The sequence below is a fragment of the Scyliorhinus torazame genome, chromosome 2 (genome assembly GCF_047496885.1).
Source record: "Scyliorhinus torazame isolate Kashiwa2021f chromosome 2, sScyTor2.1, whole genome shotgun sequence".
Taxonomy (NCBI): domain Eukaryota; kingdom Metazoa; phylum Chordata; class Chondrichthyes; order Carcharhiniformes; family Scyliorhinidae; genus Scyliorhinus; species Scyliorhinus torazame.
The window spans coordinates 69,641,386-69,885,178 of NC_092708.1; the positions used below are offsets into that span (position 1 = coordinate 69,641,386).

At 46.0% G+C, this 243,793-nt stretch overlaps 2 protein-coding genes across 3 annotated transcripts; both read left to right on the plus strand.

The window, feature by feature from the left end:
• The first annotated feature begins 31,047 nt into the window (after window positions 1-31,047).
• LOC140388299 (C-X-C chemokine receptor type 4-like) lies at window positions 31,048-34,208 on the plus strand. The gene is made up of 2 exons (XM_072472215.1): window positions 31,048-31,147; window positions 32,651-34,208. Exons 1-2 carry the CDS (start codon window positions 31,118-31,120, stop codon window positions 33,722-33,724), a joined length of 1,104 nt encoding a protein of 367 aa, XP_072328316.1. The 5' UTR covers window positions 31,048-31,117; the 3' UTR covers window positions 33,725-34,208.
• A 72,858-nt stretch (window positions 34,209-107,066) lies between these two features.
• dars1 (aspartyl-tRNA synthetase 1) lies at window positions 107,067-242,439 on the plus strand. Of its 2 annotated transcripts, XM_072472239.1 has the most exons (19): window positions 107,089-107,232; window positions 109,678-109,745; window positions 137,939-138,035; window positions 139,494-139,523; window positions 160,118-160,175; window positions 162,461-162,553; window positions 163,735-163,837; window positions 179,942-180,044; window positions 180,539-180,616; window positions 183,927-183,986; window positions 192,919-193,030; window positions 204,525-204,659; window positions 206,091-206,238; window positions 213,122-213,268; window positions 223,570-223,612; window positions 235,220-235,300; window positions 237,592-237,703; window positions 241,673-241,744; window positions 241,844-242,439. In XM_072472239.1, exons 5-19 carry the CDS (start codon window positions 160,151-160,153, stop codon window positions 241,933-241,935), a joined length of 1,404 nt encoding a protein of 467 aa, XP_072328340.1. In that variant the 5' UTR covers window positions 107,089-107,232; window positions 109,678-109,745; window positions 137,939-138,035; window positions 139,494-139,523; window positions 160,118-160,150; the 3' UTR covers window positions 241,936-242,439. The 2 variants fall into 2 exon arrangements, with proteins under 2 accessions (XP_072328330.1, XP_072328340.1); XM_072472229.1 differs by lacking the exon at window positions 109,678-109,745 and having other exon boundaries at window positions 107,067-107,232.
• The last annotated feature ends 1,354 nt before the right edge of the window (window positions 242,440-243,793 follow it).

Consider the following 243,793-nt stretch of genomic DNA (forward strand, 5'->3'; position numbering starts at 1 on the left):
GTCCCATCCCCTGGGTAGTCAGATGTTTTTTTTTTCATTTTTAAAGTAGAAAAGAAAGAAAATCGCTTATTGTTACAAGTAAGCTTCAAATGAAGTTACTGTGAAAAGCCCCTAGTCGCCACATTCCAGCGCCTGTTCAGGGAGGCTGATACGGGAAGTCGATTCTTTTAGGGGCAATTTAGCGTGGTCAATCCACCTACCCTGCACATCTTTGGATTGTGGGGGTGAGACCCACGCCGACACAGTGAGAATGTGCAAACTCCACACAGACAGTGACCGGAGCCGGGATCGAACCCAGACCCTCGGCGCCATGAGGCAGCAGTGTTAACCACTGCACCACCATTCCGCCTGGGTGTTCGGGTGTTGGCTGCTGCGTATGTGGTGTTGACTCCTGCAGTGTTCAGGCACAGTGTTCAGGCATACCGGTCTAATTGGGATGCTTGGAAATGACTCCCACATGCTACATGGCCCGCCTACCCACGGGAATCCACTCGGGTTGTGTGAAGTGCCCACTATTAGCAATAGCCTTCAGCCACAAGGCCAGAGGCCACAGCAGTCTGTGGGGGTTATGGGTGGTCATTGGGGCAGGTGAGCAGGGACAAGGGTTCCCACCAGGGTATACATGATCCAGGCGTTGGCATGGTGGTGCCACGCACAGTTGCTCCCCGGTTGCCCCCCCAGCCCCTCATGGTGGTCCATCCCTGTGGAGGGTCACCCATCCCCAACCGAGGGTCCCCCACCCGCCGCCGAGCACTGGGACGGCAAGCCTTGTGCCCAATGCTCTTTGCCTGTGAGCAAAGATGGCTACTCACCTCCTCAACTCCTCACAGAAGCCCCTCTGCCAGGTTCACGTTTTTAAAAAGGAGTACTAATCGGCGCCAGCATGACAACTTGCTGGGGAGGCCGATCAATCATGGGAGGCCGTTGGATAAGGGGTCGCTCCCATTAATTGTATGGAAACAGGACATAAGTGGTGATATTTGGTTTCTCGCCATGCTACGGCCAGATACCAATTTCACCTCCAGGACCAGGCCCATTGCATCGCAAACGGTTTGGCTCCTGGCGCCGTTCTCGTTTTCGCCTCTCCCGCTATTCACTAGCCTCATTTTGCTCGAACAAGAGTGTAACAAGGCCTGAGAATCAGGCCCATTGTACACTGGCTTTGGCACTATTCTTTGTCTGCATTCTTTTTGAAGGCTTCCCCCTTGAATTCTGGAAGTATTTAGGACTTGTGATCACCGTCCAATTTACACTCATCGGCAATGTGACTTGAGGCTATAATATGGAGGCTTCTTACATAACCAGACAAGTGTTTATTTATAACAATAATAATAATTTCTTATTGTCACAAGTAGGCTTCAATGAAGTTACTGTGAAAAGCCCCTACTCGCCACATTCCGGCGCCTGTTCGGGGAGGCCGGTACGGGAATTGAACCCGCACTGCTGCCTCGTTCTGCATTACAAGCCAGCTGTTTAGCCCACTGTGCTAAACCAGCCCCTAAAAGGTAAACTATACACAGGTACAGAGTCTTTAAACAGGTCTTCACCCTCTGACCCCGGGTCCACACTGCCCGGGCGGCTGCTGCCAGGGTCCTGAGCTATTACCCCATCAGTCGAAGTTCGCCGGCTCCCGCATGATAGGCCGCAGATCAGTCACATGGATCGTGAGGGCCCACCCCTTAAAGAGGCCATGCTACCATAGTAGCCTCTGTACTGCTGCTTGAATAATAGATCTCTTTGTTTTAAAGATACTTAGGAATATCAAATTGATTGCCAAGTGGTTGATTCCATCGTTTTTTCTTTGGGTCATTTAAACTTTAAACGGTCTGTACACCAACCACAGCAGCACAAGATGCTAGGGGGAAGAGATATTACATCAGGTGGCCATTATCCATCACTGGAATAAACAAACAGACATATTCCTCTATCATTTCTGGCAGAGAATGACTCAGTCGTAAAAATGGGGACCTAGTGAACAGATCTCATCTGACTTTCCACCCCTCTCATCCAAGTGCCACTGAAAAATTGTTATGAGAGGGGCAAACATGCTAGCCACTGTCTTCGGAGATATTTTTTCAGAATTAGATGACTCATTTTAGAAAAATAAATGTGCCACCTCTTATCTCAGTCAGGCAGATGATTTCAACTGTCTTCTGCATTTTTCATGTAATCATTTTGCTACATTTGTGTCAAATGACTGCTGTCATTTTTATAATGACTCCCAATATTGTAAATGAAACCATTACGATGGACTGAAAGAACAATCCCATTTGTGCAACTGTCTGTCAAACAAGCAACCCCACACTGTCCAGAAAATGTTTGTGCACTTGAATGGGCAGATACAATACACAGACACTGGATTCTGCATGTAAATTTGTTTGGAAGAAAAGCGGGTTAAATTGTATAGCCTACATTAACTAGCGCAATTAACTACAAGGGCCTCACAAGTGGTTAAGGTCATTGAATGCATCTTCCAATGTCTTATCTCCACTGCTCAACTCCTAATAATCACTCGAATTAGGCTTTGTTTTTAATGTTCATATCTCAAATTGGAGGGCCCGATAGCGTAGTGGTTAGCACAGTTGCTTCACAGCTCCAGGGTCCCAGGTTCGATTTCCAGCTTGGGTCACTGTCTGTGCGGAGTCTGCACATTCTCCCCGTGTGTGCGTGTGTTTCCCCCGGGTGCTCCGACAGTCCAAAGATGTGCAGGATAGGTAGATTGGCCATGCTAAATTGCCCTTAGTGTCCAAAAAGGTTGGGGGGGGGGAGGGGTTATTGGGTTACGGGGCTAGGTTGGAGGTGTGGGATAGGTAGGATGCTTTTTCAAAAAAATGGTGCAAACTCGATGGGCCGAATGGCCTCCTTCTGCACTGTAGATTCTATGAAATTCACTGATGCCAGCCTCACAGACCTATTTAACTGGTTGCACATACTGTCAGCTATTTAACCATGACTGTTTCTTCACACAAAGAGAATTGCTCAGAGTTAGCCTGAAAAGCCATATGCAGTGTCTTCCACTGAAAGTCAAACAGCCTTCCATCAAACAATCTGCAACCAATGTAGCTCGATGTAGGAACAAAGAACAAAGAAAAGTACAGCACAGGAACAGGCCCTTCGGCCCTCCTAGCCTGCGCCGACCATGCTGCCTGTCTAAACTAAAATCTTCCACACTTCCGGGGTCCGTATCCATCTATTCCCATCCTATTCATGTATTTGTCAAGATTCCCCTTAAATGTCACTATCGTCCTTGCTTCCGCCATCTCCTCCGACAGCGAGTTCCAGGCACCCCCTACCCTCTGCGTAAAAAACTTGCCTCGTACATCTCCTCTAAACCTTGCCCCTCGCACCTTAAACCTATGCCTCCTAGTAATTGACCCCTCTACCCTGGGAAAAAGTCTCTGACTATCCACTCTGTCTATGCCCCTCATAATTTTGTAGACCTCTATCAGGTTGCCCTCTCACTTCCTTCATTCCAGTGAGAACAAACCACGTTTATTCAACCGCTCCTCATAGCTAATGCCCTCCATACCAGGCAACATCCTGGTAAATCTCTTCTGCACTCTCTCTAAAGCCTCCACATCCTTCTGGTAGTGTGGTGACCAGAATTGAACACTACACTCCAAGTGTTGCCTAACTAAGGTTCTATACAGCTGCAACATGACTTGCCAATTTCTATTCTCAATGTCCCGGCCAATGAAGGCAAGCGTGCAGTATGCCTTCTTGACCACCTTCTCCACCAGTGTTGCCCCTTTCAGTGACCGGTGGACCTGTACACCTAGATCTCTCTGAATGTCAATACTCTTGAGGGTTCTACCATTCACTGTATATTCCCTACCTGTATTAGACCTTCCAAAATGCATTACCTCACTTTTGTCCAGATTAAACTCCATCTGCCATCTTTCCGCCCAAGTCTCCAAACGATCTAAATCCTGCTGTATCCTCTGACAGTCCTCATCGCTATCCGCAATTCTACCAACTTTTGTGTCATCCGCAAACCTATGAATCAGACCAGTTACATTTTCCTCCAAATCATTTATATATATTACGAACAGCAAAGGTCCCAGCACTGATCCCTACTGAACACCACTAGCCACAGCTTTCCAATCAGAAAAGCACCCTTCCATTGCTACTCTCTGCCTTCTATGACCTAGCCAGTTCTGTATCCATCTTTCCAGCTCACCTCTGATCCCGTGTGACTTCACCTTTTGTACCAATCTGCCATGAGGGACCTTGTCAAAGGCCTTACTGAAGTCCATATAGACAGCATCCACTGCCCTACCTGCATCAATCATCTTTGTAACCTCCTCGAAAAACTCTGTCAAGGTAGTGAGACACGACCTCCCCTTCACAAAATTGTGCTGCCTCTTGCTAATATGTCCACTTGCTTCCAAATGGGAGTGCAAAGAACAAAGAACAAAGAAAAGTACAGCACAGGAACAGGCCCTTCGGCCCTCCAAGCCTGCGCTGACCATGCTGCCCATCAAAGCTAAAAAACCAGGGCCCATATTCCTCTATTCCCATCCTGTCTTGAAATGAAATGAAAATGAAATGAAAATCGCTTATTGTCACAAGTAGGCTTCAAATGAAGTTACTGTGAAAAGCCCCTAGTCGCCACATTCCGGTAGCTGTTCGGGGAGGCTTTTACGGGAATCGAACCGTGCTGCTGGCCTGCCTTGGTCTGCTTTCAAAGCCAGCAATTTAGCCCTGTGCGAAGAATTCTCTCCAGTAATTTCCCTACCACTGAAGTATGGCTCACCTGCCTGTAGTTCCCTGGATTATCCTTGCTACCCTTCTTAAACAAAGGAACAACATTGGCTATTCTCCAGTCCTCCGGGACATCACCTGAAGATGGTGAGAATCTAAAGATTTCTATCAAGGCTTCAGCAATTTCCTCTCTTGCCTCCTTCAGTATTCTGGGGTAGATCCCATCAGGCCCTGGGGACTTATCCACCTTAATATTTTTCAAGACGCCCAACACCTGGTCTTTTTGGATCTCAATGTGACCCAGGCTATCCCGTCTCCAGACTCAATATCCTCCAATTCCTTCTCTTTGGTGAATACTGATGCAAAGTATTCATTTAGTACCTCACCCATTTCCCCTGGCTCCACACATCGATTCCCTCCCCTGCCCTTCAGTGGGCCAACCCTTTCCCTGGCTACCCTCTTGCTTTTTATGCACATGGAAAAAGCTTTGGAATTTTCCTTAACCCTATTTGCCTTTGGCTTTCCGTGACCTCTTTTAGCCCGCCTGACTGAGCATGAGGACAGGTAAAGGCACTTGGAAGAAAGGCATAAAGGGAATGCACATTGCTAACTAGTTGACTTTTGTATGCAGTATGGCATGATTTCACTTACAAATTTGATTTTGAATGTTTATTGTGTGGTAACTTTTATTTTTGCATTGTGGTAAAGCAGGTGGTGTGACGGTCAGAACATGAGAACATAATATAATTAGGAGCAGGAAAAGGCTGCTTGGCTCTTCGGGCCTGCTCTGCCATACAACAAAACCGCGACTGATTTTCAACATCAGCTCCACCTCGCAGTACTGTCTCTGTGTCCCTCAATTCTCCATGTCCCCAAAAATATATTGACCTCTGGCTCAAATACATTCAACAAATGAACATCCAAATTTCTCTTGAGATAGAGAATTCCAAAGATTCACTACCCTTTGAGTAAAAACGTTTCTCAGTCCTAAATGGCCAACCTTAATTTGAGACTGTGACCCCACATCCCAGATTCTCCAGGCAGGGGAAACATTCTCTCAGCATCTAATGTCATGCTCCTTAAAAATGTTATATGTTTTCAGTCCGTTACCTCTGATTCCTAAGGTTTCTAGCCCTAGTCTGCTGACTCTCTTATCACAAGACAATCCCATCATACCAGGAGCCAATCTGGTGAAACTTTGTTTCATTCCATCCAGGGCATGTATCATAAGGAAAGGACAGCACGTGGCGCCGTGGTTAGCACTGCTGCCTCACGGCGCCAAGGACCCGGGTTCGATCCCCGCCCAGGTCACTATGCGTGTGAAGTTTCCATACATTCCGTGTGGAATTTAGCGTGGCCAATCCACCTAGCTTGCACCATAAGTCTTGATATCCACTCTGTCAAATACTGCATCACATCGCTTTAGCAATCCAGACAACAGAAGCTTTGTTTCTGCAAACTAATGGTCTGCTCCACCACATTAAGTGTGGCAACCTTCAATGTATGCATGTTGTGCACATTTCCATGAGTTACAAACTGGAATCATAGAATCATAGAATTAACAGTGCAAAAGGATATCATTCAGCCCATCTAGTCTGCACCAGTCCTTGGAAAGAGCACCCAACTTAAGCCCACCCCTTCACTTTATCCCTGTAACCCAGTACCCCCACCTAACCTTTTGGACACTAAGGGCAATTTAGCATGGCCAATCCACCTAACCTACACATCTTTGAACTGTGGGATGAAACCGGCGCACCCGGAGGAAATACACGCAGACACGGAGAGAACGTACAAACTCCACACATAAAGTCACCCGAGGATGAAATTGAACCCGGGTCCCTGGAGCTGTGAGGCAACAGTGTTAACCATTGTGCCACCGTGCCGCCCATCAGCTATGTGGCCAGCGTTTAGGCCTTGACCCCTATGACATCCCTTTGATTTGCCATGGTGGCCTAAATAATAATAATAATCTTTATTAGTGTCACAAGTAGGTTACATTAACACTTCAATGAAGTTACTGTGAAAAGCCCCCAGTCACCACACTCCGGCGTCTGTTTGGACACACAGGGGGAGTACTCAGAATGTCCAATTTACCCAACATTCAGGACTTGTGGGAGGAAACCAGAGCACCTGCAGGAAACCCACGCAGACACAGGGAGAATGTGCAGACTCAGCACAGACAGTGACCCAAGCTGGGTTTCGAACCTGGGACCCTAGCGCTGTGAAGCAACAGTGCCAATCACTGTGTGCTACCGTGCCGCCCGACACAGCAGATTGCCATGGAAGGCATCATGACTACTACTAGGGTAGTGAACTTTGACTTGCATGGTTCACTTCCTATTACACACCAGCTGGATGTTAAGGCAGTGGAATCCTTTTTGATTCCAGCACAGGGCAAAGTGGACGCGTAGTGCCCATATTGCCATGCAAGTGCAGTCAACGGTGTATTGCACCATCGGAATGTATTCTGAATGTCATGTAAGGCAGAGGTAGATAGATTCTTGATAAACAAGGAGGTGAAAAGTTTCCGGGGATAGACCGGTGATTCTAATCTTATTGACTGGTGGAGCTGGGTCAATGGGACAAATACCTACTCCTGTTCCTAATTTGTATGTTCACATGTTTGTAATCCTAGCAATACCACTTGCTTGCTCTGCCTGTTTATTACTGACAAAAAAGAATGAAATGGAGCTACCTGCCTATGAATGGAGACCCTCAGTGATTTCCCTTATACAACAGTAGGTGACAAAATGCCAGATGTTGCAAAAATCTTAGGTTCCAGCCTAGAAAGAGGCAGATGTATCAATACATCACCCCACAATGTTTCCCCTTTTTCGTACTAAAGATTTACCCTTAAAGAATCAAACTATTCACATGACAACGAAAGAAAGTAACATTGTGCCTGAATGTACTTTAACCCAGAGTAATAAATGTACTCATTTCTGAAGTGTATCAGTAGTTTGCTTATCCATCCAGATTTATTTATGATGAACTCAGCTGAACGCTGCTGTATGTTTTCAGAAAGCTGGTTAGGGTTGTTTTGTTTGTGTTGTGTCTTAGACCATGTTCTGGTTGAAATTGGGTTATTCAGTGCATCTGGTTGCTGTATTGTTCTGACTTGACATCGGTTTTGTCTATCAGTTGAGTGTTGTACTCAAACTTTCTGTCTGATGTGTGGGGTGGTTATTTCATTATCCACATGCCTGTGTATCAAGTAATGCATCACATACCCTTGGGAGTATTGACAAGAGATGACTGGGGATGTTTGTCCCCACTTGTCTACCAAATAGTAATTCCATATTGCTCCTGCAGTATCATGATGTTTGCAAGTTTGGAATGGGTATACATATTCATTTCAGATTATGCCAATCAGTCTGAGACCTGATGCTCTGTGTTGCAGAGTGAGGTGGTCTATTCCCAGTGTGAGCACCACGTTTTGAACGGTGCTCCATGCAGTCTCGTCATTGCCTTGTTGAGGCCATGGATGGTGACCAAGGACGCAGGTTCTTGCACGCCAATAGGACAGTGAACACTGGACTGTGGTGACCATAATACAAACTATCTGGGGTGACCAGAGTAAGGTTTTGTAGCGGCACTGAGGGTAATAGATCCCAGTAACTGAATCTCTGAACCATCTCGGGCTTCAAAGTCAACCTGGGCAAGGGAGAGGCATTTCCGGGGAGGGGCAGAGCTGGAGGAACTACCATTCAAACTAGCCCAAAATAATTCCGTTACCTGGGGATCCAGAGAGGCCATGACTGGACACAGATCACAAGTGGAACCTGACCAGTGTGGCGGAGGAATTAAAGAAGGACCTACAGAGATGGGATGCACTCCGGCTTTCCCTGGCGAGGAGAGTGCAGCCAATCAAAATGAATATACTGCCGAGGTTCCTCTTCCTGTGGAGATCCATACCGGTCTTCATCCCCAAGGCCTATTTCCACAGAGCAGACAAAATGATTATGGTGTTTGTGTGGAGGGGTAAGAATCAGAAGATCTCTAAGTCAATGCCGCAAAGGAGGAAAAACACGCGCGGTCCAGCCTTACCGAACTAACAGCACTACCACTGGGCGGCCACAGCCGCGAGGGGATGGATACGAGAGCCAACCACGGAATGGGTGAGGCAGGAGGAGTCCTCCTGCAAGAGAACGACCCTCCGAGCACTCACCACGGCAACGCTCCTATTGCCCCCATCAAAGCACACATCCAGGCCAGTGGTGGTAGCCACATTGAAGACATACAATCAAATGAGGCAACATTTCGGCCTAACTGAGATGTCCTCCATGGCCCCCATCTGCAGCAACCACAAATTCCCGCCGGCCATGTTCGACGCCACCTTTAAAAAGTGGAGACTGGACAGGAGGACGTTAGTGGTTAGGGACCTCTACATAGGGGACAGACTCGCGACCTTAGACAAACTGACAGAGGACCTGAACTTACCAATGGGGCAGGAGCTGAGACACCTCCAAATTAAGCACTTTCTCTGTAAGGAAACGGCAAGATACGCCAGCGCCCCGAGAGGTACTCTCTTAGTGTAGCTAATCAACTAGGACAATAAGGAGGGGGGAACTGTGACAACAGATACAGATGTGGTTACTAGACAGGGCAAGACTACCATTGGATGAAACTAGATGGAAATGGGAGGACAAACTGGGAACAGAAGTGGGTTGGGGACTCTGGAGCGAAGCACTGAGCAGGGCCAACTCCACTTCTTCCTGCGCTAGGTTTATGCAGTTTAAAGTGGTGCACTGAACCTACCTGACTAGAACCCAAATGAGCAGGTTTTTCCCGGAGGTGGAGGATAAATGTGAACGGTGCCAGGGAGGCCAGGCCAACCACACCCACATGTTCTGGGCCTGCACCAGACTTGTCGGGCTCTGGATGTCCTTCTTCGAGGCGATGTCCAAGGTTGTGGGGGTGAGGGTGGAGCCGTGTCCAAAAGTGGCAGTCTTCAGGGTATCGGACCAGCCAGATCTTCATATGGGGAACAAAGAACAAAGAACAATGCAACACAGGAACAGGCCCTTCGGCTCTCCAAGCCTGTACCGGTCATACCACCCTTGGCCAATACCCTCTATACCCATCCTATCAATGTATTTGTCAAGATGTCTTTTGAATGCCGTTAATGTATCTCCTTCCACAATCTCCCCTGACAGCGCATTCCAGGTACTCACCACTCTCTGTGTAAAAGGCCTGCCTCGCACATCTCCTCTAAACTTTGCCCAACGGACCTTAAATCTATGCCCCCTGGTGACTGTCCCATCCACCCTGGGAAAGAGTGCCTGCCCATCCACTGTATCCATGCCCCTCAATATCTTGTAGACCTCTATCAGGTCGCCCCTCAGCCTCTGTCGTTCTAATGAAAACAGTCCGAGTCTATTCAGCCCCTCCGCATAGCTAACACCATCCAGACCAGGCAACATCCTGGTAAACCTCCTCTGCACCCTCTCCAAAGACTCCACATCCTCCTGGTAGTGTGGCAAGCAGAATTGTGCGCAATATTCAAAGTGCGGCCTTACCAACGTTTAATACAACTGGAGCATGAATTGCCAGTGTTTATATTTGATGCCCCGTCCAATGAAGGCAAGCATTCCATATTCTTTCTTGATTACCTTGTCCACTTGTGTTGCACTTCCAAAGATCTGTGGACCTGTACACCCAGCTCTCTCTGACTTTCTATATTCCAAAGAGTTTTGCCATTCACTGTATATTTCCCCTCTAAGTTAGACCTATCAAAATGCATTACCACACATTTGTCTGGATTAAACTCCATTTGCCATTTCTCTGCCCAAGTCTCCAACCTATCTATGTCCTGCTGTATCCTCTGACAATCCTCAACACTATCTGCCACTCCACCAACCTTGGTGTCATCCGCGAACTTACTAATCAGACCGGCTACATTTTCCTCCAAATCGTTTATGCATACTGCAAACAACAGAGGCCCCAGCACCAATCCCTGTGGAACACCACTAGTCACAATCATCCATTCAGGAAATCATCCTTCGACTGCTACCCTTTGCCTTCTGTGACCAAGCCAGTTCTGTATCTATCTTGCCACCTCACCTCTGATCCCGTGTGAATTCACCTTTTGTACCAGTCGCCCATGAGACGCCGTGTCAAAGGCTTCACTGAAGTCCATGTAAACAAACATCCCTTATCAATCATCTTTGTCACCTCTTCAAAAAGGAGGTGCCACCCTGGCTTTTGTATCCCTAATTGCGTGCTGGAAAATCCTGCTCGGCTGGCGATCGGCAGCAACACAAAAGAACAAAGAACAAAGAAATGTACAGCACAGGAACAGGCCCTTCGGCCCTCCAAGCCCGTGCCGACCATGCTGCCCGACTAAACTACAATCTTCTACACTTCCTGGGTCCGTATCCCTCTATTCCCATCCTATTCATGTATTTGTCAAGATGCCCCTTAAATGTCACTATCGTCCCTGCTTCCACCACCTCCTCCGGTAGCGAGTTCCAGGCACCCACTACCCTCTGCGTAAAAAACTTGCCTCGTACATCTACTCTAAACCTTGCCCCTCTCACCTTAAACCTATGCCCCCTAGTAATTGACCCCTCTACCCTGGGGAAAAGCCTCTGACTATCCAAAACACCTGGAGCTGCAGACTGGCTGGCAGACCTGGCAGAATTTCTCCACCTGGAGAAGATCAAGTACACCATCCGAGGGTTGGACGAGAGATTCCACAAAGCGTAGGGGCCATTAATCAGCCTGTTCCAAGAACTATTCGAGGCCCACTGCGACTAGGAAGAGAAGGGAGGGGGAAGAGAGAAAGACAAAGGAGAACAGGTATAAGAGGGGCAGAGGGGGGGGGAGGGGTGGAAAGGGATCCCAAAGACGGCATGAAACAAAGCACGGAGGGCAAGGGGAGGAGGGGAAGTGCCATGCAGACCCCCCCCCCCAACCCCCTCTTAACACAAAACAACAACAAAAATTTAAAAAACAGCGGGAGGGGGGAGAAAAGTGGGGGGGGGGGGGGGAAACAGGTTAGGCCTCCAATAGGGGAAGGGGAGGGGGGGTTAATGGCGGGAGGGTGGGCTGCTTGTAAAAACTGCTGTACATAGGACACGAACTGGCTTGTAAATATCAGACAAACTTGAGCTGCTACTTTGTAAATACCATGTGCCTTACACGTCAAACTGTTATATTGTTATAGTTGAAAATGCCAATCAAAATATTTTTTTAATAAAGGAAGGGAGTTCCAGGATTTTGACCCAGTGACTGTGCAGGAACGGCAATATAATTCAAAGTCAGGATGGTGAGTGGGTTAGAGGGCACGTGCAGATGGTAGTGTCTGACCTCCACAGGCTGCTGAAAGTACGATATGAATCTCAAAATTGTGGTTCTGACTGCCTCACTTTATAGTTACCCAGAAAAGCTTAGGAGAATGAAAACTACTTCTAAAACCTGGGTAACACTAGTTCTGTCAGTTGCTGTTTGAAAACAGGTAAATGGGTGGTACGCTCAAACATACAATCAGAACGTTTGATGACTAATATTTTGAATAGCTTTGGTCTGCTCTAACCAGAGACTATATGGGAAACTTAATCGTGCAATTTTCCCTCAGAAGTTATTTAGATTTATGCTCAGAAAACCCGTTAGTTCTTTCGCAGTGCCTATTCAGCTTTCTCACCAAGTGAAAAAGTACTTTTTGTTTCTACTACAACCCCAGTTTGCACTTATGTATCTCCTTTAATGGAATAAAATGTCGCAAAGCGCTTCACAGGAACAGAATGAAACAAGTCGGAAAAAGAGATATTAGCACAGTGAACAGAAACTTGGTTAAAGGGATGTGATGTGAGAAGAGCCCTAAAGCAGTTGAGAGAGGCGGAGAGGTTTGGTTTGGGGACAGCCAATGGCAACCCCACCAATGGTGAGGCAAAGGAAGTGGGGGTAAAGAGGAGATCCAGGTGAGAGGGAGAAGATTTCTCGGAGGATGGTTGGGCTTGAGAAGGTTACCGAAATAGGAAGGACAAACCCACAAAGGGATTCGAGAATGTTAATATCAAGGTGGGGACCAGGAGCTAACGAAGGACTTTCAGAGCCCAGGCTTCAATGTATGACTGATAGGTGTGCTGAGGCAATTGTTCAGTGGATTGGTTAACCCACCAAACAGACTGGAGGAATCTACTTTCAACCCATGCAGCATCAGTGCAATGCAGTTAACCATGGAACATGTGGTTATATCTGCAACAGGGCCTTCAGCAATGGTGATAGCTCTGATAGCTTTAATGGAAGCTCAGACTGATGTCAATCAGGTGCTGATTTCCACAAATTCCTGATGCTTCTCGATAGCTCAGGACTTCAGTGCTGTCAGAGTCCTCCTGCAGTCTGCTGCCCCACAGATCAGTGTGAGTGATGAAGCTAGTGCTATGTAAGTGCAAGTTGGTGCCCCCAGAGGGGTCTCTGCTGTTTTTTTCATAGATCATAGAATTTACTGGGCAGAAGGAGGCCATTCGGCCCATCGAGTCTGCACCGGCTCGAAGAAAGAGCACCCTACCCAAGGTCAACACCTCCACCCTATCCCCATAACCCAGTAACCCCACCCAACACTAAGGGCAATTTTGGACACTAAGGGTAATTTATCATGGCCAATCCACCTAACCTGCACATCTTTGGACTGTGGGAGGAAACCGGAGCACTCAGAGGAAACCCACGAACACACGGGGAGGATGTACAGACTCCGCACAGACAGTGACCCAAGCAGGAATCGAACCTGGGACCCTGGAGCTGTGAAGCAATTGTGCTATCCACAATGCTACCGTGCTGCCCCTCCACCTGCCCATTCTCTCATAATGACAGCACTCTTGCCCCTCCACCAAATCCTCAACCAACAATCCTGGTGCTAAGAAGCCAGGTGAGCCATGTTGTCCTGGCACTAGCCAAGGTGTTACTGTCTGTCACCTTAATGGAGCATCAAACAGCTTCCACCTCCCATGCTGAAGCTGTCATTATCTCACCTCATTGAAGCACCACAACAGGTGGGAAATCACTGAAACCAGATTTTAGGGGCAGCATCATCCCAGAAATCAGCAAAGTCCAGTTTCTGACAGGTAAAGTGATGTTTGACCCATCAACGCCAATGGCAACTGTTTCCACCATATTGTGCAGCACTTTGATTAAAAAATGCAGAGGCACAAACTTCACATCAGATCGTTGATGGGGTGGCCTCTGATTTGGCCACCCAGCCTGACCTCTAAACTTCAGTAATCTAGGCGCCATATTTAAAGGCCTCCTTACACACAGCTAGAATTCCATAAGGAATAGGAAGCTGCTGGGAACTGATGACTGCCAAAGCTAAGAAACATGTTGCCCCCCCCCCCCCCCCAAATTTAGCGACCCCTCCCTCGTGCACCTATTAGATGCAGAAGAGGCCCGCCGCAATGTAGTGTACCCTCACTCTGGGCAACATCAAGGTCACCAACTCAGCATGAGAGACAGTGGTAGTTGGCTGGGGAGGATGTTAACTGCTCCTGTGCTAATGATAAGGTTGGTGGCGACAAACCAAGTGAGGATCCAGCACTGCATCATCCATCACAATACTGTGGGTCATGTCTCCTGTTTCTAAAGGTCCCTGCCATGCAATAATGTCATCTCCTATCTTTCACAAGCACAGCTGGGAAGCTACTAAAGGGATCCATGAGCGAGGTCCTGACCTCCACCACCAACAACACCAAAGATGAGGAATCTACAGGCTCCAACATTGTTTTTTTTAATATATTTTATTCCAAACCATATAGAAAGTTCCATATTCATAAAAGCAAAACCAAATTACAGTTTGTCATTTTTCATCTCTTTTATAAACTGAACTAACTCGACCCAAAACCCCTCCCCTCCCACCAACCCCATGCATGAGTCATATGAACCCCGCCAACCACTTTAAATTGTATCAGGCTCATACTGGCAGAGGAGGCGGTCGAGTTCACCCGATACGATATCTCACTCCTAATCCTTTCCCACAGTGCCACTCCCAGCTCCTCCTCCCACTACCATTTTATCTATTCTAACAACGCCTTCCCCGTCACCAGTTACCATTCATATATGTCAAGGCTCCTCCCCCAGAATGGACCTACCTCGTATTAAGTTGATCTTTTCTCTACACCTTGCTGTAACTGTATCATTATATTCTGCAGTCTCTCCTTCCTTCCCAATGTACGATATGCATTGTTTGTACAGCATGCAAGATACAATACTTTTCACTGTATACTAATACATGTGAAAATAATAAATCAAATCAAATCAAAAATTCACTGCTTGATAACAGTCTATCTAAACAGTGTATGTCTCAGCAGCTGAGGGAACAAAGGAAACTCTTTTTGTACAAAGTCCCACACCTGCATGTACCGAAATTCACTCCCCTTCAGGAGCTGATATTTCTCCTTCAATTCCTCCAGCCCCACGAACTACCCGATCACAAACAAATCCCAAATCCTCTCCTCTCAAACCCCCCCCCCCCCCGCCACCCCTCACCTCCCCCCCTGCCCCACCTACTGCAACTCCTAGAAGTTGTGTCTATCCCCGCCGGTGCAAACCTATGATTTCCACAAATTGGTGACTGTTCCGACATGCTCTCCACACCAAATTGCCACCTAAGATGATTCCAAATCTTAAGAGATGCCACCTCTACTGGACACGCTGTATACCTGGCCAGGGAGAATGTCCTATGACCAGCACCTTTAGACACGCCCCCTCGCAGGAGGCCTCCTCCATTTGCACCCACTACTACTCCTCCCCCCCCCTGCATCCCCACTGCCATGACTCCGACATTGTTAACCCATCACAGCACTCACCCGCACTTTCCACCAACCCAGACACACACCTTGGTGGGACTTAGTTCTAGAGTAGCCCCAGGGTCGCAATCTGGGGAGCACATCACAAGGTCTGATCCACAGCAGGCAGAGGCAGGGACATTCCAGGGTGTTGGCATTCGGAGGATTGCTGGAGGTCAGGAATCTAATGAGTCTGAGTCAGATGGACTCGTCCCTGCCTCAGTTGCTGCAGCTGTAAAAACAAGCTCGATAACTTCGGGAAAGAATGTCCGCTGCACTCGTCAGAATGCAAGGCATGATGGAGGAGTTCATCTGCCTTGAAACTGAGCTGATAGTGCCAATATGCCAACACATCGAGGTCAACACTAGTAGAGTGCCTGCCGCTGTGAAGACCTTGATCCAGGACATCAGTCCTGCACTCCATCGCTGAGGCTCTTTCTGGCATCTATCAGTGTCAAGGCAGGAGGGGGTTGGGACATCCTGAGCTCACTTCCAGCTACCCCTTCCTCTCAAGAATTCAGCCGAGAGGTCTCGGGCACCCATATGGAGGATGAGCAGCAGATGCACACCCCAGCATGATTCCGGGAATATCCAGCCCATCTGAATCCCCTGTTCCTGTGACTCCACCAGCTCCAACTCCACAGGCCAAGGAGAGTGGCAGTGCCATACAGCAGGACCCTGAAAGTAGGCTGGGACCCTCCAAGTCTTGGTCTGCTAAGCACTTATCATCACAGACAACAGGGCATAGCAGTCAGCGGACCGTCTGCACCTCCTCTGTGGGTGTTGGGAGTGCATCAAGATGTGGGGTGGGGGTGGGGGGGGGGGGTGGGGGGGGGGGGTGGGGGGGGGGGGTTGGTGGGTGCGGGGAACGGGGGAAAGGGAGGAACAACTAGAGAAGAGAAGGGAAGAAGAGGGAGTGAGGTTAGTCGTGGAGGCGGGTGGGGGGACAGGGAAACACCCACACCACAGCGAGAAGGTGAAACCTACACAACACACCGCGGGATGCCGGTGCCCACATACGGCAACACTGCAATACTGCCATACAATGGGCAGAACCGCCCGCCAGAGCTCGTCTCCTGTTTTGCTCCTTCCAGGGTTCAGTACTCATTGGGTATCCGCCGCCTCAGGCTACAAAGGGGCAGCTCGGACTATGTCTATACTGCAATATAATGAAACCACTTATCTCTTTTGTCACATTTTTTTCTTTTGCTCTTTGTTTTTGTTTGATAACAGTAATGTAAATTTTGATCATGCATAGTAAAAGGGTGTAAATTATTTATAACCTCAGTTTGATTGACGCAACTATATAATTGAACTGTATGATGATAAGATTTACTTGTCATAAATCAGAAACTTCAATAAAAACATTTGAAAGAATAAAAATAAAAAATATAAAAAGTAAGGATGATGCTCTGGAATGATTAGCTGTCAAACAGCTTTTGCAGCTAACAAGATAGCTAGGCCTTGTTCTCTCTGACTTCCTATTTAATATGCTCCATGAAGAGAGCACAGCACATGCATGATGGAATGTCAAAATATTGCTCCTGCCACCTGCATCAACCTGGAATGAAACTGAGGCATAGAAACTCGGGGCTTAATTTACTTTCAGAGCCACACACAATTTTAAGTGTGACTTGGTCCTGGCTGCACTTGGTACTGCATGAATTTAGGTCATAACTTCCAACTATCATCGGAAATCGATGGCTCATTGGAATTACAAGACACTTACCTGAAAACTGCACTGAAATCTCCAGATGCTGGAGTAGTTTGGAGCCTATTCAGCAGATTGTCCAGCACAGTCACACAGCATCAGTCCGAATGGGTCGGGTCAGTGGGGGGTGGGGAGGGGTTTGGGTCCGGGGGTCCTACAGCCAGGTTGTGACTGGGTGGGCAAGGTTTCAGCCACAAGGGGCGGGTCCAGCCAGGTCGGAGGGGGTCTGGTTGGGGTGGAGGGGCGTGACGAGTTTGGGGGTTCAGGTCGGCGCGGGGTATGGCCAGGTCATGGGAGTCATGTCGGGGGTTTGGATTGGGGGTCGGGTCTCGCCCGGTAGTGGTTGGGGGGGGGGGGGGGGGCTAGGGGAATTTGGAGTTGGAGAGTCGGGCCCGCAAGTTGAGGGGCGTGGGGGTAGTCCTGTGGAGCTGGGGGGTGAGGGACAACCCGTGGTGGAGTTAGGGTTGGGGGATGGTCAGAGGGGTTGGGGGTGTCCCCTGGGCAGTTAGAGGTTATGAGAGTGTTTTGTGCAGGGATCGATCTTGGTGTTTAAAATAATTACGCAGAAGTTAATAATAGTTATTTCTTCTTCTAACTTTTTCAGAGTAACTATTAGCGCAACACTAGCAGAAGCAACAGAGTAACAATTGAAATCACTTTGTCCAATGATTCCCAGAGCAGTGCAATTGCCCACATGAAGTTAGTGCTTCTGGACAATTGCCGCATAAACCCAGTGCACGGTGGCACAGTAGTTAACTCTGCTGCCTCACGGGCGGCACAATGGCACAGTGGTTAGCACTGCTGCCTACGGCACGGAGAACCCAGTTCGTCCGGCCCTGGGTCACTGCCTATATGGAATTTTCACATTTGCCCTGTGTCTCCGTGGGTTTCACCCCCACAACCCAAAGATGTGCAAGTTAGGTGGATTGGCCACACTAAATTGTCCCTTAATTGGAAAAAAAAATAATTGGGTACGCTAAATTTAAAAAAAAACACTGCTATCTCACAGTGGTAGTGACCTGAGTTTGAGTCTGGTCTTAGTTGACAGTCTGTGTGGAGTTTACACTTCCTCCCCGTGTCTGCATGGGTGTCCTCTGGGTACTCTGGTTTCCTCCCACAGTCCAAAATGTGCAGGTTAGGTGGATTGGACATGCTAAATTGCCCCTTAGTGTCCAGAGAATGCTCTTTCGGAGGGTCGGTGCAGACTCGATGGGCCCAATGGCCTCATTCTGCACTGTAGGAAATCGATAATTTTTACTTGGGAACTTCTGAGAAGGATTCCCCAGGGCACCCCCTCTCCCCCCAAACCTAATGCTCGGAAGCCAGGACGTTATGTGTCAATATTTATCTGTGATGAACTCACATGGTACAACAGAGCCCCTCACATTGCTCATCACTGAACTGCAGGTATGAAGCTCATGGTCTGTACACCCTAATGCACAAAGGCCTCCTGCAAGCCTGTTTGTTCAGTCTGCAGCTGCAGGTCTTGCCTGCTGTTCTTCATTCACCTTCTCTTCCAGTCACAATTAAACTCCAAACACCAAATCCATAATTCCAGCCTGAGGTTTTGCTGAGGTCTCAGTGTAGTCTCAACCAGATATCTTTTGCATAGATTAATATCAGCTCCAACAGCAAATGCAGCAGCACACAGTCAGTTGAGCTGCTTGACAGAAACCAGGGATCCATTTAAATAATGTGGAAAATGGCAGCTTCCTGGCTCTTCCTGACTATGATATGCGGATCTACATTAAGACTGGCGAATAGTAGGGCAGCACGGTGGCACAGTGGGTAGCACTGCAGCCTCACACACCAAGGTCCCAGGTTCAATGCTGGGTCACTGTCCATGTGGAGTTTGCAAACCCAAAAAAGGATGTGCAGGGTAGGTGGATTGGCCACGCTAAATTGCCCCTTAATTGGAAAAATGAATTGGGTACTCTAAATTTATTTTTTAAAACTGGTGAGTAGCTCAACAAAGTCATCTGAAATGTTTTTTGGATCCAGAAATAGGAGTAGGGCCTCCACTTACTTGATTTCAGGCATCGACACATAGTGATGACCACACATCGATGTGGAATGGAATGCAATGTGCAACCCCATTTTTTTGTGTTCTCATCACCCATAGACCCAACATTAAGTCATCAGATGCTTTTTATCTAGCATCTTTTACAGCAGTTTGCAAGATTTTATAGTGTCAATTTCAACAAGGCTGCATGTCCTGGCTAATGTCCTGGCCTAGGTTGTGACTTTGTGATTAACTAAGTCCTGCCATTAAAAACAAAGATCTATTTCATCCAACACGTTTGATGTCCCTGATTAGGTTCCACTGTGATAGGTAGACTTAACAAACTGAACCAATTTAATAAATCTATGTCATGGCAACCTTAGGCTATATTTGCAATGTTGCAAAGCAAGTTTTGAAATTGAGAACTACCGTGAAGTGAAGCAGCGTGAGCTTGCTTTCTCTTGAGTCTCTCATTCTACTTCACTCTGGTGTCGGGCTCACCCTGATTTAGTCCCCAACCACCAAAATTGTAATTGAATACACCTTTAGAATATATAAATAATTCACTTTATAATTGATTGCTAACTGTGTGACAGTTCATTTGGTAATTTGCCCATTGCCTAAGCTCAGCACTTTATGTCACCTCTCTATACATTAGTGATATTGAATCCAAGCATATAGAACATAGAACATAGAACAATACAGCGCAGTACAGGCCCTTCGGCCCACGATGTTGCACCGAAACAAAAGCCATCTAACCTACACTATGCCATTATCATCCATATGTTTATCCAATAAACTTTTAAATGCCCTCAATGTTGGCGAGTTCACTACTGTAGCAGGTAGGGCATTCCACGGCCTCACTACTCTTTGCGTAAAGAACCTACCTCTGACCTCTGTCCTATATCTATTACCCCTCAGTTTAAAGTTATGTCCCCTCGTGCCAGCCATTTCCATCCGCGGGAGAAGGCTCTCACTGTCCACCCTATCCAACCCCCTGATCATTTTGTATGCCTCTATTAAGTCTCCTCTTAACCTTCTTCTCTCCAACGAAAACAACCTCAAGTCCATCAGCCTTTCCTCATAAGATTTTCCCTCCATACCAGGCAACATCCTGGTAAATCTCCTCTGCACCCGCTCCAAAGCCTCCACGTCCTTCCTATAATGCAGTGACCAGAACTGTACGCAATACTCCAAATGCGGCCGTACCAGAGTTCTGTACAGCTGCAACATGACCTCCCGACTCCGGAGCTCAATCCCTCTACCAATAAAGGCCAACACTCCATAGGCCTTCTTCACAACCCGATCAACCTAGGTGGCAACTTTCAGGGATCTATGTACATGGACACCTAGATCCCTCTGCTCATCCACACTTTCAAGAAATTTACCATTAGCCAAATATTCCGCATTCCTGTTATTCCTTCCAAAGTGAATCACCTCACACTTCTCGACATTAAACTCCATTTGCCACCTCTCAGCCCAGCTCTGCAGCTTATCTATATCCCTCTGTAATCTGCTACATCCTTCCACACTATCGACAACACCACCGACTTTAGTATCGTCTGCAAATTTACTCACCCACCCTTCTGCGCCTTCCTCTAGGTCATTGATAAAAATGACAAACAGCAACGGCCCCAGAACAGATCCTTGTGGTACTCCACTTGTGACTGTACTCCATTCTGAACATTTCCCATCAACCACCACCCTCTGTCTTCTTTCAGCTAGCCAATTTCTGATCCACATCTCTAAATCACCCTCAATCCCCAGCCTCCGTATTTTCTGCAATAGCCTACCGTGGGGAACCTTATCAAACGCTTTGCTGAAATCCATATACACCACATCAACTGCTCTACCCTCATCTACCTGTTCAGTCACCTTCTCAAAGAACTCAATAAGGTTTGTGAGGCATGACCTACCCTTCACAAAGCCATGCTGACTATCCCTGATCATATTATTCCTATCTAGATGATTATAAATCTTGTCTCTTATAATCCCCTCCAAGACTTTACCCACTACAGACGTGAGGCTCACCGGTCTATAGTTGCCGGGGTTGTCTCTGCTCCCCTTTTTGAACAAAGGGACCACATTTGCTGTCCTCCAGTCCTCTGGCACTATTCCTGTAGCCAATGATGACATAAAAATCAAAGCCAAAGGTCCAGCAATCTCTTCCCTGGCCTCCCAGAGAATCCTAGGATAAATCCCATCAGGTCCTGGGGACTTATCTATTTTAAGCCTGTCCAGAATTGCCAACACCTCTTTCCTACGTACCTCAATACCATCTATTCTATTAGCCTGGGGCTCAGCATTCTCCTCCACAACATTATCTTTTTCCTGAGTGAATACTGACGAAAAATATTCATTTAGTATCTCGCCTATCTCTTCAGACTCCACACACAATTTCCCATCCCTGTCCTTGACTGGTCCTACTCTTTCCCTAGTCATTCGCTTATTCCTGACATACCTATAGAAAGCTTTTGGGTTTTCCTTGATCCTTCCTGCCAAATACTTCTCATGTCCCCTCCTTGCTCGTCTTAGCTCTCTCTTTAGATCCTTCCTCGCTACCTTGTAACTATCCATCGCCCCAATTGAAACTTCACACCTCATCTTCACATAGGCCTCCTTCTTCCTCTTAACAAGAGATTCCACTTCCTTGGTAAACCACGGTTCCCTCGCTCGACGCCTTCCTCCCTGCCTGACCGGTACATACTTATCAAGAACACGCAGTAGCTGATCCTTGAACAAGCCCCACTTTACTCACCCACCCAGTAGAATAAGCAATAAGGTTATTAGATTTTGTTAAGGTTGCCTTGTGTCCAGTTAATATATTTGATACATCCCCATAAACTATCTAAATAGTTGATTTTGTTTGCAGATTTTACAGTTTGGAGTTGTCAGCCACTGCTCAGGCAATAGAACTATTATCTCGGAGTCAAAAGATTGTGGGTTCAAGTCCCAGTTCAGAGGTTTGAGTACAAAAATCTAGTCTGGCACTTCACTCAGTGCAGTACCGAGACAGTTGGAGTTGCTGTCTTTTGGATGAGATGTTAACCGTTGAATTCCGACAGTGCAGGAGGCCATTCGGCCCATTGAGTCTGCACCAGCCCTCTGAAAGTTTGGGTACCACTCCCCTGCTCTATCCCCGTAACCTAACCTGTACATCCCTGGACACTAAGGGGCAATTCATCATGGCCAGTTCACCTATCCTGCACATCTTTGAACTGTGGGAGGAAATCGGAGCACCTGGAGGAAACGCACACAGACATGAGAAGAGCATGTAAACTCCACACAATCACCCTAGGCTGGAATTGAACCAGGATCCCTGGCGCTATGAGTGCTAACCACTCATAGAATCATAAAATTTACAGTGCAGAATGAGGCCATTTGGCCCATCGAGCCTGCACCAGCCCTTGGAAAGAGCACTCTACTTAGGCCCACGCATCCACCCTATCCCCGTAACCCCACCTAACTTTTTGGACACTAAGGGGCAATTTAACATAGCCAATCCACCTAATCTGTACATCTTTGGACTGTGGGAGGAAACCAGAGCACCTGGAAGAAACCCACGCAGACACAGGGAGAAAGTGCAAACTCCACTCAGTCACCCAAGGCTGGAATTGAAACCAGGTCCCTGGAGCTGTGAAGCAGCAAGTGCTACCACTGTGCTGCCCAAAGGCTCCATCTGCTCTCACAGGTAAGATTCCATGACACCATATTGAAGAAGAGCAAGAAGGTCATTCTTAGAGTCCTGGCTAATGTTTATATCATATCATTAAAAAAAATTATCTGGTCATAATCACATTGCTGTTAGCGGTATAAATGTAAACTTTTATATTCAACTGACGTGTTGTCTAGATATTAATATAATAATAATCACTTATTGTCACAATATTGTCTTCAATGAAGTTACTGTGAAAAGCCGGCAACTGTTTGGAGAGGCCAGTACGGGAATTGAACCTGCACTGTTGGCCTTGTTCTGTCGTTACAAGCCAGCGGTTTAGCACAGCTGGCTAAACCGCTAGCACAGTGGGCTAAACCGTGGGCTAAAACAGCCTCTGTTTTAAACTACAGATTTATAAAGAGTGTGACTGGGAAAATTTAATGTCAGGTTCTCTTCAAAATATCCATGGAAATAACTTTTCCAGGGAAGTGTTCTGAATCAACACAACCCATTTAGTAGGATTTCTGTCTACCCTCAGCTGTTGATGTTAAAGGAGTGTTGCACACCTGTCCGACAGAGTGCATTACACGAACCTCAATGATTTTTTTTGATTAAATACCAAATGTCCAGTAAGTCTGATTAAAGAAGTTAAATGTTAATGTCTTTGCAGTTACCCTTAATTCGGTGCAACTTGTTTTGTTTTGTTTTCTCCTGGACGTGTCTCGGTTTGACAAAATAGACTGTTAAATATTAAAACCGCAGCGTTTAACAAATATTGAAATCGAACTTACAGACATAAGTCTAGAACCTGAACCCAGACATTTGGCGGGGCCCCGCTTTATCTGATGTCCCTTAAATTGAGCTTGTTGAAGTCAGACGCTAATCCCTTTCGCGTGTCACTTGTGGTGTCAAACCCCACCCAATCAACAGTTAAAAAAAAGAGTTGTGGTTCCAATCCATCTTAACCGCAAATCGACGTCAATGAAGATGTGTTCTAAGCGAATCGGCGGCTTGTTTTCTTGTTTTGACAGGAAATGTACTTTATTAAAAAAAAGGCGTTGCCGCCCATCCCCCGCGGTACCATCTGTTCCATGTCCTGTAAACTGCTGTTTGCGGCGGTATTTTGCGTGCAAATGTATGTCATCCGATAATATGTAATGCTTTGGGGTTTACACTATACGTGTTAGGTATTGGGGGGGGGGGGGGGGGTTGTTGTATGGACATGCACTTAATTACACTTGCAGATATTTGACTTTGTCCCTTAAAAAGAGCACAATTTTTTATCAAAAAAGTTTCAGTTACCTATTTTGCTACTGAGCATTATTGGGAATTGCCAATTGCAGCAAGATCCTGGGTAAATTGAACAACCAGAATAGGCATTTCAGGTGTCCTCATTTTCTTTTAGGATTTTCTGCACTGCCTTCTGCACTGTCGGAATTCATTTTCATGGGAAACTGATGGGATCGGCTACAAAGCCTGATTTTACTCCCCTTGCAAGTCAATGGCAAACTATTAGGTTTTTTTTATCCGATCATGTGCTTAGCATAAAAGTTAGTATATAAAAGTGTACATTTATACAATCCCTTTCACAACATCAACACTTTACAACCAATGAAGTACTTTGGATTGGGTTGGAGTTTATAGTGCGTGGTAGCACAGTGGTTAACAGTGTTGTTTCACAGCGCCAGGGTCCCAGGTTCAATTCCCAGTTTGGGTCACTGTGCAAGTCTGCACGTTCTTCCTGTGTCTGCGTGGGTTTCTTCCGGGTGCTCTGGTTTTCTCCCACAAGTCCCAAAAGACGTGCTATTAGGTCATTTGGACATTCTGAATTCTACCTCTGTGTACCCGAACAGGTGCTGGAATGTGGCGACTCGGGGCTTTTCACAATAACTTCATTGCAGTGCTTATGTAAGCCTACTTGTGACAATAAAAGATTATCATTATTGGCCAGCTTTCCACCTGTGAGTTTCCTGCCTGGTGAATTTGGTTAAAATTAACTAATTTATCTTCCACTGAAGGGTATGTGATGTCCACCTCTCCTTACACCTCCTTTGACCATACCTTCCTGAGACTGCCTGCTGTTGGGCCCTTCCCAGTGCTGCTGTTGACAGGTAGGTACGGCAGACTGAAAATTCCTGAGGCCCCACTCCACTGGCACAAGGAGATTGGATCCCCCCACTCTGCCTCACCTAAGATTGGAGACCCTCATCCCAAAACCCATAGATCAAAGTTAATCGCATAGGTGGGGTGGAACACATCAGTGTCAGATACTCTGACCTGAGCCAATTCATCCTAATGCAGAAATAAGCCAAAGATTTATTTTTTTCAAAAAAGGATTCAATTTTGGAGGGTGCCCACCAGTTCCGAGGCCGAAAGAGACAGAAGTCACTTTGAGGCTCAGCCTTGTTTCAATGGGGCTGGCGAGCTGTCACGCTGAATTGGTGTGCAGCTGCAGCTTGGCAGATTCAGTCCTTTATCAAGCAATCCAAATGCAGCAAGATAAATCCAGTGGGTGATTGTCCTCTTTGGCTGGAAAAACAGAAAACAAGAATATTATTTAAATGAAAAAATGCTGTTGAATGCTGCAGGTAACGAAGCCAGGCAAGTGGTTGAAGTATCAATGGGGAGCATTTTGCAGATAGTGATCATAACTCAGTTAGATTCAAGGTTGTTATGGAAAAGGACAAGGATGGGCCTGAAATAAAATTTCTAAACCAGGGGAAGGTCAATTTTAATAAGATCAGATATGATTTGGAGCAGACATGTTTAAGTAAATCTCTGACAGAACAGTGGGCCGCATTCAAGAAGGAAATAGGGAGAGTACAGGGCCAACATGTTCCAATCAAGAAAAAGGGTGGGACCAACAAATCCAGTGAACCCTGGATACCAAGGGATTATATGGATAAGGAGAAAAAGGGAGGTTTATGGCAGATATTGAGGGTTCAAAATAGCAGAAGCCCTAGAGGCATATATAATGTGCAAAAGGGAGCTTAAAAGGGAAATTAGGAGAACAAAAACAGGACATGAAAAGATACAGTTAAAATAAAGGAAAATCCTAAGTTATTTTACAAGTACATTAAGGATAAAAGGATAATGAGGGATAGAGTAGGGCCCATTAGGGACCACAGTGGTAATTTGTATGTGGAGCAAGTGGATGTAGGTAGGGTTTGTGTCGGTGTTCACTGGTGAGAGGGACGATATGGATATTGAAATCACGTAGAACAACTGTGATAAAATTAAAGGAACTTACATAGACAGAGAGGATGTTCTGAGTGGTCTGTCATGCTTAAAAGTACTTAACTCCACAGGGCCAGATGATCCCAGGCTGTTGAGTAAGGCAAGGGAGGAAATAGCTGGAGCACTGGCAGTAATTTTTAATTCTTCCCTGGCCACAGGGGAGGTGTCGGCGGGGTGGCACGGTGGTTAGCACAGCTGCCTCACAGCTCCAGGGTCCCGGGTTCAATTCCGGCCTCGGGCGACTGTGTGGAGTTTGCACTTTCTCCAGGTGCTCCGGTTTCCTCCCACAGTCCAAAGATGTGCAGGTTAGGTGGATTTGCCATGCTAAATTGCCCTTAGTGTCCAAAAGGTTCAGTGGGGTTAAGGGTGGAGGCATGGGCTTAAGTATGGTGTTCTTTCCCAGGACCAGTGCAGACTCGATGGACCGAATGGCCTCCTTCTACACTGTAAATTCTATGACTGGAGGAAAGCCACTGTGGCACCATTATTCAAGAAGGGAAGAAATGATGAACCACAAAACTATAGGCCAGTCAGTATAACCTCAGTGGTGCGGAAACTATTGGAAGCAATTCTGAGAGAGAGAATTAACATGCATTTGGTGAGGCAGGGATTGATTGAGAACAGTCATCATGGTTTTATTGAAGGGAGGTCATGTCTGACCAACTTGATTCAATTTTTTGACGAGGACAATGCATTTGGCGTAGTCTACTTGGACTCCAGCAAGGCGTTTTATAAGGTCCCGCATGAGAGGCGGATAGCAAAGGTAAGAACCCATGGGATCCAAGGAAATTTGGCAAATTGGATTGGGAATTGGCTGAGTGGCAGGAAGAAGAGAGTGATGGTCGAGGGGTGTTTTTATGACTGGAAGCCTGTGTCCAGTGGTGTCCTCAGGGATCGGTGTTGGTTCCTAGCTGTTTGTGATTTATATCAATGATTTAGACGGTTGATCAGTAAGTTTGCGGATGCTACGAAAATTGGTGGGGTAGTAAATAGTGAGGAGGATAGCTTTAGATTACCGGAGGATATCAACGGCTGGTCAGATGGGCTGATCAGTGACAAATGGAATTCAATCTGGATAAATGTGAGGTGATGCACTTGGGCAGGACAAACAAGGTAAGAAAATACATGGTAAGCAGCAGGATCCTGGGAAGCACTGAGGATCAGAAGGACCTTAGTGTGCATACACACTGGTCCCTTAAGGTAGCAGGGCAGATAGATACAGTGGTTAAGAAAGCCTATGGTATGCTTGCCTTAGCTGAGGCATAGAGATTAGGGGCAGGAAGGTTATGCTGGAACTGTATAAAACGTTAGTTAGGCCATAGCTAGAGTATTGTGTGCAGTACTCCACATTATAGGAGGTTGTTATAGCATAAAGGGTGCAGAGGAGATTTACCAGGATGTTGCCTGGGCTGCAGAGTTTTGCTCAGAAGAGAGATTGGATAGATTGGATTTCTTGGAGCAGAGGAGACTGAGGGAGGACATGATTGCGATGTATTAAATTATGGGGGACAGATATAAAGTAGACAGTAATAAACTTTTCCCCTTTGGAAGAATCAATGACCAGGGAGCACAGCTTTAAGGTAAGGGGCAGGAAGTTTAGAGGGAAGGTGAGGAAAACTTTTTCACCCAGAGGGTGGCAGGAATCTGGAACTCACTGCCTGAATGGATGGTAAAGAAAGGAACCCTCACAACATTTAAGACGCTGTTAGATGAATACTTGAAAGGCCATAGCATACAAGGCTATGGACAAAGTGCTGGAAAGTGGGATTAGAATAGATAGGTGTTTGATGGCCAAACAGACACGATGGACTGAAGTTTCTCTTCTATGCTGTTAAATTCTTTGACTCTCGAACTGTTTCAAAAAAGAGTCTCCCATTTAAGATAGAGATGAAAAGGAATTTCTTCTCTGAGAGGGTGATTAGTTTTTAGAATTCTCTACAGTAGACAGCAGTGAAGTCTGGGTCATTGAATATATTCAAGGCTCTGGTAAACAGATTTTTGATTGAACTCTGTCCTCATTTTGATTTTGTTTCTCCCCACCCACCCCCTACCCCGCGGGCCCCCGAGAGTCAGTCTGTATCTTGTGCTTATGTTTTTCTTTCAGGAAGTGCTATGCAATTAACACATGCTCCTATCTTGCTTTCAGATAGGGCTGACTTTTATGTCGCTATTAACACCTGCTTTAGTCTTTAACCCGATCATTACTACTCCCTTTGTCTATGTCCGTGCCATCTTTGTCATTGAATCTTTCCTGACCCCCTAACAGGGTCCGGGGTTTGATTCCCGGCTTGGGTCACTGTCTGTGCGGAGTCTGCACGTTCTCCTCGGGTCTGCGTGGGTTTCCTCTGGGTGCTCCAGTTTTCTCCCACAAGTCCGGAAGACAGACATCTGTTCGATAATTTGGACATTCTGAATTCTCCCTCTGTGTCCCCGAACAGGTGCCGGAATGTGGCGACTGGGGGCTTTTCGCAGTAACTTCATCGCTGTGTTAATGTAAGATTATTATTATTATTACATACCCCTGACCTTCTGTTTTGCTCAACTGCTCCACCCTCCTTTTCAAGAGGCTAAAACTTATCAAATTTCCACCTCTCTTCAGCTCTGAAGAAGAGTCATGCGAGCCCACAAGATCAACTCTGTTTCTCTCTCCACGTAGCTTACAGATTTATAGCATCCAAAGAATTTTGCTTTTATTTTAGGTTCAATAGGCCGAATGGCCTATTCCATGATCTTACTTTTTTATATGGGGTGGGGATAATTTCTTCTGACCTTATGGAGGAGGGAAATCCAAGTGACAAAGAATCTCCTGAAGCTTAGGGAAGTACTGCTGTTCCTCCTGGCTCTGCAAATCTTATTTGCAACTTACCTCCACAAGGTCTCTATCAACAATGAATCTGAATGTATCTCATAGGACCCCAGTTTTCTTATTAAAAGAAACCTACCACTGTTCCTAATAATCCTGAATTCAATGTATACAATTGTGTCAATGGGCTTGTTTTCTAAATCCAAGTCAGGAAAGATGCTAAATATGCTAACAGCATTTATCTAGAGTAATGTTCTATTTAATAGCTTGGAAGGAAAAAAACTAAAACGAGCAATGAAAACATAATGGCATAGACTTTCCTGTCAAAATAACAATGAGGCTGTTGGCACTCACCATTATTTATGTGCAACTTCATGCAGGGAGCATGGGCATGGTTATATTCAAATGTCCAATAGAGTTTCACTGCTCCATCATTGGCTTTGCAAAAAAGGCATTTATTGTCTGCATCACCATTGAATGATATTGAATGGCATGAAGTTGGTGTATTTTTGTGATGGAGGTTAACTAAACTCATCCAAGAAATCTAAGTCTTGTCTGTTCCAGTCTCAGTACCCTTTAAATGTGATGAGTATTAGTTAGTGCTTATCTCTGACATCATCCAGGACAAACTAGCACCTTTAATTGGCATCACATCCACCATCTTAAACATTCACTCTCTCCACTACCGACACACAATGGCAGCAGTGCACACCATCAATAAGATGCACTGCAGCAACTCTCTAAGGCTGCTTCAAAAGCACCTTCCAAACCCTCACCCCTCTAGTACATCAGACAAAGGCAGCAGGTGTAGGGGAACACAACCACCTGTACTTTCGATTTCAAGCCACAACTTCCTGACTTGGAACGATATCGACATTGCTTCAAAATCCTGGACCTCCCTCCCTCACAACACTGTGGGTGTGCCTACAGCACATGGACTGCAGCAGTTCGCGAAGGCAGCTCACCACCACCTCCTCAAGGGCAATTAAGGATGAATAAGACATGTTGGCCTAGCCAGCGACGCCAGCATCCCGTGAAACAATTTTTTTAAATCAACCACCCTTGCACTGAAAACTAACTATGTGTTCAGTTTATTTAGATTTGCATTCTTATTGGAGATGAGAAAATTATCAAATTTCAAAGGAAAACATTTTAATATTCCCCCTCTCTTAGTCCAATCTTTTTTTCCCCCTCTCTATTTCTCTTTCTGTCACTGTTTTGACATTGAACTCACCAACTCCAATTTATACTTCCTTCTCGGTCCTTGCACTGGTCATTTCACAACCCTTTAATCTGATTTGATGGGTTTCCCAATAAGGTTTCCCTTATTATAAGTTCACACTTTCAGCAATTTGCCGTGCAAAAAGAAGTGCAAATCTAAACATGCAAGGGTAACACTAAAACAGGGGACACTATTAGATGCCAGAGTGAAGCAAAATTGGGCCCGCTTTTATTTGTTCTTGGGCGTGTGAGTGTTGCCGGCGAGGTCCTTCCTTCCCTGCTCTGAGGAAGTAGCAGTGTGGCCTCTTGAAGGGTTGATGTGTTTTCTTGGATTTTGAAATAGCAATGATGACGGAATGATAGGAGATGAGGGGAAAAGATAAAGAAAACCAATTTAACGAATATAAAACACGAAATATAAAATTACAAAAAAAAACGCAAGAACGAAACGTGAAAAGGATAAACGAGGGAAAGGACGGGACTAGCGGAAGCGATTTCCCCCAATTTTCCCTCTCGGGGATCACAGATTCAGTGTAACAGTCACGAGTAGCTCACGGATGCCAGGTACGCAAGCAATTGTGATACTTTTTCAAAAGCAAAATGTTATTAAACACACACGAAATAAAGAAAAATGTTATTCAACACACATGACATGAAGTATTATTCCCCATTGTGTAATTTGTATAACGGATGCTATAAAATAATAGTTGCTTTCTGTGCATCCGCAGCAGTTAGATTGTGGTTGCGAATGCCTCTTGTTAATTGAGCTTGTTTTTTGAATTCATTATTCCAGCTCCTTCAACTTCCTCAGTTGACAGTTAGCAAACTTTTTTCTTTGCTCGACCTTTGTGGGCGGGGCTCTCGTTGTGCGCATGCGCGGGCCCGAGTGGGAATTTGGCTAAATTTAAAACCTTTCAGAAGAGATCTTCATACCTTGAGAACTCAGCAAGAGCTGAACATCCGCCAGAGTAACAGCTAGTGTTATTGAGAACAGTGCAGCATGCCTGCGACTTCAAATCCCGACGAAACGGTGAGAGAAACTTTGATTACTGTCAAAATGCACTTTTATCCATTTTTTTTATTATGTCCAGTTTTACTCTGTCTGTAGATAACTAAATTGTGCACCAAAACGTTTTTATTGTTTTAAATCTGTAGTTACAATTGGGAATTTCTATTTACAAAATGTCCTTTTAATGTTTTTTTAATGTATTTATATACAATGGATATATTGTATATATTGTAAAAATGTATCAATAGCAGTTCTGTGCAAAGTGAGGATGATCGGAATCACATTAGCGCAAGACAATCTTAGACCATTGAAGATGCTTGTGAGAAATCAGTAAAGAGTGAGGATATTAAACTTACAGGACAGGGTTAACCTCTCCAATGTGTGATTACTTACATTTACTGGAACTGATTACACCAGCATGGGGTTTTGAAAAGGCATTTTGCAATTTTGATCCGATCCCTTCTCTTCGCGTCCCTGGTTCCGTAATTTTATTTTACCGCCCGTTTACTCGCGATTTACCCTTTGAAACCAACGCGGTTGTGATTCGCTTTGGATCAAAGAAATCATAGAAGACCGAAAGTTTAATGCTAGAGCATTCAACCGCACTTATTTTTTTTATAGCATTTTAAGTAGAAAGACAGTTTCATTGATGGCAATGAATAAGTCTTATCGTATTTAAATATTTAAATTTCTGGGACATAGTCACTCATACAGCTGGATGATCTGACAGGTACATTTAATAAGATTCAGAATTGGTGCCTGTTACTTTTAAAAGATGTCATTAACACACCCGACTGCCAAACATGTAGAACCGTTAGTCTAATAATAAAAAACAAAATCTCCCCAGAATGTCCTTGCACTTTGCTTATTACTCACGTGGGAAGTAAACGCCAAAAGTGAAACTTTAAGACGTGGGGTGAAGTTAACAGTGGACTATCTAAATAATGAATGAAAGAGGTTTGTAAGAAGTAGGGGCTGGCGTCAGACAGCAAAAGACAGAATAACTGTGTTGGTTATTGGACAGAGTGACTGTAACTTCAATCACTGTGCCCTGAGATGTGTACAGTGAAGTTGTTGGGTAGCAAAGCCGCTATCTAATTGTGGATATGCACTATGATTTCACTTGTAAAAGAAATCCCCCTCCTGTCATCATCATTAAAACAGTTCTACATCTGTGTAACTCCTTTATGCAGAGCTCTGTGTGTCACAGGGGTTTTATTCTCAGTCTCTCTGCTCGTCCGCTTCCACCCAGGGGTATAACTTGGACGGCGGCGGAGCGAGTGCAACCCAATCCTTCCAAAGCAGCTAAGACACTGGCTGCCTTAAGGGGGAAACCTTAAACACGTTTCGGCGCTAGGCCAACGTGGGTGTCACCCCCGGATAAGGGAAGGCGTGTGCCTCCAAACGGGCCGGTTAAGAGTGCAGGGCTCTTTGGAAAAGGGGACGCTGCGGGCTTTAGATAAATAAATCCAACGGAACGGCCTTCGATGTGTTGTTAACCAAGATTATTGTTTCTCGTTGCAGCCATGGTACCTGTCCTATGATGTCAGTTACGACAATGAATCCGACTCTGGCAACTACTCCTACCCAGAGGGGCTCTTCTGCGATGGGGAAAGCGAATACTTCAAAAGTATCTTCTGCCCCTGTGTGTACTCGCTGGTGTTTGTCCTGGGGGTGGTGGGCAATGGCCTGGTGGTGGTCATCATGGGGTACCACGGGAGAATCCGCACCATGACTGACAAGTACAGGCTGCACCTATCGGCGGCGGATCTGCTCTTTGTGTTGACCCTCCCGTTCTGGTCCATCGATGCTGGTCACAACTGGTACTTTGGAGACGCCATGTGCAAGATCGTGCACATCATCTACACGGTCAATCTGTACAGCAGTGTTCTCATCCTGGCGTTCATCAGCCTGGACCGCTACTATGCGGTGGTGCATGCGACCAACAGTGCGGGACCGCGGAAGCTGCTGGCTGATCGCTTAGTGTATGTGGGGGTCTGGTTACCAGCCATCCTGCTCACCGTGCCCGACATCGTCTTTGCTAAGACCATGAATCTGAATGACAGGGTGGTGTGCGAGCGCATTTACCCAGAAGATTCTTACCAGACTTGGATGATCGCTTTCCGGATCCAGGACATTGCGGTGGGCTTCGTCCTTCCCGGGCTGGTCATTCTCATTTGTTACTGCATCATCATCTCCAGGCTGTCCCACTCCACCGGGCTGCAGAAGCGCAAAGCCGTGAAGATCACCATAATTCTCATCATCACTTTCTTCTTCTGCTGGCTGCCCTATTACATTGTCATCTCCATCGACACCGTAATGCTGATGAAGGGGAGCGACTATTCCTGCGAGGTGGAGCAGGTTGTCACCACCTCCATGGCCATCACGGAAGCCATCGCCTTCTTTCACTGCTGCCTGAACCCCATTCTGTACGCCTTTGTAGGGGTGAACTTCAAGAGTTATACCCGGAGGGTCTTCAGCCACTCTGACAGCAGGAACTGTTCTTCCCTTAAGAAACTCAAAGGCAGGGACAAGCGAGGAGCCCACCCATCAGTTTCGACCGAGTCAGAGTCTTCCAGTCTTCAGTCAAGTTGCTAACCTATTCCCCGGGCCCGCTCGATCTTGCTGTAAAAGTTGCATTAATTGGGAGGCGTTGGCTTTTGTATCTTGACTCCTGGCGCCCAATCCTCAATTCCTTTGTGTTGTTTTCATGTTGCGGTTGCTATTTATACAATGGGTTATTTATGTCTCTAAATCTCTTGTGATCTTATAAATACTTCTTTTTTTACTATTCTGTCTCATTGCGTTTTTTATTCTGTACATGCTGGATAAGATGGTGGTAGGTTGGTCACAGCTTCATGGAAACGAATGTAGCTGAGTTTCGTGAAGTTTGTGGAGCGCGTATTTCTTTGTCATTTACAATGGTGTAAATAAAGCGTCTTTGAATAATATAAATAATTTTACTTCGCATAAATGTATCAGTATAACTGGATTGTGCTTGTTTCAGAGTTTCCTAGAAGTGAATCCGAATGAATTTGTATTTCTGCAGATTATGTAAATAAATGCATTATTTCTCATGAAATTGTATGGTGTTTTTATTGCCACAGCTTCATGACTGATTTCACATTAACACAAAATGTCAAAATAATAATAACCTTTATTAGTGTCACAAGTAGGCTAACATTAACACTGCAATGAAGTTACTGTGAAAATCGCCGAGTCGCCACACTCCGGCACCTGTTCAGGTACACAGAGGGAGAATTCAGAATGTCCAATTCACTTAACAAGCACGTATGCACCTTTAGCTTTAAGACATTGACAAAAGACTGACAGGAGCTGGAGCTTTTTATTTCCAATTGTCGGAGGTTTTACTCCCATTAATGTTCAAGAATTAGGGGGAAATGCTTTATTAACAACCATTTAATGGAGAAAAGTCTTGATTACCTGGTCCAGTAAGTATGAGAGTCCAGCAGATTCCACTATCTGCCTTGTCTGTGTAGTTAGTTTGATTTGTTCTTAGAGAGAGACCTGTCTTCTCTCTCAGGTGGGAGTTTACACCCACCTGAGAGAGAAGACCGGTCTCTTTCTAAGAACAAACCAAATTAACTACACAGATAAGATGACAGTGGCATTTGCTTGACTCGCATACTTTCGAGAAAGGATCCCATGACACTGTTTCAACAAAGAGCAGGGTAGCTTTCTTCAGTGTCCTGGTCAACATTTATCTCTTAATCAACATCACTAAAACACAGATTATCTGGTCATTATTACATTGCTGTTTGTGGGAACTTGGTAATTTGGCTGTGCGTTTTCCCACAACAGAAATACTTCATTTGCTGTAAAGTGCTTCTGAGGTCCTGAGGTCATGAAAGACCACAACGCATGTCTTTATTTTCTTTCTTTTTAGTTTCATTCAATAAACATCTGTGGTTTGACAGTTGGGCACAAATTTAAATAGTTAGAAAGGGCAACATTTGCACTAATTTGGTCATTACCTGAGGAATTTGCATAAAAGGTTTCTGGCATTTCCCCCCAATATAATCAACCAATAGAATTAGCAAAACGTCCATAAATTGCAAGCGCAATGACCATTAGAGCATACCATTTTTAAATGTAATATCCAGGGACAACAAACAGCTCGAGATTAATGGTTCTGTACTGTCGCCATTTTTGGTGGGGGAGGGGCTGGCACATTCAAATTATTCTGCTCACTCCATGTCAATCTTTGGCTGGCAAAATTAAATCCTGATCACTAGAATCCAAAGGTTGGTTGACTGCTAATATTAAATAAATATTAAATAGGAAAGTTGGTCCTTCCATAAGTATTTAAATGTTTTCAAATACATGTTAAACAATCTCAACTAGTCAAATGGTCCACCTGGTAACTTTGTTTCAGGCAGTTGAAAGTATATTGCAGCAAGTACAAGAAGAGGCAATATGTAGCTACCCCCTGTGGGCAATGTCAGACCTAACTGCCCCTCCAACAACTTCACACCTGACTTTTAAAGGATTCCCAATCCTCTGGCTTCCCACTAATCGTCACCACTTTGTATGCTTTTTCTTTTTCTTTTATGATGTCCTTGACCTCCCTTGTCAGCCATGATTGCCTGAGGTCAAAATTGCTTTACACCAAAATAAAATCAGTCTTTACTTCTTTCCAGAGACTGGCATGTTATGCAAGAAGCTAGGTTTCGAAATGATATAGATGATGACATTTCCTTGAAAAACCTACCGTCCTCATTTTTTTATCGCAGCATCCATCAATTCAATTTTGTTTTCCATCTTTCTATTAGCCTCCATTACTATACCCAGAATTGTTGGTCATTTTGAACTGACTTATATTTTGTCATTTATCTTTGCTGCTTACCCCACCTTGGCTGTGTCCAGAGGAAACTGATTTAGGCTTTTATTGGAATTGGTTAAAGATTTTTAGCAGTTCAAAGTAATCTCACTTTTCCTCAGAACACAAAGGTAAATCTAATTATTCAGCCAATAAAGTTAAACTGATTAATTCTGTTAAAACTCAGAGGAAGATTTAAAATTACAAAAGAACACGGTTACCAAATATTCCCAATAATACTATAGTCTACTTCCACTGGGACAGTGAAGCACCAGGGTGATAACCAAGAGTTTGAGCCTGTGCAGCAAAACTACTGCAGCAAATTTTGCTTAGAAATACAGAAACATTACAACATGAAAACAGGACCTTTGACACAACTAGTCGGTTTATCCTCCACATGCGCAATAGTCCTAATCTCATGTGTCCTTTCTGCTCTGATATCCCTGTTAATCTTTTCCCTCGAACAACTACCTTGCCTTTTCTTAACTGGTTACACAGCTTTTGCTTAAATAATTAAATCTGATGCCCATAGAACTCTTGCTTCTGAGTCACAAAACTCCAGGTCTGAAGCGTAAAATAATTAAAATTGACACTGCAGTGCAGACCACGGCACTGTTGAATGTGCTGTCTGGGCCTTTCAGACAAAATGTTAAACTGAGGCTCCATCTGCCTGCCTGGGTAATAGATCCCATAGCTTCCCTTTTTCAAAGAAGAGCAGAGGAATTACCCCTGGTCAGCGTTTATCCTTCAATCAACATCACAAAAAACTGGTTATTATCACATTGCTGTTTGTGAGAGATTATTAGCAGATAATGTTTTGCAGTGTTTCCAACATTACAATGGCTACACAACAAAATTATTTGATTGGCTATAAATGCTTTGAGGTGTCCAGTGGTGTGAATAGCTCTATATAAATTTAAGGGCAGGATTTTCTGGCCTCCCACTGGTAGGATCTTCCAATCCCTCCGAAGTCAATGGAGATTTAAATGAATGGCCGCATCTGCCATGAGGTAACCTGCCATGGCGGGGCTGGACGGTCTTGGCACAAGTCCTTATTTTGCATTCTAGTCTTACATTCCTCCATGTAAAACAAATTCTGCACTCGCTGCCTTAAATATTTATGGTTTAATTTTGCATTTACATCCTCTTGTTCTAGATCCCTCAATTGCTGGAAACAGTGGAGCAGATCTTGACTTTATGTAATAGTGTAAACAGACGATAGTGAGTTCACAGCAGTTTTGCAAACTCCCAATTTCTATTTCCATGAAAGGAAAACAAACGTCTGATTTTGCACTATCGCATAAAATCAAATTCAACTCGAGTCTGTTCCTTTCTACTCTGCCTCATCCCTTCAAAACTTTGAACACCTTGATCAAACTGACTTTAATCTGTTCTAAGAACCACAGCCCAATTTTTCAAGTCTTCTTTGTATGTGTGTTTCCTCCGAGACAGCATCCTCGTAAACCGGCACCATGCCCTCTCTATTTCCTCAATATTCTCCCTATATTGTGCAGCTCAATACTGCACACCTTCACCATTATGCCTCAACTTTTGCCACATTTCTTTCCATAAGACCCAGTATCCATTTGTATTTTTGTGCCATTTTTAATGTCTTGTGACCTAAAGTTCCAAATCCCTCTGTTCTTCTTCATCTCTCACCTTTTCTCCATTCAACATATATCCTTTTACCAAAATATGCACCTTAAATTTACTGCTATTGAATTCTGAACTTACCTTTAACAATCCATCATCATTCAATATTCCCTTGCAATTTATGTCGCCTATTTTAGCATTGCCTGGAGATGTGGACACCAACATGCTATACCCAAACCCCATTGCTGTACACTGTTAAAATAAGCGGTTACATGGGGTTACAAGAACTGAAGTCAGTGGTGCACGCCTAACAACCTCTAGCAATTTTAACTCCTACTCTCTGTTTTCTCCAAGTTTTAATCCAAATTTTCACCCTTTCAAATCTATACATTTTAATATCCAATAGCTCTCTATATCATACCTGTCAAAGGCTTTCTGATCCAGACTGAGAAGCATAGCTGTGATACACTGACTGACCACTAGGAGCTTCATTAGTATATGAGTGAATGTTAGAGTCATGTGACATCAGACTGACTGAAGAGCTGGAAGAAAGAGGTTGCTTGTGCATGATCATACTTGTTGTGTTGGGTGTTCTGGATCCGTGGAACACATACAGGTCACCAACACTTGAAATATACTTATACTTCCTCAGGAAACTAAGGAAATTCGGCATGTCCACATTGACTCTCACCAACTTTTGCAGATGCACCATAGAAAGCATCCTATCAGGCTGCATCACAGCCTGGTATGGCAACTGCTTGGCCCAAGACCGCAAGAAACTTCAGAGAGTCATGAACACCGCCCAATCCATCACACAAACCTGCCTCCCATCCATTGACTCTATCTACACCTCCCGCTGCCTGGGGAAAGTGGGCAGTATAATCAAAGATCCCTCCCTCCCGGCTTACTCACTCTTCCAACTTCTTCCATCGGGCAGGAGATACAGAAGTCTGAGAACACGCACAAACAGATTCAAAAACAGCTTCTTCCCCACTGTCACCAGACTCCTAACTGACCCTCTTATGGACTGATTTCATTAACACTACACCCTGTATGCTTCATCCGATGGCAGTGCTTTTGTAGTTACATTGTATATGTTGTGTTGCCCTATTATGTATTTTCTTTTATTCCCTTTTCTTCTCATGTGCTTAATGATCTGTTGAGCTGCTCGCAGAAAAATACTTTTCACTGTACCTCGGTACACATGACAATAAACAAATCCAATCCAATCCAATCCAAATAATGCAACACTATTTTAATGAATCATTAACTGTTGTAACATACTCTGACTGTGGGTTAACACGATACATAAGAACATAAGAACTAGGAGCAGGAGTAGGCCATCTGGCCCCTCGAGCCTGCTCCACCATTCAATGAGATCATGGCTGATCTTTGGTGGACTTAGCTCCACTTCCTGGCCCGAACACCATAACCCTTAATACTAGCTTTAACTAAAGACCATTGCCTTGTCCTAACCAGTCGATGCACTCAGCACATGGTGAATGTCTGTGCTGCAGGCTGTGAGCTCTGTCCTCCGAGCTAGCTGCAGCTCGAATGCGCGGGAACTCTGATGCCCCCTGTCTTTATAGTGCGTGTGCTCTAACTGGTGATTGGCTGCGGTGTTGTATGTGTTGATTGGTCCCACTGTGTGTCCATCAGTGTGTGTCTGCACCATGATATACTGGTGTATATTATGACATCCCCCTTTTATAAAAGAATGTACCTGTGTGTCAATAAATAGTGTATGGTGAGAATGTCCCTGACTACGTGTGTGCAAAATATTTACAGGACTATGTACATGAGAACTAAGCTATTTACATGGGACGGTGCCTGGTGCAGAAAAACAGTATGTCACAAGAAGAACGAGATGAACACTATATACAAACCATGTAAACGATCAAACGGAAGAACAGAACAAATCAGAAAGTCCATAAGTCCACAAAGTTCACAAATTAAGTCTCTGAGGTGGGCGACAAATTCTGGTTAACTGCCTCAAGGGTGGGTCGGGAGCCGCCGGCTGAGGAGCAGGCTGGACTGCGTCAGAGTGAGGAGGATGCAGAGTGACCGGGATCTCTGCATAGTCCATGGCAAGGTCAGCAGGAGGGCGAGGCGACAGTGTAGGATCATGTAACGAGTGCGGAACGAGACGAAGGGCACGTCGATTGCGGCATAGAATGGAGCCAACCGGTAGATGAACCAGGAACGAGCGGGGGGCCACCTGCCGAAGGACCACAGCGGTTGCAGACCAGCCACCATCCGGAAGATGGACGCGGACGTTGTCATCTGGAGCCAGAGCAGGGAGATCAGCTGCACGGGAGTCATGAGCCGTCTTGCGCTGTGCACGAGATAGCTGCATCCGTCGAAGGACCGGGACATGGTCGAGGTCTGGGACATGAATGGACGGCACCATCTGATGTGTTGGGTGTTCTGGATCACATACAGGTCACCAACACTTGAAATAGTGCAACACTATTTCATTAAAAGGTTAACTATTTAAACATACTTGAACTGTGGGTAAATACGATACCAGCTTTAACTAAAGACTTCTGCCTTGTCCTAACCAGTTGATGCCCTCAGCACATGGTGAATATCTGTGTTGCAGGCTGTGAGCTCTGTGCTCCTAGCTAGCTGCTACTCGAATGAGCGGGAACTCTGATGTCCCCTGTCTTTATAGTGCGTGTGCTCTCACTGGTGATTGGCTGCGGTGTTGTGTATGTCGATTGGTCCCACTGTGTGTCCATCAGTGTGTGTCTGCACCATGATATACTGGTGTATATGATGACACCGTCGTCCTCAGGGTGCGACCCATGAGCAACTGGGCTCGCGACAGTCCAGTGGACAGTGGGGCGGAGCGATAGGCCAGCAGGGCGAGGTAGAAATCGGACCCAGCATCGGCAGCCTTGCCGAGGAGCCGTTTGACTATGTGGACACCCTTCTCTGCTTAGCCGTTGGATTGGGGGTACAGGGGACTGGATGTCACATGTGCAAAATTGTACCGCCTGGCAAAGTTGGACCATTCCTGGCTTGCGAAGCAGGGGCCATTGTCCGACATAACCGTGAGTGGGATGCCCCGTCGAGCAAAGGTGTCCTTACATGCACGGATGACTGCAGACGATGTGATGACGTGCAACCGTATCACCTCCGGGTAATTTGAAAAGTAGTCCACAATCAGGACATAGTCTCTACCCAGTGAGTGGAACAGGTCAATGCCCACCTTGGTCCAAGGTGACGTGACCAACTCATGGGGCTGCAGGGTCTCACGTGGTTGGGCCGGCTGGAAGCGCTGACAAGTGGGGCAGTTGAGCACTGTGTTGGCTAAGTCATCATTAATGCCGGGCCAGTACACTGCCTCTCGGGCCCGTCGGAGGCGCTTTTACATGCCAAGATGGCCATTGTGTAGCTGTTCCAGGACAAGCTGGCGCATGCTATGCGGGATGACAATGCGGTCCAGTTTCAGAAGAACCCCATCTAATACCGCCAGATCATCTCTGATGTTATAGAACTGAGGGCATTGGTCCTTGAGCCACCCGTCTGTTAGGTGGCACATGACACGCTGTAGCAAAGGGTCAGCCGCCGTCTCGCAGCGAATTTGGACAAGGCAGTCTTCCGTGGCAGGTAGATTGGAGGCCACGAAGGCCACATGGGCGTCAACCTGGCAGACGAATCCCGCTGGGTCACACGGAGTGTTGACTGCCCTGGAGAGAGCGTCGGCAATGATGAGGTCTTTGCCTGGGGTGTATGCCAGCTGGAAGTTGTATCGCCGGAGCTTGAGAAGAATACGCTGGAGGCGAGGCGTTATGTCGTTCAAGTCTTTCTGTATTATATTGACCAGCGGGCGATGGTCGGTCTCGACGGTGAATTGAGGAAGTCCGTACACATAATCGTGAAACTGAACCACACCGGTCAGAAGGCCCAGGAACTTCTTTTCTATCTGCGCGTAGCGCTGTTCCATGGGGGCCATGGTGCATGACGCATATGTAAGGGGGGCCCATGATGAGGCCTCATCACGTTGCAAGAGCACTGCCCCAATGCCGGATTGGCTGGCATCGGTCAAAATTTTGGTCTCTCTTGCTGGATCAATGAAAGCTAAAACCAGGGCCATGGTGAGTTTGGTTTTGAGTTCTCTCCATTCGCGCTCGTGGGCAGGGAGCCATTGGAAGTCTGTCGTCTTCCTGACCAGGTTCCTGAGAGTCATGGTATGAGAGGCAACGTTAGGGATGAACTTCCCTGAAAAGTTGACCATGCCCAGAAATTGGAGGACCGCCTTCTTGTCCTCTGGCGGTTTCATGGCTGTGTTAGCAGCCACCTTGTCCGCATCCGGCCGCACATCCAACTGGGATATGTGGTCCCCGAGGAACTTGAGTTCCGTCTGGCCGAAGGAACATTTGGCCCTGTTGAGGCGTAGGCCCTGCTCACCTATGCATTTGAACACACGCTGGAGGCGACTGACATGCTCCTGCGGGGTGGTGGGCCAAATAATTATGTCGTCGACATAGACGCAAACACCTTCAATGCCTTCCATCATTTGTTCCATGATCCTATGGAACACTTCTGAAGCAGATATGATCCCAAACGGCATCCTGTTGTAACAATATCTGCCAAAGAGGGTATTGAATGTACACAGTTTCGTGCTGGATTTGTCAAACCGGATTTGCCAGAATCCTTTTGAGGCGCCGGGTTTGGTGAAGAGCTTGGCGCAAGCCATCTCGCATGTGATCTCTTCACGCTTGGGAATTGGATAATGCTCCCTCAAGATATTGCGATTTAGATCCTTGGGATAAATGCAAATTCTCAATATGCCGGAAGTCTTTTTAACACATACCATGGAACTGACCCAGTCGGTTGGTTCCGTGACTCTGGAGATCACTCCTTGGTCCTGGAGGTCCTGCAGCTGCTGCTTGAGGCGGTCCTTAAGGGGTGCTGGGACCCTGCGAGGTGCGTGCACCACAGGCGTGGCATTCTGTTTCAATAAGATCTTGTAGATATATGGGAGCGTGCCCATGCCTTCGAAGATGTCGTGGTGCTGGTCGATGATGGCGTCGAGTTGCGCCCTGAAGTCAGTGTCTTGAAAGGCAGACGTGTCATCAGGAGAGAGAGAGTGAACTCTCTGAACTAGGTTCAACAGCTTGCATGCCTGTCCGCCAAGCAGGGAGGCTTTCGAGGAGCCCATGATTTCAAAAGGAAGGATAGCTTTGCGTGACCTGTGCGTCACTTCAAGTTGGCACGAGCCGCTAGCAGCAATGACATTGCCATTGTAATCCAATAGCAAGCATGCTGATGGAAGGATGGCTGGTTTGACACAAAGACTTTGGAAGTCAGACCGTGCAATGAGATTGGCGGAGGCACCAGTATCCAGGCGGAATCGTATTTGGGACCGCTTGACCGTCAGGGGGGCACACCACTCATCGTCACGTTCGCTGCTCCACCGTGCATGCGCAGTGCGGTCGTGCATGGTGCGCGCCTGCGCATTACGTTCTTCGATGTTAAGTAATGGGTTAAGAGACATTGCAATTAGTTGTCTCATTTATGTTAAGTATCCATTAATTGACACTGATTATGTAAAGAGGCTTCAGGTGGCCTCTGGTAGGTGGTGTGTTGTTAAGAGTTTTGTGCAGAGGCTGTGGAAGTGAAATAAATGGTGTTTGGTGAAAAGGAACAAGAACTTTAGACTCTTCATTTCACAGCAACTAAAACGTCTAACATTCGGCGTCGACGTCCCCTCGTTTGGTCGCACAAGCGCAGGAGTCCGCGAAAAGCGCGCGAAATGGCCGCCCTCATCTAGGCTGAGGCCCTGGAGTTGCTCAATCGCTTGGACCCGTTCCGCCTCGTGGGGACCTTGCCGCACCGTTTCAGCCGTTTGGATGTGGGAATACCGACTCGTGGCGTTTTCGTGTAAGACACAGGTCTCAATGGCGGTCACTAGGGTGAGCTGCTTTACTTTAAGGAACTGCTGTCGTAGGGGGTCCGACTGAACGCCGAAAACGATCTGGTCGCGTATCATGGAGTTGGAGGTGGGCCCGTAGCTGCAAGACTGCGCATGGCTGCGGGGGTGCATGAGAAAGGATTGGAAAGGTTCATCCTTACCCTGCAAACGCTGTTGGAACACGTAGCACTCAAAACTTTCATTCACCTCTACGCTGCAGTGAGTGTCCAACTTGAGGAGGACCGTCTGGAACTTTGTTTTATCTTCATCATCCGCAAAGGTGAGAGAATTGAAAATGTGGATGGCATGGCCTCCGGCCGTGGAGGGGAGGAGAGCAATCTTCCTGGTATCCGAGGCGTCCTCCCTGTCTGTGGCCTCAAGGAAGAGCTGGAAGCGCTGTTTGAATATCTTCCAGTTGGCCCCTAGGTTGCCGGCGATGCGGAGCGGTGGCGGTGGGCTGATGTTGTCCATGTTGCAGGATGACGGAATGCTGGCGGAAGGCAGATCACTTGCAGTTAGGTCTAAGAAGTGCTAATATCCTTCAGCTCCTGGTACCATGTTGTGTTGGGTGCTCTGGATCCGTGGAACACATACAGGTCACCAACACCTGAAATAGTGCAACACTATTTTAATGAATCATTAACTGTTGTAACATACTCTGACTGTGGGTTAACACGATACTAGCTTTAACTAAACCAGTCGATGCACTCAGCACATGGTGAATGTCTGTGCTGCAGGCTGTGAGCTCTGTCCTCCTAGCTAGCTGCAGCTTGAATGAGCGGGAATTCTGATGCCCCCTGTCTTTATATTGCATGTGCTCTAACTGGTGATTGGCTGCGGTGTTGTGTGTGTTGATTGGTCCCACTGTGTGTCCATCAGTGTGTGTATGCACCATGATATACTGGTGTATATTATGACAATACTGTCATTCATCTGTTGTTTTGTACATAGTTAATGTTAATAAATCATTGATAGCTTCAGCTACAAGTGTTCATGCAATGTAAATCAGGCCATCCGACAAGTACATTACAATTACAAAAGCTGTCCCCTATGGAATGACCGCAACACTGAGCGACACAGATGAGCTCCTCATTCCCCATTCATGTTCCCTTCAGAGGTGCCTGGTGAAAGAGCTGAGAGCTGTGGGAGAAAATCATGGAATGGGTCAATGTTTTCTCCCATCTCACCTACAAATGAATGAAATCAGGGAAGAATACATCCAGGTTTTAAATAATCTACTAAACTAAACTAATACTCCATTTTCCCATTATAATGGCACAGGGCACAAATATGGAATTTGGGCATGGAGAATAATGCAAATAATTCACTGAAGGATTTTCCATAATTTCTGCTGATACACACAAAATTGTAATATGAGCTCCTGTGTCATACAAGGTTCGCTACTTTGCCACCTTTTTGAAGAAACATCTCTTATTTTAGATAAAGCAAAGGATGGTACTATTCAAGAAATTAATTTACAGTCCTATAATGCAGTCATATTAGATTTAAATGACCTGGTATTTGACACAATTATCTTGAATTTAATCTGTGACTGATCCAATAGTCAAAACCAGTACATTTAAAATAAATTAGACTTCCATGTTATTTGTGGCATGTCAGTTATTGATAATGTTTTCACTTTGTCATGCTTGGGTCAGTCCACAATCATGGTGGCACAGTGGGTAGCACTGCTGCATCACAGCACCAGGGACCAGGGTTCGATTCCACCCTTGCGTGACTGTGTGGAGTTTGCACGTTCTCCCTGTGTCTATGTGGGTTTCCTCTGGATGCTTCAGTTACCTCCCACAGTCCAGGTTAGGTGGATTGGTCATGCTAAATTTCCCCTTAGTGTCCAAAGGTGTGCAAGTTAGGTGAGGTTACGTGGATAAGGCGGGGGTATAGGCCTAGGTAGTGTGCTCTTTCAGAGGGTCTGAGTAGACTCAATAGGCCGAATGGCCTCTTTCTGCACTCCAGGAATTCTATGGGTAAAGTTAAATTTGACTTTTTATCAATAATGTCTCTTAACTTTTAATATTTAAGAGTAACGTTAAAATGTTGCAATCACTTGAGGAGAGCTAGGGTGGTTCCTTTTCTCCTTGCCTAGTTTAACCACATGTTTTTTTTGTTAAAAAGGATGTGCTTGCCAATTCACTGAGTGTTTAACTATTTACATGCTGTGTCCATAAAAGATACAGACCAGCAGGTGACTTGATGTTTTTTTTAAAAGAAAGCGAATAGTATTTATGGTACTTAACCCAGTTTAAGAAAAATAATAAAACCCGTTCAACACCCACACACACACAAATAGATTACAGAGTGGAAGGATAGATTCAGCAATTCAAATTCCAGTAACGTGAAAGGGTATCCAACTCTTGAAGGTTGGTTACTTGGCTGATTTTAGGTTGAATTTGTTTGTCCTTCTAGGTTCGGTGTTGAGGCAGTTTAATGATGATTTATCTGTTCTTCTGGAGACAGAAGCTGCTGGGTTGAGTTCATTAGAAAGATATCTGCCTGTGGCACGTTGATAGTCAAAATAAGATAGGATTTAAAACTTGAAAGTCGGATGGAAAGAGAGAAAGAAAGAGAGGGAACCTACTCTTGCTTCATCAGCATCTCATTTGCTGTGCTCTGGTCTGCAGAGAAAACATGTGCTTAAATACACAAAGTGTTGCCTGGCTTGTCACATGACCCATTCTCTCACTGCTAGTGACCCAAATATGGTCACAAACAGTGGATTTCAGTTGTCTGGCTTACATGATTCAATTATGTCAGGGTACACTCCATTTATAGGCAGAGCCCCATTGTCCAAGTGATTGTGTCTAATAGTTCATGCCCACCCAGATGGTTATCCAGATTATTGTCAGATTGCTTTGTCAATGGGGTATAAAATGGCCCCAATTCATATTCCTTCAAGACAGTTGTTCCTTCTGAGACTTTTCAGGCAGTTTGTCTTCATTTGAATTGCTTTGGAATGTAAAAGGTACAGTAATGCAATCAACTTTGACTGTGATTTCAAATATTTTTTTAATGTAGTTAGTAGTTTTCAGCCACTCAAGTCATAAAGTTATTTTTTATAAAGCATGGCTTCATGACAAAACTATTATATCTGTATTTCTTCAGGACTGAATACAATGCTTGACGACTACATGCTGATCTAAATGTGCTGAGGGTATGAATGCAAATTATGCTTAAGTGCAGTGTTATGCATGTGGGAAGGGGGAACGTTGAATATATATACACACTTCAGGGAAAATAATTAAAGCTGGTGGAAAAGAAGAGATCTGAACATTTTGATACATAGATCTCTAAAGATTCATTACTAATATCACGATTCATTAGCTTAGAGCAAATAGAGTGTGAGGATGTATTTACAAGACAATGCACAATAAAACAAAGTGTACAATTTTGTCCTTATATAATACATTGTTTAGGCCTTGTGATGCGGTGTACAACTTTCTCTCTTCATAAGTGCATAATATTAAGGCTCTGGAAAGGTTGCGGAGGAGGGACTCAAGATTAATTTCTAGAAAACATCTCCGTTACCAGGATAGGTTAAAAGCGCTGGATCTCTGCACTTTAGAGAGACAAAGATTTGGAGTGATTTGGTCAAGGTTTATAAAATAGTGATGCAATTCAACTGTGTTTCTTTAGATGGATTGTTATAAGAAGGGCCATGGGAATCTCGATCAGAAGTTATGTAGGGGCAGAACTAGTTAGGTATCAGGAAGTGGTTCTTTACTCTGTGGAAGAAGTTCTCAGTTCATACAGTGAATGCTGATTCACTGAATTCCTTCAAGCATCTGTTTTGGTGGATCATCTCATACAAAAGGTAAATACATATAACATTAATCAGGGTCAGATTGGTTCCCAGGACTAGCTTCAATCATCCAGCAAGGGCAGAGATGAATTTTTCAGATTTGCACCCTTAGAAACTCCAACACCACTTTATCCATTGTCACCCAGTTCCTGTTTTTAAGCTCTTGTGTTAAAACATTTCCTGCTTCATAAACTGAATGGACAAAATAAATATGGGCTGAGTTCACAAGTTCCTGATTTAGGACAATTCAGTGAGTTTGTAGACCATTGTTTGACCATTAATCTTTGAATAGTTTAACATTTGTGTTGTTGCAAAGTTCAAAAGATAAAGATTGTTTACCTTAATAATCAACATCAATAACAACAATATATTATCCATCAACAATCTCTTGGGTTTCTTTATTAACCAGAGAAATAAATCACACAAACCATTTGTACATGTTCACAAGTATAATTTATTCTGTGAGGTGTTCACAACTTTATTGTTAATACATTGGGGAGGCGGTGGCATAGTGGTATTATCGCTGGACTAGTAAACCAGAGACACAGAGTAATACTCTCGGAACCCATGTTCAAATCCCACCACTGCAGATGGTGAAATTTGAATTCAATAAAAATCTTGAATTATAAGTCTAATAATGATCATGAAACCATTGTTGATTGTCATAAAAATCCATCTGGTTCACTAATGTTCTTTAGGAAAGGAAATCTGTTGTCCTTACCTGGTCTGGCCTATATGTGACTCCAGATTCATAGTAACGTGGTTGACTCTTAACTGTCCCCTCAAGGGATATTAGGGATGGGCAATAAATGCTGGCACTATGTCCATGAACGAATAAAAAAAACCATTTGTTTTTTGTGATCACCATGAGATTTTTAAAAATATAATCTTTATTGTCACAAGTAGGCTTACATTAACACTGCAATGGAGTTACTGTGAAAAGCCCCTAGCCGCCACATTCCGGCGCCTGTTCGGATACACTGAGGGAGAATTCAGAATGTCCAAATTACCTAACAGCACGTCTTTCGGACTTGTGGGAGGAAATCGGAGCACCCGGAGGAAACCCAACAGGGAGAACGTGCAGATTCCACACAGCCAGGAATCGAACCTGGGACCCTGGCAGTATGAAGCAACAGTGCTAACCACTGTGCTAATGTGCCGTGTCAAGAAATAGCTGAAGGCACTAGATTCCGTAAAGGCTATGTGCCCTGACAACATCAAACTTGTGCTGTAGAATGAGCCGCATCCCCAGTACTTGGCCACAAAAAGCAGAACAAGTCCAACCCAGCCAATCACCACCCCATCAACCCACTCTCTATCATCAGCAAAGAGATGGAAGGTGTCGTGTACAGTGCTGTCAAGTGGCACTTTCGCAGCAATGACCTGCTCACTGGTGCTCAGCTTGGATTCCACCAGAGTCACTCAGCTCCTGACCTCATTGCAACCTTGGTCCAAACAGGGGGAAAAGAACTGAATTCCAGAGGTGATGTGAGAGTGGTTGTGTTTGACGTCAAGGGAGCACTTGACCAAGTATGGCATCAAGTCGCCCTAGCAAAAGTGATCAATGGGAATCAGGGAGAAAACTCTTCATTGGTTGAAGCCATGATTAAATGGCGGAGCAGACTCGATGGGCCGAAAGGCCTAATTCTGCTTCTATGTCTTATGGTCTTACACCTAGAGCAAAGGAAGGTGGGTTCTTGTTGTTGAGTCAATTGGCAGTCAATAGCCTCAGTCCCAGGACATCACTGCAACAGTTCCTGAGGGTCGGCCCAATCATCTTCATCTACTTTATCAATGACTTTTCTTCCATCATAAGGTCAGGAATGGGGATGTTCACTGATGATTGCACAATGTTCAACTTCATTCATGACTCCTCAAATACTGAAACACACACAGAAAGTCCTGAACAACATTCAGGCTTGAGCTGATAAAATGGGAAGGATTATTTGCACCATACAAGTTCAAGCAATGACCAACTTCAAAATCTTCTCTTTTTTTTAAAAATATATTTTATTCAAGTTTTTGGCCAAACATAACAATACGTAGTGTTTCTTTTACACAGCAATAAAGCAATATAAATAACCGTGGCCAGTTTTAAACAAATAAATAAGGAATATATAAACAAAAACAAAAAACAAAACTAAATGGCAACTGCCTTGTCCAAAATAAATACTCTCCAAAAATACAGTCCAGCAATCCAATATACAATTACATATACCAAATACCTATACATATACAATAACATTCCTGAGAGTCCGTCCGATTCCTCCTCCTCCCCCCCCCCCCCCCCCCCCCCCCCGCTCCCCCCTGGGTTGCTGCTGTTATCTACTTCTTTTCCATTCCCTCTATCTTTCTGTGAGGTAGTCGACGAACGGTTGCCACCGCCTGGTGAACCCCTGAGCCGAACCCCTTAACACTAACTTAATCCGTTCTAACTTTATGAACCCTGGCATATCGTTTATCCAGGTCTCCACCCCCGGGGGTTTGGCTTCCTTCCACATTAACAATATCCTGCGCCGGGCTACAAGGGACGCAAAGGCCAACACGTCAGCCTCTCTCGCCTCCTGCACTCCCGGCTCTTCTGCAACCCCAAATATAGCCAACCCCCAGCTTGGTTCGACCCGGACCCCCACCACCTTCGTAAGCACCTTTCCCACCCCCACCCAGAACCCCTGTAGTGTCGGGCATGACCAGAACATGTGGGTGTGATTCGCTGGGCCTCTCGAGCATCTCGCACACCTATCCTCTACCCCCAAAAAATTTACTAAGCCGTGCTCCAGTCATATGCGCCCTGTGTAGCACTTTAAATTGTATCAGGCTTAGCCTGGCACACGAGGACGATGAGTTTACCCTACGTAGGGCATCAGTCCACAGCCCCTCCTCAATGTCCTCCCCCAGTTCTTCTTCCCATTTCCCTTTCAGCTCATCTACCATGATCTCCCCCTCGTCCCTCATCTCCCTGTATATGTCCGCCACCTTACTGTCCCCCACCCATGTCTCTGAGATCACTCTATCCTGCACTTCCTGCGTCGGGAGCTGCGGGAATTCCCTCACCTGTTGCCTCGCAAAAGCCCTCAATTGCATATACTGAAATGCATTCCCTTGGGGCAACCCATATTTCTCCGTCAGCGCTCCCAGACTCGCAAACGTCCCATCTACAAATAGATCTCTTAATTGTACTACCCCAGCTCTTTGCCATGCTCCAAATCCCCCATCCATTCTCCCCGGAACAAACCTATGATTGTTTCTTATCGGGGACCGCACCGAAGCTCCCGTCCCTCCCCTATGCCGTCTCCACTGCCCCCAAATTCTCAATGTAGCCATCACCACCGGGCTTGTGGTGTATTTCTTTGGTGAGAACGGCAACGGCGCCGTCACCATTGCCTGCAGGACGCCCTCTCCAATCTCTTCCACGCCGCTCCCTCCCCTTCTCCCATCCACTTACACACCATTGAAACATTGGCGGCCCAGTAGTACTCACTTAGGCTCGGTAGTGCCAGCCCCCCCCCCTGTCCCTACTACGCTGCAAGAATCCCCGCCTCACTCTCGGGGTCTTCCCAGCCCACACAAAACTCATAATGCTCTTCTCAATTCTTTTGAAAAAAGCCTTCGTGATCACCACCGGGAGGCACTGGAACACAAAAAGGAATCTCAGGAGGACCACCATTTTAACCGCCTGCACCCTACCTGCCAACGACAGGGACACCATGTCCCATCTCTTGAAATCCTCCTCCATCTGTTCCACCAACCGTGTTAAATTAAGCCTATGTAATGTACCCCAATTCTTGGCTATCTGGATCCCCAGGTACCGGAAGTCCCTTGTTACCTTCCTCAACGGTAAATCCTCTATCTCTCTGCTCTGCCCCCCCGGATGCACCACAAATAGCTCACTTTTCCCCATGTTCAGTTTATACCCTGAAAAATCCCCAAACTCCCCAAGTATCCGCATTATCTCTGGCATCCCCTCCGCCGGGTCCGCCACATATAGCAACAAATCATCCGCATAAAGAGATACCCGGTGTTCTTCTCCCCCCCTAAGTACTCCCCTCCACTTCCTGGAACCCCTCAGTGCCATGGCCAGGGGTTCAAGCGCCAATGCAAACAATAACGGGGACAGAGGGCATCCCTGCCTCGTCCCTCTATGGAGCCGAAAATAGTCAGACCCCCGTCCATTCGTGACCACGCTCGCCATCGGGGCCCTATACAGCAACTGTACCCACCTGATATACCCGACCCCAAAGCCAAATCTCCTCAACACCTCCCACAAATAATTCCACTCCACTCTATCAAATGCTTTCTCGGCATCCATCGCCACCACTATCTCCGCTTCCCCCTCTGGTGGGGGCATCATCATTACCCCTAGCAGCCTCCGTATATTTGTATTTAGCTGTCTCCCCTTCACAAACCCAGTTTGGTCCTCATGGACCACCCCCGGGACACAATCCTCTATCCTCATTGCCATTACCTTGGCCAGAATCTTAGCATCCACATTCAGGAGGGAAATGGGCCTGTATGACCCGCATTGCAGCGGGTCTTTTTCCTTCTTTAGGAGGAGCGATATCGTTGCCTCTGACATAGTCAGGGGCAGCTGCCCCCTTTCCCTCGCCTCATTAAAGGTTCTCATCAGTAGCGGGGCCAGCAAGTCCAAATATTTCTTATAGAATTCAACTGGGAATTCGTCTGGTCCCGGGGCCTTCCCCGCCGGCATGCTTCCAATCCCTTTCACTACTTCCTCCGTCTCAATCTGTGCTCCCAGCCCCACTCTCTCCTGTTCCTCCACCTTAGGAAATTCCAGCTGATCCAGAAAGCGCATCATTCTCTCCTTCCCGTCCAGGGGCTGCGCTTCATATAATCTTTCATAAAATGCCTTGAACACTCCATTCACTCTCTCCGCTCCCCGCTCCATCTCTCCCACCTCATCTCTCACCCCCCCTATCTCCCTCGCTGCTCCCCTTTTCCTCAGTTGGTGGGCCAACAACCTACTCGCCTTCTCCCCATATTCGTACTGTACACCCTGTGCCTTCCTCCATTGTGCCTCTGCCTTACCCGTAGTCAACAAGTCAAATTCTACATGTAGCCTTTGCCTTTCCCTGTATAGTCCCTCCTCCGGTGCCTCCGCGTATTGTCTGTCCACCCTCAGCAGTTCTTTCAACAACCGCTCCCTTTCCCTACCCTCCTGCTTTCCTTTATGTGCCCTAATAGATATCAGCTCCCCTTTAACCACTGCCTTCAGTGCCTCCCAGACCACTCCCACCTGTACCTCCCCATTATCATTAATTTCCAAGTACCTTTCAATACACCCCCTCACCCTTAAACACACACCCTCATCTGCCAATAATCCCATGTCCATTCTCCAGGGTGGAAGCTGTTGTTTTTCTTCCCCTATCTCCAGGTCCACCCAGTGTGGAGCATGATCCGAGATGGCTATAGCCGTGTACTCCGTCCCCGTCACCTTTGGGATCAGTGCCCTTCCCAAAACAAAAAAATCTATTCGTGAAAATACTTTATGTACATAGGAGAAAAACGAAAACTCCTTACTCCTAGGTCTACTAAATCTCCAGGGATCTACTCCTCCCATCTGCACCATAAAATCCTTAAGCACCCTAGCTGCAGCCGGCCTCCTTCCGGTCCTGGACCTCGATCTGTCCAGCCCTGGGTCCAGCACCGTATTAAAGTCTCCACCCATTACCAACTTCCCCACTTCTAGGTCCGGGATTCGTCCTAACATACGCCTCATAAAATTGGCATCATCCCAGTTCGGGGCATACACGTTCACTAATACCACCGCCTCCCCTTGCAGTTTGCCACTCACCATCACGTATCTGCCCCCACTATGCGCCACTATAGTCTTTGCCTCAAACATTACCCGCTTCCCCACCAGTATGGCCACCCCCCTGTTTTTTGCATCTAGCCCCGAATGAAACACCTGCCCCACCCATCCTTTGCGAAGTCTAACCTGGTCTGTCAGCTTCAGATGCGTCTCCTGAAGCATAACCACATCTGCCTTAAGTTTCTTTAGGTGTGCGAGTACCCGTGCCCTCTTAATCGGCCCGTTCAGCCCTCTCACATTCCACGTGATCAACCGGGTTGGGAGGCTCTTTACCCACCACCCCCCTTGACGACTAGCCATTTCCTTTTTCAATCCAGCTCCTCACCCGGTTCCCACGTAGCTGTATCCCCCCCAGGCGGCGCCCCCCCGCCCCGACCCCCCCCCTCCCATACCAGCTCCCCCTTCTCCCCAGCAGCAGCAACCCAGTTAACCCCCCCCCCGCTAGATCCCAAGCTAGCGTAATTGCACCCCCCATGTTGCTCCCAGAAGTCAGCGAACTCTGGCCGACCTCGGCTTCCCCCCGTGACCTCGGCTCACACTGTGCGAGGCCCCCTCCTTCCTGCTTCCCTGTTCCCGCCATGATTACCATAGCGCGGGAACAAAGCCCGCGCTTCCCCTTTTGGCCCCGCCCCCAATAGCCGGCGCCCACAGCTCCTCATCCTCCCTCACCCCCTCCCCCACGACATGAGGAAGAGAGAGAAGTTACAGGGTCGCAGGTTTAACAATCTGGGAAGTCCTCTCTTCCCCCTTTTCCCCCCTTCATCCCACAAATTCATCCCCCCACTTTTGTCCCAAACGTTCTTTTTCTGGCCCGCTCACTCCAGCTTCTCCTCGACAATAAATGTCCACGCCTCGTCTGCCGTTTTGAAATAGTGGTGTTTCCCTAGATGTGTGACCCACAGTCTTGCCGGTTGCAACATTCCGAATTTGACCTTCCTTTTATGCAACACCGCCTTGGCCCGATTAAAGCTTGCCCTCCTTCTCGCCACCTCCGCACTCCAATCTTGATACACGCAGATCACCGCATTCTCCCACCTACTGTTCCGAGTTTTCTTGGCCCATCTGAGGACCATCTCTCTGTCCTTGTATTGGAGAAATCTCACAACTATTGCTCGAGGAATTTCTCCAGCCCTTGGTCTTCGCGCCATAACCCGATAGACACCCTCCACCTCCAGCGGACCCGTCGGGGCCTCCGATCCCATTAACGAATGCAGCATCGTGCTCACATATGCCCCGACGTCCGCCCCTTCTGCACCTTCGGGAAGACCAAGAATCCTTAAGTTCTTCCTCCTCGCATTGTTCTCCAGCACCTCCAGCCTTTCCACACATCTTTTGTGTTGTGCCTCGTGGATCTCCGTTTTCACCACCAGGCCCTGTATGTCGTCCTCATTTTCAGCAGCCTTTGCCTTCACGACCCGAAGCTCCTGTTCCTGGGTCTTTTGCTCCTCCTTTAGCCCCTCAATCGCTTGTAATATCGGGGCCAACAGCTCCTTCTTCATCTCCTTTTTGAGTTCATCTACTCTTCAAAATCTTCTCATGAGCAATTAAGGATGGGCAACAAATGCTACCTAGCTTGCAATGCTCAAACCATGTGAAAGAATAAGTAAAAGATCAATGTAATTCAGAATTCATCCAAAATCAAACTTTGAAAATACATTCATAAGTTTCCTTAGGAGTCTCTAGGAACAAAACAAAAATGTCACATCTCATAGTCTGTGGGAACATGTTGTTTGTTAAATTCTTAATTCATGGTATGTGGGCAATGCTGACTAGGCCAGCATTTATTGTCCATACATAATTGTCCTTGAGTAGGTAGTGGTGAGTTATCTTCTTGAACTGCTGCAGTCCATGTGGTTCTAGGATTTTGACCAAGCAACAGTGAAGGAACAGCGATATATTTCCAAGTCAGGATGGTGAGTGGCTTGAAGAGGAACTTCCAGTTGATGTGTTCCTATGTGTCTGCTGCCCTTGGTCTTCTGGATAGTAGCAGTCATGGATTCGGGAGGTGTTGCCTAAGGAGGCTTGGTGAATTGTTCTACCTTTCTACCCTTCAACTCCCAATGATATTCTGTTTGAGAGGGAGACAATGAAGCTTTTGAAAGAAGAGCAATGGAGTGTTCCCCAGAGTCCTGACCTATAGGTGTCCCTCAACACAATATCACCCAAAACACAGATGATCTGGTCACAATCACATTGACGTTTGTGGGTTAAAACAGGAAATGTTGGAGAAACTCAGCAGGTCTGGCAGCAGAGTGGGGTGAGAAACAGAGCTAACATTTCAAGTCTAATATGACTCTTCATCAGAACTGGATGCTTGAGGATGCTTGTTGTGTGTAAATTGGTTACCATATTTCCTACATTACGTTGACTACACTTCAAATGTACTTAAATGACATAAGGCACATTGAGATATCCTGAAGTAATGAAAGGCACTGTGTGAATGCAAGTTATTATTTTTTCTTCAACTGTATCGATTACCTTTGTAGCATTAATTGGCTGTGTAAATATAATGACACTATAAGGCTCGACAAAAAATATTTTGAATGATTTAATTTAATTCCCTTCCTTGCTAGTTGTCTTCTTGATTGCTGTTTGCTGGTTCTTGCTTAGCAACATATATTTCTGTTTGGTAACTGTATGCTGGCAGGTTATGCAGTCATAGAGGTTTACAGCATGAAAATACACCTTTCGGCCCAACTTGTCTATGCCGCCAAATTTCTACCACTAAGCTAGTCCCAAATGCCCGTATTTGGCCCATAACCCTCTGTAGTGATCTGTATATCTGCTGATATGTAAAGAGTTAACAACTGTATCATAGTGTTAGACAACCACTAGATGGCAGCACCAGATCCATATATATAAACTGAACTCAGAGGATCTTCCCACCTCTTCGTATCAGGAGTGACTAGAGAGCAGAGTTTTAGAGAGATATAGCTTAGTTGGCACGTGTAGTTAAACATTATTAATATTTCATCTGATTTACTTTATTATCAGTTATAGTTGTAGAAGAGTGAAAAAACGCAATGGGCTGGTTTAGCACAGTGGGCTAAATAGCTGACTTGTAATGCAGAACAAGGCAGCAGCGCGGGTTCAATTCCCGTACTGGCTTCCCCGAACAGGCGCCGGAATGTAGCGACTAGGGGCTTTTCACAGTATCTTCATTGAAGCCTACTTGTGACAATAAGTTATTATTATTAGTGGTATTTATATTCGTTATTCATTAAATGTTATTTGCTTAAATTGAAGACTGATGGTTTCCTTGAACTACAACCATCAGACCATTCTGGGAGTAAGCAAAAGAGTAACGTTGTATTACAATCACGTAATATAACACCCTCTATACCCAGCTTTCCCATATAACAGACTAAATGCTTTTAAAAAGATTGTCTGACTGTTCGGTTGTGATTTGTCGCTGATTTATAATTTTGGCGATTGATGCTCAAGGGGAGTCAATGTTCTGGGGTCTAGCAATATTTGGAGTAGTGGACGAACCGGGAGTGCAGGAGGCGAAAGATGCCGGTATTCTGGCCTTTGCGTCCCTAGTAGCCCGGCGAAGGATCTTGCTAATGTGGAAGGAGGCGAAGCCCCCCAGCGTGGAGGCCTGGATAAACGATATGGCTGGGTTCATAAAGTTGGAGAGGATTAAGTTCGTCTTGAGAGGGTCTGCGCAGGGGTTCTACAGGCGGTGGCAACCGTTCCTAGACTATCTCGCGGAGCGTTAGAGGAAGGTCAGTCAGCAGAAGCAGCAACCTGGGGGGGGGGGGGGCGGGGGGGGCACATCCGGCGGGGGGGGAGCTGCCTGGGAGGGGTAGATGAGCAAGAGATAACATGAAGAGTCGGGGAAACTGGCATGTACGGGAGAGAGCCAGTGTACAAAGCTATGTAAATATACTACTTTGCCATGTATATATCTTGCTCCGCGCGATTTCTCGTTTATTTTTTTTTGTTAGCCGGGGGCGGGGGGGGGGGGTTATTGTTTGTAAGGGAGAAAAACTGTGTTAAAAACTTTAATAAATATATATTTTTTAAAAAGGGGAATCAATGTTTAGCTCCCAGCCTTCGCCACGGAGAGTGTCCCTACAAAGCATTTTGCTTGTTGCTCTTTTTAGCCTTAGTTTTATTAGCTCTAATTATGTCACCTTTGCTCAAGAGTCGCCAGGTATCTTTCTGATACCGCCACGTGGTTCAAGCTCGAGTTATGATTAATAAGTCAGCACACCGCATAGGAAGATTGAAATCAACGGTCATTTATTATGTACAGCAATAAATATTACACAATAACCCTACTATCTATCTCAAAACCTATCACTACTGGCCAATATTTAACTTTTGGGGATGGCCCACCAGGTCAGGGAAACGAATGGTTTATCGAATTGGATCTGGCCTGCGGGATTCAAAAGGCTGATACGGGTCGATGCCTAGGAGTCTCTATCGGGTAGCGATCGCTGGAGTCAAACTTACAGTTTCTGGTCGATGTTCTTGCGAAGGTTGCGAGCAGGAGAAGAAGGGAGAGAGAGAGAGATCTGAACTTGGCCCCTCAATTTATAGGGCCCAGGGGCTTCCCGCCTCTCGGGGCGGCCCTTGACCCTGAGTCCCAAGTGATTGGACTTGTTCCCAATCACTGGGTTCGATATGCTCCAATAATGGGGCGATTCCTCGATCGGGGGGTGGTCGTTCACCTGTCTTTGTCTCGGCCACTGCAGGCGCCGAGAGGTCTGGCCCGGCATTCAATTGCTAATCTGTTGCAATTGTTCCCGGGGATAGCCGATTAAACTGCAGATGTCTGTGTTGATGTGCTGCTAATAGTCGTAGGTATCGATCTGGGCCGACTTCCCCAGAGCCGAATACGCTATTCTGTCTGCAGCTGTCCGTTTGTGTCCTGTTGGCTGCTTTTCCCATCAGCCTTTTTGGTTAGCCATTTTATATCGGGTTTTGGCCAAATTAATAGGGAATCAGCCATTTTAGGTGGCTCAGACCCTCCTTGTGATCCTAACGCGAAGCGTGAAGGATCACATAAATTTTGTCCTTTCCATTCCCTGACCCGGGGGCGGGGGGGGGGGGGGGGGGGGGGGGACCTCCTACATGGCCACTACTCTGACCCTAGCTATGCACAAAAATTTACCTAAACAATTCTTGAGGGCGCTATGTCAGGCAGGGGCATGCATCTACAAAATAAAAACTTGGAACCTCTAATTTTACCGAAATACACTCATCAAGCATTGCATCAACCTATCTCTCTAAAACATACAACAACAATCATAACATTCCGTATACTCTTTCCTGGCTTGGCAGTCAAGCTCAGGATCATACATTTTCTGTTGCTCGGGTTTTGTACATTTTTCTATTTACAGAAAAACGCAAGTGCATGTTTTATTATTCTGGTTTCATAGGTCACGGGGGTCTGGGGTCTGGTCATACCCGAATATTGGGGATCGGATCCGATATACTGTGGTTCGAGCACGGTACGCTCTCCTTCTCCATTTGCGGAGGCGCATAGTCTGCATTGCACAGCAGAGTATTGCCAACGCTAACAGTGCTTCAATTACGTACGACAGGGAGTACCAAGTTATGAACTTGGCACACCAGGATAATGCAGCGTGGCTGGTGATTGGGCCCTCGGTACTGCGGGGGGGGGTGAAACATTAACGGCAGGGGGGTTTGGAGTAATGGGGTCCGCGTTCCCGCGCAACCAAATGTTTATCATAAAAATTTTGATCACGATGAAAGAAGTCCTCATGGCTGTCCTCTTTCTTTTTCTTTCTTTGTGTTCTGTTTTCCTCCAGTCCTAGAACTTCTGGAGTTCTGTAAAACAAGCATAGTATCTGTAACTACCTTGGTATAATATCCGGTATGTTAGTGTGTCTGACCTTCTTGGGGCCAATTAAACCCTTTTAATTGGTCACTATATGTGACTACCCCATTTTTTTTTTCAAAACAAATGTTAGGACACGGCACACTTCCCAATGGTGGACCAGTGCTACGTTTATCATCCAAATGTTCCTGGATGTAAATAGCATGAGGCAGCAACCCAAAGGTCGACTAAATAAATAAAACTGTTTTGAAAGGAAAAGTTCGAATGAGGTGCGTATGGGCCGCGACGGGTAAGATTTGGATGGAGTCCCCGGGTAGGACGGCTACCAATACCGTATGTCCCCTACCCGAGCGTTTTTGACCAGTGGGGGGTTCCCAGGCAGGGCGGGTCTCACGCCGTTTCTCCACTGCCTGAGCAACCGACAAGAACGGGCAAAAATGTAGTCATCATGGTGGGGTTGCTGCTGTGATTCTACCATCAAATCAGATCGGGCATCTGGCACTTGAACCAGTACCAGCTGAAAAGCTAGTGCTGTGCTTCTACCCTCGAATCAGAACGGGCGTGTGGTACCCGAACAGGTATCAGCTAAAGTGTCTGCAGACAAGCTAGTTCCACTGAACAGGCGTCCGGTCTGCTGACCAGGTATCTGCAGATAAGCTAGTTCCGCTGAACAAGTGTCTGGTCTGTTGACCAGGTATCTGTGGACAAGTTGGTACCATTGTGGTATCTGTGGACAAGTTGGTACCGCTGAACAAGCGTCTGGCCGCGCGCGGTGGGGGTGTTGGAAAGAGCTAAAAGGTTTCAGGTGAATGGGTGTGTGACGGTGAGAAAAATTCTCCTGACGGACGAACAACACTTAAACAAACATACAAACAACGTAAAACATCCTGCAGGTTCCATCAGGAAGGACAACACTTTTCCCCAAGTGTTTCCTTTAAATCATCATGTGGACACCTCAGTTCTCTGTTGCGAACAGGGTCACAAAGGGGTTGGCGGATTGGTGGTCTGACTCAAGGTCGTCCCCTTCTCCCGGGTGCCAAATTCTGGAGTGAATTAATGTTGAGAGGGCTGCGTGGTATGAGTTGGGGTTGCTTTTGTCGTTGCGGACGAGTCTGTAGGAGTTGTCGCGGTGCCAATGGCGTTCGTCATGTTGTGTGGGGATAAAGTCGGGGTCGTCCGTATGGTTCGGTGGTCGGTGGTGTGGTTTGTTTAAGAAAGTGATCAGGAAGGGATCACTGGAGTCGAACCCGGAGTCGCTGGGTGTGGGTCCAGGATAGTAGGGAGGCATGCTGTGGCTATCGTCAGAGTCACAGTCGCTGTCTCTGCTGCTGCAGTCTGTGGGCGTTCCGGGGCGGAGTGTAAATTTTGAGGGTGGATTCAGGGGCAAATCCGTGTCTGGGCTGGATGTGGCGGGGGTTGGTGTGGTCACGCTGGCTGTGGGTGGGGTGTGGTCTGCTGCGTAAAGCATGACATGGTGGGCGTGGTTTGACAGTGCTCCATAAGCCTTTAACTGGTTTATGTGAAACCACGCAGTCTTACCATTTGGGTATTTGATTTTATATCCCGATGGGCTTACTTTATCCGTAATGGAGTACGGACCCGAGTATTTTGGAGACAGAAATGTGCTGGGGTTATACACAGACAACATCACTTGTTGTCCTATATTATACTCCGTTGCATGTACTGCCTTATCAAAACAGGCCTTGCTCTGTTTTCTTTTAGTGCCCAGTTTAACAGCGGCTGCTAACTGAGCCGTTTTTACATTTGCAAGTAATTGTTCAATGGCTTTCTCGTGGGTGAGGGCCGTAACTTCAGGGCTGGTCAGGTTTAAACCCAGCAAGTACTCTGTCCCTTTCATGGGGCGTCCGGTCATGAGGGTGTGTGGAGTGTAACCTGTGGAGGTGGAAACAGTGTTACGCAAAAACATCAGCGCAAAGGGGAGGACAGAATCCCAAGTGGTGTTGTTCTGCTGGACCATTTTTCGGAGGGTGGTTTTTAGGGTCCAATTCATGCGCTCCACTATACCACTCGACTGTGGGTGGTACGCAATGTGAAATTTTTTGGTTATGCCAAATATCGTGAGGACGTTCTGCATGACCCGTCCCGTAAAGTGAGAACCTTGGTCCGATTCAATACTGCGGGGGAGTCCACATCTTGTAAAGATGTGGTGGGTTAGGATTTTGGCTGTGGTTTTCGCGGTGTTGGTGCGGGCTGGAAATGCTTCCACCCACTTTGTAAAAGTGTCTATGACCACCAGACCATATTTATAGCCATTCCTGCAAGGGGGCAATGGACCTATAAAATCGATCTGGAGATTAGTCCAGGGGCCGTTAACGGGTCGGGTGTGGCTGAGGTGTGCCTTTTTGGCATATCTATCTGGGTTGTTCTGTGCGCAGATGAGGCAATTCTCAATGTAATGGGATACATCCTCTTTGAGATTTGGCCACCAACAAAGCTGTTTGAGGTGGGCTGCGGTGGGATCGATTTCCTGGTGTCCATGACCATCATGGAATAAACAGATTAATTGGTTCCTATCCTGCTTCGGAACTACATAAAGGGTGTCTTTCAACACCACACTGTCATGTGTGGTTATCATATTTCTGTACCTCTCGTATGAGGCTGGAAACTTCCCTTTCACGAGCTCAGTGAGAGCGCTATCCTGCTTCTGGGCCTCTACTAGATCTTCGATCCTAGTCTGCGTGACCTGAACTGCACTCACTGGCGCACTCACTGGGGCACTTTCGGGGGGGCTTCCAAAAATACCCATGCCTGGATCCTGCCTTAGCCAGTGCATCGGCTTTTACATTTCCAGGGGGGGAGGAACGATAGTGGCTGCGGACTTTTATAATGCCAAAAGTCCTGTCCTTGGCTTTTTTCAGAATATGGCGGAGCAATGGGGCTGAGGGGAGGGGTTTCCCATCCGCGGAAACAAAACCTCTTGTTTCCCAGAGGGGTAGAAATTCGGTGAGGCTGTTGCAAACGTATAGACTGTCTGAATATATGTCTACTGGGCTGGGGAAGGAATCGGGGTGCTCGATAATGTAAGCGATGGCCGCAAGCTCTGCTGCCTGCACGCCTAAGTGTCCGGGTAATTTTAATGTGATTTCCTCAAGGGTGCATCCCTGCGCGTCCTCCACATAAACCCCACAACCTGTTATGCGTTGCCCATCCAGGACTGTGGAAGATCCATCCACATAGATCCTAATGGGATCACACGTGTCCGGGTGAGGGGGGCTTTGAGATGGAGTGGCTAGTTTTCTGGGGGGTGTTTTCGCGATAAAGGGTATCGTATTATGGTGGGGCGAGATGATTTCACACTCATGGGGGGTTCCGGAGTACTGTAGATTGTCCGCTAAGTATGTGTGTGTTTTGGTCCGTTTGACTGTGATGTCCCGTCCTTGTAAGAGAAGGGTCCACCTAGCAGCGCGGATTTGGCTGACAGTACCGTCTTTAAGTCGTCCGTCTAGTAAAAGTTGAGTGGGGGTGTGCTCGGTCAAAATGGTGATGGGGTTCAGTCCGGTAATGTATGAAAAGTACTGGACTGCCTAGAAAACTGCGAGCAGGTGCCTCTCACAGGCTGGAAATCTCTGCTCCACAGCATCTAAAATTCGGGAGGCATAAGCCACGGGTCTTAGCTGGTCATGCCGTTCCTGGAGGAGTACGGCAGAAAGGGTGCGGTCTGTGGTTGCTACCTCTATTGCGTAAGGGGAAAGTGGGTCGGGAACTTGTAGTGCGGGGGCGGCTATGAGCGCCTGTTTTAATGATTCCACAGCATCCGTATGTTGCGGAAGCCACTCCCAGGGGGCTCCTTTCTTTAAGAGGTCTGAGAGGGGCGCTGCCTTGCTGGCGAAACCGTCAATGTGGTTTCGGCAGTAGCCAACCAGTCCTAAAAATGACCGGAGAGCTGAAACGTTTTGGGGAAGGGGCAATTTAGCGATCGAGTCAATTCTTTTGTGCTCAATCTCGCGTTTGCCGTGTGTGATGATAGTACCCAAATATACCACCTTTTCTTCCAATATCTGGGCCTTTTTGGGGTTGACTTTACAGCCAATGGAATGTAGTAATTCCAGGAGTTCGGCCAGAAGCTCAATGTGCTCTTCCATTGTGTCTGTCTGCAGTAGTCGATCGTCTACATACTGTACCAGACATTTAGGGCGAGAAAATTTCGCTAGTCCATTTGCCAGCTGTCGGTGGAAAATGGAGGGGGAGTTGTGGAAGCCTTGTGGCAGGGATGTCCACGTGTACTGCTGCGCTCTGAAAGTGAAGGCAAATTTATACTGGCACGCCTTTGCCAATGGAATGGACCAGAATCCATTACTGACGTCCAAAACCGTGAAATATCGGGCATGGAGTCCCTGTTTGAGCATGGTCTCGGGACTTGTTGCAACGGTGGGGGCTGCTACGGGGGTGACCTTATTAAGTTCCCGATAATCAATGGTCAAGCGCCATGATCCGTCAGGTTTCCTTACTGGCCAAATCGGGGCATTATTAGTTGAGGCTACCGATCTTAGGACGCCCTGCTCTAATAAACTTTCTATAACCTTTACGATTTCTCCCTCTGCTTCTAGGTGGAATCCGTACTGCTTTTGGGGTCTAGGGTCCGGTCCTGTTATTTGTACGGAACCAGTCATCCGTCCACAGTCGTGTTTGTGGGTCGCGAATGCTGCCCTGTTTTTTTGCAGGACTGAGTGTGGTGGGGTTGAACCAAAACTCGCCTACTGCGCAAATTTTGTTCATATAATCCCCTATATTGAGCGTTGCGGGGGCTCTAGCGGATTTTGCCATCTTCCAGACACACTGGTTGACTGGATCAAAAGAGAGGTGGTGAGAATTCATGAAGTCGATCCCCAAAATGTGCTCTGCTGTTGGGGGCAGGTCGACTAAAACTACGGGGTGTTTTGTGTTAATGGTTCCGATTTGGATGGGTACAGGGGTTGTGATGTGTCCCTGCTGTGAGTGGCTGTGAAGCCGCTAAGGGTGATAATGGCTGGGTGGAGGAATTTAAGGTGGTGCGGGACCCTCCTGTGTCCCAGAGAAGCTCGATCGGCTGTCCCCTAACCTTTGCTGCGACTACGGGTCATCCTGACCTATCCCAAAGGGTATTGCAGACCCAACTGGGGGAGCCTGTACACCGTCAGTCCGTTCCGGTCAAGTCTGTCTGATCGGACTGGGCGCTAACGCTATGTATGGGCTCTGCCTTTTTCTTATTGAGAGTGCCTGTCTGTTGGGCTCTCTGTGGCTTTTTAGGGGCCTTGCATTCTTTGGCAAAATGTCCCAATTGTCCGCAATTGTAGCATTCTTGCGGTTTTGCTGGGGGGCTGCTCTTTCCCTCGTTTACCCAGGCGGGGTTGTGAAGAGTGGTTCTTACTGCCTGCACGTCTGCGGCGGCTTGTTTTTCCTCGGGGGTTCTAGCGGCGGGTTTATTGTGAGCCGACTGTTCCCAAACGCGGGACAATCTTTTGACCACCCACTTCTCATTATGAGCCTCCTCCGAGGGGTCATAATTACTACAGGCATTCTGTCCTGCTTCCGTGGCATGGGAGATAAGGGTGCGGGTCCATTTGGCCATATCGTCTGCGGACAAATGGGCACGGTCTACGTTTCCGAAAACGGCTTCAAAGTGAATCCACAAGCGTCCTGCGAGCGCTGTGGGGTGTTCAGACTTTTTCTGTCTGCACTTATTTAGGCCATCTACGGGGTCGCCCCGGTTATACCCGATCGCATCCAGGATCGCGGTATGCATTTCTGCCTCCTCCTACGTTCTGTGGGTCGGGAAGGGCTGCTGCGACCGATGGGTCTAAGCTGAGGACCGTGAGCTTTACCTGCTCTTTCTCATCCAGGCCGTACAAGGTCGCCTGGTGTTTGACGGTGGCAAAGAAATGGTGTGGGTCTGAAGCGGGGAGGAACAGTGTGATTTTAGCACACGCATCCCGTAATTGGGTCACTGTGAGGGGGGGTGGAATAGAGGAATTCCGCCTCGTCTGCTGTGGCTGTGCGGTGGGTTGTTACAGGGTTCGTGTGAGCCTGAATTACCTGCTGTGTGGGGTGTGAGGGTGCTTTCCTCCTTTGGGACTTTCCCTGCGCACATGTTCCCTGAACATATCTCTGCGCTGTCTCTTGCAATTCTACCCAATCAGGGCCGTCTTCTTGTTCTAAACTTTCCCCAAAGGTTTCTTGGAATCCCTTTTGGACAGAAAGCAATGATTGCAGGTCTGAGGTACTCTGCCTTTGGTCCGTGGTTGCAGCGTGGAGCGCTGTCAAGGCTGCCTTGAGATCACTACATTGCTTCTGTAGCGTCTCCACCTGCTTCTCTGTCTCTTTCTTAACCAGGACTGCACACTGCGTGTCCTGTTAAGCCTTCTCATACTGGGATTGAAAACTGCTTAAATGCGCGAGACAAGACTGGTGACCCCGTTTGGCGTCAGCCACCTCTTCGTCCTTGGCTTCTAACTGCCTTTTCAATTCCAGGTTCTCTTTTTCCATCTCGCATACATCGATTTTACTCGTACAATGTATGCCTTCTATTTCTTTTCGGAGCGTCCTGACGACCTCCTCTGTGCCTCGCAATTGTGCCATACAGGACACGATTGCCATCGGCTTGCGCGCTTTCGCTAAGCTTTTCTTATGAATTTCACTCATGTTCTCCCACCAAGTATGCCCTATACTCCCTGGACCTGAGTCATCATTATTACAGAAATCGCTCCACACGGGCCATCCTTTGCCCTGTAGAAATTTCTGAATTTCCACTTCCCAAATGGGACACCGTCCCACTTTAATGCTGCTGATCGGTGCGACCGCAAATTCTTCGGGGTTCATGAGGCGTTGCATTGCCTGCATGGCCATCTCTCTTATCTGCTTGCTACGTTCAAATTTGGAACAGGGGGCTAAGGTGGTGTTGTAGATGCGGGTACGGCTTGCGCTAATTTCCGAAAATACAGACTTCCGACAGCTTTGACGCAACAAAATCTATCAGTTTTACCTTATAACCCTGGTAGTTACGCATGCGTACACACACTTCCGAATTGTGAATTATTAACCAGAACCGCTTGAACACTTGTGGGGTTTTTTTTTTTTTGGTTTCCAATTGGATTGTATTCAAATTTCTGGGGTTCTCCCGGAGTGGTTTTCCACTTCTATGTCGTGTCCCGGCGGAGTCGCCAATTATGTTGCTCTTTTTAGCCTTAGTTTTATCAGCTCTAATTATGTCACCTTTGCTCAAGAGTCGCCAGGTATCTTTCTGATACCGCCACATGGTTCAAGCTCGAGTTATGATTAATAAGTCAGCACACCGCTTAGTAAGATTGAAATCAACGGTCATTTATTATGTACAGCAATAAATACTTACACAATAATCCTACTATCTATATCAAAACCTACCACTACTGGCCAATACTTAACTTTTGGGAATGGCCCACCCGGTCAGGGAAACAAATGGTTTATCGAATTGGATCTGGCCTGCGGGATTCAAAAGGCTGATACGAGTCGATGGCTAGGAGTCTCTATCGGGTAGCGATCGCTGGAGTCAAACTTACAGTTTCTGGTCGATGTTCTTGCGAAGGTTGCGAGCAGGAGAAGAAGGGAGAGAGAGAGAGATCTGAACTCGGCCCCTCAATTTATAGGGCCCAGGGGCTTCCCGCCTCTCAGGGCGGCCCTTGACCCTGAGTCCCAAGTGATTGGACTTGTTCCCAATCACTGGGTTCGATATGCTCCAATAATGGGGCGATTCCTCGATCGGGAGGTGGTCGTTCACCTGTCTTTGTTTCGGCCACTGCAGGCGCCAAGAGGTCTGGCCCGGCATTCAATTGCTAATATGTTGCAATTGTTCCTGGGGATAGCCGATTAAACTGCAGATGTCTGTGTTGATGTGCTGCTAATAGTCGTAGGTATCGATCTGGGCCGACTTCCCCAGAGCCGAATACGCTATTCTGTCTGCAGCTGTCCGTTTGTGTCCTGTTGGCTGCTTTTCCCATCAGCCTTTTCGGTTAGCCATTTTATATCGGGTTTTGGCCAAATTAATAGGGAATCAGCCATTTTAGGTGGCTACATGCTCTACAAATTCGCATAAGTTTTTTAAAATTTAAATACTAATTCAGAGTGTTGTAAGAGTTGTCAGTAGGTCTCAGAAAGAGGTTCAGAGACTTGTAAGGATGACCATTAAGTGCTTATTGGTAAGACATAACTATATAGAATTGTACAAAGTATAGCCCAGACTAAGAGCAAACTTCATGCCAACTTCTACTAGAATATTTCCATACTCAATGCACGATCATGTGACTCTCTAAACCACAATGTGCACAGTAATGCTTCCCCAGTCCCACCTTGCTATGCTGAACAATCTTACTTTACACCTCCCCCCCCTACAAGTCTTTACCCAACATAGTTCCAATCCAATCTTTCTTTACATGCTATCCCTTCTGTCCCTGCCCTAAGTTTCTGGCTTTATTTTATAAGACCGATGGAGGTTTGACGATTCTAATAAATCTCGTGCAGTTTTCAGCTCAGGGGTGTGGAGCTTTAAATTTAGTTGCTCTTTTACAAAACGGCTCTGCAGTAATATTTTTTTTTTCTCTTCTTCCCACACTTGTGAGATTTTAGCAGGCTTTTTTTCAATCATGGAGCCAATTCTGAACTGATTGATTCGGCAGGAATTTATAAAATTCAGCAGTTTGGGCCAGCTCGTGGGCTTTCTCAGTATTGATTGGAAGGTGATATTCAGCTCTGGCTACCATTCCCAAACTCTTTTTTTCATTTTAGCTGGGCTGAGCCACATGGTATGGTGCTGACTCTGGACCTGGGTTGCAGTATTCTTCTAGCCGTTCTGGATAGAGACTCGGGTTGCCCTGCCAGATTAGTGTCCTGATTATTTTTTAAATGTTTGTTCAGACTATTTTACTGAATTTGGTGCTCGCGCTTGTGATGTTGCTAGGTCCTTTGACTCTGCGTTCAATCATTTCTCGCAAAGGACATTCATGTGCAGTGGTGAAGCTCTTTTCAGCTGCACGGTGGATCATCCTTCTGCACTTCACAGCTGCTGTGGAGCCTTTTTAGGAGGTCTCCAGCTGTCTCTTCAAATTAGGTGCATTTCACTGAAGCAAGTTTCTTTAGTTTTCGCTTGGGATTTTGGGGTCCTTCACCAACTGCCACCATATTGTAAGGGTTATTAATAGGTCTCATGAAGAGGTTTAGAGGCTTGTAAGGTTGAACAGATATCACATAACCATATACATAAGTACAAGTACAGCCAAAACTAGGAACTAACTTAATGCCAACTTCTACTTGACATTCGCCATAATCAATCCACTATCATCTGACCCTCCACATCATAATGTGGTCAGTAATGTTTCCCCATCCCACCTTAGCCCTTGCTAAAGTGAACACCCTTATACTACACAAAACATTGATCAGAGGCAGATTTCAAATTCATGTGGACACTTTAAGAAGTCATCAAAAATACTAGTATATTATGGTCACTTTAAGTGCTTGGGAATCATAGAATCCCCACAGTGCAGAAGGAGACCTTTCTGCCCACTGAGACTGTACCAACCCTTGGAATGAACTCTCTGACCATGTCCAGTCCCCCCAAACACCAAAACTTTAACCTACACATCCCTAGACACTGAGGGTAATTTATCACGGCCAAGCCACCTAACCTGCACATTTTTGGATTGTGGGAGGAAACCGGAGCACCCGGAGGAAACCCATGCAGATAAGAGGAGAACGTACAAACTCCACACAGTCACCCAAGGCTGAAATTGAACCCGGGTCCCTGGCATTGTGAGGCAGCAGCACTAACCACTGTGCCACCGTGCTGCCCGTAATGAGTTGTTGTCAGTTCAGCATTCGAAATGCAACACACAAAAGGGGATAATTAGTCCAGAGGTCAAACAGTCATAAGATCAGAGACTTGAAACTCACGATGTTAATCACAAGGCTCAAAGTCTTCTGGGAATACAAAAACTGGAGTGGAGCGCTGGTGGAACAAATTTGAAGTTAATATCAGCCAACTGCAAATGAGTTAGACGGGTAGTGCTTATACTGGTAAAAGGAAATTAAGGAGGCGGGCAACACTGAGGTCATGGCCTGAAGTTAGAATCTAGCAACCACAAATGGGTGAGAAGAGGAGTGAAACCAAAGCACCCTACAGTGAAACCCATAAACAAAATCAGTCAGAGGAGAGCTAAAAAAAACCTGAATATCGATTTTAAAAAGAAAATGAGAGGCAAATCTGTGTAATGGAACTGTGTCACCTAATTTCCAGTCACCTCAAAGAAATACTTCCATTTATGTGGCACTTTTCACAACCACTGGGCATCTCAAAGTAGGCACTGGGCAGCCAATGCAGTCATTGTTGCAAAACAAGAAATGCAACAGCCAAATTTGGGGGCATCAGCATTCCACAAACAGTAATGTGATAATGACCAAATAATCTGCTTTTGTGATGTTGATGGACACTGGGGGAAAATTCCCCTGCTCTTTTTCAAAATAATGCCATGGGACTGTTTACATCCACCTGAGCAGGTAGGTGTGGCAATGACTCAATGCCTCATAAAAAAGACATCACTCCGGACAGTGCAGCAGTCCCTCTGTATCCACACAGGAGTGATAGCCATGAGAATTTGAACTCCAACCCTGGAATGAGACTTGAACATAGAATCTTGTGAGTCAGAGGCAGGTGTTTTACCAACCGAGACACAGCTGGAATGGCGAAGGTTGTGTTACACATGGGTAACAGCCAAATGTTCATGTATTGAAAAACATTGAAAGAGTGTCAAAAATGTTGATGCCATGGATATATTGTTATAAAAAGAATCACTGACTTCTGGTGACGGTGATGTGCTGAACAGACGCACAACTGGTAGCTCTCCTAACCAGAACCAAATAGGCACTTTTAGGTGAATTTTGCCCTAAAATGTGAAGGCAAATTAACCCCAACGGAGAAAAGAAAACAACAACCAAAAAAAATGCCAGCAAACGGGAGCTCGAGGGGTCGAATTGACAACAGAAGTGGCGGAAAGGGCCATAGGCAGCAGGAAGACGAGCCGGTGGATCCACGTGGCGAGGGGGCCCCAGCCACCGAGGAGAGAGGGACCCGACCTCATGGTGAGAACGGTGACCATAGCCATTTTGAACGACCCTCTAACAAAGGGAAACCCCGGAGTACAGGGTGCATCCACCAGGTAAGTATGGTTGAACCCGCAGGAACGTGGGAACAGAAACCCCCACCAGAATTATTACCTGGATTGTCAGGGGACTTAACGGCCCAGTGAAAAAATGGGGAGTCTTTGTCCACTTAAGAAGTCTGAAAGCTAACATAATCTTCCTGCAGGAGACACACCTGAGGGAGAAGGACCAGCCGTGGGTAAGAAATAGCTGGGTGGGACAGACCTACCATTCATGGTATGGGACGAGGGCTGGGGGAGTAGCCATACGGATTAGTAAGAGGACGAGGTTTACAGCGACAAAGACGGTTATGGACCAAGGGGGACAATGCATCATGGTCAATGGAGTCCTGGACGGGATACCGGTGGTTCTGGTAAATGTGTACTCACCCAACTGCAATGACACAGACGTTAGAAAGAAGACCATGACGGAAATCCCCGACATTGACACGCACCGACTGATCATGGGGGCCGACTCCAACTGTGTACAGGACCTCTGATGGACCGATCAAACCCCAGAATGGGGAAAAAGGCAGGCTTGGCTAGAGAACTCGGAGCATTCATGGAGCAGATCGGGGCGGTGCACCCATGGCGTTTCTGCCCCTGGTGAGAGGGAATTCTCGTTCTTTTCGCTGATGCACAAAGCATACTCAAGGATAGGCTTCTTTGCAATGGGAAAATCGGTGCTTCCAGAACCACAATAGTTATCTCCGATCACGCTCCACATGAAGGCTGGCCACGGACCTCCAGGCCGACAAGGCCTTCTGCCAGAAAATATCACAGGCCATAGGCAAGTATGTTACGGGGAAATCTAACCTTCCATGTTCTGAGAGGCACTGAAGGCTGTGATTAGGGGAGAAATTATAGGGCTATAATTTTGGCGCATAGAGATAGGGAAGAGAGGGCGGCCAGGCAACAATTGATCGACTTCATTCTGGAGGTCAACAGAAAATATTCCGAGGTCCTGACCATAGAGCTGCTGGTAGAGAGGAAAAAGCTACAAATAGTCTTTAACCTGCGATCCACCAGGAAAGCAGTTCACCAACTCCACCAGACACGGGAGACCTCCTATGAGCACGAGGAAAAGGATCGCCGCCTACTGGATCACAGCTGAGAAAGCAAGCAGCCACAAGGGAGATAGCCCAAGTGAAGCATTGAAGTGGCAGGCTGGTAGGCAAGCAAAAAGAGGTCAACCAAGCACTTGAGACCTTCTACCAAGGACTGTACACCTCCGAATCTCCCGAAGGGGGAGAGAGGATGAAACGGTTCCTCAATGGACTGTGATGTGTTGGGTGTTCTGGATCACATACAGGTCACCAACACTTGAAATAGTGCAACACTATTTTATTGAATCATTAACTGTTTAAACACACTCAGACTGTGCGTTAATACGATACTAGCTTTAACTAAAGACCTTTGCCTTGTCCTAACCAGTCGATGCACTCAGCACATGGTGAATGTCTGTGTTGCAGGCTGTGAGCTCTGTCCTACTAGCTAGCTGCAAGTCGAATGAGCGGGAACTCTGATGCCCTCTGTCTTTATAGTGCGTGTGCTCTCACTGGTGATTGGCTGCGGTGTTCTGTGTGTTGATTGGTCCCACTGTGTGTCCATCAGTGTGTGTCTGCACCATGATATACTGGTGTATATTATGACATCCCCCCTTTTATAAAAAATGTACTTGCGTGGCAATAAATAGTGTATGGTGAATGTTCCCGACTACGTGTGTGCGAAATATTTACAGGACTATGTACATAAAAACTAAGCTATTTACATGGGAAGGTGCCTGGTGAAGAAAAACAGTGTGTCACAAGAATAACGAGATGAACATTATATACAAACCACTTGAACAATTAAACGGAAGAACAGAACAAATCAGAAAGTCCATAAGTCCACAAAGTTCACAAATTAAGTCTCTGAGGTGGGCGACAAATTCTGGTTGACTGCCTCAAGGGTGGGTCGGGAGCCACCGGCTGAGGAACGTGCTGGACTGCGTCAGAGTGAGGAGGATGCAGAGTGACCGGAATCTCTGCATAGTCCAGGTCAGGGTCAACAGGAGGGTGTGGCAATGGTGGAGGATCACGTAGCGAGCGCGGAACGAGATGAAGGGCACGTCGATTGCGGCGCAGAATGGAGCCATCCAGTAGACAAACCAGGAACCAGCGGGGAGCCACCTGCCGAAGAACCACAGCAGTTGCAGACCAGCCACCATCCGGAAGATGGATTCGGACATTGTCATGTGGAGCCAGAGCAGGGAGATCAGCTGCACGGGAGTCATGAGCCGCCTTGTGCTGTGCACGAGACAGTTGCATTCGTTGAAGGACCGGAACGTGGTCGAGGTCCGGGACATGAATGGATGGCGCCGTCGTCCTCAGGGTGCGACCCATGAGCAGCTGGGCTGACGATAGGCCAGTGGCCAGTGGGGCCGAGCGATAGGCCAGCAGGGCGAGGTAGAAATCGGACCCAGCATCGGCAGCCTTGCAGAGGAGCCGTTTGTCTATGTGGACACCCTTCTCCGCTTTGCCGTTGGATTGGGGGTACAGGGGACTGGATGTCACATGCACAAAGTTGTACCTCCTGGCAAAGTTGGACCATTCCTGGCTTGCGAAGCAGGGGCCATTGTCCGACATCACAGTGCGTGGGATGCCGTGTCGAGCAAAGGTGTCCTTGCAGGCACGGATGACTGCAGACGATGTGATGTCGTGTAAACGTACCACCTCCGGGTAGTTTGAAAAGTAGTCTACAGTCAAGACATAGACCCTGCCCAGCGTGTGGAACAGGTCGATGCCGAACTTGGACCAAGGGAACGTGGCCAACTCATGGGGCTGTAGGGTCTCACATGGTTGGGCCGGCTGGAAGCGCTGAGAAGTGGGGCAGTTGAGCACTGTGTTGGCGATGTCGTCATTGATGCCGGGCCAGTACACAGCCTCTCGGGCCCGTCGGTGGCCCTTTTCCACAACGAGATGGCCCTCGTGTAGCTGTTCCAAGACGAGCTGGTGTGGGATGACAATGCGGTCCAGTTTCCGGAAAACACAATCGACTATCGCCAGATCATCTCTGATGTTGTAGAACTGCGGACATTGGCCCTTGAGCCACCTGTCTGTTAGGTTGCGCATGACACGCTGTAGCAAGGGGTCAGCCACCATCTCACGGCGAATGTGGACAAGGTGTTCACCCGTGGCAGGTAGGTTGGAGGCCACGAAGGCCACATGGGCGTCAACCTGGCAGACAAATCCCGCTGGGTCACATGGAGTGTTGACTGCCCTGGAGAGAGCATCGGCAATGATTAGGTCTTTGCCTGGGGTGTATACCAGCTGGAAGTCGTATCGCCGGAGCTTGAGCATAATACGCTGGAGGCGAGGCGTCATGTCATTCAAGTCTTTCTGTATTATATTGACCAGCGGGCGATGGTTGGTCTCGACGGTGAATTGGGGAAGGCCGTACACATAATCATGAAACTTGACAACACCGGTCAAAAGGCCCAGGCACTCCTATTCTATCTGCGCGTAGCGCTGTTCCGTGGAGGTCATGGCGCATGATGCATATGCAACGGGGGCCCATGATGAGGCCTCACCGCATTGCAGGAGCACTGCCCCAATGCCAGACTGGCTGGTATCAGTCGAAACTTTTGTCTCTTTCGTTGGATCAAAAAAAGCTAAGACCGGGGCCTTGGTGAGTTTGGTTTTGAGTTCTCTCCATTCGCGCTCGTGGGCAGGAAGCTATTGGGAGTCTGTCGTCTTCCTGACCAGGTTCCTGAGAGCCGTGGTATGAGAGGCGAGGTTAGGGATGAACATCCCTAGGAAGTTGACCATGCCCAGAAATCGGAGGACCGCCTTCTTGTCCTGTGGCTTTTTCATGGCTGTGATAGCTGCCACCTTGTCCGCATCCGGCCGCACACCCAACTGGGAGATGTGGTCCCCTAGGAACTTGAATTCCGTCTGACCAAAGGAGCATTTGGCCCTGTTGAGGCATAGGCCCTGCTCCCGTATGTGTTTGAACACGCGCTGGAGGCGACTGACATGCTCCTGCGGGGTGGTGGACCAATTGACCATGTCATCGACATAGACGCGAACACCTTCAATGCCTTCCATCCTTTGTTCCATGATCCTGTGGAACACTTCTGAAGGCCGATATGATCCCAAACGGCATCCTGTGGTAACAATATCTGCCAAAGGGGGTGTTAAATGTACACAGTTTCCTGCTGGATTTGTCGAGCTGGATTTGCCAGAAACCTTTCGTGGCGTCAAGTTTGGTGAATAGCTTGGCGCGAGCCATCTCGTATGTGATCTTTTCGCGCTTGTGAATTGGATAATGCTCCCTCATGATATTGCGATTCAGATTCTTGGGATCAACGCAAATTCTCAGCTCGCCGGAAGGCTTTTTTACACATACCATGGAACTGACCCAGTCGGTTGGTTCCGTAACTCTGGAGATCACTCCTTGGTCTTGGAGGTCCTGCAGCTGCTGCTTGAGGCGGTCCTTGAGGGGTGCTGGGACTCTGCAAGGTGCATGCACCACCAGGCGTGGCATTTTGTTTGAGTATGATCTTGTAAGTATATGGGAGTGTGCCCATGCCTTCGAAGACGTCGCGGTGCTGGTCGATGATGGCGTCGAGTTGCGCCCTGAAGTCAGCGTCCTGGAAGGCAGACGTGTAATCAGGAGCGAGAGAGTGAACTCTTTGAACGAGGTTCAACAGCTTGCATGCCTGTGCGCCAAGCAGGGAGTCGTTCGAGGAGCCCACGATCTCGAAAGGAAGGATGGCTTTCCGTGACTTGTGCGTCACTTCAAGTTGGCACAAGCCGGTAGCAGGAATGATGTTGCCATTGTAGTCCAATAGCTGGCAGGCCGATGGAAGGATAGCTGGTTTGACACGAAGGCTTTGGAAAGCAGACCACGCCATGAGATTGGCGGAGGCACCAGTGTCCAGGCGGAATTGTATTTGGGACCGGTTGACTGTCAGGGTGGCACACCACTCATTGTCTGGATCGATGCTGTATACCGACAGCGGCTGGTGTCTTTGCTTCGGGGACAGCCTGTTTTTTGTCACAACACCGACTCGAAAAGGCACCTTCGGGTCCTCGGTGTCACTGCTGTGTGGTAGGTCCGCATCGGACTCGGTGACCGTGGGTTGAATTGCCCGAGCATTCCTGCGAGGCGGGCTGAAGCGATATGAATTGGCAGGCTGAGCTGCTCGACAGAAGGCAGCATAGTGGCCAAGTCTTCCGCATCGTAGGCATTGTCGAGATTTTGCAGGGCATTGCCGCTTTAAGTGGGCGGAGCCACAGCTGCCACACGTCGTGATGTCAGCACGTTCGTTGCGCCACCACGCATGCGGGGTGTGGTCGTGCGTGGTGCGCGCCTGCGCATTACATTCCTCAATGTCGCCGTCCCCTCGTTTGGTGCGTACAAGCGTTGGAGCCCGTGAAAAGCGCACAAAATGGCCGCCCTCATCCAGGCTGAGGCCCTGGAGGTGCCCAATCACTTGGACCCGTTCCGCATCGTGGGGACCTTGCTGCGCCGTTTCAGCCGCTTGTATATGGGAATACCGACTCGTGGCGTTTGCATGTAAGACACAGGTCTCGATGGCGGTCGCTAGGGTGAGTTGCTTTACTTTGAGGAGCTGCTGACGTAAGGGGTCCGACTGAACACCGAAAACGATCTGGTCATGTATCATGGAGTCGGAGGTGGGCCCATATCTGCAAGATTGCGCAAGGATGCGGAGGTGCGTGAAAAAGGATTGGAAAGGTTCATCCTTACCCTGCAAACGCTGCTGGAACACGTAGCGTTCGAAACTTTCATTCACCTCTACGCTGCGGTGAGTGTCAAACTTGAGGAGGACCGTCTTGAACTTCGTCTTATCTTCGTCATCTGCAAAGGTGAGAGAGTTGAAAATGTGGATGGCATGGTCCCCGGCCGTGGAGAGGAGAAGAGCAATCTTCCTGGTATCCGAGGCGTCCTCCCTGTCTGTGGCCTCAAGGAAGAGTTGGAAGCGCTGTTTGAATATCTTCCAGTTGGCCCCAGGTTGCCGGTGACGCGGAGCGGCGGCGGTGGGCTGATGTTGTCCATGTTGCAGGATGACGGAATGCTGGTGGAAGGCAGATCACTTGCAGGTAGGTCTAAGAAGTGCTAATATCCTACCACTCCTGGTATCATGATGTGTTGAGTGTTCTGGATCACATACAGGTCATCAACACTTGAAATAGTGCAACACTATTTTATTGAATCGTTAACTGTTTAAACATACTCAGACTGTGGGTTAATACGATACTAGCCTTAACTAAAGGCCTTTGCCTTGTCCTAACCAGTCGATGCACTCAGCACATGGTGAATGTCTGTGTTGCAGGTTGTGAGCTCTGTGCTCCTAGCTAGCTGCAACTCGAATGAGCGGGAACTCTGATGCTCCCTGTCTTTATAGTGCGTGTGCTCTCACTGGTGATTGGCTGCGGTGTTGTGTGGGTTCATTGGTCCCACTGTGTGTCCATCAGTGTGTGTCTGCACCATGATATACTGGTGTATATTATGACAGACTGGACATGCCAGTCATGGGGGACGATAGGCGGGGGGACCAATAGATCTGGGCGAGATCATGGAGAGCATCAACTCCATGCAAGTGGGGAAGGCACTGGGACCCAATGAGTTCCCGGCGGACATCTATAAACAATTTGCACTAGCCCTGGCCCTACACCTAACGGGTATGTTCACAGACGCGCTAGCGAGGAGTAGCCTGTGGCCTACACTATCTCAGGCCACGATATGGCTGATACCAAAAAAAAAACAAAGGCCCGACGGATTGTGGATCATACAGACCCATTTCACTACTCAGTGTAGACACGACGATTCTCGCGAAAGTTCCAGCCAAGAGACTGGTGAACTGCGTGCCGGAGGTGGTCAGAGAGGACCAGACAGGCTTGGTCAAGGGTAGACAGCGAACTGCAAACTTAAGGCGACTGCTGAATGTAAGAATGACCCCATTCGGGGAGAGGACACCAGAGGTGATCATTGTTATTCTGTAAAAATTGAAAAATGCCAATAAAAATATTTCAACAAAAAAAAAAGAATTACTGAAAACTCATGACACAGGAAGCAAGATTAATTTATATTGGAACTTCACACAACATCTAAGAAATACCAAATATTTTACTTCTCTCATTCAGCTTTACATGACAATCGTGCCTGTATTATTTGTTTTAATCTTAATAATAATAACAATTTTTATTGTCACAAGTAGGCTTACACTGCAATAAAGTTACTGTGAAAAGCCCCTAGTCACCACATGCCGCCGCCTCTTCGGGTACACAGAGGGGGAATTCAGAATGTCCAAATTACCTAATAGCACGTCTTTCAGGACTAGTGGGAGGAAACCGGAGCACCCGGAAGAACCCCACGCAGATATGGGAAAAGGTGCACACTCAACACAGACAGCTCAGAATCGAACCTGGGACTGTGAAGCCATGTTGCTAACCACTATGGTACTGTGCCATGGGGGTTGGTTCTGGGTAAATACAGGAAAGGTGGGGCTGGGTTGTGGGGATAGTTTTATAAAAATTGCAGAAATCTGTTTGCATGTTATAAATTGAAAATTTTCTGAATAAAAGTATTTTAAAAACATAAATAAATAAATTGTACAATATTTCCCGTCATCGAGCAGCTTGAAGATGAAGGGAGAATACAATGTGTCATTCAAGTGGTGATTTAACTTTTTTCTTATTCGGGGGATGTGGGCTTCGCTGACTGGGTCAGCATTTATTGCCCATCTCTAATTGGCCTTGAACTGAGTGGCATGCCTGTCCATTTCAGCTGGCATTTAAAAGTCAACCACATTGCTGTGGATCTGGAGTCACACGCAGGTCAGACCTAAAGGAGATTAATGAACCAGATGGGGTTTTTTTTACAATAATCGCTTCAATGGTCATCATTGGACTTTTAATTCCAGATTCTTATTGCATTTAAATTTCACCACCCGCCTTGGTGGGATTTGAACCTGGGCCCCCAGAGCATTAGCCCGGGGTGTCTGGACCACTAGTCCAGTGTGACAATACCACTGCACCATTGTCTCCCCTCACCCATAGCAAAATAAGCAGGGCCAGTAGCGGGATTCCCAGTTTCTACTTGCCCTGTGTAGGATTGAAGGACAGTGCATCAAATGGGATGAGGTACATTTTCCTCCAGAAGAACAAAAAAAATGTGTCTTACTGGGTGCTGCACGATCAATTACACAAAGACGAGAGTAGGATGTAATCGACGCTTTATTACACTAAGATGTGTGGCCTCCTACAGCAGCTGGCGAAATGGCTGCTGTATGGGGAGCACACATATTTATACATCAGTGGTGACTACCGCATTCACCCCCTGTTAAAATTGAGTCCGGCGGGGGTGGTGGAGAACTATATGCAAGTACATGTTTTAACTACAGAGAACAAATGGAGTCCCGATCAAGTTACAGGTTCAGTCGGTCCGGAGCCTTGATCTGCCGTTGGGAGCGCCACAGCGGTGGAGGCGATTCCAGTGTTGGTCTGGTCCTCGGTGACTCCGGGAGCGTGCCGAAATCCTCATCATCCTCGGGTGTGGGCAGGGGGAGGACGGATTATCCTGAGGCGGGGGCAGCGGTGGGGTGCGCCGGGGAAGGGGAAGGTGGCGCTGGGTCGAAGGGGTGTGTGTGTGTGGAACCTGCTGGTGCCAGGTCCCTGAGGGAGACAGTACCTTGGCGGCCGTCGGGGTACGCTACGTAGGCGTACTGCAGGTTGGCGTGGAGTAGCTGTACCCTTTCAACCAACGTGTCCGCCTTGTGGAGTTGTACGTGCTTACGGAGGAGTACGGGTCCTGGAGCTGCAAGCAAAGTCGGGACAACACCCCGGAGGTGGACCTCCTGGGGAAGGCAAAGAGAAATGAAATGAAAATTTCGTTCATGGGGTGTATCATTAGTCGCAGTGCATAGGAGCGACCGAATAGAGTGCAGTGTGTCGGGGAGGACCTCCTGCCAGCTGGAGGCCGGGAGATTTCTGGACCGTAGGGACAGCTGGACGGCCCTCCAGACCGTCCCATTCTCCCTCTCCACCTGCCCGTTTCCCCGGGGGTTATAGCTGGTCGTCCTGCTCGAGGCGATACCCTTGTTGAGCAGGAACTGACGCAGCTCATCGCTCATGAATGAGGATCCCCTGTCGCTGTGGACGTAGGCGGGGAAGCTGAACAGAGCAAAGATGGTGTTGAGGGCTTTGATGATGGTGGCAGATGTCATATCAGAGCATGGGATGGCGAAGGGGAATCTGGAGTACTCATCGACCACACTGAGGAAGTACTGTTATGATTGGTGGAGGGGCCCTTTGAAGTCCACGCTGAGGCGTTCAAAGGGGCGGGAGGCCTTCACCAGGCGTGCACGGTCTGGTTGGTAGAAGTGCGGTTCGCACTCCGCACAGACCTGGCAGTCTCTGGTGATTGCCCTGACTTCCACGACTGAGTAGGGCAGATTGCGGGTCTTGACGAAGGTGGTACAAACGTGTGACTCCCGGGTGACAAAGGTTGTCGTGTAGAGTCCGGTGTCGGTCCACCTGTGCGTTGGCACATGTACTTCCGGGTAGGGCTTACCGGGGCGATACAAAATCTCGTAATTGTAGGTGGAGAGCTCGATCCTCCAACTCAAGATTTTATCGTTTTTGATCTTGCCCTGCTGTGTGTTGTTAAACATGAAAGCTGCCGACCGTTGGTCAGTGAGGAGAGTGAATCTCCTGCCGGCCAGGTAATGCCTCCAATGCCGCACAGCTTCAACGATGGCTTGGGCCTCTTTTTCGACGGAGGAGTGCCGATTTTCAGATGCATGAAAGGTTCGTGAATTGAATGCCACGGGCCTGTCTGCCTGGTTGAGGGTGGCGGCCAGAGCGACGTCTGATGCATCGCTCTCGACTTGGAAGGGGTGCGTCACGGTGACTGCGTGCATCGCGGCCTTGGCGATGTCGGCCTTAATACGGTTGAAGGCCTGGTGAGCCTCGGCCGTTAGGGGAAAAAGAGTGGATTGGATGAGTGGGCCTTGTCCGCATAATTTGGGATCCACTGGGCGTAGTAAGAAAAGAACCCCAGGCAACGTTTGAGTGCCTTGGGGCAGTGGGGGAGGGGGAGTTCCATGAGGGGGCGCATGCGGTCGGGATTGGGCCCTAGAACTCCGTTCTGGACCACATAGCCGAGGATGGCTAAGCGGCTCGTGCTGAACACACACTTCTCCTTGTTGTAAGTGAGGTTGAGGAGGGTGGCGGAGCGGAGAAATTTGGCAAAGTTGGCGTCATGGTCCTGCTGATCGTGGCCTCAGATGGTGACATTGTCAAGGTACGGGAAAGTGGCCCTCAGCCCGTACCGGTCGACCATTCAGTCCATTTCCCATTGGAAAACCGAGACCCCGTTGGTGACGCCGAAAGGAACACTGAGAAAGTGGTAAAGGCGGCCATCTGCCTCAAAGGCAGTGTATGGGCGGTCCGCCTTACGGATGGGGAGCTGGTGGTAGGCGGATTTGAGGTCCACAGTTGAGAAGACCCGGTACTGTGCAATCTGATTGACCAAATCAGATATGTGTGGGAGGGGGTACGCGTCGAGCTGCGTGTACCTATTGATGGTCCGGCTGTAGTCCACGACCATTCTGTGTTTCTCCCCAGTTTTCACCACTACCACTTGGGCTCTCCAGGGGCTGTTGATGTAGGTCCTGTCCTGGGCACTGTACCGTTTGCTCCTGGTGGCGACGGGTTTGCAATCTGGGGTTAAGTTTGCAAATAGGGAAGGTGGGTCGACCTTTAGGGTCGTGAGGCCGCACACAGTAAGGGGTGGTAGGGGCCCGCCGAATTTCAATGTTAGGCTCTGGAGGTTGCACTGGAAGTCCAGGCCGAGTAGTAAGGCAGCGCAGAGGTTGGGGAGGACGTAGAGGCGGAAGCCGGTAAACTTCACGCCCTGGACAGTGAGAGTGGCTATGCATACCCCCGGATCGCCACAGAGTGGGACCCGGAGGCCAGGGAGATTCTCTGATTGGCGGAGTGTACCGCGAGGGAGCAGCGCCTTACCGCCTCGGGATGAATGAAGCTCTCGGTGCTCCCGGAGTCCAGCAGGCAGGAGATGTCGTGCCCATCGATTTTCACGTTTGTAGAGGCAGTTGCTAGGTTGTGTGGGCGGGACAGGTCAATCGTGACCGAGGCGAGACGCGACTGATCGTCAATGGTGGCAGACGATGGGGAGCCCGGGGGGGGCATGGGTCCTTGTAAGATGGCGGAGCCCACGGGTCGCACGTGCCGTGGGGAAGACAAGATGGCGGCTCTTGATGTTCCTGGGGAGGACAAGATGGCAGCGTGCACGTGTTGGGGGTTCAAAAAGATGGCGGCGCCCACGGGCCGCACGTGGTCCGAAGAGGGGAAGATAGCGGCCCCCACTGGCCGTGCGTGGTCCGAGGAGGGGAAGATGGCGGTGCCCACTGGCCGTACGGGGGGTGGGGGGGGGGGGTCGGAACAATAGAGGCGAGTGAACGGGCCTGGCACACCACCGCAAAGTACCCCTTCTTGCCGCAGGCCTTGCAAAGGGGGCTCCGGGCCGGGCAGCGTTGTCGGGGATGTTTTGGCTGCCCACAGAAGTAACATTTGGGGCCCCCGGCGTTGGTTGGCTGCCGTGGGGCCCAGGCGTGGGGTTGGCTGAGTGGGGTCCCCGATGGGGCGGCCGTCTGCGGAGTCCACGATGCGTAGGAGGGGTGGGCCGCGCAGCCGGGGTGTAGACCTGGATGTTGCACGAGGCGACCATCAGCAAGAGCGCAAGCTTTTTAGTTGCCGCAAGGTCGAGCGTGGCCCCTTCTAAAAAGCGTTGGCGGAAGTAATCTGACTCTATCGCCATGACAAAAGCGTCCTTCATAAGCAAGTTTGAGTGTTCCATGGCCGCGACGGCCTGACAGTCACAGTCTCTGACTAGGGGAATTAGAGCACGCCAGAAGTCTTCTACTGACTCACCAGGGAGTTGACTGTGCGTGGAGAGGATGTGTCTGGCGTAAAGCGTGTTAGTCCGCTGAGCGTAGTTTTCCTTCAGTAGCGCCATGGCTTTGTCGTAGTTCGGCGCGTCCTGGATAAGCGGAAAGATATTGTAGCTCAGCCACGTGTAGAGGATCTGAATCTTCTAAGCTTCCGGAATTGGGTCTGGTGCAGACCTGATGTAAGCTTCGAAACAGGCTAGCCAATGTTCAAAGTCCTTTTTGGCGTTGCCTGATTGCGGATCGAGCTGCAGGCGATTCGGCTTGATTTTAGCGTAATAAATTGATGCACGATCAATTGCACAAAGATGAGAGTTGAATGCAACTGAGGCTTTATTACACTAAGATGTGTGACCTCCTACAGCAGCTGGCAAAATGGCTGCTGTATGGGGAGCACACATAATTATACATCAGTGGTGACTACCACACTAGAGGTCCTGGTAAAGGAAGTGTCCTGGCCACCAAAGGTGGGCTGGCTGTTTTGTTTAAACTGTGGCTGAGGAAGAGGAGAAACTTCATGGGGCCTCGGCAAGGATCTCCAAAAAAGGCTTGCATAGTTTTTTCTGTACCAGGAAAGGCTGTTGACTGCATGGCTGGTGTCTTGTCTGATGTCTCTCTCTGTTTTTGAAGCCAGTTTGTTGTTACAATTTGAGACATGCATAATTGTGAAAAATATTCTTTCAATCAATCTTTGTTTTAGTTCAAATTTCAAAGCTCTCAAAATTTTACTGCAATAAAACTTTAACACTGCAATGATGAAACTGGCACAAGACATACTTTTTTGAAAATCACCATCCATTAAGGACATGATGTACTTCCTGTCAGGTGTCACCCGTAAACAATACAAGAAGTACAGAGAGAAAGAACCCCATTAAGCATTGAAACAGGACACGTTTTTTTCAAAACTACAAATAAATAGTGAGAAGAGATGTTATCTGACCTTGCACTTAAAGTGACGTTTGTCAACTGCTACATGTCTTACACCTTTCAAGCTATCTGTTATCCATGCCTCAGCGGGTAGCACTCTTGCTACTAAGCTGGAAGATTGTGGGTTCCAGTCTCCCTCCAGTGTGCAGAATTCTAAACGAATTTCCTGGTGCAGTATTGAGGAAGCACTGCACAATCAAATGTGCTATATTTCAGATGAGACATCAGACCAAGTCCCTCCAGTTGTTCCCAGGCCTGCTGAGATTTTCCAGCATTTCCTCTTTTGGTTCCTGAACAACTCTCTTAGGTGGATGTAAATGATTCTTTGGCATATTTCTGAAGAAGAGTGTAGGAGTTATCTTTGGTTTGTCAGCCAATATTTATCCCTCAATCAAGACATCAACAAAAAAATAGATAGTGGTAGCAAGCACATTGTTGTTTATGGGAACTTGCCAATTGTGCACATTAGCTACCATATTTTCTACATTGCTGAAGTGACTATAATTCAAAAGTACTTAATTGCCTGTGAGGTGCATTGGGATGTCCTCAGGCTGTGAAAGGTGCTAAATAAACGCAACTGCCTTTTTCCCCTTCTCCTTGGATTCTGTTATGTTCTTCTTGATAAACTAAGGCTAAGAAAGTATTAAAGTAGCAGCACAATGTAGTGTCAGGTTGCAATTCCCAATATTATGCATTTACAAAGGTACAAAGCATCTTCTTTGTAACAATTCTAAACAATTCAGGACAGTGCATCAAATGAGATGAGATGAAATGATCACTAAATGTTGGAAAGATCAAGGAACTGATCATTGACTTCAGGAAGCGGAGTACGACGCCCCCCCCCCCCCCCGCCCCCCCCATCTACATTGAAGTGGAGATGATCGATAGCTTTAAGTTCCTGGGGGTCACCATCACCAACAGTCTGTCTTGGTCCACTCATGTTGATGCAACAATCAAGAAAGCCCAACAAATTCTCTACTTCCTACGGAAGCTAAAGAAACTCAGCATGTCTGCATCGACTCTCACAAATTTCTATAGATGTGCCATAGAGAGCATCCTATCCAGCTGCATTACAGCTTGGTATGGCAACTGCTCGATCCAAGATTGCAAGAAACTGCAGAGTGTGGTAAACTCAGCCCAATGCATCATACAAGCTTGCCATCCTCCCATTGATTCTGTATACACCTCCCGCTACCTCAGTAAGGCAGACAGCATTATCAAAGACCCTTCACACCCAGGTTTTGCCCTCTTCCCGACCCTTCCATCAGGCAGAAGATACAGAAGGCTGAAGACCCGCACATCCAGACATAGGAACAGATTCTTCCCCACAGCTACTAGACTTCTCAACGACTCTCCCTTGGACTGATCTGTTCCCTGTAAGAACACTATTCACGAAACCCTATGCTACTCTTGTTTGGCCTTTGTTCCGCATTGTAACCAATCACTATTTGTTGATATACCATTTGTCAATGTACTCTGTTGATTATTCATTTGTCTACTATATACGTACTGTGTACGTTCCCTTGGCCACAGAAAAATACTTTTCACTGCACTTCGGTACATGTGACAATAAATATCAGTCAATCAAGATGAGGCATGTTTGCGTCCAGAGGAGCAAAAAATGTGTCTTACCAGGGGTCCTGGTTAGGGAAATATCCTGACCCACCAAAAGTGGGGTGTTTTGTTTAAACAGGAGCTGAGGAACAGGGGAAACTGCATGGGGTCTCAGCAAGGATCCTAGTTTTTCTATACCAAGAAAGGCTGTTGACTGCATGGCTGGTATCTTATCTGATATCCCTCTCTATGCAATTACACTGACAAGCGAAAGGAAGTACACCATGCTCTGAATGGATGATGATTATTTAAAATGTTCAGTGCATCACCATTATTGAGGAAGTAGTAGCAGGACATTTAGAAAATCATAATTCTATCAAACAGAGTCAACATGGTTCTGGGAAGTGAAATGGTATTTGATAAATTATTAGTGTTCTTTGAGGATGTAACAAACAGGATAGATAAAGGGGAATAGGCAGATGTAGTGCATTTGGATTTTCAAAAGGCATTTGATAAGAAACCACATCAAAGATTATGACACAAGGTAAGAACTTATGGTGTTGTAGGTGAAATATTATTATGAATAAAGGTCTAACTAATGGACAGGGAACAGAGAGTCAGGATAATAATGAGTCATTTTCATGTTGGCAAACTGTAACTAGTGGAGTGCCACTAGGATCAATGATGGGGACTCAAGTTATGAAGCAATTACAAAGGAATAGTGATAGGTGAAGTGAGTGAGCAAAGATCTGGCATATGTATAGTAATGTGGGAAAATATAAACTTGTCAGGAAGTTTTGCAGGAAGGATCGAAAAGCAGAGAGAGACCACAGAATACCGCAGTCCAGAAGGATGTGGATCGTGAATCATAAAAAGTCAACATGTGGGTGGAATGTTGGCCTTCTTGCAGGCAGGGGTAGAGTGTAAAAGTGGGGCTTCTTGCTTCATTGAGCCCTTTGTGGCACAACAGATCCGTTAAATCTCACGAGAGGCCGCTGTTGCATGCATCATACCTGTACCAAGTCCTGTTCACCCATCACCCCTGTCCTATCTGATCTACACCTGCTCCCAGCCCCCTCAAAGCTCAAATTTAAAATTCTCATCACTGTACTTCTCGGTCTTCATGAGCTAACCATTCTTTTTTCTGTAACCTCCTTCTGCTATAACTGCCCTCAGTTTCTCTGCCTCCAGTCTGTTGTACATTTTGCCTCCCATGCCCTTCTGCCACAATTATGGCTTATACTCCAGCCAGCTAGGCCTCATACTTGGGAATGCCCTCTTAAACCTCTCTGACTCCCTTTACTTGTTTAAGAACCTCCTTAAAATTAACATATTTCACCAACCTTTTGGTCATCCCTCTGAATATCTGACATCTTTGTTTGGCATCCATTATTCCTTATATTTCTATGATGTGCCACGGGATGTTTTTCTATGTAGAAGGTGTTTTTCAAAAGCAATGTATTCTTTTGTACCTCATTTGTAGATGGGCATTAATGCCATAAAAAGAACAGAGCATGGGTTGCGAGGTGGAAAATTAAAGTTAGGAGACAAAACCAAGACTATTTTTCATTGAAGCAAAAGTAATTAAGTGTTATTTTTCACTTTTGAAGCTTGCGTAAGTTGAAGCGAGAAAAATTATTTGCTGCAGTTGGAGAGTTAGTGACAAGGAGTTATCAATTAAATTAACACTTTGGGCAAGGAGAGGAATTAGGAGAAACGTATTTGCTCCAAAGGGTGTTATAGCATGTAATAATAATAATAATCTTTATTATTGCCACAAGTAGGCTTCCATTAACACTGCAATGAAGTTACTGTGAAAAGCCCCCAGTCACCACACTCTGGCGCCGAGACCCTGGAGCTGTGAGGCAGCAGTGCTAACCACTGTGCCACCGTGCCGCTCCTTCAATGGTTCTCTAGGCCTTGGGAAAGTCAGGACTTCCTTTTTGTTCAATAGAAGACACTCTCAGGGCAGCACGGTGGCGCAGTGGGTTAGCACTGCGGCCTCAAGGCGCTGAGGTCCCAGGTTCGATCCCGGCTCTGGGTCACTGTCCGTGTGGAGTTTGCACATTCTCCCTGTGTTTGCGTGGGTTTCACCCCCACAATCCAAAGATGTGCAGGCTAGGTGGATTGGCCATGCTAAATTGCCCCTTAATTGGAAAAAATTAATTGGGTACTATAAATTTATTTTAAAATAAAATAAAATAAAAGACACTCTCCAGCTAGACCATATCAAATTTAGTGAATGGTCATGGTGAAACAGTGACCCATATTTCGCTTATTTAAACAGCCATGTGTCTCCGCCATTTTCCTTTTCTTTTCAATTCTCTACTGTATGTACTCTGTTGGAACAATGGCCCTGCTATTTACTCAAAGGTGGTGGGGGAGTAGGAGTAATAAAAGCAGAAGTTGCTGGAAATACTCAGGAGGTCTGGCAGCATCTCTGGTGAGAAAAAACAGAGTTACCGTTTTAGTTCTGTTGCAATTTATCAGAATAGGGAGCCGGGGTCCTGCTTAGATATTGAGAAACCAAGGACCATGGGTTAGCTCCTGACTTTCCCCAACTTGGGAATCCTGACTAGCTAGTATTACAGCAGGAAGAGAGATAAAATCTGAGCAACACAGTCTTATCAAAGCATTTGAGTGACCGACCTGCATTAAAAGAGATTGGTTGCTTTCTCCCCGTTCAACTTCCATTAATACTAGAAGTGCACACATTCAAAGCAGGTTGGGCTCAGGTTTGAGTTTTCTTACATTTTTATTTTCTAACAACCCAAACAAATCTGTTTTGCGGAGTTAAAATTTCTTCCAATGGTTCAATATTTCGGCACTCACTTGCCTATGGTGGGAACTTTGGCTTATTTACGGTAGCACAGTGGTTAGCACTGTTGCTTCACAGCGCCAGGGTCCCAGGTTCGATTCCCAGCTTGGGTCACTGTCTGTGCAGAGTCTGCACGTTCTCTCTCTGTCTGCGTGGGTTTCCTCCGGTTGCTCCGGTTTCTTCCCACAAGTCCCGAAAGACGTGCTGTTAGGTAATTTGGACATTCTGAATTCTCCCTCCATGTACCCAAACAGGGGCCAGAATGTGGCGACTAGGGTCTTTTCACAGTAACTTCATTGCAGTGTAAGCCCACTTGTGACAATTAAGATTATTATTATTATTGTTTCAAAGTTGATGAGCTGAGTTGTCACCGGGTGGGAACATTGCACCACCAACCCAATGATTGGACTCTGCCTGATTCTCAATCCCTCACATACATTGTTCAGAAGTTGTTAAAATCAGTGCCAATATGTTTTTGCATTGTACTGCTGTTATTTAATTTAGGCAACTTTCATTGTGGTTTATTAGCTGTCACTTGTACTTGTGTCATTGATTGTTTATCTTGTTCATAATTTATGTACATCTGTTTCTTTTGTTATGTTGTTATCGAGATATTTGTACATTGACATCAACAAAACTGGTTCAGAGTTTGATATATTGTTTGCTCTTTCGGGTATATAGGATTAGTAGATGACAAAATGGCAAGGCAATTTCAGGTACAAAGCTGGCCATTTATGAATGGGAATCACTCCCATCTGATGTCCACCAGAAGTGCCCCTAATGTCATTTTGAATAGGGTATGCATTAATCATCCAGGACGCCCATCTTTCTGCTGAGCTCCTAACACTCACTTCCAATCAAGGGGGCCCTGCAGAAATCACATGTACTGCTGTCAGTTCCAATTTTGAAATCTGAAGAACACAACAGGAACAAAATATGCTTCCTCTTTAAGAGGTTCAGCTGCCTGTCAACACTGACACATTGCCCATCATCTGGAAATGAGGTACAAATCTAAAAAGGTTTATGCTTCTCGCCCACTCCACAGCGTAGGTGACACAGACACTTCATTTACTTCCAACCTCCCCCTTCCATTTTGCAGTACTAGTTCTTCATTTCTACAAAGATCTCCAAGGTTGATAATTTGTAATAAGCATTAGATATCGCAGATTATGAAAAACCTTTTGAACTTGTTTAGGCATTCTAATTGTCTCGTGTATCCAGGTCAGTCTTTACTTGCCCATACGTTTATCTATTTTTTGATTTCTTTTTGTCTCTTTCATCTTATTGCTGAGTCAGGTCATCTTGTTGCTAATCCCTCTCACCTTGTCCCGGCTCCCTCCCACTTTGCCATTGATTTGAAGATTTTGTTGATGCTCCCATGCTTGGCAGCCTTGTTGCCACTTGCACCCACATTACTCCGCGGCTCTCCACTTTGTTATAGTCTCGGTAGACTTGCAGCTATTGTCTTGCTCTGTTACCACTCTTGACAACCTTTTAATGTGTTCCTGTGAATAAAATCTTTTCAGATTTTCAGGTTGGAAAAGCTTGGTTTTGGTTTTCAGGTGAGGTTGGAGAATCAGTTAAGCATGTGCCTAGCCTCCTAGATTTAAGTTTAGGGTTAGGGTACATTTATTCTTGCAGTAGCTGTATCCTAATGAAATAAGTGTTTATTTCAAGGGAGAGGCTTTCTCTTAATTAGATTTATTGAGGAAATGGGTCAGGGAATCTGTTATTGGGGAGATGGGTGGGGCCTTCCCAATCTTGCCCCTCGGTTGAGGTGTGGTGATCCTCAGGTTAAATCACCACCAGTCAGCTCTCTGTCTCAAAGGGGAAAGCAGACTATGGTTCTCTGAGACTATGGTGAATTTCATTTTCATATTTTAGATTACATTCACCTTTTATTTGGTTTACTTTTGTGCCTTTCATCTTGTTGCTGAATCAGGTCACCTTGTTAGAATTCCCTCTCATCTTGCCCCTGCTATTTCCCACTTTGCTGATGATCTGAAGATCAGATATAATCAACTCATCTTACCATATAAACCATAGTCCAATTTAATTGAAGCCAACTCACTGGTCTAGACTCTGGGAATAGAGGGATACGGACCCAGGAAGTGTAGAAGATTGTAGTTTAGTCGGGTAGCATGGTCAGCACGGGCTTGGAGGGCCGAAGGGCCTGTTCCTGTGCTGTACATTTCTTTGTTCTTTTGTTCTTTCTTTGTCTTGGTGCAACCAGTGATTCCCTCTCTCCTACCTGATCATGTTACCATTGTGAACCCTGATTAGATCTGAAGAAAGGTCATATGGACTCGAAATGCTAACTCTATTTTCTCTCTCCACAGATGCTGCCAGGCCTGCTTAGTTTATCCAGCATTTTCTGGTTTTAAATCACCAATGTGATTTTCAAGGTAAGTCATAGAATATATCATGCAATATTTTCTGAAAAGACATGTTCGGTGTTAACTTCAATAATCTAAAAATAGCAGGATGTGTGAAGTTTCCTCCTCATTGGGGCGTTAGAGTCTAGTGTTTGGGGGCCTTCATTCTTTGCGCAATGCTCTTAACTATCATGGGCTGCTTTCCGATCGAAAAAGAACCCAGAAACTGTGGTGGAGGCAGGTTCCATTGAGGCATTCAAGAGTGCATTAGATGATTATTTGAATAGAAACTATGTGTCAGGGTGTGATTCTGTTTTCTCACTGGCATCGCGAAGAATCAGTGTGGGAGGAAAATTCCTGTCGGGCCTTCATCGGCATCTCATTCACGGGATGAAAGTTGGTTTCGTGTCAGCCTCCAGCTACTTTCCCAATCCACCATGGCAGGAACCAGCGGAAGATGCCACAGGAAACTCACGCCTGTATAAAACCGATTTTTGGGCCTCCTGCCAAATTCTCCCTGCCACCCGCCATTGGGGAAGGGGTATGGGAAAATTCCACCCATGAATTCCAGCCCAATGCTCACCTTTGAATGCTTATAGTCTCCACCAATGAACAGGAAAAGCTCTCAAGAGACAATTAGAAGAATTCAATGTGAATCTAAACAGTAGACATGAGATCAATACCGAAAACACAGAAAGAATGTAAAATTTCAAGCTGCAAATTATCTGTGTGCAACATCAAGGGAGATTTATTAAGAGGTTTTTATTTTGCAGAAGTAAATTTCAAAGAACAAAGAACAAAGAACAAAGAAATGTACAGCACAGGAACAGGCCCTTCGGCCCTCCAAGCCCGTGCCGACCATACTGCCCGACTAAACTACAATCTTCTACACTTCCTGGGTCCGTATCCTTCTATTCCCATCCTATTCATATATTTGTCAAGATGCCCCTTAAATGTCCCTATCGTCCCTGCTTCCACTACCTCCTCCGGTAGTGAGTTCCAGGCACCCACTACCCTCTGCGTAAAAAACTTGCCTCGTACATCTACTCTAAACCTTGCCCCTCTCACCTTAAACCTATGCCCCCTAGTAATTGATCCCTCTACCCTGGGGAAAAGCCTCTGACTATCCACTCTGTCTATGCCCCTCATAATTTTGTATACCTCTATCAGGTCTCCCCTCAACCTCCTTCGTTCCAGTGAGAACAAACCAAGTTTATTCAATCGCTCCTCATAGCTTATGCCCTCCATACCAGGCAACATTCTGGTAAATCTCTTCTGCACCCTCTCTAAAGCCTCCACATCCTTCTGGTAGTGTGGCGACCAGAATTGAACACTATACTCCAAGTGTGGCCTAACTAAGGTTCTATACAGCTGCAACATGACTTGCCAATTCTTATACTCAATGCCCCGGCCAATGAAGGCAAGCATGCCGTATGCCTTCTTGACTACCTTCTCCACCTGTGTTGCCCCTTTCAATGACCTGTGGACCTGTACTCCTAGATCTCTTTGACTTTCAATACTCTTGAGGGTTCTACCATTCACTGTATATTCCCTACCTGCATTAGCCCTTCCAAAATGCATTACCTCACATTTGTCCGGATTAAACTCCATCTGCCACCTCTCCGCCCAAGTCTCCAGACAATCTAAATCCTGCTGTATCCTCAGACAGTCCTCATCGCTATCCGCAATTCCACCAACCTTTGTGTCGTCTGCAAACTTACTAATCAGACCAGTGACATTTTCCTCCAAATCATTTATATATACTACAAAGAGCAAAGGTCCCAGCACTGATCCCTGTGGAACACCACTGGTCACAGTCCTCCAATTAGAAAAGCATCCCTCCATTGCTACCCTCTGCCTTCTATGGCCTAGCCAGTTCTGTATCCACCTTGCCAGTTCACCCCTGATCCCGTGTGACTTCACCTTTTGTACTAGTCTACCATGAGGGACCTTGTCAAAGGCCTTACTGAAGTCCATATAGACAACATCTACTGCCCTACCTGCATCAATCATCTTAGTGACCTCCTCGAAAAACTCTATCAAGTTAGTGAGGCACGACCTCCCCTTCACAAAACCGTGCTGCCTCTCACTAATACGTCCATTTGCTTCCAAATGGGAGTAGATCCTGTCTCGAAGAATTCTCTCCAGTAATTTCCCTACCACTGAAGTAAGGCTCACCGGCCTGTAGTTCCCGGGATTATCCTTGCTACCCTTCTTAAACAGAGGAACAACATTGGCTATTCTCCAGTCCTCCGGGACATCCCCTGAAGACAGCGAGGATCCAAAGATTTCTGTCAAGGCCTCAGCAATTTCCTCTCCAGCCTCCTTCAGTATTCTGGGGTAGATCCCATCAGGCCCTGGGGACTTATCTACCTTAATATTTTTTAAGACACCCAACACCTCGTCTTTTTGGATGACAATGTGACCCAGGCTATCTACACCCCCTTCTCCAGACTCAACATCTACCAATTCCTTCTCTTTGGTGAATACTGATGCAAAGTATTCATTTAGTACCTCGCCCATTTCCTCTGGCTCCACACATAGATTCCCTTGCCTATCCTTCAGTGGGCCAACCCTTTCCCTGGCTACCCTCTTGCTTTTTATGTACGTGTAAAAAGCCTTGGGATTTTCCTTAACCCTATTTGCCAATGACTTTTCATGACCCCTTCTAGCCCTCCTGACTCCTTGCTTAAGTTCCTTCCTACTTTCCTTATATGCCACACAGGCTTCGTCTGTTCCCAGCCTTTTAGCCCTGACAAATGCCTCCTTTTTCTTTTTGACGAGGCCTACAATATCACTCGTCATCCAAGGTTCCCGAAAATTGCCGTATTTATCTTTCTTCCTCACAGGAACATGCCTGTCCTGTATTCCTTTCAACTGACACTTGAAAGCCTCCCACATGTCAGATGTTGATTTGCCCTCAAACATCCGCCCCCAATCTATGTTCTTCAGTTCCCGCCTAATATTGTCATAATTAGCCTTCCCCCAATTTAGCACATTCATCCTCGGACCACTCTTATCCTTGTCCACCAGTACTTTAAAACTTACTGAATTGTGGTCACTGTTACCGAAATGCTCCCCTACTGAAACATCTACCACCTGGCCGGGCTCATTCCCCAATACCAGGTCCAGTACTGCCCCTTCCCTAGTTGGACTGTTTTGGACTAATTTGGACTAATTTCATTGTGCATTAAGCAAATATTAAATGAAGAAATTTTATTTTTCATAAGACATTGTCTTTTCAAATTGTGTCCTACAATCAGCCATTGCAACATACATCAGCAGATTTATAGATGGTGTCACAGCTGGATTTCTTCTATTGCAAAGTGTTTAGTACCATACATTTGTAAAATAGAAAACTTTATTAGGCTGAGAACAAAAGCAATAATTCATCTGAATGATAAATGTAGAACATCTTGAAGAAATAGAGTAACCTTCAACGATCACTGCCATGCTTTCTCAATCACTACATGAGAAGCTTGCATTACCTCAAATCTTCATTTTTCCATTGTTTAATGTCGTGAACTGAGCTTAATATTCTTGAAATCTACTTGAAGCCTGAAACAGTTTAGCGCTGATTCTCCTGATTATTTGTATTCTGAATTTATATTTTTAGTTGTGTTAGATTAACATTACAATCCTATAGCTTTGACGGTTGAACAATTCTTTTAAGGGGATAGTTAAGAACAAAGTTTGAAGCTCCAGAGGTGCTCAGGCAAACAAGTGCCAAGTGAACCAGGCTGCAGAGAACAGACTAGAAATCGAGACTCCACAAATCAGATACAGGAAACACTGGACTGGAATAAGAACTCTGAACGAGAGTCGTATTGAACTGGAAACAGTAACTCTGTTTCTATCTCCACTGATGCTTCTGGAGTTTTTCCAGCACTTTGTGTTTTTATATCAGATCTCCAGCATCAGCAGTATTTATTTTTCGTTTAATGCCTGCATCAGAATGGTTAGGCCTGAAGTGCAACTGATATTAGGCCTTAGGCTTCAATTATATGAGACCTGTGAAACATGTTGTCCCAGGAAGCTCACTGGTGAAGATATTTCATTGTCAAATTGCTGCATTGTTGACAGAGTGGTCCTGAGGTATGTCCTGGGAGAAGGGAGGAAGTGATTGGGGGGTGGCTGCTGAGCAGAAGCCATGTGCGAAACACCACTAGTAACACATTGCATGTATTATGGTACTGCCACTGTATTACAGGTGCCACAGTAAATCCCAGCCTGCTGGCTCCTCCCAGCGGGCGGTGTATAAAAGTGTATGCTCTCCTGCGCTGCTCCCATTCTGGTTCCAGCTGCAGAAGGCACAACATCTTGTGCAATAAAGCCTTGATTGTTTCACCATTCTCGTCTCGTGGTAATTGACAGTACATCAAGCCAAAAGGGCATTCCTGCCAAGTTCTCCCTTTCAGAAAATGAAAACCCATTCACCTTACCTGAGCTGGACTATATGTTACTCTAGTCCCATATTAACTAGCTGGGGGGGGGGGGGGGGCTGTGTGTAGAAAGACATAAGTGGACAGTGTTCACGGCGACATAGGTGGTTACAAATGAGAGGGGCCATATTGTTGGAGAGGACAGTATGAAACAGACTGGTAAGCTCGAGGAAATACTTGTTAGGAAGGAAGATGTGTTGGGCATTTTGAAAAACTTGAGGATAGACAAATCCCCCGGGCCTGACGGGATATATCCAAGGATTCTATGGGAAGCAAGAGATGAAATTGCAGAGCCGTTGGCAATGATCTTTTCGTCCTCACTGTCAACAAGGGTGGTAGCAGGGGATTGGAGAGTGGCGAATGTCATGCCCCTGTTCAAAAAAGGAACTAGGGATAACCCTGGGAATTACAGGCCAGTTAGTCTTACTTCGGTGGTAGGCAAAGTCATGGAAAGGGTACTGAAGGATAGGATTTCTGAGCATCTGGAAAGACACTGCTTGATTAGGAATAGTCAGCACGGATTTGTGAGGGGTAGGTCTTGCCTTACAAGTCTTATTGAATTCTTTGAGGAGGTGACCAAGCATGTGGATGAGAGTAAAGCAGTGGATGTAGTGTACATGGATTTTAGTAAGGCATTTGATAAGGTTCCCCATGGTAGGCTTATGCAGAAAGTAAGGAGGCATGGGATAGTGGGAAATTTGGATAACGAACTGGCTAACCGATAGAATTCAGAGAGTGGTGGTGGATGGCAAATATTCAGCCTGGATCCCAGTTACCAGTGGCGTACCGCAGGGATCAGTTCTGGGTCCTCTGCTGTTTGTGATTTTCATTAATGACTTGGATGAGGGAGTTGAAGGATGGGTTAGTAAATTTGCAGATGATATGAAGATTGGTGGAGTTGTGGATAGTGAGGAGGGCTGTTGTCGGCTGCAAAGAGATAGGATGCAGAGCTGGGCTGAGAAGTGGCAGATGGAGTTTAACCCTGAAAAGTGTGAGGTTGTCCATTTTGGAAGGATAAATATGAATGCGGAATACAGGGTTAACGGTAGAGTTCTTGGCAATGTGGAGGTGCAGAGAGATCTTGGGGTCTATGTTCATACATCTTTGAAAGTTGCCACTCAAGTGGATAGAGCTGTGAAGAAGGCCTATGGTGTGCTAGCGTTCATTAACAGAGGGATTGAATTTAAGAGCCGTGAGGTGATGATGCAGCTGTACAAAACTTTGGTAAGGCCACATTTGGAGTACTGTGTACAGTTCTGGTCGCCTCATTTTAGGAAGGATGTGGAAGCGTTGGAAAAGGTGCAAAGGAGATTTACCAGGACGTTGCCTGGAATGGAGAGTAGGTCTTACGAGGAAAGGTTGAGGGTGCTAGGCCTTTTCTCATTAGAACGGAGAAGGATGAGGGGCGACTTCATAGAATCATAGAATTTACAGTGCAGAAGGAGGCCATTCGGCCCATCGAGTCTTGATAGAGGTTTATAAGATGATCAGGGGAATAGATAGAATAGACAGTCAGAGACTTTTTCCCCGGGTGGAACAAACCAATTCAAGGGGACATAAATTTAAGATGAATGGTGGAAGATATAGGGGGGATGTCAGAGGTAGGTTCTTTACCCAGAGAGTAGTGGGGGCATGGAATGCACTGCCTGTGGAGGTAGTTGAGTCGGAAACATTAGGGACCTTCAAACAGCTATTGGATAGGTACATGGATTACGGTAGAATGATATAGTGTTCATTAATTTGTTCTTAAGGGTAGCACGGTAGCATTGTGGATAGCACAATTGCTTCACAGCTCCAGGGTCCCAGGTTCGATTCCGGCTTGGGTCACTGTCTGTGCGGAGTCTGCACATCCTATCCGTGTGTGCGTGGGTTTCCTCCAGGTGCTCCGGTTTCCTCCCACAGTCCAAAGATGTGCAGGTTAGGTGGATTGGCCATGATAAATTGCACTTAGAGTCCAAAATTGCCCTTAGTGTTGGGTGGAGGTGTTGACCTTGGGTAGGGTGCTCTTTCCAAGAGCCGGTGCAGACTCAATGGGCCGAATGGCCTCCTTCTGCACTGTAAATTCAATGATAATCTATGATTAATCTAGGACAAAGGTTCGGCACAACATCGTGGGCCGAAGGGCCTGTTCTGTGCTGTATTTTTCTATGTTCTATGATGGTACGTCATGGTCAGCAGTGTCCTAGATGGGGCACCGGTAACCCTGGTAAACGTGTACACGTCCAACTGGGACGACACAGGTTTTATAAAGAAGACCATGGCGTAAATCCCCGACATAGATACGCACCGACTGATCATGGCGGAGGGAGGGGGCTTTAACTGCATACAGGACACATTAATGGACCGACAAACCCCAGAATGGGGAAAACGATAGGTATGGCTTGCGAACTGAGAGTATTCATGGTGCAGATGGGGGCAGTGGACCCATGCCAATTCCTGCACCTAGGTGATACGGAATTCTCGTTCTTCCCATCAGTACATAAGATCTACGCCCGCATCGACTTCTTTGTAGTGGGTAAAACGGTGCTTCCAGGAATAGTCAGGGCGGAATACTCTGCGATTGTAATCTCTGACCATGCTCCACATTACGTGGATGTGAGGTTGGAGACAGGCCATGCCCGACCCCCCCCCCCATGGAGATTGGACATGGTCCTCTTGGCCGACAAGGTCTTCTGCCAGAAAACATACCAGCCCCTCTGAACAGCCGCCGGAATGTGGCGACTCGGGGCTTTTCACAGTAACTTCATTGAAGCCTACTTGTGACAATAAGCGATTTTCATTTCATTTTTCATTTTCAAAACATCACAGGCCATCCGAGAGTATATTACGAACAACTGGAACGGGAAAGCGTCACCTTTCACGTTCTAGGAGGCATTAAAGACGGTGATTAGTGGAGAAATTATAGCCTACAAGGCACACAGGGACAGGGAAGAGAAGGCGGCTAGGCAGCAACTGATCAACTTCATCTTGGAGGTTGCCAAAGATACTCCGATGCCCCGACCATAGAGCTTCTGGTGGAGAGCAAAAAGCTACAAATGGGCTTTAACCTGCTATCCAACAGGAAGGTAGTACACCAACTCCGCCAGGCACGGGGGCCTTTTATGAACATGGAGAGAAAGATAAGCACCTGCTGGCTCACCAGCTGAGAAAGCAAGCAGCCACTAAGGAGGTGGTGGTGTAGTGGTATTGTCGCTGGACCAGTAAGCCAGAGAGCTTGAGTAATGCTCTGGTGATCCAGGTTCAAATCCCACCACTGCAGATGGTGAAATTTGAATTCAATAAAAATCTGGAATTAAAAATGTCCAATGATGACCATGAAACCTTTGTCGGGAAACCCATCTGGTTCATTGATGTCCTGTAAGGAAGGAAATCTGCCCTCCTTACCTGATCTGGCCTACAAATGACTCCAGATCCACAGCAAAATGGTTGACTCTTAACTCTTTTTTTTAATAAACATTTTATTGAGGTATTTTCGGTATAGTAACAACAACAAAATAAACAATATACATGAAACCATAAACATAGTGCAAAAGCCATTTACCTCACATACAGGTCCCACCCTTATTGAACCCCTACTTTAATCTAATTTACTCCCCCCCCCTCTGCTGACGATTAATTTCCCGCAAAGAAGTCGACGAACAGTTGCCACCTCCGGGTGAACCCTAACAGTGACCTTCTCAAGGCGAACTTGATTTTCTCCAAACAGAGAAAGCTAGCCATGTCCGATAGCCAGGTCTCCGACTTTGGGGGCCCTCCATGCTAATAGTATCCGTCTCCGGGCTACCAGGGAACCAAAGGCCAGAATGTCTGCCTGTTTCTCGTCCTGGATTCCCGGGTCTTCCGACACCCTGAAAATCGCCACCTCTGACTCAGCGCCACCCTTGTTTTTAACACCGTGGACATGACGTCTGCAAACCCCTGCCAAAATCCCCTAAGCTTTGGGCATGTCCAAAACATGTAGACATGGTTCGCCGGTCCTCCCGCACATTTTGCGCACCTGTCCTCAACCCCAAAGAAGCTGCTCATCCAGGCCACTGTCATGTGAGCCTGGCGAACAACCTTAAATTGGATCAGGCTGAGCCTGGCACATGTTGCGGACGTGTTGACTCTACTCAACCCGTCTGCCCATAGACCATCCTCTATCTCTCCTCCCAGCTCCTCCTCCCACTTGCGCTTCAGCTCCTCGGTCTGCGTCTCCTCCGACCCCATAAGCTCCTCATAAATGTCCGAGACGCTCCCTTCTCCTACCCACCCTCTGGTAACTACCCTGTCCTGAATCCCCCTTAGCGGTAGGAGCGAGAAGGTTGACATCTGTTTACGATGGAAGTCTCGCATCTCAGATACCTGAATTTGTTTCCCCTCGCCAACCCAAACTTTTCCTCCAACGCCCTCATACTCGGAAAGCTCCCCTCCATGAACATATCCCCCATCCTCTCAATCCCTGCTCTCCGCCATAACCGGAATCCCCATCCATACTCCCCGGGGCAAACCGGTGATTATCACAGATTGGGGCCCAGACCGATGCTCCTACATGCCTCCTCCATTGCCCCCAGACTCTCAGGGCCGTGACCACTACTGGACTGGTGGAGTACGGTGCTGGCGGGAACGGCAGAGACGCAGTTATCAATGCCCCCAAACTGGTGCCCTTACATGAAGTCCCCTCGATGTGCACCCATGCCGACCCCTCCCCCACCACCCACTTCCTGATCATGGCTATATTAGCCGCCCAATAATAGTTGCTAAAATTTGGCAGCACCAGCCTGCCCTCTCCCCGACTCTGCTCAAGCATTACCTTCCTTACTCGCGGGGTCTTGCCCGCCCAGATGAAGCCTGTGATCACTCTGTTGACCCGCGTAAAAAGGGACCACGGAATAAAAATGGGGAGACACTGAAATACAAATAGGAATCTTGGGAGGACCGTCATCTTTACGGTTTGCACCCTCCCAGCCAGAGACAACGGAAGCGCGTCCCATCTCCGAAAATCGGCCTTCATTTAGTCCATCAGCTCGGCCAGATTCAATTTATGCAGCTGGTCCCATTCACGTGCCACTTGGATGCCTAGGTACCTAAAGCTTCCCTTTACTAACCTAAACGTCAGCTCTCCCAGTTGCCTCTCACTCTTTCCCATATTAAGCTTATCCCCGAAAACCGTCCAAATTCCCCGAGAGCCCTCATGATTTCTTCCATCTCCTCTATTGGTCCGAAACGTACATGTGGTGGTATGTATTAGGGGTAGTACGGTACCTGTGAAGCTGAGAGGCTATTGGCTGCCAGGTCCCGGGTCCTGGTTGGATCTGCCGCCTGATGGCTCCGCCCAGAAAGGCGGAGTATAAGAGCCCGAGTTCTCCCAGCAGCCACATTCTGAAACTGAGTGGCTGGGGAACAAGTCTTGCTTAATAAAGCCTCTATTGACTTCATAATTTCTCAACTTGAGTGAGTAATTGTTGCGCTACAATTTATTAAGCAAGCTTAAAAAGACTATGGAGCTCCGGATCGCCCCGGAGTGTCTGCGAATCAGCTCCCATGCAGCAAACTCGGCGGCCGTGTTTAAACACTGGATAGCATGTTTCGAAGGTTACCTTCGAACGGCCCCCGGCCGGACCACGGAAGATCAGAAAATGCAGGTCCTGCATTCCAGGGTGAGCCCGCAGATCAACACGCTCATCGAAGGCGCGGAGGATTTCCCGACGGCGCTCACCATGCTGAAAGGAGTCTACATTCGGCCCATAAACCAGGTCTACGCACGCCACCAACTCGCGACGAGACGGCAAATCCCCGGAGAATTGCTTGACGAGTTCTACAGCGCACTGTTGATTTTGGGAAGGAACTGCAACTGCCCGTCGGTGAGTGCAAACGAGCACACGGAGCTCCTAATCAGGGATGCTTTTGTGGCAGGTATGACTTCTTCTCAAATTCGCCAAAGACTGTTAGAGAGAGACGCGTTGGGACTCACAGAGGCATGGGCCCTTGCGGCCTCCCTCTACGTGGCCTCACAAAATGCCCGCGCCTACGCCCCGACCGCGCGGCAGCCCCTTGGGCTCCGTGGACCCCCGTTGCGACCGACTCCGCGGCACCCCCCAGCCCCCCGCAAGCCTGCGCGGCTAGAGCACCAGATCATCCCGGTGGGCCCCGCTGCCACTTTTGCAGGCAGGCGAAACACCCCCGGCAGCGCTGCCCGGCCCGCTCAACTATTTGTAAGAGCTGCGGCAAAAAGGGGCATTATACAGCGGTGTGCCAGTCCCAGGGGGTCGCCGCAATCTCCGGGGGAGAACGGGGACAGCAGACTCAACCCCCCCAGCAATCCATGTGTGGCCTGCGGGTCCCGGACACCACGCAGGGAGGATGGGCGTCGCCATCTTGTGACCCCCCCCCCGGCCACGTGCAATCCATGAGGGCGGCCATTTTGTCCACCCCCAACCGGGTGCGATCCATGGACGCCGCCATCTTGGCTGATAGCCAAGGACCCCAGCATAGACGGCTCCATGGGGTCGGAAGAAAGCGCCACGATGCAACAACCAAGACTGGCTTTGGTGACCCTGGACCAATCGCGGCCCCGGACGCAACAAACGGCAACAACAACGGTGCTGATCAACGGGCATGAGATGCCATGCCTAATCGACTCTGGGAGCACGGAAAGTTTTATCCACCCGGATACGGTAAGACGCTGTTTTCTTTCCATTCGTCCAAGCACCCAAAAGATTTTCCTGGCAGCGTGATCCCATTCCATAGAGATCAAAGGGTTCTGCATCGCGAACCTAACGGTGCAAAGGGAGGGAGTTTAAGAATTATAGGCTTTATGTCCTTCCCCAACTCTGCGCTCCCACTCTCTTGGGGTTAGATTTCCAGTGCAACCTCCAGAGCCTAACGTTCCAATTCGGCGGCCCAATACCCCCAATCACTATATGCAGCCTCGCGACCCTCAAGGTTGAACTGCCTTCCTTGTTTGCGAACCTCACCCCGGATTGCAAACCCGTCGCCACTAGGAGCAGACGATACAGTGCCCAGGATCGGATGTTTATCCGGTCTGAAGTCCAGCGGCTGCTGAACTTCCAGATAATCCAGGCCAGCAATAGTCCCTGGAGAGCCCAGGTGGTAGTTGTGAAGACCGGGGAGAAGCAGAGGATGGTCGTAGATTATAGTCAGACCATCAATAGGTACACGCAGCTCGATGCGTACCCTGTCCCCCGCATATCCGCCATGATCAATCGGATTGCACAGTACAAGGTCTTTTCCACCGTGGATCTCAAGTCCGCATACCACCAGCTCCCCATCCGCCTGAGTGACCGCAAGTACACGGCCTTCGAGGCAGACGGGCGGCTCTACCATTTTTTAAGGGTCCCATTTGGCGTCACGAACGGAGTCTCGGTCTTCCAACGGGAGATGGACCGAATGGTTGACCAGCACGGTTTGCGGGCCACATTCCCATCTGCCGCCATGACCAGCAGGACCACGACGCCAACCTCCGCAGATTCCTCCAGACCGCTAACGCCCTGAACCTCACCTATAACGAGGAAAAATGCGTTTTTAGCACCAACCGTCTGGCCATCCTGGGATACGTAATGTGCAATGGAGTGATAGGCCCCGACCCCGAACGCATGCGCCCCCTTATGGAATTTCCCCTCCCCCACTGCTCCAAATCCCTGAAACGCTGCCTGGGCTTCTTTTCGTATTACGCCCAGTGGGTTCCCCAGTACGCAGACAAGGCCTGCCCGTTAATCCAGTCCACTACCTTCACCCTGTCGACAGAGGCCTGCCAGACCTTCAACCGCATCAAAGCGGATATCGCAAAGGCCATGATGCACGCAATCGACGAGTCCCTCCCCTTCCAAGTCGAGAGTGACGCATCCGATGTAGCTCTGGCGGCCACTCTCAACCAAGCGGGCAGACCCGTGGCCTTTTTCTCCCGGACCCACCACGCCTCAGAAATCCGCCACTCCTCAGTGGAAAAGGAAGCCCAAGCCATAGTGGAAGCTGTGCGACATTGGAGGCATTACCTGGCTGGTAGGAGATTCACTCTCCTCACTGACCAACGGTCGGTAGCCTTTATGTTCGATAATGCACAGCGGGGCAAAATCAAGAATGACAAGATCTTGAGGTGGAGGATTGAGCTCTCCACCTATAACTATGAGATCTTGTATCATCCCGGATAGCTGAACGAGCCGTCCGATGCCCTATCCCGCAGCACATGTGCCAACGCACAAGTAGACCGCCTCCAAGCCCTCCACGAGGACCTCTGCCACCTGGGGGTCACTCGATTCTACCATTTTGTGAAGTCCCTCAACCTCCCCTACTCTGTTGAGGAGGTCCGTACAGCCACCAGGAACTGCCAAATCTGCGTAGAGTGCAAACCGCACTTTTTCAGGCCAGGCAGAGCGCACCTGATAAAGGCTTCCCGTCCCTTTGAACGCCTTAGTTTGGATTTCAAAGGCCCCCTCTCCTCCACCGACCGCAACGCATGCTTTCTAAACGTGGTGGACGAGTACTCCCGTTTCCCCTTCGCCATCCCCTGCCCCGACATGACAGCGGCCACAGTCATTAAAGCCCTCGGCACCATCTTTACACTGTTTGGTTTCCCCGCTACATCCATAGCAACAGGGGGTCCTCCTTCATGAGCGACGAACTGCGTCAGTTCCTGCTCAGCAAGGGCATTGCCTCGAGCAGGACGACCAGCTACAACCCTCGGGGGAACGGTCAGGTAGAGAGGGACAACGGTACGGTCTGGAAGACCGTCCTACTGGCCCTACGGTCCAGAAATCTCCCAGTTTCCCGGTGACAGAAAGTCCTCCCGGATGCCCTCCACTCCATCCGGGCGCTGCTGTGTACCACCACTAACCAAACACCTCTCGAGCGCCTCCTTGTCTTCCCTAGGAAGTCCTCCTCCGGAACATCGCTGCCAACCTGGCTGGCAGCCCCAGGACCCATCTTGCTCCGAAAGCATGTGCGGGCGCACAAATCGGACCCGTTGGTCGAGAGGGTTCACCTTCTCCACGCAAACCCTCAGTACGCCTACGTGGTGTACCCCGACGGCCGACAGGACACGGTCTCCCTGCGGGACCTGGCGCCCGCCGGAAACACACACACACTCCCACCACCAATCACCCCCTCCCTCCCACCGGCGCACCCAATGACCGCACCCTTCACGGGTGGATCGGTCCTCCTCCCGTGCCCGCCCAGGAGTAAAGAAACAGGGATGAACAGCGCAACGCTCCCAGAGACGACAGTGCCCGAGCCAGCACCACCGCCGGGGCTGCGGCGATCGATAAGGACGACCAGGGCACCCGCTCGACTCGTGGAATCTGCGTGAAAGAAAATCTGTAAATAATTCTGACAAAACCTGTACATAGTTAACTGTTGGGCTAAATGTATAGCCACTGTACGAAATTAGTTCCAGGACCAGCCTTGTAAACCCCTACCACCATGCGAACCACCACCCCGCCGGGTTCTTTTTTAACAAGGGGTGAATGTCGTGGTATGTATTAGGGGTAGTACGGTACCTGTGAAGCCGAGATGCTATTGGCTGACAGGTCCCGGGTCCTGGTTGGATCTGCCGCCTGATGGCTCCGCCCAGAAAGGCAGAGTATAAGAGCCCGAGTTCTCCCAGCAGCCGCATTCTGTAACTGAGCAGCTGGGGAACAAGTCTTGCTTAATAAAGCCTTGATTGACTTAATCACTTCTCGACTTGAGTGAGTAATTGTTGCGCTACAGTACAGAAGCAGGTCACCCGCATAGAACAAAACCCTGTGCTCCACCCCCCCCCCCCCCCCCCCCGGACCAGTCCTCTCCAGCCCCTCGAGGCTCTCAGAGCAATTGCTAATGGCTCTGTAGCCAGCGCAAACAACAGTGGGGAGAGGGGGCACCCTGTCTCATCCCCCGATGCAGTCTAAAATAGTCCGATGTTGTCCTATTCGTCTGTACACTTGCCACAGGAGCCTGATACAGTAACCTGACCCAGTTGATAAAGCCCCGCCCGAATCCGAACCATCCCAGTATCTCCCACAGATAGTCCCATTCTACCCGACCAACAGTCTTTTCTGCATCCATTGCGATCACTACCTCCACCTCCCTACCTTCCGGGGGCATCATGATCACATTTAACAGCCTTCTTTCATTGGCCACCAACTGCCTGCCCTGAACAAACCCCGTCTGGTCCTCCCCAATAATGTCCGGAACACAATCCTCAATCCTGGAGGACTCTGAACTCTTAACTGCCCCCTCAAGGGCAATTAGGGAAGGGCAATAAATGCTGGCACAGCCTGCAATGCCCATATCCCATGAATGGAAAAAAAAAAAAAGCCCAGGTAAAGGACAGCAGAGGCGGACTGGTAGCTGAACCAAAAAGGTCAACAAAGCATTTGAGGCCTTTTACCGGGGACTGTACAGCTCTGAGCCCCCCCGAGGGGGGACTCGGGATGAAAGGGTTTTTCGATGTACTGGACATGCCAGTCATGGGAATGACAGAAGGGGGAGCAGGAAGCACCAATAGAACTGGGACAGATCATGGAGAGCATCAACTCCATGTAGGCGGGGAAAGCGCCAAGACCTGACAGGTTCCCGGCGGATCTACGAACAATCTGCGCTGGCTCTCGCCCCGCACCTACGAGAGATGTTCGCAGACTTACTAGCGAAGGGCACGTTGCTTCCAACGCTAACACAGGCCAACACAGGCCGCCATATCGTTGATACTCAAAAAAGACAAAGACCAGACGGAATGTGGATCATACAGACCCATTTCGCTGCTCAATGTGGACATGAAAATACTCGCAAAAGTCCTGGCCAGAAGACTGGAGAACTGCGTACCGGAGGTGGTCGCATGCGACCAGACGGGCTTTGTCAAGGTAGACAGCTAACTGTGAATATCAGACGGCTGCTGAATGTGATACTGATGCCATCCAGGGAGAGAACAACGCAGTGATTGGCACACTGCATCAACTATGTTTGTTCAATTTTCTTTACAACATACAGAAAATATGTAACACAAAAAAAAGGGGATGTCGTGATCTTTGTATGTGCATGTACATAAAGGGTTAATGTGTAATCAGAAGATCACTAGAGGGCAGCACTAACGGGTATAAAAGCCAGACGCAGGCTGTTCCATGTTCCCGTAACAGCCTCCCCGAACAGGTGCCGGAATGTGGCGACTAGGGGCTTTTCACAGTAACTTCATTTGAAGCCAACTTGTGACAATAAGCGATTTTCATTTCCTCTCGCTTCTTTTGTTTGGACTGTAATGAGAACAGGAGCACATAGGCTTAGCTCAGAGTGATTTGTGTAGTCAAACATAGATATTGTATTTAGATCATGTAACCTTACTACTGATATAGATCTTAAATGAAAGAACGCACGCAATTGTTAATTTAGTAACTCAATAAACCTTTCATTACTTCTGGACGACTTTTGAGTCTTTTTCATCAAGATATGGAAAACCTCATCAGCAACTGGATTGAGTAACACATTACGTTCAGTCGTGTAAGCAAACGCACTAAGGCAAAGTAACAAAAGAGCCAGCTCCTCCCTCATGTCTTTGTAGTTACCCTTATTTAATTGCAATACCGTTACATCAGACTCCAGCTTCTCCCTTTCAAACTACAGGGTAAATTCTATCATATTGTGGTCACTTACACACTTGACCCACTTACACTATCACTCACAACAGTTGAATAGATGAAGAAAAAGAAGTACTGCTCGGCCCAGGACCGCAAGAAACTTCAGAGTCGTGATCACCGCCCAGTCCATCACACGAACCTGCCTCCCATCCATTGACTCCATCTACACTCCTGCTGCCTGGGGAAAGCGGGCAGTATAATCAAAGATCCCTCCCACCCGGCTTACTCACTCTTCCAACTTCTTCCATCGGGCAGGAGATACAGAAGTCTGAGAACACGCACGAACACTCAAAAACAGCTTCTTCCCCACTGTCACCACTCCTAAATGACCCTCTTATGGACTGACTTCATTAACACTACACCCTGTATGCTTCATTCGATGCCAGTGCTTATGTAGTTACACTGTATATGTTGTGTTGCCCTATTATGTATTTTCTTTTATTCCCTTTTCTTCTCATGTACTTAATGATCTGTTGAGCTGCTCGCAGAAAAATACTTTTCACTGTACCTCGGTACACGTGACAATAAACAAATCCAATCCAATGTTTCACAGAATCCCTATAGTACAGGAGGTCTTTTGGCCCACCGGGTCTCCACTGACCCTCCAAGAGCTCTCTACCCAGATTCATTCCCTGCCTGCCCATCCACCCCACCGTATCTCCATAATCTAACCTGCATATCCCTGGACACTAAAGGGTAGTTTAGCATGGCCAAGCACCTAACCTGTGAATCTTTGGGCCGTGGGAGGAAACCAGAGCACCCAGAGGAACACTGGCAACTCCTTCTGCTTTGCTGAAGATTGAATTTGGGCTGACAACCTGGATTTACATTAGCACGTTTAATTGGTATTAAATAAAAGCAAATTACTGCGGATGCTGGAATCTGAAACGAAAGAGAAAATGCTGGAAAATCTCAGCAGGTCTGGCAGCATCTGTAGGGCGAGAAAAGAGCTAACATTTCGAGTCCGATGACTCTGTCAGACCTGCTGAGATTTTCCAGCATTTTCTCTCATGGGTATTAAATATCTTTCACCATGAAACCAACATGAAACATAGGGTAAATGCACTTTTAACCACGACGGTTTTTGGTTTGTTTTGAGATGGGCTTTACTCTGCAGTGGATTATGGAAAGTCCCTTCCAAAGATTGTCCATTCAACCAATTCAGGCTCAATTCAGGCCCGGTGCCTGTCTCTCCTTCATTGTTCCTGCCCGTTTGGACTGGGAAACTTTGACCGGTGCCGGAACGATGAACTGGAGGTCTGCGTTGCGCCCGGAGCCGCGGCTGGCGCACCGCGCGTTCACTTCCGGTCTCTCCGCACCGGCCGATTGAGGCAGGCGTCAGGGGGCGAATGCATTTTATTTAACGTTCCTTTGTTTCAGCAGGCTGGTTTGATTCAAGCAGAAATCGAGACGATGACAAAGGGAGAGAGCGGAGGGTAAGAGCTGGGGCTGGACTCGTGGTCGGGAGGAACGGAAAACGATCAGTTGAAAGGTTGAGCGAGAGAGAGTGCGCTGTCACCGGTGTTGCATCACCCCCCCCCCCCAGTGACCACACCCTCACCCTGCAGGACCGCGGGGTGAGGGGATCTCCTCTGGACAAACCCCCCACCTCTCCGGCTCCAGAACTATTGGGCATTCCCCCTCGGCTGATTGACCTCCACCCAACCCCACCTGGGGATTTACTCCGGTCCCCACCCAACCTATTCTTGAACTATGGGGCTTTCCTCCATCCAGCTCACCGACCTTTACCAGCAGCAATATCTGTCACTTAAAGACTACCTCTGAACACAACAAACCGTCCGATCTTGTCATCAAAGACCATTTGACCGTGTGCCATGTATTGCTAGGGCGCGTGATCAAGTTGTTTGTTAAATAGTCATAGTTTTGAGGAGTGTTTTCCAAGGAAGCAAGAGAGTTGGACTTCTAAAAGGAATTTGATACGGTGCCCCATCGTAAACTTGCCAGCAAAGTTGAAACCTGTGAAATAAAAGGGTCAGCATGAATACAAAATTGGTTAATGGACAGGAAACAGAGAGTAGTGATAATTTTTTTTAAACTGGAGGAAAGAGCGTTGCTTCCCTGAGGCTCATTATTAGGGCCATTACTTTTCCTAAGATATAGTAATGATTTGGCCTTGGGTTTATAGGGCACAGTTTCAAAATTTGCAGATGAAAAAACTTGCAAGTATTGTGAACTGTGATGGGGATGGTGATAGACCACAAGAGGACATAGTCTGGTGGAATGAGTGGACAGACGTGACAGGTGAAATCTAACAAAGAGAAGTGGAAAAGTGTTATATTTGATTGGAAAGAAAGAGCAGAGGCATAAACTAAAGGGTACAATTCTAAAGAGGGTTAAGGATCAGAGACCTATGGGTATATATGCACAAATTATTGCAGTTGTCAGGGCAAGTTGAGAGAGTTTAAAAAAAAGAATAGTTTAAAAAATAATCCTGCACTTTATATGGGAGTACAAAAGCAAAGAAGTGATGATGAACCAGCTATGACTGTGGTATTGTATCCAATTGTGGGGTCACATTTTAGGAAAATGTGAACATTTTAGAGGATGCAGAGCAGGTGCACTAGTGGTTCCAGGGATGAGCGACTTAAGCCAAATGTTCCACCAGAGAAACTGGGTTTGTTGTTCTTCAAGCAAAGGTTAAGGAGAAATGTTTAAAATTATGCAAGGCCTTGACAGAATAAGAAGGAGAAATAATTTTCCAGTTGCAAAGGGGATTTACGATAATGGGCAAAGGAGTCAGAGATGACAGGAAGAGAAAGATTTATGCAGTAAGTTATGATTTGCTTGCGTCCTGTAAAGGTGGCTGAATTAGATTCAATAATAACTTTTAAATGGGTATTGAATAAATAGTTGAAGGGGAAGAGTTGCAGAACAATATGGAAATAAGTGGTGTAGATCCAGTTTCCCTGTAAAATGTAGTTGTTGTACGTGGTCCCTTTAAATTATTTTGTGAAGTTGTGCACATGGGTTATTCATCACAAAACAAGGCATATGCTGTACTTTCCATGCTGCTGCAAACCCACACAGCTTAGCAGGAAAGTTGTTTGGTACTGGTTTGGATAACTCTAATATACAGCTGGCACAGTCATGAGGGACTGACTGGCCCCCTGTGCTGTACCATCCTATGAACAGCGGAGCTAAAGATGATGTCTTAAGTTCAGATAAAGGAAAAAGAGGGGCTTTCCAATGAATGACATGTGCAGGGTTATATGAAGGCCAACTGAGGATAGTATTGCCCTCAATGTAATGTCCCTAAGCTAAAATAGGAAGAGAGTACTCACTGCTCATGCTTACAGTCATGTCATCATTTTATCTATTCTGAGCTGGGTGATGGGGTATAATATCTCAGCCAGAGAAGACCTCTGATGGTTATTCTAATGACTTGTGTTGTGAATTGTTGCATGCAGGTGCTTTCCCACAGAATTAGCCAGAAGGAAGTATCAGGAAGATGTTGACTTTTCTTAACAGGGTTGAGAATCTGGAAGAGCAACTTCCTGTTTTGCTTCATTTTTAGTTGCCAGCCAAGTATGACAATGTTGTGCCACTTGTATGATTGAATAACATAGCTAAAGGAAAAGACAAGAAAAGGTTGCAGGCCTATTAAGCTCACCTATATCCTCCCATTATAATGTCCACCTTCATTTTAAATCTCTTACATTTTGCCAGTGATTATTTTTACATTTATAAATCACTTTTTTTGAATAAGAGAAATCTTTAGAATACTCTTTTCACTAATTTGTGGGTGGCTGGGTAGCACAGTGTTAGTACTGCTGCATCACAGCACCAGGAACCCAGGTTCAATTCCGGTGTTGGGTGACTGTGGAGTTTGCATGTTCTCTCCATGTGTGTGTTTCCTCCAGGTACTCCAGTTCCCTCCCACAGTCCAAAGATGTGCAGGTTATTGGATAGAGCCAGGAAGTGAGTCCAGGTGGGTGCAGAGTCAATGGGCCGAATGGCCTCCTGTGCTGTAGGGATTCAATGATTCTATGAAGAGTATAGTATGTCTTCGATTCCTGATTTATCTGATTAATTTGTTATATTCTGGATTTATCTCATCTATCCAATTTATTATTTCTGTCTGAAGTTGTACATAAAGTCCATAGTTTAAAGCCAAACCTAAAATGTTTCGACATGAAATATCTGTTTTTTTAAAAAAGCACCATATCTATTGTCAATAGACTTAGAATGATTAAATACATTTTCCACTGGTATGTGATATGATTTAAGACCAGACAGTGGTGGACTAGTAGTTGAAATTTCATGACTTGCATTTCATTCATTGCTGCAGTTTTGCATTAGAATCTTTGGACCCCCTGCTCAACTCATTTGCCTTGTTTGGCAGAGGTACAAAAATTTCCTGAATTAATTGATGGAACAGTAGAAATAGCTGAAATATTTGCATCAGGCAAAGAGAGTAAAATTCTAATTATTTTGCTTCCTCTGGCACAATCTCCTGCTGACCCATCATGGAGAAGACAGTTGTCCAAATTGTGCTGTCCTTGATTGATAGGTTTATATAGTTCACAGGCTTTTTTCAGAAAGGGAAATCATTTGTAAACACCAACAAAAATTTATTTGTTTCCCAGAGTGTGGGATATTAATGTTATAAACACCAGAACTGAGCATAGTCCGTATCCATTTTGGAGTTAAGTCCTTATTGGCATTTTACCAACTTCTAATGCTGGTTTTTATTGTCAAAAGGATTTTTTCAGGCATTACTATAAGTGTTACGTGAAGGAAATCACTGCTAGGATTTTCCTGTTTGCCAGAGGAAATGTTTGAAACTGAAATTTTTGGTACAGTCTCACCATTCATAAAAGTTGCAGGTGTAGCAATTCACAGCTTCGAGCAACTGTTTTAAAGATAACAGTTGATTGTTATGCATTCTTGTGGATTTGACCAGGATTGAGTCAAAGTTAATCAGCCCCAACTTCCTTTGGTCGGATATTGAAGTCTAATTCTGAATAAAATTTAAGTAAACATCCATGCTAAGTTTTAATGTAATAGCTTTAGTGTTAGCTCATTTTAAAAGCTTTCTCTTCAAAATATAGACTGCTAGAATGCTTTGTGGTCTATTTATGAAGGTAATAATGTTTAAGATCATTTAAAACTGTTGAAAATAGGCACAAAAGTAATCACAAAGTCTAATGGAATGCTGACCTTTATATGGGATGACTGGAATATAAGGGGATAGAATTCATGCTTCAGATATACAGAGCCTAGTTGGATTGGATTGGATTTGTTTATTGTCATGTGTACCGAGGTACAGTGAAAAGTATTTTTCTGCGAGCCGCTCAACAGATCATTAAGTACGTGGGAAGAAAAGAAAATACATAATAGACCACACCTGGAGTACTTGAGTAGTCTGGGCACCAGACTTTAGGAAGGATGTATATTGACCTTGGAGGGAGCGCAACGTAGATTTACTAGAGTGATATCTGTAATCGTGAGTAGTTTAGAGAAACTAGAGTTGAATTCCTTAAACAAATGAACATACATGTGAACATACAAATTAGGAGTAGGAGCCGGCCACTTGACTGTTTTTAAACAGTGGTTCCATGTTCTAGATTCTTCTACTACAAGAGGAAACATTCTTTCTACAGCCACTCTAAAGTCCCCTCAGGATCTTATATGTTTCAATCAAGTCACCTTTTACTCTTCTAAACTCCAGCAGGTACAAGCCTAGCCTGTCCAGCCTTTCCTCAAGACATCCTGCCCATTTCAGATATTAGCTTACATCCTTCTTTAAGTAAGGAGGGCAATACTGTACACAATACTCCAGATGTGGTATTAGCAATGACTTGAATAATTGAAGATAACCTCCCTACTCTTGTAGTCATTCCCCTTGCAATAAACAAGAACATTGGGCAGCACGGTAGCACAGGGTGTAGCACTGTTGCTTCACAGCTCCAGGGTCCCTGGTTCGATTCCGGACTTGGGTCACTGTCTGTGTGGAGTCTGCACGTTCTCTCTGTGTCTGCGTGGGTTTCCTCCAGGTGCTCCGGTTTCTTCCCACAAGTCCTGAAAGATGTGCTGTCAGATGAATTGGATATTCTGAATTCTCCCTCTGTGTACACGAACAGGTGCCGGATTGTGGTGACTAGGGGCTTTTCACAGTAACTTCATTGCAGTGTAAATGTAAGCCTACTTGTGACAATAAAGAATATTATTATTACATTGTATTAGCGTTGCTAGTTGCATGCTGTAGCTGCATACTAGCCTTTATGATTCATGCAGTAGGACATCCAGATGCATCTGAGTTTCAGAGCTCTGCAATCTCTCACCATTTATATAGTATGCTTCTCTTTTATTCGTCCAACCAAGAAGGACACTTTCACATTTTCCCACATTATACTCTACTTGCCAGATCTTTGGCCATTCACGTAACGTATCCGTAACCCTATTTAGCCACCTTACGTCCTTTTCGCAACTAACTTTCCTACCTATCTTCGTGTTAAGCACCATACCATCAGTTTCTTCATCCAAATGATTGATATAAATTTTAAAGAGTTGAGGCCCCAGCACTGATTCCTGTGGCATACTTATCACGTCCTGCTAACCAGAAAAATACCCATTTATGCCATCTCGCTATTTTCTGATGACTAGCCGTTTAGTAGGATAAAGCAGTGTTTTTCAAACTTTTTTCCGGGGACCCATTTTTACCAAATGGCCGGCCTTCGCGAACCACGCCGGCCGACCTTCGCGACCCACGCCGGCCGACCTTCGCGACCCACGCCGGCCGACCTGCGCCACCCACCATTTTCTCTTACCTTGTTTGTTGCTGCAAAAAATGGAGGAAATAATTTTGGGTCCCTTTGTCCCCCGGAACTTGGGAAAAAAAAGTCTGCGACCATATAAAAACAAATGCGGCCACACTGCGCATGTGTGCCCGATCATCAATGCGCATGTTTTCCGCATGCACACCGATGATTGGGCACGCATGCGCATTGCAGCCGAATTTTTTAAATCTGTTCCTGGCCATTTTGAAGGCCGCTCGCAGCCGGCATTATTAAAAGCCGGCTGTTGCGCTCGGAACGCCGCGACGTACGGCTCCGCGACCCTCCCAACACCAACCCGCGACCCACCCGCAGGTGGTGCCCGAGAGTTTGACAATGCCTGAGATAAAGTGTGCTTTTTAGGATATTAAGGATTGGCTAGATGTTGCGAAACCTTTCACTGTTTGGGCTACTTAGAATAAGATATAACCTAAAATTTAGTGACAGACCCTTTAGATGAGTGAAATTAGGAAAACTTATTCATGCAATGAGTGGGAGAAGTTTGGAACTCACTACTGCAAAGGGTATTTGATGTTAGCAGGACTAAATCACTGGCTTTGAAAGCAGACCAAGACAGGCCAGCAGCACGGTTCAATTCCCATATCAGCCTCCCCGAACAGGCGAGGGAATGTGGCGACTAAGGGCTTTTCACAGTAACTTCATTGAAGCCTACTTGTGACAATAAGCGATTTTCATTTTCATTTCATTTCAGATGAACTGTTAAACCTAAATGTGAGCTAGGACGGCATGGTGACACCGTGGTTAGCCCTGTTGCCTCACGGCGCCAAGGACCCGGGTTCGATTCCGGCCCCGGGCCACTGTCCGTGTGGAGTTTGCACATTCTCCCTGTGTCTGCATGGGTCTCACTCCCACAACCCAAATATGTGCAGGGTAGGTGGATTGGCCACTCTTTTGAAGTCAACCAAACAGAAGAAAGGAAACAAACTTAGGGACAAAGCAAAAGGGCCGCTCCTGTTAGGCACCCTGCCCGAAAGTAACAAAGATCAACGGAAACTTTAAAATACCAACATCGTCATGCACAAGTTTGAACAAGACCTACTCACCGCACAGGACCTTCAACCGACGTTATACACCAGATACATCGATGACATTTTTTTCCTTTGGACCCACGGCGAAGAATCACTGAAACGACTACACGATGACATCAAGAAGTTCCATCCAACCATCAGACTCACCATGGACTACTCTCCAAAATCAGTTGCATTCTTGGACACACTCATCTCCATCAAGGACGGTCACCTCAGCACTTTGCTTTACCGCAAACCCACGGATAACCTCACGATGCTCCACTTCTCCAGCTTCCACCCTAAACACATTAAAGAAGCCATCCCCTATGGACAAGCTCTCCGTATACACAGGATCTGCTCAGACGAGGAGGAGCGTAACAGACATCTACAGACGTTGAAAGATGCCCTCGTACGAACGGGATATGGCGCTCGACTCGTCGATCGACAGTTCCAATGCGCCATAGCAAAAAACCGCACCGACCTCCTCAGAAGACAAACACGGGACACAACCGACAGAATACCCTTCGTCGTCCAGTACTTTCCCGGAGCGGAGAAACTACGACATCTTCTTCACAGCCTTCAACACGTCATCGATGAAGATGAACATCTTGCCAAGGTCATCCCCACACCCCCACTACTTGCCTTCAAACAACCGCGCAACCTCAAACAAACCATTGTTTGCAGCAAACTACCCAGCCTTCAGAACAGTGACCACGACACCACACAACCCTGCCATGGCAATCTCTGCAAGACGTGCCAGATCATCGACATGGATACCACCATTACACGTGAGAACACCACCCACCAGGTACGCGGTACATACTCATGCGACTCGGCCAATGTTGTCTACCTCAGACGCTGCAGGAAAGGGTGTCCCGAAGCGTGGTACATTGGCGAGACCATGCAGACGCTGCGACAACGAATGAACGGACATCGCGCGACAATCACCAGGCAGGAATGTTCCCTTCCAGTCGGGGAACACTTCAGCAGTCAAGGGCATTCAGCCTCTGATCTCCGTGTAAGCGTTCTCCAAGGCGGCCTTCAGGTCGCGCAACAACGCAGAATCGCCGAGCAGAAGCTTATAGCCAAGTTCCGCACACATGAGTGCAGCCTCAACCGGGACCTGGGATTCATGTCGCATTACATTCATCCCCCACCATCTGGCCTGCAAAATCCTACCAACTGTCCTGGCTTGACACAATTCACACCTCTTCAACCTGGGGTTACCCCATCTCTGGATCTGTAAAGACTTAAATCACCTGCTAATGCTCGCATTCCAAGCATTGTCTGGCATCTTTAAATCTGTCTATATATATGTTTCTGGAACATACCTCTTCATTCACCTGAGGAAGGAGCAGCGCTCCGAAAGCTAGTGACATCGAAACAAACCTGTTGGACTTTAACCTGGTGTTGTAAGACTTCTTACTGTGCTCACCCCAGTCCAACGCCGGCATCTCCACATCTTAAAAATATCAAATAAGAGTGCAATTAAAGGGGTCAATAAAGCATACCAACCCCAGCGGTGCCTGCCGGGCACAGAAGGCTCCGATTTCCAGAAGGCGGGACATCCGACCGCAATTGTAGCCACAGAAGAGAGGTAGACAATCTGGTCGGACGATACCCTCGGTCGCCCACTGCCTAGACCTACAAATGGCGCACATCGTCAGGTCCAGGAGCAGGTTCACAAGGAGGTCCTCCACCTTTCGTACCCCTCTCCGCACCGGGTGCCCTTAGATCAGCAGCATGGGGCTGAAGTGCAAACGAAACCTCAACAAAAAAGTTGTCAGCCTATAACACGTAACATAGACATGATTCACGGACTCCACAAGGCCGCAAAAATGGCAGGCTTCCTGGGTGTCCGTGAACCGGTGCAATCGGTGATTGCATGGCACTGTTGCATGCAACACCTCCACCCCAGGTCCCCAAGATTGATGGGGAGGACTTCTCCATAGAGGGACCTCCAGTGGGGACCTCTGCCACCGGATGGCAACAAGGCACGCCATGGCTTTTCCGGGCGACAGGTGAGGGTAAGGAGGTGAAGGGTGTGCAGCTGCAGCCCGTACAGGAAATCCCTCCGTGCAGTGCGAAAAGGCATGGAGGGCATTTCCGTGAGGCAGCGAGGATTGGGGGGTACCAGCCCCCAAGGGAGGTTTCAGGGTTTGGGGCCAGTGTGGAATTCCGTCTGAGCAGGGGTTAGCTCAGACAGAATATCGCCGCACACCTACATGTCCTCCAGACCGTGAGTGCCATTGTGTCCAAGCACGACTGCTTTGAGGTCTCGGGTGGCTTTGACCGCAAGCCGGAGTCCATCGTCGTGTGTTGTGCTAACTTGGGGGGTGTCATCGAGGGCATTCCTCCGTGACCCGGCACGTCCACGATCCTGGTCAAACCGACAGCCACAGCTCGCTCCTCCGCCAGCCACTCAAAATGATATTGGTGAAGGTGCGGATTCCTGATGGGGGAGAGCTGCGTGGAAGGCGACCATGCTCCAGATTTTGAGACGGTCCTGGTAAAAGATGGGTAGTGCCTGCAGAGGTTAACGAAGACCCTGCAGATCCATGAACAGGAGTTGCATGTCATAATTCAGGCAGCGCACCTGGCTTATGAAATGTGTCGCCAGGGCACACGATCGTGGAGGGGGCTCAACGTAAAGGTATCGCTGCACGGCCTAAGGCAGAAGATCGCCACCTGGGTGCGAAGGCACACCAGTGCCTGGCCGCCCTCCCTAAATGGGAGACTCAGAACCTCGACAGCAACCCAGTGCAGTCTCTTGTCCTACAAGAACTCTACAAGCATTCTCTGGAACTTTGTGATAAAGTCAGGGGGAGGGGTCAAAGTGACCAACCGATACCACAACATAGAGGCTATCAGCTGGTTTATGATGAGAACTCGACCCCTGTAAGCCTTGGCGAAGATCTTGTATTCCTTGCTGGAGACGGGAGACCGGTCGCCGGTTTGTAAGGTGGCGGTGATCCCCCTCTTTGGCAGCTGGGTAATGGTGGCTCTGTGGCACGAGAGGGGCATCTCCCTGATCGCAATACTTTCCCCCAGGACCCCCACGTCGTGGTTCCTCAGGATATCCCAGAATGTCCTGAGGAACTCCATGGTCAGCCCGTCCAGCCCTGGGGTTTTGCCCCTGGACAGGCTGTTGAGGGCACCGGTCAGCTCCACCAGGCTTATAGGGCCATCAAGACTCCCGGCGTCCTCTTAGCCGACCTGCAGTAGTTCCTCCCACAGAACTCTGCAAGCATCCTCGCTGGACGCATCCAGGGGGAAAAGGGCGCGACAGAAGCTCCAGATTTGGGCCCTGACCTCCTCCGGAACTGAGACGAGGGACCTGTAAGGAGCTGCTGACGGACCCTGCGCCTTTTTTCCAGTGGGTAGAAGAAAGGGAGCCATTGTCCATGTCCATGAGGATCTGGATCTGCGACCTCATGTATGCGCCGCGGACCCAACAAGTTGCAGGTCCCACAGCGCGCCCTTCTTCACCAGGCCAATCCTCATTGGGCTGACCGGGTCGTGACTCCAGGTCAAGCACTCCTTCTCAAACTCCTCAACCCTGGATTTCCGCCTCTTTGTCGACCCCTTGAATACTCCTGACAGAAGGTATGCACATGAGTCTTTCCCACGTTGCACCACAGCCTCAAGGAAGGAAATCCTCCCTGCTTCCTTCTCCAGCCGTCCCACTAGCGACAAAATGAGCCCAGGAACCTCTCGTCTAGCTGTAGCAGGTTGTTAAAGTGCCAATACGTGGACTGCGACTGAGCGTGAGACAGGGTGAGCCCCGCTCACACCAGACGGTAGCCTGAGCACGTACCTACTCTGCTGCACAGAGGCCGTCTGGATGCAGGGCAGGTACACCCTGGAAATGTAGAAACGGTCGATTCTGGATGTTCCGACCCCAGGCCTCAAAAGACGAAGATACTGGAGTCAGAATGGAGAGTCCGCCAGACGTCCACCGAGTCAAAGAACCCAACCAGGTTCCATAACTTCACCACCGGATGAGAGCCACACAGGGTACCGGGGCGGCCCTTCATTCTGAGGGTATAATTAAAATCTCCCCCCAGAACGATGCACTCGCCTGCGGCAATGGTGCCAAGATGAGTGGACACTTTCTCGAAGAAAGTCGTCTGCTGTTGGCCAGCCTGGGGACGTTCACAAAGTGAAGTGCCTCACCCCCCCCCCCCCCCCCCCCTCCTTGTGGACCATCGGGTGTAGCAACCGGCCTGGCACTGGCTCCTTGACCCCCAAGATCTCCGGCTGAAAATGTGGGGTCAACAAGTAAACCGCCCCGCCTAAACGTGAGGTCAGGCGACTCGTGTAGACCCCTCCCCCCCTCTCTCCAGGAGCCACGTGGCTTTGTCTCCCGGATCTGTGTGGGTTTCTTTCAGGAAGCACGCCGCATACTCCCTGTCCCAGAGGACCGAGACGTTCTGGAACCTGCGGAGCGTGTCCCTGCTGCCGTTGATGTTGAGGCTGGCTATGGCCGCATCCATGTCAGTAGTAAAATGCCCCCTTCACCGTTATCTTTTTAGTGCTCGGAGGGCAAAGAGGAGCAGGAGGGAAATGTGCTCCTCTTTGCCCTCCGAGCACTGTAGCGAAGCGGTGGACTCCCTCGTGCCCGACACGGTGTCGTCCCTCATATCCCGAGGGGAACTCCGGGATTTTTAACTAGACAACCACGATCGCCGGAACCAAGTGCAGCTAGACCTCAACCGATGGTCGGACATGGCACTGCTCATTAAGTCTTCCCGCACCTACGTTAAATAGGCGGGAGACGCGGACACGACTGGACAGCGCTGGCTGAAATCTTTCCCTGCTGGGGTTCTCTAGGCCGACGGGGTCGGGGGTGTCCGAGGCCGATCCCCGCCTCGCCTTCTTAGGAGCTTTGCCGATGCCCTCCCTCCTTCATGTCGCCAGCCGATTGGTTGGTAGGCTCCGATGTAGTGTCCCCTTGTGGGGGTGGGGTGGTAATGTCAGTGAAGGGGGAGGGGGCGGCAGTGCCAGCTGCGGACACCTTGGTCTCCGTGGTGGCCTTGGAGGCGGGGCAATTCTTTTGCACATGTCGCACCTTCTTGCAGTCACCGCATGCCATCTGCAGACCAAAATATACGGAAATTTCCCCTTGATGGGAGACTTCGAATTCCCCTCCCCCGTCTAATACCTTCTCCTGGGCCAGGTAGACGAAAGCCTGGTGCCTAAAGGAATAGATGTGTCTGAGGGGGGGGGGGGGGGGTCCTTCAAGAGGGAACGTACCTCCCCCAGTAGTTGGAGGCGGGGGAAGAGGATATCCATAGGGAGGTAGGACGGGAAATTGGAGAGTATGGGCAGCATGGTAGCATAGTGGTTAGCATAGTTGCTTCACAGCTGTAGAGTCCCAGGTTCGATTCCCGGCTTGGGTCACTGTGCGGAATCTGCACGTTCTCCCCGTGTTTGTGTGGGTTTCTTCCGGGTGCTCCGGTTTCCTCCCACAGTCCAAAGATGTGCAGGTTAGATGGATTGGCTATGCTAAATTACCCTTAGTGTCCAAAAAAGGTTAGATGGGGTTACGGGGATAGGGTGGAGGTGTGGGGATAGGGTGGAAGTATGGGCTTGGGAGGGTGTTCTTTCCAAGGGCCGGTGCAGCATCCTTCTGCACTGAAAATTATATTCTATGAAATCTATGATCCTCTCGGCGGTGGCCTCAAGAGGGTCCACCGCCACGTAGGTCCCGCCCACCGTGAGTCCCTTTTCAGGGGCGAGGTGGACAACCCTCTCGGCCCTCAGGAATAGCACGATCATATGAGATGGCCAAGGGGCCGACAACCCCTGCCATTGCATGAACGCACGCCTCTATGGTGATGGTGGGGTGAGCGTAGCACTTAACCCCCTGTTTCCGTGTGAACAACCAGAAGAGTGGTTCCCCCTTGGAAGGTATGCGGAGGAACGAGGTAAGGAACCGAAGAGTGAGCAAAGGACATAGTGGGAGTAGGAGGATAGCAGCACAGGAGGGTGGGGCACCGTGGATGGATTAGTGCCTGAGGTGGGAGACTCCTGTGAAGCTGGAGGGTGGAAGGATAGGTGAGCACAAGCAGATCTTCAGCCCACGAGGAAACCCAGCAAAAACACAGTCTGTGTTCCTATCCTAGGACGGCCACACCGATGTAAGGAGGTGCTGATTTGCGAGGTCTTCAGCCTGAATTGGCCCTGGAACGGCCAGACCGTTGGAATCCACCGTTATCCCTTCCAAAAGAAGCCACTGGTGAATGAGGTCTTCAGCCCGGGAGGGGCTCAGCAAATGCACTTTCCACTGGATCGCCTTGTCCTGGAACAAGCATGCCTGATGGAGGAAGGAAGGCTTCGTCCTTGCCGAAGGCAGATGTTGATGGTTGGGAGAACTGGGCCAGGCAGGGCCCTCAGCCCTGGAGGGGCCCAGAAAACAAGCAGTCCAAAGGGCTCCTCGCCCACTTTGGTGTTGAAGTCGCCACCTTCTTGTCCTTCTTTCCTCGCTTCCCTCACTTCTTCCTCCAGGCAGCACAACAGCAACCAGCACTGGGAACCTGCAGCAAACTGAGCAGGGGCAACAGAGAGAGAGCAGCAGCAGCCACTCTCCACGACAGCAACAACCTCACAACACCAAAGTCTGCAATGGGAGTGCCTGCTTCAGATTGGCCATGCTAAATTGCCCCTTATTTGGTAACATTTTTTTTTAAATCGAAAAGTGAGCTTGATCGACTTTTGCAAGCCAAATTTGGTGAGGGTTATAGGATAAATGTGGATATATAGAGTTAAGTTGCAATTCAGACATAATTTCATTGAATGGTGGTGGGACAGACTCAAGGGTTTAAATGGTATACTCCTGTTAAGCTATTAGCTAATTTATTATTTCTTAAAAAGTAAATTTGAGTACCCAATTCATTTTTTCCAATTAAGGGGCAATTTTAGCGTGGCAAATCCACCTACCCTGCACATCTTTGGGTTGTGAGGGTGAAACCCACACACTTCCTGCTCAGACTCTACTGTCCTTGACACTTGACAACACCCTCCTACTATAGGCCTGTTGTCCAACTCAATGGAACTGCCCTCGCTTGGTTACACTTTTCCCAATCATATCGTTAGAACACCTCCAGCTTCTGCTTCTCTTCTGCCGCATATTGTTGGCTCTGGAACCCCTAAGGATATATCCCCAACCAACGTCTATTCCTTATGTACATGATACCCCTTAGGACATCATATGTCGATTTGCGCTGAACTTCTAGATCCAGCTCAACCTCTGCCATGTGTCTTGATCCCACCATTGTTTCTGTTGCAATCACTCTCTGCATTTCAGCATTGATGAGTCACAATTTTCTAGAGTTAAACATTGGGAAGTCTAAAACCATTCATTCCCTTCAGCCCTGCCACAAGCTCTGTAACATTGCCATGAATTTCATCTGCTACTCTGACCAGACTACTTAAAACCTCAGCATCTTACTTGACCCTGAACTGAACTTCAGACCACATTTCCTCTCACCGCATAGATTTTTCATCTCCATAACATTACACCTGCCCCAGACCATCATGAAACCTTTATTCATGCTGTTGTTGTCTTCATCTTGGCTCTTTCAATGTTCTCTTGGCTAACTTCCCATACTCCACTCTCCATAAATGTCTGCTCATCTAAAACTCTGCAGCTGCAGCTACCTTCACTCCTGTTCATCCCTTGGTTTACAAAAGGGAGCACAGGACCCAGTGCTACTGATAGACGGTTTGTTTTATCTGCTGTCGGTACAACGGCAAATAAGATAAGTAGGACATTTTATTGCACAGGTCACAAATTATCAGATGCTATACTGAGCATTTGGTTCATCTATGTACCAGGTGCTCAGTAAAGCTCAGTATAGCATGCTACATTCCAGGTGTTGTACATACCTTCTATCTGGTACCACAAATCAGACACCTGAGCTAGATGGAGAGTCAGAAAGCTGAGATTATTTACAGTAGAGAAGACTGAAAGGACATTTATGGAAGTATTTAACATCTCAGGATATCAGAATGTTGATCCCTGAAAACTTTGCCATGCCCCTGAGAATAGTGTAGCCATCTAAGATGGCCACTGCAAAGGACCATGGGAATTATGACCAACCCAGGACTCCGACAGATACACAGCCTATGTTTATCTATGACACAGGTAACCAGACCCTACCGAAAACCCCCCTCGTTTACATTTTAATGGCCCATTTTCCCAGGACAATAGAACTCCAATCAAGCAACCAGTACAGCCACAGACTGATCGGCGCCACTCCCCTTACTCAGAAAGCACAACTGCCAAGATCAATGACCGCTAAGGACCCGCCTAGCTACCAAGGCATCCGCCCTTTTATTGGCCGAAATCGAAGAGAGTGATCAGAGCCCTGTCGAACTATTGGGTCCAAGGTTAAGGACCGCCCCAAAGAGCATGAAATCCCAGAGGGATAAAAGAGAGCGCAGCAATGTGTTCTGTCTCTCTTGGATCTGGCCTGCGCCACCCAATTGCAGCAGGAACAGCCAGTTAAGTTCAAGACCAACGACCGCTACCTGACGGATGAGCCCACCAGAGAAAGAGCCACTTTCTTCGAACCAGCCAAGTGAAATCCAGATAAAGGCCTTTATCCATTTGCACAGTGCCGGTCACCCTGAAGTTAAGTACACTGGGTTTAGCACACTGGGCTAAATCGCTGGCTTTTAAAGCAGACCAAGGCAGGCCAGCAGCACGGTTCGATTCCCGTACCAGCCTCCCCGAACAGGCGCCGGGATGTGGCGACTAGGGGCTTTTCACAGTAACTTCATTTGAAGCCTACTTGTGACAATAAGCGATTTTCATTTTAGGGTTGTTTAGCACAGGGCTAAATCGCTGGCTTTGAAAGCAGACCAAGACAGGCCAGCAGCACGGTTCAATTCCCGTAACAGCCTCCCCGAACAGGCGCCGGAATGTGGCGACTAGGGGCTTTTCACAGTAACTTCATTTGAAGCCTACTTGTGACAATAAGCGATTTTCATTTCAGGGTTGTTTAGCACAGGGCTAAATCGCTGGCTTTGAAAGCAGACCAAGACAGGCCAGCAGCACGGTTCAATTCCCGTAACAGCCTCCCCGAACAGGCGCCGGAATGTGGCTTTTCACAGTAACTTCATTTGAAGCCTACTTGTGACAATAAGCAATTTTCATTTCATTTTCATTTCATTTCATTCATTTCAAGTATAGGTTATTGTAGTTGATAAGTGTAGTTTAACTCGTAGTAGATATTGTGTTTGCATGTTGAGATAACTCTTGTGTATGTAAATAAACCATCTTTTGAACGAACTAACTGGCTGTGTGGTCATTTGATCGATATGAGGGAAAGGCTTGTGGTTCACCGAGATAAATAAATAGAGCGATAATAGTTAGGGACATGGGGAAAAGTTCAGAAGAAGGATGACGAAAGGATCAATCAGAAATAAAGCTATTTCACATGGGAGTGAATATTAGGGATGAGCTAATCAGGAATGCAGTCATTTTAAGTGAAGGTTGGACAAGCATTTGGTGAGATAATTTAATGGATGCAGATCTTTTGTGGTCTTTGAGTTCCTTGTTTGCATGTCCCTCACTATCAAGGCCTACTTAAATGGACATTAAACGTATGTAAGGATAGGGGCAGGATATTGGTAACATTTTAAAATCTGTGATTTTATATAATGACCTGTAATTAAATATATTTGAAGTAAGAAAATAGCTGCTTTTAAATCAGTGCGTACATTAAGGAACTGTAGTTGGAGGTTTTTTTAACTTTTAATGAAAAAGATAGTGGGTGGGATTTTCCGCACCTTCCCACAGCGTTTCTCAGTGGCAAGAGGTGGACCGCCGATCGTGGGATCTTCTGATCCCACCGCTGTCAATGCGATTTCCCATTGAATCCACTCCCTGCCCCTGGGAAACCCGCAGTGGGCACCCACCGTCGGGCGGGACCAGAAGATCCCCCTGGTGAGAACGGCCTGAAAAACATGTGTTGCCTCATATTGCGGAACAACAAATAGAAGTGGTTCTATAATAACTTTGGTTGATGGTACTTTGAAAAGCTGCTAGTTTTTATTTTGGGACAATTTCCGTGCCATTGGCGAATAAGCAAAGCGCCAGGGTCCCAGGTTCGATTCCCGGCTTGGGACACTGTCTGTGCGGAGTCTGCACTTTCTCGCAGTGTCTGTGTGGGTTTCCTCCGGGTTCTCCGGTTTCCTCCCAAAGTACCGAAAGACGTGCTGTTAGGTAGTTTGGACATTCCGAATTCTCCCTCAGTGTATCCAAACAGGCGCCGGAGTGTGGCGACTAGGGGATTTTCACAGTAACTTCATTGTAGTGTAAATAATAATCGCTTATTGTCACAAGTAGGCTTCAATGAAGTTACTGTGAAAAGCCCCTAGTCGCCACATTCCGGCGCCTGTTTGGGGAGGCCGGTACGGGAATGTAAGCCAAATTGTGACACTGGGTCCTTAAGGGGGAGGGGGAGCAGCCCCAAGTCGTGGTCCACATTGGCACTAACGACATAGGTAGGAAAGGGGATAAGGATGTCAGGCAGGCTTTCAGGGAGCTAGGATGGAAGCTCAGAACTAGAACAAACAGAGTTGTTATCTCTGGGTTGTTGCCCGTGCCACGTGATAGTGAGATGAGGAATAGGGAGAGAGAGCAATTAAACACGTGGCTACAGGGATGGTGCAGGCGGGAGGGATTCAGATTTCTGGATAACTGGGGCGCTTTCTGGGGAAGGTGGGACCTCTACAGACAGGATGGTCTACATCTGAACCTGCGGGGCACAAATATCCTGGGGGGGAGATTTGTTAGTGCTCTTTGGGGGGGTTTAAACTAATGCAGCAGGGGCATGGGAACCTGGATTGTAGTTTTAGGGTAAGGGAGAATGAGAGTATAGAGGTCAGGAGCTCAGATTTGACGTCGGAGGAGGGGGCCAGTGTTCAGGTAGGTGGTTTGAAGTGTGTCTACTTCAATGCCAGGAGTATACGAAATAAGGTAGGGGAACTGGCAGCATGGGTTGGTACCTGGGACTTCGATGTTGTGGCCATTTCGGAGACGTGGATAGAGCAGGGACAGGAATGGATGTTGCAGGTTCCGGGGTTTAGGTGTTTTAGTAAGCTCAGGGAAGGAGGCAAAAGAGGGGGAGGTGTGGCGCTGCTAGTCAAGAGCAGTATTACGGTGGCGGAGAGGATGCTAGATGGGGACTCATCTTCCGAGGTAGTATGGGCTGAGGTTAGAAACAGGAAAGGAGAGGTCACCCTGTTGGGAGTTTTCTATAGGCCTCCAAATAGTTCTAGGGATGTAGAGGAAAGGATGGCGAAGATGATCCTGGATATGAGCGAAAGTAACAGGGTAGTTATTATGGGAGACTTTAACTTTCCAAATATTGACTGGAAAAGATATAGTTCGAGTACATTAGATGGGTCGTTTTTTGTTCAGTGTGTGCAGGAGGGTTTCCTGACACAGTTTGTTGACAGGCCAACAAGAGGTGAGGCCACATTGGATTTGGTTTTGGGTAATGAACCAGGCCAGGTGTTGGATTTGGAGGTAGGTGAGCACTTTGGGGACAGTGACCACAATTCGGTGACGTTTACGTTAAGGATGGAAAGGGATAAGTATACACCGCAGGGCAAGAGTTATAGCTGGGGGAAGGGAAATTATGATGCCATTAGACGTGACTTGGGGGGGATAAGGTGGAGAAGTAGGCTGCAAGTTTTGGACACACTGGATAAGTGGAGCTTGTTCAAGGATCAGCTATTGCGTGTTCTTGATAAGTATGTACCGGTCAGGCAGGGAGGAAGGTGCCAAGCGAGGGAACCGTGGTTTACCAAAGAAGTGGAATCTCTTGTTAAGAGGAAGAAGGAGGCCTATGTGAAGATGAGGTGTGAAGTTTCAGTTGGGGCGATGGATAGTTACAAGGTAGCGAGGAAGGATCTAAAGAGAGAGCTAAGACGAGCAAGGAGGGGACATGAGAAGTATTTGGCAGGAAGGATCAAGGAAAACCCAAAAGCTTTCTATAGGTATGTCAGGAATAAGCGAATGACTAGGGACAGAGTAGGACCAGTCAAGGACAGGGATGGGAAGTTGTGTGTAGAGTCTGAAGAGATAGGCGAGATACTAAATGAATATTTTTCGTCAGTATTCACTCAGGAAAAAGATAATGTTGTGGAGGAGAATGCTGAGCTCCAGGTAAATAGATTAGATGGCATTGAGGTAAGTAGGGAAGAGGTGTTGGCAATTCTGGACAGGCTGAAAATAGATAAGTCCCCGGGGCCTGATGGGATTTATCCTAGGATTCTCTGGGAGGCCAGGGAAGAGATTGCTGGACCATTGGCTTTGATTTTTATGTCATCATTGGATACAGGAATAGTGCCAGAGGACTGGAGGATAGCAAATGTGGTCCCTTTGTTCAAAAAGGGGAGCAGAGACAACCCCGGCAACTATAGACCGGTGAGCCTCACGTCTGTAGTGGGTAAAGTCTTGGAGGGCATTATAAGAGACAAGATTTATAATCATCTAGATAGGAATAATATGATCAGGGATAGTCAGCATGGCTTTGTGAAGGGTAGGTCATGCCTCACAAACCTTATCGAGTTCTTTGAGAAGGTGACTGAACAGGTAGACGAGGGTAGAGCAGTTGATGTGGTGTATATGGATTTCAGCAAAGCGTTTGATAAGGTTCCCCACGGTAGGCTATTGCAGAAAATACGGAGGCTGGGGATTGAGGGTGATTTAGAGATGTGGATCAGAAATTGGCTAGCTGAAAGAAGACAGAGGGTGGTGGTTGATGGGAAATGTTCAGAATGGAGTTCTGTCACAAGTGGAGTACCACAAGGATCTGTTCTGGGGCCGTTGCTGTTTGTCATTTTTATCAATGACCTAGAGGAAGGCGCAGAAGGGTGGGTGAGTAAATTTGCAGACGATACTAAAGTCGGTGGTGTTGTCGATAGTGAGGAAGGAAGTAGCAGGTTACAGAGGGATATAGATAAGCTGCAGTGCTGGGCTGAGAGGTGGCAAATGGAGTTTAATGTAGAGAAGTGTGAGGTGATTCACTTTGGAAGGAAAAACAGGAATGTGGAATATGTGGCTAATGGAAAAGTTCTTGAAAGTGTGGATGAGCAGAGGGATCTAGGTGTCCATGTACATAGATCCCTGAAAGTTGCCACCCAGGTTGATAGGGTGGTGAAGAAGGCCTATGGAGTGTTGGCCTTTATTGGTAGAGGGATTGAGTTCCGGAGTCAGGAGGTCATGTTGCAGCTGTACAGAACTCTGGTACGGCCGCATTTGGAGTATTGCGTACAGTTCTGGTCACCGCATTATAGGAAGGACGTGGAGGCTTTGGAACGGGTGCAGAGGAGATTTACCAGGATGTTGCCTGGAATGGAGGGAAAATCTTATGAGGAAAGGCTGATGGACTTGAGGTTGTTTTCGTTAGAGAGAAGAAGGTTAAGAGGAGACTTGATAGAGGCATACAAAATGATCAGAGGGTTAGATAGGGTGGACAGTGAGAGCCTTCTCCCGCGGATGGAAATGGCTAGCACGAGGGGACATAGCCTTAAACTGAGGGGTAATAGATATAGGACAGAGGTCAGGGGTAGGTTCTTTACGCAAAGAGTAGTGAGGCCGTGGAATGCCCTACCTGCTACAGTAGTGAACTCGCCAACATTAAGGGCATTTAAAAGTTTATTGGATAAACATATGGATGATAATGGTATAGTGTAGGTTAGATGGCTTTTGTTTCGGTGCAACATCGTGGGCCGAAGGGCCTGTACTGCGCTGTATTGTTCTATGTTCTATGTTCTAATAAAAATTATGTGTAGTTGATTGACTTGATTTCATGCTGAACCATCAGCTCTGAAGGCTGGGAAATAATGTTGGGTTTTACAAAGGTTAGGGGGCTGGGTGCTTCTAGTTCCTGGCCTGTAGTAATAGTATTGCACCTAGAACATAAGAACTAGGAGCAGAAGTAGGCCATCTGGCCCCTCGAGCCTGCTCCGCCATTCAATGAGATCAAGGCTGATCTTTTTTGGACTCAGCTCCATTTTCCGGCCCGAATACCATAACCCTTAATCCCTTTATCCTTCAAAAAACTATCTATCTTTATCTTAAAAACATTTAACGAAGGAGCCCCAACTGCTTCACTCGGCAAGGAATTACATAGATTCACAACCCTTTGGGTGAAGAAGTTCCTCCTAAGCTCAGTCCTAAATCTACTTCCCCTTATTTTGAGGCTATGCCCCCTAGTTCTGCTTTCACCGCCAATGGAAACAACCTGCCCGCATCTATCCTATATATTCCCTTCATAATTTTATAAGTTTCTATAAGATCCCCCCCCCCCGCATCCTTCTAAATTCCAACGAGTACAGTCCCAGTCTACTCAACCTCTCCTCGTAATCCAGCCCCTTCAACCCTGGGATTAACCTAGTGAATCTCCTCTGCACACCCTACAGCGCCAGTATGTCCTTTCTCAGGTAAGGAGACCAAAACTGAACACAATACTCCAGGTGTGGCCTCACTAGCACCTTACACAATTGCAGCATGACCTCCCTAGTCTTAAACTCCATCCCCCTAGCAATGAAGGACAAAATTCCATTTGCCGCCTTAATCACCTGTTGCACCTGTAAACCAACTTTTTGCGACTCATGCATGAGCACACCCAGGTCTCTCTGCACTGTGGCATGTTTTAATATTTTATCATTTAAATGATAATCCCTTTTGCTATTATTCCTACCAAAATGGATAATCTCACATTTGCCAACATTGTATTCCATCTGCCAGACCCTAGCCCATTCACTTAACCTGTCCAAATCCCTCTGCAGACTTCCGGTATCCTCTGCACTTTTTGCTTTACCACTCATCTTAGTATCGTCTGCAAACTTGGACACATTGCACTTGGTCCCCAACTCCAAATCATCTATGTAAATTGTGAACAATTGTGGGCCCAACACTGATCCCTGAGGGATACCACTAACTACTGACTGCCAACCAGAGAAACACCCATTAATCCCCACTCTTTGCTTTCTATTCATTAACCAATCCTCTATCCATGCTACTACTTTACCCTTAATGCCATGCATCTTTATCTTATGCAGCAATCTTTCATGTGGCACCTTGTCAAAAGCTTTCTGGAAATCCAGATATACCACGTCCATTGGCTCCTCGTTATCTGCCGCACTGGTAATGGCTTCAAAAAATTCCACTAAATTAGTTAGGCACGACCTGCCCTTTATGAACCCATGCTGCATCTGCCCAATGGGACAATTTCCATCCAGATGCCTCGCTATTTCTTCCTTGATGATAGATTCCAGCATCTTCCCTACTACTGAAGTTAAGCTAACTGGCCTATAATTACCCGCTTTCTGCCTTCCTCCTTTTTTAAAAAAATATTTTATTGAAAATTTTTGGTCAACCATCACAGTACATTGTGTATCCTTTACACAATAATATAACCGTATAAATAACAATGACCTGTTTTATAAACGAAGAATAAATAATATATAACAAAAACGAATACTAAAACTAAATGGCAACTGCCTTGTCTCAGATAAACACTCTCCAAAAATATGATTTAACAGTCCAATATACAATTATTTATAGCAACGACCTATACATATTATACATATATATTAACAACCCTGAGAGTCCTTCTGGTTCCCCCCCCCCGCCCCCCCCCCCCCCCCCCCCCCCCCCCCGGGCTGCTGCTGCTACCTTCTTCTTTTCCATTCCCTCTATCTTTCTGTGAGGTATTCGACGAACGGTTGCCACCGCCTGGTGAACCCTTGAGCCGATCCCCTTAGGACGAACTTAATCCGTTCCAGCTTTATAAACCCTGCCATGTCATTTATCCAGGTCTCCACACTCGGGGGCTTGGCTTCCTTCCACATCAACAGCATCCTGCGCCGGGCTACTAGGGACGCAAAGGCCAAAACATCGGCCTCTCTCGCCTCCTGTACTCCCGGCTCTTGTGCAACCCCAAATATAGCCAACCCCCAGCTTGGTTCGACCTGGACCCCCACTACTTTCGAAAGCACCTTTGTCACCCCCACCCAGAATCCCTGTAGTGCCGGACATGACCAGAACATGTGGGTGTGATTCGCTGGTCTTCTCGAGCATCTCGCACACCTATCCTCTACCCCAAAAAATTTACTGAGCCGTGCTCCAGTCATATGCGCCCTGTGTAACACCTTAAATTGAATCAGGCTTAGCCTGGCACACGAGGACGATGAGTTTACCCTACTTAGGGCATCCGCCCACAGCCCCTCCTCAATCTCCTCCCCCAGCTCTTCTTCCCATTTCCCTTTCAGCTCATCTACCATAATCTCCCCCTCGTCCCTCATTTCCCTATATATATCTGACACCTTACCGTCCCCCACCCATGTCTTTGAGATCACTCTGCCCTGCACCTCATTCGCCGGGAGCTGCGGATATTCCCTCACCTGCTGCCTCGCAAAAGCCCTCAGTTGCATATACCGGAATGCATTCCCTTGGGGCAACCCATATTTCTCGGTCAGCGCTCCCAGACTTGCGAACTTCCCATCCACAAACAGATCTTTCAGTTGCGTTACTCCTGCTCTTTGCCATATTCCAAATCCCCATCCATTCTCCCCGGGGCAAACCTATGGTTATTTCTTATCGGGGACCCCACCAAGGCTCCCGTCTTTCCCCTATGCCGTCTCCACTGTCCCCAAATTTTCAAAGTCGCCACCACCACCGGGCTTGTGGTGTATTTCTTCGGTGAGAACGGCAATGGGGCCGTCACCATAGCTTGTAGGCTAGTCCCCCTACAGGACGCCCTCTCCAATCTCTTCCACGCCGCTCCCTCCTCTTCTCCCATCCACTTACTCACCATTGAGATATTGGCGGCCCAGTAGTACTCACTTAGGCTCGGTAGTGCCAGCCCCCCCTATCCCTACTACGCTGTAAGAATCCCTTCCTCACTCTCGGGGTCTTCCCGGCCCACACAAAACTCATGATACTCTTTTCGATCCTTTTGAAAAAAGCCTTCGTGATCACCACCGGGAGGCACTGTGAAACACAAAGAGAAATCTCGGGAGGACTACCATTTTAACCGCCTGCACCCTCCCTGCCAGTGACAGGGATACCATGTCCCATCTCTTGAAGTCCTCCTCCATTTGTTCCACCAATCACGTTAAATTTAACCTATGCAATGTACCCCAATTCTTGGCTATCTGGATCCCCAAGTAACGAAAGCCCCTTGTTACCTTCCTCAGCGGAAAGTCCTCTATTTCTCTGCTCTGCTCCCCTGGATGCACCACAAACAACTCACTTTTCCCCATGTTCAGTTTATATCCTGAGAATTCTCCAAACTCCCGAAGTGTCCGCATTATCTCTGGCATCCCCTCCGCCGGGTCCGCTACATATAACAACAAATCATCCGCATACAGAGATACCCGGTGTTCTTCTCCTCTAAGTACTCCCCTCCACTTCTTGGAACCCCTCAATGCTATTGCCAGGGGCTCAATCGCCAGTGCAAACAATAATGGGGACAGAGGGCATCCCTGCCTTGTCCCTCTATGGAGCCGAAAGTATGCAGATCCCCGTCCATTCGTGACCACACTCGCCACTGGGGCCCTATACAACAGCTGCACCCATCCAACATATTCATCTCCAAAACCAAATCGCCTCAGCACCTCCCACAGATAATCCCACTCCACTCTATCAAATGCTTTCTCGGCATCCATCGCCACCACTATCTCCGCTTCCCCCTCTGGTGGGGGCATCATCATTACCCCTAGCAGCCTCCGTATATTCGTATTCAGCTGTCTCCCCTTCACAAACCCAGTTTGGTCCTCATGGACCACCCTCGGGACACAATCCTCTATCCTCATTGCCATTACCTTGGCCAGAATCTTAGCGTCTACATTTAGGAGGGAGAAAGGTCTATAGGACCCGCACTGCAGCGGGTCCTTTTCCTTCTTTAGGAGAAGCGATATCGTTGCCTCAGACATAGTCGGGGGCAGCTGTCCCCTTTCCTTTGCCTCATTAAAGGTCCTCATCAGTAGCGGGGCGAGCAAGTCCACATATTTCCTGTAAAATTCAACTGGGAATCCATCCGGTCCCGGAGCCTTCCCCGCCTGCATGCTCCTAATTCCTTTCACTACTTCCTCTATTTCAATCTGTGCTCCCAGTCCCACCCTTTCCTGCTCCTCCACCTTGGGAAATTCTAGCCGGTCCAGAAAGCCCATCATTCTCTCCCTCCCCTCCGGGGGTTGAGCTTCGTATAATTTTTTATAAAATGCCTTGAACACTCCGTTCACTCTCTCCGCTCCCCGCTCCCCGCTCCATCTCTCCTTCCTCATCCCTCACTCCCCCTATTTCCCTCGCTGCTCTCCTTTTCCTCAATTGGTGGGCCAGCAACCTGCTCGCCTTCTCCCCATATTCGTACTGTACACCCTGTGCCTTCCTCCACTGTGCCTCTGCAGTACCCGTTGTCAGCAGGTCAAATTCTACGCGTAGCCTTTGCCTTTCCCTGTACAGTCCCTCCTCCGGTGCCTCCGCATATTGCCTGTCCACCCTCAGAAGTTCTTGCAGCAACCGCTCCCGTTCCCTACTCTCCTGCTTTCCTTTATGTGCCCTTATTGATATCAGCTCCCCTCTAACCACTGCCTTCAGCGCCTCCCAGACCACTCCCACCTGGACCTCCCCATTATCATTGAGTTCCAAGTACTTGTCAATGCACCCCCTCACCCTTAGACACACCCCCTCATCTGCCATTAGTCCCATGTCCATTCTCCAGGGTGGGCGCCCTTCTGTTTCCTCCCCTATCGCCAAGTCCACCCAATGTGGAGCGTGATCCGTAATGGCTATAGCCGTATACTCCGTTCCCCTCACCTTCGGGATCGACGCCCTTCCCAAAACAAAAAAGTCTATTCGCGAATAGACTTTGTGGACATAGGAGAAAAACGAAAACTCCTTACTCCTAGGTCTGCTAAATCTCCACGGGTCTACTCCTCCCATCTGCTCCATAAAATCTTTAAGCACCTTGGCTGCTGCCGGCCTCCTTCCAGTCCTGGACCTCGACCTGTCCAGCCCTGGTTCCAATACCGTATTGAAATCTCCCCCCATTACCAACTTTCCCACCTCTAGGTCCGGGATGCGTCCTAGCATACGCCTCATAAAATTGGCATCATCCCAGTTCGGGGCATATACGTTTACCAAAACCACTGTCTCCCCCTGTAGTTTGCCACTCACCATCACGTATCTGCCCCCGCTATCTGCCACTATAGTCTTTGCCTCAAACATTACCCGCTTCCCCACTAATATAGCCACCCCCCTGTTTTTCGCATCTAGCCCCGAATGGAACACCTGCCCCACCCAACCTTTGCGTAGTCTCACCTGGTCTATCAGTTTCAAGTGCGTTTCCTGTAACATAAACACGTCTGCCTTAAGTTTCTTAAGGTGTGCGAGTACCCGTGCCCTCTTTATCGGCCCGTTCAGCCCTCTCACGTTCCACGTGATCAGCCGGGTTGGGGGGCTTTTTACCCCCCCCTTGTCGATTAGCCATCCCCTTTTTCCAGCTCCTCACCCGGTTCCCACGCAGCTGTGTGTCCCCCAGGCGGTGCCCCCCCCGCCCATCCAACCCCATACCAGCTCCCTCCTCTCCCCAGCAGCAGCAGCCCAATAGTTCCCCCCTCCCACCCCCCCCCCCCAAGCTAGATCCCCCACTAGCGTAGTTACACCCCCCATGTTGCTCCCAGAAGTCAGCAAACTCTGGCCGACCTCGGCTTCCCCCCGTGACCTCGGCTGGCACCGTGCAACGCCCCCTCCTTCCTGCTTCCCTATTCCCGCCATGATTATCATAGCGCGGGAACCGAGCCCGCGCTTCCCCCTTGGCCCCGCCCCCAATGGCCAACGCCCCATCTCCTCCACCTCCTTTCCTCCCCCCACCACCACCTGTGAAAGAGAGAAAGGTTACCACATCGTAGGATTAATAACATAAAACTCCTCTTTCCCCCCCTTTTTACCCCCCTCTTCGCCCCCCATACTCGCCCCACCACTTTGTTTCAAACGTTCTTTTTTTTAAATTAAATAACCCGCTCATTCCAATTTTTCTTCCACGATAAAAGTCCACGCCTCATCCGCCGTCTCAAAGTAGTGGTGCCTCCCTTGATATGTGACCCACAGTCTTGCCGGTTGCAGCATTCCGAATTTCATCTTCTTTTTGTGAAGCACCACCTTGGCCCGATTAAAGCTCGCCCTCCTTCTCGCCACCTCCGCACTCCAGTCTTGGTATACGCGGATCACCGCGTTCTCCCACTTACTGCTCCGAGTTTTCTTTGCCCATCTAAGGACCATCTCTTTGTCCTTAAAACGGAGGAATCTCACCACTATGGCTCTAGGAATTTCTCCTGCTCTCGGTCCTCGCGCAATCACTCGGTATGCTCCCTCCACCTCCAGCGGACCCGCCGGGGCCTCCACTCCCATTAACGAGTGCAGCATCGTGCTCACATATGCCCCGACGTCCGCTCCCTCCGCACCTTCAGGAAGACTAAGAATCCTTAGGTTGTTCCTCCTCGCGTTGTTCTCCAGCGCCTCCAACCTTTCCACACATCGTTTATGGTGTGCCTCGTGCATCTCTGTCTTCACCACCAGGCCCTGTATGTCGTCCTCATTCTCGGCAGCCTTTGCCTTCACGACCCGAAGCTCTCGCTCCTGGGTCTTTTGCTCCTCCTTTAGCCCTTCGATCGCCTGTAATATCGGGGCCAACAGCTCCTTCTTCATTTCCTTTTTGAGTTCTTCCACGCAGCGTTTCAAAAACTCGTGTTGTTCAGGGCCCCATATTAAACTGCCACCTTCCGACGCCATCTTGGTTTTTGCTTGCCTTCCTTGCCGCTGCTCTAAAGGATCCACCGCAATCCGGCCACCTTCCTCTCCTTTTTTCATCCGTATCCAGGTGGGATTCCCTTCTGGTTCACCGCACAGTACTTTTAGCCGTTAAAATTGCCTTTGGGGCTCTTATTAAGAGCCCAAAAGTCCGTTCCACCGGGAGCTGCCGAAACGTGCGACTCAGCTGGTCATCGCCGCACCCGGAAGTCATCCCTTCCTCCTTTTTTAAACAGTGGTATCACATTTGCTAATTTCCAATCCGCCGGGAACACCCCAGAGCCTAGTGAATTTCGGTAAATTAGCACTCGTGCATTTGCAATTTCCCTAGCCATCTCTTTTAGCACTCTGGGATGCATTCCATCAGGGCCAGGAGACTTGTCTACCTTTAGCCCCATTAGCTTGCCCATCACTACTTCCTTAGTGATAACAGTCATCTCAAGGTCCTCAGCTGTATAGCCTGATTTCCATCAGTCACTGGCATGTTATTTGTGTCTTCCACTGTGAAGACCGACCCAAAAAACCTGTTCAGTTCCTCAGCCATTTCCTCCGCTCCCATTATTAAATCTCCCTTCTCATCCTCCAAAAGACCAATATTTACCTTAGCCACTCTTTTTGGTTTTATATATTTGTAGAAACTTTTACTGTCTTTTTATATTCTGAGCAAGTTTACTCTCATAATCTATGTGGGCAGCACGGTAGCATTGTGGATAGCACAATTGCTTCACAGCTCCAGGGTCCCAGGTTCGATTCTGGCTTGGGTCAGTGTCTGTGCGGAGTCTGCACATCCTCCCCGTGTGTGCGTGGGTTTCCTCCGGGTGCTCCGGTTTCCTCCCACAGCCCAAAGATGTGCAGGTTAGGTGGATTGGCCATGATAAATTGCCCCTTAGTGTCCAAAAGTGCCCTTAGTGTTGGGTGGGGTTACTGGGTTATGGGGTAGGATGGAGGTGTTGACGATGGGTAGGGTGCTCTTTCCAAGAGCCGGTGCAGACTCGATGGGCCGAATGGCCTCCTTCTACACTGTAAATTCTATGATCTATCTTACTCTTCTTTATAGCTTTTTTAGTAGCTTTCTGTTGCCCCCTAAAGATTTCCCAGTCCTCTAATCTCCCACTACTCTTTGACACTTTGTATGCTTTTTCCTTCAATTTGATACTCTCGCATATTTCCTTAGATATCCATGGTTGATTTTCCCTCTTTCTACCGTCCTTCCTTTTTGTTGGTATAAACCTTTGCTGAGCACTGTGAAAAATCGCTTGGAAGGTTCTCCACTGTTCCTCAACTGTTTCACCATAAAGTCTTTGCTCCCAGTCTACCTTAGCTAGCTCTTCTCTTTGTTTAAGCACAAAACATTAGTGTTTGATTTTACCTTCTCACCCTCCATCTGTATTTTAAATTCCACCATATTATGATTGCTCCTTCCGAGAGGATCCCTAACTATGAGATCCTGAATCAATCCTGTCTCATTACACAGGACCAGATCTAGGACCGCTTGTTCCTTCGTAGGTTCCATTCCATACTGTTCTAGGAAACTATCACGGATACATTCTATAAACTCCTCCAGGCTGCCTTGACCGACCTGGTTAAACCAATCGACATGCAGATTAAAATCCCCCATGATAACTGCTGTACCATTTCTACATGCATCAGTTATTTCTTTGTTTATTGCCTGCCCCACCATAATGTTACTATTTGGTGGCCTATAGACTACTCCTATCAGTGACCTTTTTCGCCTTACTATTCCTGATTTCCACCCAAATGGATTCAACCTTACTCTCCATAGCACCGATGTCATCCCTTACTATTGCCAAGATGTCATCCATAAATAACAGAGCTACACCACCTCCTTTACCATCCACTCTGTCCTTCCGAATAGTTTGATACCCTTGGATATTTAACTCCCAGCCGTGACCATCCTTTAACCATGTTAGAATTAGAATTTTAGATTGGGTTGAGAGACGGTTCTGGAATTATGAGAAAATGAAATGAAATGAAAATGAAAATCGCTTATTGTCACAAGTAGGCTTCAAATGAAGTTACTGTGAAAAGCCCCTAGTCGCCACATTCCGGCGCCTGCTCGGGGAGGCTGGTACGGGAATCGAACCGTGCTGCTGGCCTGCCTTGGTCTGCTTTAAAAGCCAGCGATTTAGCCCAGTGTGCTAAACCAGCCAATTGTCAGCATGATATTCGGTTAGCTCAGTTAGCTAGATGGCTGGTTTGTGATGCGGAGAGGCACCAACAGCGCGGGTTCAATTCCCATACCGGCTGAGGTTATCCATAAAGATCCTGCCTTTTCAACGTTGCCCCTCGTTGTGTGGTGATCCTCAGGTTAAATCACCACCAGTCAGCTCTCAAAGCGGAGAGCAGCCTATGGATCTCTGGGGCTATGACGACTTTCATTTCATTCTTTGGAAGTAGTTCCATTTCATTGTAAGAAAATAGGTTTATCCATTGATTGTGGGAGTTGAATCATGATATTAGATCTGTTGCTTATCTCTGTCCAACATTGTGTTGCTCGTAGATGTGTTCGATTTCTGGAACTGCAGAACAGCTTTCTGATTTCATAGAATTTACAGTGCAGAAGGAGGCCATTCGGCCCATCGAGTCTGCACCGGCTCTTGGAAAGAGCACCCTACCAAAGGTCAACACCTCCACCCTATCCCCAGAACCCAGTAACCCCACCCAACACTAAGGGCAATTTTGGACACTAAGGGCAATTTATCATGGCCAATCCACCTAACCTGCACATCTTTGGACTGTGGGAGGAAACCGGAGCACCCAGAGGAAACCCACGCATACACGGGGAGGATGTGCAGACTCCGCACAGACAGTGACCCAAGCCGGAATCGAACCTGGGACCCTGGAGCTGTAAAGCAATTGTGCTATCCACAATGCTACCGTGATTCCATGGGCTATTATGTGTGAAAGTCAGTTGTTGATAAGTAGCCATGTTTACCCTCCCCATTGAGATTTTACTCCAAGTTTTATTGTGTCCAATACAATATCATTGTGTCTGCTTATCCTGCGCTTGGGCATTCTAATTTCAGCCTGTTAATTTGGTGGAAGTAAAAAGGTGACTGACAAGAACAAAGCAATTTTTAACTTAAACCACCTGCTCCTTTTGTCTGTTTTCCCTGCAGCTGGAATCCCATGACGAACATTTTCATGTGTTTGTTTCCTGAACAAGTAGCTTAGCAATTGAATGTAATCACATTAGTCGACTGTCATCTATGATCCTTGGTTTGATTGAGGAGAATGGCAAATAAAGCATCTGTAATTCTCAATATTGTAAAAATGGTTTATCTAGAAATTATTAAACCACACTTGTATCTAATAAAATCCTCTCATTTCTAATAATCCTTGAACATACTCAAGGAAGTGTATGAAATGTCCAATAGATGGAATAATAAAGCTGATTTTAATAAATTTTGCCACTTAACAAATATGTCAATGACTGCTACAATTTTATCCATCACAGTGTCCAAGAGGATCAGCCGCAGTCGAAGAAGGCAGCAAAGAAACTGCAAAAAGAAGCAGAAAAGGCTGCCAAGAAGGCAGAGAAACAGGCCAAATTGGTCAGTTTGAAACACGTTTTCAGATGCATGCAGTTCTATCAAAATTTGAGAAATTGGTGGCAAGAAGATTTAGATTTGTAGATGTAGTTTTTGCAGTTCTTAAAGTAAACTGATTTACAGAATGAAACCCAGAAGCTTTGCCAATTGGCATGCCTTTCATTTTAATTTGATGTGATTTATTATTGTCACTTGTATTAGTATACAGTGAAAAGTATTGTTTCTTTCATGCTGTACAAATAATGCATACCGTACCTAGGGCAGGAAGGAGAGACTGCAGAATATAATGTTACAGTTATAGCAAAGTGTAGAGAAAAGATCGACTTAATACGAGGTAGGTCCATTCAAAAGTCTGATGGCAGTAGGGAAGAAGCTGTTCTTGAGTCGGTTGGTACGTGACCTCAAACTTTGGTATCTTTTTCCTGACGGAAGAAGGTGGAAGAGAGTATGTCCGGGGTCCTTAATTATGCTGGCTGCCTTTCCGAGGCAGCGGGAATTATAGATAGTGTCAATGAATGGGAGGCTGGTTTGCGTGATGGATTGAGCTACATTCACGACCTTTTGTAGTTTCCTGCGATCTTGGGCAGAGCAGTATTAAAAGTGTTACTGCAGCATTAACCTTCGTTGTAAACTACAGTCTTCCATTCATATTTGAGCTTGGGGTTACATTCTGGATTTTATCAGCAAGGTCAGGAAACATATTTGCATGTTAATTCATAAGAAGTATGGTTTCCATTTGTTCTTCTCCACTTTTTTCCACTTCATTCCAGAAGTGGTTAATGCTGCACACTCATGGTTGTCAGCGCCCTTCCGCTGTCCTGTCTGATAAACACTTTTCATTAGTGAGTGCCTGCAAACTTTTTAACCATAGGAAGTATTGCAACTCCATCAGAAGTTCACACACATGGACATTTTCTTGCACGTCACCAAATGACAGGCAAGAGTTTTTGAATTATTTTTGCTTGTCTCTCTTTCTTCACTGCACCTATACTTTTTCTTCTATGCTTAACCAAGGGGCCCATAGCCCTGAATTGTAGTACTAAAATGCTACAGTGGTTGAGATCAGCTAACATATACCAATTTTGGATTGAACTTGTGGTTGGTTAGTCTATTTGTCTCAGGTTTTATTTACCAAGTCATCAGAGTAACTTTTAAAACTATACTTTGACAAAATTTCCTTAAATATATACGGTAAGGTATATTCAATACCTAAAAATTATGGGGATGTGATTGACTCATTTTTAAATAAGATAATTAGCTAAATTGATTTAGCTTTGGGGCAATCGTGAATAATGACATACTCAATGTGAAATTGATTCAGATGTTTGGGAACCTAAAATAATGGAAAAACATATATTTGTAAAATAATGCCTATTTCCAGCATATTCAGTTGAAATACATTTGTTTGTTATAACCGTCAGGTTGTTAACTTTCCTCTTGGTTTAATGTTATTTCCTATAGGCATCAGAAAATCAAGCAGGTGATGAAGAGGTAGGTGTTTATCAAATTGAAAGTTTTGAATTTTTGAAATAAACTTTGACAAAACTACTCTAATCCTATGCTATCTAAAATAATTCCCTTTTTAGTCCGTCTGTAATTTCTGGTTCAGATTTACATTGATTCTATCAGGACTTCTTTTAAGCTGCCCATGAAATGTGTAGTCTTCAGAAACGTTTCCTTATAAACTGATTATCCCTTATGGAAGTTGTCCATATCCTATGTGAATTTTTTTCTCACTCCATGCTGTGAAGATGAAGAGTTTGCTTTGCCTAAATCCAACTGCCTACCCATTTGGCAGCGCTGTCTGTCTTTAAAAAAGTACAGTACTTGGCCTCAACATGCACCAATTCCTGCTCAATCACCACTGTACTCATTGACCACATGGCAGGACAGTGGTTAGCACTGTGGCTTCACAGCGAGACGGACCCAGGTTCGATTCCCGGCTTGGGTCACTCTGTGTGGAGTCTGCAAGTTCTCCCCATGTCTGCGTGGGTTTCCTATGGGTGCTCCGGTTTCCTCCCGCAAGTCCGAAAATCGTGCTTGTTAGATGAATTGGACATCCTGAATTCTCCCTCAGTGTACCCGAACAGGTGCCGGAGTGTGGCGACTGCGGGCTTTTCACAGTAACTTCATTGCAATGTAATTTAAGCCTAAATGTGACACTAATAAGATTATTGTTATTGTTCCAAGTTAAGTAATGTCTCAATTTTAAAATTCCCATATAAAATAAAACAAAAAATGTTGGAAGTATTCAGCAGGTCTGGTAGTATCTACCACTTTATTCACTGACCTACATTAGTTCCTAGTTGAGCAATGCCAGTAAAACAAAAACATTTTGGAAATATTCAGCAGGTATGGGTAGAGAAACTGAGTTAGCACTTCAAGTCAATTACCTTTTATCAGAACATTCTCCACAGATGCTGCCAAACCAGTTGAGTATTTCGAGTTCTTTTCTGTTTTTATTTCAGATTTCCAGCATCTTCTGTATTTTTGCTTTTGTGTTCTCTGGTTCTGAAACTCCCATAAACAACGATGGATTACTCTGAGCAAAATGGCCACCAGATTCCTATATTTTAGCTATGACTACATTTCAGAAGTACACATCTTGTTATTTTTAAATGTCCACACTAATAAATAGGTCAACCGATTTCTAAACTTAATAAAAGCAAATTACTGCGGATGCTGGAATTTGAAACCAAAGAGAAAATGCTGGATAATCGCAGCAGGTCTGGCAGCATCTGTAGGGAGAGCAAAGAGCTAACGTTTCGAGTCCAGATGACCAGCTTTGACAAAGGGTCATCTGGACTCAAAACGTGAGCTTGTTTCTCTCCCTACAGATGCTGCCAGACCTGCTGAGATTTTCCAGCATTTTCTCTTTGGGTTCTAAACTTAATACTTAGCCAATTAAATTTTTAGAGATCATTTCTGAATATAATACAGGTTGATCTAGCAATTATATTTTTAAGAATAGTGAATTAATTTTACTTTTAAGTACTTTCCGACTTGCCAAAGTTATACAATGGGTTCCCTAGGGTCAATACTAGGATCACCACTTTTCTTGGTCTATGTTAATGACCTAGACTTGGATGTGCAGTCACAATTTCAAAATTTTGGACATGGTGAACCGTGAGAATCAAATAATGCCGCCAGTGCAGAAGGACGCCATTCAAAGGATAGTGATAGACTTCAGGAGTATTTAAACAGGCTGGTTAAATGGGCAGACACATGGCAAATTAAATTTAATGCAGAAAAATGTGAAGTGATACATTTTGAAAGGAAGAACGAGGCGAGGCGACATAAATAGGATACAGTTCTAAAAATGATGCAGGAACAGGGAGACCTGGGAGTGCATGGGGTAACTCATTGAAAGTGCGAGGCAAGTCAAAAAAGTGGTAAATAAGACTTTCAGGATTGTGGGCTTTATAAATGGATCCATAGAGTACAAAAATAAAGAAGTTGTGGTGAACCCTCAGCCTCAACTAGAGATTTGTGTCCAATTCTGGGCACCACATTTTAGGAAGGATGTGAAGGCATAGGTGTTGGTGCAAAAAATATTTATTTTTCTTATTCAATCAAGGGATATGCGCATTGCTGACTAGATCAGCATTTCTTGCCCTCGAGAGGGTGGTGGTGAGCTGCCTTCTTGAACTGCTGTCGTCCATATGGTGTTGATGCATCCACAGTGCTGTTAGGGAGGGAGTTCCAGGACTTTGACCCAGCAACAGTGAAGGAACGTTAATACATTTCCAAGTCAGGGTAGTGGGTGGCTTGGAGGGAAATTTCCAAGCCGTGGTGTTCCCATGTGCCTGCTACCAGGGACTGGTTTAGCACAGTGGGCTAAATAGCTGGGTTACAATGCAGAACAATGCCAGCACTGCGGGTTCAATTCCCGTACCAGCCTCCCCGAACAGGCGCCGGAATGTGGCGATTAGGGGCTTTTCACAGTAACTTCATTGAAGCCTACTTGTGACGATCAGCTATTATTATTATTATTATTATTATTATTATTATTACCCTTGTCCTGCTGAGAGATAGTGGTTGTGGACTTGAAAGGTACAGTCTAAGATTGATTGTTGAGTTACTGCAATGCATCTTGTCGGTAGTACACACTGCTGACACTGTGCATTGGTGGTGGAGCGAGCGAAAGTTTGTGGAATGGGCGCCAATCAAGCAGGCTGCTTTGTCCTGAATGGTGTCATGCTCTTTGATTGTTGTTTTAGCTTCACTCCAGGCAAGTGGAGAGTATTCCATCACACTCTTTGCAACTTGTGAATGGTGGACAGGCTTTGGGAAGTTAGGAGTTGAGTTACTTGTCACAGGATTCCTAGCCTCTGCCCTGCTTTTGCAGCTGCTGTGTTATATGGCTAGTCTAGTTCAGTTTCTCATAAATGGTAGCAACCAGGATGTTAATAGTGGGGGATTCAGCTATGTTAATGCCATTGAATGTCATGGGGTGATGGTTAGATTCTCTCTTGTTGGAGTTGATCATTGCGTGGCACTCATGAGAATGGTTCCAAGGATGGGTTCTTCAGTTACATGGATAGATCGACGCTGAGGCTGTTCTCAAAGAAGAGCATTAAGAGGAGATTTGATGGAGATGTTCAAAATCCTCAGAGATCTGGCTAGAGATTATGGGGAGCCACTGTTCAAATTGGCAGAAGGGCCAAGAGTCAGAAAACACTGACGGCATGCTGCCTCATGGCGCTGATGATCTGGATTCAATCCCGGCCATGGGTCACTATCTGTGTAGAGTTTGCACATTCTCCCTGTGCCTGCATGGGTATCACCTTCACAACCCAAGGGTGGATTGGCCACACTAAATTGCCCCTCAATTGGAAAAAAAAAATAATTGGGTACTGTTTTTAAAAAAAAAAAAAAAAAATTTTAATTTAAAAGTCAGAAAACATTAATTTTTAAAATTAAATTTAGAGTACCCAATTCATTTTTCCCAATTATGGGGCAATTTAGCATGGCCAATTCACCTAGCCAGCACATCTTTGGGTTGTGGGGGCGAAACCCACGCAAACATGGGGAGAATGTGCAAACTCCACACGGACAGTGATCCAGAGCCGTGATCGAACCTGGGGCCTCGGCGCCGTGAGGCAACTCACTGCGCCACCATGCTGCCCTCGAAAACACTAATTTAAGGTGAATAGCAGAAGAACCAAGGCGAAATGAGGAAAAAAATGTTTACATAATGAGTGGTTAGATCTGGAATGTGTTACGATCCCAGTTGATGTTATAATTGGACGGGAAGATCCCAGAATGGAACCCTGGCTCAAAAGATCATAATGTGTGCTGTTTTTGTATAAAAGGTGGATGAACAAAATCACAGGACCGCTAATCAATTTTAACACAAAAACAAATGTATTGAAGATGAAAAATTGGATTATTATAGAATATTCTTTTAAACTTTCTCTCTCTCTCTCTCCCCCCCCCCCCCCAACCCACCCTCACGCTGCCACCACCATGGCTTAGTTCAACAATTACACACAGATTTTAAGATTAACACGGATTACAAAATACACCTTAAACTACAATGGCCTCATTAACACACAAAGTCCATTTTAAAAGCACTCAGGATTACTATGGTAAGACACACTCCTCCCTGAACCCAAGTGCATGTCTGTGGATTTCTCCTCAAAATTCCCCCAGATAACTCTTATACTGTCAGCCACCTTGTCTCACTGAACTCCTGCTTCCACTCGATTTCAACTTCCGCTTTCAAAAGTCACACTTTCTTTTTTTTAATAAATTTAGAGTATACAATTATTTTTTTTCCAATTAAGGGCCAATCCACCTAACCTGCACATCTTTGGGTTGTGAGGGTGAAACCCACGCAGATACGGGGAGAATGTGTAAACTCCATGCAGACAGTGACCCAAGGCCAGGGTCGAACCCGGGTCCTGAATGCCGTAGGCAGCAGTGCTAACCACTGTGCCACCCCTCAAAAGTCACACTTTCAAATCTTCTTTAAATTATACTTTCCCTCCGCGGCTTCCATTAAGGATTCAATTTCAGATTTTACACCTCTCCCTTCGGGTTTCCTTTGCCTCTCACGATCCAATGCAGTTTCAACTTTATTGAACAGTAACCTCTTCCAGTTTCCTCTGTTCCGTTAACTCAGACTACTTGGAAATTTCTCTTCACTTCTCTCGTTTCCTTAGCTAGCTGGACTTTAGATTTCCGACATCTGTTTTCTTAACTGTTACTCCATAGTATGGATTTTCTTCTGGCAATGCTGAGAGATTTTCCCCTCTCTAGCACCAACTGCTTCTAGCAGAGCTGTGAGAGCTGCCTTCTCTCTCTCACTACTTATCTCCAACTGCAATCAAATTAGCGAAACTAAAACTTAAAAGCTTCTCTACCTTACAAGGCCCCAGTTGCTAAGCAACCACTGCTGGTTAATTTACATAGAAACATATATAGAAAATAGAAGCAGGAGGAGACCATTTGGCCCTCGAGACTGCTCCGCATTCATTATGATCATGGCTGATCATCAAGTTGAATATCCTGATCCCGTCTTTCCCTCCATATAATAACAATCTTTATTAGTGTCACAAGTAGTGCACTCGGAGGAAACCCACGCAGACACGGGGAGAACGTGCAGACTCTGCACAGACAGTGAGCCAAGCCGTCAAGCAAACCTGGGCCCCTGGTGCTGTGAAGCAACAGTGCTAACCACTGTATCCATTGATCCCTTTAGCATCAAGAGCTATATCTGATTTCTTCCTGACATTACACAATGTTTTGGCCTCAGCTACTTTTTGTGGTCGTGAATTCCACAGATTCACCACTCTCTGGATGGAGAAATTTCTCCTCACCTAAAAGGTTTACCCCTTATCCTCAAAATATGACCCCTAGATCCCAGGAATCAGCCTGGTAAACCTTCGCTGCACTCCCTCCATAGCAAGAATGTCCTTCCTCAGATAAGGACACCAAAACTGCACACACTACTCCAGGTGTGGCCTCACCAATGCCCTTTACAATTGCAATAAAATTATTCCGATACTCTATACCAATATACTATTTGCCGCCTTTGCTGCCTGCTGTAGCTGCACATTTACTTTCAGCGACTGATGCACAAGGACAGCAAGGTCTTGCTGAGTATCCACCTGTCTCAATTAACACCCATTAAAATAATAATCTGCCTTCCTATTTTTGCTACCGAAGCAGATAACCTGACATTTATCCACACCATATTGCATGGGTCATGCATGTGCCCGCTCACTCAGGCTGTCCAAATCCCACTAAAGTATCTCTGCATCCACCTCACAGCTCACCCCCCCCCCCCCCCCCCCAACTTTGTATCACCTGCAAATTTGGAGATCATACAACCAATTCTCCCTGGTCAACTCTACCAGTTGCATCTTCAAAGAATTCTAGTCGATTTGTCAAGCATGATTTTCCTTTTGTAAATCCATGCTGACTTTGTTTGATTACACTGCTGCTTTCCAAATGCTGTGCTCTGAAATACTTGATAATGGACTCTTAACAACTTCCCTACTACCGATGTTAGGCTCACTGGTCTATAATTCCCTGTTTTTCTCTTGCCTCCCTTTTTGAATAGAGGGGTTATATTCGCTACCCTCTAATCTGTAAAACCATTCCAGAGTTTGGAAAATGACCATCAATTACTTTCAAATGACCATCAAATAGATTTACTATTTCTAGGGCCAGTTCCTTAAGTACTCTTGAGATGAAGATTATCAGGCCTTGGAGATTTGTCTGCCTTCAATTCCATTAATTTCCCCAAAACTATTTCTTTCCTAATACTAATTTCCTTCAATTCCTCACTAAAACTTGTGTTTCTCAGAACTTCCGGTACATTATTCATGTCTTCCTTTGTGAAGACAGAAACAATGTACGAATTTAGTTCCTCAGCCATTTCTTTATTCCCTGTTATGAATTTCCCCGTTTCTGACTATAAGGGGCCTACATTAGTTTTTATCAATCTTTTTCTCTTTACATACCTATTGAAACCTTTGCAGTCAGTTTTTAAGTTCCCCGCTAGCTTACTTTCAAATTGTATTTTACCCATCTTAACCGACCCCATGGTCTGCCTTTGCTGAATTTTAAACTGTACCCAATCCTCAGGTCTATTGCTTTTTCTTGCTAATTTGTATGCCTCTTCTTTGAATCTAATTCTATCTCTAATTTCCCTTGTAAGCCACTGTTTGGTCAAAGTTCCATTTCTACTCTTGCGCCAAATAGGAATATTTAGGAATAGGAATTTAATCTTCACACCGTAGCCCCCTCGAAACGCAGTAGAGTCAATTGGAATTGAAGCCAACCCCCTCCTCACACTCGCACCTTTGTCCAGCATGAATCTAACGATAGGTTTTACCCATATCCAGGCACAGAAACATTAAATTAAGCACACTAAAAGCTGTACTTTATTTCTAATGTTTACCAATACAAATATAAATCCCTTAAAATTACCTTTGTTTTTGTAACAATGTACCGCCTGAGAGTGTGCTGGGGGTGGGGCCAATCGTGGCTTTCAAAAGGGAATTGGATCATTATCTGAAGAGAAAATTTGTATTGCAACAGGAAAGTGTAGGGAAGTGGAACTAGCTGAGTCACTCTTGCAGAGAACCGCCATGGATATGAGGGTCAAATAGCTTCTTTCTTTCTGTGCTGTAACTGTTCTATGATTCTATATTATTGAAAATTGTGTTAGTGCAGTCCTTTAGTGTGGATTTTAACTATCGACTACATGATTCATCTCAACGATTACTGAGTCAGCTTAAATTTGGCTGGGTGATTAAGCATGTGTCACAAATGCCGCATTGGCTTATGGGTGCCCTGACTGGAGGCAATTTCATTTAAGTGTAATATTGTGAAACAATTTACTTTATTGATGAACTAAAAATTCTGAGACTACTTCTTCATTCATTTTGCTGCACATTTGTATTTTAATGGTTTGTGGAGCAGATTTTGGATGATGTGACCTAACTCCATCCGTCTTTGCCGCATGTCCCAAAGTATACTTTATAATTAAAAATCTATCAACCTCAGATTTAAAATTAACAATTGATCCACCATCATATTCTGTTTGTCAGCTTTTACCACTCTTTGCATGTAGATGAGTTTCTCAACTTCACTCAACAGCAACAACTTGCCATTTTATAAATGTCTATTTCACTCTGGAATGAGCTTACTCTAAATTTTAGGCTATATCCCCAGTGTTCCCATCAGTAGAATGGGTATTTCACTATCTATCTAAACAGTTCCCCTTAATATGTTGAAAACTTTGATCTAATAACTAACTCCTTAATCTAAATTCAAGACATTATAACCCTAGATTGTCTAATCTCTCATCTCAATTTAACCTTTGGAGTAATCCTAATAAATCCACGCTGCATTCCTTCCGAAGTCAATCTGGCCTTCCTAAGGTGTGGTACCCAGATTTCAACACTGTATTCCCGGTGTCGTTTAACCAGGGCTTTGTATAATTATAGCATGACTCCTAACTTCTTGTACTTACTTCTTTAACTATAAAGGCCAGTGTTCCATCAACCTGTTAATCGCCACACTACCAGAAGGATGTGGAGGCTTTAGAGAGGGTGCAGAAGAGATTTACCAGGATGTTGCCACGTATGGAGGGCATTAGCGATGATGAGAGGTTGAATAAACTCGATTTGTTCTCACTGGAACGAAGGAGGTTGAGGGGCGACCTGATAGAGGTCTACAAAATTATGAGGGGCATAGACAGAGACTTTTTCCCAGGGTAGAGGGATCAATTACTAGGGGGCATAGGTTTAAGGTACGAAGCGTAAAGTTTAGAGGAGATGTACGAGGCAAGTTTTTTACACAGAGGGTAGTGGGTGCCTGGAACTCGCTGCCGGTGGAGGTGGTGGAAGCAGGGACGATAGTGACGTTTTAAGGGGCATCTTGACAAATACATGAATAGGATGGGAATAGAGGGATACGGACCACGGAAGTGTAGAAGATTTTAGTTTAGATGGGCAGCATGGTCGGCGCAGGCTTGGAGGGCCGAAGGGCCTGTTCCTGTGCTGTACGTTTCTTTGTTCTTTGTATTATCTCTGTGCCTGTCCATGATATGAACACTTAATAAATAGGAGCAGGTAGGGCAGCACGGTGGCTCAGTGGATAGCATTGCTGCCTCATGGCGCCGAGGTCCCAGGTTCGATCCCGGCTCTGGGTGACTGTCCGTGTGGAGTTTGCACTTCTCCCCGTGTTTGCGTGGGTTTCGCCCCCACAACCCAAAGATGTGCAGGGTAGGTGGATTGGCCATGCTAAATTGCCCCTTAATCGGAAAAAATGAATTGGGCACTCTAAATTTATTTTTTTTAAAAGAAATTGGAGAAGGAAAAGACCACATAGCTCATTGATCTCGGGCTTCAATTCCACCTTCCCGCCCATTCACACTCTGAGGGACCAAACATCTGTCTGTCTCAGCTTTAAATATATACAATAATGGTGCATCGATAACCCACTGTGCTTGATAATTCCAAAGATTTCTCCTCGTCTTCACCGTAAATGAGTGGCCCCTTATCCAGTTCTAGATTTCCCAGCTTGGAAAACAACATTGCAGTAATTACTCTGTCAAGCCCTTTCATAGTCTTGAATGTTTCAGTGAGATTGCCGTACATACTTCTAAACTGCATAGAATATAGATCCAATTTACTCAGTTCTTGTACCAGGGTTCAACCTTGTGAACCTTCATTGTACTGCTTCCGAGGCAGGTATATCCTTCCTGAAACATGTTGACCAAAATTACACACAGCATTATAGGAGGAGGCTCACCAAAGCCCCATAGAATTGTAGCAAGGTTATTTTTATTCTTGTACTTCAATCCCCTTGAAATAAAGGCCAACATGCCATTTACTTTCTTAATTGCTTGCTCTGTCTGCATGTCAACTTTTGTGTTGTTTATGCGAGTGCACCCAAGTCTCCATAAACATCAACATTTGCCAGTTACACACATTTTAAAAGATATTTGGCTTTTCTATTCTTACAAGCAAAGTGAATAACCTCACACTGATTGTCAATAGCTGAGACCCCAGCACTGATCCTTGCAGCATTCCACTAGTCACTGCGTGCCAACTTGAAAATGCCCCATTTATCCCTGCTCTCTGCTTCCTGTCCATTAATCAATCTGCTATCCATCCTAATATATCACTCCTAACTCCTTATCTCCTTATTGTGTATTAATCTTTTGTGTGCCACCTTATTGAATGCCTTTTGGAGATTGCAAGTATACTACATCAACTGTTTCCCCTTTATCTGCCCTGCTAGTTGCACCCTCAAAAAAACGTTTTATTAAATTTGTCTATCAGATTTTCCCTTCTGTAAAGCCATTTGGACTTGTTCTAATCATACTTTGTTTTTTAAAGTGCATTGTTAAGACTTCCTTAATAATAGATTCTAGCACATTCTTGATGACTGGTGTCAGGCCAACTGGCCTGAGGTTTCCTATCCTTTCTCTCCTTTCTTGACTAGAATGTTACATTTGCTAACTTCTAATCTATTGGGACTGTTCAAGAATCAAGGGAATTTAGGAAAATCAGAGTCACCACATCCACTTACTCGGCAACTATCTATTTTAGAACCCAGGAATAGACCATCAGGTCCTGGGGATGTGTTGGGTTTTAGTTCCTTGCATTTCTCTAATACTTTTTGTCTGCTGATATTAGTACTTTAATTTCCTGACTCTTATTATCCCTTTGGAGCCTTGCATTTCTGGTATGTAGCTTGTCTTTGACTGTGAAGACAGACACAATATTTGTTCAACATTCCTGCTATTACCTCATTCCCCATGATAATTATTTCCTGTCATTACTTCAAAGAGACTAAAATTTACTTTAGCTACTCTCTCTTTATTAACCGGTAAAAGCTCTTGCAATCTGTTTTTTATATTTCTGGCTAGTTTACTCATATTCTATTTTTTCCCATTGTAGCAACTTTTTGGTAGCATTTTACTGGTTTCAAAACACTCCCAATCATCAGATTTACTACAATTGCAACATTTTAAGCCACTTATTTTAATCTAATTCTATTCTTAACTTTCTCAGTAAGCAATGGATTAATCTTTCTTGCTGCGTTTTTGTTTTACAATGGGATGCTTTTTTGTTGTATCTTTTGAATTGTTTCTTTAAATATATCCCACTGGGGGTCACATGATGTAAGTGTGGGACAGGCTACATCTTTGCAAACTCTGGCGAATGTTTGAATGTTTTTTTATCCTGATGCACAACCCATAATTATTTGATTCTGGTGTGCATAATCTGTGCCATGTTTCTGGAAGATCTTGGCTAAAGTTTGGAAATGAGGAGCTAAGTTAAGACAAGAAACTCATTGTTTGATTGAAGCGGACGTAGACAGCCGGTGTGGGGCCCGGTTCACAGTGGCAGTTTCACTGGTGTGCTTTGGTACTGGTGTTGACGTGATGGCTGACGATGTGAGTGAAGTTGTGGGCTCTGCTCCCCTGCACAAATTAGTTGTGCTCACATTGATGAACTGCTAGGTATCCTAAAGAGAATCCTGTCAGTTAATAGGGCTCCTCGGTGGGGCTCATCTTCAGTCCTTGAAAATCCAGCTCATGGTATGTCGAACATTCTGGTTGATTCGGGGAGATGGGGCCGGAGATGGAGTATCCGCGTGTCTGGGGAGTTGCGGATGAATTCCTGGCTGAATTTGAGAACTGGCTGCCAAGCTTTCACAACCTCGATTTGATGGAACACATTGTATCCAATCTTTGAGGATTAGGCTTGGTCGAAGACTCCAACTAGTGGTCTTGCGTTATCTTGATCCCGGTGTTTATTGAGAAGAGCTGGAGGTGGACGGACGTGACGGTCTTTGCCACCCGCTGGGGCCTAGGTTCTCTTTACTGCTGCTTCGGGAAAACAACATGGCAGCGGTGCAACGGCTTCGGTGAAACTCTGGATGGATCCTGGATGTTGCTCAACGATCCTGTCATGGCCTTGTCCTTTCTCCATGGGTGGGTATATTATCCTGCATTAATCATGATCTTTGTTCTCTTGTGATTATACTCCTGATATGGTGTTATTGCCTTTTATCCTGAGAAGAATGCCTGTCATGTGTTATACTGTGAAAATCAGGATTGTCCATTTTTTTTTCTTTGGTATTTGCCCACCTGCAAGCTTCAACATTGGAACGAGGGAGGCCTTAGTTTATTGTGCATTACACTTTGCATTCAATCTTTGTTTTGATGTGTGGTACCAAGGGAGCAGCATAGGTCTGGAGGGTGACACTCTGCTCCTGGCCCTGTTTCAAATTCTAATTCTTGGGTTTCTGTGTTTGCAATACAAAAATTTCAAGTTTGGGGATTGTTTGTAGGTCTCCGTCTTTCTATTGGGCAACATGCTGAGTTTGTTTAACAGGAGGATTATGCTGTATTTATCTTGCTTTTACACTGAGAGAGTACATGTTTTGGTACCCATCACTTTATAGATGAGATGCATAGTGCCACATCAGGGTGGTGGGTAAGTGGTTTGGTATAGGTTTGGTTGATATGGCCTTATAGGTCCTCAATGTGGGTGAGGAAAATCCCCGTTAAAACTATTGGTGTCTTGTTTTGGCATTAAAATCCTTGGTTGTCTCCTGTTGGGACTCTTATTGGACCTTCTAATAAGAGTCGATAGTCCGGTTCATTGGAGGTATCAGAAATATGACTTTATTGCTAATTATTTAATTGAATACACTTTAATAAACACTGAATCAAAACTTAGAAACAAAATATCAAACAATATATTAAAAGGTCGAACACATGGCAAAAACCCTAAAACATGAAGAAATCACTTTTAACACAAACTAACATATAGATGATTCAAGAATTCAGGAACAGAGACCTTGACCACGAGGTCCTACTTTTAAGGGAATTCTTATCTCTGGTTTAATCCCTCATTTACTCTCTTTGATTTCTAATTCTCAGCTGATACCTCCTGGTTTGTCCAAATGAATGTCTGTTACTTAGAGGGTGATTTGTTAATCAAACATTGGACATTACATAAGATTGTCTGGTGCCTATCAAAGCTAGCTCAGCGTCTGTGTGCATAGTCTCAGGAAAGTTACTGGATATGTTTCTGAAGCGTTCCATGTTACACAGCTTGGCCCGGAAACCTTGCGATAACTGATTAGTTGATTAGACCGAGAACATCCTTAGTGTTGAATTCACTGGAATACAATGGCTAATTCACAGGAGGATTGTGCCGTATTTATCTTGCTTTTACGCTGAGGGAGTACATTTTTTGTTACACATCTCTTTATAGATAAGATGAATAGCGCCAAATCAGTGTGGGAGGGTAGGTGGTTTGGTATAGAGGTAGTTGATATGGCCTCATAGGTCCTCAATGTGGAACAATCACTGGATTCCCACAGTCAAGACACTTCTAATAATTATACCTCTCAGCTACATGCATTCAACTAGCACCTAAAACTATGAATAAATCAAAACTCCATCATGTCCTATGAAGGTATGGACAGATCATGTTCTTTGATTTCTGTCATTCGAACCTCTGGTGTGATTGAAGCAGCGGACATGGTCCGTTAGTCCTTGAATATTTAGCCTTTCGTGGATTGGTCTTCTATATTTACTTGGCTGCATGGGGAGTGAGAATGGTTACTTGATTCCTTGGCTCTTGGAAAGTATGGTGGGCATATTATCTTGGTGTTAGAACATAGAACATTACAGCGCAGTACAGGCCCTTCAGCCCTCGATGTTGCGCCGACCTGTGAAACCACTCTAAAGCCCATTTACACTATTCCCTTATCGTCCATATGTCTATCCAATGACCATTTGAATACCCTTAGTGTTGGCGAGTCCACTACTGTTGCAGGCAGGGCATTCCACACCCTTACTACTCTCTGAGTAAAGAACCTACCTCTGACGTCTGTCTTATATCTATCTCCCCTCAATTTAAAGTGAGGGGAGGAAATCCGAGGAAAATGGCTCTCACTGTCCATCCTATCCAATCCTCTGATCATCTTGTATGCCTCAATTAAGTCACCTCTTAACCTTCTCTCTAACGAAAACAGCCTCAAGTCCCTCAGCCTTTCCTCATAAGATCTTCCCTCCATACCAGGCAACATTCTGGTAAATCTCCTCTGCACCCTTTCCAATGCTTCCACATCCTTCCTATAATGCCGTGACCAGAATTGCACGCAATACTCCAAATGCGGCCGCACCAGAGTTTTGTACAGCTGCAACATGACCTCATGGCTCCGAAACTCAATCCCTCTACCAATAAAAGCTAACACACTGTACGCCTTCTTAACAACCCTCTCAACCTGGATGGCAACTTTCAGGGATCTATGTACATGGACACCGAGATCTCTGCTCATCCACACATTAGGGTTTCCTTTGTCGAGGTGAAATGGGTGGAATCGTATTGATGGCCGGGCTAAAGTGGGGCCTTCTGCGGTGCCTAGAGATAGGGGTGGTTTGCTTTGTTCAACGTATGAATGATGTCAGTATCGTTGGCCTGTCAGCCGCTATTCTAGTGTGTTGATCCTAGTTGAGCTCAATTGAATAGGATTGAACTGTAGTAACTGTTTATTCGGCTCAGGTGGAGGGTACGTTGGGCCGGGAAGAAGGACACTCTCCCTTTTGAGATGTTCCCTTTTGGGGTCTTCTGGACTACTCTCCTTGAGATTTGGTTCCCTTGGGGGTGTAGTATTCTGTTGGCTGCAGGGCCTGAGTTTGAGTGCTGGAATTCAGCATTATTCGAGTCTTTCTTTGGTTGGAGATTAGACTGAATGAAGGAGTAGATCGCCCTCCTCCAAGTGGACTTCCAGACTGTCCTCTTTCCTGAGGTTTGTGCTACCTCGGGGGCTCTGATTGTTATATTTAATTCTTGCAGGTTTCCTTTATCCTGTCGGGATTAGGAGAGGTGTATCTTCCCCCAAGATATCCCAATGATGGGTGTCTTGATGATTCTTCTTGTCAAAGGGATTTCCTTGGTGGAAAATGGTTACGTGTTTTGGTGATGATGGGGCCAGAATGGTGCCTCTGATTTGGCTGGAGAAGAGTGAGGTCTGTTGTGTTGCGGATCTTGACATGGTGTAAGAATTCTTGGGTTACTGGCTCCTGTAAAAGAGAGTGTACACTGCCAAGCCACATCTTGTACTGATGGTGGTATCCTGGTATTCCTTGTTTTCTGGGGGATCCTTTCATTGCTTGGAGGTCTTGGGATGCTGCGTTAGGTCCCAATTGGTTGTATTTTACACCATAAGTGATCCCATATATTGTGTTGCTCTGTCTTTGTTGTCCTGTGGAGGAGGATGTACACCATGGTGCCATGTGCTCATGACTTTATCCTGTTATCCTGAAATCCCCCATTCTCTGGTATCCAACAACAACAATTACAATGATTGATAATCTGAACCATTTGTATGAGTATTCACTGGTCTTTTTTTATATGTACATGTGGAATAATGATCACTGTACTAGATTCTGTGGATTTGTTGGGTCTTGTGGTTCAATAAAAATATTCTTTAAAAGGACATATCCCACTGACTATTTATCACCACCCCTTTAGTCTATTTACTGAATCAACCTTTGTCACCTCTCCCCTCATACCTATATAATTGTCTTTGCTTAACTTTAAGATTCTTCTCTATGAATGGCGCATGTTGTTGCGAAAAGTTACTGATCAAGGTGTTAGGATTCATAACAAAGACATAAAAAACAGCATAAGTGTACTTTACCTGAATGCTCGTAGTATACGAAATAAGGTAAATGAGTTGATGGTGCAAATCATCGTGAATGACTATGATTTAGTGGCCATTACTGAAACATGGTTAAAAGATGGTCACGACTGGGAGTTAAATATCCACGGGTATCAGACTATACGAAAGGATAGAATGGACGGTCAGGGCGGTGGTGTAGCTTTGTTGTTTAAGGATGGCATCCGGCAGGGATGATATTGGTGCTATGGAGGACAAGGTTGAATCAATTTGGGTGGAAATCAGGAATAGTAAGGCGAAAAGGTCACTGATAGGAGTAGTCTATAGGCCACCAAATAGTAACAGGATGGTAGGGCAGGCAATAAGCAAAGAACTAACGGGTGCATGTAGAAATGGTACAGCGGTTATCATGGGAGATTTTAATCTGCATATCGATTGGTTTAACCAGGTTGGTAAAGGCAGCCTTGATGAGGAGTTTATAGAATGTGCCCGGGATAATTTCCTGGAACAGTATGTAATGGAACCTACAAGGGAACAAGCGGTCCTAGATCTGGTCCTGTGTAATGAAGCAGGATTGATTAATGATCTCATAGTTCGGGATCCTCTTGGAAGGAGCGACCACAATATGGTGGAATTTAAAATACAGTTGGAGGATGACAAGGTAAAATCAAACACTAGTGCTTTGTGCTTAAACAAAGGCGATTACAATGGGATGAGAGAAGAACTAGCTAAGGTAGACAGGGAGCAAAGACTTCATGGTGAAGCAGTTGAGGAACAGTGGAGAACCTTCCGAGCGATCTTTCACAGTGTTCAGAAAAGGTTCATAGCAACAAAAAAGAAAGACAGTAGCAAGGGGGAAAATCGACCGTGGATATCTAAGGAGGTGAGGGAGAGTATCAAATTGAAGGAAAAAACATACAAAGTGGCAAAAATTAGTGGGAGACTAGAGGACAGGGAAGTCTTTAGGGGACAACAGAAAGCTACTAAAAAAGCCATAAAGAAGAGTACGGTAGACTATGAAAGTAAACTGTCTCAGAACATAAAAGCAGATAGTAAAAGCTTCTACAAATATATGACAAAAAAGAGTGACTATGGTAAATATTGGTCCTTTGGAAGATGAGAAGGGAGATTTAATAATAGGAGACGGGGAAATGGCTGAGGAGCTGAACAGGTTTTTTGGGTCAGTCTTCACAGTGGAGGACACAAATAACATGCCAGTGACTGATGGAAATAAAGATATGATAGGTGAGGACCTTGAGATGATTGTAATCACTAAGGAGGCAGTATTGGGCAAGCTAATGGGGCTAAAGGTAGACAAGTCTCCTGGCCCTGATGGGAATCATCCCAGAGTGTTAAAAGAGATGGCTAGGGAAATTGTAAACGCACTAGTGATAATTTATCAAAATTCACTGGACTCTGGGGTGGTCCCAGAGGATTGGCAAGTAGCAAACGTGACACCACTGTTTAAAAAAGGAGGTCGGCAGAAAGCGGGTAATTATAGGCCGGTAAGCTTAACTTCGGTTGTAGGGAAAATGCTGGAATCTATCATGAAGGAGGAAATAGCGGGGCACCTGGAGGAAAATTGTCCCATTGGGCAGACGCAGCATGGGTTCACAAAGGGTAGGTCGTGTCTGACTAATTTGGTAGAATTTTTTGAGGACGTTACCAGTGCAGTAGATAACGGGGAGCCAATGGATGTGGTATATCTGGATTTCCAGAAAGCTTTTGACAAGGTGCCACACAAAAGGTTGTTGCATAAGATAAAGATGCATGGCATTGAGGGTAAAGTGGTAGCATGGGTAGAGGATTGGTTAACTAACAGAAAGCAGAGAGTGGGGATAAATGGGTGTTTCTCTGGTTGGCAACCTGTAACTAGTGGGGTCCCTCAAGGATCAGTGTTGGGCCCGCAGTTGTTCACAATTTACATAGACGATTTGGAGTTGGGGACCAAGTGCAATGTGTCAAAGTTTGCAGACGACACTAAGATGAGTGGTAAAGCAAAACGTGCAGAGGATACCGGAAGTCTGCAGAAGGATTTGGATAGTTTAGGTGAATGGGCTAGGGTCTGGCAGATGGAATTCAATGTTGCCAAGTGTGAGGCTATCCATTTTGGGAGGAATAACAGCAGAATGGATTATTATTTAAACGGTAAGATGTTAAAACATGCTGCTGTGCAGAGGGACCTGGGTGTGCTGGTGCACGAGTCGCAAAATGTTGGTGTGCAGGTGCAACAGGTGATTAAGAAGGCTAATCGAGTTTTGTCTTTCATTGCTAGAGGGATGGAGTTCAAGACTAGGGAGGTTATGCTGCAATTGTATAGGGTGTGGTGAGGCCGCATCTGGAGTATTGTATTCAGTTTTGGTCTCCTTACCTGAGAAAGGACATATTGGCACTGGAGGGGGTGCAGAGGAGATTCACTAGGTTGATCCCAGAGTTGATGGGATTAGATTATGACGAGAGGTTGAGTAGACTGGGACTACTCATTGGAGTTTAGAAGAATGCGGGGGGATCTTATTGAAACATATAAAATTATGAAGGGAATAGATAGGATAGATGCGGGCAGGTTGTTTCCACTGGTCGGGGAAAGCAGAACTAGGGGGCATAGCCTCAAAATAAGGGGAAGTAGATTTAGGACAGAGTGTAGGAGGAACTTCTTCACCCAAAGGGTTGTGAATCTCTGGAATTCCTTGCCCAGTGAAGCAGTTGAGGCTCCTTCTTTAAACGTTTTTAAGAAAAAGATAGATACCTTTCTAAAGAATAAAGGAATTTGGGGATATGGTGTACGGGCTGGAGACTGGAGCTGAGTCCACAAAGATCAGCCATGATCTCATTAAATGGCGGAGCAGGCTCGAGGGGCCAGATGGCCTACTCCTGTTCCTAGTTCTTATGTTCTTATGTTGTTTTCAAACTTAATATGATATGCAGTTACAATACAACTCTTTCCCAATGGATCTTTTACGATGACATTACTAACTAACACTGTCTTATTGCATAACACTAGATCTAAAATAGCTTCATCCTTAAGTGGTTCCATAACATATTGCTTCAGTAAACTGTCATGAACGCATTCTGCAAACTCATCATCCAGACCATCTTTTCCGGTTTGATTGGTCCATCTTGTACGAAGATTAAAGTTCTCCACAACTATTATAATGCCTTTGTTACATGCTCCAATAGTTTATTTGTTGATGCTCTGACAAGCGATATAACTAAGAGGGTCTATAAACTAATTTCACCATTATACCCTTGGTATTCCTAATCTCCCCTCGTACTGGTTTTACTTCCTGATTTTCTGAGCCAAGATCCCTTCTCATTTATGTCCTGTGTCATCCTTTATTGTCCTCCTTTTCCATTCTACGTTTCTTTTTGAAATATTGTGTACACTGAAATATTTATTTCCAATCTTTTCACCTGGTGGCCATGCCTCTGTAATGGTAATTAGATCTCAACCATCTATCTCTAATCATGCCACAACATTTATCTCTCTTGTGCTATTTTAATGATCTATGCATATGAAACTTTAAGTCTCCTTGACCCTCCATTTCAAGCATTTAACAAAAATATTCTTATCTATTTTAGGTCCAAAGTAGATTAACTATCACTTTCCTGCATTGAAATCCATTTACCACAGTTTTGACCATTCAGTTAATCTATTAATGTCTCTTTGTTATATTTCCATCTACACTTGTTTGCACTGGCATCTTTCTTTCTGTCATTGACAAATTTGTGTATGTGGCTGTCCATCACATCATGTAAGTTGCTAATGAATATGGTGAATCGTTGAGGTTCCAAAAGAGATCCCTGTGGGATACCATCTATCACATTCTGCCAATTAGATTATCGCTCCATTATTCCGACTCCATTATTTTCTATCTCTTGGACAATTTCTTAAATAAAATCAATAATTTCCCTCATTTCCAACAACTTTGTAAGGGCCGCTGCAGACTCGATGGGCCGAATGGCCTCCTTCTGCACTGTAAATTCTATGATTCTATGATAACTTCAACTTTAGCCAACAATTCCTTCTGGAAGTTCATATAAATAAATCCATAGACATTCTCCTGTCCGCTGTTTCAGTCACCTTTTCACAAAGTTCAGTCAGGTTTATCAGGCATGACAACCTCCCCATGAAGGCTGTCTCTAATCAACTGATATATTTTAGTGTGCTCAGTCACCATCCAATTTAGTTAATTACGAACTTTCTAATTTCCTGACAACAGATGTTAGGCTAACTATAATTGCATCACTTCCCTCTCTCACCTTTCTTAAATAGTGGAGTGTGCAGCTGTTAACTATTTTCACAATCTTCTCTTTAATTTCCTCCTTTAGTGGCTCTTTTGATTTTTAAAAGACCTCTCAGTCCCTGTAGAGTTTTTTTTAAGTTTCCAAGGTGTGAAATAGCTCTAAATATTCAAATTGAGTGATGCATTTGTCTATTGTCTTTAGTTTGTGTAACTTCAAAGTTTGGTTTATATTCCTGTTGGTGTATATGTCTAAAGATATAATCCGAAACCACCTTGACATCTGGCATTCAAATGGCAAAATGTGTTCTAATTCTCCTGTGGTTTGCACATGCCAGTCTAGAAAACTGATGCACATTTCATCAGCAAGCCTATCATGCTTTCCAGGAGAAGGGAAGGGAGATGGAAATGTAGTGTTGAATGTCTCCAAGCACTTGTCAGACTGTAGCTGCCCAGGATCTGCCAGAAGGCCATTAGGAGGAAACCTAAATTATTGCAGTGGTGGTGGTTTGAGGTAGAGTTTAAATGTTTTATTTTGAGGTAATGCATCTGTTGTGGGGTTGTGCCTATTAATAGGTGTTGATCTATTTTTACTCACTGTTAGATTGAGTTACAGTCTTGGTCTTTAAGACTCAAGATGTTGCAGTGACAGAATAAGCATTATAATATATTTCAGTGCAATATAATGATTAGTAGTTCATCTAAGTATAGCTGAAAAATGTATGAACAAGTTGGCATGCAAGACCTTAAATGTTCATTTAGCCAGGGATGGTGCAATTTTTATGATTCTATTATTGTTGGCAAGCCTTTAATCTCTTGCAATAAACTTTCTAGTTAATGTTTACAGCAGTCATAAAAGATAAATATAGTGTTGCTCTTTTCATTCTAAGAAGCAGATTTGTTCTGTTGATTGTACAAAGTTATGGCTCTGCACAAACTACTGTTGAGGACATACTACTTGCATTTGTAAAGTTTTATCGCCAAAGGCTTTAAAAATATGTCACACAATTAATTAGTTTGGAATTATAATGACCATTATTATCCCAGAGTCTTCAACATGATTTTTATTATCATGGAGAATGAACTTCTGGCATCAAATTGCCATCCATACAATAACATTTATTGCTCACATATAAATCTCCAGTCTACAAACTGTGGTTTCCCTTTTAGGACTTTGCGAAAGACAGATATGGAATTCTTCCAATGATTCAGTCACAGGAAAAACTGGGTGAGTTTAAGTGTGAATAATGTTTTCTTTCCTCCCAGCCACTTGAAAAGTGATGGTCTATTGATCTGTTGCAACAGCTGCATGTCTTTTTTTTCAACAAAGTCTGTTGTAGGCCTATTTTAAATCTCATTTATATTAGGCTCCAGCATAGCATCCCATCATGTGAAGCAAGATTGCAAAAAGACAGTCATCATACTTTTATGTTTTGTGAAAACCTCATTTCCATTGATATTGCATGAGCCACAGAATATGTTCCCTTTCTGCCAATAAATGTGCTATGTTCCCAGTCTCTTGCTAATTATGATATTGCGCTTGTAAATGTTGCCATGATTCCTCAGAAGTCAAAAACGACATGCGAATTATGCAAAAGATGCAACAACAAAAAAGCTAAAGATCCCTTCCTTAGAGGCCCTGAGAATCATTATATAAGAAAATGTCTGATTAAATTTCTAAGGAGAATGCTTTCTTCAAGCTATTGAATGGTGTTTTGTTAGCTAAAATATCAGGAAAAAGAATAGAAATAATCACACTGTGGCTCCAGGATTGATTCCATATCTTGCTGTACTGATATTAACTGGTCTCTGATGGAGTGTTCTGCTGGATCAGTGTGTGCCTAGCCAAGGGAAGAGGGAAATAAGAAAGTACCCATTTAGTAATTTGCTGATGTAAGTGGTCAAAGTTTGGCGTCCTTGTGTTGGATTGAGGAGATCCAACCACAAGTCCTTGTATTGAAAATGTGTGTGATTGATCATTTGACTAGCTTTTTAAAAATATATATTTTATTCAAATTTTTTTGCCAAACAAAACAATACAAAGGTTTTCCTTTTTACAACAATAAAACAGTATAAATAACAGTGGCCGTTTTTAACAAATAAATAAATAATATATATATAAACTAAATGGCAACTGCCATATCAAAAATAATAACTCTCCAAAAATAAAATCAAACAATCCAATATACATAGCCTAATACAAATATCTATACAAAAACACCCCTGAGGACCCGCCCGGGCTCTCTCTTCCCCCCCCCTCCCCCCTGGGTTGCTGCTGTTACCTTCCCATTTCCTTTATCGTTCTGCGAGGTGGTCAATGAACGGTTGCCACCGCCTGGTGAACCCTTGAGCCGAACCCCTTAGTGCGAACTTTATCCGTTCTAGTTTTATTAACCCTGCCATGTCATTTATCTAGTTCTCCACGCCCGGGGGTTTGGCTTCTTTCCACATAAGCAATATCCTTCGCCGGGCTACTAGGGACGCAAAGGCCAAGACATCAGCCTCTTTCGCCTCCTGCACTCCCGGCTCTTCTGCAACCCCGAATATAGCCAACCCCCAGCCTGGCTCGACCCGGACCCCCACCACCTTCGAAAGCACCTTTGCCACCCCCACCCAGAACCCCTGCAGTGCCGGACATGACCAAAACATGTGGGTGTGGTTTGCTGGGCTTCTCGAGCATCTCCCACACCTATCCTCTACCCCGAAAAATTTACTGAGCCTTGCTCCGGTCATATGCGCCCTGTGTAAAACCTTGAATTGTATCAAGCTTAGCCTGGCGCACGAGGACAACGGGTTTACCCTACGTAGGGCATCAGCCCACAGCCCCTCCTCAATCTCTTCCCCCAGCTCTTCTTCCCATTTCCCCTTCAGCTCATCCACCATGATCTCCCCCTCGTCCCTCATTTCCTTGTATATATCCGACACCCTACCATCCCCCACCCATGTCCCTGAGATCACTCTATCTTGAATCTCCTGCATCGGGAGCTGCGGGAATTCCCTCACCTGATGCCTCGCAAAAGCCCTCAGTTGCATGTATCGAAATTAATTCCCTTGGGGCAACCCATATTTTTCCGTCAGCGCTCCCAGACTCGCAAACGTCCCGTCTACGAACAGATCTCTCAGTTGCACAACCCCAGCTCTCTGCCATGCTCCAAATCCCCCATCCATTCTCCCCGGGACAAACCTATGGTTATTTCTTATCGGGGACCGCACCGAGGCTCCCGTCCTTCCCCTATGTCGTCTCCACTGCCCCCAAATTTTTAGTGTTGCCACCACCACTGGACTTGTGGTGTATTTCTTCGGGGAGAACGGCAACGGTGCCGTCACCATTGCTTGTAGGCTGGTTCCTTTGCAGGACGCCATCTCCAATCTCTTCCACGCCGCTCCCTCCCCTTCTCCCATCCACTTACACACCATTGAGATATTGGCGGCATCATTTGACTAGCTTGACGAGTGACATTGTATTGTATTTTCTGAGCTAACCCTAAACAGAGGTATCTTCTTTATGTAAAGATCGTGTCTTGGTTCATGTGAAAACTCTGACAGAAGAAAAAGCTGACCAGGTGGTCTGGCTCCGTTCCAGAGTCCACACCAGCAGAGCCAAAGGTAAGAACAACGCTTCACAGTATTCAGTCATCTTTCACTTTGTACTTGGTCAACAGGAAACAGCTTTTTGGAGGCAGCAGTTTCTCATGGTAAGTGTTTCCACTGAACGTTCTTTCCTAAGGATAAAGCTTATTTATGTTTTAACTACAAAATCAAGAAGGGGAATATATTTCTTAACAAGCCTTATCATATGCTTTAGATTTTTGAAGTTAGTAGAGTTTAATACTCTGTGTACCTGTTGAATCTTTTTGCTTACAGCAATAACAAGAGATGGTACAGTGTTAGCTGCTAAGGAAATATTTGAAATAAGAATGTTTAGATAAGCAATTGATCTATCATTAATCAAGTGCTACTGCAGAGACTTCAGTAACTTATCTCGGCTAACATCTCCAAATGCAGAGCTGCTTTGTTGGAGCTGCTGACTTTTGGATAAGAGTTTAAGCTTGGGTCTGCTGTCTGCAATTGAAGAATAGTAGTCAGTTCAGTGCTTTGTATATAATGGTGTGTGTCAGGTCTGAGGTTTCTCAGCATGATCAGTCATTTTACTTTATACTCACTGCATGTTGCAATTAAGAGCGTCAGAAGTAGAGGCAGGTGTAGGCCAAATGTATCCTTGAGCTTGCTCCATTATTCAACAAGATCACGGCTAAACTGAAGTAACTCTGCTTTCCCACCATATGCCCATATCCTTTGATACTGTACCTAACCAAAATCTTGAATCCCAGTCGTGAATATACTCATTGAGTACCTCAGCCCCACCAAGGAAAGAATTATAGACAATGAGCGCATTAAGTTTCAAGGAAATGTATTTAGCAATCCTCCTTTTTTATGGTTAATGGGGCATGTTAAAGAAATGGATAATTCATCACTGATAGTGGATTTTAAAAAAAAAATAATTGTGGCAACCTAAAAGTCAAGAAATCCCTTTTCAGGGAAAAACAAGATACCAAATGGCTGAAAGTACTTTTTAAATAGTTATTTCAGGCTGTGAATTTCTGCAGGTTAACATTTTCTTTTAATTGATGGATTGAAGTGTTCTTCTAATTTACACAATCTTCCTATAGCTTTAAAGGAAAAATGTATGAATAACAAAAAGCGTGACTAAGTTGTAAGAAACAGAATAGTGTATCAGAGGATCTGACGTATATAGCACTCAATGTGCACTATTTTTATCTTTACAGGGAAGCAGTGTTTTTTAGTCCTGCGTCAGCAACAGTTTAATGTCCAAGGACTTGTGGCTGTAGGAGACCATGTGAGCAAGCAGATGGTCAAATTTGCTGCTAAGTAAGTTCGGAATTACATCCTGTCGTCTGAAATACAATAATGAGAAAGTATGCAATTTACACCAGGGCTTCTTTTCATGCCATAGCTCTGTTATGTATCACTGATCGCATCCTTTACTTAAATTATGTAGTGTTTGTTATCCAAGAGGTAAATATTGAAACGTATATTCAAATTAAATCTAATAGGGTACATTTCAGTAAATAATAGTGCCCAAAGGTTAGTGTTTTTAACGCACTGAGTTACGTTTCTCATGTATTCACAATTAGCTTCTCCAATCATGTTACTTTTCATAATTTCTTTATATTGGTCCCACTCTCACTTTTATTAAGTGTAATTGGATGAATAGGAGACAATGTCAAATTTGAAACTTTGAAAAACATTTATTACTTAGATTACACTTAATAAAAGTGAGAGTGGGACCAATATAAAGAAATTATGAAAAGTAACATGATTGGAGAAGCTAATTGTGAATACATGAGAAACGTAACTCAGTGCGTTAAAAACACTATCAGCATATGTTTAGTAAGAAGCGCCTTAAGGCTGGAGCTGCTAAGCCATAGAGGAAGTTTGTGGTGCAGAGTGAGAGAATAGCAAAGAAAGCACTGAAGTATATTGCTTTAGTTTGCATACCTGAGGTAAATATCAGGGTTGTAGAAACAGCAGAACTGTTATTCGAGGTTAATGCAAGTAAGAAAGTCACTCAGGCTTAATGTAGAGAAATTATCATGCAAGGATCCTCGGGGAAAATAGGAAAGAAATATCATTTTCAAAAGGTCATTTCCTCACTAGTTCTTTTGCCAATTACTTTAAATCTGTGACCCGTCTAGTTATTAGTCACATGCCAAATGAAACTGAACAAGTAGGGAGAAACTGTCAAAACCTCCCATAAACGTGAATACCTCTTTTAGGTTTCCTCTTAACCTTTTCTGCCCGAAGGAAAACAATCTCAAACTCCTAGATCTCATCACTCAATCTGAAGGAAGAATAGTACAGCACAGGAACAGGCCCTTCGGCCCTCCAAGCATGTAGCGGTCGTGATACCAACCTTGGCCATAACCCTCAGCACTTCCTTGTGCCATATCCCTCTAAAATCATCCTGTCCATGTGTTTGTCAAGATGCCTTTTGAACACCATTAATGTATCTGCTTCCACAACCTCCCCTGGCAACGCGTTCCAGGCGCTTCACCACCCTCTGTGTAAAAAAAACCATCCTCACATATCTCCTCTAAACTTTGCCCCACAGACCTTAACCTATGCCCTCTGGTAACTGACCCCTCTGGGAAAGAGTGCCTGCCCATCCACTCTATCCATGCCCCTCATAATCTTGTAGACCTCTATCAGGCCACCCCTCAACCTCCATCGTTCTAATGAACACAATCCGAGTCTATTCAGCCTCTCCACATAGCTAACACACTCCAGACCAGGCAACATCCTGGTAAACCTCCTCTGCACCCTCTCCAAAGCATCCACATCCTTCTGGTAGTATGGTGACCAGAATTGTGCACTATATTCCAAGTGCGGCCTTACCAAGGTTCTATACAACTGCAGCATGACTTGCCAGTTTTTATACTCTATGCCCCGTCCAATGAAGGCTAGCATTCCGTATGTCGTCTTGACTACCTTGTCCACTTGTGTTGCCACTTTCAAACATCTGTGGACCTGCATGCCCAGATCTCTCTGACTTTCTATATTCCTAAGAGTTTTGCCATTTACGGTATATTTCCCCTCTATGTTAGGCCTACCAAAATGTATTACCTCACATTTGCCCGGATTAAATTTAATTTGCCATTTTTCTGCCCAAGTCTCCAACCTATCTATGTCCTGCTGTATTCTCTCACAATCCTCAACACTATCTGCAACCTTGGTGTCATCCGCAAACTCACTAATCAGACCACCTACATTTTCTACCAAATCATTTGTGTACACTACAAACAACAGAGGCCCCAGCACAAATCAATTTGGAACACCACTAGTCACAACCTTCCATTCAGAAAAAACACCCTTCCACTGCTATCCTTTGCCTTCTGTGACCAAGCCAGTTCTCTATCCATCTTACCACCTCACCTCTGATCCTGTGTGACTTCACCTTTTATACCAGTCTGCCATGAGGCACCCTGTCAAAGGCTTTACTGAAGTCCATGTAAACAAAACCTGTTCCAGGTTTCATCCTGGTAAACCTCCTCTGTACCCTCTGTTAGACCTTGACATTCTTCCTCTAGTGCAGCACCCAGAATGGTGTGCACGACTCCAGCTGAGGTCAACCCATGATTTGTAAAGGTTTAACATGATTTCCATCTTTTGTATTCAGTGCCCTTATTCACAAAGCCAAGTATCCCATTCACTTTCTTAAGCGATTTATCAATTTGCCCTGCCACCTTCAACAATTCATAAAAATGCCTTTCCATGTTGTTTCTCCCGGCGTGCATCACTTTGCAATTCGCTGCATTAAATTGCACCTACCATGAGGAGAAATTTCCTCACATAGGGAGGGTTGTTTATGATCTGGAACATACTACCTAAAAGGGTAATGGAATCGGATTCAGTAGGAACTTCGAAAAGCAATTGGACATATATTTGTAGAATGTTAATCTGCAGAGTTATTGGGAAAAAGGTATGGAGCTAAATAATAATAATAATCGCTTATTGTCACAAGTAGGCTTCTGAAAAGTCCCTAGTCGCCACGTTCCGGCGCCTGTTCGGAGAGGCCAGTACGGGAACTGAACCCGCGCTGCTGCCTTGCTCTGCATTACAAGCCAGCTGTTTAACTCAATGTGCTAAACCAGCCCCTGCATGAACAACTTCAAAGATCTACCACAGGGTTGACAGTCTAAATGGACCCTTCTGTGCTACAAGTTTCTATGTTTCCTGAAGTATTTTAAAAATGGAATTTGTTGTTTGACAAAGGAAACTTGAAAATGTTTTGGGAAAATAGGCTTAGATAAATGGCTCATGGAGAAAAATACTAGTATCTAACTTCATTAATCAAATATGATCCTGTGCAATATTCTCAGATGTTCTATCTATTTTCACCATGTATTGCAATCCAAAATAACTTTCCAGATCATTTTGAAGAAAAATTTTCAAAGTTTAATTACCTTTGTCAGTGGTTTTACAACTTTCCTAGAAGATTTTAGAGGATTTCTTCTTAAAACCCACAGCCATTGTGTAATTGTTTAGTTGTGGAGTTTTAATTAGATATCCTGTCGGATGTTTTTGTAAGGGTTTATGGGTCACTGGTCATTAAAGGGCATTGTGAACCTACAGTTGTATGTGTGATTATTTTACTACAGTACGTTTGCAGATTTTTACACAGATGGCTCTGTTTGTTTGTGTTAAACTGATAAGTCTGGCTTAACAGACTGAGACAGGAAATTCATTTGCACCTGTTTTGGTTCATAGTGTTCCCTGCTAGCCTACGCAGTATTTTTGTTGTACGGGTGTCTGATTAAATGGAGGGTACATATGCATGTTGTGTCTCTGTGTGCATATAATTAATTAATTGCTCGTGCAAGAGGGTATGAATGGGGTGACTATGAGCCCACACTGGCCGTGCGCAGGATCAGCGGCACAGGCGGAAAATCCCGCAAGAATTGGGGAACACGATTCGGGACGGAGAGATTGCATTTCCCAATTTTCCTCGTGGTGTGAACATCATCTTAATAGATTTCCATTTATTTAAATAATATTAGCGGGCCCACCACCACATGATCCCTCCCTCACTGAATATTCATACATCGACGAGGTTTACAATGTGTTTGGCCAGATGAAGAGCATTCGAGGGGATCCCTCCAGGGGCGCAGAGCTAAGTATAGCCCCTGGAGGGTAGTGGGGCATGCACTGCCCCCTGTACCAGGGGCAGTGCCGGGATGGGCCCTAGTAGATGGGTGGGGAGTGGAAGAGTGGACCCTGGGGGTGGGGTGGAGTGCCGGTGAAGGTTGTCAGGGGTGGAGGGGGGGTGGAATGTCGGCAAGGGTTGTGTGTGGGGGGGGGTGCTATGCCTCCATGATGGGGGCAGGGCAGAGGGTTTTAGTGATGAGCGGGACATCCTTTACAGAAGCGGAGCCAGTTGCTGGCTCTGAATCCCCATTCTGCCATAGTAACAGTGTGAACCACACCCAGTCTCTCTTTTTTCTCGAAGAGTCTCAGTACTTGGAGGTAACTGGTCTGTGCAACTGGAGAGTTACACACTGGTTTTCAGTCTCAGCCTGGCACTTTGCCAAATTCTGGTACGTTTCTGCCCTATATATTTTGATGAATCTCTCATGTTGTTGGCAAGTGCCCTGGATCTGATGGCTTGCATAATAGGGTCTTAAAAGATGTGGCTGCAGAGATATTGGATGCATTGGTTATAATCTTTCAAAATTCTCCAGATTCTGTAAAGATCCCAGCAAATTGGCAAATCACAAACATAACACCACTACTCACAAAACGAGGGAGACAGAAAGCTAAAAAGTATAGGCCAATGGGAAAATGCTGGAAATGTTAAGGAAGTAGGAGCAGGACATAAAATCATAATTCAACCTTGCAGAATCAACATGGTTTTATGAATACTCTGTTCCAAGTGACTTCTGGAAAATATGTCAGGATACTGACTTCAAAAGGTCCAATGGTGCAACGAGGGAAATACATACAATTTAGTTCTGCAAAACTAAACCAGAGCATCAGATGACAAATGGTTTTATTTGTATATTCTTCACATTTCAGTGATTTTTCCAAGCTGATGCACCTCTGCATAATCACCTCCATTTTAATGAGACATAGATTGGATGGACCAAAGGAAGATTAATTGTGGTTCTTTGTACCCATATTAAAAATGAGTCAAGTTCTTGGGATTTATCTTCTTATTATGCGACTGTTGCCGGGGGTTCTAATGATCCATTTTAGAAATGCCATTGTAGGAGATTGAATTAAATGGTGGATTGACGTTGATGTTAAATTATTCAAATTTAGCAGATGTGAACCAGGACAGGGGTTTCTAATTGAAAATCTGGAGCTAAAAAGGAATTGAGTGAATTCCAAGCATTTTTTCAGATAAAATATCAAATAAAAATTATTTCTTTGGCTTTACAGCTGCACAGCACGCACATGCCTATCATTCCCGTTCACTCAGCAGCCACATGACTTGGACTCAGACCTAGGCAACAGCCTCCCAGCAGAGGCCCGGGCCCAACTAGCGCACCATGGACCGCTCTCGAGGGCCCAGCCAGCTCCTTCCCACCTTGGTCAAGATGTGCCCAGCCCTGATGGGCACTTAGCTGGCAAGGCTGGGTGGCAGTTCTCCCCAGGCCTCCTCCAGCTTCACTACTGGCCGAGACACCCATCTCTTTCTTCACTTTCCACTTCTTCTCCTTTGCTTCCCGGGAATGTTGATGACGCACAGACAACAGTCCCCTCCTGCATGATGGCACCGACCGGATGAACTCTTCCAATCAGAGAATCCCTCTGTCTTCACCCCCTTGCTCTGCCTGCATTCCTAGATTTTGTCTCTCTTGCAAAAACAAGAGTGGGAGAGAGGAATCCTGTGATTGAAGGAGCTGGAACAGAGTATGGGAGAGACAGCATCTGTCTTTGCCATATACGGGAGCGATTTCTCTTCATTGGTCGCCATCATGATTGATCCTTACTGTTAAAAATTTTTGAATTTGGACTTGATCTCACAACATCTTTCTATACCCTTTAAAAACCAGTGTTGCTGGGGCATATGTCTTGTTAATCTTAATTTATGTCTTTTAGCGATCCACTCATCAACCAGTGGAAAGCTTTTCTTCATTTGCCTTATAAACACCTTTTATAATTTTCAACATAATAATAATGATCGCTTATTGTCACAAGTAGGCTTCAATGAAGTTACTGTGAAAAGCCCCTTATATATCAGATTTCTTGATCTCTTTGTGGGCGGCAGGACAGTGGTCAGCACTGCTGCCTCACGGCACCGATGGCCCGGGTTCGATCCCGGGCCCAGGTCACTGTCCACGTAGAGTTTGCACATTCTCCCAAGTCCCTGCTTGGGTCTCATCACCAGAACCCAAAGTTGTGCAGGGTAGGTGGATTGGCCACACTAAATTGCCCCTTAATTGGGACAGAAAAAAATCGGGTACTGTTTAAAAAAATAAATAAATAAATTTAAATCCAATCTCTTTTTTTTTTTTTCTTTGATCAATTAAAAGAAAGGCAATGCCTGGCAATATTTTGGGGATGAAAATGAATGAAGGTTGTGAACTATCTAAATTTGTTGACCTATTCCTTGCTTCTTGGCTCTAAAAAAGTGTTTGGGCGAGTCGTTTCAATCACTCAGTTTCCCACATTACGGCAGTGACTACACTTCAGAAATACTTCATTTAACTAAGGTTTTATAGGATATTGTGGAGCTTTAAAAGATATTATCGGAATGAACGTTTTTTATTTAGAGCATTTATTGTGCTTATATTATCATTAGCCGTGGTCTTCATGATTAGAGCACATGAACACTTTGCTTTAAATAAGGAGCACAGTCTCCCAATTTCTACCCAATGAGAAAGCCGCATCATGTTTTCCATTTTTCAGAGAACTTACTGTACTTTTACGACCTTAGTAAACATGCATTGAGTGTTTTAAGAAATATGAATATGAACCTGATGGTTGTGCTTTCCTTAGAATGAGTTGGTAGTGAGAGTTGACAAACATTAGAAACTTGAGTAGCACTAGAGATAGATTTAATGAGGGATATAGAGAAGAAACGTTGGAAACCGAGCGAAGAGACTCGATGAAATATAGCTACAATTATACTAAAATAGGTAGCTTTTAAGCAAGATGAGTCCTGAGTATAGTTAGATCAAAGATGCATGATACACAAGACTTTTAATATGATAAAGTTTGCTTTTTTCCAAAAGAACATTGAACATCGAACATACGATGCAGAAGGAGGCCATTCGGCCCATCGAGTCTGTACTGACCCACTTAAGTCCTCACTTCAACCCTATCCCCGTAACCCAATAACTCCAATTGCCTACGGGCAATTTAGGATGGCCAAACCACCTAACCTGCACGTCTTTGGACTGTGGGAGGAAACCAGAGCACCCGGAGGAAACCCAGGCAGACATGTGTTAAACTCTCTTTTATTTGCACCTCCAGTCAGGTCATGCTCAGAAACCCCTCATGAGGCTTATTGAATAGTGTACGTCAGATATCTCCACAATATGCTTGGTTAGTTTGGGGCTGGAGGACATTTTTCACAGAAGTTGGCTTTGTGCCTAGATTCATTTCCTTAAAATCCTGTATTCTGCTGAAATATCTTGTGTAATTATGAAACTCTTCGTTGATTAATCATTTTATTTTTAAAAGGCAATATTATACATTGATAAAACTCACATTTGATCTATCCTTGTGCTTGAGTAATTGAAAGCTATACTTCCTTTACAGATGAGCAAAAACAGTGACTACTGTCTTCAGTCTTTTCTGTAAGACTAACTGAAATACGATTGATTACATTTTACTAAAAAAAAACAATTCTTTCTGATGGTCACCATGCGAACTCTTTCATCACTACCACTATTGAATCGATAGAACATTACTTAACACCTTAATTTCATTGCTACCCATCAATTATACACCAAAGTGAACAAATCTTATTTCTAAATCAATGTCCCAAGCGTGAATGGCATCTGCTGTTGAAGCCTGCTTGTGTTCTCAGTAACACTGCCTTGCATCATCTCCCTTTGTTACCCCTTTTCTCCACCTCCCAAACAACACACCTCCTCAATCCTGGACTAACACTACACATATACTCCCTGTTTAGCACCAGATGACCACCCTGGCCCATGGATTGAATAATGTCTTAAAGAACCATGAATTATATTTTGTGAATGTTGCAGCAATTTTTATTTATACATACATTTAACATGTATGTTAGATATGAGAATTCCCAATGGTTTCTAATTACTATAGCCCTGCCTATTATTCATGAATCATTTCAAAATAAAATGTTTTTCTCAAAAAAAGTATCACTTTAATAATGCGGTAGAAACCTTTTGTGCTATAGATGGAATGGAGAAATGAAAGATAAAGTAAAATCAGGACTGAAGAAAAATAAATTTGCAAATTGATCCCTTTTATTTTTTCACATAATCTTTATCAGTGTCACAAGTAGGCTTACATTAACACTGCAATGAAGTTACTGTGAAAATCCCCCAGTCACCACACTCCGGCATGTGGGTAGGATTTCTGAATAGTTATTAAGGAATACTCTGATTTTAGTCTCACAATGTTTCAAGTGCTTATAAGCCATTTGAAATAAGAGAAAAATCAAACATCTGTCAAATATTTGTGCCCTATTGTCGATTTATTTAATTTAACTTGGCAAATTAAAGGGGCTGGTTTAGCACAGTGGGAGATGCAGAATAATGCAGAACAAGACCAGCAGCGCAGGTTCAATTTCCGTACCGGCCTCCCCGAACAGGTGCTGGAATGTGGCGACTAGGGCTTTTCACAGTAACTTCATTGAAGCCTACTTGTGCTCCGAAAGCTAGTGATTCGAAACAAACCTGTTGGACTTTAACCTGGTGTTGTAAGACTTCTTACTATACTTTGTTGAGTGAGAGAATTGAGAGTAAAATTACATTAAACCGCAAACGTATTTTGTCCTTTGTTCGTCTCGCAAATAAGGGCACCTGGGTAAAACTTTTGATTAATACACTGGTCGAAGTATCTGAGATTTTACAGATACAACACAGATACAAGCATTGTGTACAATTTTGGTCTCCTTGCCCAAGAAAGGATATACATGCCATACAGGGAGCGCAATGAAAGTTCACCGGAGTGATTCCTTAGATGGCAATAATAATAACCGCTTGTCACAAGTAGGCTTCAATGAAGTTACTGTGAAGTTGCTGCTGGTCTTGTTCTGCATTACAAGCCAGCTGTTTAGCCCACTGTGCTAAACCAGCCCTATTGAATTCACCTGAGGAAGGAGCTGTGCTCCGAAAGCTAGTGATACGAAACAAACCTGTTGGACTTTAACCTGGTGTTGTAAGACTTCTTACTGTGCTCACCCCAGTCCAACGCCGACATCTCCACATCATGATCAACAAAGAATGACTCGGGCTCACAGCTGAGCTCTAGTCATTACTCGCACTTAGTGAAGGAGGCTGGGCTCCCAGGCTCCCATCACTCAATGTGGATGTCTTCTCATCAAAACCCATTGTCCCTTCTTCTTGCGATGGTTGCGCCTGGGGCTCCCAAGTTATCGCTGTTCCGATGTTCCTTCCTTTATACTGGTCTGCTAGCATTGAGCCATAGATATATGACCACAACTGACCATTGTCCCATCCAGACTCCAACTCGTTAATGGGAAAAACAGAATACTCCTGTTTATCCATGGTGGTTCAATCAAGACCCCTTGTCCTCTGAAATACCCTCGTCTGACCAGCCATCAGCTCATTTAAGGAGTCTGATGGCTTCTTTTGTCTATCTTACGTCCTGCTGCAAAGTTGATCACCTGTGTCTGGTAATGTGTTACATATTCATACATGGCCTTGTTCTTTTGTGGGTAATCACAAAGTCCATATAGCAATAACGAGTGTTGACTTGAGTAATCTTGCAGATGGCCAGTATCGATTCCAGCCAGGGCATCATCTGGCAGTTTCTGTTCCTGCCTATGTGCCTTGTCAGCCTCCTTCAGTACCACAGAGTGGTCTCATCAATGCTCTGTATAGCTGCAGTTTGGCATCCTTGCTCCTGCACTCTCATCCTTCTTGCAATGAAGGCCAACATACCATTTGCCTTCTAACCTGCTTGCTGCACCTGCATCCATCACGCAGATCCACCCCCCATCCATTGACTCTGTCTTGGGAAAGCGGGCAGGATAATCAAAGACTCCTCCCACCCGAGTTATACTCTCTTCCAACTTCTGCAATCGGGCAGAAGATACAAAAGTCTGAGAACACGCACTAACAGATTCAAAAGAGGGCAGCACGGTAGCATTGTGGATAGCACAATTGCTTCACAGCGCCAGGGTCCCAGGTTCGATTCCGGCTTGGGTCACTGTCTGTGCGGAGTCTGCACATCCTCCCCGTGTGTGCGTGGGTTTTCTCCGGGTGCTCCGGTTTCCTCCCACAGTCCAAAGATGTGCAGGTTAGGTGGATTGGCCATGATAAATTGCCCTTAGTGTTGGGTGGGGTTACTGGGTTATGGGGATAGGGTGGAGGTGTTGACCTTGGGTAGGGTGCTCTTTCCAAGAGCCGGTGCAGACTCGATGGGCCGAATGGCCTCCTTCTGCACTGTAAATTCTATGAAAAGCAGCTACTTCCTTGCTATTACCAGACTCCTGAATGACCCTCTTATGGACTGAACAGATCTCTCCACGCATCTTCTCTACTATGTAGCACTACACTCCGTATGCTTCACCTGATGTCTATGCATTTACATTGTGTATTTATCGTATGTCCAATGTTTTTCATGTGTGGAACTCTGCCTGGACTGTACGCAGAACAATACTTTTCACTGTACCTCAGTACACATGACAAACCTAAATCTAATCTAATCTTTCTTTCAGTGATTGGTGAAAAAAACACCCAGGTCCCTTTGTACTTCAACTTTTCCCAATCTATCACCATTTAAATTAATATTCTGCCATTCTGTTTTTTCTACCGAATGGATAACTTCACTTATCCACATAATACTCAATCTACCATGTATTTTCCTACTCGCTCAACTTGTCTAAGTCACCTTGAAGCCTCTTAACATCCTTCACAGCACTCGCGTTCTAAATGAGTATGCCACCACCGTCACAGACTTCATCAGCAAATGTGTGGATGACTGCGTGCCAAAGAAAGCACTATGTACGTTCCCCAACTGGAAACCATGGCTTAATTGGGAGATTGATACCCTACTGAAGGACAGGTCTAATGCGTTCAAGTCAGGTGACCCTGACATATATAAGAAATCCAGGTACGACCTCCGCAAAGCCATCCGAGATGCCAAGAGAAGTTATCAGACCAAGCTAGAGTCACAGACTAGCATTACAGAATCTTGTCGGTTGTGGCAAGGCCTAACCAACATAATGGGCTACAAAGCGAAGCCGAGCAGTATCTCCGGCAGCAGCGCACCGCTCCTCGATGAATTCAATGCACTCTTTTCTCGTTCGAGCAGGAAACCATTAATCCGCTGTCGACTGCCCCTGCAGTCCCGGACACACCAATACCCACCGGCACAGCTTCCAAAGTCAGACCGGCCTTCTTGAAAGTGAACCCTCGGAAGGCGACAGGTCCGGTTGGGGTCCCTGTTTGTGCACTCAGAGCCTGCACGGACCAGCTTCAACCTATCCTACTCCGCTCCGAGGTCCCCACCTGCTTCAAGAATACCACCATCAAGAACTGGGCAACGTGCCTCAATGACTACCGTCCGGGTGGCCCTGACATCATTCATAATGAAGTGTTTCGAGAGGTTGGTCATGAAGCGCATCGCCTCCATGCTCCCAGAATGCCTAGCTCCAATGCAATTCGCATATCGCCACAACCGGTTCACAGCAGACTCCATCTCCCTGGCCCTACACTCATCCCTGGAGTATCTCGACAACAAGGACTCCGACATCAGACTCCAATCTATCGACTGCAGCTCCGCCTTCAACACCATAATCCCAGCCAAGCTCACATCAAAGCTCCAAAACCTAGGACTTGGCTCCTCACTCTGCAACTGGATCATCGATTTTCTGACCCATAGACCACAATTGTAACAATAAACAACAACACCCCCTCCATGATAGTCCTCAATACTGGGGCCCCGCAAGGCTGCGTACATAGCCCCCTCCCTATACACACACGACTGCATGGCAAAATTTGGTTCCAACTCCATCTACAAGTTTGCCGACGACAAGACCATAGTGGGGCGGATCTCGAACAACGACGAATCAGAATACAGGAGGGAGTTAGAGAACCTGGTGGAATGGTGTAACAACAACAACCTATCCCTCAATGCCAGCAAAACTAAAGAGCTGGTCATTGACTTCAGGAAACAAAGCACTGTACACACCCCTGTCTGCATCAACGGGGCCGAGGTGGAGATGGTTGACAGCTTCAAATTCCGAGGTGTGCACATCACCAAACATATGTCCTGGTCCACCCACGTCGACGCTACTACCAAGAAAGCAGAACAGCGCCGATACGTCCTCGGGAAACTAAGGAAATTTGGCGGGTCCACACAGACTCTTACCAACTTTTACAGATGCACCATAGAAAGCATCCTATCAGGCAGCATCACAGCCTGGTATGGCAACTGCTTGGCCCAAGACCGCAAGAAACTTCAGAGAGTCATGAACACCGCCCAATCCATCACACAAACCTGCCTCCCATCCATTGACTCTATCTACACCTCCCGCTGTCTTGGGAAAGCAGGCAGCATAATCAAAGACCCCTCCCACCCGGCTTACTCACTCTTCCAACTTCTTCCATCGGACAGGAGATACAAAAGTCTGAGAACACGCACGAACAGATTCAAAAACAGCTTCTTCCCCACTGTTACCAGACTCCTAAATGACCCTCTTATGGACTGAACTGATTAATACTACACTCCTGTATGCTTCACCCGATGCCGGTGTCTGTGTATTTACATTGTGTACCTTACGTTGCCCTATTATGTATTTTCTTTTCTTTTCATGTACAAATGATCTGTTTGAGCCGATCGCAGAAAGAATACTTTTCACTGTACCTCGGTACACATGACAATAAACAAATCCAATCTAATTCCCACTAAGTTTTGTATCATCAGCATATTTGGAAATATTATGTTTGGTTTCCCCATCCAAATCATTGATGTATACTCTAAACAGTTGGGCCACAAGCACCCTGTAGCATCCCATTAGTCATCACCTGCCACACCTGAAAAAGACCAATTTATTCCTATTCTCTCTTTCCTGTCTGCTAACCAATTCTCCACCCATGTACTACACCCGATCCCATGTGCTTTAATTTTGCACACTATCCCCTTCTGTGGGACCTTATCAAAAACTTTCGGAAAATCCAAATACAACACATCCATTGGTACTCCCTCATCTATTCTGCGAGTTATGTCCTCAAAAAAACTAAACTATGTTTGTCAAGCATGATTTTCCTTTCATAAATCCATGTTGACTTTGCCAATCTTGTTGATATTTTCTAAGTGGCTTGTCATTATATTCCTGTATGGGTCTCCCCGAACAGGCGCTGGAATGTGGCGACTAGGGGCTTTTCACAGTAATTTCATTGAAGCCTACTCGTGACAATAAATGATTATTATTATTGTTATTACAATACACTCTAGCATTTTCCCTATTACTGATGTTAGGCTACCCGGTCTTTAATTCCGTTTTCTCCTTCCTTTCTTTGTTAAATAGCGGTGTTATATTTGCCACTCTGCGTCTGCTAGGACTGTTCCAGAATGGACAGAAGTTTGGAAGATGACAACCAACATATCTACTATTTCCGTGGCCAGCTCCTTTAGTACCCTGGAATGTAGATTATCAGCTAAATCTCTGGGGATTCATCAGCTTTCCGTCCCATTTAGTGATACTAATTTCCTTCAATTTCTCCTTCTCTCGAGACTATTGCTTCCCAAGCATTTCTAGGAGGTTGTTTGTGTCTTCCTCCGTGAAGACACAACTAAAGTAGTTGTTTAATTGCTCTGTCATTTCCTGTTTTGGACTGTAAGGGACCTACCTACATTTGCCCTTTACAGCCTCGAGGAAGAGCTGCATAATTATAATAACATTGCATTAACACAGTGTGGCAGAGGTATGCGCTCTACTGAGTGCTCTCTGTGAATCCATATGCTATTGCAAAGTGTACAAGATAAGTAAGCTTCAGAGATAATACTCGTTTTTTCAAAATGTTGCAAAATCATAGAAGAATATTATTTCCCATTGTTATTTGAAGTCTAAGATCTGCATCCCAAACTAAGAATATGATTCTGATTGTTACTAGCCTGTGCAAGACATGGGCATCTAATACAGCCAGCTATTTCTCTATTTTAGTTCCTTATTTGCTTGTTTGAACTGTTTGAATTTTGTGGACCTGAGGTTTGGAAAGGCCTGTTCTGGTATTGTTACCTCATTGCTGTGATATGTCCTAAATCAGAACACCAGTAGCTGTTAACACTGGTAGTTTCCTTCATGAGGTTTAGAGATATTCAGTTAAATGGGTCAGAATGATAGGAAATTTGGACATTCCTGTCCCAATCTATATATTCTGTTTCCTCTTTACCTATTACCTATTAGGGGTTGGTTTAGCACAGTGGGCTAAACAGCTGGCTTGTAATGGAGAACTAGGCTAGCTGCGTGGGTTCAATTCCCGTACCGGCCTCCCCGAACATTCGCCGGAATGTGGCGACTAGGGGCTTTTCACAGTAACTTCATTGAAGCCTACTTGTGATAATAAGCTATTATTTTTTTTTTTTTATTGACTTATTTCATATCTTTTATGTTTAGTACAATTTAATAAAAGGGGTCTTTATCAATCACCTGCCTGGCTCAAACATATTTTTGTCTTGGCTATTCTAAGGATGCACTCCAACATATACCTATTTCATTGAAGCTATTGTGCAAATTCATAATAAATTCAATAATCACACAGTGGATCACAATGGAAGTAATGTATCGAGGTGTGCAGATGCTGACCTTAAGGTGACGGATGCAGTGCGAATGCTTTCTTAGTAATTTGGATTCAGAAAAGCAAAGTCAAGCAAAAGGCACATCCAGAACGTCTGTCAGCAAGCCAAAATAAAAATGAAATCTTCTTCCTTTCTTTGTTAAATAGCGGTGTTACATTTGCCACTCTCCATCTGCCAGGACTGTTCCAGAATGGACAGAAGTTTGGAAGATGACAACCAACATATCCACTATTTCCATGGCCAGCTCCTTTAGTACCCTGGAATGTAGATTATCAGCTAAATCTCTGGGGATTCATCAGCTTTCCGTCCCATTTAGTGATACTAATTTCCTTCAATTTCTCCTTCTCTCGAGACCATTGCTTCCCAAGCATTTCTAGGAGGTTGTTTGTGTCTTCCTCCGTGAAGACACAACTAAAGTAGTTGTTGCTCTGTCATTTCCTGTTTTGGACTGTAAGCGACCTACCTACAGGGGAAGGAGGGGGAATCTGAGGAGTTGGCTGTCAGTGTTGGGATGATACAAAAAAACTTACAAGTTCTTTGGAAACCTAACTATCTCTCCTGTATGCATCTACTGTGGGACTATGTTTCGTAGGAGCCACTACAGATGGGCTCTCGAAAATCAAAGCAAACTGGAGTGATTCATTCGATTTACTTTTTATTGTGTGAGTGAACCATAAATTACAAATCATCGTGCACAATATTGGTAGATTTCTTGATTTACCTGATCAAACCTAATCAGGCAAAATACGATTTGCAACATTTTTCTATGTACAGTGAGGTTGTACGTAGAGCAACAATATATGCACAGCGCTGCCAACTAGCACGGATTTTCCGTATTTCATAAGGAAAATCTGCTTGAGTATTGCAATACGATTTCTCGCGTTGAAATACACAATCCACTGCAGCCCTCGGTCAAATCCAACCTGACACCGCACAGAAAAAGAATATTTAAGCAAGAGGAGTTTTTTTTGGGAGGGAAGAAAAAAAATATTAAGAGGCTGCTCCCAGTAAAGGGTTGGTTGGCTTTATGGGATCGGAAGAGGAGGGGGGGGCGGTGCTGCGGGGACAGGGGTGGGGGAGTGGGAAGAACAGCAGATTGGCAAGCCACAGTGAATATGTTCCTCCCGAAACGCTTCGATTGGTTTCCTTGGGGACGGCTGCTGGAAGACAGGGCCTTGTGCAGAGGCCCCGCCCCCTCTCATTTCCACCCCTCACACTATACAGCGCATGTGTGTCATGATCCTTCGTGTGATCTCACACATCGAAGTGCCTGTACATGTATGTATTTTCCATTGGTGTTTCCGATTCGTGCAATAAAGGTGTAAAGCTGTACTTGGTGGGCATTTTCTCTTTGAAATGAAAATACCGATTTTACTGCCAAAATACTGATTTTTGATATCTGGAATAATGATTTCTGTTGGGAAAGGTTTGCAGCTCTGTATGCAGTGTATTTATGGATCATAAATACTGATTTGATTTTCTTTAATGTAGCATCAGCAAAGAGAGTATAGTGGATGTGGAAGGTATTGTAAGGAAGGTGGATCAAAAAATCGAGAGTTGTTCCCAACAAGATGTTGAGCTACACATTGAAAAAGTAAGTTGGAAAATATACACTAAGGTAGATTAAAATCTAATAGAGTAGTAAATATAATTGTGTTTGTGGGGAATCCCATTTCAAATTACAGTCATATTGTGAACTTTTCAGCTGTGTATTAAGAGGCTCATTTTGCAAGCTAGTTCCCTGAAACTATGAATTACTGCATTAAGCCAGTGCCCATTGCACCATATACATGTAAAGTTTTAACACAAATCTTAATGATGTATTTTAATAAGCCTGTTTCATATAGAGCCAGTGATCCCAGTTGGTTTCCTGTGTTTTAAAAAAGACAACAGCACAGCATAACATTAAGCCATTTGATTTTGGCAATATGCAATTAGTGGCCAACATACCTATTTACTATGCAAATTCTGTTTCAGTTGTATTTGAGGAAATGTTTATAGATGAAAACTGTGTCCCTACAGATATTTTGGTACTCACTGTTGTTTTGTTGTTACTATCTTACTATTTATGCTATCATTTGATTTCAGATCTATGTTATCAGCGCAGCTGAACCACGCCTGCCTTTGCAGCTAGAAGATGCAATGCGTCCAGAAGCAGGTGATGAGGTAAATAATATTATCCAAATTTTATTGAGCATATCGATGCTGCATTTTACTTACACTTAGTGCACAAAATTTCACCTGATTCTCCAAACTTGGTTTTCTTTTTCCTGTGCCTTGTTTAGACACTGCTTGGTTAAAACCTACCAAATAATTTCTATATGTAGTAGATTGCTACTTGACACTTCAAAACATATTTGAACTCAATTATTTTCTCCACAGACAAGATTTGATTAAATAAATTGAGTACGGGCAGCACTGCTGCCTCACAGCGCCGAGGTCTCGGGTTCAATCCCAGTTCTGGATCACTGTCCGTGTGAAGTTTGCGCATTCTCCCCGTGTTTGTGTGGGTTTCGCCCCACAACCCAAAGATGTGCAGTGTAGATGGATTGGCCACGCTAAATTTCCCCTTAATTGGAAAAAATGAATTGGGTATTCTAAATTTATAATTAATAAATAAATAAATAGAGCACCTATACAAATGAATCTCTAATGAATAGAAAAGTGTCACTGATGTCAAAATCATGGAGCGATGGGTCGCCCTCGCCCTCGCTTAACAGACAAATTATAAATCTGAGCTCTAAATTTCAGATATATTTCTTTTTAATTCTATTCATACCCATAGTCAGTCGAACGGTGTTCATGACCTGGTTGGCCATTTATGACACGAGAGCCTTGCAGCATGCTAACCAAGGTGACTGTTTTTCCCCCCACTTAAATAGCCTTGACATACCAGATTTGACTTCCACCGGCCTTTCCCTAACTGGAACTGATTCTGCATGTTGACAGGGAAATGTTAAATTATGTTCTTGTAATTGCCCAACGCCGCATTACAGTTGTCAATTTGTCAGTTCATATCCCAAAGTGTATCCTTTCGCTGAGCAAACTGGTGGTTGGTAAATCATTGCAGTTAAACATGTGAGAGGTGCAGTGAAAGTCACAAGTATTATGCCTGGATATCTGGAGCATTTCTGATTTGGATGTAATGCTGAATGGACAGAAATAATTTGGTACTATTTGTTCATGAATTAAGAGTGTTATCAATTGAAGAATTGCTTCAATGTATTCCTACTTACAAACCAAACTGTTTGTATCTAGATGATCCCTTTCTTTTTGAAACATTCACAGGCATACTCTAACTTTTCTTATACTTCACTTTTGAGCATAATATAATTACATGTTATAATTGATTCAACATTTATGAAAGACTTGACATAGCTGGTTCCCTTGTAGGAGCAAACGACTACATTTCTAATAATCAGTCTAAATACTCTTAATACACAGCTAATAAGCATTGACAAGAGTGCACTCAGAGTAAAGTTTTATCCTGTTCCAAATGATCTGACACAAGAATCCTTCCATACTCACCTCTTCCCATTAACAGGAAATGCAATATGTCAGATCTGGTGCAGGTCTCGAGCCAGGATTAATTGAGGTCAGCGAGCAAACAACTGGATAAGTAGAGCTGCAATTATTCTGTAAACTTGTATAAAGCAAAATACAAGTGGTACTGAATTTGGGATTTAATTAGATACCTTGTAATGAAAAGGATTTTGTTTTCCCTCCACACCCTAGCCAAATTTTGCAGCATAGAACCTTGTTGACATGATCCCATAACTTATATCAGCCGGGCATTTATCAGATTCCAATACTGCCTAAAATGTCAACTCTCCTTGTGGCAGCACTGTAGAAATGTATACCATAATTTCTTCTTAATGGGGAAGAGACCCTTGATGGGAAAAACTCTTCACACAATACATTTCACTAACCCTTGTGTTTTTCTGTAATATTTTTATTTTATAATCTACAAATGTAAAGATACATTAACTTGATTGAAATTTACAGCAGTTAATTTCTTTCATTGTGTGTATAGTAATTGAAACATTAATTATTATCTAAATAGTAACTATTTCTTCATCACTGAGCTCAAGTCTGTGTAAAAAGCTATGTATGCGAGGTAGAGTAACTGACTAAAAATGATATACCTGCCAACAGCTATATATTACATAACCTGATATTAAATTTGCAACCCACATCTAACAGGTTATTTGATGCAAGAATTACTTTCGAAGGTTGCACCTAAACAGTTTAACTGCCTGTTCACACTCAGATTAACAGCTATATTAATTGTGTGATTTTCTAATGGCAGATTATTTTGAAAGAATTTAAAATACGTAGTATCCACAATTAGCTAATAATAATAATCTTTATTATTGTCACAAGTAGGCTCACATTAACACTGCAATGAAGTTACTAGGAAAAGTCCCTAGTCGCCACACTATTTGGAAGAACATGTATTTTGCCACTAAATTTGCTGTGAGCTTCAGTCATGATGATTTATGAGCATTATTACTGATATAATGGTATGTTAGCTTTGATTTTGTGAATTTTCTGATGATGTTGGAGGTTAGCATAGAACACAAATAGTACACAAATATTAAAAACAGTGCTTCACATTGAGAACCCGTTGGATGAAAAGTAAATTGAGCTCCAACTAAAATGTTTTAATGTAAAACTATTCTAATTAGCACTACTTCAACTTGTAATTTTTAGTTATTTTTAAGTATATATTGATTATAAAACCTGGAAATGTTCTGTGCCTAGAAATAATGAAAATAAGTAATGCTGCTATCTATAAGCGATCAAAAGATGGTATACTTTTAAGACGTTGTCCTACTGTTTTTGACAGCTTAGTGACATGATGTATTACAGAGGGCAAAAATATAATCTTTTGGGACAACATGTCTGACAGGGTGCAGGTGTCTGAAGTGCGGGAACTCGATTAAACTGTTAGAAGCAGCTGGCTGCAGCCTTGTGAGGTCGACAACTAAAAAACTAAAAATAGTATTTCATTGCAGTTTATGTTGGAGTTGTACATTTTCTATCGTATCAGTGTATTGTGTTTTTGTGGAGGTAGCTGCTTCCTCCCATTGTGGTATGTTGACCATCATTGTTTATATTTTTTATGCACCTCAAGATAACGGGTTAGGTTTGCATAACACTAATGATAACCCATTCATTTATGGGTAACTATTATCATTGGGAGGCCTAGGCCATATCTTCCATTGTAATTTGACTAATTATCACAAGCCAATTTTTCACACTTTTTTTTGTATTGGGAGATTTGCTAGTACTTGGGATTTTGGAAGAGGAGGATACAGAGAAATGCCCTACAATTTGCAATTTCTGATCAGAGTACACCCTTCCACCAATTTACCAATAAGCTGCGAGTATTAAAATTTGCAAACAAGATCCAGTGACTATAGCTATTTAACCTGATGATCACATTTTTATAGATTATACTTTTTATATCTAGGAAGGAAGGGCAACTGTCAACCAAGATACAAGACTCGATAATCGAATAATTGACCTAAGGGTAAGCTAAATCATACATAGCATTCTGACAATGGATCATTGTTTGGCTGAAGCATGAACTCTTTCTCTGCGCAGACCTGCCAAGTATTTCTTCCATTTTCGATTCTTATTTCAGATTTCCACCATTTGTAATACTATGCTGTTGTCTAACTTGTATATGGTTTAACATATTTTGTACTATCTGCTGGTGACAATAATCATAGATTCTCTTCACTAACATATTTAATGTTGAATTGCCTACTTTATCCATGTTGACTATCAAGACTTCTCCATCACTACTGAGACCTTGTAATTGAGTTGAGCTGTCACAAAATGCCCAGAGTTTATAAGTTTCACACTTAGAAAGTTACCAGCATTACTATCAGTTTTCTATGTATTTATTTGGTTGTTTCATCTTATCTGAAACTATTCTATTAGTGCCTATTTTACCTAATGGATCCTGAAACAATTCTGTCTGCTTAACTGATAACTAATGTATTTGGTGTATGGTTGTTCCATATTATTCCTGGTGTCATCACTCAATCACTGAGTTTTAATGAATATTCAACTTGATAGCATGCTTATAAATAAATATTCCCAACTTAGCTGACTACTATCTAGGGAAAGAAGAGTTGTTAGATCTTAAGTCTGGTGGGCTGAATTTAATAATAATCTTTATTAGTGTCACAAGTAACATATAGGATACTGTGAGGCCTGGATAGAGTGAACGTGGAGAGGATGTTTCCACTTGCAGGAAAATCTAGAACCAGAGGACACAATCTCAGACTAAAGGGACGATCCTTTAAAACAGAGATGAGAAGGAATTTCTTCAGCCAGAGGGTGGTGAATCTGTGAAACACTTTGCTGCAGGAGGCTGTGGAGGCCAAGTAACTGAGTGTCTTTACGACAGAGATATGTTGGTTCTTGATTAATAAGGGGATCAGGGGTTATGGGGGAAGGCAGGAAAATGGGGATGAGAAAAATATCAGCCATGATTGAATGGCGGAGAGACTCAATGGGCTGAGTGGCCTAATTTTGCTCCTATGTCTTGTGGTCTAAGTAGGCTTGCATTACACTGCAATGACGTTACTGTGAAAATCCCCCTAGTCGCCACACTCCAGCGCCTGTTTGGGTACACTGAGGGAGAATTCAGAATGTCCATTTCACCTCGCAAGCACGTCTTATGGGACTTGTGGGAGGAAACCGGAGCACCTGAATGAAACCCACGCAGACATGGAGAGAACGTGTAAACTCCGCACAGATAGTGACCTAAACCGGGAATCAAACCGGTCTTGACGTGTGAAACAACAGTGCATACCACTGTGCTATCATGCTGCCCTTATGTGCATTTAATGACAACCATATTGCATGTGCAGATTCCTGTATAAATTTCAAATACTTACTGTCTAGAATCTGACTTTTGCCTTTTAGTTCTCCTGGCATTCAATATGGTTATTCAAAGAATCAAAGTGTAGACAAAGCTTGTTGCAGCAGTTATGTTCTTCCCAGACACAATGGGCCAAACCCTTTGGTCTCCGGATCACCAGGGACCAGATGTACGACTGAAAATGCGTGTCGGGGCCCAATGGAGTCCTCTCGCACGGACCTATGTGGAAATTCTCAGGAAGTTAAAACTTCCAATGGGCAATTCCCCTCTTCCCCAGGGCCATCCATGAATGTCTTGCAAATTTCAACTAAAGTCGGAGACTTGGGACAGTTCCGCATTGCTTACCAGAATAGTTATCTGAGAGATGTTAGACAGACTAAAAGGTGGCCAAACACCACAGTAACTTCACAACTGAGTGCAGTTTACAACTGATCAGCTTTATTTTTTGAAATATAGTAATTGTTGTAATGTAGGGAAACATGGCAACCAATTTGCACACAATAAGTTCCCACATACAACAATGAGATAATGACCAGATCATTTGTTTTAGAGATGCTGGTTAGGAATCAACGTTGACAAGGATACCCTGTTCTTCTTCAAATAGTACCATGGTTTTTCCCTCTTCCCTGCTCTCTGTTTCCCTCTCCAACTGCTCATAGGTGACCTAGCTCTTGCAACTTCTCACATGATGGCTGCTGGCATACATTCATAAAATTTCTCAACTACAGGAGACCCATCCCTACCTTTATAAAGCAAATTTAGTAACATTTGTAGAGGTCATGTTATCTGATGTTATTTGGCTAGTATCTGTGCTGTGTACTCTGGCCTTATAGCAGCCATGTGCAGTATGCTAATGTCACATCTCCCAAAATCACAACACCCCTCCCTCAATGAAAAACGACTCAACAAGTAGTATATTAACTAAAATCACCTGAATTTTCTTTTAAGTAGCAACCCGGTGCTTTCTCCGAATTGTGGAGGGTTGTCACTGAAGTAAACTTTAGAACCCTAGAAGCTCAAAGTGTTACTTGAGACCATTTGGCCCATCAAGCCCTTGTAACTCTTTGCTAAAATAATCCAACAATTAACCTCACTGCTTTGCTTTCCGGTAGTCCTGTTAGTAAGTTTGAAATGTTTATTGACTCTCCCTTTCTAAAATATAATCTCTGCCTCTATAGTCTTTGCTCTAACAATTTATATGAACCTATCAATTTTAAATTGATAACCACTAACCAGATTAGAGAAAATAGCCTTTCACTACTCACCTCATAATCTTTCATAATTTTAAAAAACTAGACTAAATCACCTCGGTCTTCTCTGTTTAGTGGAAGTAGTTCCAGTGCCTCAAACTTTCTCCATTATCTAGGATTTGTCACAACGGTGATTTGCATTTAAAAATCACCTTTAATATGCATCAAATGTAAAACCAACACAAAGTCAAGGAAGCTGGGATTGGGCAGGATGGTAAGAAATTGGTTAAATAAGTGGTCTTAGGAAGCAATGGAGCAGCAGTAGAGTTTAAATAGGGCATTCCAGAAAATGAGCTAGAGGAGGGAACCTGGAAAAACCATACAAAAATTTAATTGCTAGTATACAAATTTTAAAGTTGACTCCAACCTCTTCCAAGGACTGTGTTTGAGGGAGGACAAGGGTGCTGGACAAATGGGAATAGGTGCAGAACAGAATACGGGCAGCTGAGTGTTGGCTGAGCTGAAGATTGTAATACGCGCCTCTCCCTCAACCACATGCACTCGCTTCTCTCAGCCACACACATTCACCTCCCCCTCTCACCCACACACACTCACCTCCTGCTCAATCACAGACACTCGTCACCCTCTCTCTCACCCACGCACACTTTGAATGGAGAAGCTGGAAGGACAGCGTTTTTCAAATTTAAAATGGCTAGACCTACCCCGCAACCCCTGGATAAGTCCCACGGAACCTGAGTCTTCTGTGAGATACCTTATCAAAAATCTGTATGCCCTGACGTCTCTGATGGAGCAGCTCTTCAAAATAACTCTAATCAGTTTGCCAGATGCAACTAACTTTTAATAAACCTGTGCCGTGTTTTAATTTTCTGTGCAGTCCCAGTGGTTGACTAATTTTACCTCAAAACCAGGTTAATAGACTCGAACAGGTTGACATTAAGAAGGAAGATGTGCTGGAAATTTTGAAAAACATCAGAATAGATAAGTCTCCTGGGCCTGACGGGATATATCCAAGGTTACTACGGGAAGCAAGGGAGGAGATTGCTGCGCCGTTGGCGATGATCTTTTTGTCCTCACTCTCCACTGGAGTAGTACCGGATAAATGGAGGGAGGCAAATGTTGTTCCCCGTTCAAGAAAGGGAATAGGGAAATCCCTGGGAATTACAGACCAGTCAGTCTTGCGTCTGGAGAGTAAAATATTGGAAAGGATTCTGAGAGATAGGATTTATGATTATTTAGAAAAACATAGTTTGATTAAAGATAGTCAGCGTGGCTTTGTGAGGGGCAGGTCATACCACACACGCCTCATTGAATTCTTTGAGGATGTGAGAAGACACATTGATCAAGGTCGGGCAGTGGATGTGGTGTATATGGATTTCAGTAAGGCATTTGATAAGGTTCCCCATGGTAGGCTCATTCAGAAAGTTAAGGGGCATGGGATACATGGAAATTTGGCTGTCTGGATACAGAATTAGCTGGCCGAAAGAAGACAGTGAGTGGTAGTGGATGGAAAGTATTCCGCCGAGGTCGGTGACCAGTGGTATCCCGCAGGGATCTGTTCTGGGACCTCTGCTCTTTGTGGTTTTGATGACTTCGAAGACGAAGTTGAAGGGTGGGTTAGTAAGTTTGCCGATGACACAAAGGTTGGGGGAGTTGTAGATAGTGTCGATGGCTGTTGCCGGTTACAACAGGACATTGACAGGATACAGAGCTGGGCTGAGAAGTGGCAGATGGAATTCAACCTAAATAAACGTGAAGTGATTTTGTTTTGGAAGATTGAATTTGAATGCTGAATACAGGGTTAAAGGCAGGATTCTTGGAAGTGTGGAGGAACAGAGGGATCTTGGGGTCCATGTATATAGATCCCTCAAAGTTGCCACCAGGTTGATAGGGTTGTTAAGAAGGTGTATGGTGTGTTGGCTTTCATTAACAGGGGGATTGAATTTAAGAGCCGTGAGGATTTGCTGCAGCTTTATAAAACCCTGGTTGGACCACACTTGGAATATTGTGTCCAGTTCTCGTCGCCTCATTTTAGGAAGGATATGGATGCTTTGGAGAGCGTGCAGAGGAGATTAACCAGGATGCTGCCTGGACTGGAGGGCATGTCTTATGAAGAAAGGTTGAGGGAGCTAGGGCTTTTCTCACTGAAGCGAAGAAGGAAGAGGTGACTTGATAGAGGTGTACAAGGTGATGAGAGGCATGGATAGAGTGGATAGCCAGAGACTTTCCCCAGGGCGGAAATGGCTGTCACGAGGGGACATAATTTTAAGGTGTTTGGAATAAGGTATAGGGGAGATGTCAGATGTCGGTTCTTTACACAGAGTGTGGTGGGTGTGTGGAATGCACTGCCAGCAGAGTTGGTGGAGTCAGAGTCATTAGGGACATTTAAGCGACTCTTAGACAGGCACATGGACAGCAGTAAATTGAAGGGGTGTAGGTTAGGTTGATCTTAGATTAGGATAAATGGGCGGCACAACATCGTGGGCAGAAGGGCCTGTACTGTGCTGTATAGTTCTATTTTCTATGTAAAATCTTGGGTCTAATGATTTGTCCACAACTGACAAAACAGTCAGTGGTCACTTTGGTTATTCTTCTCTTCCTTGTTATGATTTCTACCCTTGAGTGCCTTGTTATAATTTGTATGTTTCAAGGGCATTTTAAAATCGTCATTATTTTTGCACTTTCCTCTCCGTCCTCCTTCAGCAGCCTAGCGTGCATGTATCCACAATCTGTTGTATTAATTCTTGCAGAACCAGTTCCTTTTCAATGGTACATGTTTTATCGAGTACACCTCCATTGCCATTTATAAATCTGTTGTAAAATATCTCATCCTCGCTCGACTGAGTAGCCCTGTCTCTATTTTTAACGATATGTTCCCTTTTATGATTTCTTTAAACTCTTCATCTCTACACTGCGCTTCTTCTATTCACAGTTTTCTTTAGTGGTGCCTACCCTGGGTTTTATTACATTTTGACTTGTATCAATTTATCCATGGAATGCTTCCCATCGTACTGCTTTTTTGCCTAATAAGAATTTGTTTGCTAACATCTCTACCCAGATAATTTGGGACTGATCCCTCCCTACCTGAAGTTTATTCTTCTCCAAAAATAAATGAAAGGGGGAAAGGGATATTAAAAAGCATTTCACATGAATAATAGTTAACAATATGTAAATTATGATACTGTCACTGTATGACTTAAGTAAATAAAAAATATTACATAATATATAGGTTGCACCAGGACCATATTACATTTGTGTTCATTTGTTCTGCTTAATTTGAATAGTGAAATTGTGTGTTGCCATTAGCTCAGTGACAGTTGGGTTTGTGTGGTTATGAAAGGAAGTCAGGCATAGTAACTGTGTACTCCACTGATTAGACATGTGAATCTTTCATGTTTCTTTTAGAAGCATTAGAACATAGAACATAGAACGATACAGCGCAGTACAGGCCCTTCGGCCCACGATGTTGCACCGACATGGGAAGTCAAAAAACAAAAGCCATCTAACCTACACTATGCCATTATCATCCACATGCTTATCCAATAAACTTTTAAATGCCCTCAATGTTGGCGAGTTCACTACTGTTGCAGGTAGGGCATTCCACGGCCTCACCACTCTTTGCTTAAAGAACCTACCTCTGACCTCTGTCCGATATTTATTACCCCCTCAGTTTAAAGCTATGTCCCCTCGTGCTAGCCATTTCCATCCGCGGGAGAAGGCTCTCATTGTCCACCCTATCTAACCCCCTGATCATTTTGTATGCCTCTATTAAGTCTCCTCTTAACCTTCTTCTCTCTAACGAAAACAACCTCAAGTCCATCAGCCTTTCCTCATAGGATTTTCCCTCCATACCAGGCAACATCCTGGTAAATATCCTCTGCACCCGCTCCAAAGCTTCCACGTCCTTCCTATAATGTGGTGACCAGAACTGTACGCAATACTCCAAATGCGGCCGTACCAGAGTTTTGTACAGCTGCAACATGACCTCATGACTCCGGAACTCAATCCCTCTACCAATAAAGGCCAACACTCCATAGGCCTTCTTCACAACCCTATCAACCTGGGTGGCAACTTTCAGGGATCTATGTACATGGACACCTAGATCCCTCTGCTCATCCACACTTCCAAGAACTTTACCATTAGCCAAATATTCCGCATTCCTGTTATTCCTTCCAAAGTGAATCATTGAATATGTTGTGTTTAATACAATTCCATTTTTCATTTAGACACTTCGCATTAAGTCAGTAGCTAATGTTCTGCGCATCATGCAGGCAATGATACAAAACATAACTTATCTTTTGGTACTTTGGGAAATCGGTGAGCGCAGCCAAGCTTTCACCACTTGAATGAGCGGGAAGGGAAACTGTGGCTGACTCTTAAACTATTCTGGTCAGCACCTAGAGAAAAAGACGATTGTCTCGCTGAACCCTTGGTTTAAAATAGGGGTTAGCTTGTATGTCTGATGAGAGATGGCAGATACAGAAATAGGGAGGGGGGGGGAAGTTGTTGATAGTTTTGCAGAACAGTTCTCAGACTACAATTGTAGTTAGTGTTGCGATCCCAGTTGCTGATGTAACTAGACAGGAAGATTCCAGAACGTAACCCTGACTCAAAAACACTATAACTTTTACTTTTTTAAATAAAACATGGAAGAACAGAGCCACAGGACCGCTCGTTAGTTTTAACAACAAGAAGAAAACATTTACTAAACATGGAAAAATTGGATTATGATACAATACTTAATACTTCTTTACTCTTCTCCCCCCCCCCCGCCCCCTTAGCTTAACAAAGACACATCGATTTAAGATTAACACTGATTACGAAGTATATCTTAAGCTACCGCAGTCTCAGTATCACAGCGTCCTTTTAAGCACCCAAGATGGCATGGTCAAATGTCCTCTCCACTCTGAACCTCAAGTGAATGTCTTTGGCTTTCTCCTCCATAATCTCCCCAGATGATTGTCACATGAGAGTTTCCAAACTCCACTCCCAAAAAAACACATTTTAAAATCTTTGTTCACAATGCTTTCTACTAGCACTTTGCATTCCAAAATCCAATTCAGGTTTTCGAAATAACACCTTTAACAACTAATCCAGTACAGGATTTTATACCATTAGGATTTATTTGTCTTGACTGCGTGCAAACTGTTCACAATTGCTTTAACTCGGGGCAGCACGGTGGTGCAGTGGATAGCACTGCTGCCCCACGGCGCCGAGGTCCCAGGTTCGAATCCCAGCCCTGAGTTTGCACATTCTCCCCGTGTTTGCGTGGGTTTCACCCCCACAACCCAAAGATGTGCAGGGTAGGTGGATTGGCCACGCTAAATTGTCCCTTAATTGGTAAAAAAATGAATTGGATACTCTAAATTTATATATAAAAACACAATTGCTTCAACTCTTGATTCCCTGACTGTATTAAAATGGCATAGAATGTTTCATTTGCCTCTGAAGTCTGCTGTCCCACTTTAAGCCTACTTACTGCAATTGATCCTTTAACTCAGAACATTTTGGTTATTCTTCCTTGAATTCTTCTGAACAATACCTTGGTCTCTGTTCTCTTAACTGCAGTCGTCTTAGACAGTCTTTCTGTCCCAATTCCCTAGTTTTCTGAACTGTAACTTGTTCCTTATGAAGCCTGCATCTTTGCAATTCCCTTGCCCTGTCCAGCTTCTGACAGAGTTGAGAGCGGTTCATTCCCCAGTGTCCTGGCTCCAAGTGAAATATATCCAACTAAAACTTAAGCTTTTTTTCCCTTAAAAGGGTCTCCAGTTGCTACCCTATATGCTTATGCCTTTTATTTATTCTTCAAGCATAATAGAAACACAGTTGGAACTTAACCAACCCTCATACATACAAACAGCTTTGTCCAGCATGAATCTAACTATAGGTTTTGCCCTTCCAGACATAGAAACATTAAATGAAATACTTAAAACTATACCTTATTTCTAATGTTTACCAGGACAGATATAAATCCCTTAAAATTACATGTGTTTTCCTAACATTAGAACTGAGGCTTTTTAACGAACCTTTTTAATGTAGCTTTATGGATTCTGCCCTTCCTAAATGGGCAGAAACTGTTACATTAATACACTAGCTACTTTTGATTTTCAAAAACTATGCCAACAATTTTTAGAGAAACTATCAGATCACAAGCTTATAGGTGATAAATATATTACACTGACTAATGTAGTAAAACTGTTCTGATAAAGTATTTGATTATTGGTATATTGAGTCCATTGAATATAAACTTGCTTATTAACCTAAATGTCCAGGTAATAGCTCTGTTTTTAAAATCTCAACAGTAACTATTAGTCAGCACCCATGCAACAAACTTAACTCCTTGAATGACTTTATTGCAGACGATGACCAGTCAATCTATCTTTCGCCTGCAAGCTGGTGTATGCCAACTGTTCCGGGAAACACTAATCAAAAAGGAATTTGTTGAAGTCCAGACTCCCAAAATTATTTCAGGTACATAAACTTGACCTGGCCACAAATGTCTCAAAGGCCTATGTTATGTAATACAAAGTTTAGAGTTTAGAACATATTGTCTTTATGCATTGTCAGTAATTTATTGATGAGGCATTTCTTTTTACAGAAAAATGGACAGAATTGTGGAACATAAACCTAAAATGGATTACATAATGGGTGGCATGGTGGCAGAGTAGTTAGCACTGCTGCCTCCCAGCGCCAGAGACCTGTGTTCAATTCCGGCCTTGGGTGACTGTCTTAAGGAGTTTGCACTTCTTCCCCGTGTCAGCGTGGGTTTCCTCTGGGTGCTCCACTTTCCTCCCACAGTCACAAAGATGTGCAGGTTAGGTGGATTGGTCATGTCAAATGACCCCCTATCATCCAAAGATGTGCAGGTCGGGGGATGGGAGGAAGGCTTAGGTGGGATGCTCTTTCAGAGGGGCAGTGCAGACTCGATGGGCTGAATGGCCTCCTTCTGCACTGTAGGAATTCTATGTTACTAAACCACCAGTAAACATCCTGCAAACCAGTAATAATTAAAAACAGACTCTTTGTTCACACACACCCCTGATTCTGTCTAATAGCTGAACTTCCTCCGATGTATGCAATGATCTGTGTAAGCCTTCCGTCTCATACGATGATAATTTGTGCTGTGGTGGTCAACTCTGTGTTAAGCATCACCTAGTGTGGCTCAGGAGCCTCACTGTGGATGGCAGTATCTGCCTCATTTTAAGACAAAGATAGATTGGTTCTTGATTAATAATGGGATCGGGGGTTATGGGAGAAAGCAGGAGAATGGGAATGAGAAACATATCAGCCATGATTGAATGGCAGAGCAGACTCGATGGGCCGAATAGCCTAAATCTGCTCCTATGTCTTATAATCATTTGCTGCAGAGGAAAATTGGGCTGAGAGGTGCACAATTCCCTGGCCTCTCTTTTCCCTGGGCTCTCTTCTCGGCCAGATGAACTTTTTGTATCTGTTCGCCTCTTACAGTGCCCATCCAACCAACATCTTCCAGAGGTCACAACCATCAGCAAATGTCTGCAAGTTATTAGTGTCAAGGTTCGCCATTTTCATATCTCGCTTGCAGGTGTCTTTGTAGCAGAGGTATGGAAGTCCAGGACGTTGTGACCCAGGAGCTAATTTTACATACAGAATGTCTTGAGTATTTGGCCGTCGTCCAGCCAATGTACATGGCCAAGGCAGCACAGACATCGTAGGTTTAGCAATTAGTTTATGCAGATGGAAGTAGTATGCTCCAGGACTTAGGGTTTAGTGACCTTGTCCAGGCCAGAGATGCTGAGGATACATCTGAGAAAGCATATGTTGTCCAGATCTCACCACTGTAGAGGAGAGGAGTCGGCTCAGGGCGCAGGCTTGGTAAACTCACAGTTTGGTATTCTGTGACGTTGCTACTGTTTGTCATACACTCTTATTTGCCTTGGACATAGCAGCTGCAACTTTTGCGATGTGTGCATTGATTTCAGCATCAACTTACAGATTGCTGAAGTTTGTGGAGCCTCGATATGTAAAGCTATCAACAATCTCAAATATCACCTTGTAAATTCTGATAGGTGGCAGGATGGCAACATCCTGGACCATGGCAATTGTCCTCGGGATGTGATGGTTAACCCAAACTTTTAGAGCAATTCTCTGATGAGGACTTGGCATACCTTTGTCTTGGATCTTAGACTGGGCTAAGCAGCCTCCACCAGTTCTGGAATGTAAGTAGATACTCTGTGAATATGATCTGAAGGCATATGACAGGAGCAAAGAGAAGACTTTGCAAAAGGATGTTGGTGCAAGAACACACGCCTGTTTGATTCTACTGCAGATCGGAAAGGGTTCTGACATTGCCCCATCACCGTTGACTTCACCCATCAGGTTGTCATGGGAAGAGAAGATCACAGTGAACCGTTTCAGTGGGCAGACAGTTTTCTCCAGCAGCTCAAATGGACTCGCTCTGCTCACATGGTCGAATCATCGATGAGATCAATGATAGCAACATATATTGGTCTGCATTGTTCACAACATTTCCCTTGAAACTGCTATACTGAGAAGATCATGTCAATTGTAGATCTTCCAGTTCTGAAACCACACGGGTTCAGAATAGATGCATTTAGCTAGGATCTATAGTCTCAAGGGTAACATGGGCAAATATATTCCTCATGATGCTCAGCAGGACAATGCCTTTATAATTGCTGTGGTCACCCTTATTCTTCCATAAGGTTACTTTGCATCATGCAGATCCTGGGACACTGACACCTACCTCCAGTAGAGACAGAGAAATATGTGCATATGCTGCAGGAGTGTTGGATTCTCGTGCTTGATAAGTTTAGGTGGTGTAGCATCGGCACCTGGACCTTTGCCCTTGGCAAGCAAGTCAATAGCTTTGCTAAGCTCCTCTACTGTGAGTCCAATATTCAGCTCTGCTGGGACAAGCAGGCTTTCTATGGTGTCTATAGCTTATTTGGTGACAGTGTTTTCCCTGGAGCAATGTTTTCCAAACTTTATTGCCCGGAACCCATTTTTACCAAGCAGCCATCCTTCGGGACCCACGCCGACCGACCCTCACAACCTACGCCATCCGATATTCGCTAGCCACCATTTTCTCCTACCTTTAATGCTCCAATCTCACTCCAATCAGGTTCACAGGAGGAGAGGGCTATACGCATATCAGGTGCCGGGTTCAGCCGGTTCCTTTGTGCTGTCTTCATTTTTGTGAGGATGGAAAATCCAACCTCGCACGTAGGTCGTTGCTTGTAACTTGTGCCGTGTTTTTAATGCGCTGTCACAGCTGAGGCGCAGAAGTTCAGTTTCTTCATTTGGAGTCAGCTGCAAGTTAAAACTGACCCTGGGGTCTCAAACTCAAAAGGATTTTTCACCCACCTCTTCTCTCAAAATCTGAAACTTCTCTGGAAAATAGCGACAAAAACTGTTGATCAGCGCAGCAGATGCGACTGAATAAGGCTTGTCAGTCTATTGGCAGTTACCTTACTAACACTGTTTTCTTTGATGTGTCGTAGCATTGTTGGATACATACAGTAGTTTTGGCTTTGCACTCATAATTACCAAATTTACAATGGCTTTTGGAAAGCTTTGATTTCTTCACAGTGCCAAAAGCAATCATCATCCTTCCCTTGCAATTTGAGGTTTAGTTCATTTAGAATTGAAATGATGTCTGCGAGGTAAGACATAATTAGCATCCAGGTTTTATCAGCAAACTAATCAGCCGGAGGGACGATTTCTAGAGGAAGAAAGTGTGGAAACTCTGACTAGCATCCAACCCTTTGACAGCCAACGTACTTCTGTGTGGAACAATAAATGTGTGTGCTCAGCCCCCATATCGGAACACACAGTCTCAAAAACTCTGAGTGCGCTGTGTTTGATAAAATTCACAACTTTCACAATTCCTTTCAACACCACTTCAAGATCAGATGGAATTCCTTTTGATGCCAATGCCTCACGGTGAATAAAGCAATGATTCCAAACAATGTCCTGACCAGCTGCCTCCTCAATCCTTATTATAACTCCACTGTTTTTCTCCAGTCATGTTGGTTGCTTCATTCCTCTGCAATGAACCCAGTCGAGTCCGCACTTTCCAAGTACGTAACTATTCAATGCTTCAAAAATCTCTTCGCCAGTCATGTAGGTTGGTAATGTCAGGCAACACAGCAAATCCTCAACAAATTCATTGTGCCAAACATACCTAATGTAAACTAGCAAAGTTGCACAATCTGAAACATCGGTACTTTCATCCAGTTGTATTGAGAACCCCTGTGCTGATTTCAAACGAGAAATAAGCCACGCTTTTAAATTCTCAGAGCAATATCACAAATTCGGCGAGCTCTGTGTTATCACTAACTGGGATGCAATTCACTTTTTCAGCTAACCTCTCATCTTGGACAGTATGAACTATGTCACTTGCTCCAGGAAGAATTAATCTCTCTGCTACAGTGTGGGGCATTTTTTCTTTAGCTACACAGTAAGCTACCATGTAAGAGGCTAATTGTACTTTGTCATTCAATGGAACATTTCTGCTGAGGATTTCAGCTTACGATTTAAATTCTTACTGCATCCTTTGAAAAAAATCAAGAGGCTTGTCCTCATGCTTGCCTTGCTTTGTCTTCAAATGCCTTTGAAGTTTTGAGGGTTTTAACTTTCATTTGCCAGTACTTCCCTGCATATAACACACCTGAACTTAGCATCCTGATTTGCATTGGCCCAATTAATAAAGCATACCTTGGCTTAAAAAATTATCTTTATACTGCTTTGTGCCAGATTTCAGCTTCTTCATAATGGGTTGTTCACCAAAGGCCCTGGAGCTCAAACCACCACTGCTTTATCCTGCTGTGGACTCTCCTGAACAGCTCACACCAGAACTGCTTTGTGCTGCTGTTGATTCTCCTGAACAGCTCACATCAGCACTGCTTTGTCCTGTTGTGGATTCTCCTGAGCCACTCTCTCTAGCAGGTTTAGTTGTGAGATCCTGCCTCTGGTCCTCTCTTCCTTATTACAAAATGATCCATTTTAAATTCTTCAGTCCAGTTGCTTACTCGCTGCTAACAAAATGGAGGAATCTCAATCGCGCCCAGAGCACATGACGCCAGTGTTCGGGCAAGTGACCTGCTTTCTGCCGTCACTTCAGGCAGGAAGACTGCATCAAAGTTTTTTTTTTTAAACTTCTCCTGGGTCAGCGTGCCGATGTCAGGAGGAGGCAGACTTTCTCGCTGTGCTTCGGGCTTGCAAACTGATGAGCGGGCACACATGCACAGCACTGCTGGCATTCTGAAAGCTGGTCACGGCTATCATTTTTAAAAGCCATTGCAGCCGGTATTTTTAAAAGCCGGCTGTTGGGCACTATTTCCCGCGATCAGGAACGCCGCGGTGGATGGCCCAGTGACCCACTGGTGGGTCGCGACCCCCGCCTTTGAAAATAACTGAGTAAAACGCAAGGTAATGTTGCACGCATCTCTCTCAATTGTTTATTGCGGTCGGTGATGGCTCCCCGCCTTTGCTTTCAATAGAGCTCTTTTCTTTGCTCATGTACTTTGCTTTATTGCCATTTTGATCTGTTCATGCAAACCCTTGACATGCCCTGTGGTGAAGGATATCTGGATATTCTAGCAGAGTTGTAACCAATAGTCAATGGAACAGTAGGTCAATGGCTCGCTCAGGTCTCTCTTGTAATTTGTGAGAGTGGACTGCTTTGCTTCAATGGCAGGTTCCATCACGTTTTTTTTCTCTTTTTAAAAAGATTTAGAATACCAAATTATCTTTTTCCAATTACAGGGAATTTAGCCTGGCCAATCCACTTATCTGCACATCTTTGGATTGTGGAGCCACGGAGAGAATGTGCAAATTCCACACAGGCAGTGACCTGGGATTAGCATCAAACCCAGGTCCTCAGCGCTGTAGGCAGCAGTGCTAACCACTGTGCCACCGTGCCACCCACCATCACATTGATGTTATCCTCAAACCAGTGAATATTGTTCCACTCCATATGTTGAGAGTGCAGTACTGTAGATGGCGTCTCAAAGTATATTCCATTTCACCTCTAATTTTTTTTTTAAATTTAGAGTACCCAATTATTACTTTGTCCAATTAAGGGGCAATTAACGTGGCCAAGCCACCTAACCTGCACATCTTTGTGATGTGGGGGTGAAACCCATGCAGACATGGGGAGAATGTGCAAACCCCACACGAACAATGACCCAGGGCCGGGATTCAAACCCTGGTCCTCAGCGCCACAGTCCCAGTGCTAACCACTGCGCCACATGTCGCCCTCACTTCTGTCCTGTGTGGGGAATTTTGGAGAAAGTCTGTTCAATCAAGTCGCAGAACTGTTTTTATTATCTGGGAGGTGGTTTGGATGATGTTGGTACAAGGATAGCATTTCTGCTTGGGCTGAAAAAGCTTAAAGGGTTGTATCCTCAACCATAGTGCAGACTAGTGAGACATCTGTACCACATTCACGTCTATGGTAACTGCGTGTGTTGAGAATACTGTCCAGAACATCTGATGATGATCAGATCCAGCTGGTCCCAGTTACCTGATCTTGGATGTCCCTCGGACATGTTGTAGCAGGCTTGTTCTGAAAGAAGATGTTTGTTGCACAAAGTTTGTGGTAACAGCAAAGCTAATGAAGTCTCTGTCTCTTCTCATTTATCTTTCCCAGTCCAAGTCAGGAGGGCTGTGCTTTATGGTCTGTCAATTCTTCAAAGCCCTTTATAGGTAAAGATATTCTGACTTGGGGATTCTGCTGAAAGCAGTCACACTCCTGGAAGAACCAGTCTTTTGCCTTTTAGTGGAGCACAGCATTTGCACATGGGCAGCACGGTAGCACAAGTGATTAGCACTGTGGCTTCACAGCGCCAGGGTCCCAGGTTCGATTCCCCGCTGGGTCACTGTCTGTGCGGAGTTTGCACGTTCTCCCCGTGTCCGCGTGGGTTTCCTCCGGGTGCTCCGGTTTCCTCCCACAGTCCAAAGACGTGCAGGTTAGGTGGATTGGCCATGCTAAATTACCCGTAGTGTCCATAAGGGTTGGGAGGGGTTATTGGTTTGCGGGGATAAGGTGGAAGTGAGGGATTAATGTGGGTCGGTGCAGACTCGATGGGCCGAATGGCCTCCTTCTGCACTGTATGTTCTATGTTCTATGAGGTTAGCTGTCTCTTTGAGATGAGAGGCAGATGGAGAGAATACGTCCTGAACGATTGCGCAGAGTTCTATTGTCAAGAGTAGCAAGTCCCTGACAGCGAAGCCTGCACTTTGTTCACGTATTTCCCCTGCGTTCTTCCCCTGTCAGACAAATGTGATGATTTTCTTGCAGTATTCCATTCTCAGCAAACCTGGTCTCTTGTAGGAATGCTATGTGTAGCCCATCAAGTTCCATGTTAATCACAGCTGACCTGTGCGTATTGTTGACTGGCTGCAATTCATCCCGTGGACATGGTCCTGACATTCCAGCTTACCAATCGAAGAGTTGGCAACATTTTCCTTTTTGTTTGTTTAAATTTGTTTGCCTGTTGCGATAGATTCCGTCCACTTCATGTCTCTAGACTCTTGAGCGTCAAGCACCCATTGAAGCAAATGAGCTGTGGTGTGTCAGTATCTTGCCTGTCAGCTGCTGCCTGACTTGACATGGGCGGTGGATGACCAGTGGGCATGATGGTTGTGCCCACCTTTGGAGATATCCTGTAGCACCCATTTCATATGTCAATCGAGTTAGGCTAATCACTTAAAACTACTGTATCCCACGTTGTATTAATGCTCTGCAGAAAAACTAGAGTGTCCTCTCCAGGATTCTAGCCTGGACAAAATCTATGGAGACCCTGGGCTGACCAAATGTCAGGAATCCCCTCTAATCCTCCCTGGTTGAGTCCGAAGGAATATAAAGCAGTACATTTGACACTGGCTTGCTGGCAGGAGTTGCCAAAAGGACAACAGTCCTCCTTTGGGCTCCACGATGGAGTTTTTTGTCAGGGTTTGCTCTCCCAAGGTAGCCACAAGGCAGTGGAGCCATTTGCCCATAACTGAGAGATTGGTTCATGAGTGGCAGGGCCTGTCCACAAGTGAATTGGCCTGCATTCTGTGTCTGAGGACCAAACCTCCTCTGAGTTCCTCGGAAACTTTAGCTTAGCGTCATGATAGATCCAATTTCTGTATGTCGTCATGACGAGGCAGAGCTGAGGATGTGCTGATCGAGAGCCTGTGTACTTGCAGAGAGAGACTTTCTCTTTAGCTCTTTTTTTTTCACATTGCCGATGGAAAGTGGTGTGTGCTGAAATGAGAAGCAAAGTTGTATTCAAAAGCAGAAAGCATGCTTCACCCACATACTGGTTACATCACATCGACCTGTTGGACACACGCATGTAGGCAAAGTTTGATACACATTTGAAAACTATGCTGATGGAATATTGTTATAGAACTTAAACACCATGCTGAAATGTACGTTTCTCCTTCTATTTGTAACACTGTATCAGTTTGTAACACTAACCATTTTAATTCTTTTCCTAAATTATTATCAGGACCATAAAATCATTGGTTGGGTTTTTAGCCTGTCTCGAGATCCAGTACAACTTTTACAAAAGTCTTAATCTCAAATGGCACTCACTGGAATTTGAAAGAAGTTGTTAATAAACTTTCAAAATTGAAGTTGCCATTTGAAAAAAGCAATTTATATAATTTTTAAAAGTTATCTTGCAGTGAGGAAATGAGAAATTGCAAACATCTGTTCAAAAGGTAATATGCAAACTTTACGATCAGATATTATCTGGTAGACAAACATACATTTTAGGAAACGAAGCATAGCACAAATTTTCACAAAGCCCATTTTGCAACTGGGGCAAATTGGGTTATTTGTTGCACTCTTGAATGGTTCGTGACGTGGCGGACATACCGAGATGCTAAAAATTGGATCTCTGTCCATTTTCTAATGGTTGTTCATGGGTTTGAATTGCTGGCAAGGCTACCCCCTACTGGTTTCAGTGTAATTTGTTCAGTATTATATTTTGACTGAAGGAAATGAAACTGTATGCAATATAATCGATGTTTCAATTGGAAAATAGTAAATTAAAAATGTATTGACAAAAATGATGTTGGTATGGATTAGCCCTCAAAACTGTTTTAATCCAGCATGCTATATTTATTACAAACCTGTACAATTATCAATAATGAAAAATTGTTCGTAACTTGTCAAATAATATAGGTTTACTTGAGGTAACTGAACATTAAACTAATGTTTCTAAATCTTTTTTTTTTTTTAAAAGGTTTTTAAAAAGTCCTACAATTTAAGCAACATTAATAGATTGGTCTGGATGATCATTTGACCAAATCAATGTTACAATGTCTGCCAGTGGCATATTTTCAGTTTATTTTTCCACCTGACCATTTTCTTCACGTATCAAACTTAGATATCATAACCATCGCCAATGTTTAAAATTATTATATTATTACTAGTATTTTCACCCAGTATGAATCATCTAAAATCTTTGCCAAAAGAAAACTAATTTGTGCCAGTTGGTTTCAGTAACCTATTTGTTGCTTGCATTTAGTTTCACACTCTGTGCTGCTCTGGGGTTTATTTTGGCTAGTGCAACACTGCCCCCTTCTGTTCAGTCCTGTTCTGGGAATTAAACAACAAATCTCTTTTTGAGGAATGGTTTTTTGCTCAGAACACAAGTAACGAGACTTCTGTTGCTGGCTGGTTTTCTTTGGAAAAGTACTGGTTTGAATTGCTGGCAAGGCTACCCCCTACTGGTTTCAGTGTAATTTGTTCAGTATTATATTTTGACTGAAGGAAATTAAACTGTCTGGCAAACGGGGCTTAAAAGACCTGGTTTATGCAACAATGTTTTGCATATTAATTGATATTACCTGAAGTGCTTTGAAAGGAGGCAGCTATGTCGAAGTTGTGGCAGTGGTTGCCAATACACGCTATTCCAGTCTTTTGTGAAGTTTGTAGATTTGTTTACAGATGGTGGAAAGCTCCCTCATGAAGAGCAAGCAGAGTGCCTCACACTGTAGGTAGCTCTGTCAATGTTAGAGGACACGTCCTTTGGAGAATCTGCAGAGAATTCCCAAGGAGATGTGTCAGGATCAAAAATGTTGATCAAAACCTTTATTTGTTCAAAAATTCTATTTATAGAGATGTAAATCACCAATTCTGTGATACTGATTTTCTTGCAGCTGCCAGCGAAGGAGGGGCCAACGTATTTACTGTGTCCCTGAGCATTTTACAGTCGATGAAATACTCGTTGAAGTTTAGTCACTATGATAAGGGCAGCACGGTAGCATGGTGGTTAGCACAATTGCTTCACAGCTCCAGTGTCCCAGGTTCGATTCCCGGCTTGGGTCACTGTCTGTATGGAGTCTGCACGTTCTCCCCGTGTGTGCGTGGGTTTTCTCTGGGTGCTCCGGTTTGCTCCCACAGTCCAAAGATGTGCAGGTTAGGTGGATTGGCCATGATAAATTGCCCTTCGTGTCTAAAATTGCCCTTAGTGTTGGGTGGGGTTACTGGGTTATGGGGATAGGGTGGAGGTGTGGGTTTGGGTAGGGTGTTCTTTCCAAGAGCCGGTGCAGACTCGATGGGCCGAATAGCCTCCTTTTGCACTGTAAATTCTATGATTCTATGATAAAGTCTGAAACGTAGCAGCCAGCTTCCGCAAACAGCAGTGTGGTACTGACTTAGATAATCTGTCATTTTGATTAAGGAATAAATATTGGTCAAGGCACTACGTTCAACTCCTTCTTCTGCAAAATAGTGGCTTGGGGTCTTTTACATAGGTTCAATGTCTCACACAAAAGGTGAGGGCCGTGATTTAACCAAAACATTTCTAAGTGTAATTTTGGACTAGTTTGATGGGGTGTTTCCCCGCTAGCTTTCTAGAAGAGATCCAGACCCACACTGGGTATTCACCCACACTTGCCATTTCTTTGGACCTTGGGGAGTTTCTCCCCGGTCTAGCCCACATTTAAAATATTTTCAGCAGCGAGACCGGCACCTCAGAGATCATGGCGCCTTTGTGGCGCCATCGGCTTGTGGAGACCAGCGCCCAGTTGAGGCCTTGCTGGTGTTGCCAGTAACTCCAGGGCCGCGGGTGAATGCGGAGTCAAGGTGGCCATATATATTTAAATGAGCCCAATACAATTACCTGGATCACACCACAAGTCAGGTGACTCGGGTGAAGCCCGATTTGGCTTCTCCCACGATTCACCCATAGCCAGACATGATGCGGTGGTAGAATCGCCCCTGAGGCCAAGAAAAATCCTAATCCTCCTCGAGTGCACTGTCCTGCTTAAGAGTATGGTTTGTTTGAATTGAGAATATCTCTTCAGTGTTAGGATGATGTAAAATTAAAGTAATTCAAACATAACTGAAGGTGTCAAATTGAAGAGCAAAATACCCCGAATAAAAAGACATGACCAAGTAAATTAAACAAAGCAAAGCAAAAGCATATACCAATTCACAAGAGTCTTAAATTTGTTAAATAAAACTTTTAAAACATTTTCCATCAGTAAGAATGATCATATATCTATCTTTCATAGCCACTGAGATGCTTGTGGACTGTGCTCACGTGTATAATGTGCCAGCTAATTTGCACGCATCAAAAGGCAGGAAATGCGATTGTAATAGACCTGTTTAACATGTACAATCAGCAATGATCTGTGTGTTGAACCATGACCTGTTTCTGTATTTCGGTATAGTCAAGTATATTTAAATATGCAGAATGTATGAGTTATCTAAATATTTCCCTATTTATGTATAAAAATCTCTAATATATTAAAAAGTGAGTGGTCTCCAAAAATGCCACATCTGTAGGTGGCTCTGTCAATGTTAGATGACACGTCCTTTGGAGAATCTGCAGAGAATTCCCAAGGAGATGTGTCAGGATCAATAATGTTGATCGAAACCTTTATTTGTTCAAAAATATAAGTAATCCTATTTATAGAGATGTAAATCACCAATTCTGTGATACTGATTTTCTTGCAGCTGCCAGCGAAGGAGGGGCCAACGTATTTACTGTGTCCTACTTTAAAACCAGTGCTTACCTGGCTCAATCACCACAGCTTTACAAGCAAATGTGTATTTGTGCTGACTTTGACAAAGTGTTTTGCATTGGACCTGGTAAGTCTTTGTTGTTCTGTACTTACTTTTTTTTTAACATAAATTTAAAGTGCCCAATTATCCACCTACCCTGCACATCTTTGGGTTGTGGGAATAAGACACACGCAGACACGGGGAGAATGTGGAAACTCCACACGGACAGTGACCCGGGGCCGGGATCGAACCCGGGTTTGCGGTGCCGTTTGGCAGCAGTGCTAACCACTGCGCCACCTTGTTGTTCTGAACTTTCTGTCATTTAAACACTATGATTATTGGAGGGCTTGATTTGGGTAGAAGAATCTTATCACTGGTGCTGCACATTTATAGATGGCATTGAAGGTAATTCATTGGTAATCCATGAAGGACCATAGGCATTCCTCTCCATTAGATGCACTCCCCACATCAAGCATGGGGCAAGACAAGGGGGAGGCTCCATAAACTATCACAACTGATACTGGGATTGAACCAATGCTGGTCATGTCATTCTGCACCATGGTCTAGCCAGATGGCATTAAAAAGTCAAGCCATTTCAATGTTAAAAAATAACTGCCACTGTAGTACGTTATCCATCGATTCGGTACTTTCAGATTTTATAGATGTTATAAAAAATATCTGTTTACAAACTTGGATCTTATTCATTTTATGTTCTCTCAATAACCGATGTTTCATTCCAGTAGTTCTGATGCAAACTGTTGGAATATCCCAGTACTCTGAAACTGAGTTTATTCTGAGTTTAAAATTGCACTGAAGCAATCATAGAATAGAATCATAGAATTCCTACTGTGCAGAAGGAGGCCATTTGGCCCATCAAGTCTGGTCGGACTCTCTGAAGGAGTACCCCACCTAGGCCCACTTCCTCGTCTTATCCTCACTCCCTCGTCCTATCCAACCCCACTTTTGCACACTAAGGGGCAATTTTATCATGACCAATCCACCTAACCTGCACATCTTTGGACTGTGGGGGGAAGCCCACGCAGACATGAGCAAGTGCAAACTCCACTGCACTGTGAGGCAGCAGTGTGCATGTAATCTAGACTATTATTTTTTTTCTCCAGTACTAAAGTCCTGTATTGTCAGAAATGCTGTTGTCTTGAAGACAAGACAAGACCTCATCTGCCTGTTTAGAATGGCACTATTTGAGAAACCACAAAAGAATATTCCAGTATTGTTGGTCAACATGTGGTTCAATCATAACAACTTGCACTTAATCCTTACTATGCCACCATGCCGCCCCAAACCTTTTAAGCGCATGCAGAAGTAGCCTGTTCTCTTCATCTTTGTCAGCCATCCTAGTTTTAATGTTATCATTTTACAGTAATTCAAATTCTTTTTACTTTTTCAACGAAGCTTAATTGCCCATTATGTTGTAATACTATCTATTTACACATATTGTAATTAGTTTTGAATTTTAGAAAATGAACATACATCTTAAGTTTACTTTTTTTTTCACAGTGTTCAGAGCTGAAGACTCCAACACACATCGTCACCTTACTGAGTTTGTTGGGCTGGATATTGAGATGGCATTCAATTACCATTATCATGAGGTGGTGACAGAAATTGCTGGAACTCTGGTACAGATTTTCAAGGGGTTGAGAGATAGGTAAAATAATTTCTTGTCTATGTTCAGTTAGTTTATTTCTTCTCACCGCTTTAGTACATTTTTGCCTTTCTTAAGGTCCTTGCGTGGGAGGATGAATGCATAATTTGAACGTTTGCAAGGGAAAATGTAATTGTCAGAATGTTTAGTGATGCTCCTCCATGGTGCACTATACTTGAAAATAATATTACATTATATTTTATTGAATTATTAAGTGGTAGCAGCTTTGTCTCTGAGTCACTTCAAGCACATTTCAAGGACTTGTACACATAATCTAGACTATTATTTTTTTTCTCCAGTACTGAAGTCCTGAATTGTCAGAAATGCTGTTGTCTTGAAGACAAGACAAGACCTCGTCTGCCTGTTTAGGATGGCACTATTTGAGAAACCACAAAAGAATACTCCAGTATTGTTGGTCAACATGTGGTTCAATCATAACAACTTGCACTTAATCCCTTAAGAACATAAATTAAGAGTAGACGTGGGCCATATGCTTCCTCAAGCCTGATCGCCAGTCAAACAAAGTCATACGAGCATACGAACTGGGAGCAGGAGTAGGGAGGCACAGCCCCTCGAGCCTGTTTCACCTTTCAATAAGATCATGGCTGGTCTGTTTGTAATTTCCACCCCACATTCCTGCCTACCCCCTAGACTGCGTGGGTTTCCTCCGGGTGCTCCGGTTTCCTCTCTCAGTCTAAAGACGTGCAGGTTAGGTGGATTGGCCACGCTAAATTGCCTTTAGTGTCCTGAAAGATTAGGAGGGGTTATAGGGTATGGGGAATAGGGTGGAAATGAGGGCTTAAGTGGGTTGGTGCAGACTCGATGGGCCGAATGGTCTCCTTCTGCACTGTATGTTCTATGTTCTAATAACCATGGTTGATCATTGATCTAAACTCCATTTTGCCATCTCCTCTTCATATTCCCTTTGCTTTCAAAGGTCTACTAATCTCCACCTGGCATGTACTCAGTAATTCAGCATTAACAGAGTTCTGGGACAAAGAATTTCAAAGATTCACAATTGTCTGAGTGAAGCGATTTCTCCTCATCTCAGTGCTAACTGACTGCCCCCTTACCCTGCAGTCGTGCCTCTAGTTCTAAACAAGTTTAGCTCAGTTGGGGCCAGTGTAGCTCAGTTGGTTGGACGGCTGGTTTGTGATGCAGAGCAAGGCTTACAGCACGGGTCCAGTTCCTGTACCGGCTGAGGTTATTCATTCAACCTTACCCCCTTGCGGCAGCACGGTGGCGCAGTGGGTTAGCCTTGTTGCCTCACGGCGCCGAGGTCCCAGGTTCGATCCCGGCTGTGGGTCACTGTCTGTGTGGAGTTTGCGCATTCTCCCCGTGTTTGCGTGGGTTTCGCCCCCACAACCCAAAGATGTGCACGCTAGGTGGATTGGCCAAGCTAAATTGCCCTTTAATTGGAAAAAGTGAATTGGGTACTCTAAATTTATTTTTTTTAAACCTTACCCCCTCACCTGAAGTGTGGTGATCCTCGGGTTAAATCACCACTGGTCAGCTCTCCCCCTCAAAGGGAAAAGCAGCCTATGGTCATTTACTACTCTGGCAACTTTACTTACTTTAGTTCTAGATTCCAGCCAGGGAAACAGCTTCTTGGCATCTACCCTGTTAGAATCACCTCTCATTGCGGCATAGTAGCACAATGGTTAGCACTGTTGCTTCACAGTGCCAGGATCTCGGGTTCGACTCCCGGCTTGGGTCACTGTCTGTGCGGAGTCTGCATGTTCTCCCTGTATCTGCGTCTGTTTCCTGCGGGTGCCCCGGTTTCCTCCCACAAGTCCCGAAAGACGTGCTGTTAGGTAATTTGGACATTCTGAATTCTCCCTCCGTGTACCCGAACAGGTGCCGGAATGTGGCGACTCAGAGCTTTTCACAGAAACTTAATTGTAGTGTTAATGTAAACCTACTTGTGACAATAAAGATTGTTATTATAAACCCCAAAGAGTATCGGCCCATTCAGCTCAATCTTTCTTCAAAAGACAACTACAAAACCATAGAATTCCTACAGTGACAGAAGGGGGCCATTCGGCCCATCGAGTCTGCACTGACCCTCTGAAAGAGCACCCTATCTAGGCCACCCCCCCCCCCCCCCCCCCCCCACCTTCCAGTATCCCAGTAACCCTATCGAACATACACATCTTTGGACACTCGGGTAATTTTTGCATGTCCAATACACCTAACCTGCACATCTTTGGACAACCCTTTCACCCAATCCAGTGATTTTTCGTTGCATCCCCGCAGACAAATATATCATCCCTCGGGTACAGAGACCAGAACTGTACACAGTATTCCCAAATGTAATCTCACCAAAGCTTGAAAGAATTGCAGCAATACTTTGTGAATTTTCTATTCCCACCCCCTTCAATGCCCCAACATACCAGTTGCTTTCCTAGTTAATTGCATGTTAACTTTGCATTTCATGTACAAGGGCACCCAAATTCCTTTGAACACCAAACATTTAATTGTCGCTCACTATTTTAAAAATACTCTGTTTTCTTTACTTCCTGCCAAAATGCATAATCTCACACTTCCACCTTATGCTCTATCTCCCATCTTCTAGCCCAAGGTTTTACAAACTGAGAGTCGCGACCCATGGGTGGGTCACAGGCGGGTTGAGGAGCGATCGATTACGGCGATCCCGGGAAAAGTGCCCAACGGCCATGGCCGGCTTTTAAGAATGCAGGGTTCTTCGGCGGGTGATTAGGGAGGCAAAGGCTAGGGTGTCGGCCTCCTCCCCATGAAGAATTCTGGCTGTTCTGAGACCCCGAAGACGGTCACCTTTGGGCACGGCTCCATCCTCACCCCCACAACCTTGGACAGTGCCTCAAAGAAGGCTGTCCAGAATCTTAACAAGTCTGGGGCATGCCTAGGACATGAGGGTGTGGTTAGCTGGGCCTGCCTGGCACCGTTCACATTTGTCCTCCACCTCTGGGAAGAACCTGCTCATTTGGGTTCTGGTCAGGTGCGCTCAGTGCACCGCCTTTAGCTGCACGAGGTTTAGCCTTGCACATGTGGAGGTGGAGTTTACCCTGTTGAGCGCTTCGCACCAGAGTCTCCACCCTATTTCTATCCCTAGTTCTTGCTCCCATTTTTAATTTGTCTCGTCTAGCGGAGAGCGTGCCTTCTCCAACAGTCGCCCATTAAGGTTCCCACTGTTCCCCCCTCCCTAAGTCACCCACGTCCAACAGCTCCTCTACCAGTGACTTTCCCGGCGTCCGTGGGTACGTCGTTGTTTCCTGACGGAGGAAGTGTTTGATCTGTATGTGCCGTAGTTCGTTCCCTTTGGGCAGTTGAAACCTCTCCCTCAGTTCTTCTAGCGTCACTAGTCTATTGTCCATGTAAAAATCACTAACAATGTCCCACTGTCCAGTCTCCACCTTTTAAATATGGCGTCCATTATGGCTGGCACGAACCTGCGATTATTGCAGATGTGGGGCCATGGTGGACATTTCAGTCAGGCCAAAGTTTGCCGGAGCTGGTTCAATGTCAGGTGCATGGTATTACCACTCTGCTTGTCGAGTGCTTGGCTGGCGGGGATGGGAGCACCGATGTGGCAAGAGCTCGGAGGGACATCAGTATGCAAGAGCTCGGAGGGACATCAGTATGCTGGAGCTCACCTCCATCCCTCCCTGTCTGCCTCTCTCTTTACTCTCACTCTCCCTCCCTCCACACTTTCTATCTGCCCTCTATTGTTATCCCCCACCCTCTGCTATTCTCAGTTCAAATACATATCACAATTCATCCACACAAAATTGGACACCGAGCTAAAAAATATATTGGGACAGGAGTGGGAGGTTTCAAAGAGTGTCTTAAAGGTGGGGACAGAGGCAGAGGAACTGAGCAGCTCAGAGAGAGAGTTCTGGAGCTCTTAGGGCTTAGGCTGCTGAAAGCATGGCCACCAATGGCCGAGCAACGAATATCAGGGATACACAAGAGGTCACAATTGGAGGAGCAAGGGTTGTAGAGCTAGAGGAAGTTACAGTGTAGGGAAGAGCAACATCTTGGAGGGATTTAAAAATAATCAGGGGAATTTTTTAATTGAAGCATTGTGGGACTATACACTGAGTAGGAAGCATAGCGGTGATAGGTGTACTGGACTTGGTGCACGCTCAGAGATGTACAGCATCTTATGTCGGTTGTAAGGTATGTGACAGGTTAGGAGAGCATTGAAATATTTGAGTCTAGCGATAATAAAGGCATGGATGATAATTTCATCAGTAGTTGAGCTAAGGTAGAGGTAGATGAAGTTAAGGAAAATGGAAACTTAGCCATGTACGTTTTTTGTGAAACTTTGCTGTGTGTAAATTGTTTGCCACATTTGCCTCCCAAGACAAGTTAATGACTATGTTTCAAAATTCATTTAGTTCTGTTTTCAAGTTCCACTCCAGGACTTGAGCAAAAATAAACAAGACTGCCATTCCAGTGCATTATCAAGGAAACATTGCACTGTTGGAAGTGCTGTCTTTCGGATGAGGCATTAAACCAAGATCTCTGGTGGATATGAAAGATCCATGGCACTATCTTGAAGAACAGCAGGGGGTCATCCCTGGTGCCCTGGCCAAAGTTTATTCTTAAATCAGTTCAGAAAACATAGTAATCGGTCATTATCACGTTGCTGTTTGTGGCAATTTGTTGTCAGGTTTCCTGCTCTACGACAACAACTATACTTCAAAAAGTACTTCATTGGTTATAAAGCACTTTGAGACATTTCCTAGTCATGAAAAGTACTATATAAATGCAAATCTTTGTTTCTTTTGCGGTAAAGTAGAAAATTGTTAAAGCACACTCTTCAAGATGTCCGCCACAAGCGGCACAGTAGCACAGTGGTTAGCACTGTTGCATCACAGCACCAGGGACCCGGGTTCGATCCCCAGCTTGGGTTGCTGTGCGGAGTCTGCACGTTCTCCCCGTGTCTGCGTAGGTTTCCTCCGGGTGCTCCGGATTTCTCCCACAAGTCCTGAAAGACGTGCTTGTTCGGTGAATTGGACATTCTGATTTCTCCCTCTGTGTACCTGAACAGGTGCCGGACTGTGGCGACTAGGGGCTTTTCACAGTAACTTCATTGCAGTGTTAACGTAAGCCTACTTGTGACAGTAATAAAGATTATCATTATCATGCCCTATGGTTGAGTGCGATGCTATATAACTCCCAAGTTTGTACTTCCAATACATGACTAAAATTCTGTGACAGATGCAACCTAAGGAATAGGACGTCTTTATGTTCACTATTATTCTGCATAATGGCCCAGATTTTGTTGGAGCAATGGATCTCGTGGTATGTCCCATTAATTAGTCTTGCTTGTATATGTTTAGATTTATTTTTTTTTAATTGCCCACGCAGTTGCTGGAAATGGAGTTGATAACAGCTCATTGAAGGCAACTAGACATTTGAGATCTTGGTGAACGTAAAATAGGATTAACAATGTATCTTCTTTGCCAAAAATTGAGAAATAAACAGAGGAAGGACTGAGAAGGAGGGTAAATTAGAGTGGGTGAATCAATGTCAAATCAAGTACAGAAAGAGAAATAAATAGCGAGAAGGAAAAAAAGATTTTGATTAAGAGAAATAAAAAAGATTCAGAAAGGATAAACCAGAAAAATGTAACATTGATATTTTTAAAAGCTCCTTAAAGCAATGTTTTTCAAACTATTTTTCCTGGGACCCATTTTTGTCAACCGGCTGACGTTCACGACACACGCCAGCCGGCAGTGGCCGCCATTTTCAATTTACAAGCCAGTAGTAGTTGTTGGGCGCTTCTCCCACGATCGGGACAACTTCGGGAACAGAGCAACCGATCACTTCACGACCCTCTCACCACGCACCCGCGACCCGCACTTTGAAATACCCTGCCTTAAAACAATTGAGAACCCGATTGACGGAGACAGCATAACTTAAAAAAGCAATTTACTGCCGATGCTGGATTCTGAAACCAAAGGAAAAAAGGCTGGAAAATCTCAGCAGGTCTGGCAGCCTCTGTAGGGATAGAAAAGAGCTAACGTTTCGAGTCCAGATGACCCTTCAAATGCTGCCAGACCTGTTGAGATTTTCCAGCATTTTCTCTTTCATTACAGCATAACTTATGATTTGTTTACTTTCTGGGAAAATGTTGATTGGCAGTCGAACAATTATCTCATCGTTAAAAAGTTCTTTATACTGTTAGTTACTTAATTTGACTTTCTGCAGCAAAGTTTGATGGACAATTAATGTGCAAATGCAGAAACATCCAGAAAATCATTGAAGGTTTACACTGAGATGCCGTGTTCACAATGGTAACAGTGGAAGAATGCAAATTGACCAGCAAATTGTGTCAAATCAGGAATCATGGAATATTTCTTCCTTGCTACAAGTTACTGGCAAATTTGAACGGTAATAATGGCAGGGTTTTTTTTAATTTGAAATTTGAATTAAAGAAACTCCGTACATAACATGGTTATATTTATGCCAGACATCTAAATAGTTTAAAATATAATGTTTGCAGAATCTGTGCCAGAACGGTGCACCCCCTTTACAAGTACCGACTTTTAAAAGAGCCTTTTCTTGAAACTAATCAATGTCAATCTCCGTGGTCTGAGAATAATTGTTCCTGTCACTGGATGCTGATGATGCAAGTTGTTCAGGTCTACGTAAAATTCACACGAGCACAAAACTCACCAAAAAATTTGACAAAAATAAATTGGGATGTGTTATTACCCTCAGTTTGTTAAGGTATTTGACCTAACATTAATTGAAAGTACATAAAAATGATGGGCAATTTCTGCTTATCGTCTCCTTTTGCAGATAAAACCAGCAGCTAATTGAAAGCTAATAGTTTAGTGAAAAAATAAATTTTAATTGTGGTCTAACATTAATTCCTTGTATTAAAATTCAACAGGCATCAAACTGAGATTCAAACAGTATGCAAACAATACCCCTGTGAACCTTTCAAATTCTTGGAACCAACTTTGAGACTGGAATTTCCTGAGGCTGTGGCCATGCTGAAGGAAGCTGGTGTGGAGATGGGTGATGAAGAGGATTTGAGGTAATGATAAAAGTTAAACTTTGTGTCATTTAAGTTAATTGATGGTAAGAAGTTAACATATTATTCTGTATTAGTGTCACTGTAGATAGTGGTTTTTTAAAAATATATTTTATTCAAAAAAAATTTCGGCCAAACAAAACAGTACAAATTTTTTTCCCTTTTACAACAATAAAACAATATAAATAATAATGACCGTTTTTAACAAATAAATAAATAATATATAAACTAAATGGCAACTGCCATAACAAAATATTAACTCTCCCAAATAATAAAGTCAAACAAGCCAATATACATATCCAAGTAAAAATATCCATACAAAAACACCCCTGAGGACCCACCCGAGCCCTCCCCTCCCCCGCTGGGTTGCTGCTGCTACTTTCCCAGTTCCTTTATCGTTCTGCGAGATAGTCAATGAACGGTTGCCACCGCCTGGTGAACCCTTGAGCTGAACCTCTTCGTGCGAACTTTATCCGTTCCAGTTTTATAAACCCTGCCATGTCGTTTATCCAGGCCTCCACGCCCGGGGGTTTAGCTTCCTTCCACATTAACAATATCCTTCGCCGGGCTACTAGGGACGCAAAGGCCAAAACATCAGCCTCTCTCGCCTCCTGCACTCCTGGCTCATCTGCAACCCCGAATATAGCCAACCCCCAGCTTGGCTCGACCCGGACCCCCACCACCTTCGAAAGCACATTTGCCACCCCCACCCAGAACCCATGCAGTGCCGAGCATGACCAAAACATGTGGGTGTGGTTCGCTGGGCTTCTCGCGCATCTCCCGCACCTATCCTCTACCCCAAAAAATTTACTGAGCCTTGCTCTGGCCCTGTGCAAGACCTTAAATTGTATCAGGCTAAGCCTGGCACATGAGGACGAAGAGTTTACCCTGCGTAGTGCATCTGCCCACAGCCCCTCTTCGACCTCTTCCCCCAGCTCTTCTTCCCATTTTCCCTTCAGCTCATCCACCATGATCTCCCCCTCGTCTCTCATTTTCCTGTATATATCTGACACCCTACCATCCCCCACCCATGTCCCCAAAATCACTCTATCCTGAATGTCCTGCGTCGGGAGCTGCGGAAATTCCCTCACCTGTTGCCTCACAAAAGCCCTCAATTGCATATACCGAAATGCATTCCCCTGGGGCAACCCGTATTTTTCCGTCAGCGCTCCCAGACTCGCAAACATCCCGTCGAGGAACAGATCCCTCAGTTGCACAATCCCTGCTCTCTGCCATGTTCTAAATCCCCCATCTATTCTCCCCGGGACAAACCTATGATTATTCCTTATCGGGGACCGCACCGAGGCACCCGTCATTCCCTTATGCCGTCTCCACTGCCCCCAAATTTTCAGCGTTGCCACCACCACTGGACTTGTGGTGTATTTCTTCGGGGAGAACGGCGCCGTCGCCAATGCTTGTAGGCTGGTTCCTTTACAGGACGCCATTTCCAGTTTCTTCCACGCCGTTCCCTCCCCTTCTCCCATCCACTTACACACCATTGAGATATTGGCGGCCCAATAATAATCACTTAAGCTCGGCAGTGCCAGTCCCCCGCTATCCCTGCTACGCTGCAAAAAAACCCTCCTCACTCTCGGGGTCTTCCCAGCCCACACAAAGCTCATAACACTCTTCTCAATTTTTTTGAAAAAAGCCCTCGAGGCCCTGGAACACAAAAAGAAATCTCGGGAGGACTACCATTTTGACCGCCTGCACCCTGCCCACCAGTGACAGGGACACCATGTCCCATCTCTTAAAATCCTTCTCCATCTGTTCCACCAATCGTGTTAAATTAAGCCTATGTAGGGTTCCCCAGTTCCTGGCTATCTGGATCCCTAAGTACCGGACATCTCTTGTAACCCTCCTCAGCGGTAAATCATCTATTCCCCTGCTCTGCTCCCCCGGATGCACCACAAACAACTCACTCTTCCCCATATTCAATTTGTACCCCGAAAATTCCCCAAACTCCCTGAGTGTCCACATTATCTCAGGCATCCCCTCCACTGGGTCCGCAACATACAGCAATAGATCATCTGCATACAATGATACCCGGTGTTCTTCTCCTCCCCTGAGTACTCCCCTCCACTTCCTAGAGCCCCTCAGTGCTATGGCCAGCGGCTCAATTGCCAATGCAAACAGTAACGGAGACAGGGGACACCCCTGTCTGTCCCTCTATAAAGACGGAAGTAGTCGGACCTCTGCCTGTTCGTAATCACACTTGCCACCAGGGCCCTATATAGCAGCTGTACCCATCCAATAAACCCCTCTCCAAAACCAAATCTCTTCAACACTTCCCATAGGTAGTCCCACTCCACTCTGTCAAATGCTTTCTCAGCGTCCATCGCCACCACTATCTCCGCCTCCCCCTCCAGCGGGGGCATCATCATCACCCCTAGCAGCCTCCGTATATTCGTATTCAGCTGTCTCCCCTTAACAAACCCAGTTTGATCCTCGTGGACCACCCCCGGGACACAATCCTCTATCCTTGTCGCCATCACCTTGGCCAGGAGCTTAGCATCCACGTTCAGGAGGGAAATAGGCCTGTAAGACCCGCACTGCAGCGTGTCTTTTTCCTTCTTTAAGAGTAACGATATCGTCGCCTCCGACATAGTCGGGGGCAACTTCCCCCTTTCCCTGGCCTCATTAAAGGTTCTCGTCAAAAGCGGGGCCAGTAGGTCCATGTATTTCCTATAAAATTCCACCGGGAACCCATCCGGTCCCGGGGCCTTCCCCACCTGCATGCTCCCAATCCCCTTTACCACCTCCTCCACCTCAATCCGTGCTCCCAGTCCCGCCCTCTCCTGCTCCTCCACCTTCGGGAATTCCAACCGATCTAGGAAATGCATCATTCCCTCCTTCCCTTCCGGGGGCTGAGCCTTATACAGCCTCTCGTAGAATGCCTTAAACTCCCCGTTCACCCTCTCCGCTCCCCGTTCCATCTCACCTTCCTCATCCCTCACCCCACCTATCTCCCTCGCCGCTCCCCTCTTCCTCAGTTGTTGGGCCAGTAACCGGCTCGCCTTCTCTCCATACTCATACTGTACTCCCTGTGCCCTCCTCCACTGTGCTTCTGCCTTGCCCGTGGTCAGCAGGTCAAATTCCATATGTAGCCTTTGTCTTTCCCTGTACAGTCCCTCCTCCGGAGCCTCTGCATATTGCCTGTCTACCCTCAGAAGTTCTCTCAACAGTCGCTCCCTTTCTTTGCTCTCTTGCTTCCCTTTATGGGCATTTATGGATATCAGTTCCCCTCTGACCACCGCCTTCAGCGCCTCCCAGACCACCCCCAGCTGGACCTCTCCGTTATCATTAAGCTCCAGGTACCTTTTGATACACCCCCTCACCCTTAGACATACCCCCTCATCCACCAACAACCCCACATCCAATCTCCAGAGTGGGTGCTGCTCCTTTTCCTCTCCTACCTCCAGATCTACCCAATGTGGAGCGTGGTCCGAAATAGCTATGGCCATGTACTCTGTCCCTGTCACCTTCGGAATCAGTGCCCTTCCCAGGACAAAAATGTCTATCCGTGAATACACCTTGTGAACATGGGAGAAAAATGAAAACTCCTTACTCCTAGGCCTAATAAATCTCCAGGAGTCTACTCCTCCCATCTGCTCCATGAAGTCCTTAAGCACCTTGGCCGCTGCCGGCCTCCTCCCGGTCTTAGACCTAGACCGGTCCAGCCCTGGATCAAGCACCGTATTGAAGTCTCCCCCCATTACCAGCTTTCCCGCCTCCAGGTCCGGGATACGCCCCAGCATACGCTTCATGAAGTTTACATCATCCCAGTTCGGGGCGTATACGTTCACCAGAACCACCGCCTCCCCTTGCAATCTGCCACTCACCATCACGTATCTACCCCCACTGTCCGCCACTATGGTCTTTGCCTCAAACAGCACCCGTTTCCCCACTAATATGGCCACCCCCCTATTCTTTGCATCTAAGCCCGAATGGAACACCTGCCCCACCCATCCTTTATGTAGTCTGACCTGATCTGCCAGTTTCAGGTGCGTCTCCTGCAACATGACCACATCTGCCTTTAAGTTCTTTAAGTGTCGACTAGCCATCCCCTTTTCTAACCCAGCTCCTCACCCGGTTCCCACATACCCGTATATCCCACCGACGGTGCTCTCCCGTCCCGACCACCCCGCCCCATAACAACTCCCCCTTCCCCTTAGCAGCAGCAACCAAGTTAACCCCCCCCCCTCCGCTAGATCCCTTTCTAGTTGCACCCCCCATGTTGCTCCCAGAAGTCAGCAAACTCTGACTGACCTCAGCTTCCCCCGTTTGTCCGCGGCCCCTCATTGTGCGAGGCCCCCTCCTTCCTGCGTCGCCGTTCCCGCCACAATTACCATAGCGCGGGAGCAAAGCCCGCGTTTCCCACTCGGCCCCGCCCCTGATGGTTTCCCCTTTCCTTCCCACCGGCGCCCACAGTTCCCCATACCCCCCCCCACACGAGGGGAAAAGAGAAAAGTTACAAAATTGATAAAATTCCCTTCCCCTTCCTCGTCCCACACAATCACCCCACCACTTTATTACAGAAGCTTTTTCTCTCGCCAGACTATTCCAGCTTCTCGGCCACAATGAATGTCCACGCCTCTTCTGCCGTCTCAAAGTAGTGGTGCTTCCCTTGGTGTGTGACCCACAGTCTCGCCGGCTGCAACATTCCAAATTTAACCTTTTTGTGGAGCACCGCCTTGGCCTGGTTGAAACTTGCCCTCCTTCTCGCCACCTCCACACTCCAATCCTGGTACACGCGGATCACCGCGTTCTCCCATCTGCAGCTCCGAGTTTTCTTCGCCCACCTTAGAACCATCTCTCGGTCATTGTAGCGGTGAAACCTCACCACTATGGCTCGAGGTATTTCTCCTGCCTTTGGTCTTCGCGCCAAAACTCGATATGCTCCCTCCACCTCCAAAGGGCCCGTCGGGGCCTCCGATCCCATTAGCGAGTGAAGCATCGTGCTCACATATGCCCCGACGTCCGCCCCCTCTGTGCCTTCGGGAAGACCCAAGACTCTTAAATTCTTCCTCCTCGAGTTATTCTCCAGGGCTTCCAACCTCTCCACACACCTTTTGTGCTGTGCCTCGTGCGTCTCTGTCCTTACCACCAGGCCCTGTATTTCATCCTCATTCTCCGCAGCCTTTGCCTTCACGACCCGAAGCTCCAACTCATGGGTCCTCTGCGCCTCCTTTAGCCCTTCAATCGCCTGTAGCATCGGGGCCAACACCTCCTTCTTCAGCTCTTCCACACAGCGCCGCAGGAACTCTTGTTGCTCCGGGTCCCATACCAAACAGCCACCTTCTAACGCCATCTTGCTTCGAGCTTCCCTTCCTTGCCGCTGCTCCAGTGGATCCACTGCAATCCGGCCGCTATCCTCTCCTTTATCCATATTTATCCGGGGGGGATTCCCTCCTATTTCACCGCACAATGATTTTGGCCATTAAAACTTGCCGTTGGGGCTCCTAATAAGAGCCCAAAAGTCCGTTTCAACGGGAGGTGCAGATACTTGCCACTTAGCTGGTCATCGCCGCACCCGGAAGTCCTGTAGATAGTGTTTTAACTGAAAGGTTTGTAGCCTCAGAAACTAAAACAATTACTTAATTTTTTGCATGTCAGTCAATGAGTAGTTGATCCAGCATAATTAGGCACTGTCTTTCCAATATGGCAACAAACCATATTGTAGGGGCTGGTTTAGCACAGGGCTAAAAAGCTGGCTTTTAAAGCAGATCAGGGCACGCCAGCAGCACAGTTCAATTCCCATACCAGCCTCCCCGAACAGGCGCCGGAATGTGGCGACTAGAGGCTTTTCACAGTAACTTCATTTGAAGCCTACTTGTGACAATAAGCGATTTTCATTTCATTTCAAACCACCAAGGTATTCCCATCAGGTCAAATATACGGCAATTACATCTTCCAAGAAATTAATTGGGAGAACAAGATATTGGTGATATTTTGGGGGGCGGTGGCAGAGTGTTTTGTTGCTGGACTAGTGTTCCAGAGTCGGTGGGTGGTGGAATTTGAATCAAATTTTTTTTAAAATCTGTAATCAAAAGTCTAATGATGACCATTATCTGTTATCATAAAACCCCACCTAGTTGACTAATGTCCTTTAGAGAAGGAAACCTGTTATCCTTATCTGGTCTACATGTGACTCCAGATGCACAGCAATGTAGTTGACTCTTAAATGCCCTCTAGCAAGCCACTCAGTTGTATCAAACCGCTATAAAATCTCAAAGGAATGAAACCGGATTGGCCAGCCGGCATTGACCCTGCAAAGTGCCAAGACTAGTCAAGCAACAGTCATACTCACAGAAACAGACAATTCCCCTGACACCACCACCATTATCCCTGTCCCACCAGCAGAGCAGACCCAGCAGAGGTGGCGGCACCGCGGTATATGGGAGGGAGTTACCCCATGAGTCCTCTGCGTTGACTCTGGACCCCATGAAGTCTCATGGGATCACGTCACACATGAGCAAGAGAACCTCCTGCTTTTAACATGTACCGCCCCCACCCCCCAACTGATGAATCAGTACTCTGCCATGTTGAACACCACATGAGGGTACTCTAGGTTGGGGACTTCAACGTCCATCACCAAGAGTGGTTCGGTAATGCAACTACTGACAGAGCTGGCCAGGTCCTAAAGGACATAGCTGTTAGACTAGGCCTGCGGCAGGTGGTGAGTGAACCAACAAGGGGGAGAACATACTTGACCTCATTCTGCCTGCTGCTTATACATCTGTCTACGACAATATTGTAGGAATGACCACCGCACAGACTTGTGGAGATGAAGTATCATCTTCACATTGAAAGTACCCTCCCATGTTGTGGCACCATAACCACGCTAAATGGGATAGATTTTGAACAGATCTAGCAACTCTGGTCTGGGAAACCATGAGGCACTGTGGGGCAGAGCAGCAAAATTGTACGCCGCCACAATTTGTAACCTCATAGCCTGGCCTATTCTCCACTCAACCACCAAACTAGAGAATCGACCCTGGTTCAATGAAAAGTGCAAGAGGGCATGCTAGGAGCAGCATACCTAAAAATGGGGTGTTGACTTGGTGAAGCTACAACACAGGACTACTTGCGTGCTAAACTACATGAGCAGCAAATGATAGAAAGAGCTAAACGATTCCACAGCCAACGGACCAGATCTAAACTCTACAGTCCAACCGCATCCAACCATGAATGGTGATGGACAGTTAAACAACTCACTGAAGGAGAAGGCTGCACAAGTATCCCCATCCTCAATTATGGGGAGCCCAACACATCAGTGCAAAGGACAAGGCTGAAGCATTTACTTCAATCTTCAGCCAGAAGTGCTGAGTGAATGATTCATCTAGGCCTCCTCATCCATAGATGCCAGTCTTCAACCAATTCAATTCACTCCACGTGATATCAAGAAATGGGTGAATAGATAATGCAAATGTAATGGGCCCTGACAATATCCCGGCAATAGTAATGAAGACTTGTTCTCCTGAGCTACCGCTCCTATAGCCAGGCTGTTCCAGTATAACTACAACACTGGGATCTTCCCGGCAATGTGGAAAATTGTCTAGGTATGTCCTGTACAGACAAAGCTGGACAAATCCAACCCAACCAATTACCAGCCCATCAGTGTACTCTCAATCATCAGTGAAGTGGTGGAAGGGGTCATCATCGGTCCTATCAAGCAGCACTTACTTAGCAATAACCTGCTCACTGACACTCAGTTTGGGTTCCACCAGGGCCATTCAACTCCTCACCTCATTGCAAAGACTTCATACACAGACAAAAGAACCAAACTCCAGAGGAGAGGTGAGAGTGACTGCCCTTGACAGCAAGGCAGCATTTGACGGACTGTGTTATAAAGGAGCCCTAGCAAAATTGGAGTCAGTTGAAAGAAGGAAAAATCTGCTGGTTGGAGAAATACATAGCACAAAGGAAGATGGTTGTGATTGTCAGAGATCAGTCATCTCAGTCCCAGGATATCGCTGCAGCGGTTCCTCAGGGTAGTGTCCTAGGACTGACCATCTTCAGCTGCTTCGACAATGACCGTCCTCCCATTATGAGGTCAGAAGTGGGAATGTTCGCTCATGATTGTACAATGTTCAACATCATTCACGACTCCTCAGATACTGAAGCAGTCCATTCCCAGATGCAGCTAGACCTGGACAATGTCCAGGCTTGGGCTGACAAATAACATTTATGCTACACAAGTGCCAAGCAATGGCCATCTCCAACAAGAGAGAATTTAACCATTACCCCTTTATATTCTATTGCATTACCATCGCTGAATCCCCCACCATCAATATCCTGAGGTTACCATTGAGCAGAACTTAATTGGACGAACCACACAAATACTGTGGCTACAAGAGCAGGTCAGAGGCTAGGAATCCTGCAACGAGTAACCCACCTCCTGACTCCCAAAGCTTGTCCACAATCTACAAGGCACAAGTCAGGAGTGTAATGGAATACTCCCCCTTGCCTAGATGATTGCAGCTCCAATAACACTCAAGAAGTTTGACATCATGGACAAAGCAGCCCGCATGATTGGCAAGCTTTCTACAAACATTCACACCCCCATTACCGACGCACAGGAGCAGCAGTGTGTACCATCTGCAAGATGTACTGCAGGAATTCACCAAAGCTCCTCAGACAGCACCTTTCAAATCCAAGACCTCTACCATCTAAAAGAACAAGGGCTGCAGGCACATGGGAACACCAGTACCTCGGAGTTCCCCTTCAAGCCATTCACCAAACTGACTTGGAAATATCTCGCCATTCCTTCACGTTGCTGAGTCAAAATCCTGGAATTCCCTCCCTAAGAGCACAGTGGGTGCACCTACACAGCATGGATTGCAGGGTTCAGGAAGGCAGCTCACCACTACCTTCTCGAAGACAATTGGGGATAAACAATAAATGCTGTCCTGGCCAGTGAAGACCACATCCCTCAAATGAATTTTTAAAAAATCACGAATTGACATAAATTTTCCAATTCAAGTTCTCGAGTAATGCAATTCCAAAAGTAACTGATATTAGAATTGCCATAAGATGGTAAATATTGATTTTGCTCCATTCACATTTCGTGATAATGATAAATTATAATTGTGAACATATTATTACATTTACTTTACGGCGGGCTGGTTTAGCACAGTGGGCTACAAGGCCAGCAGCGCGGGTTCAATTCCCGTACCAGCCTCCCTGTAGGAATCTACCGTGCGGTTTAAGTGCAGTCTCGTATACTCAGCAGAATTTAAGTTACACTTCTCGGATGCGAAATAGAAATCTTTTATTATGTCTATTGATTATAATTGAGAGACTAAGATTTTCTTGTGGTTACAAATCAAATGTTCTCAATAAAGCCCTTGCCAGCAAAAGACTTGAAGAGAAATAATTGGCTTAATGGTTTACAACAGATTTAACTTTCAAAAATACAGTAATGGGTCTTGCTCAAAGCAAAACAGCTTGTGCAAAGTTCAAGAGTTCGAGTGGAAAGATGAAAATACGAACTAAGGATAGCGAGTAGTTAGGTGAAAGGTATAGAGTGATCCTGGATGGAAAATGTCTGCCCGGACCTCTATGTTTAAAGAGAATGTTATCAGTCTAACTCCATCTGCCTCTACCCCTGCAATGTGCTGATTGGCTTGGATGGGTCTCAAATGCATTTGGTTGGATGGTTAGTTGTCAATCATCAATGTGCAACATTATCTTGTTGAACTTTTAAAATTAATGTAAATGTTGCATGTGGAATTCTTAAATGTTTGTTGGAATGCAAACTCTGCTCTTATCATTAAACTGGTACGTGCTGAACTCTGCGATTCTGTTCATTTGAACAACGGCAGAGCTCATATGAACTATAATATCAATTTGACGTTCAGTATAATGTTGCATAAGCTTTAGCTAGCTTTTTTAGATGTTTCAAATTCTGTGCTTTGCCACTGCAAATCCTGCAAGCTCTGTGTTTTTGTAATCTAAGTTATGCTTGAAGTTATATGATGAAATCCAGTTTAAAATGGATTTTAAACTGGGCTTTAGTATTTACATTAAAATGACTAAATTGATGACCCTTTTACCTATCAGAAATAGCCAGTTCCCTTCAATTTCAATTTGATTTGATTGATTCCGGGGGCTGGTTTAGCACAGTGGGCTAAACAGCTGGCTTGTAATGCAGAACAAGGCTAGCAGTGTGGGTTCAATTCCCGTACCAGCCTCCCCGAACAGGCGCCAGAATGTGGCAACTAGGGGCTTTTCGCAGTAACTTTATTGAAGCCTAGTTGTGACAATAAGCATATATTATTATTATTATTATTACCTTTCAGCACCCCAAATGAAAAACTCTTGGGTCGTCTGGTGAAGGAAAAGGTAACAAATATGAATATTTCATTCTTTAATGAAATGAATGCAGTATATTTAAATATTGTTAAATATTCTGTTAAATCAGAGTATTTTAATATCCTCTGAGTACTATAACTATACTTACCACTGTCATATGATCTGATTGGTTACTTGGTTACTTCAAGTTAGTGAAACTGTCAAAAGGAATTGTAGCATTGTGATATTTCCCTTCATTTATTTAATCCATATTTTCACTATTTGACTGTGCTGTTGATCTTCAGATGTACTTGTTAAGAGTTTTTATTATTTAAAAAAAAGTATATTTCCCCCTATTCGTGAAACCATTTCTGTTCCAATGTTATATGTGGTAACCTTAGACACAATGATTTCAAGTAAAAACAGACTTGCATTTATATAGAACCTTTCATGATCACCAGATGTCCCATAGTACTTTCTAGCCAGTGAAGAACTTTTGAACTGCAGTCACAGTTGTAATGCAAGACATCCAGGAGCTAATTTCACTTTGTAAGTTCCCACCAACAGCAATGTGATAATGATCAGATAATCTGTTTTTCTGCTGTTGGTTGAGGCATAAGTATTGACCGGGACACCAGGAATCACTCATTTGCTCCTCTTTGTAATATTGCCATGGAATCTTTTGTAGCCCCCACTCCCCAAGAGGTCAGATTGAACCTCAGTTTACGGTCTTATCCAAAAGACTGGTGTGTATATTGTGTTTTTTTTTAATATATTTTATTCCAATTTTTTTGGCCAAACAAAACAATACAAAGGTTTTCCTTTTTACAACAATAAAACAGTATAAATAACAGTGGCCGTTTTTAACAAATAAATAAATAATATATATACAAACTAAATGGCAACTGCCATATCAAAAATAATAACTCTCCAAAAATAAAATCAAACAATCCAATATACATAGCCTAATACAAATATCTATACAAAAACACCCCTGAGGACCCGCCCGGGCTCTCCCCCCCCCCCCCCCCCCCCCCCCCCCCTCCCCCCAGGGTTGCTGCTGTTACCTTCCCATTTCCTTTATCGTTCTGCGAGGTAGTCAATGAACGGTTGCCACCGCCTGGTGAACCCTTGAGCCGAACCCCTTAGTGCGAACTTTATCCGTTCTAGTTTTATTAACCCTGCCATGTCATTTATCCAGGTCTCCACGCCCGGGGGTTTGGCTTCTTTCCACATAAGCAATATCCTTCGCCGGGCTACTAGGGACGCAAAGGCCAAGACATCAGCCTCTTTCGCCTCCTGCACTCCCGGCTCTTCTGCAACCCCGAATATAGCCAACCCCCAGTCTGGCTCGACCCGGACCCCCACCACCTTCGAAAGCACCTTTGCCACCCCCACCCAGAACCCCTGCAGTGCCGGACATGACCAAAACATGTGGGTGTGGTTTGCTGGGCTTCTCGAGCATCTCCCACACCTATCCTCTACCCCGAAAAATTTACTGAGCCTTGCTCAGTTCATATGCGCCCTGTGCAAAACCTTAAATTGTATCAGGCTTAGCCTGGCGCACGAGGACGACGAGTTTACCCTACGTAGGGCATCAGCCCACAGCCCCTCCTCAATCTCTTCCCCCAGTTCTTCTTCCCACTTCCCCTTGAGCTCATCCACCATGATCTCCCCCTCGTCCCTCATTTCCCTGTATATATCCGACACCCTACCATCCCCCACCCATGTCCCTGAGATCACTCTATCTTGAATCTCCTGCATCGGGAGCTGCGGGAATTCCCTCACCTGCTGCCTCGCAAAAGCCCTCAGTTGCATGTATCGAAATTCATTCCCTTGGGGCAACCCATATTTTTCCGTCAGCGCTCCCAGACTCGCAAACGTCCCGTCTACGAACAGATCTCTCAGTTGCACAACCCCAGCTCTCTGCCATGCTCCAAATCCCCCATCCATTCTCCCCGGGACAAACCTATGGTTATTTCTTATCGGGGACCGCACCGAGGCTCCCGTCCTTCCCCTATGTCGTCTCCACTGCCCCCAAATTTTTAGTGTTGCCACCACCACTGGACTTGTGGTGTATTTCTTCGGAGAGAACGGCAACGGCGCCGTCACCATTGCTTGTAGGATGGTTCCTTTGCAGGACACCATCTCCAATCTCTTCCACGCCGCCCCCTCCCCTTCTCCCATCCACTTACACACCATTGAGATATTGGCGGCCCAGTAGTATTCACTTAGGCCCGGTAGTGCCAGCCCCCCCCTATCCCTGCTACGCTGCAAGAACCCCCTCCTCACTCTCGGGGTCTTCCCGGCCCACACAAAACTCATGACACTTTTCTCAAGTCTCTTGAAAAAAGCCTTCGTGACCATCACCGGAAGGCATTGAAACACAAAAAGGAATCTCGGGATGACTACCATTTTGACCGCCTGCACCCTACCCACCAGTGACAGAGGCACCATGTCCCATCTCTTAAAATCCTCCTCCATCTGTTCCACCAACCTTGTTAAATTAAGCCTATGTAAGGTTCCCCAACTCCTGGCTATCTGAATCCCTAAGTACCGGAAATCTTTTGTCACCTTCCTCAGCGGTAAGTCCTCTATTCCCCTGCTCTGCTCCCCCGGATGCACCACAAACAACTCCCTCTTCCCCATATTCAATTTATACCCCGAAAATTCCCCAAACTCCCTAAGTGTCTGCATTATCTCAGGCATCCCCTCCACTGGGTCCGCAACATACAGCAATAAATCATCTGCATACAAAGATACCCGGTGTTCTTCTCCTCCCCTGCGTACTCCCCTCCACTTCCTGGAGCCCCTCAGTGCTATGGCCAGGGGCTCAATCGCCAATGCAAACAGTAACGGAGACAGGGGACACCCCTGCCTCGTCCCTCTATGAAGACGGAAGTAGTCAGACCTCTGTCTGTTCGTGACCACGCTCGCCACCGGGGCCCTATACATCAGCTGTACCCATCCGATATATCCTTCTCCAAAACCAAATCTCCTCAGCACCTCCCACAGATAATCCCACTCCACTCTGTCGAATGCCTTCTCGGCGTCCATCGCCACCACTATCTCCGCCTCCACCTCTGGTGGGGGCATCATCATTACCCCTAGCAACCTCCGTATGTTCGTGTTCAGCTGTCTCCCCTTAACGAACCCAGTTTGATCCTCGTGGACCACCCCCGGGACACGGGGCTCTATCCTCGTCGCCATCACCTTAGCCAGGAGCTTAGCATCTACATTTAAAAGGGAAATGGGCCTGTAGGACCCACACTGCAGCGGGTCTTTTTCCTTCTTCAAAAGGAGCGATATCGTTGCCTCCGACACAGTCGGGGGCAGCTGCCCCCTTTCCCTGGCCTCATTAAAGGTTCTCGTCAAAAGCGGGGCCAGTAGGTCCATATATTTCCTATAAAATTCCACCGGGAATCCGTCCGGTCCCGGGGCCTTCCCCGCCTGCATGCTCCCAATCCCTTTTACCACCTCCTCCATCTCAATCTGTGCTCCCAGTCCCGCCCTCTCCTGCTCCTCCACCTTAGGGAATTCCAGCTGATCCAGGAAATGCATCATTCCCTCCTTCCCTTCCGGGGGCTGAGCCTTATATAACCTCTCATAAAATGCCTTGAACACCCCGTTCACTCTTTCCGCTCCCCGTTCCATCTCTCCCTCCTCATCTCTCACCCCACCTATCTCCCTCGCTGCTCCCCTCTTCCTCAATTGGTGGGCCAGTAGCCGACTCACCTTCTCTCCATACTCATACTGTACACCCTGTGCCCTCCTCCACTGTGCCTCTGCCTTACCCGTGGTCAGCAGGTCAAATTCCACTTGTAGCCTTTGTCTTTCCCTGTACAGTCCCTCCTCCGGTGCCTCCGCATATTGCCTGTCCATCCTCAGAAGTTCTTTCAGCAATCGCTCCCTTTCTTTACCCTCTTGCTTCCCTTTATGTACCGTTATGGATATCAGTTCCCCTCTAACCACTGCCTTCAACGCCTCACAGACCACTCCCACCTGAATCTCTCCGTTGTCATTAAGCTCCAAGTACCTTTCGATGCACCCCCTCACCCTTAAACATACCCCCTCATCCGCCAATAAGCCCATATCCATTCTCCAGAGTGGGTGCTGTTCTTTTTCCTCTCCTACCTCCTACCCAATGTGGATCGTGGTCCGAAATGGCTATGGCCGTATATTCCGTCCCTGTCACCTTCGGAATCAGTGCCCTTCCCAAGACAAAAAAGTCTATCCATGAGTATACTCTATGAGCATGGGAGAAAAATGAGAACTCCTTGCTCCTAGGCCTACTAAATCTCCAGGGGTCTACCCCTCCCATCTGTTCCATGAAGTCCTTGAGTACCTGGCCGCTGCCGGCCTCCTCCCGGTCCTGGACCTCGACCGGTCCAGCCCTGGATCAAGCACCGTATTGAAGTCTCCCGCCATTACCAACTTTCCAGCCTCCAGGTCCGGGATACGTCCCAACATACGCCTCATAAAATTTGCATCATCCCAGTTCGGGGCATATACGTTCACCAGAACCACCGCCTCCCCTTGCAATCTGCCACTCACCATCACATATCTACCCCCACTATCCGCCACTATGGTCTTTGCCTCAAATAGTACCCGTTTCCCCACTAAGATAGCCACCCCCCTGTTCTTCACATCTAAACCCGAATGAAACACCTGCCCCACCCATCCTTTGCGTAGTCTGACCTGGTCTATCAGTTTCAGATGCGTCTCCTGCAACATAACCACATCTGCCTTTAATTTCTTTAGGTGTGCGAGTACCCGTGCCCTTTTAATCGGCCCGTTCAGCCCTCTCACGTTCCACGTGATCAGCCGGGTTGGGGGGCTCTTTACCCCCCCCCCCTTGTCGACTAGCCATCCCCTTTTTTAACCCAGCTCTAACCCGGTTCCCACGTACCGTATATCCCCCCAACGGCGCCCTCCCACCTCGACCACCCCATCCCATAACAGCTCCCCTTCTCCTTAGCAGCAGCAACCCAGTTAACCCCTCCCCTCTTCCCCCCCCCCCTCTGCTAGATCCCCCTCTAGCGTAGTTGCACCCCCCATGTTGCTCCCAGAAGTCAGCGAACTCTGGCTGAACTCGGCTTCACCCCTTGTCCTCGGCCCCCACTGTGCGAGGCCCCCTCCTTCCTGCGTCCCTGTTCCCACCATAATTACCATAGCGCGGGAACAAAGCCCGCGTTTCCCACTCGGCCCCGCCCCTAATGGCCGGCGCCCACAGTTCCTCATACTCTCTCTCTCTCTCTCTTCCCCCCCCCCCCCCCCAACATGGGGAAGAGAGAAAAGTTCCAGGATCGCAAAATTAACAAATTGAAAAAACCATCCCCCCTCCCCTTTTTTCCCCCCCCCACCTCGCCCCACATAATCACCCCACCACTTTGTCCCAAAAGTTCTTTCTCTTGCCCGACTATTCCAGCTTCTCGTCCACAATGAATGTCCACGCCTCTTCTGCCGTCTCAAAGTAGTGGTGCTTCCCTTGGTGTGTGACCCACAATCTCGCCGGTTGCAACATTCCAAACTGGATCTTTTTGTGAAGCACCGCCTTAGCCCGATTAAAACTTGCCCTCCTTCTCGCCACCTCCGCACTCCAATCCTGGTATACGCGGATCACTGCGTTCTCCCACCTACAGCTCCAAGTTTTCTTCGCCCATCTGAGGACCGTCTCGCTGTCATTGTAGCGGAGAAACCTCACCACTATAGCTCGGGGTATTTCTCCAGCCTTCGGTCTTCGCGCCAGAACTCGATATGCTCCCTCCACCTCCAAGGGGCCCGCCAGGGCCTCCGATCCCGTTAGCGAGTGAAGCATCGTGCTCACATATGTCCCGACATCCGCCCGTTCTGCGCCTTCGGGAAGACCCAGAACTCTTAGATTCTTCCTCCTCGGGTTATTCTTCAGTACTTCCAACCTTTCCACACACCTTTTGTGCTGTGCCTCGTGCGTCTCTGTCTTCACCACCAGGCCCTGTATTTCGTCTTCATTTTCAGCAGCCTTTGCCTTCACGACCCGACGCTCCAGCTCGTGTGTCCTCTGCTCCTCCTTTAGCCCTTCAATCGCCTGTAATATCGGGGCCAACAGCTCCTTCTTCAACTCCTTTTTCAGCTCTTCCACACAGCGCCGCATGAACTCTTGTTGGTCCGGGCCCCATAACAAGCGGCCACCTTCCGACGCCATCTTGCTTTGAGCTTCCCTTCCTTGCCGCTGCTCCAGAGGATCCTCCACAATCCGGCCGCTATCCTCTCCCTTATCCATGCGTGTCCGGGGGGGGATTCCCTTCTGGTTTACCGCACAGTGTTTTTGGCCGTTTAAATTGCCGTTGGGGCTCCTATTAAGAGCCCAAAAGTCCGTTCCAACGGGAGCTGCCGAAACGTGCGACTTAGCTGGTCATCGCCGCATCCGGAAGTCCCCGTGTGTGTGTATTGTTATATGCACACATGCACTTGTGTGTCACATCCCTATCAGAAAGCAGTTAACAAAAACTAGTTTAATTTACCATACTTTGCCATGTTAGAATTATATGAATCTTTACAATGCAGAAATGTCTTCCAGATGCAGAACGGAGATAAGGGCACTGCTGATGAGGCGAGCATTTCATAGAATCCTGGAATCCGTACAGTGCAGGAGACCAAGGAGACCATTTGGCCCATTGGCTCTGCACTGACCCTCTGAAAGAGCACTTCACCCAAGTCCACTCCCTCGCCCTATCCCAATAACCCTTTAGCCTAATCTACACATCTTTGGGCACTAAGGGGCAATTTAGCCAATCCTCCTAACCTGCACATCTTTGGATTGTGAGAGGAAACCGGAGCACCTGGAGGAAACCAACGCAGACACAGGGAGAATGTGCAGATTCCGCACAGACAGTGACCCAGGCCAGGAATTGAACCTGGGTCCCTGGTGCTCTGAGGCAGCACCATGCCGCCCCATTTATTGATATCGCCTAATTGTCCTTGAGAAGGGAAATAAACATTAAGGTTTTTATATTGATCTTTGCCACGGAAGTTTGAGCTTGTAACCATGATTTAGTTCAGTATGGAAGATGAGGAGTGGGATTCTCTGTCAGCCAACGCCATTGAGAAATGCGATTGTACGGAGTATCTGTTCTGACGTCGAAATTGTGGCATGCGTCGGTTTGGTGCTAAATCACATTTCTCCAGTGCCTCGACAGCAAAGTCAATGTGTTGCACTCCGCACGCACAGTAAACGCCATTGGCGTATCATTAGCGGCTCTGACCCGGTATTCTCCATCTGGGGAGAATTCTCGACGGCGAGGTTCACTTGTGCTTGCAAAAATCGAGAAACAGGCGGCGTGACTGATGACTGAGAGGAGGTTGGTCACCGAGAGGCATTGCCGATCCGACAGTGGTCTGGCTGGGGGATTGGTGTTGGGAGAGGTGACATGCCCCCCCCCCCCCCCCCCCCCCCCCCCCTCCCAACCAGGACTGGGGCGGTGTCTCGGCACGGACTGCCATGTCCCACAAGGCAGCTTTCTTACTGACCACCCACCCTGGCTCCTGGTCCTGCAAAGTGACACCGGCTGTATGGGTGCCCCCGTCCCACCACCTCAGCCCCCACTCTCCGTCATACCACCCCACAACTGGGATACCCGTCGACGGGCATCATGTGGCCCACCTAAGGACAAGGTCCACAGTAGTCTCTACAGGAACGGACTGGGCCGTGGAGACAGCCGATGGTACCCCTGGCGGCAGGAACGGGTGCCAGGACCAGAGGCCCCCACGGTGCTGGACACCGACAGAGCCAGGAGTGCGGGGATTGGGGGGAGGGGGGAGGAGGAGGGTGACCCATCAGCCATGTCTGCACATGATAGCCGGGCAGTGTGCACAAAGCCTTCATCCTGGCACATGCGACGATTCCCAGCCTCTTCGAGGCGCACCCCGGCTGGGGAGATGGCTCAGGTGACGGGGGTTATCCGGTCGTGGCTATTGATATCTATCCAGAGGCCACAGACCGACGGAAAGACCCGCTACAATAATACCCATGCACCGACCAGGGGCACGATTAATCAGTGCTTTGGCATTCTGAAGATGCGGTTCAGGGGATGGTGGGATGGGGGTGGGACACCAGAGCGGTAAGCGCTGGCTGAACAGCGGTCCTGAGCCAAGCTCACCCCGAACGTCTGCCCATTTACCCTCCATGTCCCCTCTGCAGCCAGCCCAGACCAGTGCACCCCTCACACCCATCTGACAGAGCACCGAGGCAGGTTGTAACATTGTGCACAGGTGTTTAATGTGCAAACACATGTGCAGATAAGTGCCCTAGCCCCTATCACTAAACTGTGTCCTGCATCAGTGCCAACTTAACTTTTTTCTGGCCTTATGGGCCCTAACGCTACATCTAGGTGGATCCCCAGGCGGTACACCAGGAGTAGAGGTGGCCTGCCGTGATTTCCATCCTGCGACCTGGGTCCCTTTTGGCGGGCGTCTTCTGGGGCGACCGAGCCTGGATGGGCCCGACTGCTGCTCGGGTGTCCCAGGTGGCGTGGTGATGGCCTATTCTGCCCGCTGCCCACCAGATGCACCAGGGGCAGGAGGGGGCTTCTGACGTGTTGCGGGGTTCCAGCTGTGGGAGTCACCGACCCGTCCCATCACTTCCTCCCTCGGCCTGCCCGATGGCCCCCATGCTACTCCATGGGACAGGGGTGGGAGCAGAGCTATCCCCTGAGGCGGTCCTGCCACCTGGCACTGCCAGTCCTGGAGGCCCGCTGCCGTCTCGACTAGGGTCTGCATGCTTCCGGCCATGGAGCACGGAGTGGACCACCTCCGTTTGGGACTGTGCCACATCATGCTATGACTGTACCACCGCCTTTTGGGTCTTTGCCGTATCAGCCAGTGACTGTGCCATCTCTCACTGAGACTGGGCCACCTCCCTCTGTCAGCGCCACATTGGCCAGCGCCTGGACAATGTCGCTGATGCTCTCCAACATGGCCCGCTGTGACTGGGCACCGCTCAGGAGTGCTGCTGCAATGTCCAGGTGGCTCTGGTACAGGGATGCCTGTGAGAGGGCAGCCCTGTCCTGGGCCTCGACCACTGCCTGCACAGATTGCCCCAGGCCTTAAACATGCTGATCTATAGCCGAAACCCTCGCCCCCAAGGCCTCCACCGTGGATGCCACCTTTGCAGTATTGGCCTGGATGGCACTCATGGCCGGCACCACCACCTGCCCCTGCACGTGGTTGGACTCTTCCTCCTGCACCTGCGGGTACTGGATGCTCACAGACAGACCCTCATGCAGTCTCTGGCTCTGCGACTGCATCTCCACAAACATTGGCACTGTCCATTCCAGAAGCCTGAAACACATCTGGACGGCAGCTAATATTTAGGGACGTCCCGCCCTCCGATCATCCGCCCCCTCGAGAGTTCCTGCAGTACCAGAGCATGTGTGTCGTGCCCACCAGATTGTGTCCCAGGAGCCTCTTCACTGAAGTGCCCAACAGAGGCGAGTGTCTCTGGGATGGTGGGGGGTGTTGGAGACAGCTGTGACGGGGAAATCAGTGTCATCATTAAACTTGAGCTCCGGGGTGTTCGGGTCTATGGCTCACGTCCGTGTCGGTGTCCTCGTCGCCTTGGGCTGTGGCTGTGACTGGGGTTGGGGGACACCAGAAAGGCCGCCCCATTACCGGGGTGGGAGTGTGTTGGAGTGGAGAGTGGTGTGAGGGTGGTGTTGGGGGGGGAAGGGTGGGTTGACACACGTGGCACAGGGAACCGCACTCAGCGGGGCCTCACTTTCTCGCCCGACGCTGATATCCACCCCGGCGACAACCCTTTCCTCTGTTCCGCCGACCACGTCCAGTGCCCTCTGTCCTGCCGCACTGATGGCCCGCAGGCCCCCTGCAGTCACTTCCCGCTCCCTTCTCCTGGGCAGTCTTCTCCTGGGGGAGGGGGAAACAGAAAACGCAGAGTGTTAGAGAGTCCGATGCATGCAGGGGGTGGAAAGCTGGTGGCTTCAGTGGCCAGGGCACCTGGCCATAGCGGCCGGTATTTTTTGATTTGATTTGTTATTGTCACATGTATTAGTATAGAGTGAAAAGTATTGTTTCTTGCATGCTATAACGACAACGCATACCTTACATGGGAAAGGAAGGAGAGACTGCAGAATGTAATGTTAGTCATAGCTAGGGTGTAGAGAAATGATCAACTTAATACGAGGTAGGTCCATTCAAAAGTCTGATGGCAGTAGGGAAGAAGCTGTTCTTGAGTCGGTTGGTACGTGACCTCAAAAACTTGACGGAAGAAGGTGGAAGTCCGGGATGCGTGGGGTCCTTCATTTTGCTGGCTGCCTTTCCGAGGCAGCGGGAATTGTAGACATTGTCAATAGATGGGAGGGTGGTTTGCATGATGGATTGGGCTACATTCACGACCTTGTGTCGTTTCCTGCGGTCTTGAACAGAGCAGGGTCCATACGGTGGCAGCATGTGGTGCAAGGTGGAGGTTCGGCCGCCCCCTGGTGGGGGGATGGGGGTAGGGTTACAGGTATGTGGGACGGGGGTTGGTGCCAGGGGCACAGCACTACCTATTCACCCTGGCCGCCCTGAGGAGGTCATGCAGTTTCTTAGGGCACTGCTGGTCGGTCCGGACAGTAGTGCTGGTGGCATTTACAGTCTCTGCCACCTGCGCTCAGACACGGCGAACTGCGGCAGCTGGCAGCCTCCTTCCCGGCGGGGGTACAGGGTTGCCCACCTCTCCTGCACGGCGTCCAGTGGGGTCTCAAGCTCGGCCTCCGTAAATCAGGATGCCGCTCTCCTTGCTGACTAGGATGGTGTGTGTGGGGGGTGAAGTGTGTGTATATGCGGCTGTAGCTTGTCAGCCTCCTGAGTGTCAATTATGAATCGGGCGAATCCTGCACAGTTTCTTATTGGAATCGATTGTGTTCCACGTGGTGCCGGCGCTAGCCCCTCAATGGTCGTTGAATTGGCTAATTTTTTTAAATAATCTTTATTGCCACAAGTAGGTTTACATTAACACTCAATGAAGTTACTGTGAAAAGCCCCATAGTCGCCACATTCCGGCGTCTGGGTACACAGAGGGAGAATTCAGAATGTCCAAATTACTGAACTGTGCGTCTTTCGCGACTTGGGGGGGGAAACCGGAGCACCCAGAGGAAACCCACGCAGACACAGGGAGAACGGGTAGATTCCACACAGGCAGTGACCCAAGCCGGGAATCGACCCTGGGACCCTGGCGCTGTGAAGCAACAGTGCTAACCACTATGCTACCGTGCCGTGGTCCAGGTGCAGCACCAGTTTTGCTGTCGTAGAACTCCGCGAATCCTGCGCCGGCGTCAACACTTAGTGTAAGAATAGAGAATTCCGCCGAAGGTCTCTGGTTTTGTTCTTTAACCTGTGTTCCCTTTAAATCTTTGCCATATACTTTGTATTGTGTTAAATCAGTAAGTAATTGTGAATGAGTTTGTGATGGGAGCAAAGTGGAGTCTCATTCTTACCTTTGAATTGATAATTTTGCTAATGAAAATCGGCTGCCTTAATGCATGTTTTAAGGCACTGTTGGCATGTACTTGTTTTAGTGTGTCGGGTGAGTTATATTTTAACTATAGAACAATTTGCATATACCAAAAATCTGAATTACTATGCATGTATAATCGGATCAATTTTACTTTTTTTTTGTCTCAGTATGATACAGATTTCTATATCCTTGACAAATATCCTCTTGCTGTGAGGCCTTTCTATACCATGCCAGACCCACATGACCCTGTGAGTAAAACTATTATTTTGCTTTAACTGAAGTCACGTGAGGGGTGTGGGGGCGCTGGATGCGGAGAAGGCTTTTGATCAAATGGAGCAGTGTTTGTGGTGTTGGGGTTACGCCTAAGTTTGTGGCACGGGTGGAATTGCTGTATAAGGATCCAATGACATGTTAGCGCACAAGTGAGATGAATTCAGGGTAATTTCCATTGCATAGAGGAACTATGTCCGATGTCCCCCCTTCTATTTGTACTGGCTATAGATCCCTTGGCCATAGTGCTGTTGTGCTCGGATAAATGGAGGAGTATGGTGAAAAACATAGATAAGGAGACCAAAACTGCACACAGTGAGGAAGCTGGAGGGTGGAGCACAGGCTGCCCCTGTGTGCTGATCATTTGTTGCTGTATATTTCTAATCCGGGCTCTTCAATGGTGGATATAATAGAGCTACTTAGGAGATTTGGGGATTTTTCAGGCTTTAAGTTAAATATGACAAAAAGTGAGTGTTTTCTGGTGTCTTTTCCAGGGGAGGGAGTTGGGGTGGGGGGTTTGCCATTTCGGGTGGCAACAACCCACTTCAGGTATTTGGGAGTGCAGGTGACTCGGGATTGGGCCCAGCTCTGTAAGTTGAACTTTACGAGTCTGGTGGACAGGGCCAAGGCAGATCGATCAATGTGGGAGAATCTTTTTTTAATTTTTTTATTTTTTTCCCCCTTTTTTCACATTTTCTAGGTGGGACAATCTTTCCCTATCTTTGGCAGGTCGGATGCAGGCGGTTAAGATGAACGTTTTGCTGTGATTTTTATTTTTATTTCATGCCTGCCAGTCTTTTTGCCAGAATTGTTTTTTATGGGGATGGATAGGTTGGTTTTCTCATTTATGTGGGCAGGTAAGGTGGCAAGTGTTAGGAGGTCGGTACTTCAAGAGTAGGTGATAGTTGGGGGGCTAGGCCCTTCCGAACGTGTTGTACTATTATTGGGCAGCGAGTGCAGAGAGGGTGCGGGGTTGAAGCAGGAGGACAAAGGCTTTGTGGGTGAGGATGGAGGCAGGCTCTTGCAAGGGTTGTGAGCTCTGGCAACGGTATCGCTCCCGTTTGCCCCAGGGAAATTCTTGGAGAGTTCTGTGGTAGTGGTCATGCTCAAAATATGGAGGCAATTTCGGAGCCACTTTAGGTTGAGGGCAGGGTCGAAGTTGATGCCGATCAGAGGGAACCACAGGTTTGAGCCAGGCAGGATAAATGCAAGGTTTCGTGGATGGGAAGAGCAAGGGGTGATGGAGATGAAGGACTTGTTTTTGGAAGGGCGGTTTGCAGGTTTGGAGGAGTTGGGAGAGAAGTTTGGCTCCCACGTGATGACGGTTTCAGGTACATGCAGCTGCCGGATTTTGCAAAAAAGGTTTTTCTGGCCTTTCCGGTGGCACCGCCCTCCTCGTTGTTGGAAGGGTGTGTTAGTTGGGGGCGGAAGGGGTTATCCCGGCGATCTATGGGAGGCTTTTGGAGGAGAATAAGGAGGGGGTAAAGGCTAAGAGGGAGAAGCAGCTTGGGATGGCGCTGGACTTGGGGCTGTGATGTGAGGTGCTGCAGAGGGTGAATGCCTCAACCTCGTGTGCGAGGCTGGGGTTGATGCAGCTAAAGGTAGTACACAAGTGCACCTGTCGAAGTCGAGGATGCACCGGCTGTTTGAGGGGGTGGAGGATATTTGTGAGTGGTGTGGGAGGGGCCCAGACAATCATGTGCATATGTCCTGTTCCTGCCTGAAGTTGGAGAAATTTTGGAGGTAGTTCTTCAGCACCATGATTGTGATCTTGCATGTGGATTTAGAGTCCAGTCCCCATGGAGACACTATTTGGGGTGTCAGATTTGCCAGAATTGCAGAGGAGAGCAGGGGCAGATGTTTTCGCTTTCACCTTGTTGATCACTCGCAGGCGGGTTCTGTTCGAGTGGCAGTCAGCTTCTCCACCCTGTGCCTCGATGTGACTAGGGGATTTAATGGAGTTCTTACACTTCGAAAAGGTGAAATTCACTTTAAGAGGGGTGGGTGAGGGATTCCATAAAAGCTGGGGTTTGTTTATACTACATTTTGGGGAGCTGGTTACCATCAACTGCTGGAGGGGTGGTGATGGAGAGAGGTTGGAAGAGGGTTAGGGGGCGGGTTCAGGGGTTGGTGCTGGGTTTATTTTGTTTTGTAATGTGTTAAATGTAAAAATGCTAAAATTTGAATAAAAATATTTTTTTTAAGAACTGAAGTCATAATTAATGAAAAAACATTTAGATATTTTAATGACAATTTTTTAAACATCCAGAAATACTCCAACTCGTACGACATGTTTATGAGAGGAGAGGAGATTTTGTCCGGTGCACAGAGAATTCATGACCCTCAGCTTCTGACTGACCGAGCTCTGCAGCTTGGGATAGGTACATATATTTATATACAGTTTTTGTAAAATCGGATATTTTGGTATCCCTTGTCTGGATCACTGGATAAAAATGTAAACCGAGATGATTGGCTTAAAACTTGGAATGAGCTTGATAAAGTCAGTGGCAGAGTTGTGGATTATTGGTCCTCCAGCCTGATTACAATTGTGGTCCCGAAGACAGTTGGTCAGTCGTGAGGAGGTGGGGGTAGTGGGGAAAGGTGAGGTGCACAGGGGCGGTTGGTTGGGGGGGAGCAGGGGAAGGTCAGCTGCCCACGAGCGATGGGGTATCTCGGTGATCCCTGAAAGGTCTTCAGGAGGCCTGTGAATCTGGCCGCCAGCACATGATTCGGAAACACCAGTTTGAACGTAGAAAATCTCTTTAACTTGAGAGAAATCAAAATAGCCGATCAGAGAAACACCTCTTGGAACGCTGGATGCTGTTAGGCGAACGGGAGGGGGTCTGTGCCTTGGGAAAGGGAGGGGGTCGGACCTCGGGAAAGGGAATGAGTCTGTGCCTCGGGAAAGAGAGGGGGTCCAGTCCTCGGGAAAGGGTGGGGGTCCGGTCCTTGGGAAAGGGAGGGGGTCCAGACCTCGGGAAAGGGAGGGGCTCCAGACCTCAGGAACGGGCGGGGGGTCGGGCCTCGGGGAAGGGAGGGGGTCAGGCCTCGGAAAGGGAAGGGGTCGGGCCTCGAAGAGGTGAGTGAATGTGTTTGTGTGCACAAGAATATGCATATTTGTGCGTGTGAGGGTGTGTGTCTGTGTGTCAGGAGGGGTGTCTGTGTGTGAGAGGGTGTGTCTGTGCGTGTGAGTGTGTGTGCCTGCGTGTGAGTGTGTGTGCCTGCGTGTGAGTGTGTGTGCCTGCGTGTGAGGGTGTGCGCCTGCGTGTGAGGGTGTGCGCCTGCGTGTGAGGGCGTGTGCCTGCGTGTGAGGGCGTGTGCCTGCGTGTGAGGGCGTGTGCCTGTGTGAGGGCGTGTGCCTGCGTGTGAGGGTGTGTTTGTGCTGTAATCATGCCTGTCTGCGTGTGAGGGCGTGTGTGTGTGTGAGGGCGTGTGTCTGTGCGTGTGTGGGTGTGTGTTTGTGCATGTGAGCATGTTTGTGCGTGTGTTATGCATGTGAGGGTGTGTCGGGGTGTGTGTTTGTGCGTGTGAGGGTGTGTCTGTGTGTGAGGGGGGGGTGCGTGTGAGGATGTGTCTGTGCGTGAGGGGGGGTGCCTGCGTGTGTTTGTGCGTGTGAGCGTGTGTGTTTGTGCATGAGGGTGTGTCTGCGTGTGTGGGTGTGTGTTTGCGTGTGAGGCTGTGTCTGCTTGAGGGGGGGTGTCTGTGCATGTGAGGGTGTGTGGCTGTGCGTGTGAGCGTGTGAATTTGAGGATGTGAGGGTGTATATTTGTGCGTGTGGGGTGGGGAGTTTCTGTGTGTGTGGGGGGGGCCTGTGGTGTGGGGGGGGATGTCTGTGCGTGTGATGGTGTGAAGGTGTATGTCTCTGCTAGTGAGGATGTACATTTGAGGATGTGAGGGTGTTTATTTGTGCATGTGAGAGGTGTATTTATGTGTGAGGATGAGTGTGTGCGTGAGGGTGTTAATGTGAGAGAGATGTGAACGTGTGTTTGTCAGTGTGAGAGAGAGATTAAACAAAGAACAAAGAAAAATTACAGCACAGGAACAGGCCCTTCGGCCCTCCAAGCCTGCGCTGATCCAGATCCTCTATCTAAAACTGTTGCCTATTTTCTAAGGATCTGTATCCCTCTGCTCCCTGCCCATTCATGTATCTGTCTAGATACCTCTTAAATGAAATGAAAATCGCTTATTGTCACAAGTAGGCTTCAAATGAAGTTACTGTGAAAAGCCCCTAGTCACCACATTCCGGCGCCTGTTCGGGGAGGCTGGTACGGGAATTGAACCGTGCTGCTGGCCTGCCTTGGTCTGCTTTCAAAGCCAGCGATTTAGCCCTGTGCTAACCCAGCCCCTGACGCTATCGTGCCCGCCTCTACCACATCCGCCGGCAATGCGTTCCAGGCACCTACCACCCTCTGCGTAAAGAACGTTCCACGCATATCTCCCTTAAACTTTTCCCCACTCATCTTGAACTCATGACCCCTAGTAATTGAGTCCCCAACTCTGGGAAAAAGCTTCTTGCTATCCACCCTGTCTATACCTCTCATGATTTTGTAGACCTCAATGAGGTCCCCCCTCAACCTCCGTCTTTCTAATGAAAATAATCCTAATCTACTCAACCCTCTTCATAGCTAGAGCCCTCCCTACCAGGCAACATCCTGGTGAACCTCCTCTGCACCTTCTCCAAAGCATCCACATCCTTTTGGCAATGTGGCGACCAGAACTGTACGCAGTATTCCAAATGTGGCCGAACCAAAGTCTTATACAACTGTAACATGACCTGCCAACTCTTGTACTCAATACCCCTTCCGATGAAGGAAAGCATGCCGTATGCCTTCTTGACCACTCTATCGACCTGCACAGCCACCTTCAGGGTACAATGGACCTGAACACCCAGATCTCTCTGTACATTAATTTTCCCCAGAGCTTTTTCATTTACCGTATAGTTCGCTCTTGAATTGGACCTTCCAAAATACATCACCTCTCATTTGCCCGGATTGAACTCCATCTGCCATTTCTCCGCCCAACTCTCTAATCTATCTATATTCTGCTGTATTCTCTGACAGTCCCCTTCACTATCTGCTACTCCACCAATCTTAGTGTCATCTGCAAACTTGCTAATCAGATGTGTGTGTATACGTCTGATATTGTAATCGGCTTTCCAGCATCATTCCTCCCATTAAAAATTACAAAGGGAAAAACGTGTATATTTTTAATCCGATAACCTTTTAATTATTACCAAATTAATCACATAATCAGAATCACATTACTATAATGCCTTCGGCCCATTGAGTCTGCACCGACGTACTTGCCAGCACTTAGCCCATAGCCTTGAATTTTATGACGTGCCAAGTACTCGTCCAGGTACTTTTTAAAGGATGTGAGGCAACCCGCTTTGACCAGCCTCACAGGCAGTGCATTCCAGACCGTCACCACTCCCTGGGTAGAAAAGCTTTTCCTCTAATCCCCCTAAACTTTGCACCCTCACTTTAAACTTGTGACCCCTCGTACCTGACACTTCAACTGAGGGGAACAGCTGCTCCCTATCCACCCTGTATGTAGCTAGAAAAGACTTGTTTACATTTGATTTCTGTGTTTGCATCTATTTTGCGGGAAGAAAGGTGACTTCGACATTATGAGAATGCTTGATGTCCCCCGATGTTCTTGGGAGGTCATTAGCGGTTCCACAGCTCAAAGTTTGGGAAACCAGGGGCTAGTTGGTCCAGGAGACGGGAGTCCAGGAGAAGGGAGTTTTTTCCCACACTACTTATTGACACTAAATTTGATAACTTGTAAGACCATACGATATAGGAGCAGAATTGGCTCACTGGGCCCATCGAGTCTGCTCCGCCATTCAATCATGGCTGATAATTTTCTCATCCCCATTCTCCTGCCTTCTCCCCATAACCTCTGATCCCCTTTTTGATCAAAAACTTATCTATCTCTGTTTTAAAGACACTCCTTGATTTGGCCTCCACAGCCTTCTGCGGCCAAGAGTTCCACAGATTCTTCATTCTTCATCAGGCTGAAGAAATTCCTCCTCATCTCTGTTTTAAATAATCGTCCCTTGTCGAACAAGTATTATTGTTGTGGTATTTTTGAAACTTTTTATTAAGGCATTTATGATTTTATAACAATTTCAAATGTAAGCATAACTCTGTAAATAACACACACCCTCAACCAACAACCATACCCAGCCAACATGGCTCCTCCTCCTCCACTCGCTGATCACGCCTAAACTATGTACCAACAAGTATTACTGTTGCCATTTTATTTAATATCTTCTGCTGTCATGTAATCAAGTTAAATAAATCTTTGATGTTTAATATTTCAACTTTTTTTTCACTTTTGTACAGATATAGAAAAGATAAAGTCATACATTGATTCCTTCCGTTATGGTGCTCCTCCACATGCAGGTGGTGGCATAGGTAATGTATTGTTTCTGCTCTTGGCAAATTACAGATGGTTACCAGTCGGTTTTGTATGTAATTCTGTACATCCTTTTTTTCTTTTTCCTTGACATTTAGGTTTGGAACGGGTCACCATGTTGTATCTGGGATTGCACAATATACGTCAGACATCTATGTTCCCTCGTGACCCCAAGCGGCTAACTCCATGAAAATGTCCACAGGATACAAAGACTTGTTGATCTAGCATTGTAAACTGGTGTGTGTTTTTTTCAAAAATTATCAGTAATTAATACTAATAAGTGCCAAAATGACATCGTTTCCATTGCACTGATAAGTTGCTATGTTCACATTCGATCAGGCAGTTTTGAAATTTTAACAAAATTTTAAATTATTAGACTGAACATTGAACTTCTGTAAAGAATAAAACAGCACGACATGACCATTTCTAATGTAACAACAATTTACAGGATATTTGAAGATTATAGAGAGCTTATTGTAATTCATAGAGCACTGTATATGGGCTACATTATGTTATAGTTTGCATGTGGGAATTTACAGAATGGTTTGCAGTAATAGTCTTAAATTGTGGTAGATCAAAGTAAGAAAATTAAAAAGTGCAGGTGGTGAGATAGCAACTTCATGTGGTAGCAAATTTTCACTTTTAAATAAATTCTAGACTCAACAAATTGCAATAAATTGATTAATACTTAAAATGTGAAGTGATTTTCTACCTTACTCTGTTGTGGATTAACTTGCTAATTAGCAACTGATACATTTCCAGCATTTAGGAACAGATCTCAACTTATACATTTCCAGGATTTATGAAACGATGTCAGGGCTTTCCCCCCTTGCTGTTGCTGCCATAACCTCTCTTATTTTTTAATATAAATTTAGAGTACCTAATTATTTTTTCCAATTAAGGGGCAATTTAGCATGGCCAATCCACCTAACCTGCACAGCTTTGGGTTGTGGGGGCAAAACCCACGCAGACACTGGGAGAACGTGCAAACTCCACACTGACAGTAACCCAGGGCCGGGATTCAAACCCGGGTCCTCAGTGCCGTAGGCAGCAATGCTAACCACTGTGCCACCGTGCTGCCCCTAACCTCTCTACTTTAAAAACAGCCTTCCTACTATCACTAAGAATTTATTTGGGAGTGGGTTCACCTTTTAACTGCTGCATTTTGTTTGCTCTATTAAATTCATTTGAACTGTGGCACAAATTTTGGAGCTGCAATAAATATACTCTTGAGTGCAACAAAACTGGTCATCCTATAAGCAAGGCCTTGCGGTCCCCAACGTCTAGTTCCATACGTGATCCAATGTTATAAAAGTAGAATCCTGAGGTTCTAACAGTACAAGACCGATGGTAAAACGAGCAGTTTAACATGAAATCCATGAAGAGATTAATGTCTTCATTGCTAAATTTTATCTAATTTTTATTGCTCTCTGTAACCACAAAATAGATTATGCAAACTTGAGAGGCTGCATTGTAATGTGTTGGCACAATTGGAGGACAAGGCACACCCAATATTAGTAACCAATGCAGCAACACACACAGATATCTAGAGGTGTTGGGATGTGTTAATGACCCAATGTCTCAATCTGAACAGTTTTAATGGCTATTGCACTTCCTTCAGACAAAACTAAATTTATTAACCACCATTTGGTTCAGCAGTAAAAACAGAAAATGCTAAAAATATTAATTAGGTCTGGCAACATCTGTGGAGAGCAAAGCCATTAGTGACAGGTCAGTGACTCTGCGTCACAGTTCTAAAGGGTCACCAACCTGAAGCATGAACTGTTACTCTCCACAGATGCTGCTTGACCTGATAAGTATTTCCAGAATTTCCTGGGTTTTTTTTGTAGATTTCCAGCATCCACAGTATTTTCCCTTATCATTGCTTCAGCAGGTTTGGGTTCATACAGTAAAATTAAAAAACTGGCTCTCTGGCAATTAGCATTACGGGTTCTTCCAACATCTCCATCGAAGCCCTGAAATGTGACCTAAATTCCAGGCCAGGCCAGTCAGTACGTGGCTTAAAGTGCCTTTTCATTGTTTCTATA

Bases quoted from the DNA above. Each gene is read 5' to 3' on its own strand.
- LOC140388299 (XM_072472215.1), top strand. From the start codon at position 31,118: ATGCCTGCGACTTCAAATCCCGACGAAACG. The intron at 31,148-32,650 runs GTGAGAGAAACT...TTCTCGTTGCAG, and splicing joins CTTCAAATCCCGACGAAACG to CCATGGTACCTGTCCTATGA.
- dars1 (XM_072472229.1), top strand. From the start codon at position 107,210: ATGACAAAGGGAGAGAGCGGAGG. The intron at 162,554-163,734 runs GTAAGAACAACG...TTATCTTTACAG, and splicing joins CCACACCAGCAGAGCCAAAG to GGAAGCAGTGTTTTTTAGTC. The intron at 193,031-204,524 runs GTACATAAACTT...ATTTTCTTGCAG, and splicing joins GACTCCCAAAATTATTTCAG to CTGCCAGCGAAGGAGGGGCC.